At 36.8% G+C, this 288,358-nt stretch overlaps 9 protein-coding genes and 3 long non-coding RNA genes across 52 annotated transcripts in view; 10 read left to right on the top strand and 2 right to left on the bottom strand.

Moving 5' to 3' along the window:
- gpc3 (glypican 3) overlaps positions 1-56,440 on the top strand; it is a 296,516-nt gene extending 240,076 nt beyond the window's left edge. Inside the window, exons 7-9 of one of the 2 annotated variants that reach the window (XR_012389405.1) lie at positions 8,656-8,860; positions 49,624-54,562; positions 54,658-56,440. Coding sequence is in view for 1 of the 2 variants with exons in the window: in NM_001305618.1 (NP_001292547.1) it covers positions 8,656-8,860; positions 49,624-49,799 (381 nt within the window). In the remaining variant the exon portion in view is untranslated. Of the gene's footprint in view, positions 1-8,655; positions 8,861-49,623; positions 54,563-54,657 lie in introns of those variants that run through there. The other variant, NM_001305618.1, reaches the window with a different exon arrangement.
- On the bottom strand, positions 14,956-28,998 carry LOC141377543 (uncharacterized). 2 transcript variants are annotated; one of them, XR_012389825.1, is made up of 4 exons: positions 28,723-28,964; positions 26,399-26,462; positions 26,269-26,302; positions 14,956-17,070 (listed from the first exon to the last, which is right to left on the bottom strand). It is a non-coding gene; the product is annotated as an uncharacterized lncRNA (long non-coding RNA). The 2 variants fall into 2 exon arrangements; XR_012389826.1 differs by having other exon boundaries at positions 15,021-17,070; positions 26,269-26,305; positions 28,723-28,998.
- A 19,435-nt stretch (positions 56,441-75,875) lies between the features above and the next one.
- gpc4 (glypican 4) lies at positions 75,876-135,170 on the top strand. 2 transcript variants are annotated; one of them, NM_131860.2, is given in 9 exon segments: positions 76,352-76,594; positions 107,208-107,366; positions 122,927-123,324; positions 124,902-125,067; positions 131,421-131,551; positions 131,669-131,815; positions 132,546-132,670; positions 134,632-134,804; positions 134,891-135,170. In NM_131860.2, coding segments are annotated over 9 exon segments (1,674 nt in total). In that variant the 5' UTR covers positions 76,352-76,440; the 3' UTR covers positions 135,112-135,170.
- A 4,459-nt stretch (positions 135,171-139,629) lies between these two features.
- hs6st2 (heparan sulfate 6-O-sulfotransferase 2) lies at positions 139,630-145,634 on the top strand. 2 transcript variants are annotated; one of them, XM_073921256.1, is made up of 2 exons: positions 139,630-140,488; positions 143,984-145,630. In XM_073921256.1, exons 1-2 carry the CDS (start codon positions 139,929-139,931, stop codon positions 144,825-144,827), a joined length of 1,404 nt encoding a protein of 467 aa, XP_073777357.1. In that variant the 5' UTR covers positions 139,630-139,928; the 3' UTR covers positions 144,828-145,630. The 2 variants fall into 2 exon arrangements, with proteins under 2 accessions (XP_073777357.1, NP_919402.2); NM_194421.2 differs by having other exon boundaries at positions 139,667-140,488; positions 143,981-145,634.
- Positions 145,635-147,347: 1,713 nt separating this feature from the next.
- mbnl3 (muscleblind-like splicing regulator 3) lies at positions 147,348-238,383 on the top strand. 30 transcript variants are annotated; one of them, XR_012389587.1, is made up of 11 exons: positions 147,348-147,635; positions 165,907-166,138; positions 167,414-168,517; positions 200,490-200,654; positions 200,759-200,959; positions 203,379-203,612; positions 213,370-213,520; positions 218,378-218,413; positions 221,195-221,302; positions 228,633-229,969; positions 231,124-237,250. XR_012389587.1 is itself a non-coding variant. In XM_009291127.5 (11 exons), exons 3-11 carry the CDS (start codon positions 168,344-168,346, stop codon positions 234,182-234,184), a joined length of 1,182 nt encoding a protein of 393 aa, XP_009289402.1. In that variant the 5' UTR covers positions 147,348-147,635; positions 165,907-166,138; positions 167,414-168,343; the 3' UTR covers positions 234,185-238,383.
- Positions 154,155-163,966, bottom strand: LOC137487600 (uncharacterized). The gene is made up of 3 exons (XR_011006231.2): positions 163,836-163,966; positions 156,291-156,356; positions 154,155-154,262 (listed from the first exon to the last, which is right to left on the bottom strand). It is a non-coding gene; the product is annotated as an uncharacterized lncRNA (long non-coding RNA).
- Positions 187,313-191,965, top strand: LOC141377540 (uncharacterized). The gene is made up of 2 exons (XR_012389804.1): positions 187,313-189,660; positions 190,065-191,965. It is a non-coding gene; the product is annotated as an uncharacterized lncRNA (long non-coding RNA).
- A 6,632-nt stretch (positions 238,384-245,015) lies between the features above and the next one.
- On the top strand, positions 245,016-252,331 carry rap2c (RAP2C, member of RAS oncogene family). The gene is given in 3 exon segments (NM_001007055.1): positions 245,016-245,324; positions 248,756-249,060; positions 251,617-252,331. Coding segments are annotated over 2 exon segments (552 nt in total). The 5' UTR covers positions 245,016-245,051; the 3' UTR covers positions 249,035-249,060; positions 251,617-252,331.
- Positions 252,332-256,251: 3,920 nt separating this feature from the next.
- zgc:92907 lies at positions 256,252-260,052 on the top strand. The gene is made up of 4 exons (NM_001002460.2): positions 256,252-256,422; positions 256,574-256,736; positions 259,404-259,542; positions 259,665-260,052. The coding sequence occupies exons 1-4, from the start codon at positions 256,342-256,344 to the stop codon at positions 259,774-259,776; spliced, it is 495 nt and encodes a 164-aa protein (NP_001002460.2). The 5' UTR covers positions 256,252-256,341; the 3' UTR covers positions 259,777-260,052.
- A 128-nt stretch (positions 260,053-260,180) lies between these two features.
- il2rgb (interleukin 2 receptor, gamma b) lies at positions 260,181-265,948 on the top strand. 3 transcript variants are annotated; one of them, XM_009291083.5, is made up of 8 exons: positions 260,181-260,297; positions 260,709-260,796; positions 261,408-261,583; positions 263,411-263,550; positions 263,635-263,785; positions 263,872-263,959; positions 264,711-264,795; positions 264,880-265,948. In XM_009291083.5, the coding sequence occupies exons 1-8, from the start codon at positions 260,210-260,212 to the stop codon at positions 265,237-265,239; spliced, it is 1,176 nt and encodes a 391-aa protein (XP_009289358.1). In that variant the 5' UTR covers positions 260,181-260,209; the 3' UTR covers positions 265,240-265,948. The 3 variants fall into 3 exon arrangements, with proteins under 3 accessions (XP_009289358.1, XP_073777166.1, NP_001116522.1); XM_073921065.1 differs by having other exon boundaries at positions 260,200-260,297; positions 261,408-261,503; NM_001123050.1 differs by having other exon boundaries at positions 260,210-260,279; positions 264,880-265,239.
- Positions 265,949-266,942: 994 nt separating this feature from the next.
- si:ch211-191o15.6 lies at positions 266,943-279,457 on the top strand. Of its 6 annotated transcripts, XR_012389801.1 has the most exons (8): positions 266,943-267,058; positions 267,247-267,333; positions 269,447-269,569; positions 269,664-269,729; positions 271,200-271,318; positions 271,491-271,610; positions 276,636-276,796; positions 279,402-279,457. XR_012389801.1 is itself a non-coding variant. In XM_073922008.1 (7 exons), the coding sequence occupies exons 1-6, from the start codon at positions 267,034-267,036 to the stop codon at positions 271,575-271,577; spliced, it is 507 nt and encodes a 168-aa protein (XP_073778109.1). In that variant the 5' UTR covers positions 266,943-267,033; the 3' UTR covers positions 271,578-271,610; positions 276,636-277,246. The 6 variants fall into 6 exon arrangements, 5 of the variants coding, with proteins under 5 accessions (XP_073778109.1, XP_073778110.1, XP_073778111.1 ...); XM_073922008.1 differs by lacking the exon at positions 279,402-279,457 and having other exon boundaries at positions 276,636-277,246; XM_073922009.1 differs by lacking the exons at positions 276,636-276,796; positions 279,402-279,457 and adding an exon at positions 273,722-274,616.
- A 2,729-nt stretch (positions 279,458-282,186) lies between these two features.
- sesn4 (sestrin 4) overlaps positions 282,187-288,358 on the top strand; it is a 27,205-nt gene continuing 21,033 nt past the window's right edge. The window contains exon 1 of the mRNA XM_009291172.5: positions 282,187-282,363. Within this exon, the coding sequence (XP_009289447.1) occupies positions 282,298-282,363 (66 nt within the window). The 5' untranslated portion in view covers positions 282,187-282,297. The remainder of the gene's footprint in view (positions 282,364-288,358) is intronic.

Raw genomic sequence — 288,358 nt, 5'->3', positions numbered from 1 at the left:
ATCTAATGGTATGATTACCTTGCATAAAGGTTATCATACCATCAGATCATCGTTTGACGATATTGTGATATCATTGTTTGACGATATTGTGATTACTGCTCTAAAATATATTCTTTTTAAATGTTTGGCTAAGAACAACACCTTTTTATCCCATTTGAACACAATATATTTTATTTTGAGAAACATTTAAAATATTTTGGACCAGTAAACATGCCAGGCTAAATAATTAAAATGAATTATTGACTTTTGTTGGTTTCAAAAACTCTGTTTTCTTTACAATTTAAAGAGGCATCTGTGAATATCATTTTTGCTCGAGATACTGTTGTCCTAAAAGACTAAACAAATCTTACACATACCGTAGAAAAGATATAGCAGAAAATTTTGCCAGTTTTAAAACCTTGTCTTTTCCAAACCACGGTATACCTTGAATCGGTTGTCGTTCCATGCCTATCATGTCGCATCTACTGCGTACAGACAAATAGCTTGTTGCTGGATTCTTGGTGCATTGCTTGTAGTTAGAATTACTCTATAAGGGAGCTGATTGAGATGCACCCTCGGATTAAACTAAACAAGGAGCATAAAGTAGACTAAACTAAACAGAACATGACAGCTACAGTATAGTGTTATGCTTTAAGTTTTGAAAGGGGGTAACATTTTCATGTGCTAGTTTGAAAATTTGTGAAAAGTCCATAAACATATATTCAAAGAGGACCTGAGTCATAATTAGGAACTGGATTATAATGAAAGACTTGATATCATTGTGGTATTGATGTTTGGGTCAGTATGTATACACACAACAACCGCATAACAGCACACTTAAATGCTTTGGCAGCCCCTCACCCTCAAGACCGTATCATCATAGCAGCAGGTTTTCAGCATGAGATCTACACTGGACTAATCATTGTTTAGTCATGGTCTTCTAATTTCCAGAAAGTCGTCGTCTGTGAGTTTTCTCCTTTATACGCTCCGTTGCTCGTCTGCTTGATTAAACAGTAAACCGCCATGTGGCTTTACAGTATCGCTCTGGGCGCTGACCCCGAGCAGAGTTCATGCCCGGTATGGGCTTTAGTGACAGGTCTGTGGTCCCTGTGCATCTTCTCTGCCTTGAGCACTTTGCCACATGTTGGCCTTTTGTGTGGAGTTTGTGAGTTTTCCTTTGCTTTCAGTGCAGTTAGGGAAAGACGAGATCGCATGGCTGAACAGACACTAATTGCATTTTTGCATTGGGCTTCGCTGCATTCCATGAGCTCTTGTGTTCCCGGAGCCTCTGGACCGCAGAGAGAAAGAAGAGGAGGGGAGTCCTCCAATATGAGGCTTGTACTTGATTTATCAAGCATATTTTAGTTTTATTTGTTTCCTTTGTGTTTCCCCGAGGCTGTATGGTATGCATCAGGCTTGTTTCACAGAAGCAGTGTCAGGGCAAGTTCAGATTCTTATTGTGCTTTTACACTGACTGCATTGATCTAAGGTGATGTTTACACAACCATGGTTTACTTAACAACAGGAAAGTTTTTGCTTTGGCTTTTTTAAAAGCTTTGCATACTGAAGAAAAAATATTTAAAAAATCCAAGTTTATGCAGATCCTTCAAAACTAAACTAGCTAAAAAGTTTAACTACAGTAGTTGGCAATTTCACTTTGTAAAAAAAGACATGAACAGACAGTTCTGTAGTCTGTCATTGTTATTTTAGTTGAACATGTAATACATATGTTGTCACAGTTTTTCATGATAGGGCAGGATGTCATTCCTGGCAAACGTGCGATTCATGTCCAATATGAAAGAAAAGCTCTTTATCCTTAAGGAAAATTGACTGAAGTAATTTTTTCATATTTTAATCTTATGATATGTCGTATTAGGCCAGTTGTAAAGATCAAAATTCATGATCTGATGCTGTCTCAGTTCATCTGTTATTTCTCTCTATAATTTAAGCCTATAACGTAGAATTCTATAGCCAACGTTTCTTCAATGGATTGATTAATTCAGTAGATAGAGTTTACAAAGCTTGAAAACTAAAATGAGGCTCTGTATGAGAGAGTCTGACTTCTCTGATTTATATTTGGTGACGATGTCTGTGGGTGTCAAAATTAAAGTGCACATTTTTGCTTATATTATATACACTACTGGTCAAAAGGTTAGGGTCAGTATGATTGTTAAATTTTTTTAAAAAAGCTTCTCCTGCTCACCAAGGCTTTATTTATCATATCATAAATACAGCACAAATTGTTAAATTGTGAAATGTTATTGTACTAGTTTATTAGTTATAAGTTTATTGTTTAATTTAATCATCCAGTGATTTTAAAGATGAATTTTCGGGTTCATTGCTCCAGTCTTCACATGATCCTTCAGAAATCACTCTAATATTAATTGTTATTATTGTTATTATTATTATTATTAATATTATATATGGTAATAGTAATAAAAGCAATAAAGACTGGAGTAATAATTTAATTTGAAAATAAATACAATAAAAGAAAGCAGTTATTAAAAATTTTAATAAATATTTAACAATTAAAAATGTATTTTACATTTAATAAATGTTGCTTTGATGAACTGAATAATTTTCCTTTAAAAACATGACAAAACATAAATAAAACTGACCCCAATCTTTTGACCGGTAGCGTAAATATATATATATGTATATGGCTAAGAAATAGCTGTTAACTTTTTTTTTGGTGGGACCATTGAAAATTTTGGCAGGGCAAGTAAAAATCTAAACTACTGGCCCGATCGGGCCAGTAGAAATAATTCTTAGCGCTGAATGCAGCAAACATGTTTGACACAGAAAAAGCTTTTTAATTCCACAATGTGGATATTTTAAACTTTGCTAAATTAATAATACACTTCAATAAACATGTACACATAGACATCACCTACCATACAGTAAATGCAATAAAATTGCAGGCTTACTATGTCTGTATATAATAACTTATATTTGATTGTAACTTTAACTTAATTTGATTGCAATGCAATTATGTGCACCATTTGTAAAGCTGCTTCGTAAAAAGCACTATACAAACAAACTTGAATTGAATAGAATTGAATTAGTGATTATTTGAACAAACAAATTTCCAAATTTTCCCAGCATGTATGTGCTGAGTTATTCAAAAATGACTGTAAAGACTTTCTGTTTAAAAATAAATGCTGTTTACTACATTTTCTATAAAGCAAATAATCTTGATAATAAATGATTCTAGCCATAAATCAGCATATCAGAATTATTTGTTTTGTTATTTGTTATTTGTTATGTGATACTGAAGACTGAAATAATGATGCTGAAGTATTCAGATTTTCCATCACTGGAATAAATACATTTGAAAATATATTCACATAGTTTTTAAATAATATTTGACATTTATTACAGTATTTTTTATTTACACTAGACACTGCAGAGGCTTGATCATAATTAAATGTAATTTACGTGAAGGAGACCCACATTTACCATGGAACATAGGCTAATTCAATTGACTGAGTTGCTAAATAAACCGTGTGTGTGGCTTTTCTGAAACAATGGGTAAGTAACTCACTCCCATTATTTTATATTACGCCTTATAAACCCATATTGAAAAACACTGAGGAGTTAAATAGATTTATAGAGCATTTTAGCCGTATTTCTGCTGACTTGAGTATGGGACAAAAACACACCAGCACCATATAGTTTGCACCAACTTTTCCTAACAAAGTATTGTTTACAGTGTGAAAGTTATAACCTGGTAAACGCTAAGCCATGCAGTATGTGTTTGTTGTTGTTTTTGGGACAGTTCACCCTTCCAAGATAGGTGACTATAAAGGGATAGTTCAGCCAAATCTGAACATTTTGTCATTATTTACTCACCATTTACTTGTTTCAAACCAGTTTGACATTCTTTCTTATGTTAAACACAACAAAAAATATTTTGAGACATGCCAGAAACCTGTAACCATTGACTTCTATATATCTGTGTTTCCAACTATGGTTACAGGTTCTCTGCTTTCTTCAAAATATATTCTTTCATGTTCAACAGAATAAAGAAACTTGTAAAGGTTTAGAATCACTTGAGGGAGAGTAAATTGTGAGTACAGTTTTAGGTGGACGATTCCTTTAATGTTGAAGATCTTTGGCTGAAACTGTGGTCCTTGAAAATGAATGAAATGCAAGTCAGCAACTACAAACACTTTGAGGGTCATAAAAAAACATACAAGCAAAGCTAAATACAGCATCGACCCAAAGCAGATGCAGAGATGGACCCTTCTCTCAGTTGGCACATAATCCCAAATTCAGTTCTTTTCAGTAAGGTGTTGGTTTGATACACACAGAATGGTTTCTTGATATATCTTTGTTATTCTTTATGCTTGTAATTAAAAGCAGTCAAATAACACACAAAGTAAAACTGAAAAAAAAAGTTTGATTTGGATTATTAATGTTAATCAAATTTTTTTTTTTTCAGTTTGACTTTTTATGTTGTTATTTGACTGTTAAGAACTATTTTGGTTATGTGCGGCACAATGGGTAGCACTGTTGCGTGTGTGAATGAGAGTATTTGGGTGTTTCCCAGTGATGAGTTGCAGCTGGAAGGGCATCCGCTGTGTAAAACACATGCTGGATAAGTTGGCGGATCATTTAGCTGTGGCAACCCCAGATTAATAAAAGGACTTAGCCGAAAAGAAAATTAATTAATGAATCTAGTTATTAATATGCTAATTATGTTTAATAAATGAACATTTTCATTCAACATTACATTCAGCAGGTTATTTAAAACATTTAATATATATATATATGTTCCATGGGCATTTTCTTTTAGAACTAAATAACAATGATGTACAATGTACAACAAGTAACATTAATGGTTTCATATGAGCTCAATATATTACCTGGAGCCATGAGTATTCATTTTGTTTCTTCATATATTATTTTAGCCTTTAAAGTCCCAGAAGTCGATGACTCGCATTTTCTGAATATAGATGTTGAAAGATTAAAATGGCATGGTGGCTGAAGGTTGCTGGTTCGAGTCCGGGCTGGTCCAGTTGGCATTTCTGTGCGGAGTTTGCATGTTCTCTCCGTGTTCATTTAGGTTTCCTCCAGGTGCTCCGGTTTCCCCACAGTTTGAAGACATGTGCTATAGGTGAATTGGATGAACTAAAATGGCTGTGGTGGATGAGTGTGTATGGGTGTTGTTTCCCAGTACTGTGTTGCAGCTGGAAGGTCATCCGCTGGGTAAAACATATGCTGGAATAGTTGGTGGTTCATTCCACTGTGGTGACTGACCCCTGATATATAAGGAGCTAAGCCAAAGTAAAATGAATGAATGATAAAAAAACATTGTCAGCCAATCAGTACTCTATTTAAAACAGCAGACAACAAAAGTGCATCACATGCTTACAACAAACAGATTATTCATGTCCATTGGTATGGATACTATTGCTAAAATCATGTTCTTCGATGTCATTCTTGGTGTAAACACACCTTTCCAGTATGAATACGTTCCTGTTTTCCTTCACTGTGTCACAGTGGCACCAGCTAGAAATGTACTCTAACCCGCAAGAACCAAAGCACCCTGTGCTACCTCAGCTGGCCACTGTATGTATGTGTGTGTATGTAGCTATATATGTGTGTGTGTGTGTTTTGTGGCTCTGCTCCATCGGCCTTCTCTCAATACACCCAGTGCCAAACGGGAAGCCAGTTGTTCGTAAGCTTTCCTCTGTTCTTTTCTCCCTCTACCTTTTTTAGAGTTTGTTTTAAAATACTCCCGACCGCATTTCTCTCTCTCTCTCTCTCTTTTCGTCTTTACGACTGTTTGCTCTGAGAGTTTAAATGGTTTGTGGGGACGGCCCGTCTCGCGTCGTTACTGGGCAACAGTCTTCAGGAAGGAATTCAGAGCCCTCAGTAAATGTGCTTAAGGCTTAGACTCATGCAGCTCTCCAAAAACATGCTGTTGAAACAAGAGAGCCGAGTGCATTAAAGGCCCATTCCTCTCCGCGCAGGGAAAACAGGCGCATTTGTTGTTCTTACAGTTTCAGATGTCATTGAGAGTGTTCACTAGGTGGCGCTATGCCAAGATTGTTTTCACACCGTTATCAGACGTCTTTTGTATTCATTTTATGATTTTTTTGGTGTCATTGCTGGTGAGCAAACGGCATAAATGAATACGTTTCTCTGTCACTGCTATAACCGGCCCTGCGGACTTATTCAAACAGAGGCCGTCTGTGCCCGCCGTGTTCAGGCCTGAATGGAGGCCTGTGTGAAGATCTGCTGGAATATGTTGTATGACTTTCCCTGCCGACCTCCTGAGAATGTGCTGACTTTAAATCACGCATGGAGGCGTTTGTATGTTTAATATGGCCTGTTTATCTTCTGAAAGGGTGTAATGTAATAATTATCTTTTTTTCTGAGTAAGAGCTGTGTGCTGGTCAGAAGCTGTTGCTCCTCTGATTTATTTCAGAGCGAAGCCATCCATACCCAAACCCATCTGATCTCAATTTTCTCCTGTAGACAAAAACAACAACAGCAACGCAAAGAAAAAAGCAACAACAACAAGCACATGCTTGTGTCCGCACATCGGAAGGAAATCAATAAAAGAGGGAGACAGAGTAGAAAGATTAAAGGAAAAGCAGAAGACTGAGGGAGACGATGGAATTTTCTGCAATTATAGTTTGGCAAAACACAACAGCGGTCGATGTAAGAATCAACTCATTTAAGGTTTATCCTTTTATGCCTGACTCCATTAAAAAAACACAAAGACAAGAAAACAACAGTAGAAATGAATGGCTTTTGTGATATTTTAGCTTTTGTATTAAACCATATCAAGCTTGAAATACATTTCCAATCAGGTTTAGTATAACATGAAGATCTGAAGCAATTTATTTTATTGTCTGAAAGCAGCTGACTTTGTTAACATGTGATAAAATCAAAAGAATAGGCCTTGGTATTAACAGATTTATCACCCTTTTCAAAGACTTTTAAATAAAAAAACAATTGCTGTGTAATTTAGTTTTTGTAACTGGCCAGCTTGTTTTAAAGACACTGTTTTAAATTGTCTTGCTAATGAATTTTTAAAGTTGAAATTTAATTTTTATAGATAATAAAATTATATAAGATTGCATATTATACATAATAATTATAAATTATTTCGCAAAATGTTGTTTAAAGTAAAAAAAAAAAAAAAACTATCACTTACCAGATTCTAAACCGTTTCTTTTTATTCAATTGTTAAGCTATGAAGATTTATGGTCTTCTACAGTTATTTCTCAGATATCACTCCAAGTCGATCCAATAAATAACCAGTTTCCACCCACCAGATGTCAGCCATTTAACTCTATATGCTAAAATCACTGTTAAATGAAACATTTGGCCTTTTAGCAATAACAAATTAATTTTGCCATGCCTTTGTTTGACAGTTTTCCACTACAGTGTGATTATGATCTGAGCACAAATACATAAGCCTAATCTCATTCTGATATGCAAGATATAATATAGAGCAGTGATTCCCAGTTTTTTTCAACCAAACTTTGGCTGACTTTGACCTTAAATATTTACTTGAAGCTTAAGTTACCATATTTCTATAGTTTTACATACTTACATGTTCATAGTTCTCTGATTTCATGACATTAATCACTGAGTTGGTCACAATCCCTAATTCATTATTAACTTCTTATCAACCTGTATAATTACACCCCTTTCTATAGTCCAGAAGTTTTAAAGCCTGTATGTGCAGTTACTAAGTAATGTTACATTTAGTCATCTAGCAAATGCTTTTGTCCAAAGTGACTTACAATTGAGGAAGCATTCAATGATTCAACAAGTAGAGGCAATACACACAAGAAGTGTGAATTATACAAAGGAACTGTTTGTGCGCAGAAAATTACTTTAAGTGCTAGAATTATGAGGGGGTAGTGTTTGTTTGTTTGTTTGTTTGTTTGTTTGTTTGTTTGTTTGTTTTTGTTTGTTTGTTTGTTTGTTTGTTTGTTTGTTTGTTTGTTTGTTTGTTTGTTTGTTTGTTTGTTTGTTTGTTTGAAGAGTGTTTCTACAGGTTGTTTGTCAGGCCCTCTCACCTGTGTGAAGCAGACTTCTTAGATGCACAATCTTTTTTCTTTTTTTTTATATGGAGTGATTGTCTGGTGCAAATATGGGAAACTGGTGCTAGTGTCAGAGAAATAGAGATAAATGAGTGTTTTCTACAGGTGGTTTGTCAAGTTTACTCACTTGTGTGAGGCACACTCAGAATTTGAATTTGTTTGGGTTGTCGTGTGGTGAGGAGGTTTTGTTCAGCGGGGTTCAGGTGATCCCTGAACAGATGGAATTTTTTATTTATTTTATTTTTTATTTAGTTATTTATTTATTTAACAGGAAAAAAATTTAAATATAATCAGCCTGCCTCCTGTTTTTCAGCAGGTTCCTGCTCTGCAGAACATAAAAACCTACAGACACCCTTAACATCTCATCCATCAACACATGAAAACGGTTCGAACAATCACCAAATATAGAAAATGAAGGCAATTATCTTAGTGGCCACAGCGATATTTGACCATCAGATAACGACTATTTGTTTTTAGTTGTCATTTGAATGATACTATTGAATACACAGTCAGAAGATCATTCCACTGGCATAGAACATTGAATCAAATGTTTATTTTGTTTTTGCACCACACACAAATTAACACACTTATTATCTGTCCTCTGTAGCTTTTGCGGATGGTGACATTGCCTGAGAAGAGATGGAGGGCTCGACAAGGGGGTGGCGGTGCGAGAAGAAACCCATCCGGACCAGGTCAGACAGATGAGGATGAGGAGGGTCTAGAAAGTGGGGACTGTGATGATGAAGATGAGTGTACTGGTGTTTCAGGACTCGGGCCGCCCCCGAGACGCAAACGACTGCGCATCTTTGCAGGTCAGTGATATAACACCCACTGTTTTATTGTTTTTATTACTTCATTATGCTATTGTAAGTTTAATTTTACATTTTTATTAATGTTAAAGCAACTTTTTTTGCAAAAAAAAAAAAAAAATTAAATCACAAAAATGTGTTATTGCTTAGCCTAAATCACCATGGAAACTATATGTAAATTACTTGCACTTGAAAACAGAACTAATACTCGAACTCAAAAGAATTTTGAAGCAAAAAGAGAAAGGAATAGTACCTGTCATAAAACATGAATCAACATAGCATCAAGTCTATTGCACTGTGACTATTTTTACAAAACAATGTTTGTATTGAAATATTTTACATTAAAATGTATTAACAACTTGCAGTCATGTCACAGGGTGACTGACAAATTTGCATTTATAAATTTTTCACAGAGTGTTAGTAATCTTTACACCAGTAACTATTTGCTAATTTTATAGTTTGCACCATTACTTAATATGACCAGCAATCAATACGCAAATACCAGCATAATCAATCTTCTGCAACATTATTTGGATTCATAAATTACAAAATAATGAAGATTGACTGGTGTTTAAACTATTTACTGCTTCTCGTATAAAATATAAGCTAAATCAAATATACTGGAGTCATATAAGCTATTTGTGTACTTATTTAAAAGCAAAGAAAAATAAAGTATTCAATTTATAGAGTATATGAGATAATTATATTACAGTGTGGTAAATTTAATGGTAAGTAATCTAAAAATATTCAGAATACATTACCTAAAACCTTGAGTATGTTACTAACCACAATTTCCATCCTGTAATATAATCAGTATTGGGCTGCAATTTGTAAGTAATCTTCCCTTAACTATTAATCAAAATCAGGATTGTAGGTTAAAGCAATTACTTAAAGCAATACTTTTTCTTTTTCTTCTTCTTCTTTTTTTAGGAGAGTTTTGATTGCAATTTAAGGCAATTGTGTTTAATTTATGGGTACACTGATGCGCCAAAAATGCAAAGCCATATAGAAGGCAATCAAAATAAACTAAAGTTAGTAAAATAAGTGTCTCAAAATGCTCAATTTAGACCATGTTTAGGTGGACATTTTGAACATGTTTCTTTAAAAAGTTGTTCAGCAGTGTTTAATGCAGCCATTTTAATAAAAGGCGCATTTCCAATATGTAACATACATTCTTGTTATTATATCCTTCCTGAATAAATATAAATTCTAATGTTTGCATACTAATATCCTAAATTAACTTCACATTGCATATGCAAATAGTGTTTTTAAATGCAGCAATTTCATTGGCTTTGGTGCGCGTTGATGCATTAAACAAAAAAATGTGTATTACATTTAACCCTGATTGTATTCCATAGAGTCAAAGCACAGCTCAGGTAAATTACCCACTTCCAATGGTTATCTTGTATGCTTCAAACACTAGAGGGCCAAGATTCACATATTGTAGCTTTAAAGTTGCCCCAGCATCACAGGTACAGGTAGCGTCTGTTATCAGTGACCTTGTGACCTTATCATTGTCCAAGGGAACAAACAGGGTATGAGGGAGATGTTCCCTTTGATCCAAAACAAAGCACAAAAGAACCAACAAACCATGTAAGTGCAAAGAAACTAAACAGAGGCAAAGAATAACAGTAGAGGGGCAGGAACAAGGAGTCTGATACTGACTGACAAAGCCGGACCAGCTGAGCAAACACTACAGTGGGAGTTGTCGTCCTGCTCGTGTTGTTGTGGCAAAGATTTGGGCTCTCCGGGTAGCGCCGCCAGGGGCCCAGGGTTAGACCGAGAATCCCACGTATAAAGCACATATGGCAGAACAGGATAACGCACGTATCAGCACTCGAATTCACACGGAGGAAGTGGAGCGAGGTCTGAATGCTCTCTGAACTGTAAGCCAGTGGTGTTTGTGCGCGCATCCTCCCTCTCTCTCATGAAAGATTTACTGCTTTAATTATTAGGAATGAGGAGAATGCGTTTTGGGTTCTGGGATGAACAGTTGGCGATATATCTTTCCTGTCTTGGAATTTTATATCCCTCTCTCTCCAGTCTGCTCTGATTATCTGTTTGTTTGTGCGTTGGGACATTGGGTTTGCGACCTAGGAATGAATTACAGAATTGCTTCTGAGAGTGCAGTGGACAGCAGGCCAAAACGATGCTAAATGCTAATAATAAAGCCACGCAATCAATCATGCAGGTTAAGACGTTTATGAGGGAGGAGGAATCACTTTTGATAACTTTTGCGGTGGATGTCAAAGGTTGGGCTTTCCAACTATTTTATGGTGTTTTGGAATATGTTCATCATCGTGTAACATGGAGAATGCTTAAACTGTATTTTTAGGCCAGTTTCAAAGGGATAGTTCACTCAAAAATGAAAAATTGCTGGTAATATAATCGGCCTTAGGCTATGCAATTTGTTTTGCTGACTTTTTCTCTCTAAGTAGAACATTAAAGAGCATTTATAGCTGAAACTGGGGTCCTTGGTGCTTAATAAAATGCTTGTCGATGCTCCAAACTGGTATGAAAACACCTAGGATCGTTTTTCAGAGGTTGTGGAATAAAAGGTAACAATGTCGTACATAATATTTAGTTTCTTGAACAAAGCAATTGTTTTACTTCAGACCTCAATGTATCATCAGGAGCCATGGGGATTCATTCAGTTGTGCCTGTTTCTTAAAGTGCATTTCATCAAATCAAATTTCCAGTTTTAAACATTTGGGTTTTGCAAGCAGTAACTAAACAATGGTAAATTTGAAAGCACCGTTTAGCAGTTTAGTTTAATAGTTTGTTGGTTCATTCTGCATTTTAAATATACAAATATTGATATTTTTTTTGTTTGTTTTTTATGTAATTTTTAAAGACATTTTAAATATGTGATTAAACTGTGGTGCAAGCAAGAAGCAAGAAGGCTGCTTCTTTAATTCCCTGCTGGACCAGTTGGCATTTCTGCTCATCATTACTCATTACTGGAACTATATATATATATATATATATATATATATATATATATATATATATATATATATATATATATATATATATATATATATATATATATATATATATATATATATTAAATTTGGCCAATTCCTGTTACAAAGTCAATTCTGTTTTGATGACTCGATTGAGTTTTCTACTTTGCAGGATCTTAGCCATACCAATGTTTACTCGATTCTGCAGCTCCAAACAATGGAAAATTTGAATGCATCCTTACGGTTAGTTCATGAAGTATGTGTAAACGTTGGTATGACTATGATTCTGCAATCCTGTCTGTGTTTCTGCAGTAGTGAAGTAGAAAACACAGAGAATCGAAGATTCACAGCAGTACCAATGTTTACACATTCTTCATGCACTTACCATAAGGATGGATTCATATTTACCATTGTTTGTTGAATGTTTGCAAAGCCCTAACATTTTAATTGGGAATTTGAATTCATAAAAAAAAACATAGGTGACTATGATCCTGCAATTATGTCAGCATTTTTACCATTGGGCTGTAGCCCCCTATATTTCTACTTAACTCCCCTAAAACTTTTGGGATTAGCTCATAAACTGTACACTAATTTTTTGCCTCAGTTCCCTTTAAATTTGATAAGAAAATGGTGGCAGAATTCAGCTCCTCCCCGTCTATTATTTTTCATTTGATCAACAAACCACAGCCGTGGACAGCGAGAGAGCGAGGTGTGTGTTTATTGATAAATTGTTATGATATCTGCTTATTTGCAGTTCTTTGATATAGATAACCTCATGTAGGAGCAGTCGGGTTTTCTCTGCGTTCATCTCATCAGCACAGCTGTTTCCTCCCGTGAAAAATTTAACTCTTAAAGAACATTTAGCTATTTTTGTTTCAAAATGAACTACCAATATTAAACACTTCTTAAACAACAGTTCTTGTGACATCAACTATGCCATACAGTCTTGCACAGAAAGAATTAATCACAGTGACAGAAGCACTTAGAGTATGTACTCGTTTTAACTGTCACTGACAGAGATAGAAACATCAAGTGTTGTCTAGTATTAAAAATACTAGTCAAAAAATATATAAATACTAGTCACTAAAAATATGTCAATTAACCTGTAAGTTTAAAATATATGTATTTATATGTATGTCATTTAATTAGAAAAGTGGCAGTTTATTTATTTAATACATTGAAACAAAAATACACTTGAATATAGAAAGTGGTTTTTACTACAGTAAACAGGTAAGTTGAGCCTATCTGGCTCATTCAGAAATCAAATGGCTATGCCAGTCAATGCTATACAGTGGACTACTAATATATAACCCATATTAAACAAATATTTTAACTATATAACTATTAAATTACTACTTATGAATGTAATACTAAGCTCTAAGGATCCACCAGCCTGAGGCTTCCTCCGTTTAGACAGGAGGGGGAAAGGGGAGTCTGAGCTCAGGTAGGTCTCGAGAACTCCACTGTTGTTGGATTTAGGAAGGAGTGCAAGTAGTCAGGGTGGAAGGTTTTTTTTTTTTTTTCAAAAAAGCGTGGATGACAAAGGTAAGGAAGGTGGATTAATGTATATGCATATGGAAATGTCTGATTGATTGGTTGGTCAGTGATTGATGATGCAAATCCAGCCGTGGTCAATCATAGCATGTGATCCTTTGAAACTGGTTAAAAAACTTCACTTAGAGCATTTTGTTCCTGTGCTTTTACATTTTCTGGTTTTACATCAGTTGTGTCTGTTACTTAGCAATTAACTTATACCCCATAAAATAAAACAGGGGTGGCCAACCCTGTTCCTGGAGAGCCACCTTCCTGCAGATTTCAGTTGCAACCCATATCAAACACACCTGCCTGTAATTATCACGTGGTGTTCAAGTCCTAATTAATTGGTTCAGGTGTGTTTAATATGGGTAGCAACTGAAATCTGCAGAAAGATGGCTCTCCAGGAACAGGGTTGGCCACCCCTGAAATAGAACAACGGCCTATAAAGTAAAAAAATTAATAATCATATATACTATTTCATCTATATACCATCTCAATTTGGTCATGTCATTGGCCCATGAACATTTTCTTTTTTTTTCATAACCGTAACAAGAGGCAATTCAGTCATAACCTAATGATAAAACAGCTGTCATAACATTATTCATCAATATGTGGCTCTTTCTGGATTCTCGGAAACTATAGAAATTAAAAATGTAATTATGGAAATACGTTGCTACTGTACCATTGTTTTTGTTTACATCTCTTAAAATGGTCTATGATATTACCAATATTCTTTCAGTTACATGAACACCATAATACTAAAATATACTTTAGGTAACATGTAGTATGAATTTTGACATTTTAAAACCTGCGCATCAGGTTAGGTGGTTATTTATCTAAACAGTTGCATTAAATTAAGCTGTTCTGCTGTTATGTGATTTCAGGATAATTCCATGTATTATATGCTTTTTGTTACATGTTTTCTTTCAATATGTAACCAATACTCTTACTCAAGCATTGTTTAAATATTCTGCTTGTTTTAGTGTAGACCTTTAGGCCTCTGATGAAACAGGTACACAGATAACAGTCCGAAAGTTACCGATGACCCAGAAAAATATACTTCAGCCCGTTTTTTCATTGAGGGGAGGGGTGAGGAAGTCAGCATGCCGAAGGTCATCCATAGGCAGGTTCACTAATGGAAGTCTTGTCTGTGCCTGGTGTGCTGAGATGGACGACGCAGATCTGGTTTCTGCGGCTCTGGGGAAACACGATGGCCAGAACAACAACTAGGTGCAGACAGGCCACGGCTTGGGTCCAGACCTCCCTCCCGTAAATCAAAGGTGTCAGTCAGCCAGTCATTTCGAGGATGTTCAGGGTGATCCAGATTGATTGATAAATCTGCATTCACTCTGGGAGATTTCAGGCCTCCTCAGCCCGTGGACTGATCCCAACCCCCATACATTCCAGGCCAGTGGAGCTATTCCAGGACAGGGGCTGTGAGTGTCCTGTGCACACACCCCGAAACACACACACACACACACACACACAGCCAGCACAGAGGTCGTGTCATCTGCCTCAACACACTCACTTTAAACTCAGAGTACTGGTTATGTGGGCAGCGATGCGGTAATCAAATATTAAATAACCCTTATGTATAAAGTTGAAATATTGATGTTAAATTGTACACTGATGAATGATTTTGAAAAGACAATGTACTTTTTAAATGTACCATATAGTTTATAAAGCAGTGCTATAAACAAGGCGGGAATAAAGAAAAACTGGCCAGATATTATGCTTATTTTTTCACTGCCAATATAAATAGTTGCAAAACCAGGGTCAAGCTTCGTCACTGAGACTAAAATGCAAGAAACACAAACAAGTAGAGTGATACAAAGTGAAATGTGTCAATTTTCTGACAATATTTATTAACATTACTTCATGCTTTTGGTATCATAAGCAAAAAAAAATGTTTATAGCATTTATATCTTGATTAATGCTTATTCTAAGTCAAAGACAAATAGTCCTTTAAGAACCAAAACAACAAAGGCTTATGCTATAAACATATATCAAAAAAGTATTTGTTAATAAGTACATTACCTGACAAAAGTCTTGTCGTTTATCCCAGTTGTAAGAGCAACAAATAATAACTTGACTTCTAGTTGATCATTTGGAAAAGTGGCAGAAGGTAGATTTTTCTGATGAATCGTCTGTTGAACTGCATCTTAATCATCACAAATACTGCAGAAGACCTATTGGAACCAGCATGGACACAAGATTCTTACAGATATCAGTCAAGTTTGGTGAAGAAAAAAATCATGGTTTGGGGTAACATTCAGTATGGGGTACGTACGAGAGATCTGCAGAGTGGATGGCAACATCAACAGCCTGAGCAATCAAGACATGGGTGGTGCCCATTACACTCCAAATTACAGGAAAAATCTTTAGCAGGATAGCACTCCTTCTCATACTTTAGCCTCCACATCAAAGTTCCTGAAAGCAAAGAAGGTCAATGTGCTCCAGTATTGTCCAGCCCAGTCACCAGAGATGAACATTATTGAGGACGCATTGAAGATGAATTCAAAGAATCTTGATGAAGTCTGGGAGTTCTGTAAGAATGCTTTCTTTGCCATTTCAGATGACCTAATAAGTTATTTGAGTCATTGCAGAGATGTATGGATGCAGTCCTCCAAGCTCATGGTAGTCATACACAATATTAATTCTTTTCCCACTGCAGCATGACTTTATATTCTATACTGTACAAATTATTCCTGTTAAGTGACAACTTTGGTCTAAGTAAAGTCAGACCTTACTGTCCTAATTAAATAATAAAAAATAAAGGCATGATCATTTTTTATTTTGGTAAAATAGGCAAAATCTAGAAGCCTTTGCCTTTCATATACCCACTTCTGATACCAAATGATCAACTAGAATCAAGTAATCAAGTCAAGTAATCATTTGTTGTTCCTATAACTTGGATAGGCGATAAGACTTTTCAGGAAGTGTATGCTGTTTAATTTTTATGACTGTTTCATGCCTTTTTATCACAAGAGATGTTCGAAAAATTCTATAGTTAATTCATATATAAACTGTATTTACTGTGTGTGTGAGTAAAATGAATGTAAAATAGTGTGCCACTGCTTTCTATGTACAAAAAAATCGTATTTTCATATATTAGAAATCTTATGAACATCAAAACTGTATTCCTCATCTTCTTCAACCCATGCTCCACGTGTTTACCCTTGTACCCTGTTTAAAGTAATATACATTAATGCATTATAAATAAACACACTGTAACTTTAAAAAAAAAAAAAAAAAACTAGGTTAATAAAATATGTAACTAAAATTGTCTGAATAAAAACAGCAGATATATCCCTGCTCTCTCAGTCTTATCACTTTAAACAGCACGTCTGCAGTAAGCCAAACCATAAACCTCATGCCCGGCTGTCATCACTGCCTTTCATTCTTTATGAGCTTCCACCCCTTTTTCATCTTTTTCACCCTTAACAGTCACCCCATTTTTGTGTTTCCATGAAGTACTATCTCCTTCAGCCTGTCTGCAGCAAGTGCTTTGCTTCTTTCCCCACACTTCCCCTCCCTCCCTCTCAGCACTCCTTATTTCCTTCTCATTTTATCAAGGAGGAACCCAGGAGGAGTTGATGAATGTAGGCATCGGTGAAAGGCCAAACCCCTGGAGTCGGGGGATTTTGGAGAGGGCCGGTCGAGCTGTGCCGGGCTCTGTAGCCTTGACCGCTCGGCCGCTCAGCATGGGCCCTGTCAAAAGAGCTCTTGTTATTTTCCAGCGCGCAGCAGACGTTTGGTCACTGTAAGTGCTGAGGAGCATTTTTTCTTTGAAGCTCTTTGGCCCTTTATCAGCAGGCGAGGGTTAGCAAAATACAATGTGGAAATATGCCTGTAATGTGAAACACGCAGCTCGCTGTGTGAGCCTGGGCTGGACCGAGTCTCACGTCTGTCCAAGGTTTACTTAAAGGTATAGTTCTCCCAAAAAATGAAGAAATTCCTGATTATTTACTCAGCCGCTGGGAATCCGGGATGTATTACTTACATTATGTTCAGTTTCTGGGGATGGTTTTTATGCTGTGGGACAAATTGATACCTAATTGAATTCAACTACATTCTAAAAAATTACGAACTACTACTAAAATAACAACTACTAAAAATTACACTATGAAAGGTGAACAAAAAATGAGGTGAAAAGAATGGTTCACTAATATATGAACATGTTCTCACTGTCAGGCTATTCAGAATGTACAGGAGTTTATATCTATATCTATAGTTAAAGAAGATTTATTTTAGCTGAAATGGTGTTCTATGGTGATCTCCAAGTTGGAGGTCTTGCTGTAAAAAAAACTTAAAATAAATTTTCATTTTTTGAGTGAACCATCTCTTTAAAGTTGCTGGGTAAATTGATCCACAGACATCTAAATCATAACAAAGATTGGACACCTCAGAGTGTGAATGTTGTGCAGATAGGTTTATGACATTAAATGAGCTTTTGTCACAAAAAAAACTGATTCTTATTGACAATTGATTGAAAAACAGTGCAAAAATCTGTCATCTAATGTAACATAAGATAATGTAATGAGGTTTAATGAGGTGTTTGTCTTCACATAAGTGAAGTTTATTTAAAACCTAATTTCGAGAGGATCACATGTTTATGATTGTTTGCGGCCGGTCCCACATTATTCAGTTTATGATTCAGGCAATTCCTAAGCCACTATAAATACCCTAAGTTCCATATAACAGCCATCTTCGTTTTGAAGAATCCCCCTTCCTCCCGTACTTCTCCTCCTTTCCTAGATGGGTGGCACGGTGGCCCAGTGGTTAGCATTGTTGCCTCACAGCAAGAACGTCACTGATTCTAGTTCTTACCAAGCCAGGCGACATTTCTGTGTGAAGTTTACACATTCTCCTCGTGCTCATGTGGGTTTCCCCTGGGTTCCCCGGCTTCCTCCCACCGTCCAAAAACATGCAACTAAAGTTAATTGACTAATCCAAATCGGCACCATAGACATGCTCCTAGTAAGTAGTTATCTCGTAAGAGCAATCAGTTTATTAGCTACTAGAGAAGGGGAGTTCTCGAGATCTACCTGAGCTCAAACTCCCCTCTCGCCTTGCAAATGGGAGGGAGCCCCAGGCTCGAGGATCTGATGAGTTCAGGGCTCTCTCCCGGGACAGCATGCCAAACAAGCTTTATAATCAATCATCAGCTAAGTGTGAACTCTTGAGAGGGAAATTAAGGAATTGGAGAAAACAATCAAGGATTTTAAGTAAACAGGGCTTTACATAAACCATATTTGATGATATAAAATCCATATTTAGGCAGCTTCAAAGTGTCAAACTTTTCTAGCAGAACAGTTGGGCATTGTTGGGGGTGAAATATGTGCACTATAAAAATAGCAAACCAATGCCGAGAACCTGTTGCATTTTTTTAACACCAATGCTGTGTTTAGCATGTTGGGTAATCTTTTGGTTGAGTTATTTTAACTTTGGCTTTCTAGTAGGTTTTAGGTTTACTTAGTGTTTAAAACAAATGCACCCTTTTCCCAAAGCACAAAATAACAGCTTAGCAGTGGAAGCACTGGCTTTTAGTCTTCTCTTCAAGATAATCAGTGCTGCAGCTCTGCTCTGTTCTGTTTGTGTACATTTATATTTCATTGTTAGAGTTTTTATTGTGCTGTAAATAATTACATACTGATTATTTAAAGCAGCATACAGGGTTGCAAAAACCCTGTCTCAATAGAAATGGGATAACAGCAACTGGATCATTACAGCCGAATGTTATCTGTTGTTTTTAAACTAGTTTAAATGTAGACAATATTTTAAATTAACCCTAAATTTTATGGAAAAAACCAACCAATGCTTTAAATGTTAAACTTGATTTTTAACCTATCAATTTGGCTTGTATATATCAATTGTTCATATACTGATTTTAAAGTTTTTATCTTAACCCATAAAGCAATACATGGGCTGGCCCCAGAGTATATTTGTAATTTGGTCTCAGTGTCCACACCATCTTCCATTCTTCTGGTTGTTTTACCAGTCTTGTTGCAACCTCAAAACTAAGATGATTGTTTTAAGAATCGACTCCAAACATTTCTCTTAAGTGACACTCATAACTTTATAACGTTGTCATTGTTATAATGTTGTCATTATGATTACTCTTGTATTGATTATTTATTAATTGCTGAGTAGTTTTGGTGTTTTGTTTTGCTTTGTTTCATGCTGTTGTATCACCTTGATTATAAGAAATACACATTACAAATAAAATGTAATTATTATTATTATTATTATTATTATTATTATTATTATTATTATTCATTCATTCATTCATTTTCGTATCAGATTAGTCTCATTATTAATCCGGGGTCGCCACATAGGAGTGAACCGACCAAACATATCCAGCATATGTTTTACGTAGTGGATGCCCTTCCACCTGCAACCCATCACTGGGAAACAACCATACACATTCATTCACACACATACACTACAGACAATTTAGCTCACCCAATTCATCTGTACCACATGCATTTGGACTTGTGGGGGAAACCGGAGCACCCAGTGGAAACCCACGAGAAACCCAGGAGAACATGCAAACTCCACACAGAAAATGCCAACTGACCCAGCCAAGGCTCGAACCAGCGACCTTCTTGCTGTAAGGCGACAGCACTATCTACTGTGCCACTGCATCGCTAATATTATTGTTATTATTATTATTATTATTATTATTAATATCTGACCCAAATTTGCATTTTTAGGGATAGGCTATATAGACATATGCATCAAATAACCTTGTTGTTATGTGTTTTACTAACGTTTAAAGGATTATGTTTATCTATTGGTATTAATTCAAACATGAGAGGTAAACATGAGATGATTATTAACAGAATATCCACAATTCAACCTAAATAAACAACCCAACTTGCTGGGTCCCTTACAATCCAACGTGTTCTAATTTGTATGAATTTGTACAATCTCATAAATACAATTTGCTCATCCCCCAACACTCAAACAACACTTTTTGCAGCTTGCTTAAAACTACTTATTTTACATGAGCTGAATCAACACAATTTTTGAGTTTTTTGGGGCACAACTTAATAGTTTTATTCATTTATTAATTTTCCTTCAGGTTAGTTCCTTTTTTTTATCTGGGGTCACCACAGTGGAATGATCTGCCAACTTATCCAGCATATGTTTTATGCAGAGAAACCCCTTCCAGCTGCAACCCGCTGGGAAACACCAATACACACTCACATTTACACACTACAACCAATTTTATTTCATCCAATTCAGTTATAGTGCATGTCTTTGTGGGGGAAATGATGGGGAGAACATGCAAACTACACACCGAATTGCCAACTGGTCCAACTGGGGATCAAACCTGCGATCTTCTTGCTGTGAGGCAACAGTGCTAACCACTGAGCCACTGTGTCACCCTAATAGTTTTATGTTCAATCCAATAAACATAAATGTAAAAACATTTAAGTTAACTTAATCAATTTGTTTTGGGACAACATGAAGGAATTGTGTGGAGCCCTGTATTTATTACAGTAAATGAGGAGTATAGGTTTAGTGGTAGGGTTAAGGGGAATGCCTTGTTTTAAAAATTGTACGCTTTCATACAAATGAAATCGTACAAATTGGCAATTTTCCTGAAATATGTAAAAAAAAAATTAACATTTTTTTTTTAAATCTTGCAAAGTTTTCCTTCAAACCCCCCTTTTAAAAAGTCACAAACATCATAGATATCCTGGATGTTAATAAATAATCAAGTTCATTTTTGCAGGAATGGAAAGTAGAAGATGTTTTTGTGATGGCTGGTGTAAATTTGTGAGCCAAAGCGACAGGCGTGAGCATTGAAACACAAGCACATGGAGCATAAATAGTTTCATCCTTCCTCTGATGTTGAGGCTGGAATGCTAACAGGCTCCATGTGTCACCTCTGACCTCTAGCACCTAATAGGTGAGGAGCAAAGCACACGTTTTCCATTAGCCAACATTACAGCACTGGCATAGCCGGTCTGTGCCATAGCTGTAAACAAGCTGTGTATGAGAATGGCGGCCTGCCTAGTGTTAGTAGCATACGCTGTCAATCTGTGTGTGTGTGAACTCCTTTGAGAGGTTGTGTTTATGTGAGGATGTATACGTTTATACGAGTGTGTGAGAGTAGGTGGGTTTAATTAGCTTTGCTTTGAGAAATCTATGCCTAGAAGCTTGTTAAATATGACAAAACATCCTTTTGGGGACATTTGGGATCATGCATGGAAAAGGAAACATAACCTAAATAATGTTCCTTAGAGTTCATTAACCCCAAGTCATTTAACAGTAATGTGTCATGTGTTAACATTAGTTAATGCATTAGCTAACATAAACTAACAGTGACAACGTATCGTTGTGTAAAGCGATCATTTAAAGCACTAATCATAATAAATAATAAAAGATTAACTAACTATTGATTTATTTACACTTAGGGCATGCCAGATGTGACTTGTTTTCCATCAGAGAAACATTTAAAGAAGATATTTAGCTGAAATTCCTTGGTGACTCATAAAATCAACTGCAAGCCCACTGGTACTTTGAGCTGCTGTTTACACTAATGTGTTTTCCGTTTGAATGTATAGGTTTTGTAACATTTACGTTTGCTGTCCAAAGTACTCCAGCATCTTTGAGCCACAAAAACAGTGTTTTGAAAATGATAAAAACACATTTTAGTTTTGAAACACTAGTGTGGTTCATTTTAGAATGCGCAGGCCGAAATGTAAATTTTTGAAAATGTGGTCATGTGGAAATTCACAATCGTTCTGAGGTTCGTTTCCCAAACAAGGACATAACTCGCAGCTAAACTGTCAAAGTGTGATGCAACTTTAGAAATAGAACAATGTAGTGATGAGTGTTTCCCAAACTGCTTTGTCGTTGATCAATAGTTTGAACCACGTTAGTTATAATGTAAATTAATGATTATCTAAACGGGGTGGTAACAATTTCTTTGGAGAAAACCCTCATCACTTTTGTGCAAATTATATTGTTTTACACACACACACATACAAAAAAATCCAATATTAGTTTTGGTGCACTCGTTTTCCATGTTAATTGAAATTTATGTAAACTGCAGGTATATGGACTATGTTTCTTTTACAAATATTATTGATAGTTATTCCATATTCAATTGTAAAACATAAAATCACTTAGCTAACATGTATTCTAATCTCATATATAAATAAACCGGTAATGGTTGTAATTTACAGTAGGATATTTATTAAAGAATGGAAAAAATTATAATATTAATAATAATTATTATAAAATTTATTATTATTATTAATATTAAGTAGAATATTGTTTGTTATTTAACTACAGCTCTAGAGGTGTATTCGCAAGCATACAAGTTTGTGGTTTGTGAAGCAGTTTGTGAATGTTTATCGGAATGATGTATTTGGGAAACACCCATTCAACGATCTATGTTTGTTACAACGGTACCTACGACTTCATCTGGCTAATGATGGTTTTCAGAAACGCATCCCTGGCTGTTTCAGCAGCTTAATTGGAGTTCACCTGTGGTAAATTCAGTTGACTGAACATGATTTGAAAAGGCATACACCTATCTAAATAAGGTCCCAGGGTTGACAGTACATGTTAAAGCAAACCACGCATGAAGACAAAAGAATTGTCTGTAGACCTTTGAGACAATATTGTCTCAAGGCACAAGGCTGGGGAAGGTTACAGAAAAATTTCTGGTACTCTGAAAGTTCCATTGAGCACAGTGAGAGGTACTGCAAAGAGGAATGGGCAAAAATTCCCAAAGACAGGTGTGCCAAGCTTGTGGCATCATATTCAAAAAGACTTGAGGCTGTAATTGCTGCCAAAGGTGCATCAACATAGTATTGAACAAAGGCTGTGAATACTTATGTTCATGTCCTTTTTCAGTTTTTTTTATTTTTATTAAATTTGCAACAATTTCAAAAAATATTTTTTCACATTGTCATTATGGGGTATTGTGTGCAGAATTTTGAGGAAATAAAACAATTTAATCCATTTTAGAATAAGGCTGGAACAAAAAAAAATGTGGAAAAAATTACGCACTATGAATACTTTCCAAATTGCACTGTACATTGTGGACAGAGATCTTATTTTCTGTAGACCATTATCGCTCTTTTAAAACATAAAACAAAAAAAAAATTTAATTTGTTAACAAAAAAAAGTTATTTATTGTTTTGTTTCTTTGTTGTTGTTGTTTTATTGATAACTATTCCAGCATATGTTGTACACAGTGGATGCCCTTCCAGCTGCAACCCATTACTGGGAAATACCCATGCACTTGCTCATTCACATGCACATTCATACACTACGCCCAATTTAGTTTATTCAATTTACCTTTAGCATTTGTGTTTGGACTGTGAAGGAAACTGGAGCACCCGGAGCAAACCCAACATGGGGAGAACATTCAAACTCTACACATAAATGCCAACTGGCCCAGCCGGGACTCCAATCAGTGACCTTCATGTTGCGAGGTGTCCCGCCTGAATCTAATGTATTTAATAAAAACTCTGGGTTTGTGATGGTCTTCAATAATTATGTTTAGCTTTATTTAAGAACATTAGAAGTCTAGAATATAATTCGGATAAGTGAAGAGTGTGAATGTGCTTGTGCACTGCTATAGTGAAGGAGTTGTGCAGGTAGTGTATATGAGAATGGATATAAGGGCATATTCAGATGTTTGGACTGCAGATGTCTGTCTGCAGTGGTCCAGGTGCTTGGAGCTATAGACTACACAGACGTCTGCACAGGGTAATGTGGAAATCAACCTGAAACACACCTGGGAATGAACAGGGTGAAATGTTCAGGAAATGAGCAAGAGTACATTCATTTCTCAGTTAGCTTTAGCTTCCCTTTATATAAGGTGAATGTCGACCCAGCAAGACCAAGACCCAGACAATAAGACTGAGAATGTTCCTTAGTTTAGATGTTGGTAAATCTTAGTAATGAAACGTGGTAGCATTTCAATTGCTGTGCATTACCTTAAATAACCAAGTCTTTGTTCAGTCTAATTTAGAGGATTAGAATAATCTGTAGAATCATTTAATTCAATTAAATGGACGGAAAAAAACACCAGAACAACTTTTCAAAAGTTTACTCTTTACATTTTTGAAAATGTCAACTAAAGCTGTGTTTAGTTGTGCAAAAATACTGTACAGTAAAACACAAATACTGTCTTTAGAAAGCGAATTATTTGATTTATTTTTAAACTTTCCAAATGCCCGGAGCCTAACCTCTTTATTTGTTGATGCTTTTAAAAACAAAACAGAGATTTTTCTTCTCTTCATTTGAAAGTCGCTTGAAAGAAAACCTAGGGATTACAATTTAATTATAAATAAACAAACTGTTAAAATTTTAGCTATAAAGGCAAGGAGCTATCATCATCGTAATTGTATTCCACAACAAAAATTACTTACATTCGACAGTTTCTTATTTTATGCTGATGTATGTTTAATGTGTAAAATATTTATGATCTTGCACCACCACCACCCCTCAAACAATGTATGATTGTCGGCAAGGACAATAAAAGACAGACTAGGTCATCGGTTAGAGGTGATTGTTCAGTTAAACTTAGGAGAACTGCTTTCGAGCAATCAGTTTTTTTTTTCAGTTAAAGCAGCAGAAAGATGAAATAAAATACCAGTGTATATCAGAGAGAGTACCACTTTTAATCATTTTAAACTTGTTTTTAAAAATTGGCTTAAACAAAATCAAATATGCAGTCACTGATTTGATTTAATTGTATTGACAATAATGTACTGTATGTAATGTACTGTAAGTGTATATTGTATTATTTTTTACTGTTAAATTTGTTACAACTTCCTGCCCAGGGATTACAGATGTAAATTAGTTTTATAGCTAACTCTGGCACAACTTGTCATGTTGTACGTTGTCCCTGTGTAAATAAATTAAATAAATAAATAAATAAATAAATAAATAAATAAATAAATAAATAAATAAATATAAAGAGTTAACCATATACAATACAAGCCGCATAGAGCGGTTACAAGTAACAAAACACAATTGAATACATATTTTGCAAGCTAGAGAAAACAAGGAGGCGTTTTTTAATCACATTTACTTACACTTGTGAAATGGAGGAAGAAACTGGTTCATGAACTGTGTACTGATAAAGTTCCTGTCAAGCTCTGACAAACTCCCTTACATCAGTAGTCTTTTTTGATCCTTTATTTAACAAACGACCGACTAATCCCTCGTTGTAAGCATGTAGATTGCTAAAGCACTCGTCAGAAAAATTACAGGAACACAGCAGAGGCTGGGGCTATAATGCTTAGGTGTTTTTGCAAAAGTAAACTTCAACCACTGACTCTTCACAACCTTACCTTTGGGTAGGGAAAATAACGCTAACTTTCCCTCACACTTTAGAGCACAAGGTCTTTGTGTGCTCTACAGTGTCAGAGTCTTCCTCCTTTTCTTTCTACAGTGTTTGTCTTCCTCCTTTTCTTTCTACAGTGTTTGTGGGCGGGGTTAAATTTTTTCTGGGTCTGCGCGTGCAGCACATGGGCGGGGCTTAAGTTCTGTATCAATGTCACCGGGCACAGCTAAACATTCATTACCCCAACAATCGATCAATATTAACCAATAGTTTTAAACACGGTGCACTTTCAGATTTAAGCCTTACCTGGATATTTCACTTCACTTAGATTTGTGTTACATACTGCATGGAAGGTCATATTCAAAAACCCATAGGCTCTTTAACTCACAGTTCTGAGTAAAAAAAGTCAGAATTTCCAATATTTTAACTCATAATTCTTAGATAAAAAGTATAATTGCAAGATATTATTGAGCATTTGTGTGTGGTAAAAGTCTAAATTGTTTGTTTTTTAATTAATTTTTTTCAATTCTGTGGTGAAAAACATGATTCACCTGAAAAATAAAAATCTGTCATCATCTACTTACCCTCACTTACACTCTCAGTGCATATCTCTCACTTCTTCTGAAAAACAGGAGGAATATTATGAAGAATAAATGGCCAATAGACCAATTCATCTTCAAAACATATTCAAAAATATAAGGATATCCCACCTACCAACAGAAAATGCTACAGTCTCACCAACAATGACCTGTAGCGTTAGATTAGGCCTCATCCAGAACTGTTTGCAAAACGAAATGAGATGAGAAAAGTGAGATAAGTCAACGGAAAGAGAGCAGATGGTGTTTTCCCCCTCTTTGAGAAAGGAGCAATGGCACCATCGCATCTGCAAATAATCCTGATCACAGAGAGAGGAAGTTTGCCATGAGAAACAGACCAATGGATCTGGCTCCTTCTACAAGGGGTCCTTATTTCTTCCTCTGTATATAAACAACAATCCTTCGCCACACACACACACACTCACCCATAAGCACTTAACAGATAACCACATACACAGAGAAATAATGATACCTGCCAGCGATTGTGTAAACAGTGCCTGGCTCGATATGCACAGGAGCTGGATGGATAACGTCTACAGTCGTTGCTGTTGTGAAAGACTTAAACGTGGTGACTGTGTGTTTACAGCGTCTCACTAAACATTGTTGTATGCGGTAGGCTGGTTTCTAAGACTAACAAAGGTGATGAGGAAGAGGATGGTAAAGGAAGCTCGACGGATAAAAATAGCAAACCAATTAGGATCATATTTCACACCTTTTATCTTGGTCCAGTACATTTGTGCGCTTGAGTGTTTCCGAAAGAAAGTGTTTGTTTGTGTAGCAGTTTTATTTATATTAGTAGGAGCTGTTGACATCCGGAATTGATTCCAGACATCTTTCCTGCGTCATGTCTGTCTGTCAAACCAAAGTCTGGAAACACAAACTGTGTCTCACCTATACTGTGGTTACCCATAAGACTGGAGAGATGGAAAGAGCTTTAAGTTTCGAAGGGATTTAGTTAACTACAGTCATTTATGTTCAATGTGTTTACAGGCAGTACATGGTAATTTGCTACAAAATAAAATTCACAATAGACACCTCGGTTTGAGATCATTTGACTACCTTTACCTCAAAATGAAATCAAATTGACAGCTAACACAGGCCCGTAGCCAGCCTAATGAAAGGTGGGGTTCTTTTTCTGTTAAATTCGACCGTTTTTTTGCATTTTCCCCCACATTTTGTATTTGATTAAGAAGGTTAAATACTGCATTTTAGTGACATTTTATGAAATATATGAAGTCAGAATTATTAGCCCCCCTTTGATTTTTATTTTTTTTTATATTTCCCAAATGATGTTTAACAGAGCAAAGAAATTTTCACAGTATGTCTGATAATATTTTTTCTTCTGAAGAAAGTCTTATTTGTTTTATTTTGGCTAGAATGAAAGCAGTTATTCATTTTTTATAAACCATTTTAAGGACAATATTATTAGCCTCTTTAAGCAATTTTTTTGATAGTCTACAGAACAAACATCATTATACAATAACTTGCCTAATTACCCTAACCTGCCTAGTTAACCTGATTAACCTAGTCAAGCCTTTAAATGTCACTTAATGCTTTATAGAAGTTTCTTGAAAAATATCTAGTCAAAATTTATTTACTGTCATCAAGACAAAGATAAATTAAATCAGTGATTAAAAATTAGTTATTAAAACTATTATGATTAGAAACACATGTGTTGAAAAAACTTCTTTCTGTTAAACAGAAATTGAGAAAAAAATTAACATGAGGGGCCAATAATTCTGACTTCAACTGTATATTATCATTCTGATCACACAGTTCCTGTGATCCTTTGATCGTACAGGGCGAATTTTGCAAACAAGAGTGTTGTCAATCCAATAAAGTTTTTTCTCAATATGTAAGTTGTTTTTCTTTTTGCATGTGTTGTCTTAACTTGCAGCACATTTAAGCTCTCTTGCCCACCATAGTTTCCCACAATTTTTTTATGAATTCCAGTATGTGACCTTGATCTCTGCTTCGCCAAATTTTGATGTTAAAAGGATTTTTTTTATATACTGTTACGTCTTTCACAGATTATCATTGCTTACCTCCAAAAACAAAATTTTTCATATATCCAAATGCTTTTTTTGCCTCAAAATTGAATGTATATCTCAGAGAAGTTTGGCTTATTTCATAGTTTAAAACTCTTTATAACTGAGGATTCTCATTATTCCCTATGGGGAAAAAATGAATACTTCCGGAACCAAGACTGAAGACGTGGACTTTTGCACTCGCACATAAAGTTATAAACTCTGTGGTTCAACCATGAATGATGCCTCACTTCATGTGGCTTATTGAGGAAATATCCCGGTAACCACATATAACACAGCGTCATCATGACAGCACATTTTGCACATGTAATCACTGCTTGCATTTTCTTGGTATTAGCCCTGACTGTAAACCAAACAAAATGACAGTGCAACTCAATATATTGTAAGGACTTACCACCTTAGTCACTCTTCGCCCTTGTTTGCGTAGTTTCAGGTTTTCTGGTTCATCTTTTAATCTGCATGTTGGCAGTCTCTCTGGCGCTAACGGTTGCTGGAGCTTTTACAGGCATTTCTGAGCAGTGGCTTCATGTGTGCTTGTTGAAGTGGCCTTTGTATGGTGATTTTCATATAGTGAGACAGCAAATGGGCCTTCAACATGGCACAGGAAATGATCTGCTTACAGATCTGTCTCTGAAAGCCTTTATTTGTGCGTGTGTTTCTTCCTGTGTCTAATCTGAACTTTAGAGCTAAAAATATATTGAAGTAAATCTAATTATGTGCAGATTTAGTGAGAGGAGCAGTATAGCTGACACCAGTGGCCTCGCTCACATCGGGTCGTGCTAATTAATATGTGTTGACTTGAATTTGCCCCACAATGGCGCCCATTGAAGGCTTGATGGGGAATGCTGACATGGGGTTAGGATGGTTCACAAAGGAAAAAGAATCAGTTATCTTCAAACCTCTTATACTGTTTAAGACTCTTATACTGTTTCTCGTTTTCTGCTTTGTCTCCTATACAAACCTCTATCCCACGTTTTGACTTCCTCAAACATATGCTTTTATGTAGATATAGAAAATTACATAAGACTTTTTTTAATTATTATAATTTTTCTGGATTTCATTATAGATTTTTTTAAAATAAACCTTTAAACTTCTGTTCTCCTGAATGTTTTTTGGGGGTAAAACAATTTCCGGGGTTGGGGTGCATCTATGTGAAAACATGTTAGACTCAATGGTTGAATCATTTGTTAAAATATAATGAATTATTATTTTTGTCATTTGCAATAAAGCCAAGTTGAATAAATAAAATACATTTTTGTGCAGTTAAAACAGTATGTAATGCAGATTTTTATTTGGTTAAGAAATCATGCCAACTTATACATTTAAAATCCCAAGGATTTGAATATGAAGAACATTAAAAAGTAGTACATATAAAGTAGTGTGTAATATCAGGCTTCTTTTAGCACTTTCCAGAGTTGCTCTTTAGGTTTAGAGTATCATATTTTTGTTTTTCTGTCCAGGTGATCTCATACAGGCTCTATAATATTAAGGGCTAGACCCTGTGGAGGCCATTTCATGACTGTCTGTATTCCATCTGCTGTTTTTCTTCTCTAAATAGGATTTCACTGCAATTTATGAATCATTATCATACTGAAAATGAAAACTATTACCACTGAGGTCACTGATGAATGGATTAAAACTAGGGATTCTTCAATCAGGATTTTTGGAACCAATAGCCAGTACTAATTTCTTGTTGTGGTGAACAGCTGATACCGATTCTGATGCTTCAGTCTTTACTCTATATAACTAACATTGCATGAAGCACATTTTCCCTTTAAGTCTGATATTTAAGTGGAGATCTCTGCTTTATAAGAGAATAAATGAAGGATGTTACATATAATGTCTTAAACACGTCTCTTATAACCCTTTCAAGAGTTCACACTTAGTTGATGATTAATTATAAAGCTTGTTTGGCATAATGTCCCGGGAGAGAGCCCTGAGCTTATGAGATCCTCGAGCCTCGAGGTTGATCTCAAGAACACCCCTGCTGTAGTAACTAATAAACAGATAGTGACTGCTCTTAGGAGATAAATACTTACTATGAGCATGTCTATGGTGCCGATTTGGATTAGTCATCTAACTTAAGTTGCATGTTTTGGGACGGTGGGAGGAAACCGGGTAACCTGGGGGAAACCCACGTGAGCACAGGGAGGATGTGTAAACTCCACACAGAAATGTTGACTGGCTTGGTAAGGACTAAAACCAATGACGTTCTTGCTGTGAGGCAACAGTGCTAACCACTGGGCCACCGTGCCGCCCCTCTAGAAAAGGAGTAAGAGTGGAAGGGGGATTCTTCATAATGAAGATGTCTGTCATATGGGACTTAGGGTATTTATAGTGGCTTAGGAATCATCTGAAATTGAATAATGCAGGGCCGGCTGCAAGCAATCATAAGCACGTGATCCTCTCGAAATTAGTTTATAAATAAACTTCAATTAGTGTAGACATGTCATGGTCAGATGCATCTTCACACAAAATAATAGATAAGACAGATAAAAAAATGGGTAAGAAAATTGTTTAACAGTGCAATTTTGAAACATTGCAAATGATGAAAGATGAAATTTAACATGTCTCAATCAAGAAAAAGTTTGGAGCGCGTATCTGATGCATAAGAAGATCCTCTGCTTGTAAACCCATAAACGAACACTTGCGATCGGTTCATGAAATCGGCCCGATTAGCGAGTACCAATCGAGTCATAAAATGTGATTATCGGTCGATACTGATCTTCAGCCGATCGATCGGAGAATCCCTAATTAAAACCTATATGTACTTTTAAACATTCACAATTACAATAATTCAGGCCATATTGCTACGAACACTGATAGAAATTCAGCTCAAACCAGGACAAACAGCCTCTCTCCAACATTGTCTTTTACATGTCTTAAAAAAATACACCAAATAATACATCTAACCTAACTCCTATCCTAACAAACCATACATCAACTGAAAGATAATTTATTCATCTTGTATAATTCTCAAAATGACAAAAAAAATGTACACTTATGACTGGTTTTGTAGTAAATAGTTACATATGTGATGTATTCATGAAATCATCTGTAAGCAACAGATTAAATGTTGGCTTAAAACTTTTGCACAATAGTGTATAAAGTGGCCTTTTATCCATGTAAAAATCTGAGATTTACTGTCTGTAGTTCGATTGACTTGATATCTGATTCCATACTTGTACAATGTGTTTCATGTGTTTAGTTGTCCCTAAATTGACTTCAACCTTAAAGCAATTAAAATATTGTCTGGTGTGTAACATTTGTGTTTATTGGTCCTGTCAGCATTAAGACTTTCTGGCTTTGAAAATAATCCTTCATTTAAAGTTTTTAAAATATATTTCTACAGTAATTAAAGATATTCATGCTTTTCCAACATTTTATTACTTTCCATTTTACAGTGTTTCTTTTAAGTTCCACAGAAGACAAAAAAAGTCAAACAGGTTGACTAAATGATGTCCGAATTTAAATTTCTGGGTGAACTATCCCTATAATCAAAGTGTGGTTTGCCATCTTCTATGTTAGTAAGGGTATTTCTTCTTATTGATATCCCAAGCATATTTCAAGCCAGTACAAAAGACAAACAACATACCGCAGCGTTAGCTTTGCTCCGTGTGCAGTAGCAGTCTCCGTATAGTTGTGTCTGGATGTGCTTTAGCTGTGTCTCGGTGCTCTGTAAGTGTCTGGGCCTCCTCACGGCTGGCTAGTTTTTCTTGGCCAGCTGCTGGAGTGGGCCTGTGGTTGGGGTGATGGGTGTGGAGACATACGCTCACATTCCTCCCTCTGTCCTCGCCAGAGCCAGCAGCAACAGCAGCAGCAGCATCAGCCTCAGACACTACATATAGGCCAGTTCACACCGCACAGACAAATGCCAACAAACAAACAAGTGGGCCATTGTATTTAGAATGTTGTGAAAAAATTACTCATCTTCACACTACAATAACAGTTGTAATAGTACTTAAATCATTAATTAATTGATAAAAATATTTAAGTGAAGTCTATCTGGTCAAATTAAAAGGATTCTGTCATCATTTATCCGTCCTTTACTTCATTCAATCCATCATGAGTTTCTTCTGTTAGAGACACAAAAGAAGATATATTTAAAAACGCTCAAAACCTGTAACCATTGACTTTCATAGTATTTGTCTTTTCCTACTATGGAAGTCAATGGTTACAAGTTTTCAGCATAATTCTTCTCTTTTGTGTTTAACAGAAGAAAGGAAGTCATAAAAAGTTTTAAAACCACTTGAGAGAGAGTAAATAATGAGTACATTTTCATTTTTAGGTGAACTATCACTTTAAGTCAGAGTTTGTTGGAAAATCATATCACATTGCTCAAACGTTTTACGATCCAACGAGCGCTGATTGAACATGATTAGTTGGGTGAAAACAAACTCTGACCAACAGCAACAGAGGTTGACAGGGGTAACACACTGATCCAACACACTCAGACTGGTGTACATCTGTGTAGTGTGAATCTGCCTTATGAGAATGTTCACTCATGGTCTTACATTTGTTTAAGGATAGTATGTGCTTAATGTTGGGGTCTGCATGATTTTTAAATGTTTCTGAAAGAAGTCTTTTCTGCTCAGCAAGATTACATTGATTGCATTAACTGCAAAACTGACATGTCTTCACAACTTTTAAATAGCTGTATTTAATATATGTAGAAATATTTTATTTAAATTAAATTCTTTTTTTTCCCTTTTTTTTGCTGTACTACCGACCATAGCCTTTAGTGTCATATGACCTTTCAGAAATCATTCTGATATGCTCATTTGATACCCAAGATGCATGAATTATTTTACCAATGTTGAAAACAGTAATGCTTAATGTTTTTGTGGAATCTTTGATTTAAAAAAAAAAGACAACTAAGAATCAGACTCTAGACCCCAGAAGTACCCTAGAAACCCCCTTGCAACCAACCAGAACCCACTGACAACAGCTTAAAGCCAAAATATACACTCACCGGCACTGGCTCATTAAAGCAAATTTCTCATCAGGCAATCACATGACAGCAACTCAATGCATTTAGGCATGTATACATGGTCAAGATGATCTGCTGCAGTTCAAACAGAGCATCAGAATGGGGAAGAAAGGTGATTTAAGTGACTTTGAACATGGCATGGTTGTTAGTGCCAGGCGGGCTGGTTTAAGTATTTCAGAAACTGCTGATCTTCTGGGATTTTCACGCACAACCCTCTCTAGCATTGAATAGAATGGTCAAAAAAGAGAGAAAATATCCAGTGAGCTGCAGTTCTGTTGGCACAAAAACTAGTTTGAGCTTATAGAAAGACAACAGTAAGTCAAATAACCACTTGTTACAACTGAAGTATGCAGAAGAGCATCTCTGAACTCACAACACGTCCAACCTTGAGGCGGATGGGCTACAGCAGCAGAAAACCACACTAAAAGCCACTCCTGTCTGCTAAGAACAAGAAACTAAGGCTACAATTCACACAGGCTCACCAAAATCGGACAATAGAAGACTGGAAAAACGTTGCCTGGTCTGATGAGTCTCGATTTCTGCTCCGACATTCGGATAGTAGGATCAGAATTTGGCATCAACAACATGAAAGCATGGATCCATCGTGCCTTGTACCAAAGGTTCAGACCATTTCTTTATGACCACAGTGTACCCATCTTCTGATAGCTACTACCAGCAGGATAACACACCGTTTCATAAAGCGCAAATCATCTCAGACTGGTTTCTAGAACATGACAATGAGTTAAATGTACTCAAATGGCCTCCAGTCAGCAGATCTCAATCCAGTAGAGCAGCTTTTGATGTGGTGGAAAGGGAGATTCTCATCATGGATGTGCAGCCGACAAATCTGCAGCAACTGCGTGATGCTATTATGTCAATATGGACCAAAATCTCCAGTACCTTGTTGAATCTGTGCCACGAAGAATTAAGGCAGTTCTGAAGGCAAAATGGGGTCCAGCCCTGTACTAGTAAGGTGTACCTTATAAAGTGGCTGGTGAGTGGTTATTGTCAATGTTCAAGCAAAATCAAAGAACAAACTGATGTGACGTCATTTCCAACAAAAGTCCGAACCAAAGTTACAATCAGCTTGGCAATGTGAATATTTTTTTAGATAAATGATCTGCTTCTAGTAAACACCTTTAAACTTTTAGTGGTTCCTGGTGTGTTTGCTTAATAAGTAGGTGTGGCTTTGTTGATGGCATTGGAATGTCCACAAAGTGCACCACTGCAAATGTATTTCCTTTTTTACCCCTAAACAAAGATGAAAACAACTGTGGTGTGAGTGTACTAGGGCCTGTAGTAAGTCCCTGGGAACCACCAGCACCTGGCAACCAGCCACAACACATGGCAAACACAGTCACATTTCCTTCATTAAATGTAACATACAACTCGATTTCTAAACTCAGAGCTAATTTGGCACTAACGTACACACATATTTTAAGCTCCAGTCTCTGATGAATAAAAAAGGTGAAACGCTTAGGAAAGGAACATATTCCTCTCATCAGTCTGGCCTACATAGTTAACAATGTATACAGCCTCTGAACAGAACATTCATCAAAACCTAATAGCTCTTTAGAGAGATTGAAGCAGATTTGAAAAGCAGTTCATCTGACAGCGCAGGATCTCTGCCAGCTCTCAGACAGACCTCCACCTGGACATACAGTTGCCGTGTTTATTCTGGAGCTCCCATCCGCCATACAGGTGTTCGTCAGGACTAGATAAGTAGACGGAATGTCGGTCTCTAAACACAGGTGCTGCTTATGAAAGTGGCCAATGCTGCTTTACGTTGCTGCAAACGGGGTTATGAAAACATACAGAAGGACAAAAATGTGCATTCCTTCAGCATTAATGTCCTTTAGATACCAGACATGATGCAGCCATCTGATCGTGAATCTTCCCAGATATCCTTTTGGTTTTCCTAGCAGCCTAAGTGTATAAAGGCACTTTATTATAAATCACTAAATATCATTAGACTGTGCTACCGACTTGGCTTTATGAGCGATTATGGTGATTTAAATGCAGTGCCTGGAACCAATAAAGCACATTTTGCGCTGTGCAGGTGTCAAATGAGAGATTTCAATTTCCAAATGTTTCACATCAATATCGTTTCTTGAAAGATATTACGATATAAAGGAAACAGATGCTTATCGCCAAAATGTTGGGCATAAAAAAATGGAAATAAACAGTTTGATGTCAATATTAAGGGTGGCATGGTGGCTCAGTGGTTAGCGCTGTCACGTCTCAGCAAGAAGGTCACTGGTTTAAGTCCCAACTGGACCAGTTTGGATTTCTGTGTGTATTTTTCACGTTCTTCCCGTGTTTGCGTAGGTTTTTTATGGTTGCCCTTCCAGCTGCAACACAGTACTGGGAAACATCCATACACACTTATTCACACTCATACATACGGCTAATTTAGTTTATTCTACTCACCTATACCGCATGTGTTTGGACTGTGGGGAAAACTGGAGCATCCCAATTAATCCCACGCCAACAAAGAGAGAACATGCAAACAACAGTAAACATGTCAGGATAAATAATTCAAATAAATCAGTGACTTCTGCTGTCTTTATTAGTTTTAAAAATGCAGATTTCTTTACGATTTAAAATGACATTTTTGGATATCTTTTCTGCTGGAGATACTGTTGCCCTTAAAAACTAAAAAAACGTAAATAAAAAAATCTTACATATACCATAGGAAGGGTGTAACATAAAATTTTGGCGGTTTTAAAACCTTCCAAACCTTAAAATCTTCCAAACCCTTCCAAACCGCGCAGTGCTTAATTGACTACACAAATCATGTTTCTTGGTCCTCAACAATATTTTAAGCTAATGTGCTTTTTTTGTTTACAATCATTCTCATTGGTTGGTGGCTATTGTTTTGCGCGCAGTGAGCAGCTGAAATAATTAATGGCATTGTGAATATGAAACTGTGCTTATGGATCAGGAAAGCGGGAGACCAAAGGAAAGCAATCTCAAGTCAGCCAGAAAACATGACAGAAGAGTTAACTGTGGGCTCTTCTTGAAGATTGATTTGAGTCATTTAATCATTTTTTTCACTTCACAATAATATTGAAGTGAACAGAATAGTGATTGTTCATCGGATGTATGTTTGTAGCTACATGTTTTTATTATCCATGACTGATCTATAACATTATATGGCACAAAATTATTAAAGATTGTTCAGAAATGTGATGCTCTTTTTTTTTTGTGCTACCACCATTTAATGATGTCATGTTCCGGGAAAACTGACATTGTGTGGTGGACATCGGTCATGGAGACTTTTATTTCCTGGTTTTGTTCCGGAAGTTATTAATTTACAAAATAATCTCTGAAACCATGCTATACCTTGAAAACTTTTAAAATTCCATGCCTAATTTCAGAAAAAAAGGAGATAAATCAGTTTTTGTTTAAGTTTTTGTCTCCAAAGCTAATTTTAAAACATAAAATAAATATTAAAATTAATTTAATATCCAAAAGATTTTAAAATATAATGTTAAATAGTTAAAAATCTCTAAATGAATAGAGAGTGACCTGTATTTACAGTGGCACAGTTAACAAAACACAGGTCTGTTTGTAGCTTGTGTATAGCCTTATAAAGTTTCTTCGAGGAGGAAAGATTGTCCTCTTGAGTTTAGAGAGCAAAACATATAGTGTGAGGCTCCTAAACACTCTCATTGCCTCTCTTCAAACACTGAGAGCTTATAAATCTTCTTTAACCAGGTCTTGAAACATACTAGTGCTCTAAAGAAGTCAGCTATATGGTCTTTTTCTTACGGTGGAGGACTCCAATAAACATTTAAACGTGTTTCTGTGTTCCTGTTTGCTGTGCCTGTGATGTACTGCTCTGCGGGCATTAAGCTGCTCCAAGCTCACCATTACCAATCAATGGCGGACTGTTGACCTTTGACCGGTGTCGTAACTGGAGCCCGTAAGTTTGTGATAAAGCTGCATTTGCATGGTGGAGACCCCTCGAGACCGATACTGCTGAAAACTGATAGCCTTTGCCAGCCTCTGTACTATTGGTCGGACTAACTCATGTTCATTCATTGACTGTCTGTTTGCTAAATTTAGCATGCCAGCCTCCAAATTTTCATCCCGCTAATTGCCATTGAGTAGATATCAGATCTAAAATTGAGTCCACTGGAATTTCAACAGTCCTGTTTATCCTGTCACTCATGTTATCATGCACAAACACTGGTGGAGGACGTACACAAAGCAAGTACTTGAAAGTACAGTTAGCCTATAACTAAATACCCCATATAGCCATATATATAGAAATGTTCTGTGCTAACAAATGTGAACACAAAATATGATAATCGGCAAGGCATAATGTATTGACATTTTATTAAGAAACATGCAAACACACTGGTTTTATATCTGTTACAGCATGTGTTACAGCAGCAAGGAAGATTAATGGCCATTTATTTGTGTTATTTTCAGTTTTGATTGATACACAGACATGGACATGTCCACCATATCAGGCTTTTCATGCTTAAACAGTTCAACTTTTTTACAGCTGATTAAGTTAATGCATAATTGAATGCATGGCTCATTTTGAGTCAGACCTGTAAATTGACTGAGAGACTTTCAGATCATTTGAATCTGTGAATCACTGACTGGAGAACTTCTCTAACCAGATCATTTGAATCATTAAATTTTTTTAGCTTGATACTAACTCTGACTGAATCATGTTAATCAGTGAATCGATAACTTGAGAGTCATTCTGACCAGATAATTTGAATCATCACATTTTTTTTTAGCTTGAGACTCACTCTGACTGGATCATTTAAATCAGTGAATCGTTAACTTGAGAGTCACACCAGTTCATTTGAATTAGTACATTTTTACCTGGAGAGTCACTCTGACTACATTATTTGAATCAGTAAGTTTTTAACTGGAGACTCACTCCAACCAGATCATTTGAATCAGTAATTAACTGGTGACTCGCTCTGACCAAATCATTTGAATCAGTTAATTGTTAGGTGTGTTCGACATGAAGCATGACTGCAGCCGATAATCAACAAATTTAACCGAACGCAGGCGGGGGCAAAGTTGAAAATGGAGCCATCAATCCGGACAGTTCGCGGGCCCAAAGTTGCTGCATTTATAAATCTATTTATTGAAATAACAACCAAAGATATACAGTACAAATAAATCAAAATACAGTCTCTACAAACTATAGTTCATTTTAAAACAATAAGGGAATTGTTCATTATATTTAAGTAGCCTAAATAAGGAATGCATGATAAATAAGGGGAAAACGAGAGGACACATAAAAAGGAAATAAATATCTACAAACAGGATTAATTTGGATAATGAAAGCATTTTTTAAAGAGCACTTTAATCCAAAAAGATTGAGCAAAAGGAGAAAAATAAATGAGCTAAACTTTAAGTAGAAATTTACCAAAAAGAGCCAGGTACATCAATGTCACTTTTAAGATATCTGCATAAACAGCTTGACAGGAAATAAAATATTTATTAATCATATATTTTTATATTTAATCAAAAAATGTTACTTAATTTGTTAGGAAATCTTTAAAGGGGTGTCAGGATCAATGATGATTATTTCGTTACAAGTCTGTAAGACTTATTTGAGTTAATATTTTGGTTATTTACTAAAATATATCATTTAAATTGTTTAGCTGAAATCAGTAGTCTAAAAAAAGGCTGAATAAATCCATCTAGTCATCAAGAACATTATTTAACAAAAGATAATTACTGCAGTAAAATATCTGTAGTCTTTTTATAAGCATGATGTGTTCAAGATAGAGATGGCATAAAAAGTAAATTGTTTATTTTTTAAATTTATGAGATGAAATTTGTCTAATAATAAACCCGAAACACATGTGGTTGTTGTCATGCGGTGAACTCGGCCAATCGTGTATTATCGGTGTCGTCATCAGAGCTCAGGCAGTCGCTCTTCGGATGTTGCACTGGCTGAATTAGTCGTCTGATCTCTGAGCGCTGTCACAGCACTTTGATGCCACATGTGACAGTCACGTGGCGTTGGCACAGCATCAATCTGGACAAAATTTCTAACCGACATGCACCTCTTTAAGACAGATTTCAATTGTTCTGCACAGCGCTGCATGAAGTCAAACGCACCTGGTAACTTAAAAGTCACTCTGACTAGATCATTTGAATCAGTACGTTTTTAACTGGAGACTCACTCTGACTAAATAATTTGAATCAGTGAATCATTAACTGGAGAGTCACTATGACCAGATCATTTGAATCAGTGAATCATTAACTGAAGAGTCACTCTGACCAGATCATTTGAATCAGTGAATCATTAACTGAAGAGTCACTCTGACCAGATCATTTGATTCAGTGAATCGTTAACTCGAGAGTCACATTTACCAGATCATTTGAATCAGTGAATTGTTAAGTCGAGAGTCACTCTGACCAGATCATTTGAATCAGTGACTCAATACCTGGAGATTAGCTCTTCAATTAATAAATAACACAAAAGAATCAGCTTGTTCACAAATCTAATATGACTGTTACGTTTCTGAATTATTTCAAAACAATTTGCTTTTTAAGTTTCCCAAAATAAATATACTCTGGTAAAATTCATATTTGATGTCAATAAGTAATGTGCTTATAAAAGTAAACACTAATGTGTTACAGTACACCAATGTTCACAAGTGTTCACGGCTCATTATATAAGGATATTATTAGTCTCATTGTGGAGTTGGGTTACTTGCACTTTGCACTCGTTTCTTTTGGTTTCCTCAACTGGACCCTCGTCCCCTTTTTTTTTTATGAACATTTGGGATTTTAGTGACTCGCACCTCTCAAACAATAACTTTACACACACACGTTCCTCACTTTCCTGCCAGTGCATAAGAACATGCCTCGTCTGATTTAGGGTGTAGTGTATATAAAAGCAGGATTGAGTTACACCTCGGCTTTAATTGGACTAGTGGTACAGTGTGCCGCTGTCACAATGAAAAATCGGCCTTTCAGGGGCATTGGAATGTCTAACCGCTAGCTTGTCAGTGGATGGAGGGAAAGAAGAAGTTAATTGTTCACTGGCGCGCGTTCAAGCTCTGTCGTAATTGCACAGAAATCTCGAGGAGGTTTCAGCGCCGAGGCTTTATTTATTTGCCTCCTTCCTCTGTTTTAAAGTCGACTGTGCTGAAATGGGCCCCCGGGCATCCAGGGGACCCCCTGAGAGAGGGCCTCCATATTTTTTTTCCTACACTCAGCCTGGTTCTCACTGGCTGGCATGCTGAGTTCAGGCCCTAGAATTAATTAAGCCGCATGCCTTCCTGTTGATCCCACCACTACACAGCCGCTGGCCCAAATGGTGGACTTCCTCCTCGTGGGATGAAATCCCCTTCAAATGAAGAAGGCAACGTGAAACGCTGGGATAGAGGGTATTAGTATGGCATTTGATCTTAGTAAAGTGGATCAGAATCTTGTCTTTCCAGACTATTTAATTCAGAAGGCAGAGAATATTAGCATACACACAGGATCAAGTGCCCACTATCGCCATGCCATGTAAATTTATAGTTAAGCAATTAATCGCACACAGGTGCAGGTGGTTACAAATCGTATTTATAAAAATTGTACACAGTAACCAAACTGAGCATCTACAGTAAATGTCTCTCTCTGCTTTTTCCATGGGACACGAAATGACAGCAAGTAAGGGCCCTCTTCACACCTGGTGTAAAGATGTGCTATCATCAGCGAAATCACAAGTGGACAAAAGAGTCATTACAGTTCACATTACCATTCACATCTGCAGTATAAGGCCCTGATCACATTGAACACAATTTTTGCATTCAGAGGTGCATCTCTTGAATGATGTACTAACGGCCGCAAGCGTTTTGCATGCTGCTTATGAGCCTTGCAGTTAAAAAAGTAAACTCTGAGTGGAAAAAGCGTGTTTCATCAGTCGCATCTTTTTCGTTCTCTAATCAAATAAAAGCAGAGGCGGGTGTTCCGTTTAGGTGACAGCAGTGTTTGTGTTTTCAAGATGACTACAGAGACTTTTAAAGACAGAGGAGAGACTAGCGGTTAGTGTTTTGAGTTACCCAGAGCTGTATGACTTCACATGTCTTGAATATAGCAATATTATTAAATAATAAAATTATACCAGTATCAACAGCAAGACTCACGCACAATACGCATCTGATTCAGGCATTGCCTTGCACACTGCACTTTTTTCTTGTCAACAAAAAGGCATTGTGGTGCATCTTTTTTGAAACATAAAATGCCTGTTTTGCCCATGGTTGTGTGAGTTCATTGGTGCTCCAGTTTCCCCCAAAGATATGCAGTATAGGTGAATTGGGTAAACAAAAATGTCTGTAGTGGAGGGTATGGGGGTTTCTCAGTGCTGGGTTGTGGCTGTGGCGGCCTGTGGTAGATCAGGGACTAAGGGTAGTGAGTGAATATTTCTGATGAAGTCCTAATACATATTTTATTATGTTTTACAGTTTTAATATGTAAATCTGTTTTTGCTTTTATTCAATTTGTTTAACAAATATTTTAGAACAGTGAATGTAATTATATCAGTGTTTTTGGAAACAGTCATTATGCAAAGGATCAGGAATTGATCACGCAAAACGATTGACCATCCACCACATACATTACAAAGTTTTTGAGAAATAAGTCACATTTTACAGAACTGTATTATTATAGCTAGATTATTTTTGCATGGAGAAAAAGATTAAACATATCGGGACTAGAAGGAGAACATTATATTTTATACATTTTCTTGACTCTATTGCAAAACCATTAACAACAAACTTTAAATCTTTCTCTCCAGCATGTCCTACTGAGTTTATAATTGAGCCTAGCAGACAGAGAGAAAGAAGGTGGTCTTCAGAGGCTGCATTTAAACACAATGTGTATGTCCACACAACAATAGCAATCCAGTAGAATGTGTTGTTGACCACCTCCTGACGTGGTCGAAAGTGGACAAGCTCAAAACCTTTTATACCCTTTCATACCTCTACTTAGCGTTGTTTACTTGTGATCAGATTGACAAAATCTTAATACTATTTGTGAACATAGACCTTGACTTATTGGTATTGCCAGATCTTGCAGAAAAATCTATTATTACCTTCAGCGAGAAATAATGCTTGCTTTTGTTATTAACTCCCTAAAGCTCAAAGATACCAGGCATTTCGTATAATATATAAATGGACTTGACAAAAATCTAGAGTCTGTAAAGCAGCCTTCAAAACATAAATAAAATATGACACCTCTATCAGCAGTGGTTGAATTTAAATCACCTTTCTTAGGTAGAAAATAGTAAATAACAACTACCAAAGACACCAGAACTTGGTTTCATAAATTCTGAAATTATGGCTTACAACAATTTCAGGATTTATGTCCATACAACTGTTAACAACTAATTGAGGGGATTCACTGTTGTATTTTAAATGTGGCCATAAATTTTGTGCAAATGACGATCAATATAGGTATAATGTTCTGTTTATCCCAAACATTTTTTTATATATTGAGTAATTGTTGATTTAGGTTTTTTAGTTAATTTCTTTTGTAAACCTGGTTGTCAATTTCAGTCTTAGAACTGAATTTTCTAAGCCAGAACAGGATTAAAAATAAAGGGCCCTATCATACACTTGGCTCATTAAAGCGCAAGTTGTATATGCAGTGATTTGTTTTTATTTTAAGACCAGCACAACCCTAATTTTCACATTTTGCGTCACATTGTTTAAATACCAAATCCATTTGAGCCACTTTGTGGACTTATGGGTGTGCTTGTCTAAAAAGTTTAAGGCACATTGTTGGCGTGTTGCTATTTTGAGGTATTGAAATAGACTGCCCCATTGACCAACTAAAAACTGGTCTAAAGTCTAGCGCAGAGCACATTAGTTATGGGCCTATGCAGGTCCAAACGCTTACACATTGCTTGACACACTCAGGAAGGACACCAGTACACAAATATCTTTACAAATGAAAAAATAAAGGATTAAAATGTTACAATAACTATTATTTTTTACATAAATATAAAAACCTCTCCCTAAGATGCCTTCTTCATGTCGGGGGGGCTTTTTCAGTTTATTCATGACAATTTGTATAACATTATTATTATTAGCAGTATTATTTATTATGGCGACATAGTGGCACAGTAGGTAGTGCTGTCATCTCACAGCAAGAAGTTTGCTGGGCCGCTGGTTCGAGCCTCGGCACAGTTGGCGTTTCTGTGTGGAGTTTGCATGTTCTCCCTGCGTTTGCGTGGGTTTCCTCCGGGTGCTCCGGTTTCCCCAACAGTCCAAAGACATGCGGTTCAGGTGAATTGGGTAGGCTAAATTGTCCTTAGTGTATGAGTGTGTGTGTGAATGTGTGCTTGTGGATGTTTTCCAGAGATAGGTTGTGGCTGGAAGGGCTTCCGCTGCGTAAAAACGTGCTGGATAAGTTAGCGGTTTATTCCGCTGTGGCGACCCCGGATTAATAAAGGAATTAAGCAGACAAGAAAATGAATGAATGAATAAATGAATTATTATATGTTTATTCATATTTTCTTTAATTAAAGCAAGTTTAGATTTTTCCACTTGTCAGGTTTTGGAGATGTATAAGCATCACCATATGGGGCATAAGAATAGGAGTGTTTGGATATAACTCAGCTTTTTGACCACACTTCATTATTATTGTTCAAGAAATAGTTTTGAAACAAATCTTTGAAATAAATATTTGCGCTTAACAAGCCAAATTATATGTGTAGGCTAACCAATGTCTTTAGTGGAGTGTGTACAACACTGTTTCCTTATCCACAAAAGTAAAGAGGCTGAATGAAGGAGGCTCGTTCTTTATCCTCACACTGCAGATGGTCTATTTAAATGTTTTCCTGCTAGTGAAGTGTTCAGTTTTTCAACTTACAAAGTTCGCCATGTAAAAAGCAAATACGGCATGGCGCGACGCAACTGATTCTTAAAGGGAATAAGAGATGAGACTCTGATTGGTTTAATGCACGTTATGCTCAAAACACACCCATAAAGCTTCGGTCACATTAGAGTTTGAGCATGTGATATTCTGTTGTGTGGCACTGCGAAAAGGGGCAGGATTAAACCAGCTTATTAGACATTTGAAAAAGCGAGCGATTGCTTTATGTTTTAAATTTCTGTCCGGTCTGACGCTTTGCAAGCTTATGAATGAAAGTCTATGGGAGGAAAAGCCCAGTGTGACCGCAGCTTATCTCATTAAGAAAATATGCACATTCCTGTTAGACCATGCGCCAGGACGCAAACCTTATTTTTCCCTTCTTAAAATGGCAAAAGTGGATTCGGACACGCCCTTAATTATTTTGCCCCATGCGCTTTAGACTTTGAGCCTAGATTGTTAAAATAGAGCCCTTAAAGGTGAACTGAGATCCAACTGTCTTCAAAATGTACAAGTACTGTGTTGAGCAAACTGATTGAGGTAATCAGTATATTATAAACACAAGCTGCTCTTGACATGTTCAGTTATGGTGTGTTTTTCATCTGTATACATACAGTGGGTTAAAAATACTTCTCTCATTCTGTTATGCATTTGTTCTGTTTAGTCTGTTTTCTTATATTTCTTCATTTTAATTGAAGATTGATTCTGACTGGCTGCCAATGCATTTATTGGTTATCAGCTGAGACAAAATCATTTGGGATTATTGTCAAAATAGTTTTTATGATTGTTGCGAATGGGGTTTAAATCATAAATTGTCTCTGTTTTCTGTATATGTTTTCTGATTAGTAGAGTTCCTTCAGTCTAAAAGCAGGAATTTGAGGTATGTGCTATATAAGGCAGAGGAGCATGTGTGTATACATGTGATAGCTCGTCTGTGTGTGTGTATGTGCTGAACGAATACGATTCTCCTCAGCTTAGAGGGACACTACACAGGGGACACATAGCTGGCATGCCTCTCCATGCTTGCCTTTATTACTGATATCCTCTTTCCTTTTTCATCATTTTCACCTCATAGTTCTGTCTCTTCCGTGGCTGACTTCCCAGACAGTACACCTCATCTGTAGATTCTGAGATAAGCGAACGGATGTTTTAGTTTCTTGAAGAAAAAGTATTGTTAAATGGTGGAATGCTGTCTTATTCCTGACTTACCACAGTAAGACAAGTGACGTGAACAAAACTAATAACTGGTTCATTAGACAATGAAAGTATAGATTTTCAGATTGAGTAAGCGAACATGTGACGCCAAAATAACTGGAAAGGTGCATGTTATAATCAAGGGGTGCGAACATGTGAAAAAAAGTAGATTCATATATAATAATAATTATAATTGTTGAACATTTTAAACAGATTCTGCAGTTGAGCAAGTACTGTTTTCCAGAAAACACACAAAACAGATCAAATAAAAAGGAATTGATTAATGATTTTGATGTTAGTTAGTTAGTTAGTTAGTTAGTTAGTTAGTTAGTTAGTTAGTTAGTTTGTTTGTTTGTTTGTTTGTTTGTTTGTTTGTTTGTTTGTTTGTTTGTTCGTTCGTTAGCTAGTTAGTCAGTTAGTTAGTCAGTCAGTCAGTTAGTTAGTTAGTTTGTTTGTTCTTTAGTTCATTCTTTAGTTAGTTAGTTAGTTAGTTCTTTAGCTCATTTTTTAAGTAGTTAGTTAGTTAGTTAGTTAGTCAGTTAGTTAGTTAGTTAGTTAGTTTTTTCGTTCATTTGTTAGTTAGTCAGTCAGTTAGTTAGTTTGTTTGTTCTTTAGTTCATTCTTTAGTTAGTTAGTTAGTTCTTTAGTTCATACTTTAGTTAGTTAGTTAGTTAGTTAGTTAGTTAGTTAGTTAGTTAGTTAGTTAGTTAGTTAGTTAGTTAGTTAGTTAGTTAGTTAGTTAGTTAGTTAGTTAGTCAGTTAATCAGTCAGTCAGTCAGTCAGTCAGTTAGTTAGTTAGTTAGTTTGTTAGTTAGTTAGTTAGTTTGTTAGTTAGTTTTTTCGTTTGTTTGTTAGTTAGTCAGTCAGTTAGTTAGTTAGTTTGTTTGTTCTTTAGTTCATTCTTTAGTTAGTTAGTTAGTTCTTTAGTTCATACTTTAGTTAGTTAGTTAGTTAGTTAGTTAGTTAGTTAGTTAGTTAGTTAGTTAGTTAGTCAGTTAATCAGTCAGTCAGTCAGTCAGTTAGTTAGTTAGTTTGTTTGTTCTTTAGTTCATTCTTTAGTTAGTTAGTTAGTTAGTTAGTTAGTTTGTTCTTTAGTTAGTTAGTTAGTTAGTTAGTTAGTTAGTTAGTTAGTTAGTTAGTTAGTTAGTTAGTTAGTTAGTTAGTTAGTTAGTCAGTTAATCAGTCAGTCAGTCAGTTAGTTAGTTAGTTTGTTTGTTCTTTAGTTCATTTTTTAGTTAGTTAGTTAGTTAGTTAGTTAGTTAGTTAGTTTGTTTGTTAGTTAGTTAGTTAGTTTTTTCGTTCGTTTGTTAGTTAGTCAGTCAGTTAGTTAGTTAGTTTGTTTGTTCTTTAGTTCATTCTTTAGTTAGTTAGTTAGTTCATTCTTTAGTTAGTTAGTTAGTTAGTTAGTTAGTTAGTTAGTTAGTTTGTTAGTTAGTTTTTTCGTTTGTTTGTTAGTTAGTCAGTCAGTTAGTTAGTTAGTTTGTTTGTTCTTTAGTTCATTCTTTAGTTAGTTAGTTAGTTCTTTAGTTCATACTTTAGTTAGTTAGTTAGTTAGTTAGTTAGTTAGTTAGTTAGTTAGTTAGTTAGTTAGTTAGTTAGTTAGTCAGTTAATCAGTCAGTCAGTCAGTCAGTTAGTTAGTTAGTTTGTTTGTTCTTTAGTTCATTCTTTAGTTAGTTAGTTAGTTAGTTAGTTAGTTTGTTCTTTAGTTAGTTAGTTAGTTAGTTAGTTAGTTAGTTAGTTAGTTAGTTAGTTAGTTAGTTAGTTAGTTAGTTAGTTAGTCAGTTAATCAGTCAGTCAGTCAGTTAGTTAGTTAGTTTGTTTGTTCTTTAGTTCATTTTTTAGTTAGTTAGTTAGTTAGTTAGTTAGTTAGTTAGTTAGTTAGTTTGTTTGTTAGTTAGTTAGTTAGTTTTTTCGTTCGTTTGTTAGTTAGTCAGTCAGTTAGTTAGTTAGTTTGTTTGTTCTTTAGTTCATTCTTTAGTTAGTTAGTTAGTTCATTCTTTAGTTAGTTAGTTAGTTAGTTAGTTAGTTAGTTAGTTAGTTAGTTAGTTAGTTAGTTCGTTAGTTAGTTCGTTAGTTAGTTAGTTAGTTAGTTAGTTAGTTAGTTAGTTAGTTAGTTAGTTAGTTAGTTAGTTAGTCAGTTAATCAGTCAGTCAGTCAGTCGGTTAGTTAGTTATTTGGTTTGTTCTTTAGTTCATTCTTTAGTTAGTTAGTTAGTTAGTTAGTTAGTTTGTTCTTTAGTTAGTTAGTTAGTTAGTTAGTTAGTTAGTTAGTTAGTTAGTTAGTTAGTTAGTTAGTTAGTTAGTTAGTTAGTTAGTTAGTTAGTTAGTTAGTCAGTTAATCAGTCAGTCAGTCAGTCAGTTAGTTAGTTATTTGGTTTGTTCTTTAGTTCATTCTTTAGTTAGTTAGTTAGTTAGTTAGTTAGTTAGTTAGTTAGTTAGTTAGTTAGTTAGTTAGTCAGTCAGTTAATCAGTCAGTCAGTCAGTTAGTTAGTTAGTTTGTTTGTTCTTTAGTTCATTTTTTAGTTAGTTAGTTAGTTAGTTAGTTAGTTAGTTAGTTAGTTAGTTAGTTAGTTAGTTAGTTAGTTAGTTAGTTAGTTAGTTAGTTAGTTAGTTTGTTTGTTCTTTAGTTCATTCTTTAGTTAGTTAGTTAGTTAGTTAGTTAGTTAGTTAGTTAGTTAGTTAGTTAGTTAGTTAGTTAGTTAGTTAGTTAGTTAGTTAGTTCAGAAAGCAGACAGTTTACTGAGTGTTTAGGATATGTGTCATTCACTAATTAGATTTCTTCATTTGTTCAGAAATCACAATAAACAGGCTAATAAGAATTATTCATTTATGGAATCAAAACTACTACTTATTGTTTGAAGTGTGTTTAATTCTCTTAAAATAACTGACTTGTTAGAGTCATTTGTTTAGGATTCTGTACTTGTTGTACTGCATTTGTTTGCTTTAGTAAAAATAACAGGCTCAATAGAGTCATTCAGGAATCACACTGACTTTACGGATTGTGTTAATTAAGGTTGCAGATTATTTTCTTAACATAATTTGATTCAATACAAATGACTGACTCTGGGTCATTTGTCTAATCAGACTGCAATTATTTGTGATGTAAGTCTTTAATTTATTCAATGAATTGACTCACTAGAGTAATTTGTTCAGGATTCTGGCTTCACACATTTTTGTAAATGGGTTTGATTCACTAAAAAAGAGCCAAAACATTAAGAGTGATTTTAAGGAATCAAACTACACTTGGTTATGCAAAATGTCTTTGATTTATCATATGAACAGACTCTTTAGAGTCATTCATTTAGTAATCAGACAACATTGATTGTTCAGTAGGGGCTCAGATTGTATTTGATTCATTATTTAAAATGTATTTGATTCACTAACTATAAATGAATTATAAGGAGGCAGTCATCTATATGGAACTTTTCCGAAAGACTTCATTCATGACTTCAAAGAGTCATTCATTTAGGAATTAAACTACACTTGGTTGCAGTATGTCTTTGATTTAATCATATGAACAGGCTCTTTAGAGGCATTTATTTAGAAATCAGACTACAAGGATTCTTCAGAATGTGTTTGATTCACTAAAAAGAGCAAAGTCCTTAAGTAACATTCATTAACTTGTTGGGTTCTGGTGTGAATTCAAATAAGTATAATGATTGAAGACAAATCATTTTGAGAGAATGGCATTCAGCAGGTCCACCATCATTTCAAGAATGGGTTACAGAATAGGGGAAGGTGGCAGCATATGAAAAAAATACATATAGGGGGATATTATTTGGCATTTTTGTAAAAAGAATAAGGTCACTGTGGTGAGACGCACAGTTATATTTATCTTATTTGATTATTATTATTATTGCATTATTATTTTATTTATTTATTTATTTTTACTAGTTATATTTTCTCTATGTGTGCTTTTTTATTTATTCAGTTTATATTATATATCTGTATTTACTGGATTTAGGATAGCAACATCTAATTACTGCAACTGCCGCTGATGGGGAGGGGAGGTGAAAGGGGGTGTTAAAAGGATGTTAAAATGTGTAAACTGATGGTACTGTTAAATCTTTAAAAATAATTATCATAAAAAGAAGCATTGATTAAGCCATCAGACTACAGTTGGATTCATTATTTAAATATTTATCTGGTTCATCTATATGGAACTTTTCCAAATTACATTGTAAATATGTTCTTTGTGTCCATCCATATAATTTTTTTCTTTCCCTCTTTGTTTTTTTTTTTGTCTTTGTCTTTAAGATTTGGCGGACAACTTGGCAATTGACGACTTGACCCTCCACGAGTTGCTCCTGACCCCCAGACTGGCCACAGACGCACACGGTGGATCATCAATACCTGGAGCAGCACATGTTCCTACTGCAGCCTTCATCTTCACCATCACCATCATCATCTTCATAACACTGGGTCTTCAGTGATTAATTCTTCTTCAAATCCAGAAACGCTACTGATGCCCATATGTACATAAAGCACCACGACTTTTTGGCCAAGGATAAGAATGTTTCCTCTTCTCAGCCTCAAGTCTTACTATATGAACCTCTTATTTTCTATATTTTTGTGAGGATCATCGAAACGCTTAAACTGAAAACTCATTCTCCAACCGCATGACCAGCATTATTTCTACATACAGAAATCATGTTGTTTCCCTCTGTGCTCGGATGCCACACAACAGCCATGTGTTTTACATTGAGCATCGCCTCCCCTCCGCTATACACATGCAGTTTTACACAAAGGCCAAAGCCTTCTGGAGGAAAAGGAGCTAAATCGCTTTTTAAAAAGACAAAGAGGCTCAGCTTTTGTGAGTGAATGGGCACACTTAAGGAGAAGGAAGCGTGACTGACAGAGACTGAGAAGATGTTGAAGCTCGAGCGTCTCTCATGCATACACTGGATTGAGCTTCTCCTCGACCACTCATTTCCTGAGCAGTAAATGACCCTTGGAGTGGAGGACATCAAGGCTTCGGCATGTCGTTGTGAAACACTCGACCCAGCTGCAGTTCATTTACAGGAAAAGCGCTTTTAAACGGTTTTATTAGAATGCTGACTTTCCCTTTTCAGAAATTGCGGTATTTTATAATCGCTCTTTGATTCCGTCACTCATTATCTCTCTTGCTTTTTCTGTCATTCCCTCGTTTCTTGTATTATAATCATGTGATTAAAGTGTCCTCTTAATTCGACACCCTCAACACTTCCTAATTTCCGCCCTCCCTTTCGCAGGTCGCTGTAGCATTTGCATTAAAGGAGAGGTAAGTCTTGTTCATGTCAAAAATGATAACTGTAACGTTAAATATGTTATCGCCCACACATTGAGTTTTGTCATCTGTCGCTCAAAAAGAATGACTTATTTTTTTAGGATATTAAAAAAAATTGACTCTGGACCCCAAAATTAATCCTGTTGCATGATTAGACCATTTTGAGGGATGTAAACAACAACAAGGGTCCTAACGTATTTCCTGTTTTACATTTTAATACTTTCTGTGGGTTTTGAGAATCCAAAAATGTCCACATATTGATAATAATGTTATGATAGCTGTTTTAGCAATGAGTTATGATTAAATGACCTCTTGTTACAGTTATGGATTAGTTTGACAACAATCAGCAAATGTTCATGGGCCAGTGACATCTGTCGCTTAAGGAATGATTTATTTTTTAGGATTTAACAAAAAAATATGTGACTCTGGACCCCGTAATCAATCTTATGTTGCATGAATAGACCATTTTGAGGGATGTAAACAATAACTATGGTCCTAACATATTTTGTTTTACATTGTTTTATTTTCCATAGCTCCTGCGAATCCAAAAAGGTCCACATATTGATAAACAATATCATGACAGCTGTTTTGATTTATTGAATTGCCTCTTGGTACAGTTATGAAATAGATTGACAACAAGCAGGAAATGTTCATGAGTCAATGACATGGTGATCCTGGATTAACATCTATGTTGTTTCTGGAACATCATTTTTGTTCCAAAATGTAATCCATACTTGTTCCCTACCCCTAAACCCAAACAAAACTGTAAATTATTCCCAAAATCAGAGGGGAATAATAGTTGGATAACAATCATGTAGAAGTGCATTAACCTAACCGTAAGCCTAAACGGTAAACACATCCCTTCATTTTAAGTATTCTGATTGGAATGTTGTTCCAGGATGTTAATGTCCTACTTGGTCAAATCAGGTTGGCGATGACATGACCACATTGAAATGGTCTATATATTTGTTGCCAAATTTACATTGTATGAGTTCAAATGATACAGTTTTGTTTTATGTCAAATATCAGTACAATATTAAGTAAAGTTCCGTGAAGACATTTTTTAAATTCCCAACTGTAAATATCAAAACTTAATTTTTGATTATCAATTTTTATTAAGAACTTGTCAGTATTTTGATTATTTTGAACCATCAGATTTTAGATTTTTAAGTAGTTGTATGTCATATACATGTACTATAAGCCATATACAACCCATACACACCTCAATGAAAAGCTTATTTATTCAGCTATTACATGATGTTTACCCCTTTGACTGGTTTTGTGGTCTGAGGTCACATATTGATTAATCAGAATCTGTTTGATTAACCAAAAAGAATGAAATATTAGGAATAGAACTTTTTGACTTAATAGAATCATTTGAATAGAAATCAGACCACACTGTAAAAATGCTGGGTTCCACACAAATGCTTCATGCTGTCCTAACACAAATCGATTAAGTTTACTTAATTCTTTTTACAAATTTAAGTAGATTGAACATAAAACAATTGAACCTTAAGAATTCTGTTAAATCAGCTCATTATAGATAGGTCATTTGAACAAGTAGCAAATATTATTTTTACGCTGATTGTTCAGAACTTTTGGAGTCAGAAATTAAAAAAAAAAAATGTTTTTAAACTTAAAGGTGTGAAACTTCCGGTGAATGTGTGACTATCAGCACTTTTTATTCTATGATCAGGTTTATAATCTGGTTTATAATCAGAATATGGTCAGTTAAACAGACCTAAGCATTCATTTAGTTAAACGAGATGAAAAGTAAATTGAAAGCACCACGAGAAGCAACACTTGAGCACTGAACTGTCTTGTACAATATAAAATACTGCAGTCAAATAAATATACATATCTTAAATGTTGACACAACACAATGCGATTTTATGCAGTGTTTCTTGTTCGTTGTGTGACCCACTTTAAACTGACTCAATCAGGCATTGATTTCCAACAACTCAGACCTTAAACACAGCGAGTACAGAATGACATCACAGTTCACCGGAAAGTCTCAGGCTGATTTCTTGACATCCACAATAATCAAGCATATGGTCAAATAAAGGATTAATTCTGATTGGCTATAAATCTTTTATTGTTCATTAGCTAGAATAAACATGTTTTTGACATCTATCCTTCTATTTGTTGTGTGGGCAAATAGTTTTTAGAGCTGTATAGGCATTGTTATAGTTACTATTCTTGATGTGAACAGGACTTTAAGGCGGTTCATCCAAAAATGAAAATTCTTCCTCGTATTATTCCAAACCTTTTCAGTAATGTGCGCAACACAAATAAAGATATTTGTAATAAACATGCTAAACATATTCTTTTTATTGCTCTCCTAAGCTTGGGTCAGAGATTAGGGAGGAAATGAAGAATTTGTTAGGTAATTGTATTAATTTGGTGGGGTTTCTTGCACAAAAAGTGTTATGTTGCCTCTTAAAATTAACGTTGAACCACTTGACTCGCATTTATGTCTTTGCTATCTTTCTGAGCCTTGAAATGCTAGTTGTGTAAGCTGGACGGACCAAAACCTCATTACAAATATCTTCATTTGTGTTCTGCAGATGAATGAAAATGTTTTAGGATTTGAAACAACATGACGGCGAGTAATTAATGACAGAATGATCATTCTTCGGTGAACTACCTATTAAAGGTTTTCTTCTTTGTGAAAATCATCATGTACAAAGGGCTAAAGCTGTGATTTTTGAGTGGGAGAGCTAGTGTTTACAAATGCCCACTGTTTTCCTTTCATAACCTGTGACGTAATTCCTGACTGATCTCTGTACAGTGCTCTTAGGCATGTCGTCAGCTGTTAAGTGTGAAGGAGCACTTTAAACAACGTGAAAGAATCAGCTTCATTGTGTTCGAACCCAAACTGGAAGGGTTCACTGAGTCCTGCAAGTCTGTAGGACTTAAGCTCTTTTTAAGTGGATTTTCTGTAATTATATTATTGCAAAGCACTTAAACTCAAAGTATTTGTTTATTTGTTTGTTTGCTGGTGTCTCCTCTCCCATTACAGACAGCTATCTAAATTTATTAGCGGTTTGACTTCCTAGAATGTAAACATTGGGTTTTTCAAAGTACTGATTGTTTGAGCAATCTTGTCAACTTCTGATTGAACTAGATCTTTGTTTGTCCATGAGGGATATTTTATGTACTTGCAGTGCAACATCCAATCATCTTATTTATTCATTCATTTTCCTTCGGCTTAGTCCCCTATTTATCAGGGGTTAACTATTCGCTAACTATTCCAGCATATGTTTTACACAGCCGATGCCCTTCCAGCTGCAACCCAGTACTGGAAAACACTCACACACTTTCGCATTCACACACACTCTCTTACATTACAACCAATTTTTGTTTAACTCAATTCACGTCTTTGGACTTTTGAGGAAACCAGAGCACTTGAGGAAACCTGCACAAACACAAGAAGAGCATGCAAACTCCACTAAGAAACAGCAACTGGCCCAGCTGGGACTCGAACCAGCAGCCTTCTTGCTGTGAGGCCATAATGCTAACCACTGAGCCACCGCGCCAAGCATTTGATATTTGATATAGATCACACTGACAAACATAGTTGTTTTTACAGTTTTGTTTTGGTGCACAAAAGTGTTCTTGGAGCTTCGTATGACTACAGTTGAACTACTCAAGCTTTATTTTGACCAAGTTTTTGGTTCCTTTTAGAACCTCCCGGGACTCTTGCTGTCTTTTGAGGGTCAGAGAGCTCTTAGATATTATCAAAAATATATTAATTTGAGTTCTGAAGATGAACAAAGGTCTAAGAGGATTAGAACAACATGAGGGTGAGTAATTAATAACAGATTGTTTGGAAAGACAACGTAAAATAATGGCCATAAAATCACAGAAATTTACCGTAAAATTACAAAACATTAAATTAAAAAAACTTAACGGAAATTTTAATTTGCGGTAAATTTCTATAATTTAATAGCCATTATTTTACGGTAAATTTCTGTAATTTAAAGTTTGTTATCTTGTGGTACATTTCTGTAATTTAACAATAGTTATTTTACAGTAAATTTTTGTAATTTAACAGCCGATATCTTATAATAAATTTTGTAATTTAAAGTCTATTATTTTACGATACATTTCTGTAATTTAACAGCCATTATCTTACGGTAAATTTCTGTAATTTAAAGTCCGTTATTTTGTGGTAAATTTCTGTAATTTAACAGCGTTATCTTACAGTCACAGCCGTTATTTTACGTTTTTTTCCGGCACCCCAGCTGCTGAAAAAAAAAAAAGTAAAAAAACAGATTTTTTTTTACAGTGTAGGATGAACCAGAACTAATCCTACAGCATGTAACAAGATACCCCAGATTTTACAACACCACCAGTCTTTATGGTAAAAATGTTGTTTTCTTTAAATTGAAAACAGTTTTTCACAACCCCATTGACCCCATACTTCATGCAATGCTGTTTATGTGATTCTTAAAAATAACACAAGTTTTTTTAGGCCTCCTTCCACAAAAAGTCAATGATTCCCAAAGTTTTTAATATGGTCAACTGCTGTGTCCAATTCAGGTCTTTTTTTTTTTTTTTTTTTTTTTTTAAATCTGAATAATTTGATATAGCCATCGCTTGCTAACAGTTGTGGCTATAGTGTCCGCTGGGACATGCAGACACTCGGATGCCAATTTCTTAATTCAAACATTTGTTTTACTTCATCTCAGATTTCTTCGTAATTTTCTTTTGTTTTGATTTTCACAGCTATCATTCACAGCCTGCATAATGATGGCTTAACTGTGGGTTTTTGATCCAGAAAATGTTGTGGTTATTTAAATGAGTCACAGGTAGAGGCCAATTATAAGCCAATTGTGTGCTTGCTGATTCAATTATTTTGCATATGTGTAAAATTCGTGTTTCTGCTCGAGTTTAAGTGCTTACAAATAAAAATACTGCATTTTAATTATTCAAAGAGAAAAGGCAGATTTTTAACAGGATATAGTTCATCCAAAAAATTAACAGAATCATTATTTTTCGTAACCTCATGGAACACAAAAGAAGATATTTTGAAGGATGTTGGAAACTGGTAGTCATTGATGTTCTTAGTAGGAAAAGAAAAAGACTCTGGTCAGTGGTTACTCAACATTCTTCAAAATATCTTCTTTTATGTTGAACAGAGGGGACAAAACACTCGTAAAGATTTGTAACGAGTACAGTTTGAATAAATGACAGAATGTGAATTATTGAGTGAACTGTTTCTTTAAGGGTCTTTTGCAAGGCACTGGATTTATACAGTAATACACTTTATAGAAAACTGTAAAAGTAATATAAACACTAGGCTGCCAGGATAAAATAAATGTGGCCAAAATATTGACACACACATACTCTCATACACACACAATCAGTTGAACTGAAACAATTGGCTTGTTGTCACACGGTATGTATTAAATGAAGGATGTGCTTCTGCCAGTAACGGAGTGTGTTGAGTGCTGTAATTAAACTCTGATTTCTGCAATGCTGTTTATACTGGATCTGATTGTGCAGTGTTGGGGGGGTCCATTTGGCACATTCGAGCATACTCGAGCTTGGCTTGAGCTGATCAATAACCTCTGACGGGGAAGAAGGGTCAAAATATATCTCTTTATTCAGGCCAGTCTACAGTTAACTCAGACATTAAATCAGTGGAAAAACTGTGCTGTCTGTACATTCTGAATATTCATACTGCTCAAAACCGGGACATTTACAGTACAAATTCTGTTTATTTGTGACAATACCGTTTGTGTGGTATATCTGAGAAAGTTTTCATGTAAATGATCATTAAATAAAAATGTTAAAGTTGCAGTTGTAATAGTAGTGATTGTTGTGATGTATTTCTGAATCTTTGTAGAGGGAGATTTGCATGTTACTTGCTGGAATTTGAACTTGAATAGGGCTGCGCGATACGGGGAAAATATGCAATATTGTTAAGTGTTGCGAAAACTATTTTTCTTACAATATAACTAACTTGCAAAACTTTATTTTATTATCTTTTGATTATACTAAAATAAACAGGTAATAGCTCAACCCAGGCTCATTCTGAAAATGTACCTCTATACACATTTCCAGAGACCGTCAAATACGTCCAAGTAGCGACTTTTTTTTTTTTTTTTTGCAGTTTTTGTCTTTGTGAATCAACGAGAGGCTGCTGTGTGCGTTATTTGAGATCTCAAATTTCTCTCGCAAGTTGCCATTTGCACCTGCTGTTCTCTCGGAAATCCACTAGAGGCCGCTGTCGACTGATTGTTTTACTGACTGACCAACCAATTGACTGACCCACCCTCGCCCTTCCTTAAACCCAACCAATAGTATTTTAAAAGCACAGATTGACTTGCAATTCAGAAAAAGAAAAGCCCTCATTTGATTTTAACATGTTTTGCCACATTCTCACCCTGTTATTTAGTTGTTTATTTAAATTTTTGGCTTCTGTTTTTGATTTAGCTGCTTTCAGGAACCGTTCTTAACTGGACTCGACCCATGCCGTTGTGTTCATTCCCTCTTTGCGCTCAAGTCCACCAATGTACATGTTAAACTAACTGGACAAACTGGTAACAACCGGAAAGCCATCCATACGGAGGTAAGCGGTCAGCTGGTAAACGTGAAAAGGAATGGCGTCATACCACCTCTTACTGTTCATTTATGAAAAAGAAATGCAGCCATACGTACTTCTGGATAGATAATTCACAATCTCCAGAAATGTATATAGAGCTACGTTTTTAGAATGAGCCTGTGTTGTAATAGCTACTTTTCAGAGATAATTAAATCTAAAAAAGGTGAAAATATTTAGATTTTAAGACACCAAAAGTGACTGAAAACCTCTGTGGAAAATCCAGCCTGAAAATTTTAGAAAATGTATGATTTTAAAAAGGAGGCATGGTATCCAACCCCACCCTTAAACCCAACTGTTTCTGATTCTTATTTGCTGTTGTAAATTTCCTTTTTTATCTCTCGTGTCTTGTATTTTCAGATCTAGATTTACCTAACTAAAGGTCCCATCTGAATGGTCAGATTTAGATAAACAACCTATGCACATAAATGCTTGCCATGAATTGTATTTAATTACATTTATTACACTTTCTGCAATATGGATATGGCATATACTATTACCGTGAAAACAATAATAATTGGATATATTGTTCAGCCCTAAATTGAAGTCTGTTCGCACTGTGGTTGGGCCCCATTTAATTTAGGTCCCCAAAAATGTTAGGGTTATTAGTTCTGGTAATTTTCTTGTACCGCAACTGATGCTCGTTAAATGATCATTATTAATTAATAGATTATTTAATTTGATTTAATGACCAAAAAATACTGTAATTCCATTAAATCCTTGGCACAACATGTATTATTTTATTGATTTTCTTTTCGGCTTAGTGCCTTTATGAATCTGGGGTTGCCACAGCGGAATGAACCATCAACTTATACAGCATATGTTTTACACAGAGGATGCCCTTCCAGCCGCAACCCATCTCTGGGATTTCACCTGTACTGCATGTATTTGGACTGTGGGGGAAACCGGTGCACCCGGGTAAACCCACGCTAATGCAGGGAGAACCTGCAAACTCCACACAGAAACGCCAACTGGCCCAGCCAAGGCTCGAACCAACAACCTTCTTGCTGTGAGGTGAGAGCACCACCTTAAATGATTCATACATTTAAAAAAATATAAAAGTCAAATAAAAGTCAAATATTCCATTTTAAATAATGTCTTATTCTTATCTGTATGAGCAAAAATAAGGAGTTGTTTATTTGAGTTATTTGAAACATTTTTTGCTCTTTGTGCGGGTAGGTTATAGTTTTACTTTGATTTGGTTAATCGGTTTTTTGACTATACTGAGCTAGGACAAACTTTTCAAACTTGTGCAGAAAAGAGAAATTTTGGACATTTTTAAAGCTGGAATAAAAAGAACTGGATTATTTCACAAGATTTTTATCTTGCCAGAGAGGTTTTTAAGTTATTCTTCTGGCAGAACAGTAACCAGGTCACAGAGTGATGTGGGTGGAGGAAAACATTTTCTGACTCACTCCTTTAAAACACCTCCAAAGTGGCTCAATAATATTTATATCTGGTGACTGTGCAGGCCATGGAAGATGTCAACTTCACTTTTTTTTTTTTTTTTTTTTTGACCACTCTGTCACCAGTCTTGCTGTGTGTATTGGTGCATTATCCTCCTGATACACGACACTTTCTTCACGATACAATGTTTGAACCATTGATTGCACAAGGTGGAACAAGAACTAAAATATTTCATAAGCATTTTTGGGGTAGTTTAAATGTTTTAAAAAGGCATTATTTAAACAATAAATAAGCATTGTTAGTAGTTAATTCTTTTGATGCAAAATAGGCTAAATGACATGGCACTTTTGCTATTTTTCATTAAAGGTCCTGCCTTCACTTTAATGCAATTTGTGCTATGCCACTTGCTTTGAATTTTCTTTACAATTAAATAAAAGTATGTATTTGAAACGTTTTGTTTTAAAAATGTTGACAATACTGATCTTTTAGAGAAAAAAGGTCAGGGTTTTGAGTTAACATCTCTAAATTCTGACTTTTTTATCACAGGCTCCCATTTGCCTTTGTATCTACTGTATATGCAATTCTCTTTTTAGCCATGCATGTGTGTCTTTTCAACATTAACTGCCTCAAGAAACAAAAACTAATTGCATGTTGACGTAATTACAGGAAAGTGTCATTGAATAGCACGTTATCAAATCCACTGATCTCCATTTTGTCTTGATCATCTGGTGTCAGCTGACCAGAGCTGTCAGACACACCTGTGGTGCTTCACACCCAAAGTTGCAAATTAAACCTTATTTAGTCTGTGTTTATATTCTGTCACCCCTCCCCACAAACACACACTCTGACAAACACACAACAATCCCCCCGCTGTGTTTAACAGACTTTATCTTGTTACTAACCTCATCTGTCGGAGAGGTCAGAATGCTCTTATTTTTACACTTTGGTTTTGAGCAGATTTGGATCCCGTTGTGTCTTTTCTCTCCTGAAGCAGTGTAAGGGGCTGCTTATCAGACAAGAGAGGCTGAGCAGAGCTGTTGGTTACACTGTGAATGTTAATGGACGAGTGAGAATGGGCAAACAGGCCCATTGAAATGCGCAGGTTGAATGTTTTCTTAGGGTAATAAAGTGGCTATACAGGGATCCCCCATTTTTAGCAGCAACTGGTCCTCTTTGTTTAGGGTGGCACAGTTAGGCAGGCTAATTGTGTTCTGCAATTGTTGCTAGGACAATGTATTTGCGTTTCGGCTGTAAAAATCATTTTCATACTTAAGGACCACTATGAGAATGCTGTCCAGTTTTGCAGTACAAGTCTTTAACAATTTATTAGTTTCATTGAGCTCAATCAATTTAGGTCAATTGTAAAATGACAACTCATTATCTATGCTTTCTTGTGGCCACAACCAGATTCTAAGAGACGTGAGCACATCAAAAATCACAACTTCAAATAAACGTAAAAATATTTATTTAGTTAATTAGTTAGTCAGCCAGTCAGTCAGTTAGTTAGTTAAATAGTCAGTTAGTTAGATAGTCAGTCCATTAGTCAGTCAGTCAGTCAGTTAGTTAATTAGTTAGTTAGATAGTTAGTTCGTCAGTTAGATAGTTAGCTAGTTAGTCAATCAGTTAGTTCATCTGTTAGTTATTTAGCTAGTTAGTCAGTCAGTTACTTAGTTAGTCAGTTAGTTTGTCAGTTAGTTAGCTAGTCAGTCAGTCAGTCAGTCAGTCAGTCAGTTAGTTAGTTAGTTAGTTAGTTAGTTAGTTAGTTAGTTAGTTAGTCAGTTAGTCAGCCCGTCAGTCAGTTAGTTAATTAGTTAGTTAGTTAGTTAGTTAGTTAGTTAGTTAGTTAGTTAGTTAGTCAGTTAGTCAGTCAGTCAGTTAGTTTGTTAGTTAGTTGCTTGGTTAGTTAGTTAGTCAGTCAGTCAGTCAGTCAGTCATCAGTTAGTTAGTTAGTTAGTAGCTTGGTTAGTTAGTTGCTTGGTTAGTTAGTTAGTTAGTTAGTTAGTTAGTTAGTTAGTTAATTAGTTAGTTAGTTAGTTAGTTAGTTAGTTATCGTTATTTAGTTAGTTAGTTAGTTAGTTAGTTAGTTTGTTTGTAGCAATACATATATTTAATAAAAAAATAAAAGAGAGACAGAAGTAATGAAAAAAACAATTCATTTTTTCCCCAATGCATACAGTCAAGCTCAAAATTATGCATACCCCTGGGGGAATGTTCATACCTAGATGCCAGACAAATTACAAGAAACAATGTTAGCCGTTGTTCAGACAAAGAATAAAGGTTACTTATTTCCATTGATTTAATGAAGAATACCTAAAACCAAAGACTTTTAAAATCATTAAAACATTCTTTATAAATAATCACTAAAAATTATTCTTTTCACTTGTTTCTTCTCATTTCTTTGGGGAACTAAAAATAGCCTTAATGTTGGGTTCCACGCAATTCCTTCATGTTGTCCCAACAAAAATCCAATAAACTAACTTAATTGTGTTCACAAATTTAAGTGGATTAAACGTGAAACAATTAAATTGTCTCCAAAAAACTCAAGAGTTGTGATGTTTCAGCCTAATTCATATAAGTAGCTTAAACAAAGAGCAAAAATAATTTTTGACTACACTAATTAGTTTTTTATTACAATAATAATTAATTAATAATTGTAATTTACTGAGTAGTTTTAATAATGTGTACTATTACTTTCCCTTGAGTACATTTTTAGTGCAGTATATAACTAGGTCTAATAAGTCCTGTGATTTCCATCCATCCTTACATGGGTACTTTATAAATGCAGCACAGTTTTAGGAAGCATTAAGTGTCCAAAAAGATGTCCTAAATCTTTACACGCAATGACCGGGAGACTATTTAGACTCCATGTCAATGATGCCTACTGTATGATGACTGAAATAGCCTTAAACAATCACTAAATGCACTAAAGAAAGTTACGTTTTCACATGCACAAATCGCATGTAAACACATCAGCCGTTCACAACGTAATACTCACTACTCAATACTCTTGAGTACATTTAAAAGGGCAGCTTTTAACTCATACTTAGAGTAATAATTAAACAGATTCGTTTATTTTGGGGCAAGTAATGGTACTTTTACTCGAGTGTGGTTTTTCAGTACTCTTTCCACCACTGCAAATCAGTTCACATAATCATTTTTACAAATTTAAGTGATTTGAATATAAAATAATCAAGTTGTGCCAAAAAACATAAGTAGTGTGTTATTTCAACTTTATTCAAATAAGTTGAACAAGCAGCAAAAGTGATGTTTTTGCCAATGTCATCCCCTTTTAAACCTTTAATCTAATCTGTCTTTAAGTGTAATTTTATGGAGGTTTGTTAGAAATGTGCAATTAAACCAGGAACCAATGAACTGACAAGAACATGAAACAGACTTGCATAATCTCATCTCCATCTTCCAATGCAGAAGCATCTCAGAGCTGTTGGATTTGTCCGTTACTCAGTATTCTGAGAAGGAAAGCGCTCACCTTTTGTTTTCTATTGAGTGTAACACCGGTCCACTCTCTCATACCCACAATCAGCCAACCCCAGAAGCCCTCCGCAGCTTCTCATTGGCCACTGGCTTTCCTAGCTTTGGTCACACAGCATGAATGGGGTTGGCTGAGGAATGCTGGGACACAATAGTTGGAATGTCAGTTTGCTAAAAGCTCCCCCCTAAACCATGCATAAACACATACACACACACGCACACACATACACACACACACACACACACACACACACACGCGCACACACACGCGCACACACATAGCCACAACAACACATGGAAACACACACATGCTCCAGCACATCCAGACATGTCAAATGTCTCTGTGTAAATGCACTTCAAGGGTAATCAATGGAAAACGATTAGCAATTATAGCACTGTATATAACGAAGACCCCATTTCCATGTGAATCATGAATGATGTGTTTACTTGATGACATGATTTGCAAATGATGCACAAATATCAAGCATTGTCAACTAAAGAAATTGTATTAGGATTGTAAAATAAATCAATGATTGATCATTTAATAGAGCCATTTAATGATGAAATGTGATGAAAAAAGGATTAGTTCACCCAAAAATAAATTAATCACACTCAAGTCATTTCAAAGCCCTGAGACCTTTGTTCATCTTAAATTAAGATATTTTAGCCGAAATCTGAGAGCTCCTTCATCCTCCATAGACAGCAATGGTTCCTACCGATACCAAAAAACCTAGAAGTAGTCCAGAAAAATACCAAAAACATCCATGAAACAGACCAAATGGTTTGAGTGGATCAATCTGAATGTTATCAAACTACAACAATACTCTTGTTTAAAAAAGTAAAACCTCACCAAACACAGGACGTCCAAACAATGTTTTTTTAATTTCCTCCATAAATCAAACTGCTGCAGCAATGTTTTGTCAGTTTGTCATCTTCTGTGAACACGGTTAATGGTCGTCTAATAACAACAGATAATATGAGAGCGCTAAAAATGGCGAAGAATGATGCACTTTGCGCTTTCCATGTGCTTTTAGACGCGATATGCGAACAGCCCCTTAGACAGCTTTGACAATGTTTTTGTTACCTTTTTGAACTTTGAACGAGTCATGACCATTGCTGCATAGAGGATGAGGGAGCTCAGGTTTAATTCAAAATATCTTCATTTGTGTTCCAGAGATGAACAAAGGCAAAGACTATGGAAAACACAAGACATGTCACTTGTATAGTTTTGAATGGGGGTAAGTGTAATGGTCAAAAAGGTAAATGAAGCCCCGCCTACTAGTAAAGGAGCCAATCATCGATCGATATAGACTGACGATTCTCCGAGGGAGAAGCTCTGTATGAAACAAATGTGAGGTACAGTCCGTCCTGTCAAACACACATCACATGACAGAAATAACATGAACACCAACAACCAAACAAAGAGTTGCTGTCATTTCTATAGGAGGTTTTCCCATCAAGACAGCCATCCAGTTTTGAATTACTTCAGAAGAGCAGCGCGATTAGACGAGGCATTTTTCAGAGGATGATAATGTGTAACACGGTCATAAATGAGGTTGCTGTCGTGATCGCTTTCTTTTCGAGTGCGCATGCACATTAGCTGGCAACCTGAAAAAAATGCATATTTTGTTTGATTCAAATTAATTTGTTGTAAGTCTGGTAAACAGTTTTGGAGAATTTGATGTTTCCCCATTCAAACAGAATGCCTGAGCATACTGGCCAAGACGCGTTTCAAAGATGGCGGCCGAGTGAAATGACTTGCCTTAAAGGAACTTTGACGAAGGTCCCAGGGTGTTGGAGCAACATGAGGGTGAGTAATTATTGACAGATTTTTTATTTTTTGATGAATGAATCCTTTAATGAACAAAAATGAAGTGTCAAAAATGGGGTCTCAGTAAAATAAATGATTTGTTCATGGATGCACTAGCCACAGCTTCTCACACTGTAAAATGTCTGTTAATTAATAGATTCATATTTTGTGTTATTTACGGCTATGAATTGCATTATGGGATGTTGATCTTTGCTCTGTCAACTTTTTGATTCAATTCAATGTATCTTTATTTCTATAGCGCTTTTACAATTTAAGATTGTGTCGAAGCAGCTTAACATTGAAGTTTTAGTACATTGAAACTGCGTCAGTCCAGTTTTAAGAGTTTAAGTTCAGTTTAGTTCACTCCAGTTGTGGTTTAAATTTTACTATTGAGGGCTCTATTTTGACGGTCCATGAGCAAAGCGCAAAACGCAGGGCGCAAACGCTTTCAGGGCGTGTCAGAACGCATTTTTGCAAATTTAAGGATAAATCCGGGTAAATCCGGATTGCGCCGTGGCACATGGTCTGAAAGATTTGAGTTTATTTTCTTAATGAGTTATAGGTGTGTTTTGAGAATAAACCAATTAGAGTCTCATCTCCCATTCCCTTTAAGAGCCAGCTGCGTCGCACCATAAGCGCATTCGCTATTTACAGGACGTAAAGTAAGTCTAAGTGGAAAAACTGAGCATTTCACTTGCAAACAGTTAACAGTTAACAGTTTTTTTTAACAGAAAACTGTTAAACAGAGCATCTACTGCGTGAGAATGAGAGATAACGGATCTACTTTCACTTTCGCTTTTGGATAGGGAAACCTTTACGCACAGACATCAGTTAGTCTATAAATAATTCATTGCGTTTGTTAAGCGCAATTATTCGTTTCAAATTCAGTTCTAATTTCCAGCAAACGAATAAATAAACAATAATAACGAAGTGTGCTTAAAAACCTGAGTTATATCCTAAAACACATGCTGTGCCCCATATGGTCTAAAACCTGACAGGTGGGCAAATCTAAGCTTGTTTTTAATAAAACAAATTTAAATATGGATATAATAAATACAACTGCTAATAATAATAATAACATTATGCAAAAGCAAATTATTATGAATGAACTGAAAAAGCCTCCCGAGATGAAGAAGACATAAAAGCAGTGGTTTTTCATATTTAAGTAGACTAGAAAATAATATGTTTTGTAATATTTTAATCCTTTATATTTATATCCTATATCTATTCTTATTATATCCTATATATATCCTTAATATTTAAATTTTTTCATATGTAAAGATATTTGCCTATTGCTCTCTTGTGGGTATTAGGCAGTGTGTAAGCGAGGCGCTACTCTGCGCTGGAGTTTAGACCGGGTTTGTTTTGGTCTAATGAAAAATCTGTTTTAGTTTCTCAAAATAGCAACGCACCTGCAGTGCGCCTCAGAACGCCTCCCTTTTTAGACCAGAACGCCTATGGGCGCACATATGAGGGCTAATGCATTTGCTATTTAAATGTGTGGGACATTTGCTATTTAAATAGCGTAGCGCAACGCCTCAAAACGAGTCTTGCGCCAAGCTGAAACTAGCAAAAGACTATTGCGCCGCGCCTTGCGCCTCATTGCGCCGGGTGTATGATAGGGCCCTGAAAGTCCAAACACTGAAGAGTAAATCCATCAATGCACAGCTCCACAAGTCCCAAACCAAGCAAGCCAGTGTTGACAGAGGCAGGGAACAATCTTCACCAATTTATGAAAGTCAAGAAAAAAAAAACTCGAGAGAAACCAGGCTCAGTTGGGCACCACTATTTCTCCTCTGGCCAAACTTCTTGTGCAGAGCTGCACCAAAGTCTAGGCACCGAAGGCTGGAGAATGCTGGATGTCCATCGTGAAGAAGCTGCAGGTGTGAGTAGATCACAGGCAGGTGTTCAGGCTGGCCCACAGGATCATATGATGTTGAAAATTCAACCCTACAGTTTTACAAAGTGACATTTATTGATAGTTTAGTAGTTTGAAGTAATATAATGTATAAGAAATAATATATAAAGAAATGTCAATAAATAACAGGAAATGTTCTGGCAGTTTATTACAAGGAACACCAACCCAGATGATATATCACTTTAAACTAATAAAAATGTTCATAAAGTCACTTATTTTTAACTTTTAACTTTTGAAGAGAGATCAAGGTCCCATAATGCGATTCAAGAGCATAATTAAACAGAGGAAAATAAATATATAAAAACATGAATAACAAAATATGAAAAACTGCTAATTTGCAGATAATTTTCACAGGGAAATCTGAAGAATGTGAAGTGCCCTTGACATGTTACATGCTTGTACCATTTAGTTCTTACTAATCCACTTAGCTCACAGTGAACTATTCACTTTAAAAGCAGCAGTTTACTCACTTTTTAAAGTAAAATCATCCAACCGCTTCAGAAGTTAACAGGTTTACCCACTTTTTTAAAGTCAACTAATCCCTTTTTATAGTAAAAACTAATGCCCCATTCTGTTTAAAAGCATAGTAGAGAGTGTTTAATAAACTCATGTGTAAACTTGCTTCATTTTTCTCTTGCATCAGCTTTAAATGATTTGTACACCAGCCACATAAACCTCAAATCTAAGCACTTTAATGACGTCCATGCTTAATTCATCATTAAGGTGTCATCCGTCAGTAATAGTTCCTTTATTAAACCATCTATGACTTTTTCATCTAACCCAATTAATAATTATTACATTTTTCCTTATTCCAAATGATACTCTGGGCCTATTTCTGCAGTCTAAATATCTGTGGTTAAACATCCTTACTTTCCGAAAAAGCTCAAGTCTCAGGAGTTTTTCAACAACCACACTTATGCACAGTTCAAAACCGTCTCTAATTATGGCTTGTGTCATTGTTGGAAAGACGGCCTGCTGTTTCTGAGGACTGTCATAGACTAATCTAAGTGAGATGTTTTGGTCAGGACTGAGATTCCTTCATGTTCTTCTCTTTCTGTTTCTTTGGGCCTCTGTCCCATAGCTCCTGACACTCATTGGGCTGCTAGTCACATTATAGCCCTTGCAGATCTCTGTCACGTATCATGATAAGTAGGTTACATTCCCACATATGTTTAGAGCTGTGATTGATGACTGTGATACAGAGAGACTTTGAGCTTGGCCCGATGTCCACATTTACAGTCTTGGCCACTTGGAGAAAATGTGCAAGACTATTGCATGTTTAAACAGTGGCAAAGATCAGGGCCCATGCAATAAATCCACATTATCCCTGCATCCTAAATCACATATTCTCTTGGTTGGATACCCATTTTGTATGTGTAAATAAATACTTTAAATATGTTTTTCTGTAGTTTGTAATCTGGATGTACAACATTTGTCATTTTGTCATTATCATGTGACCTACAAGTTATGTCAATTCACGGCTATTCACAAATCTTTTCTGTGGCCAAATAAGGCTATTGTCTTATCTTTGGCCCTATCAGACAAAAAAAACTTTCCCCTCAAAGATAGGCTGATAAAAAGTCACTGATTATAACATGGTGTAAACACGATTGTGTCAACTAGTGTCAACCTTTTAATTCCAGGGCCTTAAATAAGTACTCAAACACACTATTGTTGTCACCTTCTGTTTTTTTGCTTACTTTACTGTGTGGAGGTACAGGATTTTAAATGCTACAGAATATCTATGAACCACTTATATTTCATGAGTATATTTGAAGGAATAGACAACAATACATAAAAAATGTTCTTTTATGTCAAAAATCATTTGAGAATTAACTAAAGATCATGTTCAATGGAGACATTTTGGAAATGTATGACCTTAAATATACTTACTGACTTACTCCCAGAGTCATTTTATATTAAAGTTGATATTTAGCCACAGCATATTGGTGCCTCTTAACATCTAGTTTTTATGAGGTGAGTTGTTAGCCCAACAGTCAATCCTCAATCTGGAGGACCAGGACAAACATACATACTACAGACAATTTAGCTTACCTAATTCACCTACAGCGAATGTTTTTGGAGGAAAACAGAGCACCCACATGAACATGCGGAAACCAACTCCATACAGGAATGCAGACTGTACCAGCCGGGGCTCAAACCAGAGATCTTTTTGAGGCCTGTGTCGCCCAACCATAAATATATTCGTTAATTCATTTTCCTTTCAGCTTAGTTACTTTATTAATCAAGGGTGGCCACAGTGGAATGAACCGCCAACTTTTCCAGCATATGTTTTATGCAGCAGATGCCCTTCCAGCCACAACCCAAATATGGGAAACACCCATATACTCTTGCATTCACACTCATACACTATAGACATTTTAGCTTATTAAATTCACCTATAGCGCATGTCTTTGGACTGTGGGGGAAACCAGAGCACCCGGAGGAAACTCAAACCAGTGACCTTGCAGTGAGGCGACAGCATTACGCCACTGTGTCGCCCAACTATAAATGTTTTGATTAGCTATTTGCATTGCTAAGAACTTAATTTGGACAACTTTAAAGCTTATATTATTAATATTTGGATTTATTTTTAACCCTTAGATTCAAATATGGCTGCACTGTGTCTCAGGGGTTAGCACTGTCACCTAACAGCAAGAAGGTCACTGGTTAAAGTCCTGACTGGGCCAGGAGGAATTTCCCCAATAGTCAAAAGACATGCTTTGTAGGTTAATTGGATAAACTAAAATTGGCCAAAGTGTGTGTGTGTGTGTTTGTGTGTGTGTGTGTGTTTGTGTGTGTGTGTGTGTGTGTGTGTGTGTGTGTGTGTGTGTGTGTGTGTGTGTGTGTGTGTGTGTGTGTGAGTCATAGAGTGTGGGAGTGTTTTCTAACACTGGAGATCTGTGAAGTTAGTGTACTCTCAGTGCAGGATTGTGGCTGGAAGGACATCCGCTGATAAGTCAGAGTTATTGGTGGTTCATTCCACTGTGGCCTAAGGAAAATCAGCGCTATTTGAAATAATTGTATCTCAGCCATATATTGTCATATCTTATCAAACCAAACATCAATAGAAATCATATTTATCAACTTTCAGTTTATGTTTAAATCAATTATAAAAAGAAGCCTTACTACTGACTTTGGGTCGAGTGTCACTCATTGTACCGGAGGGGTATTTATGTTGAAGAACTCTCATGATCTGAAAATTTTGAAAATCATGAAAGATCATTTGAAAAGTTAATGATCGTGAAAGTTTAAAGAAAGTTAACTTGAGACTTCCGGTATGCCTCGTGGAGACTAGACGCAGGTGGAAGTCACTCCGTGAACATTCGTGTATTTTTTCTATTAATCTCAGTTATCTTTGTCTTAAATCTATAAAGTAAGCAACGCTGCATCATATCTATACGCAAATATGCCAAAACCGGGAAAATCAGGACGAAATATCGCTGAAATGTTGGCTGAAAGAGGAGGCGAGCAGGCCGCTAACGCCTCGCCGAGGGAGGATGAGCTAACACCTGCTTCTCTGAAGGAGATAATTACGACTACCATTCGCACGGAAGTGTCAACATTACGAACTGAATTCTTATCCGAGCTCCGTTCTGCCGTGTCCACTCTGCAATCAACCCTCTCACTACAAGCTCAGAAGATTGTGGACATTGAAACCGCACTTAATGACTCGGACGGCCGCTTGACAGCGATTGAGGCACTATGCAACGCACTGAAAAAAGAAAACGGCTCCCTTAAACTCAAAGTGGATGATTTAGAGAACCGCTCGCGGAGGCAAAATCTGAGGATCATTGGAATACCTGAGGGATTAGAGGGTCAAAGTCCGGTTACGTTCATGATTTCACTTTTTATTGAACTTTTCGGAGACAGTGCCTTTGAGAGACCACTACAAATTGACCGCGCTCATCGCACCGGCCAAAAAACACACCCGAACGCATATCCTAGGCATATGCTCGTCCGTCTCCACCACTATCAAACCAAAGAACTCATTCTGAAACTAAGTCGTGAACGAGGCTCTTTGGAATTCAACGGTGCGACGATTCGCATTTTCCCGGACATGTCTGCTGAAGTGGCGAGGCAGCGAGCCGAGTTCAAAGATGTGAAAGCTTTATTTCGCAGCGCTGGCGTAACCTATGGCATGCTGCATCCTGCTAAACTACGCGTCGATTACAAGGGACAACGGCATTTCTTCCAAACCCCACAGGCTGCGATGGAATTCTTCACTGCTAACATCAAGAATGCAGCGAATCAGGTTTGATCGACGTAACAGTTAAATGGTCCGAATCAAGAACTGAAGTAAAATTAAGAACTGAACTGACATCTTTGCAAAACGAGTGAAGCCTCAAAATAAATAAAATATGCAATACCATAGCATATTTACCCAGTTTCTGTGCGTTAAAAATACTTTACTTTTTATAGTCGTATGTGATTTTAAGTCAGATACATGTATGCGTTGTCTACTGTTTATTGAATCATTTCTATATTTAAGTCAGATACATGTATGCGTTGTCTACTGTTTATTGAATCATTTCTATATACATATATCCGTTCACGGAGCGCTGCCGAAATGACAGCCAAAGTTGAAAGTTGAAACTGTTTACTGGTTTCTTATTCACCTGACTGTAATGTTCTTTTCAGTTAGGTTTGTTATGGATGCTACTTTCCGTGACCGTTCTGGTCACGTGGGGGGGACACGGGTTCTTTTTATGTTTTTTTGTTTGTTTTTGGTTCCTTTAGATTTCGTTATGTCTGCTTATTTTGTTTATGCTCTCCATTCAAACACTCTTGACTACTTGAGAAATATCAAGTTATTGTTTAACATTAATGTCAAATGATACCTACCAAGATAGACGGGGCAGGGTTAATATAATTAGTTGGAACGTTAAAGGCTTAAATAATAAAGTGAAGAGTGTGAGGGTTTTTTCTAAGCTAAACAAATTAAAGCCCAATATATGTTTTTTACAGGAAACCCACCTTAAAATCTCGTGCCAAAAAAGCCTGCAGAGGTCATGGGTGGGACAGGTTTTCCATTCAGGCTTTAATAATAAAGCAAGAGGCACTGCCATTTTAATTAATAAGAATACACAGTTCAAACCTTCCAATATTATTTCAGATCCCAACGGCAGATACGTGATTGTGCCAGGCATCCTCTATAATAGTCAAGTTACTTTAGTAAGCGTTTACGCACCTAATTGGGATAACCCAGATTTCTTTACTACACTCTTCTCTAAACTCCCGGACCTGAATCTTTATCAACTGATTATGGGAGGTGACTTTAATTGCATTCTAAACACAGTTCTTGATAGATCATCCCCCAAATCAACCCTTCAATCTCAGTCTTCTAAAACAATTAATTCTTTTTTAGAATTGTGTGGAATAACTGATATTTGGCGTTTCCTAAATCCTACTTCTAAGGTTTTTTCCTTTTTTTCTCCTGTGCACCATACTTATACACGTATTGATTATTTTTTCATTGACAGTAAACTTATTTCTCGAGTGAACTCCTCCTCATATGACACTATAACTGTTTCAGATCATGCTCCAGTAATTCTTGAACTGGTCCTTCCTGGAAGCTATTCATTTTGTACTTGGAGAATGAATGCTTTACTTTTATCTAAGAGCCATTTTGTTGAGTTTCTTTCAGAAAAGATCTCTACATTTCTTGAAATCAATTCAACGGATGGGATTTCTTCATCTTTACTTTGGGAAACACTTAAAGCATATTTACGTGGAGAAATAATATCTCACTCAGCTTATATAAAAAAGGAGTGTAATAAGAAACTTTTTAAACTTTCTGATCAAATTGGTAAATTGGACCAAATTTATGCACAACACCCAAGCACATCACTATTTAATGAAAGAATCTTTTTACAATCTGAATATAACCAACTTTCTACTGCCCAAGCTGAGCAGCTTTTGCTCAAATCACGACACCTTTTTTATGAGTTTGGTGATAAACCAGGTAAAACACTTGCACTGCAACTCAGGCTTAAAACAGCAAAAAACTTTATCACCCAAATTCAAACCCAAGAAGGCATTATTGTTTCAGACCCTCAAGAAATTAATAATACATTTAAATCTTTTTACTCTTCATTGTACCAGTCAGACTCCCTTAAAGACCCTAACATTATTAGTAGATTTTTTGACAATCTTAATATTCCTCAAATAAGTAGTGAATTAAAAGCAAAAATGGATGAACCTATCAGCTTAGATGAAATTTCAAAATCTATTGCACAAATGCAAAGCGGAAAATCTCCGGGGCCTGACGGATTTCCCACAGAGTTTTTTAAAAAGTTTTCCGCTCAGATTTCACCTTTGCTTCTCTCTGTTTTTGAAGACTCTTTAAATAGTGGTAATCTCCCTTCTTCTTTGCGCCAGGCATCAATCTCTCTTCTTTTAAAACCTGATAAAAATCCATTGGAGTGTGGGTCCTACCGTCCTATCTCTCTTCTTAATGTAGATGTAAAAATCTTGGCTAAGATTCTTGCTCTTAGATTAGAAACTGTTATCCAAGATATCATACACCCTGACCAAACCGGCTTTATTAAAAACAGGCAGGCCTTTTTTAACCTGAGGAGGTTGATGAACATAATTTACACCTCATCTGACTCCTCTGTGCCTGAGGCCTTAGTCTTACTCGACGCGGAGAAAGCTTTCGACCGCGTCGAGTGGGACTATCTATTCTACACATTAAAAAAATTTGGGTTTGGTGACAAATTTGTTTCTTGGGTGAGACTCCTATACTCTTCTCCCATGGCGTCTGTGAAAACAAACAGCAATAGTTCTGATTATTTTCCTCTTCACCGTGGCACCAGACAAGGTTGCCCACTTTCCCCTATTTTATTTGCTTTAGCTATAGAGCCTCTTGCAATTTGCTTTCGCAATAATCCTGAGATTGCTGGTATTTTCAGAGCCGGAAAAGAACAGAAAATTTCTCTTTATGCTGATGATGTGGTATTGTATATTTCAGACCCAGAAACTCGTCTCCCGTATGTTCTGGAACTTTTGAGACAGTTCAGCGACGTCTCTGGTTATAAGTTAAATCTGCATAAGAGTGAGTTTTTTCTTATAAATCCTGCTCCAAGATCCTTTCCAGTGTCAATATTGCCATTTAAATTAGCCTCAGAAAATTTTCGATATTTGGGAATAACAATAACACGAAAATATACTGATCTTTTTAAACATAATTTTGTTGTAATATTAGAGAAAACAAAACAAGATCTAGCTAAATGGAAAACTCTCCCACTTTCTCTTGTAGGCAGAATAAACACAATAAAAATGAATATCCTCCCTAAATTTCTTTTCCTCTTTCAAAGTATTCCAATTTTCATACGAAAGTCATTTTTTAAGTCCTTGGATCAAGTAATTTCGGATTTTATTTGGAACGGTGGCCCAATAAGAATACAGAAATCATTTCTTCAACAACCCAAAAAGTTAGGTGGTTTTGCACTTCCTTATTTCTTAGTCTACTATTGGGCGACTAACATCCACAGTATTTTATATTGGAGCCAGTCACACTACGGACTCTGCCACTGGGTCCCAGAATGGGTTGAAATGGAATGCGATTCTTGCACCCAAGTGTCTTTGCATGCGTTAATATGCTCTTCATTACCATTAAAGACATCAAACTATTCCTCTAACCCTATAGTACTTAATAGTCTTCGAATTTGGTCACAATTTAGAAAACATTTTGGCTTTCAAACAATGTCTAGTCTGTCTCCCATATATAAAAACCCTTCTTTCCTGCCCTCTATCTCAGACCAATCTTTTGTATCATGGTTTAGAAAAGGCATTGTAAGCATTAATGACCTTTTTTGTGATGATACATTTGTTACATTTTCTTATTTATCAGAAAAATTTAACCTTCCCAAAACTCATTTTTTTCGATATCTTCAGACACGTGAATTTATACGAAATACTTTTTCCCATTTTCCCCTTGCACCTCCCAAACAAGAAATCGATCAGGTTTTAGATACAAAAATTTGTAAAGGTGCAGTCTCTAAAATTTATAAAACAATTTTTTCATTTATTAGACAGTTAGATTCCTCATCCTTTTTAAAAATAAAGCAGAGCTGGGAATCAGATCTCAATCATGTTTTCACAGACGAGGAATGGTCCAAGGCTCTGTCTCGTGTACAAACCTCTTCTATTTGTGCTCGTCATTCCCTTATACAATTCAAATTATTGCATAGAGTATATTGGACTAAGGCAAAAATATCTAAAATTAACCCTGGTTTTGATCCAATCTGTGATCGGTGTCGACAAGCTCCAGCAACTCTTCTTCATACTTTCTGGCTTTGTCCAGCGCTAAGCACTTTTTGGGCATCAATTTTTAAATCAATTTCTGAATGCTTTCTTTTAGATATTGAGCCATGCCCCCTAGTAGCATTATTTGGACTTAACCCTACAAATGTTTCTTTGTCATCTACACAATCAAATGCACTTGCTTTTTGTTTAATAATTGCTAAAAGGCTTATAACACTAAACTGGAAAAATCCTTCCCCACCCAGTTACATACATTGGATGCATGATCTGATGCAGTCTATGCAAATAGAAAAGATTAGATATACAGTTTGCGGTGATACTGAAAAATTTGACACTATCTGGCAACCATTCCTCTTACACTTTAAAAATAAAAATAATAAATAAATAAACATGTATATATGTATGTGTATTTGTATGCAAGTATATAGCTGACTTATCTTCCCTACCCCTGGCTTGGTTATGAGTGGAGAGTGTGTTTTTTTTATTTATTTATTTTATTTTTTGTTTTTATATATATATTTTATTATTATTTTATTTTCTACTGCTGTACCCTTTGAGTATTTGTATTTATATATTCTCGGCACTGTTGTTGTTGTTGTTGTTGTTTTTTGTTTTGTTTTTTTCCTTAATGCATGAATATGTAACTATATTTTATTCAGAGAGAAAGAAAACGTGAGCAAAATTGTATTCTACCACCACATTGGATCAGTTGATGTCTAATGATTCTGTGTATCTGATGCTGTGGCTCTCTGACTAACATATTTCAATAAAAACAGAGTTAAAAAAAAAAAAAAAAAAAAAAAAAAAAAGAAAGTTAACTTAATCATATAATTCTATTTGTTTAAAGCGTAAATTGTCATTTTATACTGACATGAGATGTGTATTTTGTAAAATGTTTGCAATTAGGGCTAGTTTTTTATTGGATAATTAGAAGCACCACAATTAATTTGTGTTGTTTGAATAGACTACTGAACACAAATGTTGTTTAATTCAAACGTATTATTAACAGTGTTTAGGTAATGCATCGCAAGTAACCTGAGTTGTGTAATTACTTTTCAAGTTAGAGTATGCAGTTATTTTTAAGTAACTGTTAAAATAACATAATGTACAAGAAATAGTCTTTATCTAAGTCAATTTCCAAAATGAGTATTGCCTGGTATTTTTTTTATTCATCTGCTGACAGATGTCCCCATTAAACATAATGATTACTGTTCTAGAATTTCACTTGCACAAAATAATCAGTGTAAAGGTCATTTTTAATAGAACTACTATCTATCTATCTATCTATCTATCTATCTATCTATCTATCTATCTATCTATCTATCTATCTATCTATCTATCTATCTATCTATCTATCTATCTATCTATCTATCTATCTATCTATCTATCTATCATCTATCTATCTGTCTATGTGTCTATCTGTCTGTCTGTCTGCCTCTGTCCTGCCATTCAAATATCCTCTCCCATGGCCTTACGAGATAAGTGTCCGTTGTATAAACACTATAGTGAACAATATAGAAGAAGCCACCCTGATACTTTTTACCGTCAGTTAAATTGGCAAAAGCCCCAGTGAAATGTCACTAGTATATCATCACGTTTCAGGTTTGATTTGTACAGTATGTTCATGAATAGCCTACCGGCAGACTACAGATGTTAATATTGTAGCCTCCTGCGCGCGCCATGCTCCACCCCGTGTGTTTCGCTCTTTGTCCGGAACTCGGCTGCGTGCTCGCGCAGTCCTGACTCTGTGCTGAGATCTCGCCGCGCGCACAAGCGACTCTCGATTCCCACTCTGCGTCCCGACTTCACTTCAGCGCGAGAGGGTGGAAAACTTTCCCAAAACTTCTGATAGCAAATTTTGTCGCTTTTTCTTCTACACAGCGAACTGCTTCGCGGATCTTTTCAAAAGAAGAAACTGCCTTTGAAGTGCCTTGATTTTACAGCATTGAACGTGTGCGCGTGCATAGCACTGGACATAGCGCAGACTTGCTGTTGTTTTTTCTTCTTTTTTTTAAAAAGCAGAAACTAAGAGAATAAAGTCGTGACTTATTTGCTGTTTGTTACTTTTGCTCGCTTTTTATTCGGTATACACTGCGGGATTGTTTCGCTCGTTGTTCTTTTCGGAGGCCCGGTTTTTTATTACTCAAGAAAATCCAGCTCGCGAGACCCGAGCGTCTGAAAGAAGTTAAACACAGAAAGACTCCGCATCCCCATGAGGCAACCAGAAGTGCCAATCGAAGAGATTTCGTGACTGAACCTTTTGTTTTGTATTCATTTTTGGTGCTTCATTACTTAAGCAGTCAGCGATGAAGATGATCGTTGTGTTTACAGTATGTATGTCTGTGGTGGTTTTGGCGTCGGCTCAGGCTGATCAGAAGTCAAAGAACTGCAATGAAGTCAGAACTGCCTACAGTTCCAAAGGTTTCAACGTCAACGATGTTCCCAACAAAGGAGTGCAGGGTGAGTTACACTGATTTTATTTACACGAAATGCGGTACACTTGTTAAGCCTGTCAGATTCGTTTGGTAGGCTCCGTGTACTAAAAAAGCCATGTAAATACACTGTGCGTACAGTTTGGCCTGGCTACATATGTCGCTTTGTATGTCCAGAAAGCAGTGTATAAAGTTTGCAAGGTGCTTATTTCGTGTCCGCACATTTATTTAAACATCTCTATTGAAAATTATTGTGCACTCTTATTGGTCTTCATACTGTCTGCTTTTAGGATTTTATTAGGTCAGGAAGGTGACTAACACACATACTTTAGACATTACATTAGACTTTAAGAGACAGTTCTCAGAGACTGTGTATTATTTTATACCTGTAACGTTACTGCTTTTTTAACTATTCAATGTAAGGTATGTTCTGTAGGCTATAGCCCAATGTTTGCTTTAGTGACTATTTATTTGCATAATATAAAGAAAGAATGTTGGCTGCCATTCTATGCTACACAACTTAATTTTTAGGGGAAAGAATGACCGAAATTTTAAGTGTGAGCTGTCCCTTTAAGTCGCTTTCTCCATACGTTACTACACTTCGGATTGTAAGTGGGGAGTTCTTCATCTTTCAAACGGGATACAGCTCGTGATTACATTTCTATAGTTACAAATGTTTCGCACCCCCAGCTGCTGTCTTTGTTCCAAAGCGTCGTACTTTGTCATTATAAGCGAGAGTCAGTCATCGGACAGTGATTGTCATTCAGGAGCGCTAATGCTCATGTAAATGCAGTGATTTTATCAGGAGCGGCAATGGGGGCGGGGAGCGTAACAAGTTGCAGTTTTAGCTCCTCTTCAATGGGAGAACTAGCCTCAGGACACCGTTTGGATATAATCAGTGTCTTATTTCCCCTCAAGTAAAAGAGAAAGTTTTTTGTTGACCAGCGAAAGGCTTCGTCCAAGGTAGTTCAGGAAACTGAATCTACATTGTAAACATATTTAATGAAACTGACTTGATAACTCGCATGACACAATAAAAGTATGCTTTAAGAAATTTTAAGCACTATCACATGAGCCAGAGTGCTGATTTTGGCATGAGTTCGCAGGAAGTCACAGCTATGCTGATGTTCACTTTAGTAGCTGAAGTGTGCCATATTGCTGTAGTGTACAGCTAATAACAGTTACAACCTGGTCAGTTCACCCATTTGTTAGGGTTCCCATTATAAGGGCCAGGCAGAATCTGCAGACATTTTTTGCTTTTTCTGTGAAGAATTTTGAACAAAAAAAAAAAAAATAATAATAATAATAGCTTTTTAACTTTTTTCATGTTTACAATGCTAATCCATGTAGATCAACTTATTTGCTAAACAATACAGTTTGTAAAGTAATATCTGCTGTCTTTTAGTAGATCTATTATATGATAGACTTTATCATATAATAGATCTACTAAAAGACAGAAGACATTACTTTACAAACTGTATTGTAAATAAATTAAATGAAAATTTTCACATTAGTCAATAATATTACTGAAATAATTAAAAACTGAATTAGTATAAATATACACACATTTACACAATTAAATAAATATCTGCGGAATTCTGCTGATTTCTGTGCACACAGATTTCATGTGTGTCTACCCATCAGTACAGACAAAAAAACTGGACTGGACCGAAAAGAAAATTATATACTTAGTCCTGCATTCACACTGTACTTTTTTAGACCAAACTTAGATGCAGGGTGCCTTTGGAAGCTGACTGAGACCAATCTTTAGAGGTCTTGGTCGTCTTGTTTGTTGCACACCTAGGTAAAGTTAATAGCATTCACAATTATTCAGAGCAATCACTTCAGAGTTTTTGATCAAACCAAACACACCATGAAAGAGCCATGTGTGGAGCAGTGTGGCTGCTCTCTCCTACATCACAATAGTTTTTTATACGTTATAAAAATTCCTTATCATTGTTACAGTATGATTTGACTTAAGATGGGCCCATGATTAATAAGTGTTGGAATATTTTGTGTCTATTTTGCACAAGAAGTTACAGTTTTATGAAGTACTGCAACCATGCAAACTTTTCCCAATACTGGAAGGGCATCTGCTGCGTAAAGCATGTGCTGAAATAGTTTTCGGTTCATTCTGCTGTGGTGGCTCCTGATAAATAAGGTAGTAAGCCAATAAGCAAATGAATGAATGGACTTTTTACAAGTTTGTGTGTAAGAATTGGGACAAACACAAAATAAACTTAAAAATGTGCATGTATAAGCACACACAGAGTGAAGGTCACCAATTGTCCTATCTTTTATTCATATTACAGCTTGTTTATATACTATATATATAATTTTTTTTGTCATGTTAAACGTAAAATACTAAAAAGTGTCTTTATTAGATACCTATCACTCACATGCTCTCTAATACAATAATCAGTGACACAAACTGAATATCTAGACACCTAAACTTTAAATCAAATTCGAGCACCAGAATAAGCTGTTGTGTAATACTTGTTTTTGTGATTCTTGATGATTAACCCGGCTACATGCATGACTGCAGCTAGGTGAAGAGGAACAACTGTGAACCCTAATTTTCCTTGTTCTTTCCACTAGTCCAACAAGTCTATTGTCTTCCCTGAGTTGTCATTGTAATGCAAACTTTAAGTGTTCCCCAACATGCCTGCATTTGTCATGTTTTTTGTGTCAAATCTCCGGTTTTGTTGTGATGCTTTAAAGTATAAACACTGAAATCTCATTTAGAGGGTATGTTTGGGTGCCATGCGCGTGTGCCTCTTACAATGGTACACAATATGCGTCTGGGCCCTGTGCAAGGCTAACCTTAGTTAGCATGCTTTTGTCAATAAGAGACTGAGATAATTGATACAGAGAAAGTGACAAGGTCTGCTGTCGCTGAGGGGTGGAGGTCCTTAGAAAGCCAAAAAAGGAAGCACAAAAAGCCCTGCTTTGGCTTAACAATGTCTCCTGTTGCTGGGGAGAAAATGTCCACAGGAGAACCTAATTGAACTGGTAGTGGCCCCCCTCGATTTAGCTTTCAGAGCTGGCCCTCTTCACCTTGTAGTCAAAACATGTCTTATTTATTCTTCTGTAGTTCCAAAACACAATTCCATGGTTTTTAGTATGCCATATTGTTTTAGAGAATGGTCAAAAACATCCCTTACATGCCAGTTTTCAACATTCCTGCAATTAATCAGAAATTTTATTATTAATATACGTTTGTTCCTGGTAATAATTTCACCCCATCTGTAAAAAAAAAAAAAGTGTAATTTTAACCAGCACAGAGTAGCCTATTTGAGCATTTCAGTTGAGCAGTGCAAATATAATGTACATTTTATTGCATTTTCTGTTCATAAAATGGCTACGATATCTAGTAGGATTGTTTAATCTTGTGTGCATTACATTTAAACTGCAGATTCAGTCATTATAATGCAAAAAACAAAATACTTCATCATTTTTGGCCATACTGGTCTGTCAACATTTAAAATCATAAATGAATTGGTTTTATTTGTATAGTCATATAGTAAAAAACACAACATGACTATATGACATGAAGCAAGCCCACAAACTGTGCTCTGTCTTTTAGCCTGTTTCTTCTAGCCTGTGGTAACTAAATCGTTCTGAATGTTCTTGCTCTATTCTGCTATAAGCATCCCAGCAAGCATTAGACAGACTTTATGTTTAGTTATTAATTTCTGTTTATTTAATGGCTATCACTGAAAAAAATTGTTCAAAGATGACTCCTTGGATTTACAAATTTTTTTTACGTTAAGTGTTTATTTATTTTTTACAGTTTATTTGGGCTGAATTTAAACACAAATTAAGTTGAACATTATTAAATGTAATTTGTTTGTTTAAATTCAACACAAATAATTCAACGCAATAATTCTGCATGCAACACTTTTTTCAGTTGTTTTGGCCTATTCTTAGACGTCTATTAGATTTTCAATGACAGCCCAAATTTAGCCTTGTTTTAGCCAAACTTTCTATATTTAGATGTCTGTTAGACGCCTATTAAAGTGAATTTTCAATGTATATTTTGTACTTTAGGCTACATTTAAAAGTGCTTAGAATTTTTTTGTATCTGAATGATTGTGTCAGTGTTATCTCTGAGGGAATGATGGGTGTTTCTGTTCTTCATTGCTGCACATTTCAGAGCAGAATAGAACCGTGAATAAACATAGAAACACTATTTCTGGATGTATTGTGGTTTTCCTCCTTTATTATCAACACATGGATTTAGAGCCGCCTGCTTTAGTAGCACAGCTGGTCACCATGTCTGTCTGTCTTATTTCACCTCTCACTTTTTGCATCTAAAACCTACCAAAAAGATCTACCAATACCTTAGAAAACCTGGAATCAGATTGTTAATTATCTGAACACTATATAGGTTTGGGATGGAATAATAAATGGCTGATACAACTGATGATGATGTTCTTGGTAAGCTGAGCTATCCCTTTAAGTTTAGCTTCTTATAGCTTCTAGCTATTTGTCCAGCAGATGTGACTAATGTATGATAATGATGAGTTACTTAAATACTTGACTAGAACCTTTGACCCTTTAAGCATAAATATTTTAAAGACTAATTATGTCCTTAAAGTCAGGTCAGAAGCCAGGTAGTGCAAGTCTACATTCGTATATCAACATTTGTGGGGTGCCATGGTGTAATGTTTAGGAATCTAGGGAAAAAAGTTTGCTGGAACCTCTTTATCCTACCATTTAGCTGTACTCTGTTGAAGATTGTGGTGTGAAATTGGTCTTAGGAAGTTTCTGTGTGTTCTCTGCTGGATAAGCATGGTTTTGTAAGGAGCTTTTGCTTAGGGAGAAGTAAGATCCTTCTTTGTGGTTAGAGTTCTTCTCTAGATCCTCTCAGTTTGAGGGGGCTGGATTATTGCTCTTTAGTAGCTTCATAGTTCTTTAAGCTCTGGGGTACATAGATTCCTGCTGAGGACTAAACCGCCTGTATCATCCAATCCTCAGCAAAACCAAAAGCACTGCATAGCTTTCTCATGAAAAGCCTTGCTACTTGTGATAGTTTGATTGCCCTAGATGTCATAAAACATGCGTGTCAAGTGCTTCCCGCCCAGTGGCAGGCGGCCCATCTTCAAAAGATTCTGAGGAGGGGTGGTTAATACTGACCAGATTGGTATCTTGCCTTGTCAACAGCTCCTCATAGAGATCCAGCACAATCCTTTCCTCCTTTTCTGGAGAAATCTGCTTTGCTTTATGTTGGCAGTTTGCTCTTATGTCATGCCTCAGGTATGGACAATGGCGAAGATCAAACATGTTTCCTCCCCTTTCTCCTGAAAGATTCATCATACTCTTAATTACTTCAGAACATTGTGAGACTCTTAAGAGGCGATGACTTCACCCCGCTGGCCTCTTGATATTGTACAGATCAAATCTTAATTGGACACACTTAATCTCTGACTTGCAGCTTGGACACATCAACATAGATATATTTTTGCAGGACAGTTTTTTGTGATTATTGTTTGTCTTGTGTTTTCACCCTGATAAATTCTCACGTTGTAGATGATAACACATTTACAAAGACAGAACTTTGCAAGAAGTTCTTCCTCTTTTCTTGTCTCTTGTGTGTTTGTTAACTCAATATTTCAGCCATGGTATGCTATCTGCAAATGATACAGCATTACTCTCAGTTCTTGAATTCATTATGTTGATTTCTTCCCAAAGAGATCAAATATACCAATGAAAGCATTAGCTGATTTTGAGTTGCAGCTTTGCATTCTCGAAATATGCAGGACAACTCGTTTTTTCCACCTCCTCATGTGAAAGTTACACATGAATGAATTTGAATTCATGAGTTGACGGTGACAGTGCTTTATCCATTAAGTAGATGTAAATGAGCTGTTTAGCTAATTGGATGAAATCAAACAAATCACTGTTTCCCTTGACAGTCAGATGGCTAAACTGCACAAGAAGTTGAACATGCCAGTAAGAAGATCATTTATGCCAAGTTAATGAGACCTGTCTGCCAAAGTGTCAGAGCAGAGAGTGCCTCCCTCATAACAGCGTTCTACATAATCAGAGGATAATTGCTCAAGTGCGATAATTAAAGAACAAATAATGTTTGTTGTCAGTGTTGGCAGCTGTTTGTATCATTATGGTTGACAAAGTTTTGTAAAGGAAGACATGTTCCTGGATCAACAAATTTTTGTTGATCTAGGAACAATGTTCCTAAGAACTTTGTCTTCACCTTTACCCTAATCACAACTTCTAAAGTCAGAGAGGATTGATAATGAATAAGAATCATGTAGAAGAACCAAATTTTAGTTTTAAGCCTAAATTGGCGTTAACTGCCCCTGAAATCTTTATTTATTTAAAATTTTATGCAAGGTTGTTCCAGGGTCTTCAAAGATGTTGATTCGGCAACATGTTGTACTTGCTGAAACAAGGTTACCTTGTCATTATCAGAGCAAATAAAACTAAAGATATCAATAGATTAGTAGTTACTGTAATATTGGGGTGTCAAAAACAATTGTTTCTTCTATCCACCACAGTGTAGACGCAGACGATTTAGTATCGGTTCAGTAATGTATAAAATAATTATTACGTATTGATATCATTTATCTCATATACGCTATGTCACAGTTACTCGGTGAGGGATCCAAGTGCAAGTAATTAAAATGCCCCAACTTCTTAAAAAGCAGACAACTGTGCACAATTCACTGCTTGTGAGTTTGCTAGACAGTCTTTCACTGACGGTAGAGTAGAACTCAGAGCCCCTAGTTCACTGCCATAAAGTTCTTTCTCTGACTGTGAATCTTTGACCTGGTGGCGTGTTCGCAAGGTAAGGTCTCTTGGCTGTAACAGAAATACTTGTGGATCAGGCATAGTCGCGTCTGCAGAGTAAGTTTTCTCCACCGCGTCTATCATGGATTAGCTATTGATGTTGGGCTGTTTGAAATCTTTTCAAAACCGTAATATATTGTTTTTTCAGGATTTTGCAAAGAGTGCAGATTTCAAAGAGCATAATTTCTATTTCTTAAAACTCTCTTTTCCATTTCAAAGTCTTTACTGTCAGTTTTGATCTATTAGATAAATCACAGCTAAACAAAAGTTAGTGTTGTATTGCACGATGTGTTGGTATTATTGCAGTATTGACATTTATTTCTTGAACATTATTTAGCTCTTTTTTTTTTACTTTTCTTAAATAGGGCTGTAGTGACTTTTTAATGTATAATGTACTAATTGAAATATGGTTAACGGTGGTTGTATAAAAATCATTATTGAATTATTTTGTTCTCTCCATATTCCATTGCACTAGACTGATTTTGCTACATGAAATGTCATGATGTGTTGAATTGTCTTCAGATGGTTATGTTTGCACTGCATGTTTCCTTGTGGTGAGAAGGCTTGAAAAGGATCTGATCTGTGCTCTGTGCTCTCAGTGACCTGAGCCTATTGAATAACTGCCTGTAATTGAGTTTGGCTATCAGGAGGAAGTGGTTTTGTGAATGTGAATCAAGTAGCGTTTGGTAACAAGCAGACAGGAGGAGTTCATGCCTGGCTACACGTCTAGGCCAACACGCTCTTGTGGCTAGTAAAATATTTGCTGCCTTATGGGATCGGCTAAGACCGATCTGATTCCTGATGTAGATGTTGTACTTGGGTCTTCATTCTTGTTTCCTCTAAGTCCCCCCTCCATGAGAGTGATGGCCTGGTGGGGGGTAAGTGCAGAGTATGGGAACAATGGGACACCCCCTTTTAGCCTGAGTCTGCCCCCTCCTTGGCGCATTCCACAGGGGACCACCAAGACCTCCTCGCTGGGACCTCAGAGATAAGAAAAGCAACAAAGACTCAGCCGGAGGATCTTCGGAAAAAGGATTGACTGACCATTGAATGAAAGAGGAGGGAGTTTTGACTGACAGAAGAAGGCCGGCAGTGAGAGGCAACTTAACATTTTACTAAGAGGAGCTGCCACCACGTATGATTGAGCGAGAGCGTGTGACCCGCTCATAGGGAATTTGAGGAACTCACTGAAATCTGGCCCAGGGCTGGATTCGTATGCTCTGACTCACCCTGAGTCATCCATGCTCTCTGAATAGGGCAGATGTGCACAGACATGAAGAAAGAAAGACCCACACTTCATCGGCACAAGACGTGTGTCTCTTATGACATTGTTAGTGTAGTTTGTGGTTTTCCCTGAGTAAATCTGGCACAGTACAGAGCGGTGTCGGATGGGTGCTGTGTAAAATCTGGCCCCATGTTTGTGGCTTTCCACACTTGAAGGCAGATACAGGCTGCCACTGAAGTTCCTTGTTAACACTTCCCATTTGCATGCTGTTAAATCGACACTCCCTGGGCCCCCAAACTTGGCCGGTAGGTCTGTTCCTGTTCCTCGCATCCTGCTGGATAGGGACTGCTTTGTAGGCAGTGTTTGTGCTGAAGCAGATTTTCTACACACTTTTTCCCCTTTCTCTCGCTCTCCTTGTTGTGCCGTTTCATCCATTCTGGATTTCCACGTGGTCTTGTCCAAGTGTTATCCCCCGTTCTTTTCATTTACCCCACTCTTTTCACCTCCCTATCTGCTCTGTGTGGGAAGCTTTCCAGATGATTTTAATACCAAAACAGACTGCTACAGCGATGGCTGCTGTTTGCTCAAACCCTTCCTCCCGTGGCTTTGTTATCAGGCATTAACATGGCTGCAATGTGCTGGAGTGCTCAAGCAGAGACTGACTAGAGTCTTGAGCTTTGGGTACAGTTTTCCACTGGGACATTCCCTTGCTCTCATTCCTCCGCAAAAGCTCCTCGTCTGTGTTATTTGAGAGGTTGTGTCTCTTCTTTTTTTTCCCCCTTTTATTGTTTGTTTCTGTCAGGTTTGTGCTGGTCTGTGAGCAGTGCTCAGAGATTTTCTCCCATGGTATATTCCTCACATCATGAATTTTTTGCACCCACAATAACGGCATAAAGTCAACCAAATGAGAACTCTTGGAGGTTTAATTTAAAATTTAAATAATTTAAAAGAGGTTTAGTTTCAAATCTTGTGATTTCTGCCCTACCACAGACATGGTATGTTAAACAAACTACTTAAAGATGGCCATCACAACACCCAGAAACAAGTTTACACTACCGTCTAAACTTTGGAGTGAGGCATAATTTAGGTTTTATTCAGAAAGTATGCTTTAAACAAGGGGTGCTTAAACTTGGTCCTGGAGGGCCAGTGTTTTGTATATTTTAGTTCCAACCCCAATTAAACACACCTGAACCAACTAATCAAGCTCTTTCTAAGTATACTAGAAACTTCCAGGCAGGTGTGTTGAGGGAAGTTGGAGCTAAGCTGTGCAGGACACCGGCCCCTCAGTACAGAGTTTGGACACCCTTGCTCTATATAGTTTCTTTACAATATGATATCGTTCAAATGTGTCCAGACTCGCTCCTGGAGGGCCGGTGTCCTGCAGATTTTAGCTCCAACTTGCCTCAATGCACCTGCAAGGATGTTTCTAGAAAGTCTAGTAAGAGCTTGATTAGCTTGCCCAGGTGTGTCTGATTGGGGTTGAAAGTAAACTCTGCAGGACACCAGCCCTTCATGATCGAGTTTGGGCACTCCTGCTTTTAACTGATCAAATATAAAGACTTACATTTTTACTAATAATATTGTTTGATTTTTATAACAGCCTTAATAGAAAGGAATAATGTTAACCATGACTATATTTTGCTTGTGGTTTCCCCCCCACCTCTCACAATCATTTGTGGCTGTTTTGAGAGCCCAGAGATGTAGGCCAGGGGCTCATCTGGGTTTTGGGCAGAAGCCCTCAGCTCTGGGAATGTTCCAGATTTCCTGTAATCCCTGCTAATTACTCCCACAGCCAACTTCGAGACTCCCCCTGATGAGCCTCAGACCAGGACTCATTTCGGCTTGCTCATATATACGACCCATTCGATTACCTAATTCTGCACCTCATACCCATGTTAAAAAGCATTTGGAGTGAACGAAGGATTGAAGTGGTGGGTGTTCGTGCAGACGAGTGGTGGCAGTTGAAGAGCTCCCTCTCAAACCTCAGTCAATTTAGCAGACAGGGTGATGTGAACTCGGTCATCAACAATAAATGTCTCTACCCCAAACCCTTTTTGGCTCTAACTTTAAACTGACATTTTTTTCTACTCCTAAAAGGACGAATCAGTTTGCTACAAGTCACTTAAGACTTCAGACCCTGGATAAATGTTTCTGAGGTAGAGCAACGAGTTGTAGCAATGATTTCACTGACTTACAAAATGGAGGATTGTCCTGAAAACCTCAAAATGGCCACATTTAATCTCCTTTGAGCACAAATGATTCTCTTATTGGTTTATTTATTGACATACCTGTCCATATATATATATACATATAATACCTTCAACAGGTGAAATGTCCGTCAAAAGCATATTAAGTTTATCATGGTTTAGGCTTACTCCTGCTACAGTCACTTATTGCTGCCGCTCTTCCCACAGACTATCCAATTTCTTAAGCCCAACAGGTATATTAGAATTATTGTTGCTGTGTTGTAGCATTGAGGACTTGGAAACATGATCTTTGGCCTGACCTCATCGTGCCCGTGGGCCTCTCTCATTTTCTTTCTCATCCCTACTTCTTTGTTTCTAACACACAGCTCGCACATTACCTCAATGCTTGTCCATCAGTTTCGACATCTGGTGGATTTCAGCCACTCTTAGAAGTCAGTTATAAACAGTGTCAGAGAACGGCTCGGGCTTCCGCTGGTTTGCTTTACCAAGGAGGATAAGATGTAGCGCTCCTGTGTTAAAACCTTTCATATGCTAAAGGTTAAGGGGATGTTTTGCTTTTAAAAAGCGGATTTTGAGAGTCAGATGGAATATGACTGTAAAAATGAAGGGGATCTAGACTTGGAGAGAGCTGCAGTGAAGATGTTTGTGGTTTTGGTCTTATGCGGATTATGGTGGGTTTGCAAATTTCCAAACAAGACATGCTTTGACCTAGATATACCCCCCTCCTGAACCTCAGGTTGTTTGCGTGGAGCTTCTACGGCTGTTTGAAGTTCTCTGCTGTGCACTGTAGGAGACTATACCACAGATGGAAAGAAATATACTGAGGGTTGAGTCGTGTGGGAAATGTCCTTCTGGTAACTATTTTTATATTGTGACGTTCATGTGTGCTCAATGTAAACTATCATGTGGTTGAAGTGGAGAGAGAAAGTAGGTTTTGTGAAAGCCTTGGCTTATATGGAATCAATTGTTTATAAGCAATTAACAGCTAGTCACTAATCCATCGAATTTTGCCCTTTAGTCAAATACTTAATGGAGCTTTATTCAGTTGCAATAAAGGTTTGAAGCACATCTCGTATTAAATGATTTGCTGTTTTTTGTTGCATAGTAACTAATGTGAAACTTTTATATTGTAATGAAAGATTTAAAATAATGATGTGGTTTCAAGAGGCAACACGTATCTTTTCTTCACATACTGACATTGCTTACCTCTCAGCATGACTGTTACTTTGCGTAACAGTGGAGCTTTGCTTTGTTGATGTTTGAGTGGGAAAACGTGAGATTCCTGCAGTCCTGTTTGTTACCGTTTGACTGATTATTTTAGGTGATGTATGTATTGTCACTGCTCAGCCAGGCCTGCAGTTTCTCACATTGAATCCTCCCACCCCCTGCTAACCTTTCCACTGTCATCCATCTGTGTGTGTCTTCATGCAAACATGCGCACAGATGTTCATTTTTTTGAACAGGGATTCCTTCGTTCTACCATCCGAGTAAGCTGTGCCATTTTTTTCTTTTCTTTCTCAACACCCCTTCTCCTCCTCGTCTTTTCCTGGCCTGTACCTTTTACCCACTTTTTCCTCACGTGTAAATAAACTGTGCATTCCAGGCTGTCAGTGTCTCTGCTTACGCACCAGCTCATTGTAATTTGTCTTTATTGTATCACTGGCTTGAGGTATTGGTTTGGGGGAGTAATTGCTTCCAACTGAACTTGCTCCATTTTGTTAGGTCCATGTGTCCAGTTCTTCACCACATCCCATTTTAGTTCATCCATTTTAATACAATTATGGTTTTAATGGTTGGTTAACTTCATATTTTAAAACATGCAAATGTATAATTTCTTTATTGCAATGTCTCAAAGTATTTAAAGGATTTATGGATTATATAAACTAGAAGAATTTAAAATATTGAGCAATATGTTATATCATCCATGGTATCTGAAGTTGTCCAAATGGATAGTATTATAGGGAATTATTAAAACATGATCTCACGAAAATAAAATAAATCGCTTCAAAGCACTATTGTACAATAGCACCAATTTCACTTTCGCTTATAGACCACGGTTTGACAATCAAATAAAGCACTACTTGATATTGTCACTGCTATTATGTGCTTAAAAGTGGTCCATTAACTGACTTTCACTTAGTTTGAATGGGAGGCTTCACACGTCGGCTTCCATGAAAGGACTAAATCAGTAATGACCAACAGAAATCCGTTGATTCCTCTGTTAAACTCCAAACATGTAGTGTCCTGACTTTTAATGTGTCTGTGAAAGAGGCAGTCCAAGTTAAATGATTCACAATGAGGTGACCTGGGAAGTGGTGTAGGCAGGGAGCTTTTGTGAGCGGAGACAAAGCCGGAGACGGCACGCTGGGGCAGGAGAGGGAGACAGACATGGAGCGAGAGGTTGGAGCGATGTTGTGGAATCTCCCCAGGGACTTCTGGGTAAATGTTCATGGATGGCAGGCTTTTGGAATGCTTACCAGTGGGGAGTTTTAATTGGCCAGAGGCCCTGCTCTGGTTTAGCAATCAGAGATTGACTGGTACAAAAGGATGAGAGCTTGTGGGTGATCGCTCAACTGTGTACATACACACACACATAGGCATCAGTCTAACATATGTGAGTCTCACTGAACCGATTTCTGAGGATTTACGTGGTATTAAGGCTCCCTGCCCAGTATCGTACTTTTACATCTGGTTTGTGTTTTGTGTATTCTTGATGTTGCTTTGTGTTTTAGTTTGCCACAGAAGAGAAGGAGATGGTTTAACTGCCGTGCTTTTACCCTGGTTAATGATCACACACCCGTCTAGACTCGTAAGCCTGTTATTAAGTCAAGTCAAGTATTAAGTCAAGTGTTACGGCTCAGTAGTATGCCATCGCGACCCTGACTTTTGATCAAAACAACCATATCTCTTTGTCTTTTGTGCATTTATTTCCTTTTGATTAACCCATGTGCCATCTGAAAAGTAAATGTTAGTGATTTGGTGTTTTGACAGCTGTGTGCGAGAGATTTTAATCCCTGATTAATTTAAGGAAGCATCATTTCGCACACATGCTTTTCGTGGCCTTGTGGCAGACTGCCATGTCTCTTCAACTCTAATTCTCCTCAGCTGAAATTCCTAATCTCTGAACCATTTCAAAGCGAACCTTGGGTGCTTATTTTATACGATTTGAATGAAGAGCTGAGCAAGAAATGGATTTTTAACATTTCTGTGGGTCTAAATCTTTTTTGTTTGTGATTTATGCGAGTTTAGAGTACAACCAGATGGAAGTAGTTCTCACTGTAACTTCTTCTGAAATGTTTCTACTGAAACAAGAGTGGTTGACATGGAATGATGTTGGCAGGGTAGAATGCCATTTGATGTGAAATGCATCTAGCCTAAAACATGCTTAATTATTTCATGTTAATTTAGTTTATGGGTCTACATAAGATAGACTTTTTGTACTTTTAAAAGTAATGGAAGTAGCAACAGATCTCTTTTTCTCTATTGTGACTTAAACCTTAAATGTGCTGTATGTAAGTTTTTGACTCTTCTAAAGCATAAAAATATCATAATATGTTTGCAGATATTTAAGAAATATGCCAATATTTTTGCTTATCTGAAAAACTATGCTGAAGTCAGATATTTAGCTTTGAAAATGTGAGTTTTGGGAATGGCTATTTTTTGTTTTGGTCCCTTTAACCCGCCCAATGCCACTTTAGGCAATTTTATTTCATCACCCCGGGTTCCCCTTTTGGAAAACAGCGACTTGGAATAATTCAGTCAGAAAGGCTCTCAAAGTATGCGTCCACATCCAAAATGCAAACTCCGGTGGACATTAGCAGCTTTCAAAATGAGACTCAGATTCAGAGTTCCACATGAGGTAGTTATTAATTGGCAAATAAATTAGGTGAGCAGGTTACATTATAACACCGTTTCCTAACAACACACTACCTGATAAAATTTGCAGTGATAAGCAGTTTGGCTGTTTGCACCTGACGAAACACGACAGAAATTTGAATACAGCCATTCAGAAGCATAGAATTGTGCACTTACTGGACTCCAATGAAAGGATAAGGTTTATAATATAATTGGTACATATTTAAACTCTTCAACATTATTAAATGTACATGCTTAATCACTAATATGCCTATATGTTGGTTTGCACTGTTCTAGTCACAGTTCAATTTCAAACAGTTTATTTTATTTTCAAAATCTGAGGTGAGCTACCTGCTGCTTCTTTCAGTACTTTGGCAATAAATGTAAAATGGCATTAAAACTCATTACTAGCATTTAATGTGAATAAAGCACATGTGGTGCACCTGAAGTGATCATTGTCAGTTTTCTGTCGTTCAGCTGCTAGAAATGGAAGCTGTTTCAAAAATATAAATTCAAAATGTTGGTTAAAACAAAAAGTATTACTTCTATTCTTTGCTGTTGCTTTTATTGTGAACACAGTTTAAAGCAGACTTAAATCAGCCTTTAGACTCGATAGTTAGGCACACTTCTGTTGATGTAGTCAATTTGGCAACCTGCGCTTGTGTGTGTTTTGATCCAGGTGTGCAATACCTAGTTCAACCACTGCATGTCAAACTTTTATATTGCACCTTTAATGAGTCAAATTTTCAGAAGAGTCAGATTATGAGTTTATTCTGTCTGCTGTTTGTGTGGAGGAAAGCAGATCGACAAAACCAGGTGATAATATGTTTATGTTTAGAGTAAGCTTGAACAATTTATACGCAAACATGAAAAGACACAACAGAAAATGAGATCAGAAGCTTTTGGTATTACTCTTAGCAACAAAACCTTTATTTAGATTTGTCCACATGTGATTAGATCAACAAAAAAACTAATATCACATCCTAATGTTATTTTCATGACACTTAATGACTGTTTAAAATGATCACAAACAAAACACAAGTTTTTGTTAATAATTAACATAAATTGTAACCCTAAAAAATTTCCATACACCTATTGCATCAACTCCCCGAAACGGTTGTTAAATTTGACTGCACTGTTGAATATTGATTAACCATTAACAGTTTCGAGGTGTAAAAAATTCCCTGTAGTCTAGATTGTTTTGGCTAAACAGTGATCTGGCGGTTGTGGTGTTTTGTCTAATCACTCTGCATGCTGCTTCCTTTATTTCATCTCAACCGGACACAATGGCCGTAGTTTGCGGAATGAGGCCTTGGCTGAACTCTGCAGTATTGTAAAAGGGTTTCCTGCCCCGCACGAGTGTCACTTGGGACATTGGTGTGGGAAATCCTGCTTGTTAACTCAGTTCCTCATTAATGACACCTGTCCCATGGGGCTTCAGAGAGATGTGTCTCTTAGAAGATATCGCTCATAACTACAGATTAAATGGCACAAAGGATTAACGGCCCTTGTTCCAGATGTGCTATGACCTCTGCGGATGGATCAAGCAGATGAAGCAAGTAAACAACCTGCTATGGAAAATGCCCTGCTTGGGATCAGCAGTGGAACCTGTGAATGCGGCCTCAGAGGATCAGGGGATACTATTTGCCTTTCGTAGAGCAGGAGTAGGATATAGCAGGAATGGAAAAGGGGGGCAGGATTGGAAAAACATAGCTTTAATTGTAGGTCAACAGACCTGTGAAGTGAGTTTTTTTGCTAATGTTTTCATAGCATTAGACCTGAGGAATGTGTCCTTGAGCACAGCCTCTGCTTGTTGAATCGCTCTCTTCATGTTACCACTGAGATCAGGCTTGTTAGCGTGTTTAACAGAGTTAGCATTAGCGCTTTGACGTGTTTGAGAAACATTGATTGTCATTCCTATATATATATATATATATATATATATATATATATATATATATATATATAATGTCAAATAGCACTGACCAATATATTGTTTTAGCATTCATGTTCCAATCTGTGCATTCGCAATAGTCACATTGCAGGATCTAATTGGAATTGCAGTTAGGAATGCAATGATTCTAGATTTTGGTTGTACGATTATAGTCTTCACGGTTATCATGATTATTATGCATTCAATAATTTCAAAATACTACTGGTTAGAAAATCACATGTAGACTCCTAATATTTTAAAAGTGTTATTTATTGCTGCTCAATAACCAAATAATACAGCACATAACAATATTAAAAACAAACAAAAGTCCATAACAATTATCCATGAAATTAAACATGTTATCAGTGCCACTATTTATAACTAGGTGGGTTTGCAAACCTGTGTGCTCTTCATTGCATCTTCCTTAAACTTCAGCCGTTTGGATTTCCTACCGTCACTTAAGCCCCCTATCATCTCAACTATGTGCGTCTGAAAAGCGCAAGTGCGTTGCGTGCGCGTCCCTCCATTATAAATAACAAACTTGCACGAGCTTGCCTTAGTTAATTGCCTCAGTCAAAGTTAATTCAGTATTAGTCTCTGTGTACAAGCTCGGAACTTTAAACTAAAGCACAAAGTTGGCATAACTTGTTTTTCATGCAGAAACGCAGGTGTGAGAAGCGTATACAATTAATTAACTTTGACGGATTAAATTGCGGTTAATAGTGAAGTCGGTTAATCATTGCATCCCTTATTACAGTTAACAAGGAGCCACAGTTGAAATGTTTGTAAAGTCCTTAAAACAAAGTTAAGTTTATAATCTGCATATGTTTTAAGGCATGTGCATTTGTCAGTAAATCCGGTTGTGTATTTACAAAGATTATATATACACAAGACATGTCGTATAGTTTTAAATAGGGAAAAGTATAACGGTCAATATGGAGAATGAAGCCTCGCCTTCTAGTACAGGAGCCAATATTCGATCGCTGTATACTGACGATTCTGATTCTCTGGGGGAGGAGCTGGGACCGGATGTGAATTTCTGCAGATTTTGTGTGACTCAAATGTTTAGAAATGAAACTAAAGAGACAACTGTTCATTTTATTGTTGTTTCTTAATATGAAATTTAATCGTAAGCTTGACAAGCAATATTGGAAAGTTTGATGTTTCCCCATTCAAATTCAGACAGAATGCCCGAGCATAAGGTAAAGTCTAGATACGATACACGACTGGCCGTAAGTGCGAGTTTGTACAGGTGCGGAGACATCAATATAGTGTCATTTTTGTAACACTGTATAACAATAATTGATATATTTACAGTACTGTGAAGGTTGGTTTTAGGGTTGCGGTTGGGGGTAGGCGTTTATAAAATGCAATTTACTTGGTAATTTAATAAATGGCATAAACATTGCTTGGTACAACTACTGTTTTTACATTACTGTATTGTTCGGGTTTAGGGTTGGGGTAGAGGTAGACATTAACACAATAAATGGGAAATTTATTAAATAATATAAATTCATTAACATCCCGCTGCAACCGTATCTGATCTAGCAACAACCCGAGGATACTGCCCAAGAGGCGTTTTAAAGTTGCCTGCTGAGTGAAATGACTTACCTTAAAGGGACTTTGGTCTTCAGCAGTAAATCTCCAGAGTGTGCATGTAGGTGGTACAATTTCGTAGAGTCTTCGTTTACTCACAAGCTACATGAATTATTGCACTCAATTATAATTATGTGATATTTAAATCATGATAAAATCATCAAAACTGTTTCTGTAGCTCAGTGAACTACTGCCCTTTGTAGTAAATGCTGCTAACGTTACACCTGGAAATACATTGAAATACCACATATAACAACATTTTTACTCCAAACTCTTCAGTCAAGGGTTTGAAATAAATCAGTCTGTGAAATAGGGTTGTCACGATAGTGGAATTTGGTACCAATCAATACTTAATTTAAAAAAAAAAACATCCATTTCCCACGACCATTTGAGTGCATTGAGCACATCGTTAAACACCTGTGTTTTTTTCGCTGAAATTACTGTGATTAGCTGTGAAGGTCATTAATTCCCGAACTTACACAGATACAGGGACACTGGTGCATTTTAAAGCTGTGATTCATCAGCAGATCGCTTGTCAGTATATAGACAAACCAGCTGATCGACTTAACTTTGAAACGCCCCAGTGCCCCTGTATCTGTGTTTACACTCCGTAAACACAGTTGATTTCGGTGAACTGATGACCTTCATGGCCAATCACAGTCATTTCTGTTGTTATCTGTGTTTGATAACGTTCTCAACAGCGCACAAATGTTTATGGGATATGGACATTTTTAAAATACAAGTATAAATTGGTACCAAATTCCAGTATCGTGACAACCCTACTGTAAAATGATATGGCTTTTTACACACAATGAGGCATGCAACATATTACATAGTATTGTTAGCATGGTAAAGGCATTGCATCATTGCATATTTTATTATCAGGTAAATTACAATAATAAAAACTATTAAAAGCCATATGTTGTAATGTTTCTTCAGGGTGTATTTGGTGTTTCTGTGCAACTCATGAGAGCACCCTCTGGCCTTCAGAGAAGATTTACTACTGATCACACAACTGTGTTCCATTGACATGTGCATGACAATTGCAACTTTTGTTGAATTGCAAATGCAACTTTAATTATTTATACTTTATTATGTTGAATTAATGTTGAACGCTAGTTTAAAGAACAATTGTATTTTTGCGGTGTTATTTTACATTTAGTTATTCAATTTGTGTACTAGATAATTGCTAGACTCACAGAGTACCCTAAAGCGCAGTTTAAATTATTTTGTAACTCTACTTTCTACTGTGTTTATCACTGCTTTTGATTGGTTTATTATGTTTTATGCAGATGAAATTGCCTACAAAATTATTCAAAGAAATCAAATATTATATATTTTTTTCCCAGATAGAGCTATTCATTTAATCTGGTTTAATTATACTCTATCGCAATAAATATTTAATTACAGGAAGATTTTTATATGAGAAATATAATTATAAGAAGTGAAATATCGCAGAATCAGTGATGTCCAATGTTGTGCTGTCCTAATGTCAGCAAAACTTATGAAATAAGTCCAAATAATATGAATTTGAAAAGTATAGTGCTGTTTAGGATATTACAACCTTGGGCTAAAAGAGTTTTAAAAATATGCACAATGATTATTTTGATTTCTCAATGTGTCAAGTGTTTCTGGATTTATGAAATTGCAACAGATCAACCATTAGACATTTTGAAAAACTGCAAGGTTCATCAAGTGGAAAAGTTGGGTCATTCAGAACGCACCATGGTTATGATGTCAGAACTTAGTGTGTTAATATATGGCTGCTCACATCTATGTTTCTGCAGTGCTTCCATTCAAAGTTTTCAGTTTATTTTTATTATAATTATTGAAGTTCTTCAAGTAGTCTTATATAGTGAATAACATTTCATTATTGTATATACATTTTTTACAGTTGAAAGTGACAGCTGTTACGTATATTTTTATTTTTTACAATTAAAGAGAAATTAGAATAATAAAACTATAGAATATGTAGTTTAAGAAACAAAAGAAGTAGTCAGCTAGCGCAAGCCCATCTCATTAAATCTGATGAATGTTATGGGACAATACAGTCTACATGTAAGCTTTAAGTGCCTCTTTACCAAGGCCTGTTTTTCTCAGAGCTTCACTCCAAGTGCCATAAAACGACCCCCTTGACATTATCCACCATTTTGTTTAGTGATCGTACACACCGGCCAGCTCTGCTGTCATTTTCATTTAGCCTCTCTACATTTATTGCAAGTCTCTGAAAGGCATCATTGTGCTGGCAATAGTGTTGTAAACTTGTCATGGCGGTGTTTGAGAGATGCTGGATTGGATTTGGAGAGAAAGAGAAAGTAATTCCCCTCTTTATTACCGCCATATGAGCAGTTGCTCTGTAATAATGGGTTCCTGTTACAGTTTTCCTGTTTGAATTCGCTCCCATTGCGGTAGGAACCGCACAATGAAAACCTGAGGAGTTGTATCTTTACCTTCTGTACAACTCTATTAATAGAGAGTGCCAGCTGTTTCCTTATGAACAAGATGCCGGTTGTGGTCTTTCGTACTAGTTTACTAGTTACTTGCTTGGTTTGGGTATTGTGGATTTGCAGTGTTTGACCTTTCAGCAGTGAAAATTAAACCACACTGAATTGAACTAAACTGAATTTCATCTCTGAAAACCGGACTGACACAATTTCAATTTACTAGAACTTCTATGTTAAGCTGCTCTGACACAATCTACATTGTAAAAGTGCTATAGAAATAAACATGAGTTAAATTGAATAGTTGAGTAAACCAAAGTATGCAGAGTTTTAGATTTGATTTAACTCAGCGTTTGTGTTTTTGGTCACTTGGTATGTGTGATATGACTAACATGGTCTGTATATTTATATGAGATTTTAATTTTGGAACTACCGTTGTTTTCTTTCAGGGTGTGCGCCGGGTCTTAAAAAGTATTTAAAGTTGATGAATCAATATAGAGAAATTAAATTGTGCAGAAATTTCTATTTTGCAAGGTATTAAACTTCATATAATTTTTGAATATGCAATGTACTGTAAGTTAAAATATCACCAGTGTTTCCGATTGAAACCTAAAGTGGTTATAAAGTCTTAATGTATGGAAAGAGTCTTAAAAGGTATTGAATTTCACTCTCTGTCACTTTATATACTCTGTCTTTATATAGCTAAATATTATATCAGGGTCACTTTATATAGTACATTTAATGCATCAGCAAAACTACCATGTCCTCCATTGTTGCATATGTGTTTGCGCTTGCCTTTAGAGTTGTGCTTGTCATCACCATTTTCATTTGTTTACACAGAAGTGATTATAGTTATGCCTTTTTTAGCCTCTAAAACACTGGCCAAGCGCTTAAAAATCTTGCCATTTCTGTCTATAAACATTGCCATTAAAAGGCCACCAAGGCCCTTGACCATTCAGACTATTAGACAGAATTGAAAGAATGATTATTGTTAGGAGACATTGTGTAAGCTCTTCTTCCTCCACCCTGTATTCATGAGTCTGTAAATGAAGGATGGACTGTCCAAAGATAGCCATAGGCCACACAGAGAGAGAGAGAGAGAGAGAGAGAGTAACTGAGATCTGTCTTCATGCAGATGGTGTAAAAGCAGGAGACTGCATGAACGAAGACATGTCTGAACATGCCATGCACATTTTGGAGGAGACAACTATATAATAGAAAGCCTATGATTTAGAAATCAAATATTTAGCTCTTATCTGTCTGAAATGCCTGCGCTCAATTTCACTCTGCCTTTTATCCCATTAAACCACTGCTCTCATCTCAAAGCTAATAGCAACGCACAAGCATCTCCTGCCAAAAGAAGGCAGTGTACTCATTAAATGCTCATTCCACAAAGGTTTGGAGCACTACTCATTTGGAAGCATTTCCCTTGAGGTTTGTTGTTTTATCACCATCTGCAAGTTGCTGTTATCTCTTTTGAAAAGTAGCCAGAAAGGCACATCTGATTGGGTTTGGTTGGAGCGTCTTGAACCTCAGGCCACAACAGGGAAAAATTTCTTGTCAGACAGCAGTTCTCTTCCTTCTGTGGTGACTGTTGCCTGTGTAAAGGTGGCTCTGGTTTTGGAATACGGCCATGTTTTTTTGTAGTCAACTTTCACAAGAGTGTGTGATTCATGTTGTCACGTCCATTTTGAATGTCTCTCATCTCTGAGAGGGAATGTGTGTTGTGTGCCTTAATGGAACAGTCCACTTTTCTTTTTAGAAATATACTTAATATACTTATTTTACAACTGAAGTTGACTGCTGGGATAGATATCTGGGTCTGGCTGGAGCTCTTTAAGTTTAACTTAGCTTAGCATAGGTTATTGAATTGGTTTAGACCCTGGGTGGGCAAACTCGGTCCTGGAGGGCTGGCGTTCTCCACAGTTTAGCTTCAACTCAAATCCAACACACCTGCTTATAGATTTCTAGTAATCTTGAAAACACTGATTAGCATTTTCAGGGGAGTTTGATTAGTGTTGGAGCTAAATTATACAGGACACCGGTCCTCCAGGACTGAGTTTGCCCACCCCTGGTTTAAATCATTTGTATCTCATTCAAGAATGACTCAAGAGTTTGTTTAATTTTAAAGCTTGTCTTTTCTGTAGTTATATTGTTTACTAAGACATATATAAAATAAAAAGTTCCTATTTTTCTTTTAGAAGAGTGGCTATATATTTCTAGAAAATTGTTAAAAGTTTTTTTAAACTGCATACTAATGGTCTAGTCCAATTCAATGATTGATGCTAAGCTTAAAGTGTTCCAGTTACCTTTTGAAAAGTAATCCAGTGGGATTTTGGATCACAGATTGGATCAAATCTTGGAAATTGGTTTTTCAAAAGTAACAGAGGGATTTTGAATTTGGATCAGACCACGTAATCCAATCTTACATTTGATTTGGATCAAACCTGCTCTTTGGGTTATTCAAAACTTTGAACTCTGATTGGGATCTATTTGAACCAAAAAAAAGGAGAAAAAAAAACAAATTATCCAGATCCCATCAGAAGGGTGGATTTAGTTGTGATTTTTCTTTACCAAATAAACCAAATAAAATTAAGTTTTATTAAGTGAATGATCACAAACTTAATAGTTACTAATGATAAATAAATTCATTTGCATTTTAATATTTGAAGCCCATATGAGGCATGTCACATCTAGTGAGATATGGTAAACAACAAAACATTATCAAAGCAGTATTATATTAGAACAACCTAAAAAATGTCAAATGTTTGATTGCAGTGTTTCTGTTTCTTACCATTAAAACAAACAATGGCTGTTTGTGTCCGTTGGTATTTTGGCTAACTGTTGCTTTTTGCTAAGCCACTGTTGGTTCCTTTTTACCAGAGCCTTAAATGAATTTTGCAATCCTGGAATTTGGTATTTGGATCACAGTGATCCAACCCAATGTTCCTTTAAAAACTGTCATAAAATGAACAGATCAGTTTATCCTGGATAGCAAAACGTGGAATTTCCAAATCTGCACCAGCTTGATCCAGATAAAATGTTTGAAAAACTAAGCCAAGGAGATTTGCTGGATGTATTCAAAAATGGTAAAACTTAACTTTTAACTTTAGGGGACTTGTATATTAAGGGATGCTCTAATCAGGATTTTTGGAGCCGATACAGAGTACCAATTCCTCGTCATGGTTATAAGTCAATACAGAGGACTGATTCTGATGCTTCAAGCTTAATATAAAGTGATCCATTTACAACTTTCAACCTCAGCCACTAATTCTTCAAGAGAATAAACCATTCACCTGCAAATAAATGAATGAAAGGAAGAAGATTGTTAAGAAGTATGTGAATATTTACATACATTGTTGCTGTCACCTACAAGCTGATTGTCAGCTTCTCTATTGCTTAGACTGGAGAATACCTTTCAATCTTCTCCATCAAAGAACAAGGAGTCACTGGGAGTTTATTATTCAAAGAAGTCGGCCAACGATTCTTCACGGCTCATATGGTGGTTCTACGCAGAAGGCATGAGTGTTGATGGCATGTGGAAGTTGCCGCATGTGTCTTATTAAGCAGACAACAGGGAAGCCCATTACTCTGTTTCTTTTGGCAAAGGCATGTTGATGTGGTGGCCAGAGCGATTTATAGTGATGGGCGGCCTGAAATAATCCTCTGGAGAATTTACGACTTGTCTCTGAGGGTCCTGCTTGTGATTGAGTGTGTGTGTGTGTCTAATATGTGTGGGTGGCGGGTCTGCCGGTCAGTCGCTAGCAGGGTCACAGTGCATGGCCTTTCTCAGAGGAGTGGCTGTTAACCCTCGACCCCGGCGGTTAAGCCTGTTGGCCAGTGGCGAGGGGTTATGGGGGCCGAAGTCTGTCTGGGGCCGCAGGGAAGAAGCAGAGAGAGGGGAATGGGAATGTCAGAACTAATCTGGGTTTTGTCCACAAGGGCGATTTCCATCCTCTTTATCTGTCAGTGAAACTGAATGTTCTCGAGCCTCCAGAACAGCAACAGGAAGTGACTTATTGGAGACGGCAATAACAAATTCCCTCTATGAGATTTATGGGCAGGTGGTTTACTCCTAAGGATTGCTTGGAAATGGAAATGGATCTTATTTCTGTCAAAAAGTTTGGCCTTGTGTTGAAGCAGCTTGAAGCCTCCCTTATGGGATGCGTGATGGATGTCTGCTGGGATTAGCCTTGTGCAGGAAGGAGTATTGACTTGGCTCTTAAAAGATAGAAGTATTGATTTGTAAACCTGTTGAATGAAATGTATAAATGCTGTGGCACTTTCAGTATATTGTGTGGAAGTTGGCCATTGGATTTAGATAGAGCTCTATTCCAAACAAATGAGTATGGTGTTGTGAAATCTAGTCATTAACTGAAACTTGCAGTGTAAACTGAGGTTTCAAGGAATTTGGGGAACTTTGGATTATTGATCAATAGTAGGGGTGTAAACCTAGGAGTTTGGAGAACTTCGGATTCTTGATCAATAGTAGGGGTGTAAACCTAACAATAGGTACATTTCCATCCACCTATTTTTATGTGCATTTTGGAGATGCGTATGAAAAAACATGTGCACATAACTGAGTATGATAAACTTTTTATTCAATAAGAAAAGATGCACATAAACTATGATGGAAACACTTTTAGCGAACAAATTATGCGCATTAAAGTCATGTGATTTTGTTATCAAAGATCTTGTGATGGCGAAAATGTGTGTGAATGGATAAACCAGCAGCACATTGTAAACCATCTGAAATGTTGTTTTGGTCATTCTAAAATACCTTAAGCTTTTCAGTGTTAGTATTATTACATTATTAAATAAGTCCAGAATTGTCAAGAGCCTCTGTGCGTTGCGTCTCATGCCTTGAAACGCCAATGTGCGTTCATTGCGTGTCGGCATGCTGTCTACTGAGGCACAAGTCATTTAATAAATATGCTGCTTAAATGAAATGCTGCTTTATTCGAATGTCTTTTATGCGATATTCCTGTTTTACGCATAAATTTGCATCTTTGGATGGAAACATATCTATTGTGACTTAAATATTTAACTGCAAAAAGACTTGAGATATGAAGCATGCTCTATGTGGATGATTAGTGTGGTTTACTTTTGCATGGGTGATGCTCATTGTGCTTCTGTACAGGGTTCTCACGATACTGGAATTCGGTACCAATCGGTACTGAAATAAAAAAACAACAACATTCATTTCCCATGAACATTTGAGCACTGTTGAGCATGTTGTTAAACAAGGCTGATTTTAAAGGGAAAAGAGAAATGACTGTGATTGGTGTGAAGGTCATCAGTTCACCGAACTCACTGCTGTTTACTGAGTGTAAACATAGATAGAGGAACACTGGAGCATTTCAAAGTCACGTCAATCAGCTGACATACGAGCGATGAATCGATGAACCACTAATGAATCGCAACTTCAAAATGTTCAAGTCTCCCTATATCTGTGGTAACACTGGTGAGTTTAGTGAACTGATGATCTTCACAGTCAATCACAGTCATTTCTGTTGAGCATGAGAACAATGGCAAATCAGCGCTGTTTAAGAATGTGCTCAAATGTTAGCGAGAAATGGGTTTTTAATGCTGCGTTCACACTAGATGTGGAATGCGCGGATAAATCGCGCTATTCATGCGTAAATAGCCTCATGAACATTTGAGTTTACTCGCTTCATTCACGCATCAAACCCCGCTTCATTTGCGCGTCAAATCCGCTTCGTTCGCGCGTCAAATTCACTTCAGAACAGACGCGGACTCGCGTGATGGGCAGGGCTTCTGTCTGCCTGGTGACTCTAGCTTCATAGCTAAATGGCTAACATGGATTTTATTGAGAAAATAACTGTTTATGTGCTTTATGAAGGCTGAAAAACAGCGTCGATACGTTAAGGGCCGTGTCTTGAGTCCACTAGATTCTTTTAGAGGTGCATCCAGCTCTGTGAGCTCTTAAACTCCTGGAGGCTTTTAGCAGTGCTTCTGACTGAGCCCAGCCCAGTTTGATGAACTTTTTGTCGGTGTCGGCTGTAGGCTTTCCCCCGGACACCGCGTCTGGTGTGAACATAGCATAAAACTTAAAAAAAAAAAAAGCATTAAACATTATCGATTGGTACTAAATTCCAGTATCGTTTATAAGAGAAGAAAAAGCTACTAAGACCCACTTCATGAGCTTTGGTATATCATGAACACAGAAACTTTAAAATCTACAAGACAGCCCGACAAATCAGTTTGGTTAAACTTTAAAATCTAAAGGATAGCCCGAAAAAATCAGTTTGGTTTAACACAAAGTAATTGTGACTGATAAAAACCTTTTTGAAAATTTAGGAATTTGGGAAAATTTGTAAGGGGGAAATGACTTGTGTCTAAACTCTAGAGGACTGTATTTTTAATGCATTATAGATAATGCATAATGTGGGATTCTCTTTAGAGCCATATTCACACAGAAATAGCTTGTCAATTTTACTAATAATTACAAACAAATTAAAAGTATCACTCTGAATAAAATGAAGTGTTGAGTCGTAATGTTTTCTGGCCAAACATGCAATCTTTTTTGTAAAAATCTTTTTGTATGATCAGTCTGATGTTTTTTCAGACTACTTATTTAAAGTGAGTTGAAACAACCCAATTCTTGAGTTTTTTGGGAGACCACTTAATTGTTTTATGTTTGATCCACTTAAATTTGTAAAAACTAAGTTAACTTTATTCCTTCATGTTGCCCCAACACAAATCAATGTCGTTAAACCCATTTTTTTAGTAAATATAGCTTAAGAAATGTGTTGCTAAAGTCACGTTCTCCTTTCCTTTGATTGTTTTGGTTTGTTAATGAGCTGTGTTGAAATAGTCAGAATTGTTTTCTTCATTTAGTAGTTTGCAGGACCTTTTAAATTTGGTTAAATTTCCAGTGTTTTTACTGGAACATTTGCTTTGCTTTTCCAAGTTAGCTTCTCTCTCTCTCCAAACGTCCATGTACAAAGAGCTGTCTGTTGGGCTGAGAACTGATGTGTACAGGTCTAGTATGTACCTGATGCCAAGTGTGTGAAAGTGAGTGAGTGATTTGGACGGGGTCTGGGTGGGGTTGAGGGGTACAGCTGGTCTGGGGCCGCAGCAGGGTGAAGGTGCTGCTCCTTTCTCAAATTCAGAGTCACTTCAGACTCTTTATATGCGTGAAAGTAAAACATGTGGATGTTTTTCTGCAAAGCAAGATTAATATTGACTCTAGTCATGACCAACCTTATCATAATTGTTTGTATTTGTTACAAAGCAGGCCATTGCCATGCACAAGATGCCCTGACGACATTAGACACACGGTTTCTGCTCTGTCCTACTGTAAAACAAGCCCTGGCACTGCTTGGTGACAATTCCTCTTGGATATTTTGTGGGATGGTGATTATTTGTAAGCTCTCAACAGCTTCTTGATTTTCACCCACGCCGATGTGTTCAGCAGATGCTTCGAGTCGTGTCACAGAGATTGTTGCGCCTATTACAGAATAGGATACACTTTTTGTACACCTTATGTAAATGTAAAATATAAATGTTTTATTAATATTATTATTTTAATAAAACATAAATAATTAGCATTGAGTGTTTATTGTAATAATAATGATTATTATAATTATTAATTGCATTACATTTGAACTCTAAATTCTAATACTTTAATTTGATCTAATTAAAATATTTAAATTATTATTTTAATAATGGCTGTTTAATAATAACTATTATTATTATGATCTTTATTATTTCCATAATAAGAATAATAATTATTATTTTTATTATAAAATATTTATTATTATTATCTTACTACTACTACTACTACTACTACTACTACTACTATTAATAATAATAATAAGAATAATAATTATTATTATCATCTTAATAATTATATAATAATAATAATAATAATAATAATTATTATTATTATTATTATTATTATTATTATTATGTATTACTATTACAATAATAATAATTATTAATATTATTATTAATCATTATTAATCAATCATTATATATTATTATAACTTGTAACTTAAATAATTTAATAATAATAATAATATTTTTATAAAAATTAAATTCACTTCTCTGCAATTTTTAGGTAATTTTGCATGTAATTAAAAAAAAAAATTTTATCTTAACATTGTGGCAAAAACAAATTACTTAATGTGAATAAAAATCTGCTATTTCAAAAACATTATAATATAAACCATACAGTAACATATATTACAATATCTATGTCAATAAAAACCACAAATGTTAATATGCACATATATATTGTATATATATATGGTCTTTTTGGTGAATAAAAGCTAGTTTTATATTCAACAGGCACACTGATAATTCCTGTAATGTTTCCATCCTTTCCTCATGCCCCAGTCATCTCTCAAAGGAATCTCCTGTCTTTCAAAAAATCTGAATTTTACTGAATAAATATAAAAAGCGTGGAGCTGAATATATATGCGCAGTGAGAGCCGAGATCTCTCATCGCTGAGCAGTGGCCAGTCTCGCTGAAGAGCAGCACGAGTAGCCAAACCGCCGGTCGGAGTCCAGTCCACTGAAAGGACCCTTGTGTTCTCCAGAATTCCAACAACTGCATTTAAAAAAAAAAGAAAAACAAAACATTATTGCAGCTGCGACTCCGGCCTGCTCACACTGCCCATGTTAATGTGACGCCTGGTTTAATCCAGCCGCTCCATCTGTGTGTTTCACTTGTCGACCGCAGCGCACACTTGTTTTCTGATGGAGCGAATAATGATGAAAGTTTGGGTTCCTTACCAATGGCTGAAATGTCTGTCTACAGGCTCTTGACTATTCAGTTTGGCTTTTTATCTCAGGTGCCTGTGGTTTGTCAGCTGACATATTCTCTACACCTAATACTTAGCATGCAGATTGTTTTTTAGTTTCTTTGTATTTTTACAGTAGCGTTTCAGATTTCGAGGTACTCGAAAGCTTTTCAAGAGTTTCATTGGCAGTCAGATAATGACTTTTTAACTAATTAAATTATATAATGATGCAAAACTTTAAATTAGGCGTATTCGTCAATATATTTTATAAAATACATCTAAATGTGTTATAATAAAATAAAACAAATAGAAATTATTTTAGGCATTATATCTTAACAATATATAGTGGCTTTAGAAAGTCTCAGGAATGAGTTTGTGTGTGTGCATACTTGTTAAAGTGGTTTACAAGGACACAAAATTGTTTAGTAACATTGGTGTGATCTACTTTTACTCTGTTAAGGTGGTCTTCGTATTTCAAAAAGCTTAAAATCATACTTAATGGTGTCTTTTTGCTTTTTGTCACTGTTAAGGGTTGGGTAAGAGTGCTTTCACATCTGCGGTATTTAGTTTGGTTGAATCGCACTAGAGTTCGTTTTCCCAATTGGTGCGGTTCGTTTGGGCAGGTGTGAATGCAGCAATCATACTCGAGTGCGCACCAAAAGCGGATCAAAAAAGCATACCGAGACCTGCTTGAAGTGGTGATCTCGGTACGGTTTCAAATGAACCCTGGAGCGGTTCGTTTGAGGTGAGAATATGATACAAACTAAAACAGACCCAACTGCAAAAAGCCTTTTGGACTAATCCAGCAGCCGTAGGCCGATGTGCTGTGCATTATGGGATATGGAGGAAAAATATTTGTTGACATCACTTGACGAACACAGAGAGAGGGACGGGGGGGGACATTACCTGATGGATCGTTGGTAATATTTCCGCAAGATGACCATGTCGCAGTTTAGCTAAATTAATTCACGCCTCCTCTGAAGTGACGAGCGATGCATTAAAACATTGTTTTTTCAGCCGCGGTCGCACTTCATTCTCAAAATGTATAGTCTGTCTAAAGGTGGGATACAGTCAATCAGCGCAGTCGTCCCTCCATAGTAAAAAGCGACATTTTGTGTCTGCCGGTTTGTTTGCTTGCGGGAGTTCATTGGAATTTTCCCGCACGTGAATTCTGACCAGCAATAAGCAGTTTAGGAACTATGTTCAACAACATTCGGCCAATGAATGATGTGGATTTTGTCACATGACTGCATTTTGGTGTGAAAACGACCCAAAGACGGCAGAAAATGCAACAATGTATCATTTATTGCCCTCTGTCCGGACCGAATGAAGGGAACTATAGATGTGAAAGCACCCTAAGAGTTCTTGTCCGTATGTGTGTGTCTCTGTGATTGTAAATTAAACTGTGAAAATATCAACACAAGTTAGTCAAATGTAAATTATGCAGCATTTCTATTAAACAATCTACATAAAATACAATCATATGCACTTAAAAGTGATGTTTGTTCAAACTACTTATTTGAAATCAGCTAAAACAACACAAATCTTCATTTTGTTTGGGACAACTTAATTGTTTTATGTTGAATCCACTTAAATTTGTAAATACCAAGTTAACTTCATTCTTTCATGTTTCCCCAACACAAATCAATGATGTGAAAGCTGACATTTTGTAACGTAATCAAGTAAATGTTTAAATGATGTAGGTAAATTATAGATGTATGCTTTTGTCCTTCTGTTTGTCTTTTTAAGATGGCTGAACTTGATGTTCTTCCTCTGTGTGTGTGTGTGTGTGTTCTCCAGGAGCCCATCTGAAGGTGTGTCCTCAAGGTTTCTCCTGCTGTACTCTGGAGATGGAGGAGAAGTTGAGTCAGCTGAGCCACGTAGACCTGAAAGTTCCCGTTCACCAGCTCAGCTCCAACCTGCAGAGCACCTTCACCCAGAGACACCGTCACTTTGACCGTCAGTACAGCTCCACACACACATGCAAATCGAAATGCTTCGTTTGTTATTTGCATTAAAATATTGTGGGTTAATCAGTTGTTGAGCAACAGTTAGTTTGATAGACACTCCCGGCTGCTGGACACACAGCCTATGCATCCACTTCTCCACCTGTCCTTCAACATCCACCCCCCCCACACACACACACATACATACGCACACATACTCTCCTCTCAAACAGACCACACACACACACACACATATGCAGAGGCCTGGTTTCCTCTGTGCAGTGCATGTGGCAGTGAATCTCAGGCTGGGAAAGAGGGATCAGGTTTCCCTGGTGAGGGGCAGAGGGGTCCATGGGAACATGCATTGACTCTGCTGACTCATTTAGGAGGGGAAAACCCCACAGACGCTCTGCTGGCTATCACACACACGCACACACAAACACTTCTGCTTCATAATGTATGTTTTATGTGTCCCTTCTCTTCATGCTGTAATGTCTTAAAGTGTGTCAAATGGAGAAAAGTGAGAAAAGCAGGTCATGTGCGTAAGAATCAGGCCCACTTGCGTTCATCGAGGGTAAAAGAAGTAGTTTACCCAAAAATGGATATTCTGTCACCTTTACTGCACTTGTTCCGAGCCTTTATGAGTTTCTATCTTTTAATAAACAGAAAAAGTTGTCAGTATTTGTATTTTATTAGGAATCGATACTAAAATATTTGAAAAAATACAATTTGTGCTGCATGATATTTGGAAAAAATTGGACATTGCAATATTTCGTTTTTTTTTTTGTGATTTATAATGCGATATAAATATATAATTACACTATTCCATTCATCTTTATTTCTATAGCGCTTTTATAATGTACATTGTGTCTAAGCAGCTTAACATAGAAGATTATAGTTAAGTGAGACTGCGTCAGTTCAGTTTTCAGTGTTGAAGTTCAATTTGGTCAGTCCAGTTGTGGTTTAATTTTCACTGGTGAACGTCCAAACGCTGACGAGAAAATCCATCAATGCACAGCTCCACAAGTCCCAAACCATGCAAGCCAGTGGTGACAACGTCGAGGACAAAACTTCATCCATTGACGAAAGTGAAGGGAAAAAAAACTCAAGAAAATCCAGGCTGAGTTAGGCACAACAGTTTCTCCTCTGTCAAGCTTCTAGTGCAGAGCTGCAGTCTAGGCGCCGGAGGCTAAAGAATGCTGGATGTCCATCGTGTAGAAGCTGCAGGAGGAGAGGTCATCTGCTGACATACAGGCTGGCCCTTCAGGATCAACGCGAAGACTCGTCTGTCACTGATGTCCTGACTGGTCATACAGGAATCAATCTCATGCTCTCCACTCCTCTTGACCACCACAGCAGCTGCTCAGGATACGGCCTGGTCCAGGATTATGCAAACCTTGGGGATAATAAAAACAGACCAACATAAGCGCAGATACCGTTCAAATTATAATGTCTTTTGGGAAGTGTTCCCGGCTTCAGTCGCCCTAAATAATGCAGACTAACAGTCCTTTAGAGGATTTGGTTTTCAAAAGCATTTGTGTTTTATGTGTATGCTCATGCAAAGAGATGTGTCTTTAATCTAGTTTTGAACTGATAGAGTGTGTCTGCTTCCAGAATTGTGCTAGGAAGGCTGTTCCAGAGTATAGGTGCCAGCTATGAGAAAGTACTACCACCTACAGTTGATTTTGATATTCTGGTAATAATCAATTGAGTGTAGTGGACGTGAGGAGGCATAATACACCAGGAGCTCCCTTAAATACTGGCACTAAGATAACTTTAGTAACTCTATTTGGAAAGAATTCATTGTTTTACTTAGGTTGAGATATTGTAGGTGAGAGCATGTGCATTAAAATATATCAAATTAACCAAAAACACATAAAATCAACAAATTAAAGCACAAATAAAAACAGAACAATAGCTGTTTTCACCTAAAATGGCTAATTAAATGTATGTGCAAAACAGGAATATTGCATAAAAGACGTGTGAATAAAGCAACATTTCTATCCAATAAGTCAAAGAAAAAAAATCAGCACTTCCTGATTAACTGCTACCAAATATCATCAGTAAAAACTGAATTTATTGAGGTAGAAGCTGCTGCATCAGTCTTTTCTTTATTTAATAAATGACTTGCGCCTCAGAAGACAGACGCAGAGCACAGAGGCTCTTGACAGTTCTGGAGGTAATTAATAAGATAATAACACTAATACTGAAATGATTAAGGTGTTTTAGAATGACCAAAATTTCATTTTAGATGTTTTACAATGTGCTCAGCCTGCTGCTTTGTCCATTCACACGTTTTATAAATGAAACAAAACACAATCCTTTTGTTAAAATGGCAAAATGTATCATTTCCGGTTTAAATTCACCTGAAACCTTACTCATAGGCCTTTAAAACGCATCAAAATAAAAATCTTTCATACTATTATATTACGGTTAAGCTTTGCAAGCAATTCATGTGATCTGAACTGTAGTTTCTGGTTAACTTTAATCCAAGCTTGACATTGCAGGTCCTGAAACACGACTATTGCAGGTTCGCACATTGCGATATCAATGCTGAAACAATATATTATGCGCCTCTAATACAATTTAGCATTTCTGCTGCTTTAATGTTTACTTATTTTATATAGCGCCTTTCCAGTGCTTAAGGATGCTTTACAATAACAGTAGAAGAACAAGAAAGTTTCATTCATTGACAGAATTTGATTTTAAAAAATAGTAATGAGTATCTATATTTTTTATATATCTATATTTGTTTTGCGACTTGACCCCATTGACTTTCTTAGTATTGCTTCACTTACTATAGACTATAGCCCCTTTCACACATACAGACCTTACTGGAAAATAACCGCCATTTTCCGGAAAGGGGTCATGTGTAAACAGGAAAATACCGGTAAATTAGTTCCGGCAATTTTACGGAAAGAGAAGTTGTAATATAACCGTAAGTTGTAATATAAATTATTGATGAAATTCTTTTGATAAATAGCTGTTTACCTTCAATGCTCTGGTGAGCGCACACACATTATGTACATCTCGACATGTAAAATTGGTTCTCCACATGTTTTCATCGAAGTTGTTCACAACACTTATCCACAGAATTTGTAATATAGTCAAATGTGTAAACATTTAGCTGCGGTTCACACTTTATAATATTTTACAATATTTGCTGGTATCACTGTTTGAAAGGGGCTTTTGATGGCCACCATCAACTTTTTGGTTTTTAAAATTCTGCAAAATAAAAAAAAAAACAACAGCGAAGATCATCTTCAGAGTGACTTTGAATTTTTAGGTGTGCCATCTTTAAGGAAAAACATTTTTGGATAGCTGAAAGCAGCCAGGACTGTAACGGTCTCAGATGAAATGGTGAGATGGTGTTTGGATTGATGGTCAATGACTAGAGAGACGAGGGAGGATAAATGAAGTGCTGATGGCACATCTCCCTCCACTCACACATGATTCGTCACCCATCCGCTCTGAGCCACAGCAATTTCTAAATGAGACCCATGTTAACTCGCATGTGGCCGTCCAGCTTTAGCAAAGCTCTGTTTCTCTGGCAGAGCAGCCGAGCGGTTTTCAGTGGACTCAACACAGTCAGTTTTCTGGCAAGTTCCGCGAGAGCTGGGCTGTGTAATGATGGTGAGGGTTGTTTGAAGCTCACTCTTGAATGATGTGTCACAACATCTGATGATAATGTGAGTATTTGTGTGTATTAGTGTTGTCACGGTATCAACATTTCAATAAGTCCATAGCTCTACTAGTAATCTTATGATTCTCTTAGTTACACAATTAATTATAGTTTAAAAAAAGCTGTTATGTTATAATGAGAATGGCTGTTGTTCTGTCAGTAATAGCTAATAGTATGTTAGTATGTTTCAGGTATGGATTGGTATGTTGTTAGTATGTTTTTAGCATAGATTGGTATATTGTTAGTATGGATTGGTATGTTAGTATGTTTATAGTATGGATTTGTATGTCATTAGGATGTTTTTAGTATGGATTAGTATAATGTTAGTATGGATTGGTATGTTGTTAGTATTTTTGTAGTTTGTTAGTATGTTTCTAGTATGGATTGGTATGTTTTTAGTATGGATTGGTATGTTGTTAGTAAGTTTTAGTATGGATTTGTGTGTCATTAGTATGTTGTTAGTATGGATTGGTATGTTGTTAGTATGCTTCAAGTATATATTGGTATATTGTTAGTATGGATTGGTATGTTGTTAGTATGTTTATAGTATGATTAGTTTGTTAGTATGTTTGTTAGTATGTTTCTAGTATGGATTGGTATATTGTAAAATGCTCTGGTATGTTTTTAGTGTGTTTAGTATGTTGTTAGTATGTTTCCAGTATGGATTGGTATGTCATTAGTACGTTTCTAGTATTATTAGTATGGCATTAGTAGGTTTCTAGTGATTAGTATGTTTGTTAGTATGTTTCTAGAATGGATTGGTATGTCGTTAGTATGTTTTAGTATAGATTGGTATGTTGTTAGTATGTTTTAGTATGGATTTGTATGTCATTAGTATGTTTTTACTATGGACAAGTAAATTGTTAGTATGGATTGGTATGTTGTTTGTATGCTTATAGTATGATTAATATGTTAGTATGTTTGTATGTTTCTTGTATGAATTAGTATATTGTTAGTATGGATTAGTATGTTGTTGGTATGTCCAATGTAAAGTCAATGGCCGTTTTTTACAATGGAAGTCTATGGGACAGTTGCTAGGGTGCTGTAAATGGTTGCTAGGGTGTGGCTAGTAAATTGAAAGGTCATCAGTGATTGGGAGATTGGTAGTCTGAGTTAAATGAGCCCAATCTTAAGTCTGTATGACAGTCTGGTGCAAAGTTATGAGGTCACAAAGTTTGGTCCAATGTTAAGTCAATGGGACTTTTCAGAATTTTCCGGGTCAGTTTTCGGAAAACCGTGAGTCGGATTAGTTGGGAAAGATAATAGCAACTTAATGTAGTATAGTTTGGATGTTTGGAGTTAGTTTGGTGGTTGTTGTATGAGCAGTCTAGGAGGAGATGAGTTTTTAAAATAGTCTAAGAAGAAGATAAAGAAGACACCTCAAGCCACCATAATAAAATGAAACACTAATTCACTCTTTCTTGTTAATGTTTAACAACAATAATAATATACAGTACTATTACACTTTTTAGGTTATTTCATTAGGTATTTCTTATTCGACTTTTTATTACATTTATTTATTAAAAACATCTGGGTTACCTAAGTAACATCCTTATTGCGGAGGACGGGAAGTGAATCAGAGGTGATGGGTCGCAGGCAACATTGATGGAAGTGAAAGGTGACCTGGTCGGCTCCCAAGATTGCCTGTTTGTGTGAATGTAAGAAAGAAAGTGAGACTTCAGGGAGTGAATGGTAACAGGGATCGTGTGTATTGCAGCCAGATGTGAGCAGGAATGTGACGTGTCGGAATGCGGCGGTGGCCAGATCCTTCTCCTCCTCCTTCTCTGCTCTTTTTCTCCGCTGCCTTTTGTCCCCATTCTCCCCCTTTTCTCTCTGCCATAAGTCTGTTATGCCTTTCATTTCTCCTCCATCTCCAGGTTCTCAGGTCTTTTGAACTCTTACCGTGGGAATACTCGCTGAATTGCCAGTCTGCGTAAAATGTGCACTAGACCCTGGCATGTGACTTAATGAGCTAAACGGCCTTAAAATACCAGTAGCTTTTATGCTTGCAAACAAAGACGCTCTCAATGCGTTCTTTCAGTATTTCCTTCGCTGTGGGAATGTCTAAGGTGTAAATGAGATGCTCGAGTTTCTTAGATAGTTTGAAAGAGCTCCAGATACATGTTTTACTCTTGTTTGCGCACAAACAGACGTTTCCTCTGGGCTGGATGCAGAGGTGTATGTATTTATAGTAGTTGGAGATGGTAATGAAGATTAAATGGTTACACACAACTTTGTTCAGCAGGAAATGCGGTGGAACATGCTCTGTATCAACATGGCGGATAGATGTCATTAAGATGAAATGAATTTAGGCACACACACACACGCATGCTTAAGTGGGTTTGGGTGGGTTGGAGGAAAGCAGCCTCTGCTTTAAAAGCCTCAAGGTTGGAGTCACGGGCAATTAAGTCCTCTACCAGAAATAGTTTTTCCTCTAGAGCTTGGTGTGTTTGTTCCTCCCCATGCGTCCGGTCTGGGTCTAGGTGACCCTGTCTGGAGGAGCCGCCACTAGGCTGTAAGATTCAGGATTAACCCCCGAACAAATTCTCATCCTCGACACCTCCACAGGGGAGGGGGTTGAAATCCCAGAGGAAAGAAAGAAGCTGAGCAGCTAATTGGCACAAATGGGGAACAATTACTGCCTGGGATAAAGAAGAGTTATCAAGGGGGGATGAGTAGAGGAATAAGCTAGTTTGGAGGGCGGGACTGTGAATAAGTCTGGAATTTTCCCTCCTCTGGATGTCTGAGGAGCATGTTTGAGCGCTCAAGAGGTTTGGGACCTATTTGTTGAAGTGCGATTCCAAACACTCCTTTTCCATTCCTCCTCTTAGATACTGTAACATGGTTGTGTAGTTCTCCCGGCGAGCAGCCTCCTGTAGCATAACCTTTCACATACATTTCTAAAGCAACACGGGAAGGTCGTTTTAATGGAAAAATCAGAAGGGAGGTCCACAGACCGTTTGTTGGCAGACTCCCGTGTATCATAAAGTGTCTTTTAATGATGAAGTAGGACGCCTGAGTAACGGCCCTCCAACTGTAACGCTTACAGCATAGGGTCCCAAAATCTCAGAAGTTATGTTGGGATGGATGTAAAGAGGAAGAGGCTTGGGGGATGGTGGTGGATGTTGATTGACTGACTTTGCTTTGCTTTGTTCAAGGATTGCTTGTTAATACGAGTTTCTTTTTCTAACCATTTGACAGACATCATAACCACCTGGTTGAGCTTTATCCATAGGTTATCGTTATTATTTTAACTGCTTATTACTACTTTTCGGAGTTGTGTCAGTATATTATTCAATACAAGATGTTGGGCAAAAAATATTTCCAAGGAGTGCACCTTAAAGGGATAATTTAATGACGTATTCGTGGCTGCGTAATCACGTGTAAACTGACACACTGTTTACTACCGAGAGGTCGCATACGTGCCCACAAAAGATGTCTGCTTTAATTGGGCAACCTGCATAGGCTGTGAATAACAGGTAATAATTGTTGCAAATAACATTCAGATTGTTGCACAGAGTGATCATTTGGGAGCCGCACAAGAAGTATGATTTGCTTGTTTTTTTTTTTTTCTTTTCAAAGTGACCGCAGCCATGACATGAGCGTACTCTGCAGTGAAAGGGAAACCAAAAGTGCACACATCATTAAAATGATCATATCGCATTTTAAAGTTCTGATTACAACAAGCACTTGATACGTTTTTTTTCTGTCAGAGCGAATACAATGTTGTGCGTGAAAATAAAATGTTTATAAGTTTATTATGACTACTCTAGCCTATATAACGTTGACGATAAGTTGTAAAAAGCTGAATTGGGAAAAAAAAGTCTAATAATGTTGTCAATGACAAACAACAAGCATGTGTCTCTTTAGAATTATAAATAGTTGTATTTGAATGTAAACACTTTTCTGTGTATAAGACCAGGACAAATTTAAAGTCTATTCAATTCTATTCAGTTCAAGTCTATACAAAGTTTTGCATTTAAACCAACAGTAGACCCACACACAGGCCTAATATTATTATTGTTGTTTTGCCCTGTTTGAGAGTAACAATAATAATAGCCTATTCATAGTAACATTTATTTTACATCTAGAGAATCATAAGAATATCATGATCTTGATTTTAAGGAAAAAAAAATCATGATTGTCATTTTAGCCATAATTGTGTACTCCTAATCTAAACAGCAATTTCTTTATTATTGACTGATACTGAGTTATTCAAGGTGTATTGAAAATGTTAACACTTTTTATTTGATTCGACAAATGAGATTAAAAATAATCTTAATAATTATACCTTATAAATACAGTATGTGACACTTTTAACGTCATTTGGTGGTGTCCAACTTGCTGAGAAATGTACAATTGAAGTCAGAATTATTAGCCCCCCTTTGATTTTTTTTTCTTCTTTTTTTAAAGATTTCCCAAATGATGTTTAACAGAGCATTTTTTTACAGTATTTCTGATAATATTTTGTCTTCTGGAGAAAGTCTTGTTTGTTTTATTTTGAATAGAATAAAAGCAGTTTTAAATTTTTTAAAAACCATTTAAGCAATATATATTTTTAAAGTCTACAGAATGAACCATGCTAATACAAGAACCTTAACCTGCCTAATTAACCTAGTTAAGCCTTTAAATGTCACTTTAAGCTGTATAGAAGTAATAATTCTGACTTCAACTGTATATAAAGCAATGTGCATACTTGTGCAACCGCCTTTACGCTTCTCCCGAACTTAAACATATAATTGGCTGAATCGTAGAGATTAAGATAGTGTGTAGGGTCGAATCGAGATTGCGATCTTTTTTCGAATAATCATGCAGCCCTACGGTTTAGTCAAACAGACAGTTAATTATGGTATTTGCATCAGACTACTCATCAGAAGATTTAGTGAACGCTTAGACAAAACGAATACACAGATAGTACTATGTATTTCTTGAACTCTTACATCTACAATTATCCTCTGTTGAGTATATTTTGAAAGCTGAGCGGATATGTGTGCAGAATGTGGAAAAATAAGTATACCCTTGCCTCAAGGGTCTGCAGAGAACATCTGTTATGATAATTCCTGATTTCCTGATTCTGCGTTTGTTTGCTTGTGTTTGTTTGATGTTTCTGAAAACTGATTACAACATGTGACTTAAGTTTAGCTGATAAAAGATTCAAAAGTTCTTCACGTAAAAATTGCATTTAATTATATTTTATTAAATTCGGACAAAGTGGTATGCCATTAAGACATATGCGGTTTAGCAAATGTTAAAGTTTCCTGCATCACTTGGGTTATAATTATTGTCTCTACTCAGGCCATGATGCATGTGCGCAAAAATCTTCCAAGAACTACAGAAATTCATTCTACTTCATTCCTTGAAGTGGTTTTCTGACAAGTGGTTCATGTAAATTCCTGTTTTCTTTGGTAGTGGCACGATGATGTGCAAACCTGGAAACTATTCTCCTCCTCATCCTCACCTCTTTCTCATCTGTTCCCTCATTCTTTTTCTTTCCTCTCCGCCCTGACTTTAAACTTGTGACAGCTCAGGCATTCCTCAGGATCTGGAGGGGAGGGCGGGTGCACTGGCCCTTAAGGTTTAATCTCTGTCAATGGAGCGTGGAGCTGTGGGTGCCTTCTATCTCTCTCCCTGTGTGGGGCCAGGGGCCGAGGGCCACTCGTGGGAGGGGTGCTAAAAACACGAGGGCTGCGGTGTTTCCGGTATCCGTGGTTACGCAGCAGAACGGGGGCATTTTCGAAAAGGCCCGTCCATCTCTCTCGCATTCTGCTGACCGCGTGGAGTTGACAGCAGAAAGGCGCGTTTTTGTTTGTTTATAAACCAAGGTGTCTTGTTTGTGTGGATGAGCGGTTTACGAGAGTGCCAGATGACACTTTCAGATTCATGGCCACTTAACACTTCAAAGTCTCGCTCATTATGCGGAGGGCATCTGTGCTGCAGGCCTTCAGCGAGAGGAGAAAGGTTACACAAAAGCAAAAAAACAAATGGTGCTCTTTGCAAGCAGGAGTGTGAGAGACGACGTGAAGCATTTCTTTGGAATTCTCATTTTGTTCAGATTAAGAAAGTAGGGTTTTGCCGGCCGGCCCCGGGAGAGAGAGAGAGTGAGAGAAAGTTTCATGGGAGAGAGGGGCTGGATTATTTGGGGAGGCTGGGAGTGAAGGGGGGCTCTGACATTCCACAGGATGAAGTAGGGCATTGTTCCCTGTCTCCAATGAAGAGAGCCTTCTGAAGCAACTGATGAACTGAAAGCAGGAGAGAGTCAGCCAGAGCGAGTGCTTTCAGGGGGGTACAGGTCCGTTTTCGGTGGAGGGGGGTTGGCATTATTCAGTAATCCTATTGAAAAAGCTTCTGAAGGACAGGAGCGGGAGCGCTGCGGAGAGAAAGAAAAGCGAATGGAATGTGACAACAGGAAAATGCCATTGATAGCGGTCAGCCTCAGCCGGCTTGATGGGCGAGACGTTACCTATTGGAGCCTCGAGCTGCCCTTCATCCTTTCTGCACCCTCAGCTCTTAAGACACAAAAGTTATTTTCCTGGAAGCCAGCGAGCGAAAACCTTGCATTGGGTCAAATGGAATATGCATTAATCTGTTTAGATAATAAGCATGCACTTTTCTGGCAGTTCTGGTTGGTTTTCCAGTCAGAGGGAGAGCGAGTTAGCCCGTGGGCTCTGCGGAGCGCTAAATCACTGTCTCTGGAGTGTCATTGTAATGACACTCATAAACGTATTGCCAGCTGAAGGTCCAAAGTTAATAGCGATTCATTTTAAACGTGTTGAAGTTGACAGTCTGTGTGCTTTTTCTAAAGTGAACTCTTTCTGCGTGCGGTTGCGTTGCGTGTGTACTCAAACTCATATCTGCTATATTTGTGTTCACGGGCAGTTGGTGCACATTCTTTTAAAGATAAGATTTTGAGATTTGACTTATTTTCTTGTGTTTTACTGCTCATGAAGAATACTTCGAAGATGAGGGCTTGCCAGAAATAATAATTTGCTAAATGTGCTGCTAAAGAATCTCAAGGCAGACGTTTTCTTAAAAAACAAAAATGTTCTCCATGCCTTACCCTTCCAAATAGATTAAAAGGTCTTTTCTGATAGTACCACATGAGTCAGGTTACAAAAAAAACAACTAGCTACTGTAGTAATTAGGGTCGTGATTTGAAACGTTGCGATTCAGCTAATCACAAGAGGCTGCGATATGAAATATGTATTATTTCATTTCCCACGCCTAGAGCAAACGCATGTATGGCGTCTGTGTGTGACAGTCTTACTAGCCATTTGAGTGAGCACACTTTCGTTCTGGCCAATCAGAATTATTAATAATAATAATAATAATTTCTTACATTTATATAGTGCTTTTCTGGGCACTCAAAGCGATTTACACATTAGGGATATCTCCTCATCCACCACCAGTGTGCAGCATCCACCTGGATGATGGGACGGCAGCCATATTGTGGCAGACTGGACACCACACACCAGCTGATTGGTGGGTTAATAGGCCATGATGGACAGAGGCCAGTGCGCAAATTTGGCCAGGATTTTTAATGATCACAGAGAGTCAGGACCTCGGTTTAACGTCTCATCTGAAAAACGGCGTTCACTGAGCAGTACAGAGTCCCCTTCACTATACTGAGGCATTAGGACCCACACAGACCACAGATTGAGCACCCTCTGCTGGCCTCACTAACACCACTTCCGGCAGCAGCCTAGCTTTCCCATGTGGTCTACCATCCAGATTCTGAGCGGGCACAGCCCTGCTTGGCTTCAGTGCGCAACCGAACTATGACACCCACAATATAACAAACAAACAAGAAAGAGCAGACAAGTGGCATGATTGGCGTTTGCCGCTTCAGAAGCATTAATAGATTAACTCATATTAAAGAAAAACAGCATGTCGGTAATATTGGAATGTTTTGGTTTCAAAGTTGCAGACAACAAACAAAAACAGGTCATTAGTAGGAGCTGTCGCATAATTGTCACAGCACAAGGAAATACAACAACCAGCACCTAAAAAAGCACCACATGCGGCTATATGAGGAGTGTGTTGCTAAAAAGTCAACTGAAAGTATTACCAGTGACACTCAATCTAGTAGCGAGCTACAGCCAAGTACAATCTTAGAGTTTCAGCTGTTACACCATATGAAAAAATGAAAAAACATCACAAAGGCACCAGGATATAACCAATGCCATAACTCACTACTGTTTGATCAAGAGAAAAAATTAGTGTTCAATTTCTGAATATTAATAAACGTATATCTTTTCAGTTCTCTTTGCTAACACTCACTGCATTTTAGCAGTAAGAAGCTATGATACAGAATATTGAGCTGAAGCTACACAATTAAATCGCAAACCAAATTGTTATCGCATTATCTGTTAAAAAAAATCACAATTAGATATTTCCCCCACATCACACTGCCCTTGTAGTAATGTAAATGTATACTTTGAGGAATAGTGATAACGTGACTTTTTCAGTTGCTGACATTTTTCAGTGCATCTTGTAACCACACATTGTGATGTCTAACTTTAACATTTAGTTTGAGAGCTGCAGTGAAGGTTAACAATAAATCTGTTGCTTTTCTGTCTGTTGCTTCAGAGATTCATGCTTTTTATCTTCTTTATTTATGCTCTTTGCAGTTTGACAGCCTATGGTGAATGAAAAAGACTGATGATTCTTAGAAATATTGTTTCTTGGAGCATAACTGCATCAGTTGGAACAACACGAAGGTTATTAATCTATGTGAAGAAGATGTATCCTATAGAACAAGGGGTGTCAAACTGGGGTTCAGGGACCTCCATGGAGCCTGTGAAAATCTCTGTAGAAAATGCATTGAGGGGTCAAAACAGCAAATTTATATAAGCATGTTATTTGAATTAACATAGAACAGTATTTTGTAAATTAGTAATATATTTATCATAATAAATATGTAAATAAATAGATAAATAGTACTAAAATTAATAAAACAGTAGTAGTAATGTATGTGAAAACTAGGGTCATGGGATTTGAGCTGAATATCTAATTGGGTTTTTTTGGGGTTTTTTTTGGACAGATGATGCGATTTCAATTTGATTAGCGATTTAATTTTGTAATCAAGCTTCAACTCAATATTCTGTTCCATAGCTTCTTACTGCTAAAATGCGGTGAGTGTTAATTAAAAAAAAGAACTGAAAAGATATTAACTTACTTAAACATTTATTCAAATTTGTTTTTTAAATATTTAGAAATTAAACACTATTTTTTTTCTAGAGCAAACAGTAAGCTCAAATAAAATGAGAAAATACAGAACACTCAGCAAACTAATATGACTGACAAGAGCTTTTTATGTAGCTTATATTGTCTAAAGCAAATTAATCATCACAGATGCTAATCATGATGTTAAACGTACAGCTGTGGTACTCCAAAATGGCTAAAATACCTGCGAGACTCCACACTAGGGCCTTTAAAAATACTAGTTAGTTTGTATCTAAATTTGTTAACATGTTCTTAAAGCAAACCGTAGTTAGTAGTTCGTAAGCCCTCCATAGAGTCATGCGTATAGTTGCATTGAATGATGTATCATCCAATACGAAGCATTTAAATTATTAAGCTGCTTTAAAATTCTGCAACTAGTGCATCTATATATGTCCTATGAAAATAAAATGACAAATTCTATTTTTATAGCACATTACATTACAGTCAGTCACTACAGGTGATGCACATACCGGCATTGCGAGCCGTGAATGCACGTGAAATTCACATGAAGTTATCAAAACATTCAACTTTCATTTTTTGGGATTTTGAAAACAATATTGTCCCATATTACTGATATCCTGTTTTTCTTTGATATGATTTCGTTTATTAATGCTTCTGAAGCACATCGTCCCACTCATTCGCGCTTTCCTGTTTGTGTTTCGTTTTTGCTTTCCCACATAGTTCGGTTAGGCAATTCTGATTGAGCAGAACGAAAGTGTGCTAACTCAAATGGCTAGTAAGACTGTCACACACAGACGCCATACATGAGTTTGCTCTAGGCGTGGGAAATAAAATAATACATATTTCATATCGCAGCCTCTTGTGATTAGCTAATCACAACATTTCAAATTGCGATTGCGATTCAATTAATCTCGCAGCCCTAGTGGAAACTTACTAATTTCCTCCAAAAAATCATAAACCCATTTATAATATTAAAAGTTTCAAAGTACAAGTTATAAACAGTCATGTACTAACTATATAGATACCTTTTTAAGGGAGCCTTTCAAACAATGGGTTCATAATTGGGGCTTTGTGGTATCTAAAGTTTAGCACTTAAATCTTGAGTATATAATTGTGTCAGCAATGTCTTGACCTGCAATGTGCATTTACAGTGTTTGTACATAAAAAAGATCTGTAAAGTGACAAAGCCTACTCCAGAGAAGGTTATTCTTACATCAGTAAGTGCTGTTTCTGAGCACTCTCAGTTGCCTCAATTATATTATATCCTGAATTTTCTTCCAGAGACACAACAATATCCTAAATATTTAATTGCCTGCCAAGAAAGTAATGCCTGGCTGGATTTTATTAGCAAGTTGTCACCAGGTTCAAGAGAAGCTGTTTTTTAAGATCTAATGGCCCATTTCCACTGAGTGGTACGGTGTGGTGTGGTACGGTATGGTTCAGTTCGAAAGGGTACCAAACATGATAAAGGGTACCAAAAGGCAGAGCTAGACGCGCAGTTGAACGCTATTCTTTTACAGAGATACGTCATTTGCTTGTGCAATAAGCGAAAATGAAAACAAGGGATCCGCCATGTTTAAAATACACAGCGGAGAGGTTGCTGTCTAATTAAATATACATATAATACCAAGCCATAGTTGACCCGGGCTCCAACAAACCTTGTCGTCGTCTTGATGAACAGCCACTAAGCCAAAAAGAAGCAGATTTACCCTGTGCCCCTTCTTACCCTGTGCTTTCTTGCTTGCGCTCACCGCTTGTCTATATCTGAAATAACCAACTTCTTGAGCTGATGATTATAACGTGCGCTTGATTATTGACTTGCTTTTAAAACCCGATCCTGTCAGAAACTGACAAACGTGAGAGTGAAGCGCGAAAAAAAACAAAGGAGAAGCCGGAAAAAAGGAGCACATTATTTTTTCAGCATACGTGAACAAACTGCCATGTTTAGCTATTATCATCACCCTTTGGACTAATATGAACTCAGAAGGATGGAATTACTCTCTAACAGAGGCTGCAGAAGATTAAAGACACAGTTAGAGGTCTTCTCTGACTGTGGGCTATATGTTGTGTTGTTTTTAAACCTAAATAAGGACTAAATGTCTGCTGTATGACGTTCTTCTGTAGTTGGTAACATATCGGAAACTGTATGGGTCTGTGTGTGTTCATATAAGTTGCATTTATTTAATTATTTTATATAATCTCAGACATAACAGTAGGCTATTTTGCACTGTCATTGATTTGCAGTTATAATCAAATCCTGTTCATAGAAAAGTTAGTAATAAACATTTATACACAGGGTTTTATAAAGCATTCTGTTTTGTGAGAAGTGCTTCTCATATGATATGTAAACAGCACGTAAACCACCTGTACAGCTTTACTGTAGACATTTTCTCAATCGAAAATGATGTCGAAGCTTTCTGTCATACACTATGCCCACCAAAAGGGTACCCATGGTAGTGTAAACGCAAGCCTGATAAAGGTGACCCGTAACGACCTGAACCGTACCGTACTGTACCAGTCAGTGGAAACGAGCCATTTACTGATAATCATGCAGTTTCTTCGCATAACCATTTAAAATTCACAGACTTGTGTGCTTTTTGACTAACCTTGATGCTAAAGATTACTTTTAATGCTCACACACAACATTCATCCCATCAGTAAAGCACAACATCAAACTAACCAACCCGTCTGATGTTCTTTCTCCTCAGAGTTCTTCAGAGAGCTGTTGGACAATGCAGAGAAGTCTCTCAATCACATGTTTGTGCGGACGTATGGCTTGATGTACGTCAAGAACAAAGAGCTCTTTGAGGGTTTCTTCAGTGATCTGCGCCGCTACTACAGCCACGGCAGCAGTGAGGTCAATCTGGACGACATGCTGGCCGAGTTCTGGTCTGAACTGCTGGAGCGCATGTTTCGACTGGTCAACGTCCAGTACGAGTTCAGCGACTCCTACATGGAGTGTGTCAGCAGGCACACGGACCAGCTCAAACCCTTCGGAGACGTTCCACGCAAGCTCCGTCTGCAGCTGACCCGCTCCTTCATTGCTGTTCGCGCCTTCACTCGTGGCCTCACACTCATGCCTGATGTGGTCCGCAAAGTCTCAACGGTGAGAAAGCAAGCTTCGGGTTAATATGGGTTGGGGGACAGATTTTATGAATGAATCCAGATGAGTCGTTCTCCCTACTAATGTACAGTTTAAGTCAAAATTATTATTATTTTTTTTTTATTATTTAAAAATTTTATATTTCCCAATACAGGTGAAAAATAGCCATTCTTGGCTAATTCTGACACATTTTACAGTAATGTTTATTAATGTGCATTGACCCTGTAATCAAATAAACTAAACTAAACTATTGTTCAACAGAGTTGACAGAGCAACATAAATTGCTCATAAACATGACAGTTCAACAGAGCAACATAAATTTCACAGTTTAATAATGTTTTTTCTCTGGAGAAAGTCATATATGTTTTATTTTAGTTAGAATAAAAGGAGTAAGGATTTTTTAAAACTATTTTAAATGTCAATATTATTAGCCCTCTTAAGCAATATTGTTTTTTCAATTGTGTACAGAACAAACCATTGTTATACAATGGCTTACCTAATTACCCTAACCTGCCTAGTTAACATGATTAGTAACCTAATTAAGCCTTTACAGTTTTTCTCAGTCACTTTGGTACATTTCTCAGAACAGAATTGAAATTTAATAATAATAATTCTGACTTCAACTGTATATTAAACCAAAAAAAAATACATTTTTGACAGAGTTAAAAGTTTTACAAGTAAAAATAAATCAGACTAAATCATTCTTAAACGCAAGCCAGATTCATTTACCTTTTTATATAAGGAAATATACACCTACCACCATACCCCAGTGAATCAGAAGCAATCGCAGTGGGTTGCACGATGGCCTCACGGCAAGAAGGTTGCTGGTTCAAGCCTTGGCTGGGTCAGCTGGCATTTCTGTGTGGAGTTTGCATGTTCTCCCCATGTTTGCGTTGGTTTCCTCTGGCTGCTCCGGTTTCCCTCACAGTCCAAAGACATGCGCAATAGGTGAATTGGATAAGCTAAATTGTCCTTGGTGTATGTGTGTGAATGAGTTTATGGGGGTTTCCCAGTGATTGGTTGCAGCTGAATGGGCATCCGCTGTGTAAAGCATATGCTGGATAAATTGGAGGTTCATTCTGCTGTGGCAACCCCTAATTAATAAAGGGACTAAGCTGAAAAAAAATGAATGAATGAATAATCGGAATAACAACTGAACGTGGAAAACTTAATCAATAGCCAGCCCTAAAGCGAACTTGGCGAGTTACAGTTTTTAAGCGAGTCAGCAGAAATGAAAAGTAAAGGTTTTCTATCAGGTTATCAGTATGTGAAGGTGGACACCTGGATGGACCAATCAAGGCTTATCTTCTAGCATTAAAAGATCAGAGGCCAAGGCTTTCTCTCTGTGTGTGTGTGTGTGTATGTTGTGAGTTAGCAGAAGCAATTGAACCTTCAATGATAAATTGAGCAAACAGGAGTTCAGCAGTGACCTTATAAAAGGTGGCGGGGTCGCTAATGCTCTTTGTTCAGTGTTTTATCAGCAACATCAGGCATATGAATTAGGTTACGGACTCATTAACCTTTTCTGTCTGTTTTGCTGACTCTGCTCAATTACTCTTCCTGTTCGTCCTTTTTCTCAGGTGAGCGCCTCACCGAGCTGTGTGCGCGCATCGATGAAGATGTTATACTGCCCGTACTGTAGCGGTCAGGTGGCGCTGAAGCCCTGCAAGAACTACTGTCTGAATGTCATGAGGGGCTGTCTGGCCAATCAGGCCGATCTGGACACAGAGTGGAATAACTTCCTTGGTAAGAAAGACCTGCAGTATTAACATGCTTTAAATGTGTCCGCAATTATTAGCCCTCCTTAATTGTTAGTTCCTCTGTATATATTTTTTTCCCCATATTCTGTTTATCAGAAAGATTTTTTTAACACTTTTCTAAATATAATAGTTTCAGTAACTCATTTCTAATATCTGATATCTTTTATCTTTGCCATGATGACAGTAAATACATTTCTACTGAATATTCATCAACATCCAAGTATTCAGTCCTTAACTATGTTAACTAGGCAAGTTAGTGTTATTAGTAGGAATGTGATGTGATTTTTTCCAAGCTCAATGGGGTGACCCCTGTAATTTGCATAAATCCAAAGTATTTTTTTTTTTTTTTGAGGTGGTGGGGTGTCTACATGCAGATGACCTGCTTCATTTCAGATGTCTTTCAGGGATGTAATTGTAGACTTACCTAGGCTACTGTGTTTTTAACATAATAATATTGTGTAGTGCTATAATGTGAGGAAGCCGCTGACAATATGCAAGATAAAACTATTAAAACTATTAAAAACAGGGACAAAGTCAAAGGAAAGGGAAAGTGAAAGTGATGTTTTTTTAGAGTGGAATGTTAAAGTATATTAGGCTGCTCAATTCAAGTGGACTTAATATTTTTACAGTTTGAATTGTTGACTGAGTAGTTGTTTATTACTTTGGAATCCACTTGTTCACGCGAGTGCTTCTGGATCCAAGCGCTCTATCCAACTGAATAGGGAGACTCATCAATACTTTGATGTAATACTTTCGAAAATCACGATCGCACTATATATATCCATGCCTAATATTTAATGGCCAGAAAGTAATACGTTTTTATAATTTGTTAATTTTGGTATTTGTGATTCATCAAGCCCAGATACTGTTGTATTGTTGATTCTATATAAAATTCACTGTTGTGTGATAGGACTAAAAAGTGGTCATAAACAAATATTTTCTCAATTCAAATGAGTAGCGGATTGGACCCGGAAACAGTATTCCATACGTCACGACTTAACAAGCAGATAAAGAGTCGACTACATTACAGAGAAGTTATATTCTGTGAACACAAGAAAACTGAGTTAATGACGCCATCTAGCAGCGGTGTGTGGATCTGTCTCAACATTGAGGTACAAAGTATAAACCTATTAAAAATTACTTAAGTCCCTATTAAACTGCTAAACATTTAAACTGATAAAACAAAAAAAAATTACTTAAATTGTGTGGCCAATAACAAATATTTATAAAAATAATATTTTTATTATTCTTTTTAGAATTGTTAATATTATTATATAATATTATTTAAAAACACACATGCAAGTATACAGTTAAAGTCAGAATTATTAGCCCCCCTCTATTATTATTACCCCTGTTTATTTTTTTCCCCAATTTCTGTTTAATGGAGGGAAGATTGTTTTTGCACATTTCTAATCATAATAGTTTTAAAAACTTATTTCTAATAAAAGATTTATTTTATCTTTCCCATTATGACAGTAAATAATATTTTACTTGATATTTTTCAGGACACTTTTATACAGCTTAAATTGACATTTAAAGGCTTAACTAGGTTAATAGGTGAACTAGGCAGGTTAGGGTAATTAGGCAAGTTATTGCATAATGATGGTTTGTTCTCTAGACTATTGAAAAAAAATTGGCTTAAAGGGGCTAATAATTTTGTCCCAAAATGGTTTTTAAAAAAATAAAAACTGCTTTTATTCTAGCAAAAAAAATTTAAAAAATAAGACTTTCTCCAGAAGAAAAAATATTATCAGACATTCTGTGAAAATTTCCTTGCTCTGTTAAAAACCATTTGGGAAATATTTTAAAAAAGAAGAAAAAATCGAAAGGGGGCTAATAATTCTGACTTCAACTGTATATAATTTTTTATTTTATTTTATTTTTTTAAAAGGAGGGCGGTCTCTCATTTTGTCTCCGGCTGATCACATTGCCTGCAAGTCATTATATAACAGTAGTTTGTTCTGTAGACAACTGAAAAAACATTGCTTAAGAGGTCTAATAATATTGAATTTAATTAATATTAAAATGGGTTTAAACAAATGTAGAACTGCCTTCATTCTGGCCGAAATAAAACAAAAAAAAGACTTTCTTCAGACTAAAAACAAATTTGAGCAACCACTGAAAAAAATCGTTGCTCTGGTAAACAGAATTTGGGAAATATTTGAGAAAGATTGAGCGGTCAATCGGGCAAATGAATATTTACTTCAACTGTATGTGGATGCCGACTATATTTTTAGTACAGTGGAACGAGCAATGAATATCTTGTTTTGCTGCACATTCTCATAACATGTCCCAAAGCGGTCACATGTTAGGTCAGTGAAAGGACACTAACAGGCTGTGTTTGGTGGCTGTTGAAACACATTTGACCACATGCTTCAAAAGCAAAACGAACTTCCTGACCTTGTTCACAACTGTGTTTAATGTTGTCAATTTGTGACTGAATTGACGTAAATACATTTTAGGTTGGTTATAAAACATTTTAATTCTGTTATTAATTGCTCACTCTCATGTTTTACCAAAATCCAGAGACTTTGATTCATCTTGGGAACACGCATTACAACATTTTAGGTGAAATCTGAGAGCTCCCTCATCCTCCATAAACATCAATGGTCTGACTTGTTCAGTGTTCAGAATGGTTGACACGCAGGCTGCTAGATATTGGAAAAATCTGACATTGAGATATTTTCTTTTGCCACAATGTATATTGTGATATGAATATAAATTCACCAGCTGATCTGAATAGCTCTATCTGGAAAGATTTCATCAGTTTAGATTGACTTGGATAATCAAGTTTTTCTATACATTGCATCAGCATAACTTACAATAAATTACAATCAAAAATAAACAAGTGAACAGTGCGTTATGGTTTTCCAGGAGTCTAAAAGCCATTGTACAATCAAATGTAAAATATCATGGTCATGATTGTGTAAATGATAAAAATATATATTAAAATCTTAATGTTTTAATCTTTAATAAATAATTTTATCCTGTGATGTGACTACAGCAGATACACAGATTGCAATATCAATGCTCAAACAATATATTGTTTAGTCCTAGTTGAAACATCATCAAAACAATCCATCTTTCCTCAGTGGTCCAATCAGGATATTATCAAGCTACAAGAATATTTTTGTGCACACAAACAAAAAATGATGATTTCATTCAGTAGTTTCTTCTTCTCAGTGTTCTAATAGAGCACTGTGTGCACTGAGGTTTACCTTCATGTTTTAAAACAAAGCTCCTCTGAGGTGCTTAGAGGCGACATGAAGACGTTAGCAGGGAATCGAGTGCGATATAAAGAGCATAGCGAGGTAAACCTGCACCCTTTGCTGACACTAGGGAGAAGAAAATGTTGAATACAGTTGTTATGACTGTTTAATGTGATCACAAATGTATTCTCAAAGTTTGATAATCCTCTGATTGAATCACCAAGGTAGATACGGTCTGTTTTGAGGATGTTTTTTGGCATTCTTCTGGAACAAGTCTGGACCATTAGTGTTTCTGGAGGATGAGAGAGCTCTCAGATTGTACCTAGAATATCTTCATTTGTGTTTTTGAAGATGAACAAATCTCTAGAGAGTTTAAAACACCATGAGGCCCAGCGGACAGCTAAAATTGCTGTCAAATTAATTACAGGACTGTCCTGTAATCAGTTTTTTGTGTGTTTTTAACACTAATTTTAGATGCCAATTTGACATCAAGGTAGTTTACATGCATTGTAGAGATACAAAATCCACTGTAAATTTTGAATTTTGGTTAAACAGGCATCAATGTGTGGATGTCAAATAGACGTCAAGGCTTTAACTTAAAATGTGCAGTTTTTGATGTCAATATTTTGATGACATTAAGTGCCCTCTGGGGTGAGTAATTAATAACAGAGTATTCGATTTTGGTGTCACTTTATTTCGATGGTCTAGTTGAATATTAGTAGACTGTCTGCTTGATATCTTTTGATACCGACATTCAACAGACATTTTACTGACTATAAGAAACTTTGCAAGTACATATCAACTTACACTAACCCTAACCCCAACCTGACACTCTACTTATAATCTAATGAGAACTAGTTGGCATGTAAATGCAATGTAACTTAAATTCAACAAACGGACCATCAAAATAAAGTGTGACCTTCATTTTTGAGTAAAACTAACCCTTAAAAACCAGCAACAAAGGGGGCTGGACTGTTAAAGAGCTTAAGTATTCGATTCATCACTAAACCATTAGAACATTTTATTGAACTAGTTTTCCACACCAAGCACATGAGTGCAGTAACCACAGATTAAAAATGAACAGGTCAAACTAGAATAGTTTCCACGTGCTCTAAGGCCAAAATAATTTGCTTGAAGATTGAAATGACGAGTGAGCACTGGGGAACAGCTCTGTTTTTACCCCTGCATGTGGTTCATGAAGTGTTTTGGGTCTCTTGTGACTGAAGGCCGTGTGGTCTCAGGTCCTGTCACACGTTCTCATACACTTTCGCAAACTGTTCCTGGCTCACAGAAAACTGGGACTGGCTTTGCTCACTCTGCCTGTCAGCTTTGGGGGAAGCTTAATTGGGGAGCCTTATTCAGGGCTCTGACTGTTTAACAAGCCGTTAGAGCAACAGGATTCAGTCTCTGACTCAGTAAATTAGACTGAACCCATGACTTTCTGCTGCCCTCTAGCGGCAGAAATCACTTACATTGACATTGTTTATGTGCTATTTGAGCAAATCTGCACCCTATAGCTGCCCTTTAGGTTTAGGAAGCTTTCATTTAAAATGACTGAAAGCTAAGGTGGCACAGATATCCTATATCTGACAGTTTGGCTGAATGAGAGTTTTGAGTGTCTATTTTTTTTTAATCCATCTGGAAACAAAACAACAATGCCTGGTACTTTAAAGGGAAAGTTCACCCAAAACTTGCGCACTCTTCACGTATCTTAAATCTGTTTGAGTTTATTTCTTCTGTTGAACACACAGAAGATTCTTGGAATAAACCAGTAACCATAGACTTGCATTAGTATTTGTTTTTCCTACTATGGAGGTCAATAATAACAGGTTTCTTCCACATATCTTCTTTTGTGTTCAACAGAAAAACGAAACTCGTAAAGGTTTAGAACCACTTCCCAATCAACAAATTTTATTTGGGCCAGATCAGGGCCACAGAAAATATGTTAAGATGTCAAGTTGTGGCCTAGATCAGTTAGTGTTCACAGGCCCAGAACTGGCCCACATCCTTTTAGCCAGAACTGAACCAAAGTAGTTCCACAACTTCACCAAGCTTAAGCAAAGCAATACATTTTTATGTGGCCTAGATTTGGGCCTTGTATTCAAGATTAGTAAGGCTGAGTTCTGTTACGCCCTTATGTGTTGAGTTTTGGCTCTATGTTGTACACAATCGTCATACCAATATTGTTAGTCCATTTTACAATTATAGGGTTATTTTTCGATTGGCTTCCACTATCAAGTTAGGTCTAATAGGACCGCTTTTATTTTAAACCTTTCTAAACCACACTGAAACGTGCCTGAACATTTTCATGAATTGATATTTATCTGTAATAAATAAACCGCATTCTGTGGTCATTGGAAATTGACACTAATTTTAATGCTAAAGTTAATTTGAACAGCAAACTGTTGGAGTGCTAACGTTACACAAGCACCACAATCAAAGAGGAAAATACTATTCAACTCTATGCATTTTTAAATTAAATGAATAACTAATCACTCAATAAGTTCTGACTTTTACATTTACTGATGAAGTAAAATCACTTTAAATGTCAAATTACCACTTACTTGAAGCAAATGACAGGGGGAGAGAATGTTAAACTCGCACGTCTTGGCAAATGAAGTGTGGGGTGCCTGATGTCTGTTAAGTTCCACATGTTTTCCAAATGCAATCCCAAAGTCAGTCGGAAGTCAATGTTTACTGATATCAGCTATAGCTTAACTTAACTAGGATCTTATGTGTTTTTTTGTTAACTGGTCCACATACTGCAAATGGAGCTGTGAACCAGAAGAACATTCCCGCCTATTCTGAATTTATGCCAAAACATATATGGTAATAATCTGGTCCATATCTGTTAAGCCATGCCATACCTATGCCACATGTGCCAGCTATTACCCACATTTGGCCCAAATGTTCTTGCTATCTAGGTAGAGAGTGACTAAATAGTAAGAAATTGTTAATTTTCATGTGAACTAGGCTACCCCTTTAACATTAGTATAAAAAGGTATGACAATTTCATTCTGATTCCTTTGTTCGTTTTCTCTTGAGTATTGTTTCATTTTCCTCTTTTTCTGAAATACCTGAGATAAAGTGGGTGTTCCCTTCATTAATGTTTTTATCATTTTCAATTTAGACTCCATGTTAGGTCTCGCTGAGAGGCTGGAGGGACCCTTTAACTTCGAGTCGGTCGTGGACCCCATTGATGTGAAGATTTCAGATGCTATCATGAACATGCAGGAGAACAGCATGCAGGTCTCACAGAAGGTGGGCTTTTAGTATTTTTCCCATGATGACATGGGAAATCATTTATGCAATGCGTGTTGTATTTTTATGTCTTACAAACTGTGCTATTCTACATTTATAGTTTTTTGCCTTTTTCAGGTGTTTCAGGGTTGTGGGCAGCCCAAACTCAGCATGGGCTTCCGCAGCCGGAGGTCTGCCAAAGACTCGGGCTTCCCTGGCCGTTTTAGACCGTACAGCCCTGAGGCCAGACCCACCACTGCTGCTGGCACCACCCTGGACCGACTGGTGAGAAATAGATGCTTCCTTAAGTTGTGACATATATGGAAAATTGTTTCCAGGTCCAAGCCCCTACTCATGTGAATTGAGTACTCAATATATCAATAGCTGTTTATGCTCTCGGTTTTTGTCATATGACACATCAAAGTCAATCTGCAAAGACTAAAGTCAAACTACAGTCTCTGTACTTGCTTTCAGACACCAGTTTTTTAAACATTTAGATCAGATGAGTCTGAGATTAGGTCTTGATATAAACATATCATGATCATGATTTCCAAAACTATCACAGCATTTTGTGTGCATATATTAGTATCATTTTTTGTTTGCATTTATCATCTGATAAAGATTTTAGACCCAGAAACTTGACATGCCAACAGACTTAAAGAGATTGTTCACCGAAAAAATTAAATGAAGTCACTATTTACTCACACTCAAGTGGTTCTAATTTTTTTGTTGTTGAACACAAACCAAGACTTTCTGTAAAATGTCAGAAACAGCAGCCATCGACAGTCACAATAGGAACAAAAATACTGTGAATGTCGATGGCTGTTTTTTCCCCAACATTCTTCAGCTTACCTGCTTTGTGTTCAAAAGAAGAAATAAACTCAAATTTGTTTAGAATAAGTGGAGGATAAATAAATGATGACAGAAGAATATATGGATGAACTATTCCTTTGAAAAGCAGATCGCTAACTGATTTAGAGTGCAACATTTGTAAAGTTATCTGTCTTTTTCCTAGCTGACGGATGTCAAGAAGAAACTGAAGCATGCCAAGAAGTTCTGGTCCACCCTGCCGGACACAGTGTGTGTTGGAGAAAGGATCGCCCCCAGTGATGATTGCTGGAATGGTACAGCTAAAAGCAGGTGGGTCAATGAGAGGATAACATGATTCATATGTTGACAGAATTTTTGATGAATAAATCAAATTTGAAAAAAAAGTCTGCAGGGTTCCTAAACATATTTTATTACATTTTGGTCCAGGATGGATGGATAGACAGATAGAAGGATCGATGGACAGGCAGGCGGACACACAGACAGACAGATAGTAGAAGCCGGATGGATGGATAGACGGATGAATGGATAGATAGATAGATGGATGGATGGATGGATGGATGGATGGATGGATGGATGGATGGATGGATGGATGGATGGATGGATGGATGGATGGATGGATGGATGGATGGATGGATGGATAGACGGATGAATGGATAGATAGATAGATAGATAGATAGATAGATAGATAGATAGATAGATAGATAGATGGATGGATGGATGGATGGATGGATGGATGGATGGATGGATGGATGGATGGATGGATGGATGGATGGATGGATGGATGGATGGATGGATGGATGGATGGATGGATGGATGGATAGATAGATGGATAGATGGATCGATAGATATATGGACTTATAGATAGACGGACGGATGGATGGACGGACGGACGGACGGACAGATGGATGGATGGATGGATAGATAGATAGAGAGATGGATGGATAGATAGATATATAGATGGATGGATGGATGGATAGATAGACAGATGGATGGATGGATAGACGGATGAATGAATGGATAGAAAGACGAATGCACAATAGATAGACAGATGGATGGTTGGATGGATGGATGGATGGATGGATGGATGGATGGATGGATGGACGGATAGACGGATGGATAGACGGATGGATGGGTGGGTGGATGAATGGACAGATTGATGGATGAATGGACGGACGGACGGATGGATGTATTGATCGATGGATGGACGAATGAATGGATGGATAGATGGATGGATAGATTTATGGATAGAGGGATGGATGGATGGATGGATGGATGGATAGACAGACGGATGGATGGATGGATAGAGGGACAGACGGACGGATGGATGGATGGATAGATAGACGTATGGATGGATAGACAGACAGACGGATAGATAGATAGATAGATAGATAGATAGATAGATAGATAGATAGATAGATAGATAGATAGATAGATAGATAGATAGATAGATAGAGATGGATGGATGGATGGATGGATGGATGGATGGATGGATGGATGGATGGATGGATGGATGGACGGACGGACAGATGGATGTGCAGACAGACTGACAGACAGATAGATAGATAGATAGATAGATAGATAGACAGACAGACAGACAGACGGACGGACGGACGGACGGACGGACGGACGGATGCATGGACAGACAGACGGATGGATAGATAGATGGATGGATGGATGGATGGATGGATGGATGGATGGATGGATGGATGGACGGACAGACAGATAGATGTGCAGACAAACTGACAGACGGATGGATGGATGGATGGATGGATGGATGGATGGATGGATGGATGGATGGATGGATGGACGGACGGACGCATGGACGCATGGACAGACAGACTGATGGATATATGAATTAAAGATAGATAGACAGACAGACAGACAGACAGACAGACAGACAGACAGACAGACAGACAGACAGATAGATAGATAGATAGATAGATAGATAGATAGATAGATAGATAGATAGATAGATAGATAGATAGATAGATAGATAGATAGATAGATAGATAGATAGATAGAATTTATTTACATTGTAGCATTGTTAAATGTTATTAAAATATAGTTATTTTAACTATGTTAAAATGTTATTAACGTGTAGTTAATATGCAAATATATTTTAGTTAGTTGTTAGTTTGAGCTAAATTCAGTTTGGGAATACATGAAAATTTATTATTTAAATTATTTGCAACAAGTTTTAGTTTTATGGTTTTAGTCACTATGCTACTGGAATACCTACCTTGTAACCACCATCCTGTCTTCACTCACAGGTACGAATCTGTGGTTATGAGCAGCGGTTTAGCCAATCAGGTGTCTAATCCAGACGTGGAGGTTGACATCACCAAACCAGACATGGTGATCCGGCGGCAGATCGCAGTCCTGAAGGAAATGACCAGCTGGCTGAAAGCTGCTTACACCGGCAACGACATCTCATTTACCTCCGGTACATCATTTGGCTTCATTAAAAAAACGTCTTCACATAAAAACAAAGCTCATTTTTTAACTCGAATCGTCTCTTTCACTCCACAGATGATGCCGGCAGCGGAGAGGAAAGCGGAAGCGGCTGCGACTCTCCCTCTTGCGAAGGCGACGGAGATATTTACTTCTCCACCCCGGCACCTGGTAAACCTCGCATCCTCAAGACTCAGGAGGGCGAACAGGCCTCCAGCGGCACACGGTTGGCACCCTGCAGCCTGGCACTGGCCCTGGCCTCCCTTCTGCTCACCCTGCTCACTCTCCAAACAAGATAAAAGCAGAATCAGCCCAAGAAAGAGCAAGTGATTGGACAAATGTTTTTGACCGCGAGAGCAGAAAACTGCCACAGGACATTAAAGACACTGCTTTCAGGATCTCCATCTGCCTTCCATCCGGGGAAGACACTCAAGTTATTAATATTCACACAACTTCAGTGTATTTTTTTAATGTTTATAAGAGCGGACTCCATTTTGTGTACAGCTATACGGCTCCATGCAGCATTGCGTCGTCTGGGTCTTTACTTTTTTCTAGCATCAACAGTTTCTTTTATTTCCCCACAGTGTTCGCAATTGAGAGAGTGTGTGTGTGTGTGGATGGTGTGTTTGATTGGCTGTAAATATATATCATCCAAGCGCTTTTTTTAAAAAGCTAAACAAATAATCAACCCATATAACACATGTATGATTTAAGCAAAGCTCTATTTTTATTCCATTATCAGTATGTGTGTTGGCGTGCGTGGAGGTTTCGGTTAGCTATATGTGTTGCTGAAGTTCACGATGCCTTAAATGCTTCATGAAACGCCCTTTATCAGGTCTGCGATGGACAAAAGAAACACATTACGCTGCCTTATGAATGAATTGAGAACAGGATCCCAGACATGCTGTTGGTTTTGTATTTTGTATTTGTTTCCAAGCAAATTTCACAGCCCAAACGCTTTCAGCGATATAATATATAACTTGAGAATATAGTCTTCAGTAATAACTTAATAGTGCGCGAAGAAGAGGAAGAAGAAGGAGCTTTGGATAAGTAAGGTCTGTATGAAAGTCACTGATGAATAGGCCTTGATGGCTCAAAGATGATCGTGCAGAGACATGACGTGGACTTCTGACTTAATGGACGATTAGTTATGAAGCAGCTGGAAAGGAGCTGAATTTTACACAGGGTTTTATATGGAGGTGTTTATTTTGCTAGAAGTGTATTGTAAGGTTTAAAACTATATGATAGGTACTGCAGCAGATTTCACAACGCAGCGACAGCCGGTGCTCGTTCCGAGAGGTTGGGTGGCCTTGTTTAAAAACATCAAACGTCCATGCTTTTCTAATTTCCATTGAAGGTGGTACACATTTTAAAACCATTCCTCACGTATAAATATAGCAATAGCCTTTGTGTGTGGTACGAGCAGATTTTTTTCATTCGCACGTCTGACAAGAAAAGCTCTCTTAATCTCAAGGACTTTCCACCCACCTCTCGGATATAAAAAAAAAAGACGGAAATCTTGCATCGCTTTTGTACAGTAAGTTATTTAACCACATCTCTTTGAAAGGCATTCGCAAGCACCGCTTTCCTAGTATCTTCAATTCAGTATTGGAAATATTTATGTCTCTAGATGATTTCACAGCTTCACTGATGGTTTTATATCGGCTACAGATTTCATTTTATGTAACGTTTCCATTTTGTAAACCATTTTTATTGTTTTATATTAAGTGGGTGGTGAAAATTGTACAAGCTGATGCAAGGACAGGGCTGGCCATCGGTCCTTGATCGTTCCTAATGTCACATGCACTTTTTTAAAAGATAAAAAAATTGGCATTCAGATACCTCACCGCAATTTTAAATGTTGTTTTTAATCCTATCTGCGACGTGCACACGCTTTTATTCATTCATTCAGTGTCTACGGATGAATGGCCAGTCCTCAGACGTGAAAAGAAGTCTGAAATGAGTAAAGATCTGTGCAGCAGTGATGCTCCGCACCTCAGATTGTTTGTTTGTTTGTTTGTTTGTTTAAATTGAGGCATGAATAGGAAGCTGTACGTGTTTTCTGTTCATCCCGATGACCCAAAGCTTCCCACAGTCACATGTTTTATGATGGCTCTGATGTAAAGAAGACCAGGAAAGGAGGAAGTGTCTTGTGCTTGTATGTGGAGCTGCTCTGAGTCAGTGTGAAGATGACATGGACTTTACGGATCAGGAAAGCGATCCTCTGCGGTGTCATCTTTAAGTTTGAGTGCTGAGCTTCAGGCGGATGGATTGCAGAGCCTACAGCTCTGTACATCAGTGATGAGGAGGAGGAGGAGGAGGGAGAGAGACTAAAGAAAGAAGAGGAGAAAAGAAAAACAATTGTAAATAATGAGCAGTCGATTTAGTGGTCTCTGAGAGATGTTCATCAGATTTTACCCATTCAGAGTATGTGCTTAATATGGGCAAAACCAAGAGAGATAGATGCTAAAAATGTAAGAGAAAAGTTATATTAAACATTTCTTAGTCTTGTTGAAATAAAGACTGCAGATATTTAATTGTGATGTGTGGTGTGGTTTCTTATCTGCGTGCTGTATCTGTTGATTGATTGCTTTAACAATCTTGTGTGTGTATATTAAGATATTTTGTACGTTTATTTTTTGATAAGTGTGCATTGCTATACTTCATTTACACACTTTGCTTAGGCTTAATTGGCACATCAGAATGAACCGCTTATTTTAGATAATTTTAAATGGGCCCATGAAGAGTTAAAACAATCATGAGCTTTGATTAATCAGCCATTATTCAGTCTTTGTGTTTGTTATTAAATTAACATAAGCTGCTAAGATAAGATAAACACTGACAGATATAAATGTAACGCTATTAACCTCCCATAGCAGATAAGCATCCAAACATAGCCTCAAATTCATTCCTTAATTGCTAATGTAAATAAATGTGATGCTGACCACAATATGCTAAATAAATAGTAAGTTAATGAGTTAAATCCTGATGAATGTTAGTTGGTATAATGATATATTTTTAAAAATCTTCAGTTTCTTTTCTGCGCTATTGGAAGTAAACTTAATTATACATGATCTTTATATACAGTTGGTCAGAACTATTAGCCCCCCAATTTTTCCCCAATGTCTGTTTAATAGAGATTTTCCTCAGCACATTTCTAAACATAATAGTTTTAATAACTCGTTTCTAATAACCAATTTCTTTTATCTTTGCCATGATGGCAGTAAATAATATTTTACTAGATATTTTTCAAGACACTTTTATACAGCTTAAAGTGACATTTAAATGCTTAACTAGGTTAATTAGGTTAACTAGGCAGGTTAGGGTAATTAGGCAAGTTATTGTAAAATGATGGTTCTGTAGACTATCGAAAAAATATTTCTTAAAGGGGCCAATAATTTTGACCTTAAAATGTTTAAAAAAAAAAAAAAATTTATTCTAGCCGAATTAAAACAAATAAGACTTTCTCCAGAAGGAAAAATATTATCAAAAATGTCTTGCTTTGTTAAACATAATTTGGGAAATATTTTAAAAAAGAAGAAAAAATTAAAGGGGGCTAATAATTCTGACTTCAGATGTATATTAAGACATTTTTTAAGTTTATTTTTTGATAAGTGTGCATTGCTATACTTCATTTACACGCTTACCTTATGCTTAATTGGCTCATCAGAATGAACCGCTTATTTTAGATCAACCCATCTCTGGGAAAGAATCCTGGTGTGACTTCAGTTAATCAGTTTTCTTCAATGCAAACAATTAATTTTCAAGAGTCCAACATCCAGCTGTGTAAAACATATAATCTGATGTAAGTGGTCATCTTTTGCTACTATATTGTTTTTAAACAGGGTAAACATTTTACAAGTGACTTATTCTAAATCTTGGACCTTATTCTTGAAAGAAAACATGACCAATAAAAAAGTGTGAAGCACCAAAAGCAGCCCATATTAAAATAAGTTGTTATAATCATGTACTTTTTTTTTACAAGTGAGGCTGGAAAAGGTGTGAAGCTCATAATTATTGTGTTTTATTTTTTTATTATTCAAATGGCCAAATTCTGACCGAGGAAAGTTGTGCTGGCCAGTTTGTTAGCCTAATAAATGACAATAGTTTTTAATTTAAAACTTTTTTGTATTGATATTATGATGTAATAAATTTACATATTTTAAAAATACTGACAATACCATCGACAAGCTAATTCAGCTAAAAATAATGTAACCTAAATTCAGAGTTTATAGTTTAATAGAAAATGAGGCAAATAACTGGAAAGAGGTACACATTTTTTTTTTTTTTTTGGCAAAAAAACAAAACAAAATAAGAATCACCCCTTTCACCAAGCTGGTTACTAAAAAAACTGCTTAAACCAGCCTGCTTCAAGCTAGTCAACCAGCCTGGCTTTAGAGGGGTATTGGCTATTTCCAGGCTGGTTAGGCTGAAAAATGACCAGCTAAAACCAGTTTGACCGGCCAAAACCAGTATATGTTATATAAGTATATATTACAAGTATGTATTATATAACAAGTATATATTATTTAATAAAACATTAACTAATAATTTATGATTAATATGATGCAAAATTATATGAAAATATATAGTTTTTATTTAATAAATATTAAATATATAGTTAATTTTATTATATTTTATACACAATTAAACAATTAGTATTACCATTAAATACACATAAAGCAGTTTAAATCACATACAAATATCAAACTGATTTTAATTAAATGTAAAAAAAAGACAATATTACACAATAAAAGTATTCCTATGGACTTTTATTTTGAAGAGTGGTGTACGGATGTGGGCGTTGTATGTGGACTACTGGGAAAACGAGGAACTGGGAAGAGCGAGTACGAATTTGTGGCAGAGGTAAACAGCAGAAGTTATCGAAGAATCACAAAGCAATCCGATGTAAGTTCGGACTACAAAGCCTCGTGAAAACATGTAGACACCGACTAGACTCGCTTCAATCAAACGAACATCCACCAGAAGCGCTGGGCGTGTTCGTGTTTTGATGTGCTCGAGTCACAGGTTTTGTTCAACATTCCTCCTGGCCGACGCGACGCGGTGAGCGAGCCGCCGCACAACCGAGTAATGCTTTCACTTTTCCAGCGAGAAGATGGATGGGAAATCCAACTACAGCCGGCTACTCATCGCGCTGCTGATGATTCTGTTTTTTGGCGGAATTGTACTGCAATACATATGTTCAACATCCGACTGGCAGTTACTACACCTGGCATCATTGTCCTCGAGGCTGGGGAGTCGCGCGCCCGGAGATCGCTTGAACGGAGCCGGTGCGGGAGATCCGTACAGCTCGGAGGACGGTGCTTTGGTTCGCTTTGTGCCTCGTTTTAATTTTACCACTAAAGACCTTAGTCGCGCGGTGGATTTCCACATTAAGGGGGACGATGTTATTGTGTTCCTCCACATTCAAAAAACCGGAGGGACCACATTCGGCCGTCACCTGGTCCGCAACATCCAGCTGGAGAGGCCGTGCGAGTGCCATGCGGGCCAGAAGAAGTGTACCTGCTACCGGCCGGGCAAACGCGACACCTGGCTGTTCTCCCGCTTCTCCACCGGCTGGAGCTGCGGTCTGCACGCGGACTGGACCGAGCTCACCAACTGCGTGCCTTCCTTCATGAGCAACCGGGAGTCCCAGGAGAGACGCATGACTCCTAGGTGAGACTTATTAGTATACCAAACTAATTTAGTGTCTTAATGAGTTTAAATGCGTCTCGATAAACTAACTTGTTTCTTTTGTTGTGTTATGGTGTGTTGTATGGCGTCACGGTGCGCTTCGCCACTCCTTCCTCTCATATTGTTCTCGCTCTGAAACCTCTTAGCAAGTCAATTATGCGGAGACAAAAGGACTCCAACAGGTCAGGTTTAACCCCGGAGTGTCTGCTTTCATTCAGCGCATTCCTGCAACAGGGGACCCATCATCATAATCATTCACCCTTTCAGACACCCCGGAGGGCAGACAGCCTGCTGGCACCAGAACATCTGCCATTCTCTCAGGCCTGTCCTTTAAATAAACCCCCTGTAGCATTATGAGACCCACAGTGTTTGATAATGTTCGCATTTGGAGACTCGTGTTATATAAACCACGAGTCTCCAAATATAAAGGCTGTGCCTTAGCGCCCCTCCAGTGCTGATATACAGCCATAGCACACTGCTACAAGTGTGATATTGCGTTTAGACAACAGTTCGACGGCACAATCTTGTACATAAAAAAGAAAATCAAACACAGAGTCTAAAACTCTTGTATTAGGAGCTACTTTCTTCCAATATTCATTCACACATGCAGCTGACGTCAGAACAGCAGAAGCTGTAACTTATTTACCAAAGTCACTTTAGAGCTAGTATTTGAATGATTCTCTATAGTATAATGTGAAGCGGCGCTTCTAGTGTGTGACCCCTTAAGGTGATGACAAAAGAGCAAATTTTGCTTACATTTTAAGATTATAAGGCTGAACGTGACATTAAATGCCAACCGTCTACATAGATTTCTCACCAGACTGCTGTTGTGTTTGCGATAAGGAGGGACAAGGCTGAATCAAGTTTCTTATTCGCAGCTTCTTAGTGACTCTATCCAGTCCACCTTAAAAACCACGAGGCTTCCGTTTTTAGTTTTTTATTCGCGCTCAAGAGAACACACTGAGCAAGGGCTACTGTGCGGTTCTGGCGCCATCTTGTGAATAGACAAAGGCAACCGTTTTTGGCCACCGACAAGCTCTCAGAAACTATAAATATTTTAAAATAGGCGCTATTCTTACAAATAAATTGCTTAGTTGCAATCTAAACAACTACATTCTCGACAAAAAAAAGTACATTTTGTTGTCTAACAACAGTGATATTTGTCAAACTGTAGCGTCTCTGCTTGTTGCTTGCTGTATGTGGGCGGTCTAACACACAGAGGTGAAGGGTGAAGAGGCCTTTGTGTGATGTTACTGGCAAAATATCGCACGACTATCAGCCAATCAGATTCAAAAACCAGACAAAACTGTTGTGTGTGTGTGTATGTGTGTGTGTGTGTGTGTATGTATATATATATATATATATATATATATATATATATATATATATATATATATATATATATATATATATATATATATAAAAAGAAGTCTGCGGTTTAAATATTTGGGGTTCTCTCAGAGAAGTGAATTTGTTTGATTAGCAAGGATGATCACAAGTGACAGCAAAGAGCTATGTTACATGTGATTAATATTACTTATGATTTATTGAAGCATGCCAAAAGGTGAATCACAGTCACTGATTGTGAAATTGATGAGAAATGGCTTTTGAGCATAAATCAGCATATTGAGAAAAGAAAGAAATGAAACATGGAGTAATTTGTCTCTCATCACTGTCCCAGGAATAATTATCACATTCTGTAATCTGTTCAAATGTAAATTAGGTATGTAAGAATATTTCATAACATTACTGTATTTTTATCAACTAAATTCAGCTGTAGTGAAAATAAGAGACTAAAAGTGGGAAGTATATGGAAAGGATCATCATGGGATGACTAAAACCTAATTATTTAATGCTGAAATCCAACAAAAAAAGCAAGAGATATGGCAGTACAAAAAATTTGGCCAATATCGATAACAAAGTTCAATTGTGTTATGGCTGATAATCAATTTTAACTATCTGACAGCGTCAGTTACTCAATGAATAATGGATATTAAAATTCATGCTGTTTCATATTAAAATGTGTAAACGAAAGCTATAAATTCACTGAAATAAAGTACATTTGGGTGTCATGGTGGCGCAGTGCGTAGCACAATCGCTGAGAAGAAGATCGCTGGTTCGAGCCTCAGTTGGGTCAGCTGGCATTTCTGTGTGAAGTTTGCATTATCTCCCCGTGTTCGCGTGGAGTTTTGTCCGGGTGCTCTGTTTTCCCCCACAGTCCAAAGACATGCGCTATAAGTGAATTGACCCTTCGCTAAGCCCCGCCCTCCTTACTTACTGTTGCTACGCCTGTCAAGCTTTCGTGCCTGGCACGGCTTTTATACTTTGACAATATACAGTGCAGTACACAGTAAAACGAAACAACGTTCCTCCAGGACCAAGGTGCTCTATCAAACAACATAAATTGACAACATAACACAAGACTGCACTTCTATAAAAATTCTAGAGAATGAAATAAGATAAACTAAAATAAGAGCTCAAAGTGCGGTTTTTGCAACGCTAAGTGCAAAGAAGACAAGAAACAGTAACGCCGACCAGTACACTACGGATGTTACCCATCACTTGTTTCTAAGCATATTTGAGTTTCTTTCCTCTAATGAACAGAAAAGATATTTGAAAAAGCTGGAAACCAGTAACCATTGACTTCCATGGTATTTTTTTCTACTGTGGGTGTCAATAGGTACTGGTGTACAACATTCTTCAATAAAATAAAAGAAGTCAAAAATGGTTGGAATCATATGATTGAGTGTAAATGCTGAGTATATAAGCACTTTTAGGTGAACTAACCCTTCAAATGCAGGGGAATTTGGCATTATAGCTTTATAATTATAAACCATTTGTGATCTGGTGAAGATTACTGATTAGATTACTTGATAACAGTTTGTTTTCAAATTCTTAGTGTATTATAATATTATCTAAGTGAGCAATAAAGTAATGTAAATATTTAAAAAGTGTGAAAAAGATCATGCACAGTTCAATCAACTGGTGCATTTAGACACAACCACATGTAACGACAGTTTTTCAAACAGACACAATTAGATCGACTCATAATCCCACAGGCTCATTGCTGGCTTGTACGTAAAGGAAAAGTTGAGGCTCTCCAGAGAGCGTTTCAACGCTGTTGTTGAATTGAGTTTATCCAGGCAGTCTTAATTGATATTCATATGGAAAGTGTTGCAGATGTGAGCTGAAAGATGATTCTTCTCATCCGCTGTTATGCTGAAATGCCCATAATTACAGTCAACCAGCTATAATTCATTCCGTTTTTCCATCAAGATTGCTCCCCTGATGCACTCTAACAGAAACTGCGCCATGAATAATTCTGTCACCGCGAACATGCACAAAATATGACAGCTTTACCAGACTTAATGATTCATACACAATATTGCTTTTCATTTTGTTGCTCTGCAGTGATCACTTTTGAGTGCACTTTTTTTATGACAAATACTTTTTTTTTTTTTTTTTCGAATGCAGTAGGAACTACTACTACATCACCATCTTGAGGGATCCGGTGTGGCGGTATCTCAGCGAATGGAGGCACGTTCAGCGTGGAGCCACTTGGAAAGCTTCTAAACACATGTGTGACGGCCGTTTACCCACCCTGACCGAGCTGCCCAGCTGTTATCCTGGCGACGACTGGTCCGGCTGCTCGCTGGAGGAATTCATGGTGTGCCCTTACAACCTAGCCAACAACAGACAGACCCGAATGCTGGCCGACCTCAGCCTGGTGGGCTGCTATAACCTCACGGTAATGAGCGAGAACCAGCGGTGGGCCATGCTACTGGAAAGTGCCAAGCGCAACTTGCGAAACATGGCCTTTTTTGGTCTGACCGAATATCAACGTAAGACGCAGTACCTGTTTGAACACACGTTCCGTCTGTCCTTCATCGCACCTTTTACACAGCTTAACGGCACCCGTGCTGCGAGCGTAGAAGTGGAACCGGAGACCCAACGCAGAATTCGAGAGCTTAACCAATGGGACGTGGAGCTATATGAATATGCACGGGATCTTTTTCTCCAGCGCTTCCAGTTCGCCAGACAGCAGGAGCGCAGGGAGGCCCGTCAGCGACGCATACAGGAGCGGCGAAAGCTACGTGCCAAGGTGAAGTCTTGGTTGGGGGTGACTGGAAAAGCGGTTTTTAAACCCACCAAGGAGCCACCAATGACAGAGCAGTCGCCCGCTTTTGCTGAAGAAAAACAAGCAGATGCTGAACGAACGCTGGAGAGCGAGACCGAAGGACAGGTAGAGGAGAACTGGCTAGAGGAGGATGACGGTGAAATCATGTTGGACTATTTAGAAAACGTAGAGCAGTGGCGGTAGCATTTGGGAAGAGGGTTGAACTTAATACTGAACTAGAAAATGGTGATTCCATTTGATTACTTTATGGTACCTATAATCCTCGAAGCCCAAATCACTGCTGAATATTAGCAATATACGGGTTGTTTATTGTGGGTTGCTTTTTATGTCACGTGCATTTGGTGAAATGCACATGGAAATCTTCATATGTATCAGTTCTTGGCTCCAGTTCTCTGTCAGATATCAATGAATGATCATCTGCAGCCTGACTCATCTTGTGAACTGAAGAGATAGTAAAATCCACCGTCCCATCAGCACTTTGCCCTTGAGAGAGGGCATTGTGAATTGCCGGTTGCACCAGGGAGGTCGTCTCTGCAGTTCTTGTACTGAAAATCACAATGCTTATTGTGAAAGCCAAAGAGTGGAATGTTTCAGAAATGAGGGGGGAGCCAGGGTGGCTGCACATTTGTATTTACATTCCTGTAATGCAAGTTTTTAGTTATTGCCTAATCATTTTTCAAGTGTCTTCAACTTTCACAATCCCATGCATATCACGTCAGCCTTATGTCAAAGTCCAACACTTGTCTTTGTGTTTTTTTATATACATATATCTATAAATATGCATTTCCTTCTCGTTCTTTTATTTATATGTTTGCTAATAAATCACAGGATTTGGGTTGGCTCTGATTTTTCATTACTTGAAAGTAAAAAGCCATTAAGTTACTATGTCTTTATGCCACACCATATGTGTACTGAGGAGCACTGATTGCTCTGCTCTGGAAAGAATGATTACATTTGTGAATAATAATAAATGCATTTTATAATAATCCAGTTTGCTTCCGTCTACTTGAACTTTTTTGTTTTTTTCAACAGCAGATGGAGCCAAAGTTACATCCTTTGCCTGCAATTGAAAGCCTGGGTAAACTTGTACAGGTTACAATAGTGGCTGGGTAGTTTGGTTTGTCCCGTTAACCCAGTGGTCACTAAACTTGTTCCTGGAGGACCGGTGTCCTGCAGATTTTAGCTATATAGATTCAAGCTAATCAAGCTCTTGGTAGGTATACTTGAAACATCCAGGCAGGTGTGTTGAGCCAAGATGGAGCTAAACCCTGCAGGGGCACCGGCCCTCCAGGACCAAGATTGGTGACCCCTGCGTTAATCCATTTGATTTCAGTTGTGAGCAAAATTTTGGGGTTTGTTGGTTCTATAAAGACTTGACCATTGAAATGGTTTACAAGTGACAGGTTTTTGTTTGAAGGGGTGTTCGTGAGACCAGCAGGGGTCTCAAGTGATGCTTTTACTATTAAATTTATTATTGTTTAAACTTGGTTGCGTGGGTCTGGCAGCAAGGATGATTAGTTGTCTGATGTGAATATCTTTTTAGGTACTTGTTTGTAGATTTTTTTTTTCTCCTTAGGCTTTCTGAATGGTAAAATGCATGTACTCGTTTAGATGAAAAATTAAATGAGCTAATGGTAAGTTTGGTTATACTGAAAACTTTCTTCCCAGATGTAGGAAATTGTGTTTACTAATTTGTGCTGCTTAATTTCAGAGTTTGCATTTATTTATTCGTCTTTGCTGGCTTGTGCTGGCTGCTGCATTGCACTGACCCGCACTAAGTTACTTTATGCACTGTAAACCTTCATAAAGGGTTGTGAAATGGCTATAAGCCATACAAAGATAGTTTCGCCAAAATAAAAACCTGCGATCATTTACTCTTCCTTCACTTTTTTCAAACCTTTTGAGTTTCCTCTGTTAAACCCAAAAGATGTTTTGAAGATTTCTGTAAACCTGTAACCACTAACCTCCATAGTATGTGTTTCTTTTTTTTTCCAGTCAGTGGTTACAAGTTTTCAACATTTTTCTAAGTATCTTATTTTGTGTTCATTTTCAAAAGAAGAAAGAAGCTCAGAAAGGATTGAAACCACCTGAGAGTGAGTAAATAATAACATTTTCATTTCGAGAGAACAAATCCTTCAAATGTAGCTGAGAAAACTAACATTTAACAAAGTACAAGGAGATGCAGCAATAGCAAGTTTATTAACAATGTGAAAAAGAAGAGGGATGTTGTCTATAGCTAATAAGGTTTACACGGATGAATCATAACAAGATATATTTTAATAACTGATCAATCGTGACACGAGTCATGTGATGTCATCACGGTGGCGCCCACGAGAGGGCGACTCGACATGTAGAATAGTACGATCTTCTGGGGTCATATCAGCACGCATGCTTGTATTATTTCATGACAATAATACTTATTGAAGTTTTTAGTTGTGAAGTGTGCCCATTGCACATTTCCGTTACTCTTGAGCAACGTTTCCAAAGCGATGCTGTCTAAATTTTGCTTAGCTTTTCAGCACTGTACTTATTACACACATTTAAATATACAACTTTCGCAGATCTTAAACTATGTCTCATGATAGATCAACCTGAAGCAGTTTGCACCGAGGTCGAGTGGGAATCCCCCTAAAATGGAGGCAATACATGGGAATGCACGTAGTGCCATGCACACTTTCGCTCTACTCCTCCCTCCTGCCCTCCCTCGTCTCGTCTTCTGCCTAGCAGCAGCTAGCAAGTTCGCTTCACGCTTCCCCATCGCTCGCTTCGTCGTTCAACTCGAAACACCCCACAGCCGCTGGTCATCGTACAACGCTTTAAGCAGCAAACCGCGCGATCTCGAAAGCTCTCGGCTCAACGCGGGAACTTTTTGCAACCCAAAGCGCGCGCCTCACATCAGTCAGTGATCGTGACGTAGTTATTGACAAATCTTTATTTCGCTTTGCGCTGCATTTGATGTCACCGAGCTCCAGTCGGGCGCCGTCTGCACAGGTGAGTCATCTTCTTTCACAAACACCAGCATTTCAGCTTCTTTAGCTCGTATTTGTTATTGCAAATGTGAGTGGTGTGTTGCACAGCTCGCTGTCACGACTGACGCTCGCTCGTTTATGGGTCTCCATCTCTAACCTTGCTTTTGCGCACATGGCCCTCATCGCACCGTGACGCATAAGTCTAGATTTTCAGCTCCTTCATGTTTATACGGGGCCGAGGCTCTCGTTTGACCTTTTCGCTCCAGCTGTCAGTGGTAATAAAGCGTCAATAATGCCGTTGTTTGTCGCGCATTGATCATACTCTTGCTGACAGCTGTTGAGCTTCCCGTCAGTGCCCTGAACAGCCCCTAGTTTGTAAACAGGTTGGATGGAGCTCAAACTCCGCTCACATGTTATCATGGGCCCCAGTCTGATAGTCAGGTGCGGTGGGCCGTGTGTGTGTCTTTTCTGATGCTGTATTTGTGTCTGGCATCTAAAGCTAGTCTTGCTGTCACGCTGACATTTCAATTTTCATGGTCATGGCTGGGTGCAGCCAGTCCAGACCATAAGGTGCTCACCCACGATACGAGCTGAATGTGTCCTTGGTTCACGGAACGTGTAAAAGTTGGGGCTGGTAAAGTGTGTGAGGGTGGTTCTGAATGTTGGTGCATGAGCACCAAGTATCATAGACATTATCTAAATGTCCTTTGTCCCGCTTACCTTTAACATCATCGGACATATGCCAGCGCAGACTACTGTCCAGAGCCAAGTGATTTGGTTTGTTTGGTCTTTGTATAATGGATAGACATGCACTCCTCCCTCAAATAAAAATATTACCTTTATTTAGCACTGTCAAGCCTGTATCGTGTATGATAAGCGTTTAACACACAGTGCTCCTATAATAATATAAATTAACTACTTAGTAGAACTCAGCAGTATTTTAGCTTTATAGGTAAGAGTTTAAGTTCTATATGTTGATATGCAGTAGCTAACTAGATTATAGCAAGGCTCATCATACACTGATGTTATATTGATTTACATGAATGTATTATTAGTTATAAATTAGCATGAGCCTTGATTAATACATGCTGAAAAGCATTACTTCATTTTACCCAATATATTAATACCAATTGAAAGTGTAAATTGAAACAATTTAGTTGCAGTCTACAAGAAAATATATTTTTAAATTCATTTCAAGGTTTTTTAGGACAATGTTTTGCTTGAATGCTAAAAAATAAAACAGTATAAACTGATATATAAAACTGATGTTAAACATTTGCACACACACAAACCTAGAGTAGGCTTTATTAGCCTGTACACAAGTTAAAGATGTTCACTTTTTGTATGCTTAAGCATTCAGTCTGTTTTTATAGTCACATTTTAATATGTTTGGCTAATTTGAATAAGTCTGACTCTGAACTCTGCCATCCATAACACCAAACAAGTGGACCAAAACCTCTAAAAAAGAACTCTGTCTGCTCGTTTGGTGTGCATCAAGATCCAGATGCAACGTGCACAATTATTCAAATGACTGGAGTAACAGAGCAGACTCAAGAGTTTGTTTTACCTGTCAAGTGTGAACAACACACCCTAAAACAGTAGCCTATGAAGTTCTAGATAGGCATGGGCCGTTATAAGATTCTGAAGGTATGAAAACCTTGGATAAAAATATCACAGTTTTACGGTATCACCGTATTGTGCTCACTGCTCTAAAATATATTTCTTTTAAATGTCTTAGTAAACAACAAAAACTTTTATATATTTTAACACAATATATTTTATATTTTGAAAGATTCATAATATTTTGGAGCAGTAAACATGTCAGACTGAATAATTCAGATCAATTGTTGACTTCTGCTGTCTGCATTTGTTTCAAAAAAACAATTTCTTTACAATTTAAAAGGCATCTTTGTTTTTTTTTCTACTGGAGATACTGTTTTCCTAAAAAAAGAAACAAAAAAAATGTAAATAAAAATATTACAAATACCTTATGAACCGAATTACAGAATTTTTTTAAAACCTTGACTTCTCCAAACCACGGTATACCTTGAAAACGATTATCGTCCCATGACTAGTTCTAGATAGGACTTGCTTCATATTAATAATTGCAATATTTATCTTGGCTGCCATCGGTCATGGATTTTGTTCAAAGAATATCATATTTGACTTCAACAACAAAAGAACTGCTTTAAAGAGAAGCGTGTCCTCTGCAGTCATGCGAGTGGTGGATGATATTCTGTTTGATTTCACACCTTATGATGTGCGCTGTCAAAGGTCAGGTCAGAGGACTCTTGCTGCTTTAGAGAGTTGGTGTCTGTCAGACTTCACTGGCATCGTTGCCCTTTAGTAGTGTCTGCAATTTAAAGGTCTTCACATGGCTGACAAGTCATATATCTTGATGTTAATACTAGGACACGTGCCCTTATTCTGCCCAAGGGGTCGGTTTATCCTTCAATTCCTGAATTAAACTAAAATTAAACCCATATACAGTACGGCACCAGTGAGGCAGAACACGAAAAACTTTATTAAAGGGCTTTGGAACATTTGGAACGTGGAAAATGGAACATTTCGATAGTTTCTAGAACTTTTGGTGGAAGTACACAGTTTTTCTCATGTTAGGAGCTGGGAAGGATTTTTCTTACGAGAACTCCTTTTTGGAGAAATAAATGAGGCCCTAGTTCAGAGTAGTGATGTAATGATTCACTCAAATCATGATTCCATTTTCTCATAATTTTTATCTTTATGTAAATGACATTGAGGATGTTATACAGTAAATTTTTAAGTTCAAATTTAATAAATTCCTTTAAAATTAGAGACAAGTAACCCTTACATTTTTTAACCCTTACATCATGATCTAAACAAAGGTGCAGCATGAGGATTGTTTTTCAATCTTAAGATTAGTCATTTAAATTAGATTAGTTTTGTAATTTGAAGCAAAAACAGAATGGCCTGACTTTAGTTTTGTAAAACTCTGGCCTTTATAAAATGTATTTATTAACAGGAACAATACATTTATTACAGAATTTATTTTTGTTAGTGCTAGTCAATGAAAATACAGTTGTTCGTGGTTATTCATGGTAAACGGCAAGATTCTGGGTAATATGAGAATCATGATTTTATTTTGCTTAAAATCAAGATCACAATTTTCTCACGATTCTGTAGATGTAAAATAAAGGTTAATATGAGAAGGCTATTAATATTGTTAATTCTCAAACCTGTGGTAAAATAATAATATTAGGCCTATGTGTAGCTCTACTGTTGGTTAAAATGCTAAATTTTCTATAGACTTGAAATGGTGGACTTGAAATTTGTCCTGGTTGTCAATGCACAGTATAATGATGGCATCAGAATACAACTATTCATAATTTGATTCTTTGATTCTTCACGCTTCTCTCCTGACCTTTAAAATATAATTGGCTGAATCGTAGAAAAGCTGACCTAAGATGGTGTGTAGGGTCAAATCGAGATCACAATTTTTTTTCGATAAATCATGCAGCACGAACTTTCTAATTTATAATAAATATAATATAATAAATGAACAAGTTTATGTTAAATTAACGAGTTTTGTTAGTTTTTAATTTATATTAGTAAATACATTATCTAGTAAAACATTACCAAATTCAACCTTATTGTAAAGTGTGACTCAAAAAACAACTGAATGAAATATCGACACAAATTGACTCTTTGCCAGAAGGTGGCACTTATAAACACCAATGATATAGTGTTTCCTGGGTTACCGCTGTAAACATAGCAGCACTGCCTTATGTAGACTATTACTATTGGATCACAGTAAATGCCACATAAACATCTCTAAAGACAGTTCCTCTCAGAGATTAATTCATATGAACTCTACTGCAATTGTATCACCATTTGTTTCACATCTCAAAATGATTTGAATCGTCACACATAATCGATTTTTTTCGACGAATCATCTCTATTCCAGTGTAGGGTTTAATCCAGCAAAATAGAATCTTGCGTTCCTAGCCATCTTTTATTCTCACTTACATTTTTTCAATATTTTAGTTTGTACGCTCTCGATGCACAACTAGAATGCAGCTTCAGTAACACCATCCTACATCCTCCAGTTGTTGATGTTCAGTGCTTCAAAATTCTTTCAACAAGTACATTTATTATTTTTTGTTCGAGTAAAAATGTATTATTAATTGCAGTTAAGCAGGAGTTTGTGATTAAATAATTTTTTTTTTTAAACGCAATGTCTAAAAGAACAACATACTGCTGTATGCATGTTAATAATCAACTACTGTTACAATTTATTCAAAAGTGTGTATAATTTAAGATTCTCTGCCATTGTCTGATGTAACTGATTCTGATTGGTCAACCTTGTTTCTAAGCAACCGTTTGTTTAAATATGCACTTTCCTGCGTCCCACTTCACCTATTTGTGCTACGTCCTAAAAGTTTGTATATTTTTTAGTGAACAAAAAGTATATACGTCTTGGGCATACTACTTCATTAACAGACCTTCAATTTGCATAGTCTGATTGATCATCTCGAGACATCATCTGCCTTTATTTTTTCATTTATAGATTCATTTTTCATTCGGCTTAGTCCCTTATTTATCAGGGGTTGCCACCGTGGAATGAACAACCAACTACTCCATCATAAGTTTTACGCATGCCCTTCCAGCTGCAACCCAGTACTGGGAAACACCCATACACACTCATTCACACACATACTCTACAGACAATTTAGCTTATTCAATTCACCTATACTACATGTCTTTGGACTGTGGGGGAAACTGGAGCACCCAGAGGAAACCCACGCAAACACAAGGGGAACATACAAACTTGCTGTGAGGTGATGGTGCTAACCTCTGAGCTACCGTGACGCTTCATCTATATTTCTTATATATTCAATTTTCTATCATATTTGAGGTACAGCAGCAAATCAATCTGCCAATTGTAGGGTCTTTCATGCAGAGAAAATGTTTGCATAATAATGCATACAGATGTTAATGACCAAACAAGCCTTTATTAATGTTCACGTTGTTGATGCAGATGAAATATACCACAGAAAATAAATATTTTATTAATGTTGGATTTTATTTAACAATCATTTAAACATCTTTACCAAAGCCTCTCCACTTAGGTGTCGGTCTCGCTGTGTTTTTAGTAGGGCTGCTTGATATTGGAAAAATCTGGCATTATTTTGCGCAATACATTGCGATATGAATACAATTTCACCAGGTAACTTGAATATCTCTATTTATAAATAATTTATAATGTTAGATCGATTAGGATCATTTTGCAGTGGGAGTGCATCTCATTCTCCATAACATCTAATAAACAATCTATGGTCACACTTTACAATAAGGTTCATTAGTTAATGTTAATTAATGCATTTACTAACATGAACAAACAATGAACAATACATTTACTACTGTATTTGTTCATGTTAGTTAACGTTAGTTAATGAAAATACAGTAGTTCATTGTTAGTTCATGTTATCTCATGGTGCATTAACTAATGTTAACAAGCATGCACTTGGAAGTTAATAATGCATTAGTAAATGTTCAATTATGATTAATAAATGCTGTACAAGTGTTGTTCATGATTAGTTCATGTTAGTAAATGCATTAACTAATGAACCTTATTGCAAAGTGTTACCCAATATATAAACATTTTGGCGTTCCCCCGACATGTTTTCGTTGTGTTTTGTGCAATTTTTTTCTATTGTGTTTCTGTATTTCCATGTGTTTTGAGTATTTTCATGCATAAAAATCTATAAATAGAATTTCGAAAAAGTCTAACAGTATAGTACAGTAGCTGAATGATACAATAAAAAAACATTTAAAAACATTAATCATAGTCAAAGATCACAAGTGGAACAATTTCTTATGCCTGAATGCTTTAAGGTCATTATACAATCACAGGCATCAAAACTCATGCAAAAAATATAATCCAGACTAAACATTGCGAATGCTCGCGATGTGATTATTGCGAATGATAACATTGTGATATTGATGCTGAAACGAAATTTTGTGCAGCCCTAGTTCTTAGTTCGTTTGCATTTTATCCATGTTTGTCATTTTAATTGAATTCACATTGTATTGTGGGCAGTTAAATTACGCACATATTTGCACTTTAGTTTTCTACTTGAAGTCCAGAAGTTCCTGGAATCTTTGAAATACTAATTTCATCATATGATTTGGGACATACTAATTCCATTTTCAAATACTCTTTAGGATGAATTACACCAACAAGCATTAATGTTAAGCTCTAATTTTGTTGAGTGCCGCGCTTGATGTCGCTGTTGACCAGCATACGTCACGTCAGAGATCCTAGTGAAGGTACCATTGCAACCAGTCAAATTTAGGAAAAATTGTGTTCGCAGAGGACTTGTGTTTTCTATGACTACCCTCAAACAATGCTGTTTTAAGGTACTGGTTACTTAAATATGTTAAAAATGAAACCCTTCTTAGATGTATGGGGTTAAATCTGCTGAGCTTCTGATTTCCCTTTAACCTCACAGGGAGCAAATAGAGAAAATGATATAAAGAAGCCCCCTAATGAACCCTTGTGCCCACAAGCGCCTCACATCCGCATATCGCCGCATGTGCAAAAGCTGCATCACAGGTTCAGGCACGTTTGCCACCGACACCGTGGACTTTGCTCTCGCTTTCATTCACCCTATAAATTTAATGATAAGAACAGAGAGCGAGGTTACTGTACACACAAAGCACATGTCCTCATTTCCCCTTTCCCACTTTGTTGAACCAAATATGGTAGGTTATGTTATGCCATATGCTTTGAAATTGCAATAAAACAAGGTGCTGGGCTGATAAAGCGACACTGTTTACAGACGATCAAACATTGAGCGACACTATAAAATTGCTGTATACATTGCTTCTCTATTGAACTAGACTATGGCTTCTATAAATACAGCCACTGCCCTCTTTTTTTTCACAAGTAGGTTATGACACATCAGACTGCGTTCTCACAAATGAGCTTTAACCACTATTCTCTAAAGTGCAATGCACCATTTGCTCATGTAAATATTGCATTTGCATGAACGCAGATGAGTGTTTGGCAAGTCCGGGCTTCATTTCAATGAGCTGACCTGCTTTCGAATAGGTTTTGGGGTGTTTGTAATCGCATAAAAGCTTCATCATCTTTGATAAGCAGTTACTTGTCATGGTCGTCGTATTTCTCCAGTTTGTTTTTGTGACTTGACGCTGAGCTAGGCTGAGGGGAAGAGGCTCAGCCTGTTGTAATGTGTCATGTAGCTCTTAGCCTATGATTTTAGAGTTTGTTTGTGCTCTCCAGAGCTCCGGACGTGTCTCTGTCCTCACTGTGAGTTTGTGAGCAAGCTCAGGCAGCTGCATGTTTTTATGAATGAAGGCGGTGGGGCTGTAATAGGCTGAAAGGATTATATATACTTAACCTAATTATTTTTCCCTGTGGCTGGGGGCTTTTCTCCTCTGCCAGTCCCGTCTCACAAGCTCTTACCATGTTAGGCCATGCATGTCTCCAGCTTGAACTGTTCATTTCGGTGGACTTTCTTTGGCGTTTTTGTTTTTGTCTAATGCTGCAGATCTGATTCTGGGGAACAGAGAACTGTCTCTATGTGTTTTGTTTTGTTTTTTTGCATTGCTTCCTTTCATTAAGGGAAGTACGCACATGGCTCAATATCGGTTACATTTGTGTCGTACTTCTGCATCAGATTCTCTGCACTGATCTGCCTTGTCCTTTAAATGTCATTCAGACTGTTTGTTCCCTGTAATGGCCGGGACAGTGCGTCTGTTCATAAGATTCAAACATTTAAAGAAGTACACAGCCATCTTTCACAGACTGAACTGTTTGGTTAATGTTTGTTGAAGAAGGCGAGAGGCTCTAAAATGACAAAACGTATATTAACTTGTGCATTGAGCTGTAAATAGATGTTTTATTTTCCTCTCTTTATCAAAATAACATGTATGATAGTAATAATATACACATAGAAAACAATGAATGTGTGTAAAATGTCTATAAACATGAACAAAAACGAGGTCACATAGGCATATCATTGTAGGAACACTATGCAACCATACCGTTTTTTATTTATTATGTGCTGTGGCAACAAGGAAGATGCATGGCCGTTATTGTATTTGAATAAGTGAATCTTTAACTGGAGACTTTCTTTGACTGGATTGTTGTAATCAATGAACCGTTGACCAGAGACTCACTCTGAGCAGATCATTTGAATCAATGACTCATTAACTGGAGACTAAAGCTGTGTTCACACTGGACTTTTCTCTCCACAGACTTCCATTCATACACACGCGAATGGGTCAGACAGGAAACGCAAGCTCGTGCGACAAGTTTCGCAGTTTGCTGCATTGCAAAGTTCAAGCTTGGTGAACTTTGACCTGCAAAATCGCATCACTTGACTGTGTGAGACCAATCGAGGGTCAAAACATGACCTCTCTATAGAGAAATTTAAAATAAGGACCAATTGCTCGCTTTTTAAAATGTCTAATCATCTTGTTTAATCCCGCACTTTTTTCGGAGCGCTGAACTTTGCATGCTCAAACTCTAGTGTGACTGCAGCATCACTCTGAGCATTAATTGGAGACCCACTCTGACTGGTTTATTTAAAAAAGTGAAGTTAACTGGAGACCAAGGTTATTATAGTTAATGTCCTTCGTTTTCGTCTTTGTAAATGTGTTTAATACATACTGTGAGCTTTTTTAGAATTCAATCAATTTGGCCGGTCAATCCGGTCCTCCTCCAGTCATGTTGGTCCTGCAACAAAATCAACAAGTGGACATGACAGCAGTGCAGTGACAACATTAAATACGACCCAACAGGCACGTGCACACATAGGGCTCAACCTGTGCAGTGCACATGCCCTTTTCAGTCTTGATATAAAGTGCCCTTCCAAAATGATTAAAAGGGGCCCTGCAACGCGACACACCCTCCGTCCCGCCCTTCAGTAGGCGCGCGACAACACCGCTCTTGAGTACGCGCGCTCAACCCCCCCTCCCCCGCTTAACAGTACTCGCGCGACAACACACCTGATCAGAACGCGCGCGACAACACCGCTCTTCAGCATAGATATATACACTAGATATTGCATAGGGACCCTGAACATGCGTCAATAGCGCCGCCACAGTGGTACAGTGCTCCCAGGACAAATGTCATTCAACCGCACTAGTCAAGACATTACGTGAAGATGCAGGACTTTAGCGCTGTCTACGGGTGTAGTAACGAGCAAACAAAGAAAACAAAACACAAAGGCAAAACATTTTATAGGTAATATTAAGTTTTTTTCTGTTTTTGTATGTTCTGAACTTTTGTGCTAATCAGGTAACGTTATTGATGATAACAGTCACTTACTGCATTCACCATAAGGCAAAGCAGCTCCAACTCGCACTAAACACTCGGCTTATGCTAGTTTTGTTGAATAAAATCAGCAAACAATGCAAAAGAAATATGTCAACGAGATGCTGCGCTGCCAGAAACTTGTATTATTGTCGGCTAACGTTTGTGAAAGAGCCGTTCGGGGGATTCAGTCACAAACGATTCGCTCCTTCCGTCTGTATGAGAAGTGAAAGCAGGAGAGGAGGTGTGTTTCAGGACATGATTAGATCAAATTTAACAGGGAGGGTGAATATTACAATTCTGTACACACAAACACGAGCTTTTTGTCAGGAATGCCCGTGCGGTCACTGATCCATCAATAAAAGTGATGTAAAATAATAATTTTCGAAATTAGAAAAAAAAATTACATAAAAACATCCAGGAAAACTCCCGATCATAGATATATGTGTATATGTGTATATCTCTGGCTTTGGATGGCCACAGTCCTCCACTGTACCTTGGTCCCGCAATTATTTCAAAGGAGCGTTACCCTGTAGCAAGATGGCGGCGCTATTGACGCATTCCGTCCAATAGACAACAATAGGCCAGGCGACATCTAATGTATATATCTATACAGAATGGGCCTGCGACCCAAACAGACATTTAAAAGTATTAGTTTAACAAATTTGTGCTCAATAATGAGTTTTATTTCTGAATTAGTGATCGCATTTGCAAAAAAATCATCCTTTTTAACCAGTTGAACCAGTTAAACTACATCACCAAATCGATCAGAATCATTTTAAACGATTCGCGTCTCCAGAAACGTAAAGCACTTATCCACAAAAAACTTGCTTTTTACATGCCTGATACCCCCTCTGACTCGAAATAAACCACTATGTACTGAGTTATTCTGAGTACTGAGTTAACTGCTGCGCGGGTAAACCGAGGACCTTAAAAAGAATGGGTCTAGCGAATCTTCGTATGTTTATTTCATCACAGAAATTTTTAATGGAATTTAAATAACTGAATCATGCTTCAGTTGGGTTGCAAAATGTAATTGTAAGAAACTTTGAGATCATGTTGATGTTTTAACTGACTGAAATTATGATTGCTGACTACATATTTTTGAAATGTTGGGTCCAAACTTGGAAGGATTGTCACAAAAGATCCAGTTTGTGTTAAAGATCCGAACTTCCTATCACTATTGTATATCTAACCTCAAAAATTCAATGAATCGTTTATTGGAGACTCACTCTGAGCAGATCATTTGAATCAATAATCGTTAACTGGAGATTCACTCTAAGCGAATCGTTTGAATCAATAATCGTTAACTGAAGACTCACTCTGAGCGGATTGTTTGAATTAATGAATCGTTAACTGGAGACTCACTCTGACCAGTTCATTTGAAAAGTGCCGTCATACTGAGACTTACTCTAAGCAGATCATTTGAATTAGCAAAGCATTAACTGGAGACTCACTCTGACTGGATCATTTGAGTCAATGAGTTGTTGACTCAAGAACAAATGCAATCAGATAAGTCCAATTAACGAATAAATCATTCAGTGTGATTTGCTTAATAACTTCACAGGCTGTAGCATTAAAAAGAATACATTTGTTCACCAATCGGACACATTATCACATCTCTGAGTGGGAAAAAGATAAAAATAACAAGAAACAACTAGTTTTTTGAGGCAAAAGCTACAGTATTATGCTTTGGAATAAAGTCCAAAATACTCACAAATACATAAATACTTGAAAAATGTACTTAAATACAGTATTAAATAAAAAATCAGTCCATCGCTGCATATTTTGAGAGACGCAAAGGCTAGTAAACAACGTAAATGACTACTGTCATCAAGAAGCAATGCAAAGCTGAATCGTGAGTTAGTGAACTCCCTCTTAGCCGCAAGAAATGCTGCAGTACAAGCTGCAGCAGGCAGAATGCATGTGTGGAGCATGTGCTGTGCTGCCTGAGCTGCAGTGTGTGCTGGTCATGCTGGGCTGGCCTGCATGCGTCAGCTCTGTGGTATGAAGGTTATGTTGTGGCGCTCCAGTGCTGCTGAGCGCTGCAGTGCGTTGGAACAGCAGACTCCTCTTTTTTCCTGCCCTGACCTCTGCCAACTGACCCTCACACTCCCACTGGCGTCTCTGCAGACGAGCATGGCAACCAGATTCAGTCATGCGTCGGTTCTGCATATCATTCCGACGTAATTACCTTACTTGCTTTTCTGGGTTGTTTGGGAACTCATTGCGTAGTACACAGTGGAAGTCCTTTGAATACTGCAACTGTTTGCCTGTCATTACCTTCCCTGCATTTCAAGGTCATCTTTAGTTATGATTATGAGCATGGAAGTGTCGCATTGTTCTCTTTTCCCCATTCACACGTGATTCATGTCCTGAAGACTGTGAACTTCCATAGAAATAACAGAACACATACAGAAGGCTTATGGCCTTTGCTTTATTTACATAAGCAAAATGTTGCACTCCGGTGGGAACTGGAAAAAAAGACACGTCTGCAGAATGTTGCTTCATCAAGCAGTGAGATTTGGGTTGGCTTTTAAAATATACTGGTCAGCAGGTTTTTTCTTTGTATTGTAGTCTGTTTGTATACATTGGTTTAATTAATGTTTCTTTTATTACACCTTGATGCTTGATACATGACTCGCAGTGAAACATGCAGTGAATATAGACTTCAGATGAACACTAAACAGTGTTTACTCTAGTGATCACTGTAATTATTACACCTAGGGCAGCTGTTGTCATATTGATCGCTATAATCGATAATTGCAAGATCTAAGATTAGCTCATTCAGCAAGTGTGCCTCGAATAGACAACTAACTTTTAGGGAGATGGTTCACCCCAAAACAGAGGATAAGTAAATGATTGTATTGGTTTTCCAAACCTGTAAGATAGAAAATGTTCATTTTTGGAATATTAAAAATAGTTTTGGATCAATTTTTTTGGTTGTTTATAAACAAAACCAATACTTTAAGTCATCCACAAATAAATAATAAAATCCACACAGCTTTCACTAAAAAATGTTGATTGTTATTCAAACTATTAATTTAAAATGAGCTGAACAGCACAATTCTTGAGTATTTTTGGATCTTCAATCCACTTAAATTACTTAAAACTACTAAGTTAGCTTAATTCCTTCATGTTGTTCCAACACAAATCAAATGTGTGGAACCCAGCATTTTATACAGTGTTAGAATGGCAAGATGTAATCGAATTCTGATAGAGTTTTTATTTGTGGATGTAATAGCCCTATAAAGCCACAATGAAGGTAAAGTAGCTAAAGATTTTTTTCCCATTAAAGTGTAATCACACTTGGCAAATCTGATTTGATTAAAACTAATTTTGATTTGATTGCTTTGTTAGTTACAGTAATATAGTGTGAATAAATTCAATCTGAACCAAACAGCTCACTGAAAATCTGGTTCTCAGTTCAGTTCTAAACAATCTCTGGTGCAGTTTGACTTATAAATGACACAACAAAGGCCAAATATGTTGAAAACAAAAACAGGGGTCCGTTTTTTGTACCTTGCTTAAATGATCTAAGATCATATGGCTGCTGTTGGTTGTTTTTATCTTGATAACTGATCTCTGGCTAATTTGATTCTTTAAACAAGTTTGTGAATCAGATTAAAATGTCTGGATGAACTGATCTAGGATCGCTGCAAGTGTTGTGAAGGACTGATCTATCGATCCTCAATATCATGATCAGCAATGCATTAATTGGTTGATGGCACAGCAGAGTAATAACATAATTTGATTAATATTCAATTATCTGTGTGAGCAAAATGATATAAAATTCATAGTTAACTGTTAAATATGATACGCAATAACTTTCCACATCTGTTGTGAGTCGCAGGCTTTAAACTTTCATATGTCAAGAGTATTTAGCAATTTATTTAGTTTTACTTTTAGAGCAGATTTTCTTTACTATAGTAGTCTCGGCCTATTTACGTTTCTTAATTCTGAGAGTTTAAATTAATTTAGCAATTTAAAAAAAACATTTTGACATCGTTAAGTGTGTCTGCAACTTTTGCAGAGCATCAAATCACTGTCACATTAGCTGTCAAAGCGTGTGCATGACTAAAATAGTATGCATTTGTATCTAAAAATTCCATATTAATAAACATTCTCTTTGAACCCCTGAAGAACCACCCCATGTTTTTGTGCTTCAAATTGCTTTAAGTTTTATTTCTATATATTTTAACTTCAACGTCAATAACCTATCCAGCTAATTGAGTAATTCACGTATGAAGAACGGACCCCAGGTCTCAAAACGTAACTAAAACAGGCCATAATGCTCAAACTTCAACCATTACAGTTCCAAACAGTTTCATTGCACCAGAGCTTTGTTTTTGTAAACAAAGTTTTCTCTCCTTCACACATTTTCACATCTAGCTCTTCATGAGTTTTAAAAGCCTTTTTTGTTTCCTTACATTTGGTTATACACTTTTAAAAAAATGGAAAGACAAAAAGTCAGCAAACATATTTTTATGTTGCTTTAACTTATTAACTTAGGTAATCAGGTCTCAACTAAATGTTTTGAGTCGTACTAAGTTTAACTGATATTTTTTAGTCAGCTTGATTGATGTAAGTTTAGATGACAATGTAAGGCAGCAAGATTTTTTCAGTCTAAAAATGCCAGAGCAAACGGTCAGAGAACAAGGACTAAATATGGTATTTTCTTTTTTTATGCTTTAGATTAAACAAACCAAGACAACTACTAGTGTGAATAGCGCCTTATTGCAACTTACGTCCAAGTGAAACTAATTAGCCAAAAATATAGAAATGGAGACTATAAACTTGAATCTGTGTATTTGTTGATGATTGCAATGTAAAATGTGGTGTCCCAATTAACGATACAACGATTAATGGATTTCAATATTAACCGTGCTTTAATTCATCATGGTTAATTTATCGTAAAGGTTTCTTAATACTGTGTTTCTGCATAGAACAAAACTGCTGATTAAAGGCTGATTCTGCGTCAAGCACACGTGTATAGTCTGACGCAGCCATCACGCGGTCGCATAGCCCTTGCTCTGGCTGATGCCAAAGCAGTGCACACCTCTCAAAAATACTCATCACAATGACGCATCGCGCAAGCTCTGTGATTGGTCAGCTTGGTAGCTTTGACGAACGTGGGCGGTGCTGACACCCCAGAGGCAGATGGAGTGAGTGTCGAGTCCGGTGAAGGAGCTCCAGATGAAAACTTTTGTTTTATATTTACTATATGATTAAGGTTGTTGCACGTTCGCCGGTTCCCAATTCTGAATGAGTGAGTTATAGCTGCTTGTACATTAAGGTAGCGTTCAGAAAAAACAAAACACCCGTGAAGAAACATGATACAGAGGAACATAACATAACCTACTGCCAGCTAGCGTTTCAGAAGTGTTATTGCAGAGCAACACAAACAGAACATAAAAGTTCAAATGCATGACTACGAGCAAGGCAGGCGACGTGGGTCACGCCGATCACTCGATGCAGAAGTATAAACCAGCCTTAAACAAAGTTATGCCAACTGTGCTCTTGTTTAAAGTTAAGAGCTTGTAAAGGCTAATACACACACACACAGGGTTAACCATGGCTGAGGCCATTTACATATCTCGTCTTATGCACGTGCCAGTTAGCTATTTCCGAGAGACGCGCACGCAGCCAGCAAGCAGCACAACATCCTCACGCTTTCCAGGCACTTTGTATAAAATGAACATATTTCTACTCCAAAGAGAGAGAAAAATAGAAAATGAAAATACCAAACAATGTTGTAATATTATGTTAAAAGAGGTTCAACAGCCTTTGACTACATTTGTTCTCTTTAAAAAGGGAAATACTTAGCTAATATGTAGCTTAGAATAATATTAAACAAATAATTTTTTTATTTATTCTTATTTTAGTTTTTTTATTTATTCATTGTTCTGTCATTTATTTTCAGTGTAAAATTATTACTTATGTTTAAAAGCCAAAACCCTTTTTTTCACTTATTTTTAAGTCCAAAGAGAAATGGACTATTGTTTGTTTTTAATTATTATTTTGTGCTGGATTATTTATTTATTATTAATGTTTGTGTTATTTGGTAGCGCAGTGGTGCAGTAGGTAGTGCTGTCGCCTCACAGCAAGAAGGTCACTGGTTCGAGCCTCAACTGAGTCAGTTGGTGTTTCTGTATGGAGTTTGTATGTTTTCCCTGTGTTCATGTGGGTTTCCTCTGGCTGCTCCGGTTTCCCCACAGCCCAAAGACATGCAGTACAGGTGAATTGGGACAGCAAAATTGTCCGTAGTGTATGAGTGTGAATGAGTGTGTGTGGATGTTTCCCAGAGATGGGTTGCAGCTGGAAGGGCATCCGCTGCGTAAAAACGTGTTGGATAAGTTGGTAGTTCATTCCGCTGTGGCAACCCCGAATTATAAAGGGACTAAGCCAAAAAAATGAATGAATGAATGTTATTTGGTTACTGAGCAGCAATAAATATCAGTTTTCATGTGATTTTCAAAACTAGTAGTAGTGTTCTGAAATTAATGAATGCATAATAATCGTGATAACCGTAAAATCGTGATTATTCCGCACACTATAATCGTACAACCAAAATCTATAAACGTTGCATTCCTAGTAACAAAAAATAAATGCAAACTTGCAGTTAATTTCAGAGAGGTGAGGTTTACACTAACTAATAGAAGAAATCTACATCTTAAAACTAATTTTGATGAAGATTTGTCAAAGTCAATAAAAAAGTATGCATTTGCACAAGAATTATTTACAGTGAGATCAATTAACGTGCATTTACAGAACATGAATTTACATTTCATGCGCATTGAGCAGGAATTATGTTATTTCCCATAGACAGACAGTAGCTGTGTCATGTTTATACATTCTCAGACTGAGGCGGCCTCATAGAGTACAATATTATCTACATACCACAGCTTAGTCTTGTCAAAAGGTATTTCTTCTTAAATCCACTGTCTTCTATACATTCCCGTTATTGACTTTGCCTTTGATAGTTGTGCATACACATTCGCTGCCTGTAGGACAGTGCTACAAGTGCAGTGTGTATACAGCTCAGTGACCTTGTAGAAACAATGCACACTCGCCTCCTCCACACTTCTGATATCTGCGCCCAATTCACACACACACACACACACACTTATGCTGTGTTGTATATCCACTGCCCAGCTGCCTTCCTGATGTAGAACATCAAAGTAAACTGACTACACACAACCAGCACTTACACTAGCCTGTAGAACAATTGCAGTACATATAGCTGATGTTATTAGTATCGAGCACAAGGTTATTTGTCTTCTTGCCTGTGCATCAGAGATACTCGTTTTGTGTGAAGTGCATCCTATTTTGAAGGTTTATTATTTTTTTGCTTCCAGTTGTCAATTGAAGTGAATCGTTCTAAGCATTATATTTGATGATTTTCATAACACACTAGTTTTTACAGCATGTGCATTCCAAATGCTGCATTGCTGTTTTTAATTTCACATGGTGTTGCTTGCTCAGCCAAAGCACCCTGGCAAAATCTGATTCATTCTTGCACCATTCAGATGGTTTAAGAAGGCATAAATTATCTGATTAGTGCTGGTTAGAGTAAAATATAGGGGATGCGTGATGCAGTTTATCAATAACATATCAGTTGCTTTTAATTTTTCTTTAGGTATTGATATTAGTTTATATAACGTTTTTTAAATACGTCAGTGCTTATGTTTCTCACTTATCATTTGCACTCATCGGCCACTTTATTAGGTACACCTGTCCAACTGCTTGTTAATGCAAATTTCTAATCAGCCAATCACATGGCAGCAACTCAATGCATTTAGGCATGTAGACATGGTCAAGATGATCTATGTTCAAACTGAGCATTAGAATGGGAAAGAAAGGTGATTTAAGTTACTTTGAATGTGGCATGGTTGTTGGTGCCAAACAGGCTGGTCTGAGTATTTCAGAAACTTCTGATCTACTGTGATTTCCAATAGAGCACCTTTGGGATGTGGTGGAACGAGAGATTCATATCATGGATGTGCAGCCAATAAATCTGCAGCAACTGCATGATGCTATCATGTCAATAATGACTAAAGTCTCTGAGGAATATTTCCAGTATCTTGTTGAATCTATACCACTGATTAAGGCAGTTCTGAAGGCAAAAGAGGACCCAACACTGTACTGGTAAGGTGTGCCTAATAAAGTGGCCAGTAAGTGTATATTACACTTGCCATCATATGATACTGGCTTATAATAATAATCATCATCATCTAAGATCGACAATGACAAAATATAAAAATGTATAATTACAATAGATTAGAATTTTAGGACTGCATTATGATATTTTGACTCTTGTAGTGTGCCATCAAATGATTCTTGTTCTGAATTGTGTGTTGTTACACAAATGTTTGACAAATATATATACATATACATATATTTCTGTTTAAAGATAGTAAAAATAGTAACCTACTGTCAAAATTAGCTTTTTTAACACTCTTGTTTTGCTTTTGCTTTTTTAATTTAGTGGTCCTTCTAAATGAAACTATTACACTTTCATCTAGTGCTATCTGCTTTCATGCCTGTACAGTAATTTCCGCTTGTAATAACTAGGCCAGGCCTACACCAACTAGTCAAGTTGTGCTTTGTTGCTCTAATTTGCGTTAATAATTGACTTAATCACGTTGTGAAATCAGTTTGAGACATTTATTTTTAACTGTCCCATTGTTTTGTGGTGTGTGTGATCGTTAGCTTTACAAATCACGTAGATAAAAATCATCCAATTTGAGAAGTAACGTTGATTATCATTTCAAGGGGGATTAGAGATTGTTGGGCAGGCGGCGCTTGTACTACATATTAGGGTAATAGCGGCGTCTGCGGAGGGACTCAGACACAGCGACTGACGTCACAGCCACATGTTCTTTTCACGGATCACCTCTCCGTTCACCTGCTTACATATAAATCAGATAATTGGCCTTTCGCTGGTGTGTGTGTGTGTGTGTGTGTGCAGGAAGCAGGTGTGGCTGAAGTACCATGCTGCTCTGAGACAGAGATGTGCTAACTTCAGTGCTGACGAACCGCTCGATGCTGGTCCGCGGTCCCTGGGGGGGCGTCTTCATCGATCTTACTGTAGGGCTGATATTGGGGGAGGGTTTGCACGTCAGCCTGCTGTAAAACCTACTTTCTGCCTTGCGTGGTGTTACGTTGCACTGCATTTAGTGCCTTTGTTCTTGTATCTGGAGGTGGGTGTCATTAATTTAATTTCCATCCTCTCTCCCTCATTTTCTCTCCCGATCTTTCTAACCGCATTGCTCTCCTTCTGGAGCGTCTGTCTGCGTGCTCCGATCACGCGCACTAACCCCCCCCTCACCCCTTCAACCTGCCGCCTTCTCCGTCTGTGTCTGTCGCTGTGAGACATGGGGACAGATAATATCTGCCTTAACCTCTCCTCTAATCCCTTCGCTGTCTGCTTGTTCACCTCTGCTTTATTTGTTTTCATTTTGCCATCCTGATATTTGTTTATCCATCCCTCCCTCCCTCTCTCCCTCCCGCATCGGTTTGAGTATGCTTGGTCATCACACCATTGATTATTCTTCACTGTACTGTCTCCCTATCTCTCTCAAGGGACGGCATATCAGCTGTCAGACCCACCCAAGACACCCACTCACATCCCCCTGTGGTGCTGCTCCCCCTTTTTTCACATCACCACGTGCAGAATGAATGCGATAACGATCCATTCACTTGTCCTTTCTGTTCCCTTCATTCTCCCACCTGTGACTCCAGTAAGATGGCGCAGTGATCGCCTGTGTCAGAACCTTCCCGTTAATGCTCCAGGAGAGACTCTCCTTCGGATTCAGCCAAGGAGCAGTGCAATGACAAAGAGGGTGGGGAGACTAACGATCGATATATTAGCCTCCCCCGATTGGCCGATCCACCTTGGCAGGTTGCAGCTCAGCTGCTGATTGGCTGCTGTAGTGTTCCGTGCTCAAAAGCTGCAGCTATGGGGATTTGCCCTTCCTCTCACTTGCTCTACTTTCTTTTTCTCTCACAAAAGCCGCGTTCAGAAACTCAGAGAGCGTGCGATCACCACATAGTTTATGGCCTCTGCATTGAGCACTGTTATGTTTGGGGCTAACTTTGTCACTTTAGAGTCATAAAGTGACGTTGCTGTGTCCCATGTGCTCTCTCTCTCTCTCTCTTTTTCTCTCTGTCCTTTCCCTGCCTCCTCCCTCTTTTCCCTCCCTCTCTCTATCTCTTAATCAAGACACAGCCTGCCCTTTCCTTTGCATTGCTGCCTGCCTCCTGTCTGCACTCCTCCTCTACCTCTCGTGCACTCTCTCACTCGCGCTTTCTGCCATGCGCTTTCAGCCTCTCTCTGTTTATCGTTCACCTCTGTATTCCCCAGTTGAAGGTTTGCAACATAAACAGCTGCAGCTTCAGGCATTTGCTTTGTTATCTTCCACTTGTATTTCACAACTTAACTGAGTTTGTTGCCTTTGTTTTTTTGTTTTTGTCAGGTTCTCCATCCGCAAGAGGACTATCTTAGAAGTGCGTGAAGACAAGTCACAGTCCGATGAAAGGGACGCAGGGAAAGCGGCAGGGATGAGAAAGCGATTCAAGTGAAAGAAGACTCGCATCACCATAAAGTGCCTCATCTGGATGCTGCGGAAGCCCTTGTCTGCGTCTGCACTCCCGTCCTGGCTGGTCTCCGCTTCAGAGTGCTCTCTCTTCCCTGCTGACTCCAGAGAGCACGCGTGTGCGCTTGGCCTTGGCTCGGGCTATATTTCACCCTGACAGTCAATCAACCCATTTGCCTGTTCCCGATTCAACTTTGCCTGCTCACCATTTCACCTTTTTATACAAGGACTCCAGTCAGTTAGTTTCCCTTTTAAGATCTGAAAGTTTTTTTTTTCTTTTGCAAGCTCGCCATCCCTTGTGACCCAGTCATGCGAGAGCATCTTTAGGGACTGCTGCAACTATGGCATCGGGCAAGGGGGTTTCGAAAGCCTAAAATAAGAGAAAGTCCATTTTACATCAATGCAAGAGGGCTATTTTAAACCCAGATCTCCAGAGTCTAGACGGTGGGGCGATCACTGCAGACATACAGAAAGTGTCGCTCTACTCTACATTTAATGCTTTGTTTTTCTGGACGACAGCCGAAGATGCACCGCAGCATGTCACAGTGACCTACCCCACCTCAGTCCTCTGGATTCCTCACTCTCCCTACCTGACTTTAAGCTGATCTCATATTCTTGTCATACTTCCGCTTTGGTTGGTCGGTCACTAGAGTATGCTCCCTTTCTGTTTGTGAGAGTTTGGTTTTTGTTTCTAGACTAAACTGTGGATCTCCTTGCCACTGTGCTGATTTTTTGAAGCCTTTGTGCTTTATCACGCCTGGCTGCCCCACCCCAGGCCTCTGCTCACCCACCGCTTGCAGAGGGACCGCCATGGCTGTCAATGTGACCATGGGCCGCGACACCAAGTGGCTGACGCTGGAGGTCTGCAGAGAGTTCCAGAGAGGAACTTGCTCACGCTCGGACAGCGAATGCAAGTTTGCTCACCCCTCTCGAACCTGCCATGTGGAGAACGGCCGCGTCATCGCCTGCTTCGACTCACTCAAGGTAACTCAGATGCACTCAACACTAGAGTTTGTTTGCTGATATATTCACAATTATAGCATTATGTGATGTTTTAGTGCAAATTTGATTACTCAGACACGCTGTTTGTTAATTTTGTCAAACATCGTAACACCTCAAGGATCTTTTGCTGAGTAGCGATCTCTCTCTCTCTCTCTCCTGCTGATGTCTTGAAATCAGCCTTTGACTCTATGATTGTGTCAGCCTAAAACACTGCAACCTCTGCTCATAGATTGGTCAACTGTGACGAAAAGTATCATAGCTGCACTATGGGAATGTCAAGGAGATTCAACTATTAGGTTACTCTTCGCAAATGACACCATTTTTATACGTATTGATGGACTGCCAATGACTGTTGGGAGTGTGTACATCCCTGAGTATTTATGTGGTCCAAAGTGCTAATAGTTCCATGGTTTATCCAAAATGCACGCTAAAATCTATCTAAGGAGCAGTCCATGGTGGTTTTTTAATGCTGCTTTTATTTGAAAGTGTCATGGTCATCATATAGGCCAGGGCTATTTAATTTGTCGGCCTGCAGGCCAAACTTGGCCCTCGAGGCAATTTGTTCCAGCCCTCCAAATAGTGTGACCAAGACATTAAAAATAAATTTAGTTCAGTCTAAAACTGGCCACTATAGTTATAAAGTGGCATGCATCTGTTCAATACAGCACAAGCTGCAGTCTAATGTCACCTGACATTAAGCGAGTGGCACGAGCAGCCGAAAACATTTGGATACTTAAGCTTAAAGGCTTCTCAACGCCATGTTTCTGTTGCACGGAACAAAACCGCTACAATTAAACAAAGTTATGCCACCTGTGCATGCACACTGTATTACTATAGCAGCGGGCCATACACAAATTGCGTCTTTTCCACGTGCATGTTCGGTATTTCCAATGCAAGAATGCATGCGCGCGCAAGCGGAGCGAAACGCTCACGCCTTTCAGACAGAGTAGAAAACATCTCAAGCCGTAGCGTTGAGAGTTGTGTGTGGTTTTCGGTGCAATGTAAACTAAAGATATGTTAGACAAATTATTGCAATTTATTAAAAATATTATGTATGTGTGAACGCAGATGATAACAACAGTTCATTTAAATAATTACCTAATATAAAGCTTAAATAAACATTAAACATGATAACCATGAAACCATGATTATTCTTCAGACTATATAATTGTACAACCAAAATCTTTAATTGTTGCATCTATAATTGTAATGCAGTTCAAAACATAACATATGAATGTGTCTGAATGTAGAAGAAGCCTATTTAAGCAATGCACTGCTTTGAAATACAACATTAGAATGTTTGTAAAAAAAAAAAAGCCACATTGTACAATGCACTGATATTATGTAGTTTTAAAATACAACATATTAACATTTTAATGTAGAAAAATACAACTTGGGTGTCTTAAGGAGCAAAACTACAACATATGGGCTCTTATATGCTGTTGTGTCATCACTTATATTGCAAGTCATATCTCTCCAGCCCCTCATTTGGGATGCTTTTCATGAACTGGGCCCCATGACAAACTAATTGAATAGCCTTGATATAGGCACAAAAATTGCTTGGACAGTTCTGTCAGTCATCAAGGGACAGTTAAATAACATCGAATTTGAGTCTGTTGTTTGAAAATATCATTATTATTTTTTTAATAATGTAATCTTATTGAGAAAAAGCTTAATAAATCCTGGGAGTTTGTTTGGTATTACTTTTTTCTCATTTAGTTTTTATTGCAGTTTTCAAATTTACATACAGATTTACATACAGATTTTACACAATAGGTACACAAAACAAACAAACATCGAAATTTAGGAAAGTATCTAATTGCGATTTTTTTTTTTTTTTTTTTTCTACTTTTTAAAAATTTTTTATTTATTTATGACAGATTTTGCGATTTGATTTATGATTTAATTTTAAGTCAAGCTTCAGCTCAATAATCTGTAAGCCATGGCAACAATTCTGCAACAGCTCTTAAAAATGTTACCTGTTTTTGTTCGGTGTCTGTGACTTTAAAACCAAAATATTCCCATATTACAAATGCTGGTTTTCATTGATATTAATTCGTCTATTGATGCTTCTGAAGTAGTAGACGCCATCATCCCACTTGTCAGCGATTTCCAGTTTGATTTCTTTTTTTTTTTTACGTGGTTGTAGTTCGGTTGTGCAATTCTGATTGGGCAGAATAAACGTGAGCTCGCTCAATTGACTAGTAAGACTGTCACACACTCATTTACTTTGGGCGGGGGAATTTAAAAAATGAATTTAATTACTAATCACAATGTTTCAAAATGCGATTCGATTTCGATTAATCACACAACCCTGATCGAAATCCAGAAATTGTATAAATAAAATGTATTATAAAATACAAAACACATCCATCAATAAACAAATACGGAAGTTAAATTAACAATTCAAGGACTTTATAAGAACAATCAAAACAATACACTCATAATTGTTTTGTATATCATCAAAAACAAAACAGATAAAACTGATTTGTTGCTTCTCAATTACAATTCAATTGTGTACTTAATTGTGTGTGGCACCCATGTTAGCTAATGCTTATATGGTGCTCCAAAGTGCTAGGAATTCCACTATATATCCAAAAAGTGTGCAAATACTGTAAGATCCTACTCAAAGTGCTTCAAGGTGATTTTTGGTACTTTTTGTGTAAATAATTTTCTTTGAAAGTGTGAGAAAGTCATAGAAGCACAGTAATGAAAGAAGCAATTCAGTCAATCCTGTCATAATTTTCAACTCACCCTTAAGCCACACTTGTATGACTGTTTTCTGTGGAACTCAAAAACTGTTTTAAGGAATTTTAATGTTTTTTTCCCCATGCAGTTCCAGAGAATTGATACTGGAGTTTTGACATCTTAAAAAAGGTAGTTCACCCAAAAATGAAGATCTGTCATCATTTACTGACTCTTTACTTGTTACAAATCTGTTTGAGTTTTAGTTTATTTTTTCTGTTTAACACAAAAGAAGAAACTCTAAAAACATTTGGAAACCTTTAACCGTTGACTTCCATGGTATTTGTTTTTCCTGCTATGGAAGTCAGTGGTTACAGTTTTTGTTCTTTAAAATACCAGAAAGAAAAACTTAGAAAAATATACTATATTTCAGCAGCAATATCACAACGTGCACATAAGCAATAGTCACATCGCAAAAATATACAATGTCCAATCTGAATTGTATTTAATCCCTGTGATTATGTGGAATTTATTTGATTCATGCAAAAACATTTTTTAGAATTTTTGTCTGGTTTCTAGTCTAAATATCTCCATTTCAGAGTGAAAACTGAGTAAATTATTTCACCAAACCCATTTAAAGCAGATAATTTCCTTAAAACAAGCAAAATCTCCTAATATTTCTTCTGACAGTGAAAACTGAACAATTATTTTTAGTTGGTTTAAGATTTTTTTTTGACTTGTGGACTAGAAACAAGATAAAACAAAGTAAGAAAAGCATTTTTTGCATTTTACTTTAATTTTCTGTACACAAATACTGTTAGACTCCCTAGACCTATTCAATATCTTCTGAAACAGTATAGCCTGTTTTCAGTCAAGTGGTTCTGGTGGCACACATAACTCAGATGGAGGTCTGGAAGTAAAAAACTGAATGGGAGACAGTGTTTTTTGTGATTTATACCATATTTCAAAGGAGATATAAATACAAAATAATCACATATCTCAAACTCAATTCCTGGAGGGCCGCAGCTTTCCACAGTTTTGCTTTAATCCTAATCAAATACAGCTGATTCAACCAATCAAGGTGTTCAAGACCACTAGATACTTCTAGATACTGTTTGATTAGGTTTGGAGCACAACTGTGCAGAGCTGCGGCCCTCCAGGAATTGAGTTTGAGGCCTATGTTACAAGTGTTTGGAAGCATACTATAGATAATTACTTGAATTTAATGGTCAAAGTAAGTATATTGTTGCTGTGGTACGACACTACTGCAGTAAACAAATTATTCAGTAGGCTTTAGTTTTCTACACTATAATTATACACCATCACAGCACCACAGTTTACAGTAATGTTACAGTATTTATTACAGTTAATCAGTTTACTATGCTACAACATTCTGTAGCATTCATTAACAAAGAGTTGTACACATTATACACTTTACTATGTGCTTCAAAAACATGTTTATTATAAATTACTGTAGTTTTCCCCATGCGGATATCTTTCAGACAATACGAAATACAGATGAAAGCATACAAAAGCATGCATGCAAAGTCTACATTATTATTTATTTCGTTTTGTAAGGTGGTAAAAGTTCCTGTCTAGTTTTGTCTCAAGGGTTGCATTTCTTTCTTGTGTCTTAAGTATCAAATATGTTCTTTCATATCATGTGTCTTGTGCATCAAATATGCATATTGAAATGATTTCTGAAGCATGCAACATTGAAGACCGGTGTAATGAGTGCTGAAAATTCATTTTAAAATACATAAATTATAACATATTTAAAAGAAAACGGTTTAAATGACATTTATTCTGTATTTACAGTATCACTGACTTTTGAAATAAAGAGTTGGTAGGTGTATGAGTCATATTTAAAAAAATATCAGTCACAGATCTTTCCAGAAATTGTGGTGCGACTGCATTATAGAGTCAGTGAGTTTGAACTAAAAAACTGATCTATCAACAAATCAGTTTGACTGATTAGTGAATTAAATCTGAATCTGAATCAGACAGCTTTTGTGTTGCAGAATTGTAGTGAGTGAATCAACTCAAACTAGAAGTTTATCCAAAAATGTGTTAAGTTTCTTTTATTCTGTTGCACAATAAAGAAGATATTTTGAAGATCACTAAAAACCTATAACCATTGGCTTCTAAAGTAAAACAAAGACTCCTCTTCAAAATATCGCCTTTTGCATTCAACTGAAAAAAGAAACTCATAAAGGTTTGAAACAAGTAAATGGAGTGAATTATGACTTCTTGGTCTTTTCAAGTGAAGTTTATTTGTAAACTAATTTGGAGAGGAGCACGCGCTTATGATTGATAGCAGCTGGTCCTCATTAGCTAACGCATGATTCACCAACCAGACGATTCCTAAATCACTAAAAATAATCAGAGTATCTTACAATTAGCCATCTTCGTCTTGAAGAATCTCCCCTTCCACCCCTACTCCTCCTCTTTCCTTGTCATGGTGGCACAAAGGCCCAATGGTTAGCATTATTACCTCACAGCAAGAATGTCACTGGCTCTGATCTTACCTGGCCAAGTTGGCATTTCTGTGTTTGCATGTTCTCCCCGTGTATGCGTGGGTTTTTACGGGCTCTCCGGTGTTCTCCCACAGACCAAACCCATGTAACATAAGTAAACTGACAAAACTAAATCAACATCATAGATAGGGTTGGGTATCGTTTTTTTTTTTCGATACCAGAGCTAAATCGATACTTTTAAAATGGTACCGGTGCCAAAATGCTGCCTGAACCAATACTTTTTAGCCACAAAATTAATTGACAAAAATGTATATATATCCTTATAGTTGAACAATATAAATTTATACTTATAATACGTTTAAAGTAAACATGAATTCATATTTTATTTATTTGAATTGCATTAATATATTTATTTTGATCATTTGTTTGTTAGCATAAATGCAAGATTTGCAATATGCTATTAACATTACATTAGCTCACTACTAAGCTGTGGAAAGGCTGTCATCAAAATCAGGGAACACCTTTTTTTTGGGATTGGGGCTCGTGACTACTTTTTCATGGACATCAATGATCTAATGTTTTGCCTTAATCTGAATAAGACAATAATATGATTCAGGTGTTTACATGAGCTGCTTTTTTACTGTTACATTCATGATTCCCATTGACATGTTTTAACACATACTGTAGATCCATCAATGTCATTGTGTCACCAGCCTATAAATGTTTTCTCTGCAGTTTGTGTCTGTGGTCCTTTAAGATAATCAAAAGTCACTGTTTACATAGTAGACTCATGATCAGAGTATTATCTTAATCATATTAAAATCAGAGTATTAGTGTCCATGTAAAGATTTTCAGATAATGTGCCTGATGATGTCACAAGCTGTTAAAGACAGTCCATTCCTCACCTTTAAGTTAATTCCATGAGCCCTCACATTTCTTAAGTTTGACGTGTTTCCCCCCTTACACGCAACTTTTGTAAAACATTTGCTGCATGTTGGTGTGTCGAAATCCTTGCTGGTAAAATATAGCCATACTTTAGAATACTTAGATTAAGCAAATTAGATGAATGTGATCTTGCATGTTGATAAAGTGAGTTGCTTTCGATTACACTGCATGTGTAGTACTGCGCACTTTGCCTTTTATAAGCTACAATAACAAACGCCTGACATTGCTGACATCTGTATCCCTTGAAGTTGTTTACAATTAAACATTTAGCGATGGTGTGACAACGCTTACTTATGTGTGCCTTTAATGCACCCCTTCATGCTTCTTAAGTGCGTCACACAGTGGATGCGCTGCTCAGAGCCGCGGCGCGGTGCGCATATGACAGTTGATAATATCACACACCAGACACGCACATTTGCATGTTATTTAAAATGAAACTATTCAAATGCCACTTTGTGGCATGGCAGAAATATGAACAGTCATAAGTCGTGGCTGGGCGCCGCGGACAGCCGCTGACTTATGAATTCTAAAATGCATGCCGCTGCCCGTCGCCTAGCAGCGCTTCTGGTGTGCGACCGGCCCGAGGATCTGCCGAGCTTAGGGCTCTCTCCCGGGACAACATGCCAAACACCCTTTATAATCAACCATCAGCTAAGAACCGGGAAGCTAAGTGAACTCTTGAAACTTGATTTTGTTTCATTCATGGAGCTGTTGAAAACACAGCTTTAGAAAACACAACATGTAACCCCCTTATTAACTTTTTAGATGCATTCATTTTACTTTTGAGTACTTTCTAGGAGTTTCCCATCAACATTTCCCAGTGCAATTGCATGAAAAGCAACAACAACACAATTATATTATAATATCTTATATTGTAATATCTCCTTTTATATCTCCTTTTTATATCTCCTTTAATATGCTCAGAAAGATTGTAAATAGGCATAGGTCGGTATAACATTCTGAAGGTAACCTTGGATAAAAATTTCACAGTATCACGGTATTGTGATTACTGCTTCAAAATAAGTTCTTTTAAAATGTTTGGGTTAACAACAACAACTTCCCCCTCCATTAAACAGTATATTTTATTTCAAAAAAACATTTAAAATATTTTGGACCAGTAGCTTTTGATGTAAAGGTTTCTTTTCTGCGGTAGATATTGTTGCCCTAAAAAGAAATTAAAATAAAATAGTTGTGAAAAACATGTAAAAAAAAATCCCAAACAAAACTTGCTTATACCACTGAAACAGTATAACAAAAACGTTGATGTTTTTAAAACCTTGACTTTTTCAAACCACGGTAATCCTTGTTCCTGGTTATCTTCCCATAGCTAATTGTAAAATTTTTGTGTGAACTGTCCCTTTAAAACACTTTACAGCAATAATCTGCTTGCTGATTGATTCATAGGCTGAAATGTAAGTTTTATCACGTGTTTATTGTACATTGTCCATGTTACTGAGATCTCAGTAAGCAGCACTCTGGACCTGCGGGTCAATCAGGACTCACATTAACCTTGGCGCTATGAGCACAACAAATGTGTTTGTGTGTTTATATTGCTGTGTATGTGTTTATGTGCAGCGCAAGAGCCACACAAGGCCCTCTCTGTCTGAGTGCAGCAGCTGTCTCCTCTTATATTGAGCTACAATGTATTATTTGGCCATTTTTTGGCTGTGTGCATCATGTGTGAGGGAACTGAGGAGGAGGAGGAGGATGAGTGAGTGAGTGAGAGAGAGAGAGGCTACATGAGGCCTAGCAACAGCGTCAGTCGACTGGATACAGTAATCCCTCTGAAGCGCGTTATAGTTGTTAACACTGGGCGCCAGTGACCTGTGTAGATTACTTGCTCATCCAATTGTTTGATTGTTTTTATCAGAACAGTAAAAGTGCCCAGCCGTCACTATCTGAAATCACAGGGTTGGATTGCTGTTATGACTGAGAGAGGGAGGAGATAAAAGCTGGAGGAATTAAATGAGAGAAACTCTTTGCAGTTTAATGCCTCATGATGTTTTTGTCACCCAAGAGATGTAATGATGCCTGCTGAAGTACTAAGAAGAGGTTTGCATGAAGCGGAAAGTTGTTACTAGGGTTTGTGAGATATTTATTGTATAATTGTCATTTTTAATGGCGTGTGAGCTGACATCATCGAGTATTTCACTCATTTTGCAAACAAACAAGAGATAAAAAGTATTCTGTGAGTGATACAACCTGGAAGAATATGGTTAAACACTAAAAATATATGTGTATTATATAGTGCCATAAATATTGGGACATCGACTCCATTCTAAAAATTTTGGCTCTATACACCAACACAATGGGTTTGAAATTAAATGAATAAAGATGTGCTTTAACTGCAGACTGTCAACTTTAATTTGACGTTATTTACATACAAATCACTGCTGTAGGAATTACAACAGTTTGCAAATGTGCCTCCCACTAGTTAAGGGACCAAACGTAATGGGACAGAATAAAAATCATAAATCAAACTTTCACTTTTTAATAATTGGTTGCAAGCCCTTTGCAGTAATTACACCCTGAATTCAGGAAGGCATAGACATCAACAGACGCTGGGTTTCATCCCTGATGATGCTCTGCCAGGCCTCTACTGCAACTGTCTTTAGTTTCTGCTTGTTCTTGGGGCATTTTCTCTTCAGTTATGTCTTCAGCAAAGGAATTGCATGCTCAATCAGCTTTAGTTCAGGTGATTGACTTTGTATAACAATGTATAACATTCCACTATTTCTCTTCAAAAACACATTGGTTGCTCTCAGAGTCAAGAGAGCTGTTTTCCTGAATAAATGGGATAATACTTAATACAAGTTTATTAACAGTGTTGAGGGAATTTGAGTTGCGCATTACTGAAAAAAATTAAGTAGTAATATTTGAGTTACCTTTTTAAAAATGGAATGCCACTTACCTTTTAGTTTAATTAATTACTTTTTAAATAATAAATTGCTGACTTTAAATGATCGTTGTCATATTGAATCCCGCACTCAATGAGAGAATGGAGGAACAGACAGTAACCAAAATGGCAGACCCTTATGTTTCTGCGACAGAAGTATTATCATTATTCTGAAAAGAAAAAGAGGATTCCAATATTTTTATTGCATTTTTCCAGATAATATACAAACTTACAAATGTATATGAAAAATAGAAGTCCTGTCAGCAAAGAGATGACATGAAATACATAGCAATAAGAACAAGAAAACTGTAGAACTCTTAAATCAAACTTACATTGTTCTACCCCCTTCTATACACCATCCCTCTCATCTCCCACCCCTCTCTATTTTCTGAGGCCTTCAATAAGTACGCAACAGCGAATCAAGACACAGATAAATAAATAGTAAGCCAACTGAAAAATATATAAATAAATATATGGGTAAAAACAGAAGATGTAAATGTAAAATAAGAACTTAAAGTCTCTCTTTCACCCTTTTGAAATTCTAGTCAGCAGTTCCTGAAATGTTAAGGTTCTCAATAACTGACAGTATGGGACTCCATGTTTTGTTTAAGGAGTTCAGTGATCCTTTAAAACAACGTCTCAGTCCCTAAGATAGATGCAATTTAAAACCTCTTTAAACCAGTGTTCTGATGATGGAGGGGACACATGTTTCCATTTAAGGAGAATTGCTCGCCTGACGAGCCAGTTGGTAAAGACAATGACGCGGCGTGATGTTTGTGTAGTTGGAGTTGGAAGATAACCAAAAAGGGCAGTCAGATAGTCAAATAGCAAATGCATTAGCGCTCATATGTGCGCCCATAGGCGTTCTGGTCTAAGAAGGAAGGCGTTCTGAGGCGCACTGCTGGCGCGTTGCTATTTTGAGAAACTATAATAGATTTTTCATTAGACCAAAACAAACCCGGTCTATAGGATATAAATATAAAGGATTAAAATATTACAAAAAATATTCTTTCCTAGCCTACATAAATATTAAAAATCACTGCTTTTATGTCTTCTTCATCTCGGGAGGCTTTTTCAGTTCATTCATAACAATTTGCTTTTGTATAATGTTATTATTATTAGCAGTAGTATTTATTATATCCATATTTAAATTTGTTTTATTAAAAACAAGCTTAGATTTGCGTACATGTCAGGTTTTAGACCATATGGGGCACAGCATGTGTTTTAGGATATAACTCAGGTTTTTGAACACACTTCGTTATTATTGTTCATTTATTCGTTTGGTGAAAATTAGAACTGAATTTAGAAATAAATTTGAAACGAATATTTGCGCTTAACAAACAAAATTATTTATTTATAGACTAATTGATGTCTGTGCGTAAAGGTTTCCCTATCCAAGAGCGAATGTAAAAGTAGATCCATTATCTCTCATTCTCACACAGTAGATGCTCTGTTTAACAGTTTTCTGTTAAAAAAAACTATTATCTGTTAACTGTTTGCTAGTGAAATGCAATTTTTTTTCACTTAGACTTACTTTACGTCCTGTAAACAGCGAACGCAGCTGGCTCTTAAAGGTAATGGGAGATGAGACTCTAATTGGTTTATTATCAAAACACACCTATAACTCATTAAGAAAATAAACTCAACCCTTTTAGACCATGCGCCACGGCGCAAAGCAAATTTTCCTGTCCTTAAATTAGCAAAAATGCGTTCTGACACACCCTGAAAGCGTTTGCGCCCTGCGTTTTGCGCTCTGCGCATGGACCGTCAAAATAGAGCCCAGAGGGTCAGGAGTGATGATTATGTTAAGAGCTTGAGAAAGAATTTAAAAAATATTAGACCAATAGGTTGTTAATTTTGAACATAACCAAAACATGTGAAGGTGATCGGCCGGTGACTGCTTACATCTGTTACAGGCATCACTTCTGTGTGGAAATATTCTAAAAAGTTTTGCATTAGTGAAATGTTTCCTATGACGTACTTAACATTGTAGTAGTCCGTGTCTGGCACAAATAGATTAGGAAAATGGGGGAACAGTTTTTGAACAAAATGTCTCACTTAAAAGAAACACAAAAGATGGTTGTTAGGGAGATTAAATTTAGTTGATAGTGAAAAGGAGGAGAAAACATTGTTATCGTACAGATCATTTAACGTGGCTAGGCCTTTCATTGACCAAGTATTAAAAACAAAATCTATTATAGAGGGAGGGAATAAATGGTTAATGGAAATTGGCTAATGAATTGAGGCACTATGAAGACCAAAATGTTTTCTAAACTGCTGCCAAAAGAGAGTTATTAACTATTGGGTTGTTTGACGCTTTGTGTATTTCAAGGGGAAGTTGGGAAAAGACTCTAGAACATAGACAATGTGAAGAGGCAGATCTCAGTCGACATTTCTGTGTGGAGTTTACATGTTCTCCCCGTGCTCATGTGGCTTTCTCCCGAGTTTCCCGGGTTCTTCTCATCGTCCAAAGACATGTGACATAAGTGAATGCACTAAACCCAATTGGCACCATAGATAAGCTCTTAGGCCCCGTTCAAACTATACATTTTGGTTTTAAAACAGCATTAGATAAAGATAAGTTATGTAACCACGTACATTCTGTATATTGACTAATTGTTTACCTTTTATTTCCTATAATGTATAAACTTATTGTACGTTGACTTTAATAATGGCCATTATTGATTATTAAAACTGATATTCAGCAAAAGAGAGGCTATGTTTCATATTTTCAATGAAAATGAAAGGAAGCAGTTCTGTTACAGGCTCAGTTTTGTTATAAATATGCCTACAGTGAAGATGACGCTCATATATGCAGCACTATGCCTCAACATTTCTGCTGTCTGTTAAGTTGTTAATATTGAAATGAAAATAGCTGTTCATCTTGTTTTCATTTTATTGTTAAGACAACGAACGTATCCAAAAGGATGTGAATGAGGTTATAAAGTACACTGTCCCCTTTGAAGATTTACCCGACATGTCCTCGGGAGTCTGTTTTCCATATCAAACTTGCGAAGTCTGCACTTATAAGGAGAGGATGCAGGACTGAACTGTGTGTAGGCTACTTAATATTGAGGATAAGCCCCAATCAGTTTTTAGATGTCTCCGTTTTTCCCCATCCACACTGACACAGAGCAGCAGTGTTTTAGAATGAAAACAACCTCTCCAGCGTTTTCAAAACGCTCTGTTTCCGTTGCTCGAAAACTCTGGCGTAGTGTGGACAGATGGCATAACTGTAGCAAAATGTCAACCCGGGCTCATTGTGGAAACGTAGCCCCGCGGACGTTTCTGCGGACTGCGATTTACGTCCCGGGAGGTACGTATTCGAGCGGCTGCTGTGCGCGCTTTTTCGCGTCTTGGGCGCCTCTCGGGAGCGCACCATTCGCGCCCGCGCCGTTCTCGTGCGAAAAGCCGCCGGATCGGCCGACTCGGCCGCCCTCCTCCTCCTCCTTCCCTAAACCAGAGCGACGGTTCGCAAAAGCCATCCAGAAAAAAAAAAAAAAAAGCAAAACCGCATTTTCGGATCCCGCCACGTTCTCGCCCTTATTTTTCGGATTCTGTTAACTGTTTGCTAGTGAAATGCTCAATTTTTCCACTTAGACTTACTTTACGTCCTGTAAATGGCAAATGCGCTCTTGGTGCGACGCAGCTGGCTCTTAAAGGGAATGGGAGATGAGACTCTAATTGGTTTATTCTCAAAACACACCTATAACTCATTAAGAAAATAAACTCAACCCTTTTAGACCATGCGCCACGGCGCAAAGCAGATTTTCCTGTCCTTAAATTAGCAAAAATGCGTTCTGACACGCCCTGAAAGCGTTTGCGCCCTGCGTTTTGCGCTCTGCGCATGGACCGTCAAAATAGAGCCCAGAGGGTCAGGAGTGATGATTATGTTAAGAGCTTGAGAAAGAATTTAAAAAATATTAGACCAATAGGTTGTTAATTTTGAACATAACCAAAACATGTGAAAGTAATTGGCCAGTGACTGCTTACATCTGTTACAGGCATCACTTCTGTCTTGAAATATTATATAGGTACGTATTATAGGTACGTATTCGAGCGGCTGCTGTGCGCGCTTTTTCGCGTCTTGGGCGCCTCTCGGGAGCGCGCCATTCGCGCCCGCGCCGTTCTCGCGCGAAAAGCCGCCCGATCGGCCGACTCGGCCACCCTCCTCCTCCTCCTTCCCTAAACCATAGCGACGGTTCGCAAAAGCCATCCAGAAAAAAAAAAAAGCAAAAGCCCTCGTCTTTGATTTCGACCGCATTTTCGGATCCCGCCACGTTCTCGCCCTTATTTTTCGGATTCCGTTTTTTGTCTTACCTGATTTCCGGAACCGCTGTCCCCGCGGCCGGCTCCTCCTCCTCCTCCGGGGCCTCCGCTCCGCCGGCGCAACGCTGTGAACGGGAAAGCCCTCCACTCGGAGGCGAGCCGTCGGCCGGTGAGCGCGAAGAGGAGGGGCGGAGCGGCGGAAAAAACTAAACGCGGCCTTACGTACTTCCGGTTACTAAATTGCGGTCTCCAGAAACGTCCGCGGGGCTACGTTTCCAGAATGAGCTTGGGTTGCAAAATGTATCCGTTTTAAAACGAAAACGCATTAGTGTAAACGGGGTATTAAATCAGCAGTATATCTCTCCATAGCAATTCCTATTTTATCATTAGCTTAAATAAGCAGGTTTTCGAGATCTACCTGAGCTCAAATTCCTCTCTCGCCCTTCAAACAGACAGCATGCCAAACATGCTTTATTAATAATCATCAGCTAAGTGTGAACTCAAAAAAACGGCTTGAATAACTCTGGGCTCAGTGAGTTCTCAGAAGATAGCATCATCCTACATTTTTTATTTTTTAATGTGTGTGTGTGTTTTTTTTTTTTTTTTTATGAAGATGTAGTTTACACAGTGCATTGTTAATTGCAGAGCTCCTCTATTTAAAAAAAAAAAAAAAAATCCTGCAAGATCTGAAAAAAATCAAGCCTCAGCCAGGTAAGAAAAAGTAACACAAAAATAACCCAAAAGGATTACTCACCATAAAAAGTAACTTAATAACTAGTTACATTTTTGTAACCAGAAAGTAACTAAATAACTAGTTACTTTTTGGGGAGTAACTCATTATTGTAATGTAAAAGTAGCTTTCCCCAACATTGTTTATTAATAAAAGGATTTGCACTTCCTTTTCTGTTTCGCCAGTAAAAATAGTTTTAAACAAAGCATGAGTGGAATATGTGTTCATCCCAGAACAACGTTCAGCCTTTTCAATCCTAATTATCTCTGTTTTGAGCAAATCATTAGTGTCACTGATTCAGCAATTCATGCATAAAGATACTAGCTTAGTTTCTAAATGAATATGGAAGCTTGAACAAATTGTTGGAAACAAACAATTTGTTATTTAGTAATCACTCATTATGACACAGACTGGTCATTACCGACTGGTGGCTTGAGAGTCATATTATTCATGACCGTGATAGGCCTAAACCAGACAAGTCACCAGCAAAAAAACAAACAATTGACAAAATATTTATCTTTGTCAAAAAAATCCTCAAAATATCACATATATAACTTTTGTCATGATCACACATCTATGACACAGATAATTGTAAAATATACAGTATCTTATGGCTGTATTTGATTTGTCTTCTGGAAATTTTTTGAATGCTTGAATTGTTGTTGTCAGGTCCAGGCGTATTATTGTAGTTATAACATGATTATAACTGTTATTCAGCATATTGCAGTTTGTACACATAGATGCCGCTAGAACTGCCATTTTAATGTCTATTTATTCACACTGGAACATATGTATAGATTTATATCATATTATCTGTTAATGTCACTTTTGTCGCCTCTTGCTTTTTTAGGCAATCAGATCAAGCGCTTTGTTTGATTGAGGATGATAAAAAATAGCCTTCAGCCCGGGCTCATTGAATATTCTTGACATAGCCTACATATTTGCAAATATGTTTCTTCAGGTATGTTTCGTTGCACTTTTCAGATGACAAATTCACTAAAGGGTGCTGACTACATCTTTATGAATCAGAAATGCTTTACTTAGGGTACGTTTAGGGCTGTACAATTAATCAAAATTCAATTTAGATTTTGGCCTCCAACAATTATAAAAAATACTTTAATTTAGATACAACTATTTTCTATATGCGATTTTTACTATTATAATATTAATAGCATGAAATAGCTATTTTCATGCAAACTCATGCTGTTTAGTGAATGCGCTCAGCATATGACAGATTTTAGCTCAAGCTGCATGCCTAATGTTCAAAAACATGCAAAAATGTGTCAAAACGCAGTGCTTAGTGATTATTCACATTAACCCTCATTTGTTATGAAATAACTGAAGATAAAGAGTTGAGAATGAAACGACATGTGAAAGTGAAACCATAAATCGGAACCGAGAGGCTCTTAAAAGGATCAGTGCACTACTGTATTCTTGTGACCGACTGTGTTTTTATATTATTAATCAAACAACTAAATACAAGGAGAAAATCACTCACTGCTCTTGACTAAACGACAAGTCAAGTTTATTCCTACAGTTTGTTTAACTTATGTTTGTTTTATTCTATTGTATTTCTTTCCTTTTCCATAATTGTTTTTTTCACTTTGTCCCAGCCTGCTTCAGCATTTGAAATGTCTAGGTGTAATAATAGGAACTTAATAGGGACCGATTGTAATGTGGAGGCTGGGGCTGTGTTAGAATCCATATGCAGAAGTTTATTAATGGGATTAGACAGAGACATCAACGGGTAAACCAGTGAAGAGTCGGCAACATGTAAGCAGTCCAAACCAAACAACAAACACAGGGGTAATTCCAGGAGATGTAGTAGCAATAAGGCAGAGGATGCAACAATAATCGGTCCAAAACAGATCAAGAGGGCAAAGACAGATAACGTACGTGATCAAGGCAGGCAAACACAGAAAAGCAGTCATGAAAGTCACTTGGAAAAGCACAAGGTTAGGCAGGTAAACTGGCAATACTTCGCAAGAAAACATGGCCTGAGCTCTTGCTGAATTACAGCACAAACAGTAAGTGACTGCAGAGGGAGCAGAACTGAGTCAGTAGTAGGGCGAGGCCTACCTCTACTAGCATGGCGTTACACCAATCCACTCACACACCCTCCTCTTTCCCTAACCCCAACTGATAGTGTTTTCAAAAGCATGGATTGACCCACCCACCATGTTCCCCAAACCCAACCGAAAAATCAGTCACCTGATTTTTTACCACGTTTTCAGATTTTACCGCATTCTCACCCTTTTATTTACTTGTTTATTATATTTTTTTGGTTTCTGTTTTTGTCTTACCCTATTTCTAAAACCTCGTTGTCGTAGTCAAATCCTCTGCATCTTAAATCTGTCGACATATATGGCGAGCTAACTGGACAAACTGGTAACAGCGTGAAAATTGTCCATGCAGAGGTAAGCGTCAGCTGGTAAGTGCAAAAAGGAACAGCATCATACCCAGGGGTGATAGCGTTCCGGCACCACGCCGGATTTCCGGCGTACTGTGGCTGCGGGGGGAAAAAAAATCAGGTTCACGGATATTGATCTGTCATTTCTCTAGATTCACAGAATTCACTCACTGCTGAAAGCGGCGGATTGGTTTTTATTTTATTTTATTTTATTGGTTTTAAGTGCCATTTTGTGTGCTCGTGAATCATCTTTTGAGTGTAGACGCCATGTAAATAAAAGATTAATTGTGTAATTTAGAGAGCTTTATAAATTATAACGGATCTTTGTGAGATCTCTATGAACTAAGATTAGTGACGCTTTTTAGTGATAATAAGAGGAGCGTGCTTTGCACTTTCCAGGCTATAATCCATTCAGAATTTGTATGAAACTTTCGTTTTTGGCACATATACGCTGATATGTTTTGGGAATGACATCTGCATATTTACACTGGGTTTATTCTCGAAATAACGGTGAAGCAATAGACGGGACAAAAATATATTTCCCCCTTCTCCTTAAACAACTTAGTGTTTCAGCTATAAAATAGTTCAGTTTTGTATGTATCCTAATGGCAAAGTGTTTATATTTAGTTTCGTTTTTTTATTATTTAGAAAAACGCTTATTTAGAAAAACGTTTGGAGCATTTTTTATTCGTTAAAAATAAGTTTTTTTAACGAACAGCGCCCAGCGGAAGACCATCATTGTCTGTTTGATCAGTTTGCCTTCTCAGATCATCACGACTTGCCTAAAATAAAAGATATAAAACAGTTCAAGTATAAAACAATGGTAGCTTAAACGTTAAAGAATGTGTGCTATTAGGCGCATAGTTTGCTTATAAAAAGCTTCCAGGACATCGAGGCGCCAGAGCAATCACTTGCATTTTTTCAGTGGGAGCAATTTAAAGTTATCCGTCATTTTTGCTCACAAAGTACGAGAAATACATCAAAAAACTTTACAGCGTTTTTATAAAATAAAGAAAACCAAAATTATGCGCTTTCTTTCGTCTGGTTTTTGAACAGGAGCGCTTAACAAAATGAAGCTAAATGTATATGCCTCACAGACATAATAAATATATTTATAGAAAGCTTTAAATTATTACTTAACGAAATAAAACAAATCGAAAACAAAAAAACTCCTTCATGTAATCCGTAAAGATGAATTTCTTTCTAAAGGCGAGTCCAAGAGGAGATTGCCAGTCAGGATCTTTGCGACACAGACTCAGAATAAGTAAATAATAAATTTCAATAATAAATAATAAAATAAAATAATAAAAAAATAAAATAAAATAATAAATAAATAATTAAGATATGTCCTTACTCCTCGACACATTCATTGTTATTTGTTTTTGCCGGTGCTTGGGGCGAGTTTTAGCTTATTGTGTGCGCTTGAACGCGGATTCACAGTAGCAGTTTTAACATGGAGTGACACGACATCTGACGTACAGATGACACTGGCACATGCCACTGAGTGTAGTGACACTTCCGGTGGCACGTCCGGTTTTCCACTGTCATGTGTCACTCGCTAGTGGCATGTGTAGTGACCTGTGTCACTCAGAGTGTCGCGCTGCATGCCACTGCAGTGACATCGTCACCTGGCGAAGCTTATGACATTAATTAACACGAGCAAAACCATATTTAATCATTACGCGACTTTTAACCTAATTTATCGCGTCGCAAGTTAGTTTATTTGCTAAGCTACTCCACGATGTTTTAATTTAAACGCATTTATTTTATGTATTCGTAGTCATACTTCCGTACGTAATATAGTCATTTGACAGTACATGTCAGTCAAATTTATTGTGGCATGCTTATGTATGGGAGGGGTTACACTTATCTGTTGTACTGTATATTATTGCATCCTGGCAGTTCCTTTGATCTTTACAATATGGACTTCTCTATGTTTTTAATTAATTCATTTATTTTATTATTTTACTTATTTTCATTTTAAGGTATTTTAAATAATATCCTTTAAAAAGTTATAATAAAATGCATGTTGAAAACAGGTGTCATTTGCCTAATGATTTTTAAATATTAAAGCACAGAGACTTATAAGATTAATGTGCTTATAACGTGCTTATACTGACACCTACTGGCACATGTCACAAGATCACTGACACTGGCATGTGTCACTGACATTACTGGCATGTGTCTAAAAAGAGCCACTTGACAATAATGATGATCAGGGTTACACATAGGCTGTTAATATATTTGGGCCCAGGGGCCCACGAGTTATGTGTTAAAAGTGCGTTGCATACATAGTACCCCCACCCCTACTCACCTCAGGGGCAAGGAAAAAAAGTTCAGGCTCAGGAATTTTTTTCACTATCAGCCCTGCATACCACCTTGCATTCGTTTTAAAGAAAAAATGCAGCCATATGTACTTCTGGTAACATAATTTGCGATCTCCATAAACGTATAAAGGGCTACATTTTCAGAATGAGCCTATGTTGTTTTGGTCATATGGCCCGCTGACAGTAATTTTAAGTAATTGTGATTACAAATATGACCAAAATAATCATGATTAGGATTTTTCCCATTATCGAGCGGCCATAGGTATGTTTGTTGTGTGTATGTGTAGCGTCTATAATAGTGTTATATAGCTGAGGCAAACACATCTGATTACAAATCATTGATCATTGTTAAGTTGTTTTGTTGAACTCATTTGGTGTTATGCAAAGATCTGCACTAAAATAATGCTTTATTTGTTGATAATATGTTCATATAAATATCATTAGTGTGAAAAGAAACAAAAGTTGTTTGCGTCATACTGCACCCATACCAATTTACCCTAGAAATTGCAATCAAACACATGTTGGAGTAAGTTTTTGCGGTTTCACAAAAGTGTAAGCTAAAGCACATATTTCCAAAGTGTTTTGCATAAACATGCAGGAAACCTTAGGAACTACATAGTAACATCCAAGCCAACACTCGCAGCACTTGTGTTCAAAAAAGGTAAAATCATGTTGTAATTAATTCTGCAAGACCTCAGTGCAACTCTCTTTAGTCATGATCATTGATTTTTATTATTATAATTTTTTCCCATATTAAAATAGCTTCAGCATTTATCTCCAGACCCAGTCTCATCCCCCAGGCCTCTCTCTCTCCACTTCACTCTTCCATCTGCGCTAATTTATCGACATTCCCTAATGGTTTCTACTGTGTCCTTCCTTCCACTGGCCCTGATGCACAAAGTCTTGCTTTTTTGCTGTGGGTTGACCATTAATCTGCTTTGGTTTGCTTGAAAACGTATCAGAGATGCATGAATTAAGCAGTCAGCTAGCATGTGTAAATGTGAGTCAGGTATTGATGTGGCTGTGGTGCTGGCACAGGTTTCTCTCTGAAAAACTACATCAGCAGGTCCTGTCATTGGCTGCGTCTTATTCGCATGAACATGAGTTGAAAAGCTATTTTTAGGAAATAGGACATCTAAATGGACACTGACGCTGTTCTGGGAACTACAGTTAATAGGGACATGTCTTGGAAAACAGGCTTTTTCTTTGCTCTTTTTAATGAAAGTGTTAATTGAATATTAAAGGGTGGTTTTAAAAATGTGAAAATATTTTATATTTTATAAGGGAAGTCTTTTTTTGATCGATAATTCTGTATTTCTTGTGACATTTTTAAGCAAATTAATTCTGCAATGCCAAAGCCAACTCTTCAGTATCACTAATAACTAATATCTGGATTTAATGTTTAGATTATTTTTAATATTGAAAACAAAATAGCTTTGTGAAAATTGTGAAAGGATTTAATTGTCAGTATTTAAATGTCAATTTACCTGAAAATGGAAATCCTATAGGGAATTTTGCACATAGTTCCTAGAACTATTCGTGGAAGCATCCACTTTTTTGGCATGTTCACACAGCAGGATTTAGGAATGTTTTTAGTTATAGGGATTGGGGTTGTCACGATACTGGAATTCGGTACCAATCGATACTGAAGTTTTAAAATCATCCATTTCCCACTGACATTTGAGCGCTACTGAGCACGTTCCTAAACAGCGCTGATTTGCCGTTGTGTTCACATGCTCAACAGAAATGACCATGAAGGTCATCAGTTCACCAAGCTCACCGCTGTTTACTGAGTGTAACCACAGATACAGACACACTAGAGTGTTTCAGTCACGTCGATCAGCTGGTTTGTCTATATGCTGACATACGAGTGGTATGCTGATGAATCGCGGCTTTAAAACGCTCCAGTGTCCCTGTATCTGTGGTTACACTCAGTAAACAGCGGTAAGTTTGGTGAACTGATGACCTTCATGTTCAATCACAGTTATTTTTATTGAGCATGTGAGACAACGGCAAATCAGCACTGTTAAAGAACGTCAGTGGGAAATTCACTTTTTTAGTACTTCAGTTTCAATTATTACCGAATTTTAGTATCGTGCAGCCCTAATAGGAATGCCTTTTAAAAGAGCTAAATGAGCTCCTGCTTGAGAGAGGGCGGGCTTAACCAGTAAGTGAGGTAAGCAGGAGCTTAGAGTCCTGGGAAACTAGGGGGCCTCAAAAAATAATCTTTTGTTATAAATATGCACACAGTGAAGATGACGCTCATGCAGCACGACGCCTCAACATTTCTGCTGTCTGTTAAGTTGTTAATATTAAAATAAAAATAGGCAGTTCCTTATATCAAGTTTACATTTTATTGTTGAGAAAGTGAAACAACGTAGCCAAGGTGATGTGAATGAAGTTATAAAGTACACGGTTCCCTGTGAGGATTGACGCGTGTCCTCGGTATGTTTTCCATATCAAACTGAGAAGAAGAGATGCAGCCTTGATCAAACTTGCGAAGTCTGAACTTACACGGAGAAGATTCAGGACTGAACTGTGTGTTAGGCTACTTAATATTGAGGAAAAGCCCCAATCAGAGAGGCGAATGTCTGCAGCCCCGCCTCCGTTTTCAGATGTCTCCGTCTTTCCCCATCCACACTGAGACGGAGCAGCAGCGTTTTAGAATGAAAACGCCCTCTCCAGCGTTTTCGAAACGCTCCGTTTTCGGCGCTCGAGAACTCCGGCGTAGTGTGGACGGATGGCGTAACCGTAGCAAAACTTATGCGTTTTCAAACTAAAACGCATTAGTGTAAACGGGGCCTTAGACTGAGCAGAGGTAGGCTTGACAACTACGTAAGTGGAAAGCGGGGGAAAGAGTGAGAATTTGAAGAACATTTGGAGGGGAAAAGTTGAAATAATGGGCGAGGCAGTGGGGCTGTAGGTAGTGCTGTCGCCTCACAGCAAGAAGGTCGCTGGGTTGCTGGTTCGAACCTCGGCTTAGTTGGCGTTTCTGTGTGGAATTTGCATGTTCTCCCTGCCTTCGCGTGGGTTTCCTCCGGGTGCCCCAGTTTCCCCCACAGTCCAAAGACATGCGGTACAGTTGAATTGGGTAGGCTAAATTGTCAATAGTGTATGAGTGTGTGTGTGAATGTGTGTGTGGATGTTTCCCAGAGATGGGTTGTGGCTGGAAGGGCATCCGCTGCATAAAAACTTGCTGGATAAGTTGGTGGTTCATTCCCCTGTGGCGACCCCGGATTAATAAAGGGACTAAGCCGACAACAAAATGAATGAATGAATGAATGAATCAATCAATCAATCAAACGTAGATACCTAAGCGGAGCTGAAAAAAGGAGAAAAGAAGAAATAAAAAAGAATATGGCTAAAATTCGTTTTTCGTATTTAATTTTGCATTAAAGAGTTAAAGGTTTCATTGTAAATATATTTTAACATGTGGTATTTTTACAAAAAATAAATGACTAAGTCCGCCCCTGGCAGGGTCCAACCAAGAACAGCAGGCACTACCTGTGTCTCAAGGGTATGTCGACTGGGTAAATCCATGTCATATGAAACAACAGCACAGTATATAAAATTGTTAGAGGACACATATCAACAGCTCAATTGGATTTGCCTGTCACCTTTTGTCTGTGGCAGTGTTATTTTTTTTTTTCAGCCTCTAATGATACCACTGTAAGTTGTGGTAGGTAATTTACTCTCTTAGTCCACCTTTTTGCTCTTTCAGCTGTATAATTATTGTCAAAATTACATATTTTTATCACAAAATCCACAACAGAGAGCAAAGAAAAAAAACGTTTTCATCATAGCATACTCTATTTAGATTTTTGTTTTTTAAGATTTTGTTAAATGACCTGTTTAATGTCACAGCCAATGAAGATGCAAATACTGTACACTGGAAGTTTCTATAGCCAAAACAAATTCCTTGTGTGTGTGAAACACACTTGGCAATAAAACTGATTCTGATTCGACAATCAGGAAAATGTGTTTTTGGGGACCGATCTGGTTCCTTTGACAATCCTGTGTGCATTTAAAGTTATGATGAAAAATGATTGGCCATTTATTTGCATTTTGGCCATTTGTTTAGCGTTTATTTAGTACTTTTTGGGGGGGATTAAAATTACAAATTTGTAAAATGGCATTCAAAGCACAAGATTTTGAAAAAGATGTGTTATAGTCTCCACATAAAATACAAAAACACATATTTGTCAAATCTGTTAATGCCATTAATATGTGTGTATTTGACAACAATGTTAGACCACTATTTGCACAGTGTGTTTCTTTAAAAACTTCTTTACAACAACTGTCCTTGTTCGCCACAGATTTCTAAGATGTTTTGTGAGAATATAAATTGTTTTGACATTATATCATGTCTGTACATCAATATTGGCAGTTTACATGACACCATTTTAAATTCTAAAGTTATATTTTTATACAGTTTACCCATTCATGTTGTCAGAGTGTTACGAGTGAACTGTGTGAGGGGACTTTATAGTGTAGGGCATGATGACGGTGATGTTGGTTTTTGATTGAAGAACCTGGTCTGACAGTGACACATATTAGCAACAGTGTTTTTTTTTTTATTTGAAATATTAAAAAAATACATTTTTAAGTTTTGAAATTCATACGTTTGTCAAAATCGAAGCATCATGTGCATGCATGTTACATGTTTACTGACCACATTAATGATGGACCACTTTAAAAAAAAAAAAAAAGAATTGATTATTTTTTGTGGGGCCATATCAACCAGCCCTGAATACAACTCACTTTGTGATATCTTTTGCACAAACAGCCTTTTGATTTACAAGAGAGTAAACAATGATAATGAAAAAAATGTCATTTTTGGACTAGACATATTACAATAAGACAAATCTTGTTCAAAACAAAGCAAATCACCGTTATGAAAGGCTTCAGTGCTCCGATTTGAATCACAGCATATTGTGATTTAATCAGATATGCAGTCTGCTTTCTCTCTCTCTCTTTCTTCCTCTCTGGCCAATCAGCATTGAGGAGACAGTATGAGGCAAAACTTACTCTTGGTTGCCGGGTGTGTTACCATGACAACGCAGAGGAGATCCCTGACCTAGTCCATCCTACATGACATGACTTACAGCTCCTCATCTGCGGCGCATCTCCCTCCTGACCGCCAGTGTTTTCTGTATCACTGTGTGCTGCTGAAATGAGCGGCATGTTGCCAGTGTCTTCTAGAATGTTCAGGCTTGGCTGCGAGACTAGTTGTCATGTGTGCTTTGGCAGGATCACCTGTCTGCTCCTTTGAGACGGTTTTCTCATTACACACAACACACACCGACACTGAGAGCAATTGCATCAGCGTACAAGTGTCAGGGTACATATTTAACAGTGTTGCATGGATTTGTGACTGTGTTTTGGTGTGATGTTGTTTTAAGGAGAAGAATTGTGAGCAGGGTGTTGTTGGGTATCTTATCAGCAATTATCCATACGACCATCCTATCAACTGCTATAGCAGTCCGTTTATAGACTGTTTAATGCATATTGCACACAAAATTAGTACTGATATTTGAAATAGGGCTGCACAATATATCATTTCAGCATCGATATCACAATGAGTGGATCCACAAGTCACATCGCAGGATCTGAAGAGTGGAGATGTTATTATACAGGAGCCACACTTCAAAACATACATGATTTGTGGAGTCATCGCAAAGTTAATCCGTAAATAACTAATAGGATTGTGCGATATTGCAAAAAAAAATGACCACAATATAATGTTTCATATCATTCGATATCCATAATTATTGAATGTGTTTTAACAATACATTTAGGGATATTAGCATTTTTGGTTATTTAACCCCTTTATTTTAAAATTACCAACATTACTAAGGCAAATAGTTTTAGTAGTCAAAAACTAAAATATTTAAACAAAATTTCTGATCTCTTTATAATAAATAAACATAAATATTAAAGAGACTCTTTTACACTTGATTAATAAAGTGTGTGCAATGGTAAAGCGTAAATACTGAAAAAATATCAAAGCAAACTTTAAAGTGTGAATAACAATGATACAGTTAACCCCAAACTCTGTCAACAACACTAATTATGATAATCAAATCTGAGCTTTCAAGTAAAGGAACCAGCCATCATTATTTAAATACATATTGCCACATTACAAATTGTGCAGCTGAATGACTACATTACCCCCTATACATATATGTGTGTGTGTGTGTGTGTGTGTGTGTGTGTGTGTGTGCATACAGTATACAATTGAAGTCAGAATTATTAGCTCCCCTTTGATTTTTAAATATTTCCTAAATGATGTTTAACAGAGCAAGGAAATGTTCACAGTATGTCTGATAATATTTTTTCTTCTGGAGAAAGTCTTATTTGTTTTATTTTAAAATAAAATAAAAGAAGAATAAAAGAATAAAAGCAGTTTTTAATTTTTTAAACACCATTTTAGGGACAAAATTATTAGCCCCTTTAAGCAAATTTTTTTTAATAGTCCACAAAAAAATCTATTGTTATACAATAACTTGCCTAATTACCCTAACCTGCCTAGTTAACCTAATTAACCTAGTTAAGCCTTTAAATGTCACTTTAAGCTGTATAGAAGTGCCTTGAAAAAGATCTAGTTCAGTGGTGTCAAATCCAAAATTGGTAAGCACCGAGTGTTGTGAATAAAGTCAGGGGCTGTACATACACATATTTTAAATGTATTTATTGGAGAAAATAAAAATTTATTAACTACTATATAACATCTCTATAACACTTCATTTAACCCATTTATCAAAATAGTAAGGTTTTACGTTTAATTTTAATTTGGTCCACATTTGTGTCACAGCAGACTTTATCTCTATCAGAACACAAAATATGGTCTCTAACCAATATAACCACAAAACAGTACAGTCGGAGGGAAACTGTTGAACAGTACATTTAAGAGGGAAAAAAAGCAACATATTTATTAGTAGGCGATTATAGATAAATGGTGGCCTGTGTAAAAAAATAATTGGTAAGAATTTGTATTATTTAGATTATTTTGCTCCAAACTACACTTGCTCTAGGCTTAAATGTCAAACCTAAGAAAATTAGGGATTTTTAAGTTATCAGACACTGCATTTTTTCATAGAAACAATCTCATCTATTTTAGGTGTAATGTCCATTGCCATGGCTACTTTCATTACAGACATAATATGGTGGTCTGTGAGGCGGGATCTGTGGGATGTTTTGGTCAGCTTCATTATAGAGAACATTTGTTCACATGAGTATGTGCTCCTAAACATAGACATGACGTGTTAAAGAGAGTAGGGTGAAGCGCGACAGCACCTCCTGTATCTCATTATTGTAATTGTCATATATCATATATTTAAAGCCAGCGCGGGCCAGTTGAACTTCATTACCAAAACTTGTTGTTGGGCCTGATAAAATGTTTGACGGGCCGCATTTGATCCGCGGGCCTTTGACACATGTGATCTAGTTTATTATTTACTGTCATCATATCAAAGATAAAATAAATCAGTGATTAGAAATAAGTTATTAAAACTATTATGTTTAGAAATGTGTTGAAAAAATCTTCTCTCCGTTAAACAGGTATTGGGGAAAAGTGCCTTAGTGCCCCACCAGTGATGATATATAGCCACATCGCACTGCTACCAGTGTGATATTGTGTTTTGTACAACAGTTTGACGGCATAATCCTGTGTATAAAAAAGCAAATCAAAGCAAAATCAAAACCCTTTTGTACAAGGAACTAGATTTTTCGGCCATTCGTTCACATCTGCAGCTAACGTCAGAACAGCAGAAACTGTTACTAACTCACAAGCGTCACTTTATAGCTAGTGTTTAAATGATTCTCTAGCGTAATGTCTAAAGTGATGACAAAATAGGTTATTTTGCTCACATTTTAAGATTACAAGGCTGAACAGCATGAAATGCCATCAGTCTACAGAAATTTCTCAGTATTTTTCGGTCGCATTTAGGATATCATAATAATAAATCCTGAAAAAGCCAGAGCAGAGCAAACACTAGCAAATTACTATAGTATAAATACAGCACTACAGCATACAAAAGAGTGAGATCGACTTACAATGTCACATACCTGCTCTACAATGATTTGATCAGCTGAAGTTTGAAATACGAAAAGAAAACAAGTTTTTCTCCCCTAAGGACTTATTATGCGGTCTCTGTCGCCATCTTGTGGCAGTCAACCATCAATTTCCTTGCTCTGCATGCTGATGGCCACCAACATACTGAAAATAGGCACTGTCTTTATAAACTGCATAGTTGCGATCTAAACAACTACATTCTGGCCAAAAAAAGCCCCAAAAGTACATTATGTTGTCCAACAGCTGTGATATATTTATCAAACTGTAGTGAGATTATTCCTCTGCTTGTAACTCTCTGTGGGTGGAGTTATACACAACGGCGAAGAGGCTGTACAAGTGCTGTTAGTGCAGAATATTACTCTGCTGTCAGCCAATCAGATTCGAGAACCAGACAAAACTGAATTATTTAAACAAAAAATGTTTGCAGATTAAAAAAAAACATGATGAAAAGATTAATAATTCCAAAAATGCTACAGAAAACAATCGATATTGGTCTTATTTTAAGGTGAGTGTACCTTCATAGTCAAGCACTGATTATGATGCTCAGAGTCCAATGAATTAACATCATGCTGCACTTTTACCATCAAAGTGTTTACAGTAAATGTAATCTGTATTTATAGAGAAATGTCTACATTGACCCTGCTTTTTTTTGCAAGCCTGCCAAGTGGGAAATTCTTGGCCAGAACAGGCTGCAGCGTGGACCAGACTTTCTGCCGTTTAATCAGAGGTCTGACTGCGTGCGACTAGGTGTCATCTGGAGCTGCATGTGTGGGAGTTGCATTGAATGATGCAGCAGTTGGATGGTGGAACATCTCCAAGCCCTCGACAGCACACATTGATCACGCTGTCCCTGCACACTGACACTCCAGACACCCACTTTCATCTCCATTAAGTGCAGCGCATCACAACGGCCAGCGAAGAGATACCCCCACGCTCACTCACTTCAAATTTTGTTAGGACTTCATCACTGTTAAAAGGTGCCCAGAGGCTGCCCGAGGCACAGACAAGTGTTTCAGTTGCTGTAGCTATTGGACACATCTCATTCATACGGAGTGACATTACTCTGCTAGCATTGCACAGAGATTCCAACTGGATTCTTTTGTTTCCGCAGAATTCCATTCGGATTCCACAGGGGTCGCGTCAGGATTCCATTCGCATTCCATTTGTTTGGAACTGTGTGTTTCGTGATGAGAAGTTAAATTTGAGTCTCCTGTGAAACCAAAAAAATACAAACAAAATCGCTTTAACGTCAAATCAGCTCATTGTTGCTTTTGCATGCAGGATGATGAAGGAAGTTGTAACTCTCTGATGACATCTGCGAGAGATGTGTGAAGCATTAATATGAGTTTGAGCTCTTCCTGTCTCTATGATCAGGATTCATTAAAGAAAGACATTCAGTGCACCACACCATGATGTTCTTTGGGGGCACTAAAGAGTCAACTTGAAATCCTGTTTTTTAATATGCTTACTATGTTAAAAGGGGTCATGAACTACCTCTTTTATTACTCTGAGGTCCGATTGTAATGTTATCAGGATTTTCACACAAAACATGATCATTTAGAAGCAATAAGTAGTTTTTTCTCCAGCTTATCCCCCTCATCAGAATGCACTGTTTGAGAGTGTGGCTGAAAAATATATCTTGCTGATTTATTTGGTTAAAATTTTTTCATATTTTAAAAAATGCGTAACACTTTGGCTGATTATGTCACAGTGGACAGCTTGAGTTAATACATTTATAAATGCTAAGTAAATAGTTCATTGGATTTACATTTTTTTTTAAGGTAAAGTGGTAACAAACAATTCATATCGGCTGATTTTAAACAAATAAAATGCTGTAATGTTTAACTTTGTTTGTTTAAATTCAGCCCATATAAATTGTTTGCAATCACTTACCTTAAAACAAATTAGTCAATACAATGAACCATTTTAAGCAATAATGAACATAATGAAAGCAGTCACACTTGTTGTGTGTGACATTACTGTCGGATCCAACATAGTGGAAAGCATTATTTTTTAGTTTCAACCTTTCTGATAATCTGACTCCAATTGTGCTTTATGTAAACGAATCCATGGTAGAATTAATTACAAGTGACTAAATTCTTACTGATGCAGTCAAATTTAAATGAAATGAAAAGTAATTTAATTTAAATTTCATTAGTTATTTCAGTCCTTCATTTTGTTGGAATTAGTTGGAAAGCCAGGAAAAGGCCTGTGTTTTTTCTTCTACTTGGTGCTAAGTAGATATTTTGTCCTTAGAGAGTCTACATCGTTTGGTTTCTGCTTAGTCCTGCATTTGCCTAATGTTATTTACTACAACAGCGTAAACTTGTGGGTGGAGCTAACAATGATAATGAAACAGGTGTTGATCATCTTCTGCAGAGTTTTTACATTGTTAGTAATAAAATGGCACATTCCACAACTGACATTTTGGCACATTGGCTTCAATATAAGATATATACAGTGTGTGTGTGTGTGTGTGTGTGTGTGTGTGTGTGTGTGTGTGTGTGTGTGTGTGTGTGTGTGTGTGTGTGTGTGTGTGTGTGTGTGTGTGTGTGTGTGTGTGATTTTAAGGTCAAAATTATTAACCGAAAATGATATTCTAATATGTATAAAACAGTCAAGAGTTTAGGTCTAGTAGGATTTTTAAATGTTTTAAAATAAGCTTATCCTGCTCACCAAGGCTGCATTTATTTATTTTAATAATTTAAACCAGTGATTTTAATGATGCATTTTCAGCTTCATTACTCCAGTCTTTAGTCACATGATGCTTCATAAATTACTCTAATATTAATAATAATCATCATTTTTATTAATAGTAGACAAAGCAATATTGACAGAAGTAATAATTTAATTTGAAACTATATACAAGTAATAAATAAATTATTAACCATTTAACAATATTTTTTACATTTAATAAATGCTGTCTTGATAAACAGAATAATTTTCTTTAAAAAAAAATGAACCAAAACTTTTGACCGGTAGTGTATATATGTATACATTAGGGGTGTCAAAATTAATTATTTCTTTAGTTTACCACGATGCGGACAATAGATTGTAATCTGTTATTACATACTGACATCATTTATCTCATGTGCAGCTTTAGAGCCAATCGCATGGTGTTAGAACTCGCTCGACAATGCTCAGAAAGCGAGCAGAATATTTGCATTTGTTTATTTGCTATAAATGCTCATGTTGTTCTGTGCATGTACTTGAGTTTTTAAAAGGACAGTTCATATATCTGCCTGCTTGTTTTAAAGGACAAGATGGAATACAAATAATATTCATTCATTCATTCATTTTCTTTTTGGCTTAGTCCCTTTATTAATCCAAGATTGCCACAGCAGAATGAACTGCCAACTTATCCAGCACATGTTTTACGCAGCGGATGCCCTTCCAGTCGCAACCCATCCCTAAGAAAACATCCATACACACTCATACACTACAGACAATTTTCTTCTACCCAATTCACCTGTACCACGTCTTTGGACTGTGGAGTAAACTGGAGCACTCAGAGCAAACTCCACACAGAAACGCCAACTGACCCAGCCGAGGCTCGAACCAGCGAACTTCTTGCTGTGAGGTAACAGCACTGCCTACTGCGCCACCGCGTTGCCTACAAATAATATATAAATCTAAAAATATTTATACATTTTAATACAAAAGATGTTGTGCTGTGAAGTAAAATACAAAATTGTGTATGGAAAGCAGCGTCAATTCACCATGATGCACCAAGATATCGAATTAAATCCGAATTGATGGCATGATAATAGTAACCAAATCGAACCATAGGACCAGTATAGGTTCACACTTACTGTACGTCAGCAGATAACTTCAGCAAACCTAATACCTGCAGCATGATAGATTTATGAAGTTTATGGAAGTGACCGTGTGTCACCGCATCACAAATGATTTAAAATAATACAAAACTATATAACTAAAGCAATCTCCACTGTACTGTCTCTTCTTAACTGTCGCATCATATGACATTAGTGTGCTCTGGCTCGGAAGGTAAAATGCAATATGAATGTGGGCTGTCAACGGAGAGGGGATGGGGACAATTGCACCCAGCCATGGTTGAATGTAACTGTGCCTAGTGTGAGTACACCCTAAGAGTTACGTCTGTAATATAACCTCTCTCTTTAGATTAAAAAAATCCCCCATTAAGAGTCCCTTAAAGGTATTGAATGACCCCATTTTACAGCAAAAAAATAAATAAATAAATAAAATAATAAATAAATAAAAATTTGTGCGATAAATTGACCTTTATGTAGTATCATGGTTTAAGTGTGATGATGTTGTGTCATTTGGCTTCAGGTTTCCCATCCTAAAACTTACCAGGAGCTCCCTGCTCCATCTCTCTATCCCACAAGAACTCCATGACCTGAAAAAAGTAGAAAATTATAATTGGTATAAAGTTGAACAAAAGAAATTAGTATGAAGTTTCACCTCAGACTGTCAGCAGGAGTGTTTAACTGTCAGACTGATGGAACGGCATCTTCCCCTACTGGGTTATTACAGTGCCTTGCGCATTGCAGAACAAATGGCTTTGCTCCATGAGTTCACAGGGTTTGTCTCGCAGCAAATCGACCCAGCTCATGAACGTTTGCTGTGTATTTAACCGTGTCTGCGCTCAACATGTTTCATGGACAGCTGGGTGATAAGCATCATGCTATATGTCCAACCCATATGTATTAAGAGTGTGTACAACAGTCACAAGGGCTCTATAATCTGTCAGCAGCAGCACAGGAGGCTGATTGTTGATGCAGACGAACAGACAGAAAGGAAAGGCCGTCACTGTCGATTCATTTGAAAGTATTGAACATTTTTCCACCCATCTCAGCGCTGTCATTCTGCCATCATTTCCTCTGATCGTTTGATATTCAGAACCTTCCAGCACTCCTGAGATTACGCTGTTTTCTTTTCATTTGATGGGCTTTTGGATGTATCCATCGTAGTGGAAAGTTGGAATCGGTGCGCTAGTATATCTAGGGATTCCCGTTTAATTTATCCTCTCAATCATGGAGCCCTTATCTTCCTGTCACGCAGTCTTGGATCTTTTAGTAGCTGAGCTTCAACGCAATTCATCTCTCTGTCTTTCTCTCTCTGTGTGTGTGTGTGTCTCCCTCTTCAACCCCTCTCAGGGACGCTGTACACGTGATAACTGTAAGTACCTGCATCCTCCGCCTCATCTCAAGACCCAGCTGGAGATAAACGGCAGGAACAACCTGATCCAGCAGAAGACCGCAGCCGCCATGCTGGCCCAGCAGATGCAGTTCATGCTGCCTGGAGCTCAGCTGCAGCCCATAGTGAGATCAGATTTTCATAACTAATAACGTCACCATTGTTTCTGTTGGCTTGAAAACTGCTTGAAAACTTATTATCCCTTGTTGTTTTTGTGTCTCTTATCCAGACCTCTTTTCCAGTAACGCCTTCGTTGGCCAACAGTCCGAGCATGGCTTTCAGCCCGTACCTGAGCCACGTGAGCCCGGGCATCAGTCTCATGCCCGAGCTTCTGCCCAGCGCCCCCGTGCTGGTCCCGGGGAGCCCCACCGGCATCACCATGGGCAACGGAAATTCAACACAGAAACATGTTCGCACAGACAAGCTTGAGGTGTTAAACACAGTGAACAACTTGCTGTTGTTGTTGTTGTTGTTGTTAGTGGCTTCTAGTCAAATAACTATGAATGTTACGTGAACATGCGCATGTAACACATTTCACACTCAAAATGTCACTTTTCTGAAGGCTGGAATATACCAAACAACTTTTAAAATGGCATTAATGTTGTATTTGGACCAAAAAAAGAACATTTGTTTAGCTCTGTTGCATACATGATTTCATTTTTGTCAAGAGCTTATAAAATGTGTGAAGGAGTCAAAAGAGCAGCAGCAACTCCTCCATCACACAGATAGTTGAAGATCTGCTAAGATTTACATTAGATTTGAATTAAGCATTTAGCTGATGCGTCTATCCAAAATCACTCACGTGCACACAGGGAACAGTTGGGTTCAGTGCCTCGCTCAGAGCTGTGGTTTTGAGGATGGAAAAGAGTGCTGTTTATTCACTCTCACCTACGATCCTTGCCAGTGGTAGAAGTCGAACCTGCAACCCGTGGATCACAAACATAACCATTAGGCCATGGCTGTTTTGTTAATGTGAAAAAATGCATTTGACGCCTGTATTAAATGCATTTACAGTCTAAAATAGAAAAACAATGCCAAAAATTGGTGTGAAAAGGGTAAAGTGTGTTCCAGCCTTTGATCGTAGATCTTGTAGTTTAACTGTTTGGTGAAAAAAAAATCACATATATTTAATAAGACAAAAATACAGGCCAGATTACAATGGAGATCATTGATACATTTAGAGACATGGGGTCCATTCTTTGCACATGGATTAATCAGTGGGCTTTATGCACAGCTCGTGTTTTACAGCCAATGATGAACTTTCACAAGGTTTTACAGCATTGATGTTGTAATGCACATCAAATATAATCAGTTAAATAGACTTGTTAAAACGTAAAAAGAAACGAAAGTCATTATTAGCAGCAGGCTAGCACAGAAACTCTATTGAAAATACTGGGGTAAAATTAATTTCCATATTTTAAAAACATGGTGCAGAAAAATGTAATTTAATACTTACTTTATATCATATCGCAGCCAGACAGTGAAGATCGCTGTTTTTTAAAGAAATCAGATTTTAAATGCGTCGATTTTGTAAGGGATGACAAATAACTGGAAGCCCTGGGGCTTGCTGACTGAAATAAAAGTCTGTGTGCATATACCCCATCCGCTGGATTTTGTTATAGCGATCTAGGATTGTTTTGTTTTTTCAAAACTGATTTTTGACTAGCTGTCTAGCAACAGGTCTGATAGCTTAAACGTGCTCAGGAGCAGGCCCATTTCATATAAACAGGATTAGATTGGGTCTTCACAAGCAAAGGTAATACTGAATGCTGATCTTTCCTTACAGTAGTTGCTAACCTATAGATTATATACACTGGAAATAGTAAAATAGTTTTTTTTAATTATATATAATAGCTTTAAAAAAATGTATAAGTAGAACTGTTAAGCAATTTAAAGAGTTTAAAGTAATAATGGACTTTTTAGATACAAACGAAGACTGTTTTAGGGTAGGCTACCTTACCGACCCAGCTTTAGTACAATTTGTGTATTATAATAGACATGGCCAATATTCTCGTTTGTTTGTTTTTTAAGAAAAGTAATAATAATTTGTGCAGTCAGGCACATGTTTTGACAGCTACTATGGTGATAATTTGATACTTGGCAAAAGTTGCAAAAACTTAACAATATCATAATGCTGCAGCTCACAACAAATGTGGGAAGTTATTGCGTATCATATTAAACAAACAGTTTACTTATATGTTAATTTATATGGTTTTGCTCACATGGATTATTGAATATTAATCAGATGATGTCATTATGCTGCTGTGCCGTCAGCCAATCATTGCATTTCTGATCATGATTTCAAGGATCATTAGATCTGTCCTTCACAACACACCAGCAATCTCAGATCAGTGCATCCAGACATTTTAATCTGATTCGCAAACTTGTTTGAAGAACCAAATTAGCCAGAGATCATTTATCAAAATCAAAAGATCCAGGATCTGCTAAATTATCATAGATCATTTAAGCGAGGTATGAAGAATGGACCCCGGGTGTTAAAATGAGCCATTGTTTGATTACAAATAAAACCAAAACAATTGTTATTGTAGTTAAATCATAATAACACACCATTCCACATGATTTGCTGCACTAACTATAGTTTTACTGTGATATTTGTAGTAAAACTATAGCTATACAATAGCTAAAAAAACACATTGTTGCTTATTGTAAGTGACCACAACATGCAAAAAACATCTGGCAACTTCTCTCAACATAAAATGGGGCAAGAGCTACTCACCCTTTTTGTTTAAAACTCTAATTCATAACAGCATTGTGCCAGAATAAGTATTGAAGGGAGATTTTCAGCATGACTATTGGTTGACAATAAATGTCTGCTGCTTTACTGCCAGGTTTGTCGAGAGTTTCAGCGGGGAAACTGCACTCGCGGGGAGAACGACTGCCGCTATGCCCATCCAATGGAAGCTGCAATGGTAGACGGCAGCGAGAACTCCGTCATTGTTTGCATGGATTACATCAAGGGCCGCTGCACCCGTGACAAATGCAAGTACTTTCACCCTCCGGCTCACTTACAGGCCCGGATAAAGGCGGCGCAGCACCAAGCCAGTCAGAATGCAGCTGCCATGGTGAGTTACTGATATTATCCAATTACAATGACATCACAAGCACTAATTCACCCAATTATAAAAATCACTCATCACTTGCGCTGTATAGAAGATGTTGTTTGGTGTAACAGTACCCTCAGTGGAGGGAATATGGCAATAGTATACTAGTAGTCATATTGAAAGGCTGCTATTGATTGTAATGAATGATTCTGGAAACATTTTATGGAAAAAAAAAACTTTATACATTCTTTTACCTTTTTTCCATCCAACTCATGGATTTTCATGTCATTTATGGCACAATGCTCCAAGCCATTGACATGGTTGTCTGGGCACATCATGATTTTACCAAGTACGATGCCATCCTGGATTAACATCTATGTTGATCCTGAAACATCATTTTTGGTCGAAAATGTAATCCATACCTATTCCCTTCCCCTAAACCAAGTCTTGTGCCGGAACAGTAATATGGTCAATTTAGCTTACCCAATTCACCTATACCACATGTTTTTGGACTTGTGGGGAAAACCGGAGCACCCAGAGGAAACCCACGAGAACACTGGGAGAAAATGCAAAGTCCACACAGAAATGCCAACTTACCCAGCCGGGGCTCAAACCAGCGTCCCTCTTGCTGTGTATATATATATATATATATATATATATATATAGTTATCATTTATTTAATGATTACAATTTTATTTTATATTTGATTGTTCAATTTCTATACTTGAACTCTGTTAGACTCCCTAGAAAACTATAAAGTCTTGTTTATTAACTGCTTTTTGCATTTAATTTATTATAATGTATGCATAGAAAAAATCCCAGTCGATCTAAATGAAATAAATCTTTCCATATAGAGTTATTCAAATATTCTGGGGAAATGTTATTTATATTGAAATAAATATTATGGCAAAACAAAACATCGCAATGTCAGATTTTACCAATATCGTGCAGCCTTAGTTTGAAGTGTTCATAATAGCACCAAATGTTCATTTGCTTAATAGTTAATGAAGATTTTCACATGTTATTTGTCCTACTACATGTAGAAATATTGATTGGAAATTCTGACTATCTATAGAGATATTGTATGCTAACATTGTGCAATAAGACTAAGGGCCCTATCGTACACCCAGCGCATAAGGCGCACGATGTGAATGGTGCGATTTGTTGCTATTTTTTGTCCAGTGCAACCCTAATTTTCACATTTTGCACTACTTTGTTTAAATTGGAAATCTAGTTGAGCTACTTTGTAGACTTGTGTGTCCTGGTCTTAAAAGGACATGTGTTAAGGCACATTGTTGTGTTATTATTATTATTAGCATTATTATTTATTATATGCTCATTTATATTTGGTTTAATAAAAACAAGTTTAGATTTGTTCACATGTCGGGTTTTTGGAGATGTATGCATCTGATATAACTCAGTTTTTTGATCACACTTTGTTATTATTGTTCATTTATATGTTTGCTGGAAATTAGAACTGAATTTAAAAACAGTTTTGAATCAAATCTTTGCGCTTAACAAACGAAACTAAGTATGTAGGCTGACGGATGTCTTCAGTGAAGTGCGTAGACCACTGTTTTTTAATCCACAAAAGTAAAGGTGTAAAGTAAAGAGTAAAAGTAAAGTAAAGAGGCTGACTGAAGGAGGCTCGTTCTTTATCCTCGTGCTGCAAATGGTCTGTTTTACTGCTTTCTCGGCAGTGAAGTGTTCAGTTTTTCCATTTAGTTTTCCACTTACAAAGTCCACCATGTAAATAGCAAATGTGCCATGGCACACTGCAACTGACTGTTAAAGGGTATGGGAGATAAGACTCTGATTGCTTTAATGCATGTTATGCTCAAAACACCCAAAACTCATTAAGAGTATAAAAACAACCCTGTTAGACCATGTGCAAGGGTGCAGACCGTATTTTTCCATCCCTAAAATAGCAAAAGTGGGTTCAAGTGGATTTAGACACACCCTTAATTCTTTTGCACCATGTGCTTTAGACTTTGCGCCTACATTGTAAACTTACCAATAGTGCCAATAGTAAACTAAAGTTAATTGAATTTGCCTCACAATGAAAACAACAAAAGCTATTATTAATCTTAACTGATGTAAATTTCTCAGTTAATGCCTAATAAAGCGTTTAAGTCATGGTCGTAATTTGATTACAAGTTGTAATCATTTTATTAAAAGAAGTCTAGCAAAATTCTGTTGTATTTTTTTACCAATATTATCTAAGTCACTGTGATAAATCTGGCCATTTTTCATTGTTGATTTCAATCCAATAACTAACGTAATGAGAGTTTATCGTAAAAAAGCATTACCTATTGTGATTTAATTAATGAAGTTGATACATTTGTTTATTTTGATCATATAAATACACAATAAAGCAGTACACTATGTTTTTTTTTATATTATACCTGTTTAAGTAACCTTTTTTCAGCTTGGGTCAATATTGTGATATTATGAAAATCCATGAAAGTAAAAGCTTCATCAATTAATCGCAACAGGAAAATCTGATCTCGTCCTCCACCACATACACTCCATCAGTCCCTCGACTCCCACCAGATTAACCTGGAGTTAAGAGACCAGCAACCTTAGTTTCGGCCATTGTGCCATTTTCAGTAAGCTCTACTAGTGTCAGATGAAGGTGTGTGTATTTATAACTCACTTTCCACACACCTTCAATGTGAGGTTCAGGAGTGTATTAAATAATTCAGATCCCCCGCAGGAGGATGTGTGCGTGTATGTGTGTGTATGTGTGTGTGTGTGCATGTGTGTGCGTGTGTGTGTGTGTGTGTGTCTGTAGGCGAGCTCTTTGTCTCTTGTGTGATGTATGAAGACCAGGGCTCAGTGATCGCTTGCAAACAGTGTCTGCAGTGCAGGTGCAGGAGTGAAAAATGATAAGAGAGGAAAAAGAAAAAAACAAGCAATTCATTCTCACGGAAACCTCCGCTAGTTAGCAGCCTCTCAGCCGAGAGCACACTGCAGCCAATTTCCCTTTAATAATGTGTCGTCTTTATCTCAGTCCTCCCAAGTCTTATCATGTAACATTTTTGCAAAGGTTTATTTACAGTGCACAGATGTGGGGAGCTCATCCAAAAAATCCTGCAGTCACCTGGTCCGCCTGAGGCTTTATCATATGTTGGCTTTATTTGACTCCCTCTTTGGTTCATGCTGTCATTGGGTTTGAACACTGCTTGATTGTCTTTACATCCTCACAGCTCTCTTTGTTGTCCTACAAGCTTATTTCTCAGCTCTCCCTGCAACCTCAGCTGCTTCGTGGCTCGTGTTTATGTCCACTGTTGTTGATTGGTTTTTCATTGTCATGTGCTTACCGTTCACTTACCAGCCCCCCAGCCTGTCCTCTAACACGCAGCCTGCAAATGACTTTTAGCCTTGTACTTTCATCTTTCACCCATTTTTATTTTTGTTAGCTTTTTAAAATATCATTTGCTGATTTGTTCATTTCTGTTGGCTTTTGTGCAGCGTTAATATTGCAAACCAGACACAAGCTTTGAGTCAATGGATCAGTTTCTGAAGCCGAATAAATGTGCGGAGTTTTTTTCCCCCAATGATCTGGGTACTGGAAGAATATTTCTCGTTAATTTTCTCCACAGGCCCTTCAGAACATTAACCTTTGATCTAAGCTAACTATCTCAAACAGAAAACTGAATTTAAAAAAATAAAATAAAAAAAAATTGAGAAATGACAGAGATATGAGAATGCCAACCCAGGCTCATTGGAATTATATGTGCCCAGGGATACATATGTGAACCGAGAAATATGTACGTCTGTTTTAGCGGTTTTTGTTTTCACAAATCCACCAGGCTGCCGCATACATTTTTGAAAATCTTACATAAGTTTTGGGGCATGTTTTCTTATATGTGCCATTTCCAGCATCAATCCAGCAAACACCGCTCTGTACATTTCTGTATTAAAGGGCACCTATTTTACCCCTTTTCAAGATTTATTATAGGTCTTTTGTGTCTCCAGAATGTGTCTAAAGTTTAATCTGAAAACAACCATCAGATTATTTATTATACCTTTCAGAAAATTGGATTTTCTGCTCTGAACACAATGCAGCTGATAAAGTAAAGATAATAAAATCGCTATAGTTTAATATAAACATGAACTTTAAAAACATTTTAAACTTGTAATACTCATTCTTGATCACATTTGATGATGATTGATGATTACAGTGAGCTGAACAGATCTTTTATTGGCAGTTGCTTTGCGCACGTCTTATCTTGTTGATATGATTATACACGGTACTACGGAGATATGTTAATATGGAGCTTTCAATCAATTTGGTGGGCGGGGAAACCGCACTCCTACATCACGTTGCAGTGAGTCTCAAAATGGTAGGGATTTAGATCCTATTTTAACGTCAGAAATTTTAAAAAAATTATCTTATTGTGGTTATATCACTCCAATGACAGTTGACACACTACACACAGTTCTGTCCAAACAGCTCCCAAAAGATGCTTTTTATCATAGGTGTTCTATTCAATCCCTATTGTGTCATTGTGCATAATATAACAGCTTGATATTACGACTGACCCACACATCCCCTTTCCTAAACCCAACTGATAGTGTTTTCAAAAGCAAACTAGAAGAGAAAAGAGGCTATGAGCTTCTACCACGACATCGCAAAGCCTTTTTGGGGTTTTTCCTGGTTTCTGAAACTGCATTTCACTGGACTCAAACCCTAGTCTGCTCTGCTCTGCGTCCAAAGTCTAGCACCATTCATAGCCATCTATATGGAGGTACTGTAAGTACCGCCTTATAGCATCATTTTATACACAAAATGCAGCCATATGTATCCACAAACACACATATTTTCTCAGTTCTCAAAAATGTATCCCTGGGCACATTTTCCCAAAGTGCCCGTTGTAGAATGCAGATACACAAAGTTTTAGTACCATATTGGTTGGGTGATGAGATTTCTGTGGATTGAATACAGGACAGAAAGTAAGGATTTATACTGATTATAATATAATGCATATAGTCTAATAACACTTCTTTCTGTATTTTTTTTGTATTATATTAACTAATACGTTCTGGTTACTAAGTGGCTTCACTGAGGTAAATGTACACTTGCACTGTCACCTCACAGCAAAAAGGTTAGTGGTTCAAGTCTTGGCTAGGTCAGTTAGAATTTCTGTGTGGAGTTTGCATGTTCTCCCCGTGTTTGTGTGAGTGTATTTTGGTGTTTTCCCAATACTGGGTTGCAGCTAGAAAGGCATCCGCTGTGTAAAACAAATGCTGAATTAGTTGACAGTTCATGACGCTGTGGCGACCACAAATGAATAAAGGGACTAAAGGCTGATTTATACTTCTGCATCAAACGCCGGCGCTGACGCATAGCCCTTCGCCGTGGCCATCGCCGTCACTGACGTGCACCTCTCAAAAAAAAGGCTTGGTAGCGCTGACGAGTCTGGGCGGGACCGAGAGCCGCGCGAATGGTGCGAGCGATTGTTTACAAGTGTGGAGTCCCGTGAAGGAGCTCCGGATGGAAAGTTTTGTTTTGTGTTTACCTCATAGTTAAAGTTGTTGCACGTCCGCCGGTTCCTGCCTCAAAATGAGTGAGTTTGAGCCACTTGTACATCCTGAAAGTGTTCAGGAAAAACAAAAAGCAGAGAAGAAACTCGACACAGAGGAACATTTACACCTCACTGCCTACTAGCGTTTCGGAAGTGTTAATGCAGACCGACAGAGACATAGCGCAGAAGTATAAATGCACAGCCACGCGCGTTGCCTGCGCCGTGGGTTACGCCGGTCACTTGACGCAGAAGTATAAATCAGGCTTTAGCTGAAGGAAAATGAATGAATGAAAATTGTTTACAAGATGTTATGACATGGTTGAAACATTAATTCAGCAATTATTTGTGATGCTACACATTTTTAGAAAGTTGGTTTTGCTTCTTTCAGCCACCTTCTTATATTCATTTATGTTTTTATCTTGCTGTAACTATAGTAAATGTGCTCTCATGACCAGTTTTATCTCCTCCACTCTCTTTATCACTTACACTGGAACTGGCTTGACGCCAAACATTGCTTGTCCCTCCTTTACTAATTTGTTCAATATGGAAATATGATTGGATGGTAATTTTGTTCCTCAGAATATGCAATACCATGATTGGCTACCACTGATTAGACTATTTCACATTACTACTAGTGCTCAAGAAAATTAGAAAGGTTAATATCCAATATTAGAAGGCTTTTATGTGTTGGATAGCATTAGATATTGTACATTATCACCTCTTCTAATTTAGATTGAGATTACATTAATATTAAACAGCAATGCTCCTGCTTTTAGGATATTTATACATGCTCTTCCGTCTTTTCAGCGATATTATCAATGTCATTAAATATACTTTAGATTTTATAATGCGTGTCTGTGTCTGTGTGTGTGTGTGTGTGTGTGTGTGTGTGTGTGTGTGTGTGTGAATATATATATATATATATACAGTTGAAATCAGAATTATTAGCCCCCCTTTGAATTTTATTTTATTTTTTAAAAAATATTCAAATTATGTTTAACAGCAAGGAAATTTTCAGAATTTTTTTCTTCTGGAGAAAGTCTTATTTGTTTTATTTCAGCTAAAATAAAAGCAGTTTTTAATTTTTTAAAAACCATTTTAAGGTCAATATTATTAGCCACTTAAAGCTATATTTTTTTCGATAGTCTACAAACAAACCAGTGTTATACAATAATTTGCCTATTTAACCTAACCTGCCTAGTTAACCTAATTAACCTAGTTAAGCCTTTAAATGTCACCTTAAGCTGTATAGAAGTGTCTTGAAAAACATCTAGTAAAATATTATTTACTGTCATCATGACAAAGATAAAATAAATCAGTTATTAGAGATGAGTTAATTAAAAAAAATGATTATGTTTAAAAATGTGTTTAAAAAACTTCTTTCTGTTAAACAGAAATTAAAGGAAAAGTTTATCATCATTTTCATCTGTGAAACAAAAATTTGCTAATTAAATATTCTGGTGACGATGTAGTTAAATTATGAACCAAAAAATATGTTCGGCATGAGAAAAACAGTATTTTCTTATTAGAAAATGTTTTAGACTCTGCAACATCCGATAATGACTAACAAGGTAGCAAATTAGCTAGCTAATGTTAGCTTGTATAACAACGTCACATCGTTATCTACCTAAAAAATGCAGTGGAGATTGCAGTGCTCATTTCCATGGAAACAAAACCTTCTGATTGGCGAATCCCACTACAGGACTGTGGGTAGTGCGCTACTTCGTCTGTAATTAATTCAGCAGTTAGGCAATTGTTTTTAGTGAAGTTTAAATTACTGCCTTATGCCTCCTACAAAAACATATACCATTGTTTGAACATCCTTAAAGCTCAAAGGTGGTAGTTTTACGGCACACATCTCATATTTCTGCTTTAAGAATCTGACTACGGAGCTCTTCTGTATATATGCAGTACAGCACATTATTACAGAGCTAGTGGGGATTGAGTTGACATGTAAATCATGAGGTCAAACTGCTCCCCCATCATCCCTCAGTTAGTGAATCACAGATATCCTCTTTCCTGCTGACCTTGCTCTTATCACCTTGCATATCAGTCTTCAGACAGAATTACACAGTGTAAGACAGCCATTCATCCTGCTCATTATGCCTTCATCTGCACTGAGCGTTTTCTGTTTAACTATCAGACGCTGATGAAGACGCCTCACCTCTGAAATCACACGCTACTGATACTTCTTTTAGAAAAAAAGGAGAAGCAGACATTTTGCAGAGGAGGAAGTGCAGCACAACATGAATAACAACATCAGCCAGCAAGATTTACATTCCAGTTTGGTTGGTTTCACTTGGATAGTGGATAGGATGGTGGTTTGGTTCAGAAATAGCTGTTATAAGATGCTGCGGAAAGTCTACAAACCCTTTCTTTGCTTAATTTTTTTCTTTGTTTGTTTTATTTTATAGCACTTTACAATGTAGATTGTGTCAAAGCAGCTTAACATAGAAATTCTAGCAAATTTATACTGCGTTAGTCAGTTTTCAGAGTTGAAGTTGAGTTCAGTTCAGTTCAGTGTTGTTTAATTTAGTTCAAACACTGAAGAGCAAATTCATCAGTGCGCAGCTCTACAGCTCCCAAACCAAGCAAGCCAGTGGCGACAGCGACAAGGAACAAAATTCACCAATTGACGAAAGTAAAGGAAAAGAATATTTTTTTATTTGCTTAATAATATTCTTTAATTATACCACACATAATGCTATTTCATTGCAAAAAGAAGAATAAACTAAAGAATATACAAATCAAGAATATACTGTAAAATTGTATTTCAGTTTGTATAATTGTTTTATTTTTTGTTTTAGTGTTTTTAAAATGTCACTTATTTGACGTTAGTTTACATTTCAAGCATTATTGTCATTTTTATTTTTATGAATGTTGAACAGTTATGCTGCTTAATTTTTTAAGTAGATGTGAGCAATTATAGTATATTATAGGATTGATCAAAGAAATTTCCTCAGTTGTTCGATAATTTTTGATTGAAAACATTTTTAAGTTTGTTTATTTTATTTTATTAAGGTGTTTCATTAATGAAACATGATTTGCTGCACTTTAGACCAAGGCATGCTTAAGTTTTTATACTTTAGGATTTTATGTAAATTCTTTATTCAAATTTTTTTTTTAATTTGAAATTTTACTTGACTCCATTTTAGTATCCAGAAATATCCAGACAACTGAAATGATGATTATTTTTACAAATTTTTACAATTTAAAACTTCAGAAATCCTATTAAATGTTTTATATTTATTTAAATTAAACGTTTCATACATAAAACAATAAAATGCTGTTGAAGTTACTTGAGCTCTGAAAATAACTTATCATGTTCACCATGTATAATATTGAGACACCAGAGACTGACAAAACCATTGAATTTCATCATCATTCATTATCACAGTAAACACAAAAAATTCTGATTTAGAATGACAAATACACAGAATGTCAACTAAAATTGTTACGCAACACAGACTCATTCTGAAAACGTGGCCCTATATACATTTGTGGAGATCACAAATTATGTAACTAGAATTACGTATGGCTGTATTTCGTCTTTAAAATGAAAGCTATGGTGCAGTATAAAGCCGATTCTTTTCATGCTTACCAGTTGACCGCTTAACTCTGTGTGGACGGCTATTCCGCTGCTACCAGTTTGTCCAGTGGCTTGCCACGTACGTCAGTGGACTTGTGACTTGGAGCAGAGTTGACTGCGATGATGTGGTTTGAATCTGGCAAAGAACAGTTCCTTAAAGCAGATAAAACAGAAACAAAAGCCAAGAAATAAAATAACCAAGTTAATAACAGGGTGAAAATGTGGTAAAATCTTAAAACGTGGTAGAAATCAGGCATTTTCTTTTTTTTCTAGATTTTTGAATTTGCTTTTGAAAACACTGTTGATTGGGTTTAGGGAAGTGGGAGGGTGGGTCAGTTGATAGGTCAGTCAGTCAGTCGCCTCTAGTGGGTTTACGCGAAAACAGCAGGCACAAATGGCTCTCGCGAAAGAAATTTGAGATCTCAAAAAGCATACACAACTGCCTCTGGTGGATTCGTAAAAACAAAAACTACAAAAAAACATACCTCCTGGTACATATTTGGCGCTCTCCAGAAATGTAAATAGAGGTACGTTTTCAGAATGAGCCTGTGTTATTGTTATACATGAACATATACATGTTCCCAAGTACAAAGTTGTGGCTCAGTTTAATGACCATCTCTGACCTCCCACCACCTTTTTTTCTTTATTATCACTTCAGGCTCTGCCACCAGGAGCCATGCAGCAGCTACCAAAGAGACCGACCCTGGAGAAGAGCAACGGCGCTGCTGCCGTCTTCAACCCCAGCATGTTCCACTACCAGCAGGCGTTAGCCAGCATGCAGCTGCAGCAGCCAGCGTTCATTCCCACAGGTGAGCCCAAACAGACAGATCTCCCCCCTCCGGTGTCAACTTATTCCTGTAATAGATTGGCTTGCACATATTCAGCACTTTAAAAAGCAAAGTGCCTGGCTAGACGAGGACTTGAGCACTTTTTCTGCTTGCCATCTCTCTCCCTGTAAGCCCACTTGCTCTCTTAATCTCGTAGTTGTCCACCGTATGCACATGTCATGCTAATTAGTCTCATGATGCACACAGTCCTGCAGTGTCTCCTCATGCACCTGCACCTGAGCTTCAGCCACTCTTGTTCTCATGCTGCAATGCACTATATTCACTCTTAGTAGGAGATTGCCTTTTGCATAAATGACCGTAGCAGTGACCATATGGCCATATAAAGAGAGGATAGTTGCAGTAGGTTTGCCAGCCAACAGAGAGTTTTAAAAACTCAAAATTAGAGCTCGGTGGCTTTTTATGTAATGCTGCTGTGGTGATGAAGTGCTTTTGTGGGCCAATTCAGAAATTAGCACCACCCTTTAAAACACAATTTGATTTTTCCATTAGCTTTTGGCTTATTATTTGTCTATTTTTGACAAATGATGTCAAAATGTTGTTTAATTAGGGCTGTTCAGGTCTGAAAAATTCCAAGAATTGGTTCTTAGCTGTTGTTGTGATTATTTCCTAGTTCTTTCTTACGCTCCACCTACAGTTCAAGGCATAGTTCACCCAAAAATGTGAATCCATTCATAGTGTACTTAATGACTAAGTTTAAATAGACATCAGTAATGTAATCATTTGCCTTAATCTGAATAAGACAACACAGTGGTCCCTTGTTATTTGCGGGAGTTAGTTCTAAAATTAACCCACAATAGGCAGTCAGCTTTATTTTTTACAATTATTATAAATGTTTTAAGGCTGTAAAACCCCTCACTATACACTTGATACACTTTCCTCAGACAGGCATTAACATGTAAACACTTTTCTCTCTTGTTTAAACACTCTCAAAGTTCAAACCTTTGTAGAAAAATATGTCCATTATTATAGAATGAAACCAAAGCTCAAAACCATTTGAACTTCATTTATTTATTCCGTAATGGTGCCCTACATAACTACTACCTTCTTTAGCAAGTCCAGAAGTCCAACTTTTTGTGTGATGGTTAGCATCTTCCGCTGCCTTTTGGGTGCTACCGCAGGTGCCTTTGACGGAGCAGAACTTTACATTACATTACATTTTATACAGTACAGCACTTCAGAGTCACACTACTAGCGATCAAAGATTTATTTAAACTTGGCAAGCTGAACCATTTGGTACTGTACAGGAGACACGGCACGGAGGAGATTGATTGACAAGAGTCTACAGCCAATCAGGACGCAGAACACAATGCGTTAATAAGAAAGCAGAACACAATGCACTGTCGAAAAATTACATAAAAAAAATCCACAAAACTCAGAGGACACAAAAAGTGAACTGCGTTTTAGCGAGCATCCCTGTAATATGATTAAGGTGTTAAGATGAGTTACTTTAGATGATGTTCCTTTCATATTCCTGTTTTATGTTACACACAGTCTGATAAATATCATTATATGTAACTATTCTATGCTAGTTTCCTCTGGCATTTTACACAACAATAAGGATTTTGGGCGTTTCGTTTTTAATTTTGCGACAAGCTCACTAACTTTTCGTTAATGCTCCCGCGACAAATTCGGAGATAAACATTGAGTGAGCACAGTCATTTTCCCGCTCGCACCAAAAATGTGCTCTCTTGCTTGAAGCCATTCTCATTTGTTTGTCGTCAAGCACTTCACAAATGTCGTGTGTTCATCCTGACGCAAACTGTAGCAAAAAGTACTACAGAATGGTAATAGTTTGATCAATAATGCGCCTAAATAGGAATACTCCACATTTCTAAATCTGATTTCTGTTTAGTTGGATTATGACTTTTTATGAAATTTAAAACATGGAGCAGCCGCTCGCTTTTTTAAATGTCTAATAAGCTTGTTTAATCCCCCCCTTTTCGCTGCTCAGCACGACAGATTTTCGCACAAACAAACTTGAGTGTGACCGCAGCTTTAGTTTTAAACCTAATCACACACACCTGGGCTAGCTAATCAAGCTCTTATTAGGCTTTCAAGAAACATCCATGGATGCAAGTTGGAGCTAAAATCTGCAGGACAACAATTTAGACATTAGTTTAGACACCCCTGATGTAAACGTACTGATTGTCAGATAGTTTCAAACCTATATGGATTTTTTTTGTTGCTTGAACACAATAGAAAATGTTTTGAATAATGTTGGAAACTGGAAGCCATTGACATACATAGAATGAAAAAAAAAGGAAGACAGTGGCTACCAGTTGCCAAAATTCTTCAAACAGTTTTGTGTTCAACAAGGAAAAGATATTACTGATGTCCATATAATTGTAGTCATTGTAAAATTCAGACATCTTTGACATGATTTTCATTTTTGGGTGAACTTTCTAAAAAAACAATCTGCTGACAGCAGTTCGATATAGTGGCCAGTGGTGTTGTGCAGGTGGCTAATAACATTCATTCATTCATTTTCTTTTTGGCTAAGTCCCTTTATTAATCAGGGGTCGCCACAACGGATTGAACCACCAACTTAACCTGCATATGTTTTACGCAGCGTATGCCCTTCCAGCTGCAACCCATCAATGGGAAACACCCATACACACTCACTCACTGTCATACAAAACGGATAATTTAGCTCACCCAATTCCTGTACCGCATGTCTTTGGACTGTAAGGGGAAACCGAAGCACCCAGAGGAAACCCATGTGAACACGGAGAGAACATGCAAATTCCACACAGAAAAGCCAACTGACCCGACCGAGGCTCGAACCAGCAATGTTCTTGTGTAAAGCGAACGTGCTACCCACTGCACCACTGTGCAGTCCTGGCTAATAACAAGACTTTCTAAATTCAATGTATAGTCCTTTTAATCAAAAACTGATTGAAAATACTCAGGGTGATGCAAACAAGAAGTGCTAAAATTCTAACTTTTTAAATATTGCCTACAAAAATCACCTCAGCACTCTTTTTCTTTATAGACTAGCTATACACTTATGTGGACAATTTTCCAGATTAACAATCAACAATATTACCAGATGCAGATTTTCCTTCCTAGATTGAGAATTTCCCTCTAATTCCACATGACAATGACATGTAACAGATAAAATGCAGCATGGCTATGACATAAACTGCATTATAGATCACCAAACATTTGATTTTAGTAGTCAATACAGAAATGTCTTTGCATGAGGTATTTGAAGGAAACATGAAATCAAAATGGGCCCTTTAAAATAATAAAAATATACCAAATATTCTTAATAGGCTAGTGCATGCTTTTTGAAGCACGGAAATAGCTTTCTATGCCATTTTAAAATGGAAAAACCTCAAAGTGTCACAATCGCCAGCAATCCAGCGTGTGCAGATCGCTGGTAAACATGCAGATCACTATAAGGACTACAGATCAGACGGTATATGGACTACAAGCTTCCGTCATGCACTACTCACACTCCTGGCCTAGATCCCCATGATTGAATACAGACACAGCTGAAGCTACTCATGAACTGATTACATGGACTATAAAGTCAGCACACAAACACACAGAAGTGGCTGAGTCTTCTGTAATGGGAAGTGACGCTGGTGCGGACCAAATGCAGGATTTTTTTAGCAGGAAGGTCAAGCAAGCAATGGTCAAGATAGGGGCAAACAGATATACACAGGAAATCCAGAGTCGTAATCAAATAGCAGGCAGATGGTCAGTACAGGCAGGCAGCAGGCAACATAAACAAACATACAAGGTGAGGGTCACAAACACGGCAAGACAAGGCAAGGAAAACGCGTCGTAATTTTCACATTCAGTATAACAAGACTCAGCCCTGAAGTGTGTGTGTGTGTGCTATATAAATAGTCCTAGTAGTGGAGCATGACTGGATCTTGTAGTCCGGCAGATTTGTAGTGCTTATAGTAAACTGCATGTTTACCAACGATCTGCACAGGCTGGATCACTGGTGATTGTGAAACTAAGTACTGTCTGAAATTTCAGTCAAAAATGAAATATTTTTCTCAGCCTCCTTTGTTTATATTTCATTATTTCACTTTAAAGACATGAAAAAAATATTCCTTGCCATAAAAGAGAAATTCCTGAACCAACACAAGAGCCTAATAAAAATTGTAATTTTAAAAGAACATTTCAGACAGCATTTATTTGGGTGAACTCTTTAGTTCACCCAAAAGTTCACCTTATACTTTTTCTTACCCTTCACCTACTGTCTAATTTTCTTTATTCTGATAAAAAATGTTATTTTGAAGAACATTTAGTTGTTTCCTGTTCATATCCTATTTTTCAGCATACTATGGAAGACAATTTTAGCTTTAAATGTCTTCTTAATACAAGTGTAGGAACAACTTCAGGGTGAATAAATGATAACCAAATCCATTTTTGGCTGAACATTTCCTTCCATACACCGCACATTTCCAAAGCTAAATGACTCTGAATGCTGTTGCATGTTGTTTTTAGTGAAAAAAAAATCAAGCCATCAAACCAAACAGCTATTGGGCTAATCCTCTGACAAGACTTAAATGAGTATCGACACAACAACGGATTGGCATCCAGGTTAACATCCCTGTCCTGATGAGCACTTTTCTACCAGCGTGATTCATTTCCTCTTGGTTTCTCCCTGCTTTGTGTCCGTGTCTCCATCTCGCCACAATGTTGCCCATAATGACGGTCATCGCTCTTTCGCTGTCTGTCACTAACTCTAAAGTTGTTTTGTCTTGTTCTCATGCTGCTTTCCCTCCCCGTTTTCCCCATGTCTTTCACCCCTCCGTGGTCTGTCTTCTCCTGGGCTCTTTGTGCATGGTGTTGCAGGCTCCGTTTTCTGCATGGCTCCATCTGGAGGCATTGGTAGGTCACTTCCCAGTCTCTCTGGATCAGTGGTTTTCTTACAGCAGCGTCTCAGATCTGTGACAGACAGGAAGGTGATCCACACTTTACTCTAAAGACCTCCAGCACTGTAATAAAGGGGTTTCTTTTGCTGAGGGCTCTTTTATGTCCCAGACGACGGCTTTTGTTTGATTTTGTCGGTTACATGTTGTTAGTGCCCTTAATTTTCATTTGTTTTTAAATGTCTTTTGTGTATACTTTTTATTGTTTTATGCTCATCCGAGATCCAGGTATTCATTTCAAAATATAACAACTCATTAAAACAAAAATATATGAATTATTGTATGATTATAAACATGGTTGATATAGTCACAGTTTTAATTTTTAATTGTAAAGATCTGTGATGTCAATTTTAAATGAATAGAAATAAGAAATCTTTGCATATCATTACTACATTTCTTTACCTTTGCTAATTTAAAAAAAAAAGATAAATATTACTTGATTATCACAAAATTATTTAATATTATTATTTTTATATTATAAAATAAAAAACATTTCATTTTTAATGTGTATATATATATTGGACAATGAAACTGAAACTGAATACAGCATAAAATCATCTTGGGAATGAAAGTTACTGTACAACACCTGCACAGTGGCCAGAGGGATTTTGAGCCATTCTTCTTGCAAAACAGTGGCCAGGTCACTATGTGATGCTGGTGAAAAAACGTTTCCTGACTAGCTCCTCCAAAATACCCTAAAGCAGCTCAATAATATTTAGATCTGGTGACTGTGCACGACATGTGAGATGTTCAACTTTACTTTCAAGTCCATTAAACCACTCTGTCACCAGTTTTAATGTGTGTATTGGTGCAGGATCATCCTGATAAACAGCACCGCCTTCAGGATACAATGTTTGAACCATTGGGTGCACGCTGTCCTCCAGAATGGTTCGATAGTCCTTGGCAGTAGCTACGTGGTTGATGGAAACGTCAAGATGCGCATCAATTTTGAAAATAAACATAAAAACATGTGCATAACTGAGTAGGATAAACGTTTTATTCGATAAGAAAAGATGCACATAAAGTATGATGACAACACTTTTAGCGAACAAATTCCAGTATGCGCATTAAAAAAGGTCATGTGATATTGTTATAAGGGATCATGTGATGATAAAAATGTGTGTGAATGGACAAACCAGCTGTCTGAGCACACTGTAAAACATCTGAAATGTTGTTTTGGTTATTCTAAAACACCTTAACCGTATCAGTATTAGTGTTATTATATTATTAATGACCTCCAGAATCAAGAGCGTCTGCGCTTTGCGTCTCACACCTTCAAACTCCACCGCAAGTCAGGATTTTCTTCTGAGGTGCAATTCATTTATTAAATGAAGAAAAGATTCACGCAGATTCTCTTATTTGATTTTGTTCACTTTGACATGTTGAGTGGAAACGATGCTTTATTCGCACATCTTTTATGCGATAATCCAGTTTTGCGCATAAAGTTAATTCGCATTTTTGGATGGAAACATAGCTAGTGATGCGCCCATCGAGCACAATTATTAGGCCTGGGAAATGCTATTATATTGCAGCCCAAACCATCACTAATCCACCCCTATGCTTTACTCTGGGCATGCAACAGTCTGGGGGGTACGCTTTTTTGTGACATCTCCAGAATGAACCTCTCTCAGATGTGAGAAAGACAGGAAAGGTGGATTCATCAGAGAATAATACATGTTTTACATTGTCCACAGCCCAAGATTGAAACCAACGTTTGACATTGGTATGAGTGACCAAAGGTTTGGCTATAGCAGAAAATGTATACGGCCATGTATATTGATTCTGTAGACAGACAGTTTTGTGGAAACAGGATATTTGAGGTGCACATTTAATTCTGTAGTGAGTTGAGCAGCTGTGCTTTTAGGGTTTTTTTTAGAGACAATCCAGAGTAGCACCCAGACATCCCTTTCAGACATCTTCTACTTGCATCCACAGGTCCTCCTGTTGAATGTGGTTCGTCCTTTATGATAATTTGCTGGCATTACCTTGGATAGCGTAACTCTTGATACGTCACAAAGACTTGCTGTCTTGGTCACAGATGCATCAGCGAGACGTGCACCAACAACTTATCCTCTTTTGAACTGTGATATGTCACCAATTATGTTGTGTATATTGCAGTATTTTAAGCAAAACTGTGCTTTTAGTCTGCTAATTTAACCTTCGCACTCTTCACTCTGATGAAATGTGCAATCAATGAAGATTGGCCTTCAGGCTGGTCAAATTTAGCCATGAAACCTCCAACATTAAATTGGCCAGTGTTTTAGTTTCATTGTCCAACCCTTGTGTATACAATATAATCATGAACTAGTTTCATATTCATTTTAAGTAAATGTTAATTCAAGTCAGTAATCTTTAAATCACATCATGAAATGGTTTTCATGATTTTCAATCAAGTGGAAAAGTCAACAAAAAAGTGCTCATAGGCAAAAAAACAACTAATTTCTTACACAGTCGTTTTTCTCAAACCGAAGGCTGTCCTGTCTGTCACTGCGTTCACACTCAACCTGCACACTTTTACCGCTTCTTATCATTTGCTCATTATTTTTCTGCTTGTGGTGTGAAGAATGTGTTTGTGCATGCATGTGTGCGTGCGTGTGATTTGGTGTGCGGCTGACGGCACAGTGCGGGCACAAACAACAGGCCAAAGCCTTCAGTGTGACTCATTAAGACTGGTTCCTTTTTCTTTGTGCCTTTTCCTCCTCATCCTCTCCTCTCCCTCACCTCCTGAAATCTATTATAGGCCTATTCAAACCCCCCGGCCCAATGACAGAGGGCCGCTGGGAGAGGCGGGACTGGACCGGCTGCAGGGCCCCCCAAAGCCGTTACCTGTCAGGGCCTGGACATACTGGTGAGGGTAGAGACTAGGCCCCGTCCCCTCACAAACACACACTACTTTACCGTCACAGGGACAGTTCACAATTCAGAAAATTCTGTCATTTATTTTCAAATATGAGTTTCTTTCTTCTGTTGAACACAATAGGAGATATTTTGAAGAATGTGGAAGCCATTGACTTCCAATAAACAGAAATTCTTACTATGGGTGTCAAAGGCTACCATTCTCTTCAGTTTTGGTTGAACTATCCCTTTAACCCGTTTAGAAAGGTAGACAACCTCTCCCAGTGTTAAAAACCTAACACAAACACTACTCCACACACATTTACATGCCCACAGATTTTGGCCATAGTCTTTAACAGTCATTTAGCTGGGTAGCAATCTTGTCAAAGCAATAGATCTGTGCTGAACCTGAGAGTGTGCCAGTGTGTGACTGTGTGCATGTCTATATTTTGTTTTTTATGTCATCACTGGATGCATTTGCTGTTTACATACCATGCTGTGTTTATTTGCAGGTTTTCCATATAATATGACCTTTATCTTGTTATTTCTTATAAATGGGTTTATCTGATAGTCCAAAATTCTTTGTTCATATTTGGGTCAAAGACACTTTGGTATCTGCATCAAAATAAGTTTATAGGAAACATCAAATACCAAACAAGTGTTCATGGTAAAGCTTTCACTTTTATGACAAAATGACTACGTTCCATAGTCATTCAGTGTAACACATTTGCGCTGTTCGTACAAATAAGACCATGTGATTTTTTTCTATGTATTTAAAATATATAAAAGTACAAGTGATGATGCTAAATTTAAGCATATACTCACTGGCCACTTTATTAGGTACACCTATCCAACTGTTTGTTAATGTAAATTTCCAATCAACCAATCGCATGGCAGCAACTCGATGCATTTAGGCATGTAGACATTGTCAAGGCGATCTGCTCTCATTCAAACCGAGCATCAGAATGGGGAAGAAAGGTGATTTAAGTGACTATGAACGTGGCATGGTTGTTGGTGTCAGACGGGCTGGTCTGAGTAATTCAGAAACTGCTGATCTACTTGCATTTTTTTTACGCACAACCATCTTAAAGGTTTACAGAGAATTGTCCGAAAAAAAGAAAATATTCAGTGGGCGGCAGTTCTGCGGGCGCAAATGCCTTGTTCAGGTCAGAGGAGAATGGCCAGACTGGTTCAAGCTGATAGAAAGGCAGCAGTAACTCAAATAACAACTTGTTACAACTGAGGTATGCAGATGAGCATATCTGAACGAACAACATGTCGAACCATGAAGCGGATGGTCTACAACAGCAGAAGACCACACCGGGCGCCACTCATGTCAGCTAAGAACAGGAAACTGAGGCTACAATTCACACAGGCTCATCAAAATTAGACAATAGAAGATTGGAAAAACATTGCCTGGTCTGGTGAGTCTCAATTTCTGCTGCAACATCCTAATGGTAGGGTTAGAATTTGTCAACAACATGAAAGCAAGGATCTATCCTGCCTTGGATCAATGATTCAGGTTGGTGGTGGTGGTGTGATGCTGTGGGGCTATTTATATGTGGAGACACATTACAAATTGAGCATTGTGTCAACACCACAGCCTGAGTAATGTTGCTGACCATGTTTATCCCTTTATGACCATAGTGTACCCATCTTCTGATGGCTACTTTCAGTAGGATAACACGCCATGTAATAAAGCAACAATCAACTCAGACTTGTTTCTTGAACATGACAATGAGTTCACTGTACTCAAATGGAATCCACATTCACCAGATCTCAATCCAATAGAGCACGTTAGGTATGTGGTGGAACGGGAGATTTGCATCATGGATGTGCAGCCGACAAGTCTGCAGCAACTGCGTGATGCTATCATGTCAATATGGACCAAAATCTCTGACGAATATGTTTAGTACCTTGTTGAATCTATACCACAAAGGATTACGGCGGTTCTGAAGGCAAAAGGGGGTCCAACCCTGTACTAGTAAGGTGTACCTAATAAAGTGGCCGTTGAGTGTATGTTAAATATTTAAAATGTTCTTTCTAACAAATGTGTACAGCCTAGTGGGTTGAAAGATTGAGAAAATATAAAGATTTAAAATCCCATTTCAGTCAGTTGCACCATCCAGCAGTTTGTTATCCCCTGATAACCTCCAGTACAAACTGATAACTCAGGCTCATCCTGAACATTGAAGTCTGTGCTATACGCTTGCAAGGAATTGTTTTTTCTTTGAAGAGGCAAGCAAAGGATTAAAAACAAATCTAAGGCTGCAACAATATGAAGTTTGTGCCTGATAACCCATAACCTTTTAAATTTGGAAGCTGATAACCTGATATAAAAAGTTGTGTGATTACCAAAACAAAAGGCAGAAAAAACACCTGGACAACATTTTTTTTTTTAAAACTTGGCATAAAACAAAGAAACTGCAAGGAAACATTTTTTTTATTTTCTCAAAATCATCTGAGATACCAGATGCCATCATCTGGTCTTAATAAAGACAAAAATAATCTTTTATTAGTTAATGCAGATAAATTGTGTATTTCTACTCAGTTCTGTGTGTTGTGTGCTGTCATCCAGGTTACACAGACTTGCTTTTTTCCTGTTTCATACAAGCGCAACTGTTGCCATCTTAGGACTTTATTGAAGTCATTGAGCTTATTCTGTAACGCGGAAGTAAGCTCTTTTCTATTATTGTTTTAGAACTTGTGATTCACTTGCCTATGCGGGAAATGAGTAGGAATAACAGCAATAAAGGGTCAAACTACTTCCTCTACAAACAAGTTTAAGACAATACGCACAAATACACTACCTGACAAAAGTCTTGTCGTCTATCCCAGTTGTAAGAGCAAAAAAAAGACGACTTCTAGTTGATCATTTGGAAAAGTTGCAGAAGGTAGATTTCTTTGATGAATCATCTGTTAAACTGCATCTCAATCATCACAAATACTGAAGAAGACCTATTGGAACCAGCATGGACCCAAGATTCTCACAGAAATCAGTTAAGTTTGGTGAAGGAAAAATCATGGTTTGGGGTTAAATTTAGTATGGGGGCATGCGAGAGATCTGCAGAGTGGATGGCAACATCAAGAGCTTGATGTATCAAGACATTTGTGCTGCCCATCACATTACAAACCACAGGAGAAGGTAAATTCTTCAGCAGGATAGCGCTCCTTCTCATACTTCAGCCTCCACATCAAAGTTCCTAAAAGCAAAGAAGGTCAAGGTGCTCCAGGATTGTCCAGCCCAGTCATCAGACATGAACATTATTGAGCATGTCTGGGGTAAGATGAAGGAGGAGGCGTTGAAGATGAATCTAAAGAGTCTTGATGAACTGTGGGAGTCCTGCAAGAATGCTTTCTTTGTCATTACAGTTGACTTTATTAATAGGTTTTTTGAGAGATGTATGGATGCAGTCGTCCAAGCTCATAGGAGTCATACACAATTTTAACTCTTTTTTTTTTCCACTGCACCATGACTTCTTATTTCTGTTAAGTAAGACTTTTGTCTAAGCAAAGTTAGACATTACTGTCCTAATTAAATAATTCAAAATCAAGGCATGATCATATTTTGTTTTGGTAAAGTAAGCGTAATCTAGAGGCCTTTGCCTTTCATATAAGCCACTTCTGATACCAAATGATCAACTAGAAGTCAAGTTATTATTTGTTATTCCTAAAACTTGGATAGGCGACAAGACGGAAAGGCCAGTTTGCACCACTAAGCAGCATAACAAGCTGTTTTTATACAGGTTAAATTCAATAGATGGGAATGAAGCCTCAAAACAATTAGGTTCCACCTGCTGTGCCTATACTTACGTAAAAAATAAAGTCAAGAAATTATTTTGTAAATGAAAAAGGATGATGTTTGCATTAATAGTAATGTAATGCTATGTAGTTCGTATAATCTTACCAGGACAATTGTTTTGTAATGGATTGCAAGATCATCTAAAATCAGTTGGTTTTTTTCTCCCTATGTAAAAAGCAGTACAAAATGTGCCTCTAGTTTTGCTAGCTGCTTTCTTCACAGAAGCAATGCGTTTAATGGGTTAATACTTCATTTTTGTCTCAAATCCCTATTTTGCAAGAAATAAGCTTCAACATGTACATCCAACTGGTTGATATTGCAAATTAAATGTCTCCTGGATGAAGCTCTTTCTTGCTTCAATGCACCATTGGATGTACATAGTTCGTATTATATCATCAAATAATTCTTGTCCTAAATATGTCTGACAGGATTGTTTAGTAAAAGCTATTGTTGCTCTGAATGACATTTCAATGAGTGTCTTCTGTAAATCATTGTAAAAATGTATGACACTAATACACGTTGTACTGTGTAAGGCTTGAAGCTTATTCTGCTATTCTGAATCAGTAATTGGAAACAGAAAGCAGTTAAAGGATGGTGTGTTTAAATCAATCATTTATCTGACTCCATTATAATTAATCTGACTCCATTAAAGTTGTTATCATCATTGATAAAGAGAATCTCAACTCCTTAAAGCAGGCATGGTTGTTTATTAAGTTACATGCTTAAATATACAGACAATAGAATGAAACAAACTAACATACTCTATAGAGAAACTTAGCTGTGACATAAAAGCTGCTGTGTAAAAAAGACAGTGAAACCGGTGTGCGGGAGAAGCAAAATAAAAGCTAATCTCCCCCAATCAATAGTCACCTTTCCTTCTTATACCCTGAGCAAAGTATGGTCAAACATGAGTGAAATACCCAACCCCCAAAACCAGCTGAACATCAAAGTTGAGGAGATAAAGTGGGGGAGACGTGCATTAACATACTCTCCTAAGGCCATGACTGAACAATGGTAAATCTATTAAACATTGATATACATCTCTGTTGATTTCATCACTACAATGCTGGTTATAAACTGTCAAATAACACCAAACATGACAACGTTATATGAAAAAAGATCAGAAGAAAATGAATTGTGTATGGTGAAAAGCACATGGTTACTGTAAGCAAATGGCAGAGCTGTGTAGAAAAGTAAAGGTTTATTTATATAGCACCTTTCCCTGACATTGAGTCACAAAGTGCTTTACAAAAAGAGAAAACCAGAAAACAAGTAAACATCAATAAAATAAAACATATTGAAACAAGTTAAAAATCAAGTACAGAAACACTGATACTGTCAATGAAAAGCTTGACCAAAAAGATGTGTCTTTAAATACTTTTCAAGAGTTCACACTTAGCTGATGATTGATTGTAAAGCTTGTTTGGGATGCTGTTCTGGGATAGAGCCCTGAGCTCATAAGATCCTCGAGCCTGGGGCTTCCTCCCATTTGCAAGGCAAAAGGGTAGTTTGAGCTCAGGTAGATCTTGAGAACTCCCCTGCTGTAGTAGCTAATGAACAGATAGTGATTGCTCTTAAGATATAACTACTTACTATGAGCATGTCTATGGTGCCAATTTAGATTATTCAATTAACTGAAGTTAAATGTTTTTAGACGGTGGGAGGGAACTTGGGAACCCGGTGGAACCCACGTGAACACAGGAAGAGCATGTAATCTCTGCACAGAAACGTTGTCTGGCTTGGTAAGGACTAGAACCAGTGACTAATTGCTGTGAGGCAACAGTGGTAACCACTGGGCCACCGTGCCACCAATCTAGGAAAGGAGGAGGTGTAGGGGTGGAAGGAAGGATTCTTCAAAACGCAGATGGCTGTTATATGGAACTTAGAGTATTCATAGTGGCTTAGGAATCGTCTGATCTGTGAATCATAAATTGAATAATGCAGGGCCGGCCGCAAACAATCATAAGCACGTGATCCTCTCGAAATTAGTTTATAAATAAACTTCTCTTTAAAAGATCAACTGATCCTAGATTTCTCAATGCAATAGGGAGAGAGTTCCAGAGCCTTGGGGCCACAACACAGAAGGCATGGTCACCTTTAGTCTTAAGACGAGTTCTGGGAATGGCTAAAAGGTCTTTGCCAGAAGACCTCAGAGACCGGCTACATGAGTGACTACGTAAAAGATCTTTAATGTAGGGGTGCTTGCCCACGCAGAGCTCTATATCTAATGACCAGAATCTTAAAATTTACTGTAAAACTATTAAGAAGCCAGTGAAGTGCCTTAAGCACAGGAGTAATGTGCGATTTCCTACTGGTGTTGGTTAAAAACCTCATCACTGCATTCTGCACAACATTTATTCAGACAAGTAAACAGAACATTATAATAATCCAACCACGAAGAGACAAAGGCCTGGGCAAGCTTCTCCGTCTCCTCCTTTGAAACAATATTTCTGATTTTTGCGATGTTGCTCAGATGCAAAAAGCATGTACGAACAACAGACTTACCATGGCTATTAAAACACAGAGCTCTATCAAAGATGAAACCCAGATTTCTAATGTCACTGCAATTTGAAGATGACAAACTCCCAAAAACTTGCCTGATCATTGGGGTGATTCTATGGGAAGCAAAAATTAACATTTCAGTTTTATCGTGGTTCAACTGCAGAACATTTTCGGCCATCCATTTGTTAATGGAGACTAAACAATCCTGCAAGAGAGACCGTTTGTCCAGCCTTTCAGGGCTAAAAGAAAAATATAATTGTACATTATCTGCTTAGCAATGATAAAATATAACTGTAAAACTACTAATAATCTTGCTAAAAGGAAGCATACAGTATTAAATTAAAAAGAAGAGGGCCTAGGACAGAACCTTGTGTACTGAAGCTGTGAGGAACTCTGCCATGCCAGGAGGACCCGTCCCATGCTTGGAATGTCTCAGTAGTCCTTCATTAGCATAGAAGGAATAGCATATAACTTACAACTGTAATTTAAACAGCACATCTTCCTTATACATTTATAAGTGTTTTAGACTTGTTTTGATGCACGAAACCCATCTTTGACCCATTTAAAGAAGTTGCAAATTGAAATGCAAGGTCACCAAACCAAAGAAGTAAAGGGTCATATTATGTTAAGGCGATATCTGAACTGGAATGAGCTGCATATTTACATTCTCTGCTTGTTCCACTTGTGTGTGTTTATCCATTATCTGGCCCTCATCAAAATATTTCAGTCTGTCCCAAATGAGTGTGATTTTGATGAGGGCCACGTTTTGATTTTCGCCCATTAGAGGATGCTCAATAGTTTTATCTAAATGTAACCATGGTGGGATAAAACTGTCTCAGCTGAAACCTAATGAAACAAAAGGTGTTTTTAAGTTTGCATGTTTTCTGGAGTGAAAACATCATCTTTGCGGTACATGAAGACGTAGTTGCCATGACTCAGCCTGTTCCTCTGGCATATTATGGTCATGGTACTCATAACATTCCTCCTCCCCTCCACCTTCCCCCTTCCCTTGTTTCTTGTCTGACTCGCCTGAAAAAAGTTCCCATGATGCACGGTGCCACCACTTCCACTGTTTCGTCGGCTACGACCCCAGTCACCAATGTTCCTTTTGCTGAATCAGCCACCTCCAACCAGGTTTGCCCCTTCATTTTGGCCTCTCCTTTTTACAGCTGTAGAGCTGCCGACTCTGGTCCATAGACAATAATGTTTTAATTCAGAAATATATATTTTTTCAAATCTCAATGGAAGGACTGCTAGTGTGATCTGAGTGACAACAAAGTGTTTTCTGATCCAAAATGGCTGACCTTGAGTCTTTGAGTTCTCTGTGGACCAGTGAGGTGCCTCTTTTACCTCTTTAGCACAATGTCCCAGTTCCACCATGTGTCTGTGTGTGTTCACATCTCTGTCTGTCTGTTTCAGTGTCTTCACTGTGTGTGTTAGAGAGCAAATGGCTGCATTTAAAGGATGATTCGGTTAAAAATGAAATGTCTGTCATTGATTTCCATCATGTTGTTCCAAACCTGTAACACTGTTTTTTCTTATACTATTGTTGAATCAGTAGCCAGATTTTCCATACAGCAGCAGGTCACAGTGACCACGTTAAGAGCTAAATATGTAAAATACTCCAGAAAAAAGTGTCCTATATGATTATAATCAAGTCTTTGAAGTTATAGGATAGCTTATATGTTAAAATAGTCTGGGTTTTTAAAGCATGATGATATATTATGATTGGCTGCTTTATCCTCCAGTAACTGAAAATATAAACAAATAAAAAAAATATCTGAAATTAATTTCGGTGATGTAATTACTCCAATATGTCAGTATTATAATTGTAGTGTAGACCTATTCTCTTGTGGAATTAGATTTGTTATAAAAGTGGCCTGTTGTGCTTTTTCCAGTATTACATTTCATACAGTGCATAATTTAGCTGTGTATGGATGCAAAAGATTTGCAAGTTATTGTCACTGAAAAGAAACTGCTGAAATTAGTTATGTAGATCCGTAACATTTGCGTAATACTAGCATGTGGTTTTCATTAACTACCAACTGGCGTCTACTTTGACTCTCAAACAGTGTAGCTTGTTCATGTTGTCAATGATATGTTAAGAAGAAGCATTTAGTGGAAAGACAAACCACAGAAAAAACAACTGATGTAAATTCTGCAAATTCAGCTGCAAAATGAATCTTGCATTATATTTGCACTTTGGTTATGATCAGAAAATTAGCAGGAATGAGTGTTCGCATTCAACAAATCTGTTTTTTTTTAGTCTGTAACTAATCTAAACACATCTAATTGCCCATACGTGATTGGCTATTGTTCTCTTGTTATGTTGCTGTAGAGGAATTACACAGGTCAAATAATGTAGCACAGTTTAAGGCCCCGTTTACACTAATGCGTTTTAGTTTGAAAACGCCTAAGTTTTGCTACGGTTACGCCATCCGTCCACACTACGCCGGAGTTCTCGAGCGCCGAAAACGGAGCGTTTCGAAAACGCTGGAGAGGCCGTTTTCATTCTAAAACGCTGCTGCTCCGTCTCAGTGTGGATGGGGAAAGACGGAGACATCTGAAAACGGAGGCGGGGCTGCCGACATTCGCCTCTCTGATTGGGGCTTTTCCTCAACATTAAGTAGCCTAACACACAGTTCAGTCCTGAATCTTCTCCGTGTAAGTTCAGACTTCGCAAGTTTGATCAAGGCTGCATCTCTTCTTCTCAGTTTGATATGGAAAACATACCGAGGACACGCGTCAATCTTCACAGGGAACAGTGTACTTTATAACTTCATTCACATCACCTTGGCTACGTTGTTTCACTTTCTCAACAATAAAATGTAAACTTGATATAAGGAACTGCCTATTTTTATTTTAATATTAACAACTAAACAGACAGCAGAAATGTTGAGGCGTCGTGCTGCATGAGCGTCATCTTCACTGTGTGCATATTTATAAAAAAAACGGAGCCGATAACAACACTGCCTCCTTTCAATTTCAGTGAAAATACAAAACATACCCTCTCTTTTGCTGAATATCAGTTTTAATAATCGATAATGGCCATTATAAAAGTATAACATACAATAAGTTTATACATTATAGGAAATAAAGGCAAGCGATCAGTTAATATACAGAATGTAGGCTACGTGCTTACATTAATCATTAACTTATCTTTGCGCTCAGCCAAAACACATTACCTGAGAACAAGTAATAGATTCCAATGACCAAAGTCAGGGAATATGTCGTTAGATAAAGACAACAAGATGAATGAAATATCACGTTTAATAAATATAGTGAGATTAGATCCAGCGGGAGATGCTTGATGAGAAGTCCGACTAGCAGAGCTCTCATCTGGGTGGGTAGACAGGCTCCAGCGATTGCCAAAGTGTGTGTGTGTGGTCACGTGATGTGCGTTTTCAGCGTTTTGGTGTGGACGGAGAGCAGTTCAGAAACGCTGGGTAAATGCGAGTGTGGACGCGGATCGTTTTCATTCTAAAACGCCGTTTTAAAACTAAAACGCACTAGTGTAAACGGGGCCTAAGAACAACTCAGAGAAACATACACAGAGAAAAGTCCCACTTTAATCATTCTTGTGTCGGAGGTTATGGTTGATCTGCTAGTACTGATTTTTTATTATCAGACTCAGCCTTGAACTGATATGATCAAATCAGCAGCATTGTTCATGTTCTCCAGTATGTACAGTCACTTTGGACTGAGAAAATGTCCAGAAATTAACTTCGAATGGTAATTGTCATTTAGTTTTTAATGTCTGCTGTAAACAATACACCAATCACAGTAGACTGGGCCATCTGACGAATCAGAGCTGAGCTGGCTCATGAAAAGGAGGGGTTAAGGAAGAATGAATCTTCCTCACTTTATTTGCGCTTATATGAAATGTATATTACGAGAAAATGAAAATATTTTATTATTATTTTGGATACATGTACTTATTGAAAGAGCCCAGCAGGCACAGGAGGTCAACATGACGTCAGATAGACCAATGTTACGGGGATGTTGAATTTTGTTTGGAAATGAAAACACTTTTAACGTCTAAACCCAACATCAATGTCCAACATCCTAAAATCAACCAAACATCAATGTTTAATGATTTTACTGACGTTGTGTGGACGTTATCACTATGACATCTGTCAGACATTGAATTTTGGTTGCCAGACCTGATAAATAAATGTCAGTATTTTCTGTCAATATGACGTTGGATTAAGATGTTTGCTCTATGTTGGATCTGGTCACTTTCAAACACAACCTAAAATCAACCAAATATCAACGTCATTTGACTTCATTATTGGATGTCAAAATAATGCTGTCCTTACACACTGACTAGACATTGAATTTTGGTCGCGTGATGTCACAACCTAAATCTAACCTAATATTAACCTCTTATGACATTGTTTGCCTGCTGGTATACCTCCAAATACACATTTTAAAAGAGCATAATAGGGTTTATGCGGAAGTATGCTAAAGCACTGCATTAAATTACATTTTCCCCTTAATATCTTTAAAATATAAACTTTTATTTTACCCCAGTATATTCAATGGAGCTTCTGCGCTAGCCTGTCGATTCTGACGGGCGTTTGCATGTAAACGGCTTTTCGTCTCGTTTTACGCTTGAGCAACTAAATGAATGCCATAGTCTAATAAACTGATTATATTTTAATTATATTACAACCTCAATGCTGTAAAAGGAACCGTATAAAATGGGAAAAAGTCACTTTGACTGTTCACCAGAAATTTATCAGTATAGGAATAAATTCTAGCTCAGCATTTACCCTATTGACCTTATTCTAAAATGCAGAAGTGCGCCTGTTTTCGCGATTGTCTTAGAACTTCTGTTTCAGTCTCCTATAGGAGAAATGACTCGTAACAATAAACGGCAAAAAACGGTCAAACTACTTGCTCTACAAACAAATGTTTGCATGACTATACAGACCAAGTAGAATAATATAACCAGGAAATATCAGTTTGCTACATCAAACAGCGAAACGAGCTGTTTTTAATGTCTTAAAATGAATGGAAGTGAATGAGACCAGACGTCTTGTGCCAAAAAGATTCAAATGGCTGCGCCCGCTTGTCCGCGGAGAATAAGGTGAATAGGGGCACTTATAACTTGTTTTAGGGGCTGTTTGCACGACAACTTTTGCCTGTTCGTTTACAAAACAACATTGTTTATTAGAACTGAATTTTGAAAATGGCACTATCGTCGTGTCCGTGAAAACAGCTAAAAATTAAAGTCCTTAAGTTCTTGGATGGAACAACATTCCAATCAGCCAATCAGAATTAAGGCATACATTTAACTTTTACGTTAAGTTTAGGTTTACAGTTAGGTTTATGCACATCTACGTGAGTGTTATCCAACTATTATTTCCCTCTGATTTTGGGAATAATTTACAGTTATGGTTTGGTTTAGAGTTAGGGAATAGGTATAGATTACATTTTTTAATAAGGATCAACATAGATGTAAATCCAGAATTGCTTTGTACCTGGCAAAATCATAATGTGCCATCTTAAACAAGCAGCAAATGCATGTGTCACTTCCATACAGGTACTGTAAACTAAAAAGGTGACAGCACTAAATACTGGCCTGCATTTTGGCCATTCTTGTGGATATCTGTAAATGCTGATCGTTTTTGCTTTTTTTGCTACGTTGTTGTCGTGTAAACGTAGCCTGAATTATCTTGCTTGGTGTTAGCAGCTTTTAAAAGCAATTCACGTCATATAGTCTAGTTTTAAGGAACAGTGATGAAGTTTATTGTAAACTGTTTCTGTGATATTGATTTGGAATGAGCAGTGAAAAGAAAAATAATCTTACAGGTTTGAAACAACATATCAGTGAGTAAAATGTTCTTTTTTAAATGAAGCATCTCTTTAAGTGCAAAAGCTCGTTGTCAAGTTCATTGTCTTCCCCTTTCACCATGTTTTAAGAAATGTGCACTTGGAGCAAGTTGTCTGTGTGGCTCACATTAGAGTGAGATGGTATATATGTCCTCTGCATTTCTCTGTCAATATGATGTGGGTGTCTATTTTCAGTCAGAGATTTTCTGATTTATTGTCTAACATTTATTGTCTTAATCTTACAGTTACCTTAAAAATACATAATGTGAGGAAACGGATAAATCATATACAGTTATGTATCCAGCAGGGTTATTCTAGTGTGCAGAAGGTGTCTTTGCTTACCTATTTATTACTTAAGTAGCAGCATTGTGGTTTGACTTAGCTGCCAAAAGGCTTGGAGTGTTTTTCAGCTCTAGTTCAGAATCTAATGTTAATTTTAAAGTACAGGTATAGACCAATAATGCGGCGCAGACCTGAGGTGTCAGCGCTCATTTCCTGCTTCGCTTGCTTTTATGCTGAAATACGTCTCGCAAAATTACACACACAGAATTGCAGATAACCGACGCAGTATGTCGCAATATTTATTCACTCACTTGTAATTCTCTCTCTCATTTTGGAAATGATTTGATGTTGGAGTAGATGAGATCAAAACTGACTACTTTGCATATTGCATGTTTGGCCATAAATGGTTCCTCTCCTTATCTGTGGGCTGTGTTTGTACCTGTCTTCCAGTAGACGCCGCCGAGGTACTGAGCGCCGACCCCATCGACCTCCAGTGCGTCCCTATGGAGGCCCATTTCTGTCCCGTTCCTAAACTCCTGGTGGCCGCACCCATGACACTGAATCCAGTAAGCCTCTCCCGCAATCCCACAACCTAATCAGGCCCATCGCTCACGCACCATGCTCCCAAACATAACAGAAAAATGAATGCAACAAACGTGTGCCTAATCAGTACGTCCTTAACGGGCAATACATTCATCCTCATATCAGAGATGCCCACTTCATTTGACGTCAACAAAGTTGATCTCGAAACAAACAGGCAATACTTAAGCTCGGACCTACAACTGTTTAAGGAAGCATGCCATCTGGATGCAAAGAGACGTTGAAGATGCTGAATCAGGGGTCGGAGCACTCTCGTAACTCACAGCCATACGAAAACATGCAAACCAATTCAAAGAGGAGGAGGAATTCTCCAGAGGTGAACATTAGACGCCGGCTTATTCGAGGTACGGTAAGAGGTGGAGCCGATGCAGATCATCAGCAGACAGAATGTTTGTTTGTTTTTTTCTTTGTAGAATGTGTGAGAGCTAATGATATTTTACATAGTTGTGGTGGTGGTGGTGATCTCTTTCACTTTGACTTCTAATTAATGAACGTGGCACGTTTTATTTCATGTTTACATTTCGAAATGTAGAAAACAAACGGTTATTTGAAAATGATTCATGCTTTTTTTTGTAAGATAATCTGTTTGTGATACCGATAGGTTTTTCGTTAAGAGGTTTTCAGAATGTTGTTGTTTGTGCCTTTGAGTTACAAGTGTGTGGACGTCTTTTCCCTCCCCCACGATTCTTCTGACTTACATTTGATCATAGACTAGGAAAGTATACCTGTGTAGCCTTTCAGGATCATCGTGTTGTCTATTTAGAGATGTGTGTGACTGGTTTTCCTTGGTCTCATAAAAGAGTATTATCCATTTAACCACTGTACAAACTGGTCTACTGAGATAAGTGTTAATATTCATGCCTGGAGTATCTCACTACGTATTTCAAGCTCCACATTGAGACAGAAGATTGGTTCACATACTCATACCTCCATTTTAAAAATAGAACTGCCTTAAGCAGACTAAATATGAGTACTTCTTGTTGACGCACACTTCAATGTAAGGTCTGATTGCAGGCCTTCTGGATGTATAAAATGTCACATCGAGAAAGATTTGAACTGGACTTTTTATGTTCCAGCTGGACTTTGTTTAATAATCTTTTTATTTCGTATGATCGTATGATGTCCTGGATTTTCCAATATTCATTGACGTTTACTCAAGTTGTAGAATATTAGCACATATCTATGGTTATCGGGTGAATCTAATTAAAACTCATAACTCAAAAGAACTAGTAACTTATATTTCGCTTATAACAGTTAAGCACTCAGATCGCCATTACCAATATGCAAAACAAATGCTGATTTTCAAAGCTGTAATGTGCAATACTTAACTGAGCGTGATTTGTCAAGTATTTATACTTGTTCTTTTTTAATTTATGCAGATTTTTAACAAAAATAATATGAATTTTTAATACTCACAACGAGAAATATACTGTCTGACAAAAAAGGATTTAAGTATGCAACAATAAAAGAGTCTATGATTGGATCTCTATTGAAATAATTCATCATTTTTATGGGTAAAGCCCATTTCAGCTATTAAGTAACAAATGTAAGTGTTAACTGTGACATAGTAACTCACAAATATGTGTTTGTCAGAATTTATTACATTTAAAATCTCGATAAACACGATCCCTGGCTGCAATCCAGTAGTAGACTTTTAAGTGTTTGCTTCTTTAAATCCAAAATACTTTTCTATTGGCCATGCAGTGCATGTAACTACTACAATACATTATTGTATTGTGCTAGCAAAATCATCGAGGATGAACATTATCACCGAATTAAAATCAAAGCTAAAAACATGCAGACTTCAAAATGTTGTGATGATTTAATGATTTAAATAAGGCTTCATTTTCTTTGCGCAAAATGTAATGTTCCTTGTTCCGATTTTGGTGTGTACCACAACATTCAATCGCAGATTCACCCTATTACCATGTCTGTCTCTTGTAGACAAACCCCTTCTGATGGCTGGAAAGTCTCTGCCAAAATCCATGCTCTGCCCCACCTGCTGTGTGACAGTCTGTTCGTCTCCACTTTTTGTTCTGCCATCTTTGGTGCATCCCATAGTACTATAAAATCCCTTATCAAAGATGCCAAACGGATTCCTTAATCAATTCTAATCGCATGTTTAGCTGTTTACACCCTCAGATACTTGCATATGCTAAAGGAGAAATCTTAAAGCCCTTTCAAGAAGAAAGACTTAAATTTCCAGCTTCTTTCCAATTAGTTTGCTGCATTGAGCACCATGTGTGCCCCCCTGCACAGACATGTCAAGTGCACTGCTTTTGTGCCAATGACTCTCAGACAGGTCACCCTGTGCCAATCACTAGAGATCTCAGACTGCGCAGCCAGGCCAAGGTCACAAGCCAGATGGATTTAAATTGCAATATCGCAAAATGAGCCCACCCAACCAACTAATGTAAACCCAGTCAAGCAAGCTTTGTTTTGAAACATCTCGGTTATCGCTACCGTTCATTAGGGAAGTGCTGCAGTTGGGCAAGCTGACAGTAGGGTGGTTTTCAGCAGATGTTTTTATTACTGCATCAGTGGACGCTAATAGAGTTCCAGTCCTCGCCAACCAAAAGCTCTATTAGATTATAGACGTAATATATTATTGATAATTTGTCCATGAAATGTGTGTTAGACAGATGATACACAGAGGCCTGCAATCCATTAGGCTTGTGTCGGAGTTTCTTTTGCCCGTTTTGACTTGGCTTATTGAGTTTGGACTATTTAAGATGTTTCTATATGTTTGTTGTGTTCGTGTTTAGAGTGTGAACAGGTTTAAATCACTGACTGTGTCCTTATTTTCAAGAAGTCGGCAGACTCTAAAATGCAAGGGCGTAGACGACCGTGTGACATTATACTCGTTTGGACAGTGAGCTGAAAGCGGAGGCTCTCGTGTAGACCTTACAGTTAATGACAAAAAAAAAGAGAAAGAAATTGATTATTTTCAGACTGGGTACTTAGAAAAGGCCCTCATCAGCCAAAGCTTCATTTTACAAGACATTACCGCCCCTCATGGGCCTTTTACATGCACATATGAATGTGACATTTAAGACAGAGAGAATGTCACGAGAGGTTTTGGATGCCTGACTCACCATTTCTCTCGAACGAAACTACAACCTTTCTCAACATATCAAGGAAGTGAAAGCCTCCCAATGCCATCCACTGTTGATGTACAAAAACAGACGAAAAAAAATAAGAGAGTTTATCGTCACTTATCTCAAAGACCCTACTTTTAACTGTTGTCTCTTTTGGGATAGAGGTGTTGTTTCTGCAGCAAAACCCCAAGTGAGAGCCATAAAGATTTTCCTATGTGATAACCAGACTTTAAAAAAGTTAATAAATCAACTTTTTTTGCTGATCAGCACACGCTATCTAGCCCAAACACAAGTGAAATATCATACAACGGTGGTGTGAAAGTACACAAAACTAGAGCAAGATGATATTATACTGTGTTCTAACTGAAATATCTGTATTGTAAACATCTCTGTATAATGTTCATGTGTTTTAAGATTGTTTTAAGAAATACTGGGGCAGAAATGTGTGGATTTCTTTAGGATGATCTCTAATGATGTTTATTGATGTGTTGGATTGTGTTTTGTAATTAAGTTCCATTGCCCAGCCAAGGTTGTAGAAGCTCTCTCTTTCTCTCTCTCTCTCTCTTTCTCTCTCTATCTCTCATATAAAGAATTATGCCTTCTCCAACTGAAATCCAGCTGGAATTAACGAAATACTTGATAAAGAAAAAATGATGTGCCTCGTCGGGGGCTTTAGCATTTTAAGAACTCACTTTTTAAGAAGTGTGCATACCTGCATTAAGTAGTTAGCTAGAATAATCTATGTGTATGTATTACAAATGCATCATCGTCATCCTAGTTTTTATCAAGCGACATTAATGACCTTTGTAACGGTACTTGTTTTAACTATATTCTCACCACTTCAGCCATGTTACAGTCTGTCTGACACAGCTGTCAACGGTAGTTTCAATTTGAACATTAGCGTTACTTGGTTACTTACCTTTCATCGTAAAGTCTGTCATCGCATGAAATTAAAATAATCTGAATAATCTACATCATAGTTTGTGCAGTTAGTGGTTTAAGATTTAAAAAAAAAACGTAATCTATATATCTATATATCAATATACACATTTGTATGTATTACAATGATAGATTCATTGTTACCTATGATAGTAAGTTCTTGTTGCTATGGCAACAAAACTACAACATGGCTACCTTTGTATATCTTAATTGTGAATTTTTTCACACTTCAAGTGAAATAATGTACAACGTTAACTTATTCAGAAAGGGAATGTGTTCCTAAGTTGTCTTGGAAAAAGAGATGATTGACTATTTTGTAAAAAAAAGAAAAAAAAAGATATATATACACGTATATATATATATAAATATATAAAGACTTGTGAGATACTTTATGTCCAAAGGCCCTTTGGAGATATCATACGTTATTTCAGTTTTAATAATTATTATTTTTCTATTGGGGTTGCTGATCACTTTTAGATGAGAACCAGATATTTACGTACGCAGCATCCGAGCTTTTGAACCAATCTGATGGCTCAATTTAGAGGAACGAGACATTCTAGTCTCATGTTTGGTTCAGAAAGGGCTGGCGAAGCATTCACAATGGTGCGTTCCAAAAATGAAAGGAAAAAAAGGGTTTTTATAAATAACGCAGCCCTGTGATGTCAGAAACGGGACGGTTATCAGCCATAGTGAGCCCCTGATTTAAGTCTGTGTTCCCCTCTGGCCCACCCAGACTGCACCCCAGCTGTGCTGGGACCTGGTGACTCTCGTCACCCCATTGGTGTACGAATGTGTGTTATTCACCTTGTTTGCACTTATGTACATAACTGAGTCAAAATATTCAGAATTTATTTTGAATATACATAGATGAGTAAATATATATGTAGAAGAGCAGAATCAAATCAAATGTCTGTATTGTTCGGAATACAGGTAAACAGCTATTCTTTTAAAGGCTCGTCGTCAAAGAGGTAGATGCTGTTTTGCCCGGGTGTCAAGGAATTTGTCGTCTGTTCTGTTTGCTCTCATCGTATGGCATGATATTGCATTTTGCGGAGATAATGATGTCAAATCAGACTTTGCAGTCTTGCATAGCTTACAAAAGCGCGTGGAGCTGAGCTGAGCTGAGCACTGCACCTGCTCACATCTGATCCTGAGGTGTGATTGTGTCCAGAAACCAAAGAATGGCCAACTTGTTTCTCTTTTACCTCGACATCGTGTGAGTTTCAGGCTCACGGTTTTGTTTTCTGTGTAATTCCATTGGGTGCGGTGAAAAACACGGCTTTGCTCCCTTACAGGAAGATCAGGAGGGCACCTCAGGATCAGACCACAGCTGGGAAGCTGCTTAGTGAAAATGCCCAATTTCAGTTTTCCGTTTGGTTTGGTTTGGTTGTTGACGGACGTTTTCCATTCTTGTGCATTCACCAAGAACAACAAATAACGCAGAAAAATCTCACAGGATATCCTCAATCCAAATTGCTTCAAAATCCCACGTGAAATCACCAGAATAAAAACAACCCTCTGTTGAAGAAAACTTGTACATTCTGTGCTCTACAGTTGCTTTGGAAGCCAATAATTTTGTTGCCATGGCACTTGCCCTAATAGTGAGGGAGAGACTGAGTCTGTTGTAGGTTCTTGCATATAGACGCACCTTTGGACCAATCGAATATGGTCCTCAGCCTTTTGACTGTAAAGCTGAGGTAGCACTTAGGACCTAGCATAGACTAAGGGTCCCAAAGACACGGGACGCTCCTTGTACCACTGTGCTTGACAGAGAATATCGACTAACACTCTTCTGCTGTCCATTATCCTGTGCCTAAACATTGGGTGTGATGTGAAAGGACTGGTCCTGTAAAGAAAGCCATTGAGGTTAGCCTAGTTCCACCTAACTGTGCCCTGCATTCAGTCACGCTGTCGTCATACAGTACCTGTGACCGGAACACTAACGTCAATGGTTCGTGTTAACGTAGAAAAATCACCGAGACCGGAGCATCACATTAATGTTGTACAAAGCTGTATAGTTTCAAACGAAATCGCTCGTTGATGCGGAGGTTACGTCCCTTTAAAGGCATCCATCGGCTGACGTTCGGTGGCCAGCGCTGATGCCTGTGTAAATGCTATTGTGTGTGTGAAACCGTTCAAAGAATGTCTACATTGTTTCAAAGCCATATGTAATAGATTCCTCTCTCTCCCACTGTAGGACAAGATAAAACTGAATGCTTTGACTCTTTATATGAAATGCTTCTCTTTCTATTTAGCTTCTCGTGCTTGTATGTGCTTCAAGAACTGTGCTTCTTGTCAATCCCTTTGCGATATATAAATGTATTGAATATATACATACTTTAGACTTCTGTTCTTTTTGGTTGACATTTTAATAAAGCACTTAAAAGGCATTGTTGGGCTGTGTTTGCTGTGTGTGCTCTTTCTCTACAGAGACGACAACAAAACAAATAATTGGATTTAAGAATTAGCACGTCCTAAGTTAATTCGCTTACCTGTACAAAACTATTCAAAACACTGTACGGTAAGATAAGACCATTAGTTTTGACTTTTGACTGCTCACAAGGACACCCAAGGTGAGTCCATGACACTTCATCATACAGTTGTTTTAAAGGGATAATTTGCATACAATTTAAAATGTGCTGTTAATCAGCTCAGGTCTTCAAGATGAACCTGTGTTTTTCAGTTGAACCCATGAGGTTTTTAGCTGAAGGCAGAGGCTGTGAATTAAAAGCAGTGTTGTTGAAAATACTGTTCCGTTTGGTGCACAAACCAGTCATTTCCAGTCACAAGACTCCAGTGTGACAGAGTCTAGAATATTAATTTAGTTTTGCCTTTCTGACTCTCAGATTGCTGATCGCTGTTGACTTGCAAATTCTGAATCAACAAAGACCAGCATTTCAGTAGATTTATTTTAATGTTCTGCTGAAGTAAAGTAACAGAAATTTTAATTCTTGGGTAAACTCATTCATTTCCTTCAGCTTAGTCCCTTTATTCATCAGGGGTTGCCACAGCCGAATGAACAGCCAACTTGTGTTTTACACAGCGGATGCCCTTCCCGCTGCAACCCAGTACTGGGAAACATCCATACCCAGCAAGCACACAACATAAGACAATAATATTACGTTAGATTTAGGTTATGAAGTCAGGTGACCAAAATTCAATGTCTAGCCAGCGTCTACGGCCAACGTTATTTTGACGTCTAATAACGAGGTCGAATTACGTTGATATTTGGTTGATTTTAGGTTGTGTTGGAAAGTGACCAAAATCCAATGTCTGATAGAGGTGATAGTTTCTAACGTCCACACAGAGTCAAAGTGTAACATGATTAGACTTTGACATTTAGTTGATTTTAGGTTGGACGTTGGACATTGATGTCGGCCTGACGTTGGGTTTTGTTGTCAACCCGATTTTCATTTCCAAACAAAATCCAAAGTCCCCACGACATTAGAGTATGTTGGGGTCGATATATATACTTTGGGGGCAAACATGGGGAGAACAAGCAAACTCCACACAGAAATGCCAACTAACCAAACTGGAACTCGAACCAGTGAACCTCTTGCTGTAAGCCGAGCTGACAGTGCTAACCACTGAGCCACCGCATCGCCCTCTTGGGTAAACTATTCCCTTAAATTGCCTGCTTTTGACCTCTCTCCAAGTTTAAAACGCATTAGGCACAATCAAAGTACTTGATTTGCTCATTGATTTATGCATAACAAAATCTTAAATTATTTTACTGTCAATGATCTCTGTGTCTGATACATTGACTGTTTCACCCTTTTATTGCCTGCTCTACCAAATAGTTGACCATATTTTAACTGTTTTGAATAGTAGTTTACATGCAGCATTGTTGGTTTTAAAAAATCATTTAAACATCTTGTTGCACTGCACTTGATTTTGGATCAATTGTAAAATAATCATGAGAGCGTGTTAAATGAGAATTTAACCTACTTAATGGCATACTTAAAAATATAAAGATTTATAGATTTAGTATTCAAACATGTTTTATTTTGAATATAGTTTTAAAACAAATTGGTCTTACACTTTATATTTTGGGATTTTTCATAGAAGGCTAAATGTACTCATTCTGGTAAGTTTACCATAAACCGACATATCTACTATTTGGTATATTTTAGAATATTTTATATTTGGAGGTTGATATTTTAGAAATTAGGGGATGTGTTAAAAAAATAGTGTTAACTAGCGTCATTAGAAGTTAAAGGGATAAAATGGTAAAAAAAAATAAAATACTATTAAATAACAAAAACTTCTTGTTACAAATAATAATAATTAATATTTATTGAGTTATAAACAAATGAGGTTTCAGTTAGGGTGGTGACACGCCGTTTTAAAAGTTTTTTTTCCAAATCACGCCCAGTCTGAACTTTCAAAGACACTGTGAAAGTAGTTCGGCCTATTTCATAACTTGTTTTAATTTGTTGATTCTGCTTAGAATGGATGTGCATCTGCCGTTACAAAAACATCACAAATTCTTTCAGCTCATAGTTTTTTTCTTTTACATTTTTGTGATAGCACTGTGATTTCTGGCGGATGTTTATTGGAGAGAATGAGGCGCGTCCTCAACGGGTCCGCCTCATTTCCGCGAATCGGTTCTTTTGAACTGTTCGTTTTAAAGAGTCGGTTTTGCATTCCCTTGCGTCATAGCGTAATTGCGTCACAGCGTCGTCTCCTGCTGACGTGCTGTACATTTTTTATATATATACTTTATTTTGTATTAACAATGCTTGAACACTAGCAGAAAGGCATTAATTCTTTTTAAATTTACACAAAGACTTAGATAATAATCAATTCACGCTTTCCATCCTCATTAATAATACAACATATATAAATAAATAAAAAACAAAAAAACAATGCTAAAGAAAACTAAGTAGGGGAGTTAAAGTTCTCAAAATATTAAACCAAAATCTTGTAATGATGAATATACATATCTTGCTTTTTGTCTTTTAATCTCTCATAATGTCTTCAAATATATCACAAATACTTCTTTAAACACCACATCTTGGAACGTGCTGTACATGTTCTGAAAACGTTTTTTTTTTTTTTCAATAAGGATATTTATGTGTGTTATTTTAGATTAGTTTCAGTCATTATTAAGTGTAAAAATCAAACTTATTTATTAAAAAAAACATCTATGGAAAAAGACCACTTGAAAATGTCTGTTTTAAGCTGTATTTATCTGTGGGTTGTGAAGTTCATTTTTGTTTTAATCTGTAAAGGTAACTGATATTGATAACAATTGTCATTTACCATGTTCTTAGAAATATTGCAGTAAAAATGTTTAATGTTTACCAATAAATAACTCTGTTATTCTGCCATATACTCACTTTGTTTTACTTTTCCAAGGTATAAACACTGTTTAAAAATAAATACAAGCACAGAGGGTCTGTGTAACCTTTCAGTTAAATCATGCAAAAATGACAAATTTGTCATTTTAAATTGGGAAAATGTTGACAGAATAAAACAAAAGTTACGGTTTTTATTATTTATTTAACACTTTTTATTTTTACATGTTACAAACACATCAAACTCCCCTTGTAGAAATAATAATAAATAAATAAATGAAAATAATAATAAAATAAAACCAAATTATGTCTACATTTATGCAACACTCTCAGTGTTAAAAACAAAAGTGATGTATTATTGTCCAGAGCTAGCAAGGGTGATCAGTTTAGCTCTAGCTGGACAGTTTTAATAGCAGAAAAAAAGGGACTTCCAAATTTGTTCTGTTGTCTTTGATGGGAGTCTCTTCTCTAGTTTCAAGAATTTCGTTTTTCTCAAACATAATTATTAATCATAAATCCAGGGAAGTGATTTTTAGGTGGTGTTTTAATTGCTAGCTTTAATCTGATTTTTATGTTTTAAAATAATCTATTTACCAATTTATATAGCAGCCTGTTGACAAAATTGTTATACAATAAAGTATTCTACTATTATTATTCATGATTTTTTTTTTTTTTATGGTTTTAATTTTTGTGTGTGTGTTTGAATTGAGCATGTCCGAAACAGAAGGTTCAAAAATGACTCGAGAACTACCGATTCAACTGATTCTCAAAAAAGAATCGACTCAGAGGAGCCGTTGACGCCAGTGTGCGAGAGCTCCGCTGCGGGGCCGCTGCTTCTGCTTCTGTCTGGGGCCGATATGCAGAGGCGGGCCGGGGGAAAGACACACCAGAAGGGAAGGCGATGCAGGATTCCGAGACAGAGTGTATGAGTTGATCATCTAAGAGAGAGAAAACCCGGTGACTAACGTACATCCGTCGCATATTAAAGCAGGAAAGGGCCGTTTGTGTGCGAGTTCAGCCTCGCTCTCCTCCTGAAGCACTAGCCAGCTAAAGCTAGTCATGTAGCGCTCCATTCACACGGACGCCAAACATGGACACGACTACACACAATACTTGTGTTTTATACCGCCTGTGTGGCTAACAAACTCTTTGACGAACGGATCCCGATGGAGATAGAGTGCAGATGGAGGGGCGTTGTGGATTTAGCTAGATATTCACCCAGAAAAAGCAGTATCCTCTGTTGAATCTCTGCTTTGATTTCCTCGAACCCGTGAAAAGTGCTCCTCTGGTGTTGTTTTGATCATTAAAGGCCTCGATAAGACGTGCTGTGGTATTTTTATGTTTTTATGGCCGGTGTTGAGCAGATAAAGTTAGCTGTAGCTTAAGCGTGGATCAGACCAAATGAAGGAGTACAAGGTGGTTGTGCTGGGCAGCGGCGGCGTGGGCAAGTCCGCACTCACGGTCCAGTTTGTGACCGGGACATTCATCGAGAAATACGACCCGACCATCGAGGACTTCTATAGGAAGGAGATTGAGGTGGATTCGTCCCCCTCCGTGCTGGAGATACTGGACACCGCCGGGACCGAGCAGTTTGCATCCATGCGAGATCTGTACATTAAAAACGGGCAAGGCTTCATTTTAGTCTACAGCCTTGTCAATCAGCAGTCATTTCAGGTGAGTAACACTGTGTTAGTACAGCTAATGGGCCCTTGAGGTTTAGATTAGGCCATTATTATACATTTTATTGCCGTAATAGCACAGTTGGGGCTAGATGATAGCTCTAGCAAGAGAACTTCTGTGATTCAGAGTTCACCAAACACTTGAGATGTAAGTTACTGTAGCTGACATCAAATCATAAATTGTGCATTTCAAAGTAGTTCAGGGCTTATATGCAACAGGTTACAGATGCACTATTCTCAACCTTGGTGATCTCACACACCACTCTTTATAGTTTTGTGTGTTTTCTCATTAATTATTCAACTTTTCTATCTTACAAAGCAGGTACGTTGTTCACATGAGGGGCATAAATAATTTATTTGAGGGGAGAAAAGAGCCAAGCAAAACATTGGATGGGATCCTGATACAAATATGTTTTCCACTATTAACCAGACAGTTTGAAGGCAGAGATGCTCAATTTGTTTGTACAACTAGTAAAGTAGCATTAAATGAAAGGAAAGAAAAAATGTCTTCCAGTGAAAATTACAAACCGCTCAAGTCACCAGTGGCATTTTCAATTATAAAAATGAAAACCTTTTCAGCATTTTGTCCTCTCATTTACATAACAACTGCATTGACACTTAAAATGCTCGATTTAAACTTGGCAAATATGTTTTAAAGTGCAGCTTTTTGGTTGTTGTTTTTTTTAAATGTCCATATTTGGTGTAAACTACAAAATCGCACACATTTCACACATTCAACAGTAACTAAAACAACAATGGTGGACTACAGGACTGACAGATGTAGTTTGTGTTCTTTGCAAAGTGACAGCCATTTACTGGCCTCGCATGAACAATGCAGTGCTTTTGTCATTTATACAGATCTGTGGTAACCACAGGTGTTCCTGGAAGGCTGTGGCTTTGCACAGTTTTGCTTTTATGTAATGTAGTGTAGTGTGTATTTATATTGCGCATATATCGTGCATGGCCATACACCCAAAGTGCTTCACAATCTTGAAGGGGGTCTGTCCATACCAACACCAGTGAGCAGCATCCACTTGGATGATACGACGGCAGCCACAGGACAACTGTGCCAGTGTGCTCAACATACCCCAGCCAAAGGTGGGGTAGAGAGATGGTAATAGAGCCCATTTGGTGGATGGGGATGATTGGGAGGCCATGATGGGCAAGGGCCGATGGTGGGAATTTGGCTCGGACACAGGGGTTATACCCCTACTCTTTATGAGAAGTGCTATGAGATTTTTAATGACCACAGAGAGTCAGGACCACGGTTTACTCACTGACAGTATAGTGTCCCCTTCACTTTACTGGGGCGTTACGCTTCACACAGACTGTAGGTTGAGTTCCCCTGTTAGTCGCACTAACACCACTTCCAAAAGCAACCTATTTTTCCCATGTGGTCTCCCGTCCAGGCTCAGCCCTGCTGAAGTTCAGTAAGTAGCCAATCTTGGGCTGCAGGGTGATTATGGCTGTGCTGTAATTATGCACACCTTATCAAACTAATTAAGTAATTCAGGCTAGTTTGAAACCTACTGGAAGGTGTGTTGGAACTACACTCTGCTTGGCTGTGGCCCTTCAGGAACTTAGTTTGACACCCCTTGTGTAAAAGGATAGTTTTGACAATTGTGCCATATGTATGCAAAACTTTTCAAAAACATTTTTTTCACAGTCCCATACAAATACCCATAGACTGTTTACAACACTTCTGCAAGCTTCAATCCATATTTCTTCATTTTATTATTTTATTGCGAAATCTGCTCAGCAGTTGACACACTGAGGTGAAACAAGTCCATGCTAGTTTTAGGAATTTCAGTTCTTGCAGCTGTGGACAAATAAATATAACTAGACTAAATCATACAAATAAAAAGCTGCCAAAACATCCCTAACAGAAAGAATAAAGGAGTGCAAAATCCCACCTTCAGCTTTAAAGCCACTTATAAAAGCCCATATTCTTAACAAATGGCAAGCAGAAAGGGATCAGTGCTCAAAAAAAATAAATGTTTTGAAATCCAGTCTGAAATAAGATTTTTTTTTTTTTTTTTTTTTTAACTCAAGGCATGATGAGATTGCTTACAGAAGATGCTGAATCGGACACACAAGACTCACACTTGGACATTTAGTCAGAATAACCCCCAAAATGTCAATATTGCGACAGAAACCAAACATATTCTTGTGGAATGCCCTATTTTTAATGTTATCAGATGACCATTTTTATCTGGAGAGACTTGAAATAAAATCATTTTAAATGTGAATCCTTGTAAAGTTGTAAAATTATCAATGTTTTTGATTTTTATCTTGTATATTATTATTATTTATGTATTTTAATCTTGTGTATTTGTTGTTGTTGATGACATTTAATAATTAGAATATTTTTATATAGAAAAGTGATGTTTATAAAATGTGGAAAATTTGATCTTTTTTTTTTTTTTGCCATGACATTTGCCATTTTTAGCCATAGAAGCTGATACGGCAATAAATGTCTCTCTCTTATAAAAATAAAATTAATTTCAAAATTATATAATAATACGAGGTCCAGTAAATGAGACTAATCATTTAGATTTACTCAAAATTTGTTTAGCCATTTATAGCACCATAAACCAAATAACCACCATTGTACATTCTGTATCTTATTATTATAACCTTTATGTAAAAAATATCCAAGACTAATACATACTTGTATCTAAAACTAAATATATATTTTTTAAAATCATACTTAATGTTGTGCCAGATAACTAATAAAATCTAAAATTAAGCATTTAAAATTTCTTATTGTACCCATTATTTGGACAAAAATCATCACCTGAATGATGGCTAACACCTATCAAATCAGCTAGTCAGTATAAGAAATGTACATGGTTAACAAGAGGAGGGGCAAAAGTTATCATGTAAAATATCAAAACAAACAGTGAGCTGCTGATCTCAGACAGGGGCCAACTTAAATACTTTTCAACACCTCTCTAGTTCCTGACCTACATATATCCTTTTTAATACGTTACACTCAGATGCACAGCAAATAGCAGAAAATCTGTTGCTTCTTTAATTTACATTCATTTCACTGTGACTCTAACATCCAGTTTCACAGAAAAGGCTAAAGTCTAAACCCAGACTAAATTGCTGGTCTGAGCTGTTTCAACTAAAATAAACTTGAACTGAGAGATTTTACAACATTTTAGTGCCATTGTTTTATCTTAGGATGACTCCAGTAGTGTTTTGTTTCAAAGGCAGATATATAAAACAAATCTTGAATGTTCGTCTTGATCTATGGCCTAATCCTGGCTTAGTCTAAGCCCTGTCTGTGAAACCAGACCTAAGGGTGTTAAATAGCTGTACATTGACTTTTCATTTAGATATTTAGTTATCTTTATATAAATATAAAAACATATATTTTTGATAAGTCATGAACACACTCTTATCTCTGTGCGTCTGTAGGACATCAGACCAATGCGGGACCAGATTGTTCGCGTGAAACGCTTCGAGAAGGTGCCTCTGATCTTGGTGGGGAATAAAGTGGACCTGGAGTCTGAGCGGGAGGTTGCTGGTTCTGATGGTCGGGCTCTTGCACAGGAGTGGGGCTGCCCCTTCATAGAGACCTCGGCCAAGAGCAAGAGCATGGTGGATGAGCTGTTTGCTGAGATTGTAAGGCAGATGAACTACACCACTTTGCCCGAGAAGCAAGAGCAGTGCTGCACCGCCTGCGTCGTGCAGTGAGCATCCCGGCCTTACTTTCACTCCAGGTACCAGAGTTCAAAAGCAAATCAATCACGCTTTTTAGACTACTCACATTTCAGTCCTAAGACAAGAATGGGTGTTTTCAATAGTTTTAGGACAACTTTGATGAAAGATTTTGGTCTACTTTAAATGTTGAAAAGGTTGTTTTTACATGACGTCATTGATGACTCTCAACATTCAGATGGAGGGCAGGAAGTGATTCTTCTTCACAGGAATTGCTATCAGAACATCAAAATGTTTCTGTTGTATGTTGCTTATAATCGTTTAAATTGGCCAAAATAAGAAGTGTCGAATTGCTTTTATGGACTTCCAAAGTTTTTGGGAAAAGGGGAAGTTTAAGAATCTGGCTGAAAAAAAGAAGAAAAGGCAGTATTTTTTTTAATACATCCATGAGTACAAGCTTTTTTGAACATGATAATTCTTTTGACAGCACCAATAAAGATTATATACAGGGCTAGCTCTGTGTATAAATATGTTAACGTGTTGTATAAAAATCAAATACAAACACCACCACGCTTATACAAAATCCAGGAGAATATAAATAACGCACCCTGATATGTAATCGCTGCAATGAAATCTGTCTTGTTTTGCAATAATCCAAGTCTATACTGGCGTTTTGATGGAATAAACGACCGTAGTGTGAATATTGATGCGCAGCAGTGGTGAATGCTTGTTGATGGTAAGTTCATTGACAGAACATCGTCAGTACAGAACTAGACAGTTGTTATTGTGAAGGACTTCTTCCACCTTACAAAACTAAATAAATAATAATGTAGACTATGTGTCCATGCTTTTGTATGCTTTAATCTGTTATTTTGTGATACCTGGAAGATATCCGCATGGGGAAAACTATAGTAATTTATAATAAACTTGTTTTTGAAGCACATAATATAGTGTATAATGTGTACAACTCTTTGTTAATGAATGCTACCAAATACTGTAGTATGGTAACGTTAGTGTAAAGTCTGCTGCATTATGATGGTGTGTAAATATAGCGTTGAAAACTGAAGCCTATTCAATAATTTGTTTATCACTACAGTAGTGTTGTACAACTGCAACAATATAATTACTATGACAGTTTAATTTAAGTAAGTATCTATAGTATGCTTCCAAACACTAAAGTATTTACTATAGTATTTTTTCATGAAACGTAATAGTTTATACAGTATACACCGCCTTGATAGGCAAATATATTTGAGTTCAGTAGAAAACTCGGCCCTCGTCATGATATAAGAATCATGCCCAACATATGTGGTTATTTTCTATTTATATCCTCTTTAAATATGAGATAAATCACAAAGATACGGATTTTCCTCAATGTGTCCCACTCAGTTTTTTACTTCCTGTCCTCCATCTGAATTTTGCGCATGTTCAGCACCGCATGATTAAAAACAACCTATACTAATATTATTGTGATTTTTACTATTATCATTATTTAGAAAGAAAGCATTTGTTACTTTGAGCAATTTTAATTTTCTCTAGAATGATTTTAAAAGATTTGTTAAAAATTTTTTTGGCAAAACTCGTGTAGTAAATCCATTCAGAGAATCTGAGAAATTTCCTCTTTAATTCTTTTCATAGTCGTGTAAAATATCTGGAAAAACAATTATATTTAAAAATCATTATTTATATTTAAATCATGAGGACAGCAGTTCTACATTGACTCTAATTTTGTTACTGGAAGTCACCAAGAATGCTGAGTGTGTGAAGAATAAAACGGCTTCATCTTGCTGAGATTATTGCGATTAAGCGTGAAGAGCTGGTCTTTCTGAAGAAGCATGAGAACAGGGACAATCCTTGTAAAGTAAAAGGAAAACCGAACATCCTGCATGGAAAGTGGTGTCACAAAACAGGAAATGGCTTTCCGGGGAATTTTAGGATAACCCAGATGTGCCGTTTCACTGGTGTCTTTACGTAAACAATTTTATTTCCTGTCTCTTTCAGATGTTGTGCCAACTGAAAATGATCTTACTTGAAACGCCAAAGTCATCTACAGTTGAAGTCAGAATTATAAGACCCCCTTTAAAAAAATTCTCTTTCAAATATTTCTAAAATGATGTTTAACAGAGCAAGGAAATTTTCACAGTATTTCCTATAATATTTTTTCCTAAGAAAGTCTTATTTGTTTTATTTCAGCTAGAATAAAAGCAGTTTAAATTTTTTTTTAAACTACATCGTAAGGTCCATATTATTGGCCCCTTTAAGCAAATATTTTTTCGATAGTCTACAGAACAAACCATCGTTATACAATGATTTCTCTATTCTAACCTGCCTAATTAACCTAGTAAAGCCTTTAAATGTCACTTTAAGCTGTATAGAAGTGTCTTGAAAAATATCTAGTAAAATATTATTTACCTTCATCATGGAAAAGATACAATAAATCAGTTATTAGAAATGAGTTATTAAAACTATTATGTTAAGAAATGTGTTGGAAAAAAATCTTCTCTCAGTTAAACAAAAATTGGGGGAAAAAATAAACAGGGGTGCTAATAATTCTGACTTCCATTGTATATATAGTAAATGCCTAGTATCCACGATTTGCTCCTTTCTATCTTTCGTAGACACAAGATCCAGACGGCCACTCTCTTGACCCAGTTTCTGACCGTTTGACCCTCTGAGCCACACCTGTGCCACTGAGCCCCTTCAACTCTGACACTAAAGACATCTGGCCGAGGCTCGGCTTTGATGGCCGGACAAATCAGTCATCGCAGGGTCTTCAAAACTCAAATCCACCAGGGGTCTGGATTGTAGAGCACATATACTATATCTTCAAGTTATGTTTTGGTTACCTGGAAACAAGTCAAGTCTGCGAATTGGAGCACAGAAAACTTTTGGGAATGGGGATATCTGTGACAGGGCTATTAATAGCTATTTTTCTTAAATAGGGAAAAGGGTTATGACGAGCAGGTCAGCTCAGGGCTGTAATACCCCTGGAGATGCTCCGTTGCGAAAATGTTCCCTGTTATTTCTTTTAACATATTAAGTTTGATATCTAATTATTAAGCTGTAACAGCCATTATGCAGGTTGGTGACCTCAGTATCTAACATTTCTTTCTTTTTTCTTTTCTTTTTTTTTCTCCTCCCCTTTTTGATTTTTTTAACCACTGGTATGTATGCTTTCTCTCCTAATACTCTATTTATTAAAGTCTTTAATTACCAAGATAGGGAATTATTGCATTTTTATATTCTGTTGGCTGTTTTGGCTTTTTGTGACTACAGTATGCATTGTTTCTGAAGTACAGCATTGATGATGCCTTAAATGATTACAGTCTGAAACCCATGTTGTCAGTCTTTTTTTGTTATCTTGCAATGTTTTTTGAGAACAGTTTGTGCCCTGCGAGATATATATTATCTATTTAGCACACATTTCCAGAGCTGCTTCTGTCAAACTCATAATGGTTATAGTCTATCGATCGCTGTCATGTGAATGTAACTCTTAGCTCCTAATAGTCTTAAGCACATACATGTGTAAATGCCAAAGCTGGTCATCAATGACATTTTTGAGACATTTAAACTGAGACAACTAAGAACTCAAAATTGATGCATGCAGTAACTCACAATAGGCTTTTGATTATGACCTTTAAGTTGCCTGGAAATCCGCCATTATCAGACCCCAACAATCTGTCTTATTGTGGCAGAAATGAAATGTGAGGATCTCGTGATGAGCCTGAAGAAGGAGACTGTTTGCGTGTGGGTCTTTTCCAACTGCAACACATTTTGTGTTTGTCATGGACTAAATATTTAAGCCTAATGCAATCAGTTGTCATACATACTTGATATGGCTAAGAGAGGAATTTTTCAGTTAAATAATTAGATACAAAGACAATAACACAAACCACTAGGATTAGTCATGTAGCAGTCTATTAAGATTGCAGACGACTATAATATCTACCCAAACAGTTGCAACTTGGTGTGTGGAGATGGAAAAACCTGCAGGAATGCTGACCATCTGCAGGGCTTGGTCAGGTTTCTGACAGGGATTTGACAGAAGCACTTTTAAGTCATAGGCCTGTGTCTGTATCATGTGTCTGCCTTTAGGAGTCCTTTCTACATGTCTTTTGATGACCCTGTCAGAGTTCACCATGCAGGCTGCCATAAATTTAGAGAATATATTACAGTTTCTTTTACAATTGCTTTGCTACAAATTTTAGAATCTTGTCGTTTTTCAAAACCAAACAGTCTCTACTTTGTGTTCAAAACTCTGCATGTTGCATTAATTTCTTTAAAGAAGTCTTGCATTAGCAGGATCATTGGTTCACATAATCCTTTTATCATATAAATACTACAGATACATTACTTTAGATCACCAGCACAAAACATGCACATCATTTCAATAATTCAATATTGCTGTTTAAAATATATGATGCAGGTTTCATTATGGTTTATACATAAAGGTAAAGGAAATAGGGTTATTCATTCAATCATATTGTAGGTTTACTGTAAAAAAGAAAATAGTAAAAGTTAACAAAAGTGTTTCTCACTTCATGTTCCCATATTATATGGCAACATCAAAATAAAAAACACTGTTTACATTCTTTCAATCATATGTGAGTATGTGTGTGTTCATATACAGCCATATATGGACACACAAAAATATAGGTAATATATTTGTAGGTAAAATCTCATCTAATTTCAGTCCCTTTATCTGGGGGCCTAATCACGGGGGCAGCAGTCTTAGAAGTCATTCCCAGGCCAGTCTAGAGACATAGTCCCTCCAGGGTGTCCTGGGTCTTCCACAAGGCCTCCTCCTGGTGGGACATGTCTAGAACACCTAGCGTCCAGGAGGCATCCAAAACAGATACCTGAGCCACCTCAGCTGACTTCTCTCAATGTGGAGAAGCAGCGGCTCTACTCCAAGCTCCTCCCTGGTGACAGAGCTCCTACCCCAATTTATAAGGGTCCACCCGCTTGTATCCGAGATCTTGTCCTTTCACTGATGACCCAAAGCTCATGACCATAGGTGAGAGAGAGTAGGAACGTAGGTTGACCAGTGAATTGAAAGCCTTGCCTTTCGGCTCAGCTCCTTTACCACAACAGACCGGTACATCGACCGCATTACAGCTGCGAGCTGCACCGATTACCCTGTCAATCTCGCATTCCGTCCTTTCCTCATTCGTGAACAAAATCCCAAAATACTTGAACTCCTCCACCTGGGGTAAGGACTTTCCTCCAGCCTAAGATTGCAAACCACCTTTTCCTGGTGGAGCACCGTGTCCTCGGACTTTGATGTGCTGATTTTCATCCCAGCCGTGTCACACTCGGCAGCAAACAGCCCCAGTGTATGCTAAAGGTCCATATTCGATGAAGCCAGTAGAACAACATCGTCTGCGAAAAACAGGAAATCCTGTGGTCCCCAAACTGGACCCCTCCAGCCCAAGGCTGTGCTTTGAAATTCTGCATTGTGGAACAAGTGGTGATCGAAGGTTTGGACCATGACAACCCAATCATCGGGCACAGAACCTGACTCTTGGGAAATGGAATGTAGGTCAAATATATAACATAATATTTAATATATTTACGTAGCATATTTTGAACTTTCTTGCATACAGTAATGTCAAGTATGTAAACATTGTAAAAAGTGGTACATGGACCAAAGAAACCATATATATGGAATAAGGATGAAATCTATAATGTAGTCCAGTTGGGTCATCTTCTGTGGTAACTGATGTCATTTGTTCTATCCTGAAACTTTGATCATCTAAACTTGTAATATTGTACATCAGTTTCCATAAAGCTATGCATCCAGAGTAATGCAACAGTTGTTAATTATTTTGAGCGCTTGTATCAGTGGATTGTTACATCACGTTAATTAAATGAATTTGCAGATATTTTAAATGTAATGTTTAAGTTTCATTTTGAAATGGGATCAATTTGATGTTAAGAGAAAAAACACCAAAAATGGTCCATACACCAATCAAGTATTACAACTGTTTATTGCTGGTACACACAGCTGATATTAATTATCGCAATAATAGTCAAGAAAAATAATACTCATGAGCATCATTAATCAAAGTTGCATAAAGATCGCATAAAAGACTTATAGTGCGAAATAAAGATGAGTCAATGACAACATGAATAAAAGATAATGAAAGAGAGCTTTCAGTGCAGTCACATTGGAAAACCAACAAGTGTGTCTGAGAATGCTGGGCGCTTGACTTATCCAAGTTTGAGGTTTGATTATTATTCCTTTATGATTATTTGTTCATTCATTTTTTTCGGCTTAGTCCCTTTATTATTCAGGGGTCGCCAAAGTGGTATGAACCACCATCCTATACTGCATATGGTTTACGCATCAGATGCCTTTCCAGCTGATACCCAAAACCAGAAAACACGTACACTCTTACATTCATACTAATACACTACAGCCAATTAAGCTTATTCAATTTATCCATAGCGCATGTCTTTGGAGGAAACCCATGCAAACACAGGGAGAACATGCAAACTCCACACAGAAATGCCAACTGACCCAGCCAGAGCTCGAACCATCGTTCTACCACTGTGCTGCCCTCAGCATGATTATTATAGTCTATATTCTCCCTCCTGAAATTTGGAGAAAGTTAACTTTATGAGACTCTTCTCTGGTCATTTGGTCATGCTTCAGGGTCAATATTTTACCTCCTGAAATTTAGAGAAAGGTTTAACCTTAACCTTAAGTTAACCTTAAGGTCATGAGACCCTTCTTTGGTCATTTGTTTGTTTGTTGAGCGAAACAGAAGAAAAACAAACAAACAAAACGTCTTACAGATACGTCAAATTTATAATTTATAAATACATTTCAATAATAATTTGAGAAACTTATTGTCATTTTCTACTGCAGGAAAATGACAATAACTACTAATAATCTACTGCAGGATAACAAATTGGTTTAACAAAGTTTTTTTAGTAATAATGTTGTAGCACATTGCTTAGGTATATTTTGTGCTTTGTAATATGTATATGCTTCTTTTTTCATGAATCAGAATATAATTTTAATGTTTTTATAAAGTGTAATGTAAGATGTGAATATGACATTTAATTAATTATTGTTCTTAAATTTCTGTATACATAGAAAAGTTCATTTTAGTCACAAATATATATTTGAAAAGACAAGCAAATGACTTTAAATATGCCTCCATGTTGTGTTAAAATCGGTTAAAATCATACACACGACTATCAGTTCCGGCTGGACTTTTATTTTGAAGAGTGACCTGTTAAGAGATTCTTCATGTTTATGTTTTCTTCACAGTTTCACTTTTCACGCTTGTTAAATTTAGTAAATCTAAATCTGTCACCCTGAAACTGTCGAAATGAAAACCGTTTTTGTGACCGTAGGGACAACAAGTTTTGATGACCTGATAGACACCGTGACTTCCGATGAATCCGTGAAGGTAACGTTTATAATATTCATTGTGAAAACTGCAAAGGAAAAACAGACTTGCACAAATACGTATCGAATTCAGAAATAAGCCGTGCTGTGTTAAATTAAATATGGGTTTATCCTGACTCGCTTTAACGAGTGGTTTCATGTTTCTGGATTAGGCATTAATTCAGCGCGGGTTCACAGGCGTGAATCTTCAGGTTGGCAGAGGTTCAGTTGTTCCTGATCCAGAAAGCTGTCCAGGACTTAAACTTCAAGTGTTTCGGTTCAAAGACTCAATCGCCGAGGACATGAGACACTCAGACCTGGTCATCAGTCACGCCGGTGGGTTAAACCTCACAGACAAAATTAAAATGCATTTAAAAATGGTGCAGGAAAATTAATAAAACACCATCAGATAAGTAGTTCATTAAATTTTTTCGAATGTGAATCCCAGAAATTTTAAATGCAATGTTTTACTGCAAAATGTGTTTATGAATGATTTAAAATTATTATAAAGTATGTGATATTGGACAAGAAAATGCTTACATATAGTGTCAATAGTCCAAAAATGTTATTTATGTTTAACATTAAAATGTAAATACATAAAGACACATGTGACCATTTAGCACAAAAATTTAAAAGGCACATATTATACCTCTTTTTCAAGAATTAAGATACGTTTTTTGTGTGTGTCTGTAAGGTTTCAGCTCAAAACACCCATCAGATTATTTATTATACCTTTAAGAATATTGGCAATTTCTGCTCTAAACACTGCAGCTGTTTTTGTTGCCTGTGTCTTTAATGCTAGTTCTCCCCCCCCCCCAAATGCCTGTCGGAGTGTACCTCAATCTCCGCCTCAACTGTGTCAGATAAATAGCACAGTGACAGACATGAAGAAAGCAGATCTCATGTAACGTTTGCAAGAAATATTAAGAGTAAGAATGATTATTTGATGTATTTGTTGTGGAGTTAATTCAAACCTTTCTTCGATGAGTCACACACAATATCATTTTAAGTTCATGCACACAAACACGCGCCCATTTAACTTTGCACTGTTTTTGCATGGCAAATGTGACAGGGTACACGTTAATATCCACTGCTGTATGGATATTCGTTATGTTACTGCACAAAATAAACCTGATTTATCGTCCATAAACCAGGATTGAAGTGTCTTCATTTATAATGGGCTCTATTCACAGCTACAGTTTTAAAGCCAATGATAAATGCATGATAAATTAAGCATTTATTTAGTTGTTTAAGCGTAAAACGATATGAAAGACTGTTGTAACCACTAGCGCCATTAGTAGCAACAAACTAGTGCAGAAATCCAGTTGAATGTACTGGGGTATCATAAACTGTCATATTTTAAAGACATGACAGGGGTAATAGGATTTAATGCAGTGCTTCTTGTCCGATCTGAAACCCACTTCATATCGTATATCTAACAGGCAATGAAAATTGCTGATTTTTAGGGAAATCAGATCTTAAACGTGACTATTTTGTAATGGAAAGACACCCTTGGGCTGCCTGGCTAAAACTCCTATGTCACGTTGCAGTAGACCTCAAAATGGTAGGGATTTGGATCCTATTTTAACGTCAGGATATTAAAAAAAAAGAGACTTATTGTGTTTCTATCACTCCAATATGACTGTGGACACACTATACCTGCACACAGTTCTGTCCAAACAGCTTCCAAAAGATGATTTTCATCATAGGTGCCCTTTAAGTTGTACTAGTATATTTTGACAATGGCTAAAAAAAACTTTTTAATTAATTTTTTTATGTCAAAGATCATTAAAATATTAAGTAAAGATCATGCTCAGTTAATATATATTTGTTTTTGTTTTTTTACTATAAATATATCAGAAGTTTGGTTTTGATAAGTAATATGTCTTGCTAAGCACATCGTTTAGACTATTTTAAAGGGATTTTCTCAGTATTTAGATTGTTCTGAACCCCCAGACTGCAGATTTTCACTACCCAAATATACCATTCTAGCAAACCATAAATCAGTGGAAATCATATTTATTTAGCTTTCATGAAATGTATACATCTCAAAGTTTGACACTTATGACTAGTTTTGTGGTCCAGTTTCACATATATCATTGATGATGTCATTAGGCTACACCTTGCTTGCACTATGATGGACCCACATTTTTCCTCATTTCCAACTTAATTCTTTGTAGCACAGATTCGCATTTCCTTTTATTGTGGCCATGCTGACACGATAGTGAGATGATTTGTTGGCTGTATATCTTTCTAGTCTACTATTGCGCTATTGCAGGTGTGTCTTCTGGTTGTTTGAGCCTCATTTACCTTTTTATGTTGGCCCTGCTCTATTGGCCTCACTAAGAGGTTTCACTCACAAAAGAGCTGCTCACATTTTCTATTATCTGTCCAAAAGACAGATCAGCAGGTCAGCTGTTTCTGAACTATTCTGTCTGGCACCAGCAGCAATGTTACATTTAAAGTCAAATAAATCACCTTTCTTCTTGAGATGTTTGATTTAAACTTCAGTAGATTATCTTAACTACGTCTACATTGCTAGATAGAGTTGCTGATGTTTGTGTTAACAAACGTAATAAACTGATTGGTTGCTTAAGATGTCAGTCAGCTGGGCAGTTCTTAATCAATGAAAGCTACCAAAAGAAAGCTGCTGCAAGATTTCCCTGTAGAAGACTAAAAACAATCTGAACATAAACATCTAACAGGTAAACCAGTATTAGTAATCATTTTTACCTCCTAAATGGATAGTTCACCCACAAATGAAAATGTTTTAATATTTGCTTGGCCTCAAGTGTTCTTTTGTGTTTAACAGAAGTAAGAAACACGAAGACATTTTGAAGAATGTTAAAAACCAATAACCATTGACTTACTATGTATAAATACTATTAATGTCAGTGGTTACTTCTTTCGTATTCAACTTGACCAATGAAATATGTGAGTAAATGATGAAGAAATGTTCAGTTTTGGGTGACTGTCCCTTTAAAATCTATTCTTTCCCTTCAGGAGCAGGAAGCTGTTTGGAAGCACTCGGAGCAAATAAACCTCTCCTCGTGGTGGTCAATGATAAATTAATGGACAATCATCAGCTGGAGCTTGCAAGGCAACTGCAGGCCGATTCACATCTCATCTACTGCACGTGCAGGTTTGTTTTATAGGCCTAATGAGAACTCCTCATTCCCTTTCTCAGCCATTTTGATCAGTAATTATGGTCACATTTGATGTGCTCACTGCAAATGTTCATGTGTTTTTAACTCCTCATCACAGTACCCTGCCTCAGACGTTGAGGGAAATGGATCTGACAACTTTGAGACCTTTTGCGCCTGGTGAACCGCAGAACTTTGCCAAGTTTTTAGATAAAGCCGTCGGACTTGTTTGAACCCTGTCAGATTTTGGACTGTGGGTGAACTTTTTAATGGGACTATTTGTGCTGGATTGTCAAGAACCCAATATATCCACTACAACGGGTATAAGAAAATTCTTCAGAAACAATTAAGCTGCTCTAGTTGTTATGCAATGCTGTCTTGCTTTTGACACGTTATTTGTGTTAAAATGTGAAAAGTGCATACTAAGATATTATTTTAATTATGTATTATTATTAATAATAATGTCAAATTACAGATTACAGTGCTAATTAAATATTTTCTACAATTTATTGAATCTGGTTTTCCCTCACAAATGAAAAGGTCAAGTTGTGCATATATACACTATATTTATATAGAGCCGGAAGTTGTCAAGGAAACCCGTTGTGATGAACATCCTGTGTAGTTTCAGACCACAGTCATTTGTCACTCAGACGCTCAGAAGAGAGCATGACTTACATTCACACATCCAGACTGTATTTTAGGCTGCTGTTTTTAATTTTGTGCTTTCAGCAATGCAGTTCTGCTGCTGCTCTGAGTAAGTATATAATTATACACACCATCGCTCTAAACCGTGTTTCTGTGGTTAATGGGGTTATTATAATATTATGCAAACATTTTAGGATTCACCTCAAGATTGGGATTGCAGTTTTCATCTTAAAAAATGCTGTTTATGAATTCCAATTTTATGTTGGAAGTTTTCTAAAACACAAATTGTTTGAAAGATAAATTCAGTTAGTTTAATTGGGGATTTCCAGGGTTTTTTCTCTATTGAATGACATTTGTTTGTGTTGGTTGGTTATGATGATTCACTTGAGGTTTGCGATCCTGACTCTGATTAGCATTCTCTCGATGCGTGTTACAGGAAACTGTTCAGAAATTAAAAGTAATAACTTGTAGACACGTTGTGAATTGTAAGATGATTAACTTGGCATGTTGCCCTGTGTAGGTGTGCAGTGTAAAATCATCAACGTGGACTATGTGGAGTGCATCTGGCAACGGAACTTGTCCACAATGAACTACACCTTCAGCAGTATGTGAGTCCCCATCAACCATTTCTCTCACATTCCTTTATGCATTTGTCTCAGTTAATTATGATGGATATCCTTATGGGTTGAAATGTTGTGCCCTTTACATTAAAGTTGATTTTAAAGCAGCTGTACTTTATTTTAAAGAAAAGTATCAGTGATATAGACTTTATGAGCTCAATTTTGCTATAAAGCAGCTGTAGCTAGACGATAGTGTCCCTATCCAGTTTATTTATTAGAAAACAAGTACAAGTGTTATCAGTTTGATGTTATTACCCTCAGGCCATGCAAGATATAGGTCTTTCAATCTTCTGTAGAATAGTAAAGATTTTTAGCCGTCCTTTAATGTACATATATTTGAGGTCAGTGGTTTCATCAAGAATGGTTTAAAAAGCATATGCATGCAAATGCATAGTTACTACTCATGGCTCCCTTTAACTATTTTGATCCTAAACTAAACAAGCCAATGGGGACTGTGGCAAAAACTCCAATAGGTTGCAGAAATGGAAAATCATATTAAGAAATCAAGCTTACACAGAAGACCAGTTCTCTTCTAGCTCAAATGAATGATGTGATAAGTGAGTAATAATATACACAATCTGTTCTTCTTCTTTTGTCAGGTTTGCGAATGATGGCTTAGATAGAGGTTGCCCGAAATACATATTGGAGCAAAATTACACTGGCTGCAGGATTCCTCTCAAAGACCAAAATCTTAGGTTTAACAAGTTTATTGTTACTATATACACTGAAGGAAAGCACACTATTTCAAAAACTTTTGATTCCCTCGAAAGAAATGGTAAGAACTGATTTACAGTGTTTTAAAAAATAACATGTAGAGTAACATATTCGTGTTACTCTACATGATTGTTCAGACGTTTGGGATCAGTAAAATTATCTCTTAAATTGATACTTATGTTCTTCAGGGATGCATAACAAAAAAGTGCTCACCAAAGTGACAATTCAGTCATCTTTGCTCGATTCAGAATGTTGGGTGAGCAGATGTTGAGTGCAGAAGCAAAAGTATCTCAAATTTTATTCAAAATAGTTCATTAAATCGGTTTTAAAATAAGATGTTTACAGTACAACAAACAAAATATTTCTTTTTTTTTTCTTTTGAACTGAAAAAGCAAGTCCTCCATATGATTATGATCAAGGATTAAGACTCAACAAAATATTTAACAGCATCAACCTTTTTAAACATGGATAATATAAAAAAAATTTGAGCAGCAAAATTGATAGTTTTTAAATACATTACAAAAAAGGGATATTTTACATTGTATTATTTTTTTACAATATTACTAATTGCATGCTTTTGCAAATAAAAGCTTTCTTGGTGAATAAAAGACACTTTTTAGACAATAAAAAGTCTTAACAACATTTTTTATTCGACAGCAGCGGTTTATTATTATCAGTAGTAGCAGCAGCACAGTGATCATTTTACATACTTTCATACATGATTGTATTAATATTTAATCCATTACATTTTACCCCTTCACAATACACAACTGAATAAATGTAATATAAAGTGCAAAAAATTGCATAGTAATGTGTCATAAACATCCCTCACCTCTCACAGTACCACAATAAAAAACCCAGCATTGACAGCAGAACGACTGACAGAATAGCATACAACCAGCCTGGTCTGCTGCTGTTCCCTACGTAACAGATTAGCATGATTGAAAATACTAAGACAACAAATAAAAACAAATGTATCCACATGACTGTGGTTTTCCAATACCCCTTAACTTGCCACAATGTTATTCTTTTCAGTCAGCATTATTATTTATTTGATAAGTGACCATGTAGTATTTAATCATCCCATGGTCCTCATCACCCCATTACAATCATGTATTATCATGTATTATAATATTTTTATACCACAGAGCTGTTAAATGCACTATATTAATTGGCTGAATACTATTATAGGATGTGCAATTATTTTCCGATAATATGAGTCAGCTTTTTCAAATTACTTTGCCGCTAACAACAGCCAAAAATGAAAACAAATTCAAGGGGGGATTCAAGGGTATTCAAGGATTGTTGTCCGTTAAAGGATTTTTTAATCCTTTAAATTTCCTGTGAAATAATAAAAAATTTGTTTGTTATTATTTATTTATTTGTATTTTTTTACTTAATGCTTCAGTTTCTTATTGAATCTTAAATTCTCTCTCATCTGACATGTCCCACCCTTCAAATGATATTGGCTGTTTTTTTTAAAGGGGAGGAGCTGCTATATGTCTTGCCCTGTCTTCATGTTTCAGTCAAATCACTTCACGGGACCTTTAAATTGAAAGGCATTTTAAATCCTTTGACAAGTGGCAAGCTGCTGTTTATCCTGCTTATTCTGTGGATGTATGCCAAGTTATAGATGAGTTAAAACAAATTTTGTTCTTGCAATGCACTTTTTTACCAATTTTTTGCCAGTTTTGACATGTTAGATTATCAAATCTGTGTTTTTTAATGACACAGGCATATCTAATAGCTCATAATAATGTATTCCCTACCATAGAGTAACAGCTAATAATGCACACACCAGGCTATAATCAAATATGCCTCCCTTAATGTGTCTGTTATTAATTATCAGACACAAATCAGCCTCTTTTGTGCATCATATTTTGTTTAGTGCTGCTAAACCCACCATATAACCTCTCAGTGATGTGGAACGAGCACAGCGACACACTTTCACTATACTGGAACAGCAGTGCACCTCTCCGTAAAACCTGCATCGTCTATATGGTGCGCAACCAGAAAGACCCAAGCCAGGTGGGACAATAGATAAAACATGATCATTTTATAACCCTCTTGCATTTACACTACTGACTGTCTGTATCTCTCCTTTTCTCCCAGTCTTTAAATGTGACGGACACGTCATACAGTGTGTCTCCAGTCTCTCAGAACAAACTCTATGTTTTTCAAGTCCGGAGCACAGTCGCTGATTCCTGCGGTTCTTCCGATTTTTGGAGTGACTGGAGCGACCCAGTGGAGTGGAGTGGCACAGGTACTATTGGAAAACCACAGTCATGTGGATACATTTGTTTTTATTTGTTGTCTTAGTATTTTCAATCATGCTAATCTGTTACGTAGGGAACAGCAGCAGACCAGGCTGGTTGTATGCTATTCTGTCAGTCGTTCTGCTGTCAATGCTGGGTTTTTTATTGTGGTACTGTGAGAGGTGAGGGATGTTTATGACACATTACTATGCAATTTTTTGCACTTTATATTACATTTATTCAGTTGTGTATTGTGAAATGTAAGAGAAGTTTCTAATTAATCTTATTTACTAATTAAAATTGTCAGAGCATATGGCTTATGCTAAATTAAAAAAAATACTTTATGATTTGGATTATTTGAAATTTAAGAAAACAATTATTGTATAAATAATTATTGTAGTTATTAATGCCAGATGAAATCAAGAATGATTTCCGATTATTATCAATGTTTAAAACTGTTGAGCTGCATTTCCTTGAAAACAAGAAATTAACGCTGAGAGAATTCGTTAAATTGATCAAAACTGCCAGTAAATACATTTTAAATATTACAAAAAGATTTGTAACCCTGCCTTTTTCCATTTTATGTTTATCAAATAATCCTGAAAAAGGATAAACTTAAGTGTTTTAAAGCTTTTTGTGCCATGTTTTCAGACAGCACAATAGTTTACTTCAGAATTAAGAAATGAATAATTGTTGCAATAAGTGTTACTTTCCATCATATCAATTGAAACGTTTGTTTTTCTTACCAGTTGTCGTTCTCTGGATGATAGAATTTCTATTTGAAATTGCAAAGAAATGTTATCAGACATATAATTAAATAAATTCTAAAGTTTGAGAGTTAAGTAAATAAAAAGTTATTTAGGTTGCTTAAGTTATGCTGTCTCATTACTGTACAAATATATATGAAACGTAATGTAATTTCTTCATAAACAGGAAAAAGATCCTCTCTCTTCCAGTTGTGCCTGACCCTAGCATAAACCTACAGGATTTATTTCATAAGCATGATGGAAATGTTGAGGTATCTGCTCTATTAAGTCTCTGTGCTGTATTTATTTGGTCAATGTGAGCTTTTCAGACTTGTAACCTCTCAGCCTGTTCTCAGAGCTGGATCCACATCTCCAAAGAGCTGAAGGAAGCCTTTCAGCCGGACTACACCGAGCCGTCCTGTGATGTATGTGAAGTTTTGCCCTCTTGCGACACCATTTCCAAACCTGAGGCCTGTCCTGAATCTAAGGCCTCGTCAGATCCCGAGGCCTGTCCTCAAACCGAAATCTGTTCCCAACCTGAGACCTGTTCCCAGCTCAAGGCCTGTCCCGAGCCCGAGGCCTGTCCCGAGCCCGAGGCCTGTCCCGAACCCGAGGCCTGTCCCGAACCCGAGGCCTGTCCCGAAGCGGAGATCTGTCCTGCTCCTCAGACTGACAGCTCTGATAAAGAAAACACTGAAGAGCCGCAGAGCTCATAAAACAGTTTGTCTATATACCATCCTCATCTCATCCATACTGTACAAGTTTTGTTTTGCACGTTTTAGCATTGTTTTAAATCTTGCACAGAGATTATGTAGAGGAAGAAAGGGTTATAAAATTTCAGTACAATAATTGGTTCAATCTTTTAGGGCAGGGGTGCCCAATCTCAGTCCTGTAGGGCCAGTGTCTTGCAGATTTTAGCTCTAACTTGCCTCAACACAGCTGCACGGATGTTTCTAGAAAGCTTAGTAATAGCTTGATTAGCTAGCCCAGGTGAGTCTGATTGGGGTTGTAACTAAACTTTGCAGGACGTGGTCCCTCAAGGACCAAGTTTGGGCACCTGTTTTAGGGTATATGCTCACCTTTATTTAATCAAAAATACAGTAATATTGTAAATGTTGTTTTGACTGCTTTCTGTTTAAAATGCAGTTCATATTTTATGATTTTTTTATAATGGCAAAGCTGAATGTCACATGACTGATCCCACAGTTATCTCTATAATATGCTGATTATTATTATCAGAGTTGAGATCAGTTGTGCCGTTTAATTCAATTGTATTTATTTCTTAGTGAAAATTGTTAGTTAATTTTTAAATAATATAATTACATAATCTTACCGCTTGTTTTTGAAAACTAGAATGGGATATTAAGCAGCGCCAGTTTTTTTTAACACTGATGGTGAACAAAATAAAAATTTACTTCATTAAAAGTTTCCATGATTTTCTACAAAAAAAACAAAAAAAAAAAAACTTTTTTGTACAAGACCTAAAACATGCACACTGAAAAAAAATATTCAAAGATGATTCCTTGGATTTGTTATATTTTTCAAGTCAAGTAGTTGTAAACAATTCATTTGGGCTGAATTAAAACAAACAAATTAAGTTGAACATTACTAAATTTAATTAGTTTGTTTAAATTCAACATAATTTTTTTGCAAAAACATTGCAGGCATAATTTTTTTTTTCAGTGCATCTTGATTTCTTACTGTTATTTTATAAGTACCAGAAATCAAATGCATGATCAGTAGCTTTTAATATGAAGAAATATAACACACTTTTGCGCCTCACAGCAAGAAGGTCGCTGGTTCGAGCCTAGGCTGGATGAGTTGGCATTTCTGTGTAGAGTTTGCATGTTCTCCCCGTGTTGGTGTAGGTTTCCTTCAGGTGTTCCGGTTTCCCCCACAGTCCAAATACATGCACTATAGGTAAATTAGGTAGGCTAAATTGTCTGTAGTGTATGTGTGTAATTGAGAGTGTATGGATGTATCCCAGTGATGGGTTGCAGCTGGAAGGGCATCTGCTGCGTTAAACATATGCTGGATAAGTTGGCGGTTCATTCTGCTGTGGTGACCCCTGATTAAAAAAGGGACTAACTAGAAAATAAAATAACTGAACCTTCTTTCAAAACTTTATTTTTCATAACTTTTATTTATTTGTCATTTTTTTCAGTATTTCGATTTCTTTCTTAATGTGAACTTGATGCAACCCAACCTAAATCCATAAAATCACCTTGTATGCAATTCCAATGGTTTTGTGGGTACACATAATGGTAAAACCATCATTTAATTTTAGTTTCGTTATGTTCAATAGATCTCTTTTGAAAAAATGCACATTAGGCCGTATTTGTTTGTGTATTGCATTTTCCAGATCTTTCTTTGTCTTCGTTTTGTTTGCTCATCTTAAACTGATTGCTAGTGTGATTGTGACATCACAGTCTTGATGATAGAGTTACTCGTCACTAATTTTTCAGCACGGCTACATCTTCAAAACTGGTGTCGAGTTCTTCTCTGCCGCGATGTTTATTTACATCAGACACGGAGGTAAGAATCACAATCATGTATTTACATGACAGTTGACGATAAAGCAATATCTTTAATGCAGTCTGTGTTGTAGGTCTGACTGTCAATGGTTGTCTTTGTATTGATGTAAATGACTTTTCATCGCTATTCACTCTAATAGTAAGGCTAACGACAAGAAACTGATATCAATGTGATGTTTGTCTATTTAGATAATGAACAGTTTCTGCTCAACTCCAACTGTCCAGTCGTTATCCTCGTGCAGTACCTAAAAAGGATGTTCGGGCTGGCCGAGTCAGGTGTGTACAGGCATTTTTTCTTACATCAGGGATATGTAGATAATTAAAAGCAATCGGTCAAATGAGAACTGTAAACCGTTTTGAAACATCGTTCTGAATTTAAAAGAATATAGCGTCCTCCGCAGCTATACAACAGCTCAAAGAAACTATATGTAGCTAGGGGAAGATACAAGTAAAAAAAAAAACCTCCTGATGAAACATTGGCAGCCAATCTGAGTCTGCTTTAATAAACTTATAAATCCAAAAAATGGAAACAGGTTTAGAAAAAAACAATAAAAAAATAACGTTTGCTGGTTAATTTAGACGATAATATCTTGAATATCATTCTTGGTGTGAAAAGACCTTAAAGCAAAAAAATGAAGTCCATTTTCTCAATTTCAGATAGGGTCAGGAGCCGTTAGTATTAAGTTTGTTTTTAATGTTCATGTTTTTTTTTTCAGACTCTTAAAATGCCTATGCCATTAGACATATGTCGATATTCAATAATTTAATATGTTATGATGATAAAGAAGAACATGTTCAGTGTTTATTTATCATATTACTATTAATACTATATTAATATAATATTTACTAATAAATGATTTATTAATAATGTATTAATTATTTAATAAATCTTAGATTATGCTAATTTCTTAGTTAATGCCTAATAATGCATTAAAATCAAAAGATGTAATCATTTTATTAAATAAGTAATAAGATTTTTTTTATCAACTTTAATAGGGATAGTTTTCACTGTTCGTCTAATGCATTCACGTTTACTGATGAGACTTACTGTTACCTATTATACTTTATAACTTTTTAGTTATTAAACCTGTTTAAGTAATCTTTTTTGAAGCTTATGTCAATATTGTGACACTACCGTATACCATGATGAAAACTTCAATAAATAATCGCAAGGAAATTTGATTCTTGCAGAAACTTAATTGCCAATGACTTGCATTAAACAAAATAAAGGTTTAATAAACTGTAATTTAAAAAAAATTACAATCACTGCGGGGAAAACAACACTTTTACTACAATAAAACCAAGGTTCATTTTCTTAATGGATGTTTTTTATTGAGCAACAGACTTGCACTTAATAAAATGAACCATTCCTTAAGAATATTAACTATGTCTTTGTTTAATATAATAATAAATGTATCAAGTAGATCTTTTTTTTTTTTTTTTTTGGTTTGTCTTTTGAGATTGTTTAGACTCTTCAGTAAACTAGTGTAGCTAAATAACGGATGATTTGTGGTAACTGGTTTAATTCCATAACAAAATTGTGCTTTATTTATTTATTTTGTAAAAGCTGGTTTTACTACACCTCACCCGCCAAAACTGGTAACCAATGTAATTTGTTACACTAGTTTAACTGTAGTATTTGTTGTAAAACCGTGCATATACAATCATTCTGTGAACAAAATAACATACTATAATAGATAATATACTAAATAACATATTAATAAAGCCAAAGATAATTTTCATAAGGGAACAGTCTTCACAATAGCACACATTGTTCACAACAGCTCAGTGGAGGTTTAACATACTTATTTTTTTCTTGTCAGTAGAACAGTTTGTATCAGCACTACAGTTCTGTGTACTGTACATTATCCCTCACAGCTTTATTTTTTAGTTATTTCAAAGCCTAAATATGGCACTACCCTGACTTCTAATTGGACATTAGAAATAGTAATTCTTCTATTTCTGTAACAGTAACTAAAAATGCTGAAGTCAAGCTGGCTGTACTTCACATACTTCAGAGATCTCAGGTCAGAGGAGGTCAGTTGAGCCAAACCTAGCCCTTAAACCCAGCCTGACCTTGGTCCAGGAGGTCATGGTTCACCAGCGTTAATATTTCACACTCTCTCTCAGCACATACTCCTCCAGCAGTGTCCAATTACATCTGTGAAGACATTACCTGGAACAGCCCATGACTAATGGAGTACTAATTACTACTGTCATTAACACTGCTCTTCACTCTAATGAGTCCATGCTTCAGTGCATGCTCAAACACTGTAAAGAGACAATAAGCATGTATTGTGTGACAGTTTTGACACGTGTTTGAAACTATACCCTTGAAGGTTATACATCCAGATCTGTGTGTGTGTATGTGTGTCTGTGTTTGTTTCAGAGCTTGTAGACCTGTGTGATGAACGAGGGGTGTTGAAATTCCTCTTTCAGCCTCAGAATTTACAGGAATCTGCTCGTGAACTGCTCAAGGCTAGAGAGTCTTTTATTGTTTGCATCGTTCATTGTGAGTTTTTGTTTGTATTTAAAGCAAGTAGTTTCTGTTTAGTCGACAGTAAAAAAAAAAATGCAAGTAAAGGTTGTTTCTTTTGTGTTTACAGGTATGAATGATGGGGCTTTTACTTCTGTCAGATCACTTCTAGCTGGTGTTGATTCTGCGCTATTAGGTGCTATTGCATGTACAATCCAAATAATACCTTTATCATTCATTCATTTTCTTTTCAGCTTAATCCCTTTATTAATCAGGGGTCACCACAGGAGAATGAACCTCCAAAAAAACTTCATATTTCTACATAAAATAATGTATAATTTAAATTGCCAAACATTTGTTTTTACAGTGTAGATCAAAATCAATTGATAAACACTTTTTTTGCAGAAATAATGTAATCTTTATCATTCAACATTTGAAGGAATTGTACTGTAGTTCTGGCTATATCATACTGGTATTATAGTGTTTTACAAAATAACAGAGGCACCTCACCAAAACCTCTTTATTTGGTAGAAAACCCTGTGATCTTTATTAGATAACTGCATCTATTGTAGCACAAAGAAAGATTAAAACTACAATTTTTGAAGTATTTCTTTTATAACATTCTTACAAAGGGAAACTGCTTATACTTGATATTTGTTCAGCCTTGCTAAAGCACCACCAGTGGCATTATAGGAACTGGCTTTATATTTTAATTTTATTTCTCCAAACAGCAGATTCTAGAAACCATTGAGCCTCTAGTGTGATCTTGATCCAATCTTCATCTGGGTAACCTGCTGTCAAAGAGTTTCGATCACTTTAAAATTGCTCACCATCTTGCAAAGTCAGAAAAAACCTGGAATGTTAGACTGCTAGTTAAAGGGATTGTTCACTCAAAGATGAAAATTATGTCATCATTTATTTACTCACTATTGACGTGTTCCAACACAGTTTTTATTTATTTATTTATTTATTAAGAATGTTGGAAACTGGTAACCATTGACTTTTTTTTTTTTTTTACTATGACTGTCAATTGTTACCAATCGACAATCAACCAATTGTTTCCAATCTTTATTCTTAGCGAACTATCCCTTCAAATAGGGTTTGTCAGATAATTAAGAAAATTACAGCAAGGTGTCAGAATAACACTAATAACATTCTCTCATTTGGATCAGTGGTCTTTTTAAAGTTTAATGTGCTTCAAAATATACGTGACCCTGAAACATAAAACAAATCATGTGTTGCATTAGTATTAATAGTATTAGTAGTATTAATAAATTTCCAACCTTAAATATATCAAAACTCAATTTTTGATTAGTAAGTACTTTATTTACAAACTTTAAAGGCAATTTTCTCAAAATGTAGATTATTTTAGGTTTTCAGATTTTGAAATGGTGTTTTGCTCAAGTATTGTCTTATGCCAAAGTATACACCAATATAAAGGCTTATTTATTCAGCTTTCATTTAATGTATAAACCCCAATTTTAAAAACATTTACACAAATGACTTAGTTAGTGGTCGATTTACAGTATGTTGTGGTCACATATGCAACCCATGAAGAATGCTTCAAAAATTGCAGTAAAAAAAGCAGTCACTTCAAAATGTAGAAAACTGTAGGTTGTTCTCTCATTTTGAACTCCACACTGTATGTGTTTGTAATGTCTTCCAGAGGCTCTTCAGAGTCAGATTGATCATCTTGAGAAAGCTCGCCTCAAGCAGCTTCATTCAGTGGAGTCTCGTGCTGCTACGTCAGAGGAAAACAGTGCTCAGGCTCTGCCTGCTAAAACTGTGAGTCTTTCTTCTTGAGTACCTCTGAACCTCAGAGTTTTCTCTCCTCCTTCCTCAGTTTGAATTCCTCAGCTTTAATTTAATATTTTATAAAAGAAAATCTTGTTAAATGACAAGTCCCTGTGGCCCGTAATCATTTAATCTTTTGTTTTGTTTTCATGTGGCTCTGCAGACAAAGAAGCGCAAGAAAGTCACACATGTAAACGGCTCGGATGAAGGAGTCCAGCGCCACACGGAGGACAGGAAGAGCAGGAACTGAATGAATCTCCTCACATCCGAGCTCTCAGTGATGGTAGTGAAGGTCCCAGTTTAATTCATTTAAATTACGCATGTTCTTCAAAGGGCATGCTGGTATTATTGTTTTTACTGTGTATAATTTTTTAGGTGGTTTAAGATTCACTACATTTATTTTATAAATCTAAATGAAAGTCAGGGACTACATGATACAGCAGAAGATATGAAACAATGAATAAAACTAATGTATTGGTGCAAATCTGTCTGTTTGTCTATATTTTTATCATTCTTTTTGTCTGTCAGTTTTTCTTTCTTTATCCACTTGTCTGTCTGACAATCTGTATATCTTTATTTATCTATCCACCTGTCTGTCTGTCTGTCTGTCTGTCTGTCTGTTTGTTTGTCTTTCTTTTTATATCCACCTGCCTGTCTGGCAATCTCTATTTATCTATTCACCTGTTTCTTTGGCAATCTGTCTATCTTTATCCACCTGTCTGTCTAACAACTTTTATTTTTTATCTATCCACCTGTCTCTCTGGCAATTTGTCTATATTTCTTTCTCTATCCACCTGTCTGTGTGACGATTTGTATATCTTTATCCACTTGTCTGTCTGACAATCTGTCTATCTTTCTTTATCTGTCCACCTGTCTGTCTGACAATGTCTTTATTTATCCACCCATCTTTCTTTTTGTCTATAGTTTTGTCTGTCAATTTTTCTTTTTTTTTTGTCGGTCAGTTTGACTGTTGTTTCTATTTACTTTTTGTTTATCTGTCTGTTTGGCTGTCTGTAGTTCATTCTTTCTTTTTGTCTATCAGTTTTCTTTCTTTTTGTTGGTCTGTTATTCTTTCTTTCGTAGGTTTGTCTATATCTGTCATACTGTCTGGCATTCTTTCTTTCTTTTTGTCTTTGTCTATCTGTCTTTCTTTTTTTGTCTCAATCTGTCTGTTTGAGTGCCTCTCTTTTCTATTTACTTTTTGTTTATCTGCCTGTTTGGCTGTTTTTCTTTTGTCTGTCTGTCCGTCTGTCTGTCGGACGATGTTTTCTTTCTTTCTTTCTTTCTTTCTGTTGTTTGTCTGTCTGTCCACCTGTCTGTCTCAGTCTTTCCTTCTTTCTTTTTTCTTTCGTTTTTTCGTTTGTTCTTTCTTTCTTTTGTCTGTCTGTCCACCTGTCTGTGTGACTGTTTTGTCTCACTGTCAATTTTCTTTCTTTTTGTCTATCGATCAGTCTATCTGTCAATTTTTCTTTTTTTGTCTACCGGTTTGACTGTTGTTTGTCTGTTTCTCTTTTCTAATTACTTTTTGTTTATCTGTCTGTAATTCTTTCTTTTTCTATCTTTATTTCATACTTTTTGTCTGTCTGACAGTCATTCTTTCTTTCTTTCTTTTTGTTTCGTCTTTGTTGGTTTGACTGTTATTTGTCTCTCTTTTCTATTTACTTTTTGTTTATCTGTTTGTTTGACTGTCTGTAATTCCTTTTCTATCTTTCTATTATTCTTTCTTTCTTTCTTTCTTTCTGTTTTGTCTGTCTGTCCACCTGTCTGATAGTCTTTCTATTTTTCTTTTTGTGTTTGTCTGTCACTGTCAATTGTTTTTTCTTTTTCTCCAATGACCTGTCTGTCTGTCTGTCTATTTTTCTTATTGTCAGTCGGTTTGACTGTTATTTGTCTGTCTCTCTTTTTTTGTCAGTTTGGTTGTCTTTAATCCTTCTTTCTTTCTTTCTTTCTTTCTTATGTGTTCTTTGTAAATGTAGGAATTTTCCACTGGTCCCTTGAAATTAAGCAACAGATGAGGTCACCGTCTCGCCTCTGATTGGTCCGTATGAATACCTGTTTGTTACCAAGCTTTTCCCAGCTGGTTGCAAATTAAGAGAGAGAATCTAAGAGAGAATATTTATAGATCAGCGTGTGCAGTTACAGCACAATCTTTAATGCTCCAAGCTATATTTGGTAAGCAATCAACCTGTCTGGATGCTGACAGAGTGGGTGTTAACTGTATTTTTGCAATAAGTTTTATGTCAGAGGGAAGATGATATCTTGGAATATAATTTGAGATCAGTATCTTGTGGCTCTCTCTCATCCATGCAGCTGCAGACTTTCAGCAAAGCGTACGTAGGCCGGTGCAGGTGCAACTTTATGATGTGTTACTCAGCATAGATTTTTCCTTTTCAGCATTTCATCAGAGCATGATGTGGGCGGAATGCAGCCATTAGACAGGAACGAGTGGGTGATGCCAGTTAGCGGTTCTAGCGTCTATGGCCATCATAATCTTTCGCGACATCCTTCCCTGATGTTGAACAGCATGCACACCTCCTGTTTGCTGTTTATTTTCTTTTTAATGCTCTAGTTGTGAAATGTGGAAATGTCAAAAGTCGGTTGTTCTGGAAGGTGGTGTAGAAAGTGATACAGTTTGATGAATGTGATTGACAGAACTAAAGTGAAACTGCCTTGTATTACAGACTGAAGGTGCAGCTGTCAGCTTGTAACATTGTGGTCAGTGCGTTATGTCTCACTTCTCTCTGTCTGAACTACCTATCAATATTTTAGAGGGCTTTTAATGGCTTGTTTTCATAACTAGATATGTGAGCATTCTCAGTTGTAATGATGTATATGAATACAGTATACATGCTTTTTAATGAACTTATCATCTCCAAGTTTTATCCTGTGTTTTATTGTATTTTTAAAAGTCTCTTCAATACTTTAGTGTCAGAAACATTGTATTTCTATTGAATCTTAAAAAGAGCCATATCAAAGTAACTTTTCAAAGTTGCCCCCTTGTGGCTGAACTTAAAAAAAACTAAGTGAAAGAATTCAATTCATCTTTATTTGTGTTGCGCTTTTACAACGTAGATTGTGTCAATTCAGCTTCACATAGAAGATTACAGTGAATTGAAACAGTTTCAGTTTAGCTTTCAGAGTTAAAGTTCAGTTCAGTTCAGTGTGGTTTAATAATAACAACTAGTGAAAATTAAAGCATATAGGCTGACCCAGTGTATTAAATCATATAGTTTTAGATTTATGTATGATTATGTCATTGTTTTTATTTTAATAAATATTTTATTTTTACATTTCTATTAATTATAGTCTAAACAATATAGATTTAAAGGATATAGTATTTTACATTTATCAAGGATGTTGTAGACCAGTATCCATTGACTTAATATTATATTAATTATATATTAATAACATAATATTTCTTTTTTTTTCTTACTATGGAGGGCAGCAATTACTGATTTTAACATTCTTTAAAATAAATTTGTTTGTGTTGGCAGTAGAAAAAAACTAGACTCATAAGGTTTTGGAAAGACCAGATGAAGATTATAAGAATCCTTAAATTTTGGTTGGACTATCTCTTTAACATGTGCCTTATTTTCAGTATAATATTATAATATTTTTACTGAGTCATATGTCAATTGTAATCTGAAAGCTGAATAATTGTGTTTTCTGTTGTTAAGATACACTGTCAGAAATAAAGGTATGAGAGTTTTCACTGGGATGGTACCTTTACAAAAGACACAAGTTTTAACTGAAGGGTCCTTATTATTATCTCAAAGGTACATTCTAGCATCTAAAAATGACAAACATGTACTTCTTGAATACTTTAGGTACTAATATACACCTTTGATGCACCAATGTGGACTGTTTAGGTATAAATGTGTACCTTTTGAAAAGGTACCACCCCAGTGACAGTTCTCTTACCTTTATTTCTGAGTATAGAGCAAAATTTGGCCAATAACTATTCGAAAATCTGGAAACTAAGGGTTAACAAAAAAAATCTTAACACAGAGAAAAATACCTTTCAAAAAGTTGTCCAAATTTAGTTCTTAGCAATGCATATTACTACACTGTAAATACATTTTTACATTAAAATTTTTAAGCTGAATCAAATAAACCCTATGAGTCCTTCAAATTTATATTATGTTAAAATGACTTAAAACAGCTTGCGTAACTTATGAAAATACGTTAAAATATTATAAACTTTGTTGAATAATTTACAATGACCTAAAAACATATGCTGTCTGGACTAACTGGTCATATATTTATTTACTGTGCAATACAAAATAAAATGTAATATATTTACTCTATAAAATGTTCTTAATGACGCCACAGAAAATGATCTTTTCTTAACACTCAAATGATTTTTGACTTAAAATAAAGATCAATCATTTAGGCTCAATGTATTATTGACACAAATATACCCAAACAACATAAGCCTGGCTTTGTGTTCCAGGATCACTGAAGACAATTTTAAGGATTCTTCCAATTAAAATATACTGTAAAAATTTACTCAAAAAATATTTCTGGTGCTTATAAACTACTTTTTTCAAATAAGCTGGAAAAAAAAACAATTCTTGACAATATTTCTGGGGACAACTTGTTTTATGTTCAGTCATAAATAAATACATAAATTAGTTAGGTTAACTTAATTGATTTGTGTTGCGACAACATGAATGAATGGGGTATATGCACACTGACTCTTCATTTCAGTCAGTTAGCCCCAGGGCTTCCTATTAGTTGTCTTCCCATAAAAAATCGCCACATTTAAGATCTGATTCTTCACAAGATCAGCGGTCTTCACTGAATGGCTGAGATACGATATGAAGTGAGTATGAGACCAAACAAGAAGCACTGAATTTAGTTATATTTTCCACACCATGTCTTAAAAATATGGAAATTAATTTTACCCCAGTATTTTCAATTTAGTTTCTGCACTAGCCTGCTACTAATGATGGCGCCTGCGTTTAAACAATCTTTCATCTCTTTTTACGCTTTAACAACTATTTGGATGCTTAAGTCTATTTAACTGATTATATTTGAATTACATTACAACATCAATGCTTTAAAAGAAACCATATGAAAGTAATATGAAAATAGTCACATAAAGCTTTCACCAGAAGTTCAGCATTGGCTGAAAAACTCTAGCTGTGCCTATAGTCCATTGTGTGGAACCCTGCATCTTTTCTACAGTAGTAAAATAATAATAAAACACTTTTTTATTATTATTATTGCTGCGTCATGCAATTGTGGTCAGTTACTTTATGTGCCCAAAGTCTTTTCAAGAGTCTGTTATTCACTGTTGTCACAGGAACACCAGTCCCCTTCTCCCTGTTGGACAGAGGCTCTTATTTTTGAAGCATTCACTGCACTCCGGGTCGCCCTCAGTACTTATGATGCAGTAACTGGCACTTTTGAGGAATCCAGAAGAGTGAGAAAGCTGAATGGACTGCTTGTTCAGCTGGAGACAAAGTAAAAGAGGCTTGTATTTGTTTACAGTTCAGCCTCCATTAAGGAGAATGTACTTTGATTACAAAACAAATTGTGTTTGTGTGCAATGTGCTTATTTAGAGCACATATAGAGCAAATAAGTAATGCATTTGATACTACACAAATATCTGCCGTACTTCACTTGTTCTTGCTTTTTAAAAAGAAACAATACTGCATTGAAATGTATACATTTGTGTTGTGTTATCACTTTATGAAATGGAGCATTATTGTGTTCCGCTTTCTTGCGATATTAGATGCTGTTTACTCTGTTGATGTTGGCAGATATAATATGATGAATATGGTTATGTTAATTAGAGTATCTTTGCCCTTGAAACTGGAGGAATAATTGGCCCCTAATTAACATACAGACACAATCTTGAGTTAAATATGGCATGTCAGCAAACTCTCTTAATTAAAAAAGCAGAAACCTTGTATCACATTCAGTTCTATTTGTTACATTCTCCTCGTGTAATTAAAGAATAGTGTAGGAATGAAGAGTAAACATTAAGAATAAAGTAAAATATTATTATGTTATTTCACCATTCCTCTCAACTCTTTAAAGAAAGTGAGGAAAAATCTGTCATTTGATCACACTCCAACTTACAAGCTGGTATGAAAACAAAATAACTGTTTTGAAGGACACTAACCATTGACATCCACCTTAGGAAAAATATTATGGACTTCAACAGCATAAAAACATTCATTTTCTTTTTGGCTTAGTCCCTTTATTAATTAGTAGTCGCCAACTTATCCAGCATATGTTTTTTGCAGCGGATGCCTTTCCAGACGTGACCCAACACTGGGAAACACCCATACACACTCTTACACACATATACCTCACGGCCAATTTAGCTTATTCAATTCACCTATAGCGCATGTTTTTGGACTAGGGGAAACCGGAGCACCCAGAGGAAACCCTTGCAAACATGAGGATAACATACAAACTCCACACAGAAAAGCCAACTGACCTAGCTGGGGGTCAAACCAGTGACATTGCTGTGAGGCGATCGTGCTACCCACTGCGCCACCGTGACGCCCATAAAAACATACATTTAAAAAAAATAATTTCTTCAAAAATATTTTGTTAAACACTAAATATTATTTTTGAAGAAAATATTCATTTTTAATAATATGTATGTTATTACCCTGGTTTTAGCTGTTGAAGTCTATAATGTTTTTCCTAATGTGGAAGTCAATGGCTGGTGTTCTTCAAATTAACTTCTGTAGAAAACAATACTATGAAACTCTAAGGACTGTTTATTCACCAACATTCTTCAAAATACCTTCTGAATTTTTTTACTGTCTAAACATAAACATATATTTTGAAAAATGTTGGTAATCTGACCTGAAGGTAAACCATTTACTTCAATTATATGTTTTGGATTTCAGCTCTTGAAAATATCTTATTTTTGTGCACAAAAATAACAACAAAACTGATTGATTTGGAATTATTTCCATCATTCCATATTTGGATGCACTGTCCCTCTTTTTAAAAAATATTTTTCAATCCTTATTTTACATTATTAATAAATAATAATATATTTGTAAGTGTCAGATCTGAATCACTGGTAACACTTTATAATAAAGTTCAATAAGTCAATGTTATTATATCATGAACAAAAAAAACAATGCAGTTATTACAGTATCTATTCATCTTTGTTAGCCTAATGTTCATTCATTCATTTAATTTCCTTCTGTTAGTTCCTTTTTTCATCAGAGGTTGCCACAACGGAATGAGCCGCCAATTATCCAGCATATGTTTTATACAGCAGATGCCCTTCCAGTTGCAACCTAGAACTGAAAAACACCCATACACACTCATTCACACACATACACTTCAGCCAATTTAGCTAATTCAATTCACCTATAGAGGAGAACATGCAAACTCCACACAGATATGCCAACTGACAAAGCCGGGACTTGAACCAGCGACCTTCTTGCTGTGAGGCGACAGTGCTAACCACTGAGCCACCTTTGATTGTTAGTTCTTAACTCAGTAAATAATATTAAGTTAAGTAAATGTTAAACTATGATGGATAGATGCTGTCCAAGTATTGTTCATTCATTATTTTGACCAATGGAAACTTACTGTAAAGTGTGACCGCTGCACTTTCACTGCAGGATCTAATCTGCAGTATCACATGCGTCTACATCCAAAGCAAAAAGAAATTGTCTTAGTTTACAAACTCAAAATTGACTTTCTTCCAAATACTAAGACCTTTACCAAAACAAGAGCCCTATTCAGCTGTAGATGAAGTGATGACGACCTGAGTCCGGACAATCGGAGGGGCCTGAAGGCTTTTGTTAAGATCTCTTTGACTTCAGAATGTAAAAAAAAGCGCTTCTGTCATATTTGTTATGAAAACAGTCTGTAATGAGGCATATGATACTGCTAACCTTCTGTTAACAGCCTCCGCTAGTTGAGTTTTGTGCTAAAATAACTTTAGATTAAACGGGGGCTCAATATAGTACAAATTCACACTCTATATCCATTTATTACACACTTTATAATATGCCTCAAGTCTTAAACTTATTAAAACATTTACATTTTAAAATAGCATTTTGTTTGTTTGATTTTATTTTACAGATGGAAATGTCGTGAATTTTTTTTATGGCCATGAGTGAAGTAAAATGTAAGTGTTCTTATGTCTCATGACTTTCCTTACAAAGCACTTTGTGGTACAATTTTGGTTTCATTTTAACGTATCTAGTATTAACCGATAATAACTGTGGTGTTTGAAAGAAACCCTTGATGTCGTTACAAGCAGTGTTATAAGCAGTGTTATATATTAGTGTCTCTGTAGAGTCCTATATGACAATGTGTCTTCGATCTTGTGAAAAGGAAACCCCACTAAGGTTTCAAAGAGCTTGCTCATTTGGCACAAGAGACTGGGAAAGTTGTCCCAGGTCTCATAAATTTAAGAGACAGTATTGTATTCTCTTGCTCCCCGAATTGTACAGCCTCCACTATTGCACAATTTCTAGACAAATTTATATGATGGAGCATTTGCAAATGCATGATAACTCAAGCTTATTTCATTTGTTATAATGTAAAGACAAGGCCTTTATTGCTCAACTGAAGGAAAATCGGGGACCACGCAGGGAACATTTTAAAACATTAGAATGTTTTCCAGATTAGTAAATAAAAAATAAATAAATGTAAAAAACTTTTATTTAAAGCGCAACTATGATGAAAATCATCTTTTGTAAGCTGTGTGGAAAGAACTATGTAGATATAGTGTGTCCACAGTCATATTGGAGCGATATAAAGACGATAAGTCTCTTTTTTTTTTATTTCCTGATGTTAAAATAGGATTCAGATCTCGCCCTTGAGGCGCAAAGCAACGTGAAGTTCCCCGCCCACCAATTCAATTGACAGCTGTGTTAGGTATTAACAAGTCTCAGTAGTATCATATCAACAAGACAGGATGTGCGCTGTGATCATCAAGCAACTGGGATCATCATCAAATGTAATCAGGAAAGAGTTTTACAAGCTACAACGTTGTTAAAGCAGTGCATGTTTGTAATGAATTACAGCGGTTTTACCATCTTTATCACCTCAGTCGTATATAAGTACAATTATAAAAGAAGACGGTTCATTCCTGGTTTGTAGACGTAAAATCAGGTTTATTTTGAACATTAACAAAATGGATATCCATACAGCAGTGTATATTAACATGTATCCTGTCACATTTGTTGTGCAAAAACAGTGCAAAGTTAAATGCATGCACTGTGTGTGTGTGAACTTTGTAACGACAAAGTGTGTGACTCATTGTAGCAGAAAGGCATGATTTAACTCCACATCAAATACATCGAATAATCATTGGGAAAGTTCTTACTGTAGTTTTTCTCACAAACTTTACATGAGATATGCTTCCTTCATGTCTGTCACTGTGCTGTTTATCTGACGCCGCGAAGATTGAGGCACAATCTGACAGGCACGTGGGAAAGGTGGGCAGGGATTACTTGCATTAAAGGCACAGGCAAACTTATACACATATATTCTGGAGACACAAAAGACTTCTTTTAAATCTTAAAAAAGGGGTAAAACAAGTGCCCTAAAAGAGTAGTGATTTTCTTCTTTAGTGGAACATTCTAGATTTCGTTTGATTAATTTGTGATCGTTGGTGATTCAGTCAGTCAACAGCTGCTTTTAATGTAAAAAAAAAAACATGCAGGCACAACAACTTAACAAGTATGTGGAAGGAATTTTAATTTATCAGTAACCTGGGTCAAGGGCTTCCGGTGAACTGTATGCCATTACAAAATCAGATTCTACAAGAAGCACTGCATTAAATTACATTTCCCCCCGCCATGTCTTTAAAATATGAACATTTATTTTAGCCCAGTATATTCAATGAAGCTTCTGCTAGCCTGCCGATCCTGACAGGCGTGTGCGAGTAAACGGCTTTTCGTCTCGTTTTACGATTGAGCAACTTAATAAATGCTAAAGTCTATTAAACTGATTATATTTTAATTACATTACAACATCGATGCTGTAGAAGGAACCGTATAAAATGGAAAAAAAGTCATATTAACGATTTACCAGAAGTTTATCAGTATGGGAAGAAACAATAGCTCTGCACATACCCAAATACAGATGGCCGCTCCAATTCTCTTGAACTGGAAATTAAACAATTTTACATCATTATACCGTTTAGTCTGCCTTGAAAAACGGTCGTGTGTACTTTCACAACAGTTTGGGCATGAGTTTCCTGCCACATGAAGACGTTTTGTGACTTTTTTAAATAATGATTTTGCTTCTTAAGTCGTCATTGTATCATACAGAGCCACATTGTAGTTTTGTTTTCTCTTAAAATCCTGCTAGTACTTGACCTCAGTTTCTGCAAAAATCTTGCCTACATGTTAAATAATACAAGTGTAAAAGTAACATATTTATACTTTAAGATGAACTTTTATTGAAGGTTTTTCGGTGCCTAGATTACCACAGAGGAGAATGTCGAGTATCATATTTGTTCACATTTCTTGCGCAGCAGACATGTTATGTATGTTTTCATTTATTTTTTTCGCTTGTCTAGGAAAATTACGGCCTAATTTTTTATTCAAAACAAGTTATACATTTCTGTCCTCACAGTGAGGGCAATACTGTAATCGATTGTCAGGTTGCATTGCGTCACGAAAGTGGGCGGGCGTTAACGGGTTTAACAGACAGGTACTTTTCCACCACACAACAGCGCTCATTGGCTGAAATGTCGAAAAAAACACACTCATCACGCTAAAATTATTCCAAAGCTGAAAGCTCATTGGTTATCGCCACGCTCGTAGACCCACCCATCAACTCTCTGATTGGACGCCACAGCTGTGGAAGAGCCAGTCAACTGTTTTTTCACCCAGTGACACTGCAGCTGTATGCCCGGACATGTAGATCTCACAGCGGCTTGGCCTTTTGTTAGCGAGTCGGTGAGAGGAGCCAAGAAAGCCGTAGGAGCCGCATTCATGCACTTAACGTTACAGCAAGGAAAATGATCATCTGCACGAAAAACATGGATTACCGCCTTGGATCCCAGTGTCAGTTTGTTCAGAATCAGGTAACATCCATCACCGGACTTATTAGCTGTAAACTGGAGCTATATGTAGACTCTTATTCGGAAGTTTCAAAGTTGACAGTTCATCTAACTACTCAGCTAAAGCTTCGACTCTTTGATGTCGTTCATTCATTAAAACGCTCCTCAAACGTATTTATGTGTTGTTATATCTAGATACATGTTCAAAAGTCTCTATTTGAAAGGAAAGACTCGTCTACAGAAGTAATATCCGTTATTTTCCAGCAGGTCATGATTCATGTTTGCAGAATCCAACCGTTTCCATGTCTCTCGCTATTATCCTCATCGAAAGTTACTAGTAACGATTAACTTTGAGTTTTAAACACGAATCCATTGTGTAAATTATATATTGCTCTCGATATAAAGTAATTTTTTTAATAAACAGAAGTCTCTATGGTGTAAAGGGGCAGCCTTGATGTTATTTTAAGTTGTTTGTGCTGCTATTCATCTGTAACTTAACCCAAGGCAGCTTTCTCATTAACAAATACAAGCACATTTTGCTCTTTTAATTTGAATTTTATGTCATGAAAATCTATGCAACTCCATTGTGTTCATCAAAAATATCGTACCATCAGTTTAACAAGCCCCTTTGTGGTGCATATTTCAGTTCGGTTCAGATGTTCATTGTTTCATATTGCAAGTATGATGGACTGCTCATAAAAAAGTGTGCATTTTAAAACCCATAATGTTTAGCTGTTAATAATGGTTTATTCAACATTTTAATCTTAATGAGGAATTAACACTGCAGCCTGGAACAATCTTGAAAGCCTTTGGTGCAGATTAAGCCATAGCTGTAGGTTTACCAATGATCTCAACATACACGACAATAAGCTTTTTTTTTTCCTCGACGTTGAAGTTTTGAGGGATTGACACTTTCCGTTGGGTTGTTTATAAGGCGAATCAGTTGTTTTAGACATGCAAACAATTGATTTGGTGTTTAGTATCAGCATAAGGACGTCCAACTCATTTTGCAATTATTTTATAAATGCTTGAATTAAGTGTACGCTTTAAAGTATTATGCATAAACATCTCGAAAATAAAAAAGCAGTCGTTAGTATTGCAGTCGTAGTGTAATTTTCTCAGTTCATATCGCCCGAACACAAAGCCCGTGGTGGTTTCAACCGCAAAACACGACAAGACACTTGACACTTCTGTAAGGAAATATATCATTAAATAGCATTGCTCCACGCTTGACCTTTTTGCTGTTGTTGTGTGAGTGTTTTCTTTTTCTAACGTTTGTGTGATGTGATGGTGATGTACTGCCAATCAAAGTTGTTTTTCTCCTATTTCGCCTGCAGTAACTCATGAAGCCCTGAAGGGGCCGCTGTTAAGACGGCTCTGCTCCGCATACAAGAGAACAATAGAGGAATGTGTAATTTAAACATTTCTCAGAAATATGCTCTCATTTGCCAGCCCATAAAAATCCTCAAGGCTTGTACTTGGATTGTTAACATCATAATCTGTTTCCCTTTTTCAAACCACTAGTCCTTTTGTAAGAGATACGCTTTAAAGAAGTGTCTGTAGGTGAGAAGTGGTGGAATATGTGTTTAGTCACGTTTTTTGTGTCTTTACTATTGTACTTTTCTAACCAAAGTCAACAGCAGTGGAGAAATCAAACTGTTCAAAAATGAATTAGGTTGTTAAATACCTGAATCATTGTCTTCCATTTAATTTGTTAATTGTGCAGTATAGTGCCAGAAAATAACCTATACAATATTGTGTTTTATTACCTTGTTAGGAGAACATAAGATTCTGTCTGTCTATCTATCTATCTATCTATCTATCTATCTATCTATCTATCTATCTATCTATCTATCTATCTATCTATCTATCTATCTATCTATCTATCTATCTATCTATCTATCTATCTATCTATCTATCCATCCATCTATCCATAATATAAATATATATATATATATATATATATATATATATATATATATATATATATATATATATATGTGTGTGTGTGTGTGTGTGTGTGTGTGTGTGTGTGTGTGTGTGTGTGTGTGTGTGTGTGTGTGTATATATATATATATATRTGTGTGTGTGTGTGTGTGTRTATATATATATATATATATATATATATATATATATATATATATATATATATATATATATATATATATATATATATATATATATATATATATATATATATATTAGACATGGGACAATAACTGTTTTTAAGGATTTAAAACCACTAACATTTTCTGCTTTACTGTTTACCATACCGTATATTTAATTACCCTATATCGTTATTATTTAGCATGACATGTTTACTGTTCTAAATATATATATATATATATATATATATATATATATATATATATATATATATATATATATATATATATATATATATAAATTTTTTTTTTTCTTCAAAGGGGAAAAAGTTTTTGTTTTTTACTGTTATGTGCCTCTCCTATCTAGGGCCAGGGAAACATGCAACAAAATAACATAAAGTGGAAAAATAATATTTTGTTTTTTAATTTAGCCAAATTAAAATTAATTAGAGGCCAATTTTGATAATAGAAAACAATATAACTAAACACACACATGATCAATTTCACCAGCAAGACCAAAGTCTAGATTTTCCGAATGGAAATTAGATTCATCAAAAATCTGTCATCACTTCACTGTCCATCATATGCAAGCTGCTAAATGTATGTCACACTGTCTGCTTGTGTTAATGTCAATCTTCCTGCTTGTCTGACTGCATCCTTACGTGGCTTGCCTTGTTTGTCTGTTTGTGCGCTTAGGTGTGTGTGTGTGTGTGTGTGTGTTTGCTGCCGGGCTTGTTTCAGTCCAACCCCCAGTGAGGTGCAGCTGGCTGTTTTGTTCTTCCTGGCTTCCAGGTTGGCAAACCAAAATAGTGTTTCCTTTGTAGAGAGTGAGAGAGATGGGCCTTGTGCAAGTGCATCTGAGACTATTGCGCATGTCAAGGATAGAGCTCTCCAGGCCTTCTGAGAATGCAGATTGAATATCGTATCTTGCTCTTTTTCTGGACTCAGGCCCTAAACTGAAGCCCCCTGGTTGTTTGGAGACTCGTGTTTAGACCGTCCTCAAATGACAAAAGATGAGCACAGGCTTATATTTGTCTGTTCTCACTATGTGTGCTTTCTCGGTTGTTTTGGTTTGAGGAATTGCAATATGTTGCACTAGGCATGGGCTGGTTTAAGTTTCTGATGGTATAATAACCTTGTTCTACGGTATTACAGTATTGTGATCACTACTCTAAAATAAGTTATTTTTAAATGTCTGGATAAAAAAAAACTTTTTCCCCATTGAACATTTATGATATTTTGGAACTAAATCTGGGCTGATAAACTAGATTACATCAAATCACGATAACTTTTGTCATTAACAATGATAAGCTCTAAACTTTTTATACTCTATATTGATCCAAGAGCCAATCACACAGCAGAAATATGCAGCAATTGAAATCTAAAAGTGTGTTAAAATTAGAGATGTTCCGAATTTTCGGCCACCGAAAGTTCATCCTCTGAAAATGTTACACTATTTAATGTACCCTCTAATTTTTGTGGCATAAGTCTTTTTTGGGGTACTTTGTAAAATCCTAATGCATTAATAACTTGTATCAAAAATATATCGTTATCATTCAATATGAAAAATAATTATCAAGATTGCATTTTTGCCATATCGCGCAGCCTTATTTGGAACAGTAAACCTAAATAATTGACCTCTGCTATCTTCATTAGTTTCAAAACACAGATTTCTTTACAAAACATAAAAAACACATTTAAAAAGCTCTTGTATATATAAACCTTAGGAATGGTTTAACATAAAATTTTATCAGTTTTAAAACCTTAACTTTCCCAAACTGAGGTAAACCTTGAAACTGGTTATCATCCCATGCTTATGCTGCACACTTGAAGACATGATCCCACAGAAATGGCATCATTTATTGTCAGCGTCACTTGTGAAATTATGGTTTGAAAAATGTTGCCAACCAAATAGTTTCCATTGTTGACAAGACCAAAAAAAAAAATTAAATTGTCTTTTATAGTAATTTTCTATGGAATAACAAGAAATTGAATGATTTAATTTGAGTAAATTTAGCTTTCTGGAGGAGGACGGTCTCTATTCCCTGTTTAAGGGATAGGTCAAACCAGAAATAAAACTGTACACCATTTACTCACCATCTAGTTTCAAACTTTTCTTTTTTTTTTTTCTTCAGAACAGAAAAAGATGATTTAATGAATATTGGAAACAAGTAGGCATGGTGGGACGTTAACCAGTTTTAAGGTTTACCACGGTTTGAAAAAGTCCAGGTTTTAAAAACCACAAATTTTCTGTTATACAATTTTTAAGGTATATGTAAGTTTTTTTTTTAAATGTTTTTTTGTGTTTTAAAGAAATATGTGTTATTGAAACTAATGAAGACAGCAGGCGTTATTGAATTTATTGAATTGTTTAGCCAGACCTGTTTACTGTTCCAAAATATTATAAATGTTTCTTAAAATAAAATATATTGTGTCGATAGTGGAATAGGGTCATTGTAGGGTCATTGTTTTTTTTTTTTTTTTTTTAAAGAACGTATTTTAGAGCAGTAATGACAATCGTAATAACATAAAACCAAGAGATTACAAGATTATCATATCGTCAGAAACGTGTACTGAGGTAAACCTTGAAACTGGTTATCATCCCATGCTTATGCTGCACACTTGAAGACATGATCCCACAGAAATGGCATCATTTATTGTCAGCGTCACTTGTGAAATTATGGTTTGAAAAATGTTGCCAACCAAATAGTTTCCATTGTTGACAAGACCAAAAAAAAAAATTAAATTATCTTTTATAGTAATTTTGTATGGAATAACAAGAAATTGAATGATTTAATTTGAGTAAATTTAGCTTTCTTGAGGAGGACGGTCTCTATTCCCTGTTTAAGGGATAGGTCAAACCAGAAATAAAACTGTACACCATTTACTCACCATCTAGTTTCAAACTTTTCTTTTTTTTTTCTTCAGAACAGAAAAAGATGATTTAATGAATATTGGAAACAAGTAGGCATGGTGGGACGTTAACCAGTTTTAAGGTTTACCACGGTTTGAAAAAGTCCAGGTTTTAAAAACCACAAATTTTCTGTTATACAATTTTTAAGGTATATGTAAGTTTTTTTTTAAATGTTTTTTTGTGTTTTAAAGAAATATGTGTTATTGAAACTAATGAAGACAGCAGGCGTTATTGAATTTATTGAATTGTTTAGCCAGACATGTTTACTGTTCCAAAATATTATAAATGTTTCTTAAAATAAAATATATTGTGTCGATAGTGGAATAGGGTCATTGTAGGGTCATTGTTTTTTTTGTTTTTTTTTTTAAAGAACGTATTTTAGAGCAGTAATGACAATCGTAATAACATAAAACCAAGAGATTACAAGATTATCATATCGTCAGAAACGTGTACTGGCCCATGCCTAGAAACAAGTAGCCATTGACATCTGGAGTATAAAGAAAACGCTTTTGAATAATATCTAGCGGTTTCCAACATTCTTTATAATATCTTCCTTTGTGTTCAACATTATACAAAACAGGTTTAAACAGGTTCGCAAATAGGTTGAGGGTGAGTAAATGATAACACTTCCTTTTATTTATTCATTTGTATTTGGACTTTTGACCAAACACGTGAACTCATTCAAATCTCAACCCAAGAGTACATGCAAATTTATTCAAACCTAAATGCTGTTTTGTTTGTTCATGGTGTGGTCACGCGCTTTCCCCCCCTATTTTTAATATTACACATATATATATATATATATATATATATATATATATATATATATATATATATATATATATATATATATATATATATATATATATATATATATATATGCTGCTTAAACACATTATCTAGCTTTACCACACTTATTTAGAAATATAATAAGCAACTCTTTTATAATGTAAGACCACACATGCCGTCACTGTGAAGTAAAACAGGAATTTATGATTGC

Source organism: Danio rerio, chromosome 14 (genome assembly GCF_049306965.1).
Source record: "Danio rerio strain Tuebingen ecotype United States chromosome 14, GRCz12tu, whole genome shotgun sequence".
Classification (NCBI taxonomy): Eukaryota; Metazoa; Chordata; class Actinopteri; order Cypriniformes; family Danionidae; genus Danio; species Danio rerio.
The sequence above is the reverse complement of the archived record's forward strand: the minus strand, read 5'-3'. Positions and strand labels throughout refer to the sequence as shown.

Excerpts from the sequence above, each read along its gene's own strand:
- hs6st2 (NM_194421.2), top strand. The coding sequence starts at position 139,929 with ATGGATGGGAAATCCAACTACAGCCGGCTACTCATCGCGCTGCTGATG. Across the intron at positions 140,489-143,980 it reads GAGAGACGCATGACTCCTAG|TAGGAACTACTACTACATCA; the intron begins GTGAGACTTATT and ends TTTCGAATGCAG.
- zgc:92907 (NM_001002460.2), top strand. The coding sequence starts at position 256,342 with ATGAAAACCGTTTTTGTGACCGTAGGGACAACAAGTTTTGATGACCTG. Across the intron at positions 256,737-259,403 it reads CCTGGTCATCAGTCACGCCG|GAGCAGGAAGCTGTTTGGAA; the intron begins GTGGGTTAAACC and ends CTTTCCCTTCAG. Across the intron at positions 259,543-259,664 it reads CTCATCTACTGCACGTGCAG|TACCCTGCCTCAGACGTTGA; the intron begins GTTTGTTTTATA and ends TCCTCATCACAG.
- si:ch211-191o15.6 (XM_073922008.1), top strand. The coding sequence starts at position 267,034 with ATGTTTATTTACATCAGACACGGAG. Across the intron at positions 267,059-267,246 it reads TATTTACATCAGACACGGAG|ATAATGAACAGTTTCTGCTC; the intron begins GTAAGAATCACA and ends TTGTCTATTTAG. Across the intron at positions 269,730-271,199 it reads TGTTGATTCTGCGCTATTAG|AGGCTCTTCAGAGTCAGATT; the intron begins GTGCTATTGCAT and ends AATGTCTTCCAG.
- gpc4 (XM_073921137.1), top strand. The coding sequence starts at position 76,441 with ATGAAGATGATCGTTGTGTTTACAGTATGTATGTCTGTGGTGGTTTTG. Across the intron at positions 107,367-122,926 it reads GAGACACCGTCACTTTGACC|AGTTCTTCAGAGAGCTGTTG; the intron begins GTCAGTACAGCT and ends CTTTCTCCTCAG. Across the intron at positions 123,325-124,901 it reads TGGTCCGCAAAGTCTCAACG|GTGAGCGCCTCACCGAGCTG; the intron begins GTGAGAAAGCAA and ends CCTTTTTCTCAG.
- il2rgb (XM_009291083.5), top strand. The coding sequence starts at position 260,210 with ATGACTTACATTCACACATCCAGACTGTATTTTAGGCTGCTGTTTTTA. Across the intron at positions 263,786-263,871 it reads AGTGGAGTGGAGTGGCACAG|GGAACAGCAGCAGACCAGGC; the intron begins GTACTATTGGAA and ends TCTGTTACGTAG. Across the intron at positions 264,796-264,879 it reads AGCATGATGGAAATGTTGAG|AGCTGGATCCACATCTCCAA; the intron begins GTATCTGCTCTA and ends GCCTGTTCTCAG.
- mbnl3 (XM_009291128.5), top strand. The coding sequence starts at position 168,344 with ATGGCTGTCAATGTGACCATGGGCCGCGACACCAAGTGGCTGACGCTG. Across the intron at positions 213,521-218,377 it reads GCCAGCGTTCATTCCCACAG|GCTCCGTTTTCTGCATGGCT; the intron begins GTGAGCCCAAAC and ends ATGGTGTTGCAG. Across the intron at positions 218,414-221,194 it reads GGCTCCATCTGGAGGCATTG|GCCTATTCAAACCCCCCGGC; the intron begins GTAGGTCACTTC and ends AATCTATTATAG.